Source organism: Lagenorhynchus albirostris, chromosome 15 (genome assembly GCF_949774975.1).
Source record: "Lagenorhynchus albirostris chromosome 15, mLagAlb1.1, whole genome shotgun sequence".
NCBI lineage: Eukaryota > Metazoa > Chordata > Mammalia > Artiodactyla > Delphinidae > Lagenorhynchus > Lagenorhynchus albirostris.
The window spans coordinates 14,292,278-14,576,852 of NC_083109.1; the positions used below are offsets into that span (position 1 = coordinate 14,292,278).

Here is a 284,575-nt window from a genome sequence, read left to right on the forward strand (position 1 = left end):
GGGGGTGCTCCACCGAAGTTCGGAAGCAGGTAGAAGTGGATGAGAAGAGGGATCGTGACAGACTCGGCCATCCCCTGGGAATCTCTCCAAATTCCCTGGTGCCCTCATCGTCTGTGCAAGGTCCCCAGGACTCCACCCCCCACCTCTCACCCCTCCTTCAACCTGAATGAGCCCCTTCCTCCAATCTCCTCCACCTTCCATCCCCTGATGAGTCCAATGGCGGGAGGCACAGGAGGGTAGCAGGATCAGGCTTTCTGGGCTGAAATCTTGACGTGACCCGTCGTTCCTGTGTGTCACTGGACATATTTATTAACCGCTCTGGACCTCAGTCTCATCCATACAATGGGACAGTGATAAGTCAGGGTTTCTTGGCCTCAGCACTATTGACATTCTGGGCCAGATAATTCTCTCTTGCGGGCGCTGTCCTGTGCGCTGGAGGAAGTTTAGCAACATCCCTGGCCTCTACTCACTAGATGCCAGCAGCACCCCACCCCCTAGTCACAGCAACCCAAAGGGGTTCCAGCTAGTAACAAATGTCCCCTGGGGCCACAGTTTCCCCTGGTTGAGAACCACTGCACTCTTGGTTTCTATTATTACACCCAACACCTTGCTACAGTTCTCTGCTGGTAGAAGGGGCTCAGAAAATACCAACATGAGTTACTAAAGAATAATTTGGGGATTATCTGCTCTAGAAAAAGAGGGAAGAAAGCATCTAAGACTCCCTCCTCCCTGCCTGTATCCCCACCCACCCCAGCTGGCTGCTGCATGCATGCAAGGTGAGCTCACATTCCTGGTCCCCCAGAGATGTCCCCTGCCCCTGCCTGAGCCGGCCCCAGGCTGCAGAGGTGGGCTGGGCCTCCCAGACCCACTTCGCGCTGGGCCTGTTGTGCTTGGCGCCATCCGCAGGCCTCCACAGCAAGGAGAACGTATTCAATTAACCTAGAAAAACAATAGCAGAAAGGGTCAGAGTTATTGTGAAAAAGGAAAAGTGGTGAAAAGATTCTGGCGAACAGGTCCCCGGTGGGCGTGGGTGGATAAGAGAGGCCAAACAGCTTGACTAAACTGGGAGAGCCCTCAGAGGTGCGGAGGCATTGGTGTCCCCCTCCAGGGGACAGGGACAGCTAGGAAAACAAAGACTTGCTCCATTTCCTGGCCTGCGGGCCTCCCATCTTCGAGTGTGGAGGCAAGAAAAATACAGTGGGATCCAAGTCTCCCTGGGTTCCTCCCAGGCTGGAGCAGAGAAAGCCAGGAGATGGGCTCAGAGAGTGCTCGCAGGGTTGGGGGTCCGGCTAGGGGTCGGGGGAGTGGGATTCTTACCTCCGCAGTTCCTGGGGCGAGATCTTTCTATTCTCAAAGCCTGGAACCAGAGATTCGAATAGAGGAGCGTTCTCACTGGAGCAGCCTCCTGCTGTGGGTGGAGGGGTGCAGGGACCCTGGCCCCGGGGAGGGTAGCCTCGGATGTTAACAATTAACAATGACTCTCAGGTCCTGAGTGCAGATTAAAGGGCCCAGCGCTGTGCCATGTGCTTTACAAAATGATCCCATTCAATCCTCAAAACCCCTTGGTGTGATTGCCTCTAGTCATCCATTTATTCATTCGGCAAATATTGGTTGAGCACCTACTGTGTGCTGGGTTCTATGCTTGGAAGTAGAGATACAACAGTGAGAAGAAAACAGATGTAGGGATGCAGAGCACCTGTTTTGTCTCCCACACTGCTGGTGGGAATGCAAAATTGTGCAGCCACTCTGGGAAAAGTCTGATAGTCTCTTATAGCTAAACATGCTCTTACCATACAGCCCAGCAATCCCACTCCTGGGAGTTTCACCTGAGAAATGAAAACCTATGTTCTTGCAAAAACCTGTACGTGAACATTTGGAACAGCTTATTCATAATCACCCAAAACTGGAAACAACCCAAATGTCCCTCACCTGGGGAATGGATAAATAAACTGGCATATCCTGACCTTTGGCCAGTCTGCAGCCTTCTGCTCTAGACTAAGAAATAGCTGAGACCGAAAGCAACTCACAATAAGGTGCTCTGAGCTTGTTGGAAATGCAGTTCTTGGGCTCCGCCAAGGAAGCATCTGGCATGTGCCTCAGTCGCTTCACATAAGGCTTGTATCTTCACATGTACTTTTGGCTGCAAGTAACCTATCATCTAGAAGAGGTGTGAACTGTATTTTATAGAAAGTGTGTCACATAACAACTAGTCCTGAATTAGATGGTCCCAAGGTCAGTTAATTCAGCCTCAGTTTTGTCAGACAGGAGGATGGGGGCCCCTGCACTCCCCCTGGGCTTTTCCTTGTGGTCACAAGATGGCGGCCACAAATCCAGACATTCTATGTTCAAACGTAGGACAGATGAAGAGACGTTTCTCAAGGGTCTCTCTCTTATCACACAGGAAAAACCTCTCCCAGAAGCCTCTGTGAGACGTGCACTTACATTTCATTGGCCAGAACCAGGGCATCTTCCCACCTATAAACCAATGGCTGGCAAAAGGGAATGATTTAGATCAATAACAATGGTCCCCCTGGGACTGGGGATAGAGGATCTCTCCCTTCAGCACACTGCCATCTGCTCTGTGCTGGAACAAAGTGGACGTTCGCTCAGCCAGGAAGAAGGGAGAACGACAGTCTGTCTGCTGCAGGTCCCAGCATCAGCGTTTATATGTGATCTTCATATAACGTTATACCCAAGTCACAGAGAAGTACTGCCAGAACTGATCCCAGAAGCGATCATAGAAAATCATCAGACTTGGGTCCCACTATCAGACCACGTGAATTACTGTTTTAAAATAAATCCCATCCTCTCTGTCTCTGCCCACTCCCGTTAGGTTGCTGTGTGTGTGTACGCACGTTAGAGGCTTGAGTTTTAAAATCTAACCTTGTAACTTCAATTTTGGTAACTCCATTTCGGACTTTTTTCCTTTTCTTTCTCTTTTTTCTTTCTAATTTTTCACTATAGAGAGAACTAGTTCAGGCTCTTTTGATCTCTGAGAGTCCCTGCTTGATCCTCTCAACAGCCCTGCAAGGTGGGCTTTACTGTCCCCATTGCACAGATGAGAACACTGAGGTGAAGGGGTAGGAAGAGCTCCCGTGTGCAGCTCCAGCTTCGCCTGCTCTCCTCTCCACCACCTACGGAGAATGGACTCTCACCCTGATTTCCATCAGGAAAGCGCTCAGGAAATGAGCCCTTATATTCCATTGACAAGGCCGGTAGACTGGACCAAGATGGAGTCAAGAATCGCCCTTGTCACTTATAGGAGACCCCCAAGATGTTTTCCCACACCACGCCTGGTGGTCCAGTGGTTAAAGGGGGCGTGGGTTCAATTCCTGGTCGGGGAGCTGTGATCCCACATGCTGCGCGGTGTGGCCAAAAAATAAAATAAAATAAAATTCAGAAAAAAATAAAATAAAATGGAAAAGCCAAGGGTGTGTGCATATGTGTATGTGTACACATATATTTTTTTAAAAAGTTACAGCCTCCAAGGACTGTGGCTACAAAAACACTTCTTTAGTAGATGTCTGGCGCACCCTTGTGTGTCTCTGTGGTGTAATAACATTGCAGGGTTTTCAAACAGTACATCTTTAAAAATAGTAACAACAATAATAATGGCTGATGTGCCGAGCAATGTATTAAGAAATTTAAACCCACCATCTCAGTTTTGACATAAAGTTCTTCGTTGGAATAAGTTTTCTTGGAGTAAGTTTTATATGACTATGGTAAAAGGAAAAACTTCACACAATACACAAATGTAGACAGTGAAAAGTTATCTGCCTCTCACCCCCATCCTCCATGATGTGAAAAGTGCCCCCTAATGTCGGGCAGGGCACAACCTGCCCAGACTTGCACTGTGGCCCTGATATGGGTCTCTGTGCAAATGTATCTGTGGGATGAATTCTTGGACATAGAATCGCATGTGTATGCAGCTCTTTCCAGAGGCAATTTGCACCATTTTGAATCAGCACTGGCACGAGGTGCAGTGACAGACATTTTTCCTGTTATCTTCTGCACTTGATAAGCTATTACTGAGCACCTACTGGAGGCAAGGCATTGTGTTAAGTCCCATGAAAGATTCCAGGATGACTTGGACTCACTGAGTGACATGGGCATAATCTGAAGGCTATCCAAGGAGCAGAGAGGCTGCTGCCTACACTGCCTTGCTGGCCTTGGTCAACTCCCCGGGGATTTCAAAGCCTGTGCCCTCCGGATCCAGAAGCTCATTTCTGAAATGCGATCCAATAAGCAACCTCACAGAGCAGCCGGTGAAACCTGATGGGAAAGCACACGGGGTCAAGACCCAGCTCTGACATTCCAGTGTGTGACATCAGGCAAGTTTCACGTCCTTACTGACATTTGAATTTTCTTACCAAAAAAATATGGATAATAATACTTACCTTGGGTGAGGGAGGTGTCAGGGAAACCGAAGTCCTTCAGAAATATTTGTTGAATGAATGGACTGATGAGAATCTTGATGTGAGTTTTGCTAAGGAGACATTTAAGATTAGGTATGTCTCAGATTAAATGCTTAATCATTTCTCCTCCTGGAAGACAATTCCTCCTCTTTCTGTATCAGTCACGTCTTTTGACTGCAAGGGAAAGAAAAAATAACGTGAACTGGCTTAAAAGAACAAAAAGAAATTTACCAACTCACATATCTAAAAAGTTCATGGATGGGTCTGACTTCGGACATGAGATGCTCAAAAGATGTCATTAGGAATCTATTTCTCTCATCCTCACTCTGCCAAATTCTGTCTTGGCCTCATCCTCAACCAGGCTCTCCTTGCTGGTAGCATGAAGGCAGAAACAGCTCTAGGCTTACCTCCTATTCCCTCAGAAATCCAGTTTAAAAAGAAAAGAAAAAAGTCTCTCTTACAGGATTTAAAAATTATTCCCAGTTTGCAGTATTGTTGGCTCTGATTGGCTTAAGCTTTGGTCACGTCCCCATTTTTCAACCAATCACTGTAGCCAGGAAGGTAGGGGATGGCATGCTCTCATTGGCCAGGCAGGAGATGGGATGGTCCCCAAGGAGATCATCCTCACGAGCCATCTATTGAGGGTGAGTAGAAGTGGACAGTGTCCAAACAACAGATGTCTGCTTCTGCTGCTGTATCCTTCACAAAAAATCTACTGGACTCTCTGCCTTCTTTGAGTGATACCGTCAAAAAGGGACAAGAGAATTAAAAGAAAATGTAGTTCTTTTCTGTATTGGAGTTGAGGCAGGCTGGAGAAAGCCACCAAAGCTTCAAGGCAGAGAGTGAGAAGTGGAACCTTAATATCCAGGCAAGTGTTGAAGGGATAAATGAATGCAACGGGGTGTGAGAACGGGATGTGAGAAAGGGTCTCTTTCTGCTTCCAGTTTGGTGGAAGCCACAGAAGCCAAGGGTAAGCCAAGCGCCCACGGGCAGCACGTGTCCTCCCCTCCATCTTTGCAGGAATTGCAGAGGAGGTGGTCAAGACTGGTTTCCAGACCCTTCGCCCAGTCCCTACCCTGAGGAGGATGGAGAAGCTGACAGACAGAGAGGACTGGTTTTGGGGAGACGCTGCTTTGGAGAAAATGCTGTGGCATGTCCTTGCTGCCAGCACCCCAGCTCTGTGGTGGAAAAGAGGATGTACCAGCTCTTCACCCACAGCCAAGCCGGAGAGATGCGGGGGAACTACCTGGGGAGTCTGCTCCCGTCTCCTGGACAAACCAGTGCCAGACCCAGGCCTATAACAGTCTACAGGTTTCAGATGGTGGCCGCTCAGCCTCCGCAGGATGAGGGATTACTGCCACCTGCAACAGGAAGTGGCTCCGGAGTGGATCAAAGGTGTGAATTTCTTCCAGGGGACTGGTTCTGAGCCCCACAGAAGCAGCTGGTAATGGGATCGCTTGGGATTCTCAATGGCAGGCCCACCTGGAAAGGTGAGGGATCCAAGGGGAGGTGACAGACCACGGTGCCAAGGATCTGCGTCTGAGGAAGTGCATTCAGAGGTCCTCAGTGGGGGAATGGCCGAGAACCCACGCACGCTCCCCAGTAAGAGAAGGAATCATCTGCAAATGCCCACTGAGTCCAGAAAGCATGATGCCGCGTCCTGACAGCGCCAGCCAAGTAAGGCCTTTCCTGCCTCTTATCTTTTCGGAGTCCGGTGAGGGGGGATGGGGAGGTGAAGGAAGAGTCGGGGAGGGGGGAGATGTAATGTGAATGAAATTGGGAATTTTGACATTACTCGACGTTTTTTTAGTAAATTTATCTATTTTTGTCTGTGTTGGGTCTTCGTGGCTGCGCGCGGGCTTTCTCTAGTTGCGGCCAGAGCGGGCCACTCTTCGTTGCGGTGCGCGGGCTTCTCATGTGGTGGAGCATGGGTTCTAGGCGCACGGGCTTCAGCAGGTGTGGCGCACGGGCTCAGTTACTCTGCGGCATGTGAGATCTTCCCGGACCAGGGCTTGAACCTACGTCCCCTGCATTGGCAGGCGGATTCTTAACCACTGCACCACCAGGGAAACCCTGGACATTTTAATTACTGAATTTAGACTGTTGTTACACTTGGAAATGACTAAAAGGCATTTCATTGTTCTCATCATATTGTTATTTATCATTATCTAAGAGTGAGCAGAAAAGCTGTGGGATCTGCCCAGGTAAAGAACCCTCCCACTAACAGTGCGCGGTTTAAGTGCGCGGTGGGAGGGGAAATAGAGTTGATGGTTGCACTTGCTGACTTCCCCATTTTCAATGTACCTGAACGTGTCCGCCCCACAAGCAAGTTCAAAGAGACAGTGGTGGCAGGTGGGATCATTGTATGGAATGAGGCTTCAGATCCGGTGTGAGAAAGGGTGACCCCGGAAGCCTGGAAATCTCAGGGGCTACCATGGGGGTCACATTGTAAACGTCCTCAAAAAATGAACCCACGGTGGCATTAGAGAAGTTAGTATGGCTATTGGTGCTTTAAATGCCCTTCAGATCTGAAGATATCAGTGAAGGGCAAAGAAGTGTTGATTTGGAGCAAACATTTTGAATCTCCTGCCAAGAGTTACCTGACCTGGTTCCAACTGTCAAGGATATAGTGAGAACTTATTTTGTGCCCAGCGTCGTGCCAGAAGCACTTCAGGGAGAAGGCAGTGAAAGCTGGCGTCCAAACGCAGTGTCACTGCCAGGTTCTCCCACCTCGTGAGTTGACATCGGATTGAGAGATGACCTCAGAACGAGCTTTTTGGATTGTATCTCGGTAACCACCGACCCTGCCTGTCAAACCCAGAGACTTAGGATGGCATCGGACCCCAAATCTGGAAGAACTTAGCAACTTCACAGTGCCAGATCCAGGGGGAAAATACGCACACAGAGAAACCAGAAAAGCATAGAAAGATGGGGAGAAAGAAAGAAAATGAAAACACTCTGTTTCCACTGGCAGAAATCAGTCTTTGCCAGGAAAACTGGAATGCTGACTTGGTACGCACATAATTCAATTTTCTACATGTTCAGAAGTAAAGAAAAAGCGAGACATTGGGAGAAATTGCTGATAAAATGTTTAACATTGGCAAAGGCAATATGTACATGAACTCAGCCCCATGTCAAATGCCTGATAATCTAAAAAGGTACATGCCACCACACTGACATACAGTATGATCTCAGTGATGTGAAAATACCTATCGAGATGTCTGTCTCCATTTTTAACTAGCTTGAGCTCTCATCATAGGCAAAAGATTTGATGAACGTATGCCAAAATATTGTTAGTTACTAGCAGGGCATGGGCAGTTTTTATTTTTGATCTCTAGATGTTTCAGTGCTTTGCGATTTTTCTAACGTAAAAAAATTTTTTTAATGATATTTTTAACCTAACTAGTCCCTTCATTATTGAAACAAGACACATGTACCTGAACTCACATGAATATACATAAAGCATAAAAGGTTGAAAACAGGGAGATACTCTCCTCTCCCAACACTCCCAAGCCCCACTTCCTTGAGATAACTACTGTTAATTTTTTTTTCTTTTACGTTGTTACCATGAAATATTTATACCAGGAATGAAAACCTGGATGGGGTGTGTAGCCAACTGTGGGTTCAAAGCCACATCTAAAGAGAATGGCTGCTGTTCTGTGCCACCTGGTGGCTGGACTTCAGAATGCAGGCCCATTGTGGCCAGATCTCTTTCAAGAAAAGGCAGAAGTATGGAGTTATATGTGAAACAACCCAAATTTCAAAAGTTGGCACTATCTCAAAAAATTTAAAAGCAATGTCTGGGCCAAATAGAGTACATGTGAGGACCAATTTTTAGAGCATTGAGGCCTCTGTTTTAAGAAATAAACATAGAGTGCTTTTCTTAAATTATTACCCCTAAACAATGTCTAGTGATGAGAGAGACGAGGAATTTTGTTCATCTGCATTCCCTCCGCTGCACCTTCTTCCTTTCATTGCCTTGTTTTTATTAGTATATTATTGCTTATATTATTATTCTATCAGTGACATTTATGACTTTATATATTAAAAATTAAAAAAAATAAAAATTAAAAAAATTTTTTTAATTAAAAATTTTTTACATTAAAATTTTTTTACATTAATTTTTTACATTAAAAAAATTGTATCAACTTTTTACAGCATGTATAATGTAAGGAAAAAAGCATTGTTCTTTAAGTCTCTGGTGCTAAGAAACATCCTTTATTCTGTATCTGCAACATTCCAGCCACTTTACATTCACTTGTCCATTCACTCCTTCATTCATTCACTCCATTCATTCATTCAGTAAATATTGAGTGTCTACTTATGTGCTGTTCTAGACACAGGAAATGCAGAGGTAAACAAAACAGGCAAAATGCCTTGCCTTTGTGGAACTTCTATTCTTGCAGGGGACATGGATAATAAATTAACAAATAAGTCAGCTACACAGTCTGCTGGAGAGTGACAAGGGCCAAGGGGAAATAAGGAAGCAGGGAAGGGAGAATGCGAAGTGTCAGTGTGTGCGTGTACATGTACATATGCATGTGTGTATATGCGTGTGTGCATGTGTGCGTGCACATGTAAGAGTGGAATTTTAGCTGTGGTAGCCAGGGAAGGCCTTCCAGAGAAGACGGCTTTAGAATAACACATGGAAAGGAGCTGGGCCGTACAAGTATCTGTCGTGGGCACATTCCTACCGCAGGGCACAGGAAGAGCCGAGGACGGGAGTCCGAGTGTACATGTGTTAGAAGTGATTGAGAAAAGATGAGGTCTGAGAGGAAAGGGTGGGCACCCCACAGAGGGCCTGAGAGGTGGTGGTAAGTTCTCCACTGAGTAAGAGGGGGAACCACGGGGAGATCAGATCAGAAGAGTGACGTGGACTGACTTAGGTTTTTCTTTTTAATAAATTTATTTTATTTATTTACTTTTGGCTGTGTGGGTCTTCGTTGTTACGCGCGGGCTTTTCCTAGTTGCGGCGAGCGGGGGCTACTCTTCGTTGTGGTGCGTGGGCTTCTCACTGTGGTGGCTTTTCTTGTTGTGGAACACAGGCTCTAGGTGTGTGGGCTCAGTAGTTGTGGCACGCAGGCTCAGTAGTTGTGGCGCACGGGCTTAGTTGCTCCGCGGCATATGGGATCCTCCCGGACCGGGGCACGAACCCATGTCCCCTACATCGGCAGGCGGACTCTCAACCACTGCACCACCAGGGAAGCCCATCACCCATTTTTTAATTGGATTATCTGCTTTCTTGCTATAGAGTTGTTTGAGTTCTTTATATATTTTGGAGATTAACCCCTTATCAGATTTATGGTTTACAAATATTTTCTTCCATTCTGTAGGTTGTCTTTTCAACTTATTGAGCATTTCCTTTGCTGTGAAGAAGGAGCATTTGGAGGGTGAGTATGAGGTTCGAGTTCCTGGGTTCCAAGTGAAACCTGTTTGTCAGGCTCTCTGACCTTTCTGCCTGCGTGAAGCAGGTGTGTACATTAATCCAGCATTAGTGTGACTAATCTACAAGACGGTGTTTGCAGGGATTGATTCTAAGGTTGGGATATGGGATCTAGATTGGAAAGAAGGAGAATGAAGCCCATGAGCTTCTTGACGGATTTTGGAAAAGCAAAATCCCTGGGGTCAGGGATCTGCATTTAGAGGTGAAAGATCTCAGTGAGGTCAGAGAATTATTGCCTTGGGGAGCATTCGCGTATTCGGAGAAAAGTTATTACATGGTGACCAGGAAGTGGGATGTTTGATATAAAATATTAAGGGTGAGTAGTGTTTGAGGTTGACCGTGTTCAGGACGGAGCAGGTAAAGTGCAGCAGGAGGCCGCTGGGATGGCAGGTACAGAGCCTGGCAGAGCTGTGCTGATGAGGGGTCATCCAAGCAGATGCGGGAGCTGGAGAGGAGAGGGTCAGTCGTCAGCCTTGTAAGCCTTGGTTTCCTAACCTGCAAAGTAGGGGTGGAGATTTCCTTTCCAGGTCTGATGACCCATGACCTCAGGCACAGGCTGTGTTTGGTTTCACATCTCGTCCTATGAAAGGCCAGCCCCGTGGAAGCAGCAGGCGGATGTTAAGTGGGTGTACACAGCCTGCTCCTCTCCTGCAGGAACCCATCCCCCCATCCCTTCACTCCTCCTTGAAGGACACTTGTTGTGGGGACCTCGCTGGTGTCTCACTGGTTCCAGGCTGACACTGCCAACGCTCCTCTCCAGGAGGGTCTGATGTGAGAGTAACTGAGGCCCCCTGTCTCTTTCTTGGTGCTTATGACTTCCTTGATCATCTCACTGTAGCACTGCATTAACCAAAGACTGAGAAGCATATCGCCCATGGCACTGGAAATGATTTTAGATGGTTCACAAACATCATATAAATGTGCTGAATCACACCACTGTTCTTTCAATCCAGACACAATCTTAGGTCGGTGCTACACCTCTCTCACACTTGCTAAGCCCCCTTTTTCACCACAGAGGAGGCCTTAAGTTCAGAGCCCTCAGTAGATGACAGTATTTCGTGAGAATTCAGTGAAACTGGGTTTCTTTCTACTTCTGTTATTGACATTCATTTATTTTTTGGTACTCACCAACATCACCAACAAAGGGTATTTGACAGCATTAAGTCTGATCGTGTCAGTCCACTGTTCAAAGTTCTGCGGTGGCTTCCTGGTATGCTTAGAAGAAAGTCTGAAATGCTTCTGTTTTCTGGAAGCTTTTCATGACCTGACCCCTGCTGACTTCCCCCTTGTCTTCTGCCATCACTCTACCCTCCACTCGCTCCTCCTTGGCATTCCTCCAAGATGGAATCTCAGTCTTACCTCAGGGCCTTTGCACATGTTGGGCCAGCTGCCCGGGATACTCTTGCCCCAGATCCTTCCATGGCTTCCTCTAGATCATATAGATCTGTACTCAGGCGCCACCACCTCAACGGGGTTCTCTCTGATAAGCATCACTAACTGACGCGCATCTCTCTCTCTCTTTTTCTCTCCTTCCTTCCTTCCCCCCTCCCCCCTCCCTCCTTTCCTTCTTTCCTCGTTCCCTCCCTCCTTCCCTCCCCTTCCTCCCCATCTCTCTCCACCCACCCCATTTCTAGCTCTTGTTTCCAATCTATCTCCCCCACTAACATGACCACTCTTCGTCTTGTTCCCTGCTGTGCCCTCAGGGTCTAGAACAGTGTCCAGCACACAGTAGAAGCACAATAAATATGCATTTGAGTGAAAAAATAAATTAATATAGTTTCCTTTTAAAATCCATCTATTTAAGTTGAAAAGCAAATCACTTTAGAGCGTTCAGTAAGTAGTCTGTGTAGTGCAATGTAAGAAACTACAGGAAGGTGCTAGGTGATGGGCACACACGTGAAAGGCTCTGCATGAGAGTAGGATTTGGGAAATGCTTCCCTGAAGTGATTCTGGGATTATCTGGGAGAAGGAGAGCTACCCAGTCCCCACCCTGCAGATCAACGAACAGATCACATCACTTTTCTGGTTGGTGCTCACAATTTCTGACCACCTAGTAGGTACCCTCAAATTGTAGATTTCTCTGATGCTCTTCCCCTTTCTGAACTGCCCTCACTGTTCTCCCCACCCAGGGCCAGATGCCCCTGGAGGCTGCTGGGGCACTTACTCAGCCATTTTTGAGCACCTGCGATGAGCCCAGCCCTGAACTAGTGATTGACAGGTATCATCTCTGTATAGTGAGTAGTATCGTCCCCATTATACAGATGAGCAGTTACTCAAGTCACACACCTAGTTGTCCCAGGGTAATATGTTTGCGATTTCAACCATTTTCCCCTTCATGTCTCTTTCCCTTCATGTTCAGTAACACCCCTCCCACCTATTCAATTCAAGCTGCTTGGCTACTCGGCTACTTGGCTACTTGCCTTGCTCTGATTTAAGCTGGGATCCTCAAAAACCCAGAAGCAAAAAATATCTCACAGGACATCAAGGACGGAGGGACAAACTAAAGGCTGTGATTTAGCCACAGGTGTGTTGAGTTGAGCTTAAAAAATGATTTTTTCAATTAAGAATCAGTTGCCACTATTAAAAAATCAGGAAATTTTACACCAAAGTCTGAATTACTGTTTTTTTTTTTTTTTTTAATTCAGATGGTCAGGCCACAATGGGCTCACATTCCTTCATGGCAGGCACCAGCTGGACTTGAGTGTCAGTCATCCCTGATAGAGAGGCCTGTGTTCACCTGTCTCCACAGACCTCACTACTCCCTATTGTCTTACCACAGTGGACTTCACTCACCTACATCCCCCACCTGATCTATGAGTTTATGACCCTGAACAAAAAAGAGGAGAAACCACCCTAAGACCAGAAGAGCATTCTCCTAGGCTGATAGGAAAGGAGAACTGAGAAGGTTTGGGGATTCCTGGGTAGAGAATTAGATCTGAAGGGGCCAAAAGGACAGCTGTAAGCAGTGATGGGCTGGTAAATGTTTAATAACTGCTCTCCAGGGAAAAAATGTGTGTGTGTGTGTGTGTGTGTGTGTGTGTGTGTGTGTAAATTTTACTGGAATAAAGGATGTGTTTGTTGCACAAAATTGACAATTTGGGCTTCCCTGGTGGCACAGTGCCTGGGAGTCCGCCTGCCGATGCAGGGGACGCGGGTTTGTGCCCCAGTCCGGGAAGATCCCACATGCCGCGGAGCGGCTGGGCCCGTGAGCCATGGCCACTGAGCCTGCGCGTCCAGAGCCTGTGCTCCACGACAGGAGAGGCCACAACAGTGAGAGGCCCGCGTACGGCAAAAAAAAAAAAAAAAAATTGAAAATTTACGAATAATAATACTTTATTGTAAATACTCTTTATTGTAAATGCCATCTAGCCAATTAATTCTCACAGAAATGTTTTTGTTGATTTTTCTGCCAACCTCTTGATTCCAAAGCCAACTGTCACTGCAATTTAGCCACGATTTAACAAAACTAGACCACGAAGAAATGCTTGACAACAATATGACTCAGCAAAGAAGTTGCTGACGTCACTGACGCATGAATGCAGTTCTGACATGAATGCTAGTTGAAATGTTTGTTCCTGTTAATGAATAAGACAAAAGTAAAACAACAAAGACTTGTGTCCAAACTCCTTCACCAGTGACATGAGTCACCTGTTGGCTGCACTGGATAATAATCCCCTCCATTTTTTGTGCCGTTCACAAAGTATCAACTACAGGCAGAACACACTGTTAAGTTTAATTTACATTATTAACATTGTATCCATCACATTCTTAAGACTGGACAATCAACAAAACGACAAATCAAGCCCTGATCTGTGGTGTTCCCCAGTCCCTGCGGTGCAAATGCACTCCCCGTGGGTCACTGAAGGCAGACCCGGCAAGGGATGGGCAGTGCCCTTACCCCACGTTCCTCATGCGAGGCAATAGGTGTAAATTACCTTAAGAGCACAGATGAGAGCAAAATGGAGTAAAATAAGGAAGTGATGAGTTTTTAGTATGTATTACCTCGGTTTTAATATAATTTATTTAAGTATAAATTTAAATAATTTAATTTTTTAGCAGCTGTGTTTAACAACGAGCTTGCAAAACTCCTGAAAATTTAACAATCAGCTCTCACAAGCCAGCACAAGCTGGCTCCAACACACCACTGGATCTAAGGGAAGTAGCTAGAAATGAGAGACAAGGACTCAGGGGAGGCCAGAGTCCTGTGGGAGAGGAGCTACTTGCTCAGTTTCCGTCTGACTCACCCCTTGGCGGGGGTGGAGGGGGTGGCCCTTTACAACATCCCAAAGGTGGGGACCTGGGTATTGAGGGTGAGCAGAAATCCCGTCCATCCTGACCAGCTGAATGGGACCAAATGAAGACCCTCCTGATGGGAGACAGAGGTTAAATACACCCCTGGGGGCATAGTCATCCCCATTCTGTAGATGTGGAAACTGAGGCTTCAGGGAGTTGTTACTTATCCAGGGTCACTAGCTGCCGAGAGGTGGAGGCCACACCGACAACCAGGTTTGTTAGCTTCCGACCCACCTCCTTTCTGCAGAGTCCGCCAGCGCCATCCTGGAAACAGCTCCTGGAGCTCGTGACCTGCACTAGGACGGTCCTTGGATTTTAGTGCACACAACTCTGGAATTCTGTTCACCGTTCCCCTAATTAAAACCTATGTCCCTGAAAGAGATGACTAGCAACTTGAGAGCAGGACCCATGCTGAATATCTGTGGTATTGTCGGCACTTAGAATTCCAGCTCATTGGCATCAGAAGAGATCTTAAGAACCCCCTGGTTCAGAGCTCCCATTGCACATACAGGGAAAGCTGAGATCCCCAGTCCGACAGCAAGAACACCAGCAGTCTCAGGCCTTGAACTCAGGACTAGAGCTCCTACCAACCATCTGAGTTGCTGGTGAATGACAAATATTCCAGGTAAGAGAATTAGAGGGGTTGAACAAAATGAGATCTGAGAGCCAAAAAGCAGGCTTCCCCCTCCCCAGAAAGTCCCAACCAGATGGAAAAAGAGAGCAGAGAATATGGTATCCTCAGCTGGATTTAGGGGTGATTCCAGGAGAGACTTCCTGCCAGGGTGGTACCCTCGAGATCCTTTGAGAAAGCCCATAGAGCAACGAAGTCTCCATAAGATGTTCTCATCATAAGTTCATTACTGCAGAGATGCGCAGAGTCAGTGGGGAAACTGATGCAGGAAGGCAGAGCCTCAGGAACCCTCAGAGCCTGAGACTCCACCTGAAGACTTCTGAGTTCTCAGATCTTCATCCCTTTTGCCCCAGCAAAACAGACCTCTTCCGGAGCAGGGGTGCCTCTTGAAGGACCACCTGGAACTTGCGCTCTGGTACCCAGGCAAGCAGGAAGCTGAAGGCTGTCTGCTAAAGCCATGGTTCCGGCATTTTCCAGATGGACTCCTCAGCAGGCCGCAGAGACCTCAATTCGGCTGTACTGGATGCCAGCCGAGCTCTGCCTGTGGCCAAAGCTCAGGGCGAACCTGGAGAGCAGAGAGTAAGTGGGGCCAGACGGTGACGGGGCCTGGTGGCCTTCCCCGGGGGGTGATGGGAGTGGACCGTACCTGGGATCCCCGTCCCATCCCCACCCCACTCCTACCTGACCCTCCCTGCTTCCTGCCTTAATGCGCATTTCCATCTTCTGGACCACCCAGCCGCTCCCCCCGGTCTTCCTGTGTCCACCCACGCCTCCTACAGCCGGTTCTCCTAATCACAGGACTGACCTTTCTAAGCACGAAGACCACCTCCTGTCACTCCTGCTGAGAAGTGACGTCACTCTCAGCCTCACGTCCAAGCCCCTCTCTGCAGCCGGCCTCTCCCGTGTCACCGCCCTCCAGTCCCATCTTCCCATTCCACCCCGGCCACATGGGTCTCCTTCTTGCTCTTCAAAACCCCCAGCTTGTTCCCACCTCGGGGCCTTTGCTCTGGCTGTTCCCTCTGCCTAGGACACTCTCTTCCAGCTCTTGGAAAAGATGGCTTTTCCTCATTATTCAGGTCTCAGCTCAATTGCCACCTCTTCGCAGAGGCCTTCGTCGAGCATCCTTTCATTCATTCACTAGAGCTAGAGTCACTGCTGGCCTGTCATGGGCCAAGCACTGTTCTAGGCCCTGGGAATAGAGCAGTGAACATAACAGGTACACAAAAATGTCCTTCAATGTCACGAAGAGCTCACGATCAACTTGCGTCATTAATGTACCCATGGTACACTTGGACCCTAGCTGAAGAGATGGAAAGCTCCACACTGCCCCCAAATCCACTGTTCGCTCTCTGACAGTTAACCTGCCTTATTTTCCTCGTGATACAAACCCCACTCTCATTTATCTTATTCCTGCATTTGGGTGTTCTGTAATCCATCTCTCCCCTTTGCATTAAAATGTAACTTCCTCCTCATTCCAGAGACACGGTGTCTCTTGGTCACAGGTCTGTCCCGTGAGCCTAGTACAGTGCCTGGCTCCTAGCGGGCACTTGGAAAATATTTGCTGAAAGTGAATGAACGGATTCCTGAGAAATTGGGATAAAAGATTTTTGAAAGCTCTTTTGGTGATCATATCACCCTTGGAATGGAAAGGTCTCTTCTGAACCCAAGTACCCTGATGTGAAAGGGAAAGGAACATGCTTATGGCACTCAGTGGCCACTGATGGCAAGGGCGTCTGAACCCCTCGGTTGCTAATGTCTCTCTAAAGGAGCAGAGGAAATAGACCGTTAAGCTGCAGGTCCCCATTTCCAACAAGCACATCTGTGGCGTGAGGACACGAATAGAAGTATACCCCACAGCAGCGGATGGTGGCTCCATCCAGCCTCCATCCTCTCGTCTCCTTGGGGCTCTAGGTCTCCTCTGTTGCATGTGATCTTCGTAGGACTGTCAATAGAGGCAGCTTGCCCTATCCTGGCCTATTTGGGGGTTTGGGGGGTGGGCACATAAACCAGGCTTAGCCAATCAGACTTTCTCCTGGGGATGTGATTCTTGTAGGGAGCAACACAGCACTGAGAACAGTTGGTGCTGGAAGGAGGGTCCCATTAGTGCTTGCTTGCAAGATCTCTGGAGCTTCCCGTGTCGCCATGCTCCCCACGGTTGAGTTTCTTTCTCTCTCTGTGGCCTGTGATATCAGGGGCCCCCTGAACGGTAAGGACTGGAGTGATGACTCACCCAGCCAAAGTTGGCTCCGGACCCAGCCAAAGCCCCTAACTTCCTGTCTTTTCCTGAGACTGGAGAAGATCCAGCCTGCTTTCCCCAAGGTCTGGCCCAGGCTCCTGAGTCCCCAGGTCCAGCTCAGCGTTCCCCTGAGCTGCAATTCCCTCCTGCCTCACCCTAAAGCTGGCTTCTGCCTGCCTTTCTGCCTCCTTAGCTTCTTATTCCAGAGGAGGGGTCTGGAATCTTCTCCCAAGAAAGCCGGTAGAGCAGAGATTCCAGGTGGCTCCTAGTATCTGTCCCTCCTTTATGTCTAGTAACAGCACCCTCGATGTTTAGGTGAGCACATGGCACCCAGATTAAAGACCATGTTTTTCAGCCGCCCCTGCAGGTGGATGTGGCCAAGTTCCATCCAAAGGGCTGTAGGTGGAAGTGACGTGTGGATCTTTTAGGTTGTGTGTCCTTCTCTTCCCCTTCCCTCTTTCAGGGAGGTGGTGGCTCCCACGGGCCATGCGGAAAAGTTTATATTGAAGAGAAGGCAGAGCAACAAGAGGGAAGGAGCCTGGGGCCCTGGATGACCCCTTGAAGCACAGCTTCAACGCCAGCCCCGGACCCCCTATATTCAGCCTATTCCAAGCAGCCAAATCTGTCTCCTAACTAATATGGCTGGACTGCTGAGGGCCCCGCAGGTGTCATGCAACAAACTGGGAGTGTGCGACTGGCAGAGAACACTCTGGGCTGGGGTGGACCAGGTTTGAAGTTTTACATGGACTCGTTCTGCATCCCTTTGGGGGCCAGGTTGGGGCTTGGCAGGAAGCTGCAGGGAGGCAAGTTCCAACTCACCATTAGAATGATTTACCATTTTAATTTGTTAGGGCCTCCCAGGAATAGAACGGGCAGTCAGACGCTGGTGACTCCCTTTACGACAACAGGCAACCTGGGGCACTTGCCAAGGACGCTTAGGACTATGGTGGTTTCAGGTCCCTTCTGACACCCCCCCAGTGCTCTTTATTTCAACCGCCCAAGGTCCCGGATGCTAAGGTTTTGAACCCCTGTCTAGGACCTACAGACCTTATGTGATCTAGCTCCTACCCACTTGGCCAATCTGATCTTCTCTCCTCCTCCCCTCCCTCCTTGCTCTTTCTGATCCAGCTACCCTGGCTTCCTTGTTGTTCCTTGCATATGCCAGATACACTCCCAACCTCAGGGTCTTTGCACCTGCTGCTCCCTCTACCTGGAAGCCTCGCCCTGCCTCATCTTTACGTGGCTGCCTCCTTCTCATTCACTTAAATGGTACCTACTCAGGGCATCCAGCTCTGATTTAGCCACAACCCTGTGCCCCTCTGTCTCCCTCTCCACCAACCAGACCCTCTCAATATATTTTGCTCTGTTTCCTTTTCTTCCAGCTACTCATCACTAACTGAAATGCTTTTGTTTCTGCATTCACTGGCTTATTTATTTTCTGTTCCCCTCCCCTACTAGAATGGAAGTTCCGTGAGGACAAGGACCTTCTCCATCTTATTTTCAGACACATTTCCTATGCCCCGAACACTGTGTGGCATATTAACACCCACTGAATGAGTAGATTATGCTCAGAGTTCTTTGTGTGTGATTCAAAAGGCCATGATTATAATATTTTGTTTCTCTGAGCTTCCATGACTCTAAGATTCTGTTTTAGGATCTAACTATTCTAATCTCCTATGAGTCCATAACGGCATGATTTTTAAATTCCTATGAGCTGAGCTCAAAGTCAAATAAAACTCTGCTGTAGGAAGACACAAAACAACTCAGGGAAAAGAGTTCATGTTTGAAGACAGGACAAAACTCACTGTATCCAGGCAGTAAGAACACCAGGAAGAGAAGAAAAACACTCTTTTGCAAAGGGAAATTGTAATGGCTAAAATCCTGAAGCAAAGTGCTCAGGGTTTGATGCCACTCTTCCCCCCAGGCTAGCCCTGGCCCCCTTACCGTCTCTTCTGGAATTGCTGGTCTATCTCTGTCAACGACTGGCCTTTTGTTTCAGGGACAAATAAATAGATGAAGCCCAGGCCGAAGACAGCAGTCAGCCCGTAGAGCAGGAAGGTCCAGGACAAGCCAATGGCACCTGGGAAAAACGGGGTGGGAGTGTGGGCAGGGCACAGCCTGGGCCAACTCCTCGAACACTGAAAATCAGTTCACCCAAAGCAGATCCTCTAGATGGTAGATTTGCAGTATGCCTAACACGCTGTGAGATAAAAGTATCTTAAAGCAGGAGTAGGACTTGTTGTCCCAGAGGCAGGCAAAGGGCCGGGGCCCAAATCCACCAACATCTTGGCCATACACTAACCAGAGGTGCACACTTGGCCCCTGAAAATGTGCATGGAGGGAAAATGACATCCACCTCAGCAGCACAACAGCTGCGGGGGCAGCCTTGGCAAAGCTCAGCTCCGAAAAACCATCCTCAGAAACTCCATGAATCGGTTTTTCAATGAATCAAGCATTTGGCCAATTTGGCGTGTGACTGGTTTGCGAGAGAAGGCAGAAGCCTCAGCTCCACCCAGAAGGCTGTGGAGGCGGAAGCACTAATGACGTTTCAGACACCATTCTCACCTCCAACAGCCAGGGCCACACTGCCTCCGAGCAGCCACCCTTCACCAGCTTGACCTCCACTTAATCCTTATTCCAGCAGGGAGAGTGCTGGGCTGGGAGGAGGAAGACTGGGTTCTAGTCTTCTAACTAACTGCCTGGCTAGACTTGGGAAGGACGTATTTCCCATCCCCAGAGAGGGGATGATAGGGATATGATACAGTTCTAATAAGCCCTCCCTCCCTCCCTCCTCCCCTCTCTCCCTCCCTCCCTCCCTCCTCCCCTCTCTCCCTTCCTCCCTCCCTCCTCCCCTCTCTCCCTCCCTCCCTCCCTCCTCCCATCTCTCCCTCCCTCCCTCCCTCCTCCCCTCTCTCCCTCCCTCCCTCCCTCCTCCCCTCTCTCCCTCCCTCCCTCCCTTCCTTCCTTCCCTCCTTCCTCTCTCTTTCTCACTCATTCATCCCACATAAAGGGGATGCTTGAAGACTGAGGCACCAGGGAGAAGCTTGGATTCCCAGAGACTGTGTATGGGAGACAGGCATGGTGGGTGGGTTCTTCTGCCAGTATTTCTCACAGTCCCCCAGGGCTCCTCCTTTGAAGAGGAAACACTTGGGTGCAGGAAATGGGAAAACAACTAAACCCTAAGAACTGTGCCTTGGGGCCCTGCAGGGAAGGAGCCCCGCCCACCTTGGCCTCGATGACCCCTGGCGTTGGGTCAGGAGCCTCCTCAGCATCTCAGAGACCCTTCCCTGGTGCTCTGGGGTTTTCTGTGACTTATACCTGGACGATATGGAGGCCCAGGCTCTGTCTGGAGGCAGTCGTTTCTGGATCTCAAAGGAACCGGGCCAAGGGATTAGGTCAGAGGACTCACCAATGAGGTCAAGGAAGGAGAGGCTGATGAAGAGGTTGGCGGCCCAGTTGAAGCTGTTGCAGAAGGCAAAGGCTCGCCCTCGGATCTCCACGGGGTAAACCTCGCTGAGGACAAGCCAGGTCACTAGGACAGGAGAGCAGGGAGGACTCTTAGGCTGCAGCTGGGTCTGCCCAGAAAACTGAGGGGTTTCCCGGGACATCAGACTTTCAGTGTCCTGGGCAAACCGGGATGGTTGGTCACCCTATTCATTAAATTCCTTTCCAGCTAAAACCCTTCCGAGTGAGCTATCCAGGGGCACATTCTGGTTTTATGAGGCCTGAAGCTTAGGGGCCTTTATTTGGGGCCTTTATAAGAAAGAAAATATTACAAACATAACTTAGGCCTCTGCCCTCAGAAGAAGTACCTTCAGAGAAGCAAGGAGCCCTGAAATCTGAGTTCATTGTTCTCATGGTCAAACCACCTCTAGTCCCTCTGAGACCCTGACGGATTCGGTCCCCAGCCTTCCCGCTAGGAGAGGTAGAAGGCTCCAGAGTTACCTGCAAGAGAACTTCCACTTACCTGGTCCAAAGCTAAAGGAGAAGGCGCTCACAAACAGCATCATGCAGACCAGTGCGGTCCAGTGCAGCAGGGCATGCTCAGGGGCAGGAGAAGGGCGTGCAGCGGGCATGATGCTTAAGGCTGGCAGAGGAAGGGCAGTGGGGTTCCCAGCTCCCGGATGAGGCTTGGTTTTCTCAGAGGTTGACAAGACTGGCCGCCCTGGGCTCTGGTCGGTCATCGGCCGCAGAGGCGGAGCCAAGCCACTGGGCAGGCCAGAGTCTCCAGGGAAGCCCGACAGCCGAGTGGCATTGGGCACGGCCAGGCAACTCGGGCCTGAGTCCATGGGCACAGCAAAGCTGACAAGGCCTATGCCGCTGACCGACAGGGCCATGAGCGCACAGCCAGCGATTAACAGGGCCCTGCGGCCCACTCGGTCCACCAGCCCCATGGCGGTCAGGGTGGCTGCCACCTTCACGGCGCCAAGCCCCACGGAGGCCAGCACAGCCGAGGAGGCCCCACGGAAGCCGACTGAATGGAAGATGGTGGAGGCATAGCACAGCACGTTGGGCTGCCCCGTTAGCTGCTGGCAAAGCACCAGCCCCAGCCCCACCATGGTCCGGCCTCTCATGTTATCCCTGGTCCTGAAGAGGTCCAGGAAGGAGTATCTTGGCCTCCCCAGGCCCAGCTTCGTGGCCTCGCCTCCCTGGAGGGGGATGAGGTCCCTGTGGGCTGCAGCATCAACCGTACCAGGGGGGAGGAGGAGGAGGCTGAGGGACTGCAGGAGAGCAGGCGCAGTGGCCCAGCCGAACATATGCCTCCAGCCCCAGAGGGCACCGGCCAGCACGTAGTTGAGTGCATAGGAGAGCAGGATGCCCACGGTGATGCCTGCCTCGTAGAGGGACACCAGCACTCCCCGCTGCTGTGGCCCAACCAGCTCTGACACGTAGATACAGCAGGCCATGGAGGAGAGGGAGATGGCAAAGCCAGCCACTGAGCGGCCCAGGACCAGCCAGGCCAGGGAGCTGGCCAGGCTCAGGCTCAGGCTGCCTGCCAACAGCACCAAGTTGCTCCCGAGGATGGCTTGCTTCCTGCCATAGCGGTCGATGAGGAAGCCCCCTACCAGGGAGGCCAGGAGAGCCCCCAGGAGCAGACTGCCCACCAGGAGCTCCTGTTCCGAGCAGCTTAGCCCAAAGTCAAGCTGAAGTGGCAGTAGGGCACCCGATATGACTGCCAGTTCATAGCCAAAGGTCAGGCCGCCCAGCAAAGACACAGAGGCACACAGTGCCAGGAAGAGTGAGGGTCGGCCTGGAAAACAAAAGTAACAGGGACAGAGTCCAGAATGTTTCCTGCCAGAGCGTCCACCCAACCTCCTCTCCCTCTGTCCACCCGTCCATCTCTCCATCTATTCGCTCATCCATTCATGCATCCTTCTACTACATCCATCCATCTATTCATTTATTCATCCATCCATCCATCATCCATTCAACCACTTCTTGCTTTGTCCGTCCATCCTTCCAACTATCTAATCCATCCATTCACCCATTTATCCACATACCCACGCATGCATGCATCCACCCATGCGTTCACTTCTTCCTTCATTCCATCCATCTCTCCATCCATCCATCCATTCATCCACTTCTTCCTTCATCCATTTCTCCCTCCATCCTTCCTTCTGTCCATCTACTTCACCCATTCATCCATCCATCCATCTACCCATCCACTTTTTTCTTCATCCATCCACTCCATTCATTCACCCGTCTATTTACTAATCAATCTATCCACCCAGCCCTTCATCATTCACTCCTCCATCCATCTATCTACTCCATCCACCACATTTTCATCCATTCATTGGCCCATTTATCTTCCCCTTAATTCACCCAAACATCCATCCATTTTTTGATCCATCTATCCACACATCTTTGTATTCCATCCCTTATTTACCCAGACACACACCCATCCATTCATGCATCCATCCAATCATTCCAAAATTTATCTGGCATCTACAACACACCAGGCAGTGTTCTTGGGGCTGGCAATACAATGGTGTTTTCAAAGATCTGACATTCTAGTAGAAAAAGGCAAATGATAAATGAATTAATATATAATATAATTTCAGGTGATGATGGGTGTCATTTAAAAAAAAAAAAGGCAGAGAAGGGAATTCCCTGGCAGTCCAGTGTTTAAGACTCCACGCTCCCATTGCAAGGGGCCCGGGTTCGATCCCTGGTCAGGGAACTAGATCCCCCATACATGCTGCAACTAAGAGTTCGCCTGGCACAACTGAGGAGCCCCTGAGCTGCAACTAAGGAGCCCACATGCTACAACTAAGGAGGCGGTGAGCTGCAACTAAAGAGCCCTGGAGCCGCAACTAAGGAGCCCACCTGCCGCAACTAAGGAGCCCGTGTGCTACAACTAAGACCCGTGCAACCAAATAAATAAATATTAAAAAAATAAAACTACTTTCTGTGTATTCTTGGATTAAGTAAATGAAGAAATATATTAAGAATGATGGAAGCCACGTTTAAAAAAAGTAAAATAAAATGTGGCCAATGTGATTAAGGAACTGCGTTTTTAATTTATATTTAATTTTAATTAAGTGTGAAAATAGCCACATGTGGCCAGCAGCTACCATACTGGCAGAGCAGTTAAACGGGTTGCTCTTAATTTTTAATTCACATACATAAACAAATATTTCTGGAAGCGTCAGGAGTAATCCAGATGTATCTGTCTCACCCATCCCCACCTGGACCTGACAAGAACATTCATAACATTATAGCCAGATTTATGGAGTGTTTGATCTGGACCAGGCACTGCTTTGAGCACTTTTAGTGTAATAGCTCATTTAATTCTCACCACAACTTTATGAGGTGGGCTTTTGTATTATTTATGAATGAGTAAACTGATCATCAGAGACTTGCCTAAGGTCAAGAGCAGTGAGTAGCTGTGTCTAGATTCAAAGCCAGGTGGTCTGGCTCCACAATCCCTGCCCCTAACCACACCATTATTATACCTTGGCATAATAAGATTTCACCCTGTTCTCTTACTTCTGCCTCGCTCCATCTATGTTAGGCAATTTTTGTGCAGGGGGGAGGAGTTTCATGGGTAGAGGAATTACTCCCCACTTTCTGCTTCACCTCTGCCCCCCAGGGAATAGCCTCCTACCATTCCCTGGCTGGCCTTGTCCTTCCTCTTTATGACCATCAGTAAATACTCTGGGGAGATTATGCTGTCCAGGTCCTGCCCCTTCTTCGCCTCCCTCTGCCCCACCTCCCTCGGTTTCTGGAGTTTACTGCCAGAAGGGAAGGTTCTTCCAGGCCATGTGAGGCAATCAAGTGAAAACACAGAATTTTTCTGCCATTTCCTGGGCTCTTCTTGAGGTGAATGGGAACCCAGCCAAAGGGCTCACAGGCAAAGCTGACTGTCCACGGGTTCTGCTGGAAAATGCAGCAGGACAGGTTCAGGTCACAGTGGTAAGAGCAGATCAGCAAAAATAAAAGTGAGATCAAACAGTAATAATAACAAGTGTCATTGATGGAGTATTTCCTCTCTGCAAAGACTTTAGGTGCCTTCTCTCAATTTATCTTCGTAACAACTCTAGGTGGTACTGCTACAATTATCCCCATTTGACAGATGGGAAAACTAAGGCTCAGGGTGTTCTCACAGCTGGGAAGCAACAGGATCAGAACTCAGACGCTGACCCATCTGATTCCCAAACCCATGCACTTAAGAGCTTTGCTGGATTGACTTCAAGCAAGAAGGGCCGATCAGAGATAGGTGGGGTGTGAGAGAGAGCAGGGGTGTAGGGGGCAGATGTGGAGGGGAAATAAAGTTCTCAGGAAAATCCCAAGTCACAAAGCATGGTGAAGTGCTACTGACCCATGGAGCTGTGGAGGACAACCTCAGATGAGTCAGGGCCGCTAGAAAGATGGGGGAAGAGGATTCTCTTCCTTAAGCTTTCCAAGACTCCCACCACGTGCTCCATTAAGTCCTAACTCCTTAGCATGACCTCCCAGGCCCTTCACGAGCTGGTGGCCCCAGCCCAACTCCTTGGCCACCTCTCCTCCCCACCCCTGTCCCCACCTCTCCACCACACCCTGCAAACACTGGTTCCCGGCACACACCGTAGATTTTCATGCCGCTCTGCCTCTGCATGTGCCTCCTCTCCCTCTCCTGCTCCACCCGTGTTTCCCAAATGCCCACTCATCCTCATCCCGGGGGGCCTCTGATAATACACGTCTGTTATTTGGCATGAGTCTCGCCGGCTCTGTGGGGAGCTGCCCTTCCCTGTCCCGTCTTCAACTCTGCCTCCGGATCGGGGGTAGAGATGACCTCCCTACTCCACCCCCACCATCCAGCTCCAGAGGTGTGTCCATGACCCAGATCTGATCAGCCAGCGGGTTCCCTGGCCTTGGACAGTGGTGAACGTCACGTGGCTGAACCTGAGCCAGTGAGAGCCAGTCCAGTCCAGGGTGTTTGCTTACTTGGGGTACTGAGCTGGTAGTTTACCTGCCTAGAGCAGCTGGGGGCCATCTCCCCTTGGGAGGGATTCCTGACAACCCTGCCTGAGCCCCTAGATCCAACCATGCCTGAAGCTGTGGACTTTTCAGTGACCAATAAATAACACCCCACCCTTTTTTTTTTTTTTTGGTTAAGCTACTTTGAGGGAATCTCTAATTCCTGTACGTCTTCCTCAACTTTCCAAGTCATATTTTTCACTTCCAACCAACTCTGCTCTCTCCTGCATTTGCTCACACCAAGTAATTGAATAAGTGATGTGTTTACCTGAGCAGGATGGGGACAGAGACTTACTGTCTCTGTGCCTCCAGGGCTCCAGCCCCACCCTGACACCCAAGATGGGCTCAATAAAGCTTCTACTGAGTGAACAAATGACTGAGTCAGGGTCCAGGGCGATATCTCCACGTCCCATTCCAGGACTGTGTCAGATACATTTGAACTTAATCTACTGCGCTAGAGCAGCTGGAGGAATCCTACGATAGCCCAAGTCAGACCACATCATTCTGCTCAGAGCCCTCCAAGGCTCCCACTTCACTCTGAAAAAAAGCCAATGTCCTGAGAGTGGCCTTCAAGGCCCTGTAGGACCTGCCTCCCTTCACTGGGCTCCAGCCACACCAGCCTCCTTCCCGTTCCGCCTCACTCCAAGCCTGTCTCATCTCAAGGCTTTTTATCAGGTGTCACCTCTGCCGGGAAAGCCCTTTCCCTCCATCTCAGAGGCCCCAATCCCCCTTCCCTCTGGTCTCTGCTCAAACGTCGCCTTCTTATGAGACCTTCCCTGGCCCTCTACTTAGAAATGCAAACTCCCGTGGCACCCAGCACTTCGTATTCCCTTCTCTACTTGTTTTTCTCCGTGGTACTTTTCATCATCTGAAATAACTATATGTTTTACATATTATTGGGCTCCCCAAGCAGAATGTCAGCCCCAAAGGAACAGGAATTGTTTGTTTGTTCTCAGCTGTCTCCTGATGCTGGGGACAGTTCCTGGCATACAGTAGGCACTCAGTAAGTACTGGTTGAGTAAACAGATGACTGAATGAATGAATGAACTCAGGACATAGGGAATCCAGAGAGAAAGGATCTTGGCTTTTGAGCATCCTGGGGTGGGGGGGCAGTAGGGTCCAGAGCCTGGAAGGGAAGTAAATCCTGGCCTCCAAATTAGAGTGGCCTAGCCTGGATTTCGGAACCACTCTTCCTTTCTATGGGTTGTCTGTCTAAATATAGTATATGAAGCTGCCCCACACTGGAGGAAACCCCTCAGTTCTCTAAGCCTCTCACTGTGGCAGGCAGAGCTGCCCAGGGAGAGAATCAAGGGGCAGGCGAAGCGGAAAGAACCCAGGTTTGGGGTGCCCATATCACCAGCTGCAAGTCCCAGGGCACCCTCAGTTGGTGACACTAGAGCAGCATTTCAACCAGAGTCACAATGTCTTGGGTCCCTCCCCCACCAGAGACCTGCCATGTCTACCCCTGAAACTCCAGGGAAAGACCAGGTTTGAAACTGAACCGTGCAAATATGCTCACCCAGAAGGCTGGCTTCCAAATGTCCCAGCAACAGGTGATACTTACAGAGCAGCCACTATAGCCAACCTCACATCCTTTTCCAGAAGCCATACCTGTGTCAGCTGCCTTCATTCCTACAGCAACCCTGTAACACAGGCACTGGTGCCATTCCCATTTTACAGATGAGGCAACTGAGTCACAGAGAGGTAAAGATGTTTGCCTGTGGTTGTGACAGAGCACAGAGTGACAGAGCAGGCTCTGAACTCGGGCAGTCTGACTCCAGAATCCCAATGTTGGGTGTGATAAAAAAATAAAAGCTCATGTTATCTGACCATTTACCGTGGGCAAGTGGTATATGGAGTAATTAAGTTCATATTCTCATGTCATTCACATGGCTTCCCTGTGATAGGGTGTTTTATGGGGACCGTTTTGTAGATGAGGAAACTGAAGGCCAGAGAGCTTAACTACAACTGTCCCAGGTCACGATGCACCTGGGAAGTGGGGGAAGGAGGGCTGGTACCCTGGTCTTTCTGACCCCAAAATCTATACACAGAGCCACTGAGTCCCCGAGCCCTAAACCAATGTCTGTCACATAGTAGGTGGATGAATATTGACCCTTTGATGCTTCCGAATCCGGAGAGAAAAACAGAAACCTTAGTCCCCTGGAGCAACAAAGAAATTCCCTCCCCCCCTCCCCCCACCCCATCTCCCCTCTACTGAGTATCTGGAGAGTAGAGGTTTTGTCTGTTTTGTGTAGGCCAGCATCCCCGGGCCTAGAACGGTGCCTGGTGGGAAGCGCTCCGCGAGTGGATGAATAAATTTGCTCCCTTCGGACCCTCCACTTCTTCATCTGCAGAATAGGAACAATTTCACTCCCCTGCTGGACGCTGTAAGGCTTAAAGCGGTCAGGAAAGGGTCTGGCCCCAAGTAAGCGCCCAGTATCAAGTAAGGAGCCCTCTCAGGTCACTTTTTTTCTGGGCAGAAAGGAGCATGGAAGGAAGTGGGCCCACGTCCCTTCCCAGCCACCAGCCAAGGCCGGCTGTCCCGGCTGCCACCCGAGTGGGCTGTATCTGGTCGGGGAGCTGCAGCTCAGGGCAAAGAGTGCGCGTGCAGGGATGGGGTCGCCGGCCTTCCCTGCCCGCAGCGCCGATCGCGACTTACCCATGCTGAGCAGGACTCCGAGGCGAGCTGGGGGCTCTGGGGACCCGGGCGCGCATCCCCCGGCCGAGTCCCCGCCTCCGCCGCCAAACTTTCCGGCCCGCCTCCAGCCTCCGTCCCTCCCTCCCCGCCTGCCCGCCGGCAGCTCAGCTGCCACGTCGGCCAGCCCTGGGCCCCTCTGCCTGGAGGCGGGACAGAGGTGCGCCCTGGACGTCCCCAGTCTGGCCCGGCCTGGCTGGGACCCCACCCACCGTCATCCCCACTGTGGGGAGGACCCCACAAGTTGTCTTTCTCTGTCCTCCCCGCGGGAAGGAGACTTCCCAATCACTGTGGTCCTCTAGTCCGGCCTCAGACTAGGCCACTAGTCTGGCCTCTTCAGCCAGCATGTGTACACACACACACTCATGCATCTACACTGACTCACACATACCCACTTCAGCCACTCACTCTCCCACATTCATCTTCCATTCACTGGACACTTAGGTTTGGACACGTCCCACCTGCGCTCAGGCAGGGTCCTAGGCCTGGAGGATGGGCTGGGAGAACCAGACAGACAGTTAATTTTGTTCCTCTGGAATTTACTTTCTGGTGGAGGAAGAAGAAAGATAAATAACCAAAGGAACCAGAGAAATACCAGCTAGTAGTGACAAAGGCCAAGCAGAGAATTAAGCTAGGATGCTGGGTTAGGCAAGCACAGTGGCTGCCTTCGCTGGGGGTGGGCTTGGGAGGGGATCTCTGGGAAGGCTGCTCTGGGGAGGGGATTTCTGAGCTGAGACCTCAGGCTCCAGACAGAAGGGAGACCAAAGGCAAAGGCCCTGCAGGAAGGAGCTTGGGGAGCATAAAAACAGAAATGAAGCCATAGTGTCTGGAGCACAGGGGTTGACAGGGAGGGTGGAGGGAGATGGGGCCCGAGGCAGGGGTTGGCAAAGCACAGACCATTTAAGTCCTTGGGAGGCCAGGGTTAGGATGGGATTTTATTCTAACTGACACAGAAATAATTGGGGAGTTCTAGCAGGTTATAGGGAGTAAGGGTGGAAACAGGGGACCACTTGGGAGGCTATTGCAAGGTGAGAGGTGAAGTTGATTTGGACTAAGGTGATAGCAGTGGGGCTGAAGAAAAGTTGGCAGATAGCAGATAGACTTGATAAGGGCTGACAGACTGAGAGAGGAGCAGTCTGGGGTGGGAAAGGAGATGTGAAGTTCTGTTTGGGCTGTGTGATGTTTAAGATGCTCATTAGGCATCCAAGTGGAAATAGATGGGCAGTTCCATATAAGAGCCTGGAGTTCTGGAAAGGAGCCAGGCTGGGGACACGCCCACTAATTCTCACCATCAGGCAAAAGCACAAATGCAGGCTCAGCACTCAGATGGTCAGAGGCTTCTCCGGCCTCTCACTGCGTGTTCACACGTAAACATGTGTGTTCACATGTAAACACTTTTGTTCACATGCGTCAGTAGCCACACCCTCACCCAGCAGGAATCGGGTGCCACTGACACAGGCAAGCATCTCGGCAAAGAAGACAGCATCGACATGACCTTCCGAGCCAAGGGACCCGTGTACAGTTCTGAAAATAGTAATAGCTGGGGCAGTTGGAAAATATGGCTCCAAAATTCTTTGTTCCTTCCCTTGAAATCCGGGTGTGCTTGTAACTGCTTTGGCCGGTAGGTTGCACAGAGTGGCATCGTGTGATTTCTGAGGCTGGGTCACTGTGACACTGGACACAGACCTGGAGCTCTGAGCCTCTGAGAAGTCTGCCTACTCTGAGCCTGCCATGCTGTGAAGAAGCCCAAGGCACACAGAGAGGCCACGTGTGGATCCTCCTGTGATGGTCCTAGCCTTTGAGTCTTCCCAGCACGGGCTCCAGAGCCAGCCTTCGATGATTCTGGCTCCCAACCCTCAAGTCTGTCCAGCTAGGCCCCAGACGTGGTGGAGCAGAGACAAGCCATCCCTGTTGTTCCCAGTCTGGATTTCTGACCCACAGATTCCATGAGTATAATAAAATGGTCGTTTTGAATTTGAAGTTTTGGAGTAAATTGTTATGCAGCAACGATAACCAGAAACAACAGTTTAAACTATTGAGGGATAATTGATTTAAGCATCTTATGTGTATTTACAACTGCCTAATGAGTAGGGATTATTAAAATGTACCCCCATTTTATGAGTGAGGCAAAGGGAAGTGAAGTAACTTGCTTGCATAATAAACAAATAAATAAAAGCAATAGGGCTGGGACTTCCCTGGAGGTCCAGTGGTTAAGACTTTGCCTTCCAGTGCAGAGGGTGAGGGTTTGATCCCTGGTCGGGGAGCTAAGATCCCACATGCCTTGTGGCCAAAAACCCAAAACATAAAACAGAAGCAATACAGTAACAAATTCAATAAAGACTTGAAAAATGGTCCACATCAAAAATAATCTTAAAAAAAAATCAATAGTGCTTAAGGACACACACTAGCATACATCTGATCCGGAAGTCAAACTTATGGGGAAAACTGGGCTCTTATCCATCACACTCTACTGCCTTTCTGGCATGGAGAAGAGCCCAAGGAGGCCCCTTGGCCATTGCCATGTGACAATTCCTCCTTCATATGAGTATCTGGAATTGTCACCAGGAGACCTGGTACAGAAAGGCCTGGGCTGTTCCATTCCTGAGATAACCTATAGAAATCATATGATGAAAAAGGGCATGAAGTCGTTGATCTTTGATTTCTATGGCTTGCATTAAGTCAGGAAGATGTTTGCATGCCTGCTGTCAGGTTCTATCTCTCCTAGAGAATAGAGAATCCCTCTTCACTGGTTGTCCCAAATGAGAATGGAAAAGTTCTAATTGGGCATTTTGGTAGGCATCTTCAAAAATGGCTTCCCTTGAGGGTAGGCAGGACCTAGTGACCCACTTCTAACAAATAGAATACAGAAAAAATGATGATTGTTATTCTAGAGATCAGGTTATAAAAGCGATTTCCATCTTGCTCACCCTCTCCTGATCTCTTCTTACTCACTCACTCTGATGAAGCCACCTGTGTGCTGTGAGCTGCCCAGTGGAGAGTCCCACGTGGCAAGAATTGAGGGTGGCCTCCAGGCAATAGCCAGGAAGGAACTAAGGCCCTCATATTAACAGTCTGTGAGGAACTAAATCCTGCCACTAATCAAATAGTCATACAAACAAACAAAAAGGCAATGCAAAAGAGGAGAGATTCACAGGGGCACCAGGAATTTTCAAGGTTGTTTTTTTCCCTCCTATGAGAAGTCAGGGAGGGCTTCCCTGAGGAAGTGGCATTTGAGCTGAGAATGGAAGGATGCCTAGATGGGTCTAGGCAACAGAGAGAGGGAAGAGCACTTCTGACATGGGAAATAGCAGGTGCAAAGACCCCATGTCAGGAGGGAGCCTGGCAAGAATGAGACTGAGAGAAAGCAAACGTGTGCCCTGGGACTTGCAGAGGGGAGTTTGGTGGGAGATGAGTCTGAAAGAGGGACATAGGGCCGCATGCAGGACCTCATGGATCTTTATCTGAAGCACAACAAGGAGCCACTGAAAGGTTTTAAATAGGTTTCCTACCACAGAAGCCAGAACCAGTCAGACCATAGCAAGCCTGGGACTTGTAAATATGTTTGCACAGTGGATTTTCCAAGGAGGGTGTTGGAGGTCGGAAGGAACGAAAAGTACCCACCAAACTGAGAAGGTTTCTGGAGAATAAAAAACGAGGTAGGCAGCTCCATATAATCAATAGATCAGTTTATTATAGGGTAACTTACAGGGTAGGAACTGGTGGACAGCAATCCACCCAGTGCATTTGCAGCTGCACTCTGAGCCTTCAAGGGGCCATTGGGACAACTTTATAGTTAACCTAGGGTATGGGGGCACATGCTTGGAAACAGGAAGTGTATTCCTAAGTCAAGATTTATGAATGGGTAACTAGTTCTGTAGGTACTAGGAGTATGTCAGCAAAGGTCTTCATCATTGTTTGGAGGCTAACGGAGCATAGAGGCCACCTGGACTTAAAGATCATTAAACAACCTCTATTAACCACAAAGCCCTTGATGACAGAGAAAAGATTTACTATGCAGAACAGGTGAAGGTAGGGTCAGTGGAAGGACAGCAGGAACTGTACGGACTCAAGATGGCATCAGTTATGCTAACAGGCATACAGAGGGGTTCAGACAGATTTGGTAACCATGGAGATGATCATGTGGACACTAACAATTATGATAATGAAACTACAAACCTGGGAAACTGGGCTCTATAAATAGAATTGTTTCTGGGTGAGCTTTAAATATGCTGGCTGATGAAAGGTGCTGGAAACCACATTATGTCAACACAAAGGGTCTGATGATGGAAAAGGTGACCTACCCTGTGCATGAATGAACGCAGGGACTGTGGAGCTGAGGGTTGGTGTCAGTCGTAGCAACCCTCAGACCCAAGGGCCTGTCTTCAATATTTCAAACAGGGTCTCAGTGATGGGGGAAGGAAAATGCACACGTGAAGTGTATGCAATCCACCAGGTACCCTCATGAGCAATATCTCATTTAATTTTAATAAGCTATTGCTAAAGTAAAACTAATTATCTTCTTTCTGAAGATGATGGATCTGAAACTCAGAGAAATAATGTTTGTTGCTGCATCACACAGTGTGACAGGCACTTGAGGCTGCCTCCACTATGTGTGAGAGTGAACACATATACATTAAAAAAAAAAATCTGGGAAGAAACGTTATACAATAGTTGACGGGGGGGGGGCGTGGATTGATGACAGGGATAGGGGTTCTTCAATTTTTCTTGTGGACAAAACTGTGTATTGTAAGAATTTGTTATAGCCTGTATTAGGTTTGCAAATAAAATAAACAGTAAAAGTTTATTTGCTAATCACTCCCAGTTCGGCTTGGGTTCTGTCTCCTTTGAAAAACTCCGCAGCCTGATTATCCCCACCACCCTCTCTGACTCTCAATTATTATTATTATTTTTCTGTAAGATGGGCTTTCATCATTTAACTTTATTCCTCCTGAATGCACTCAATAAACACTAGTGTAAGCCCCTATTGGGGGGCAATTCAGGAGCCCAGGGACGAGGAGTTCCAAGAAGAGAACTCCTGGGGGTGCAGCTTCCCGGGATCCATAAAGACTCCTGAGGAGAGCAGATTCCGAAAAAGTTTTTCCTCGAGAAGCACCGAAGCTTTCCGAAAATAGCCGAAGAGCTGGGATGCAGGGGCCAACAAAGCCGACCGCGAGAGTCACCAACGGCTTCCGGAAAGAGCCGAGGAGTGGAAAGAGCGGTTTACCGAGAGTTTACGGAGATAGCCGAAGAGCAGGGAGGCGGGGCCACTAGGCTTCGAAAAGAGCCGAAAGGTTGGGAGGAGGAACCAGTTCCACAAGGCGGAAGTGTCGGCGTTCGAGTGGCCGAAGAGCTCCGAGGATTTCCGGAGCTAGCCGAAGAAGCTCCGACAGTTTCCGGAGAGGGCCGAGGGTCTCCAAGCGGCTATGCGGAGGTGCAAACATGGCGGAGGCAGGTCGTGTTGAGAGTGAGCTGAACGAGGGGCTGGCGCCCGCGGCCGAAGCACTGGTAGCGGCCCGGGAGCGGAGCAGACGCTTCTTAAGCGGCCTAGAGCTGGTGAAGCAGGGCGCCGAGGCGCGCGTGTTCCGCGGCCGCTTCCAGGGCCGCGCGGCCGTGGTGAAGTACCGCTTCCCCAAGGGCTACCGACACCCGGCGCTGGAGGCGCGGCTCGGCCGGCGACGGACGGTGCAGGAGGCCCGGGCGCTGCTCCGCTGTCGCCGCGCAGGTGAGGCGGCCCGGCTTGGGGGCGTGGGGGACGCGGGTAAGGGGCTCCCCTGTGCTGCGGGCCGCGATTTGCCTCAGTTTCTCTGTTTGTACCTTCTGCATGGCTTTCCGTTAAGAAATGTGATCCTTTTATCCTTCTTTTCGTTCATTAACTCTTCAGAAGCCGCTTGGCCTTGCAGCGACTAGCATTTGTCCCGGAGCCATTGGCGCCTGGTTCAGTTCTGGCTCTGCCACTCTTGCTCAACGTTGCGCATGTCATTTAACTGCCCTGAACCTCGGTTTCCCCATTTGTACCGTCTCAATTTTCGATCATTATCTTTTTTTCCTTTTAAGAAGCAGACGTAATTACAGGTACTTGCCCAGGAGCCAGGCTCTCTGGGTTCAAATACTCCGCTGCTTCATATATAACCTTTCAGCAAAGTTATATAACCTCAGCCTCAGTTTCCTCACATGTAAAGGGAAGTCATTGTAGCTATATCCATCTTATAGGGATGTTGTGGCCATTAGACGAGATGTGTATGCCATGTATTATGTTTGAACATAGGACTGACTTGTGGCGCTCAGTAAACATTAGATTTCATTCAACTGTTTATTTTTTCATTAAAACATCATTGCACCATGACCGTAAACCTTGTCCTCAGATGAGAAACGTAGGCTCAGAGGAGTAACTTGCCCAAGCGACCCAGCCAGGCTCTCAGCCCATATCCCTCTGACCCAGAAACACTGGCTTTTCACTTTTACACTTCCTACCTTTGTTTCTGTCATTGGTATTTTTTAGGTGTCTGCTGTACTCCAAGACACTGTTAGGTGCAGGGAGATCTGGAGGAAATTCAGTAGCGGACAAGCAGATGCACCTCTGCCCTTGATCATATTTAACGACATTATTCACGTGTTCATATTTTCTATTTTCACCCTCTCCAAGATCTAAGTTCTGTTAAGCAGGGATCATGCCTGCTTTGTTTTCTGCTGTATTCCAACAGATTTGTCTCCAGTATCTAGAAGTGTCTTGAGGGTGATTGACATTCAATGAAGATTCATTGAATCTTCAAATTCAGAGAAGTCATTGAATTATTGGAAGTATTGATCGCATGTTATAGAAGCAGAAATGGCAGCTTAGAGAAATTAATGTGACTTTAAAGTTATACGGCTAATACGGTCCTTCCTCTCTATAAAGATGAATCTCTAAGCCGGCACATGGCTTGGTCTCCTGCTGGTGTCCTTGTCAGGTAGAAACGGCTCTGACTGGGCTGTGCTTACCCTTCTGGCTCTTTATTTTGTTTTGTATTTTAGCGAATAAGTATGACAAATGAAGTCCAATCATAAAGGGTGGAAGGGAGGAGGGAGCTTTGGCTCTGCTCACCTTAGCTATGGGGTGGTCTTAGCACAGTCCTGCAGGGGAAACTTCCAGAGAAGTTAAGCTCTACCATTCTGCAGCATTCCTAAATCTTTTTCCCGAAATATGCAGATACACACTGTAAAAAACTGGCTCAGTCTTTGAAAATTAAGCTTACTATTTAAAAAAAAAAAAGAAGTATCTAATTCAATGACCCCTTATGTCTTGGTTGCAGGAATATGTGCCCCGGTTGTCTTTTTTGTGGACCATGCTTCCAACTGCTTATTCATGGAAGAAATCGAAGGCTCAGTGACTGTTGGAGATTATATCGAATCCACTATGGAGACTGAAAAATCTCCCCAAAGTCTCTTTGGCTTAGCCAAGGCAATCGGACAGGTTTTGGCTCGAATGCATGATGAAGACGTCATTCATGGTGATCTCACCACGTCCAACATGCTCCTGAAACCTCCCCTGGAACAGCTGAACATCGTGCTTATAGACTTTGGGCTGAGTTTCATTTCAGCACTTCCGGAAGATAAGGGAGTTGACCTGTACGTGCTAGAGAAAGCCTTCCTTAGTACCCATCCCAACACCGAGACTGTGTTTGAAGCCTCTCTGAAGAGCTACTCCGCTGCCTCCAAAAAGGCCAGGCCAGTGCTTAAAAAATTAGATGAGGTGCGCCTGAGAGGGAGAAAGAGGTCCATGGTGGGGTAGAAGAATTCTGTGACGACCACAGACGGTTAAGCTGTTCACAGTAACTTTGAAGGAATGCTATGAATATGAGATTCGACCTAAATAAAGGTGGTGGGATATTTTTAGGTGCCGTCTGTGATCATGCTGCTTAGGCATTATCATCTGCGGTTGACTGTTCTCAAGAGCTTACTCTGTACATAAGACATGTCTGGCAGAACTGGGCATTCAGAATAAATCTCAGGCTTTCTCTGCAATTGTGCCGTGTACACCTCAGATCAAGGGCATGGCGTTACAAAACATTGAACCACATACTGAGAACCTTATTCTGTTTTCAGTCCTGGTGAGGCAAGGACAGAGTCTCAGTTGGTGACAGTATGTCTTTATCAGCCCTCTAACCCAGCCTTTTTTGTTGTTGTGTTCATGACAGACTCCTCTTTGAAACCAGTACAGTGGGTTACAACCAGCATTTTAAGAAAGAAATGGAATCAGAGATTAGAAAATATCAGAGCACATTACATGTAGTATTGTAAGTATTGTTTTATGAAACTTGTTTGAAATGTGTATATAGACAATGTACTAGGTTTTGATGTAAAATACAGTTCTTATTGAGGGTCATGGTAAAAAAAAATGATGAAAAATGCCGCTTAACTCCAATTTCTCCTTTTTAAAAAAAGCAGGCTCATAGCTTTCAGGCAACTGAAATTTATGTATTTCTGTACAAGACTTTTTTTTTTTTTTTTTTTTTTTTTTTTTGCGGTACACGGGCCTCTCACTGTTGCGGCCTCTCCCGTTGCGGAGCACAGGCTCCGGATGCGCAGGCTCAGCGGCCATGGTTCACGGGCCCAGCCGCTCCGTGGCATGTGGGATCTTCCCGGACCGGGCTCAAACCCGTGTCCCCTGCATCAGCAGGCGGACTCTCAACCACTACGCCACCAGGGAAGCCCCTGTACAAGCCTTTTTATTTTTGTTGCTCTGTGTTTTTATGGCTATCTTCTAATTAAGAAGTGATTGGTATAAAGTTCCTTTTAATTTCTATAGGTAAAAAAGCCGGTTTATATCAAAGACAGTAAGTAGATTGAGCAAAGATAGTGAAGTAGCTTGGAAATGACTGAAGTTTGATAAAACCTGGTTTAAGAGAAGGTGCAGGAAAACTGTATTAAGATGCAAAGTACCGCGAATTAGCTCACACTTATCCTTGCCCAGTTTCTTCCCCCAAAGAATCTGTGTGTGTGTTGGGAGGGAGGTGGGTATAATAAAACACTTTCCTCCTGTAAGCTCTAACTAGCAAGTCAATATTTTGAGTGTGGGCACTGTACTGGGTACCAGGTGCGGTGATGAGCAAGACGGACAAGCATGTTCTCATGGAGTGAACATTCTGGAGCAACTTGGACTGTGTCAGTTTCGTTCACCACAGTTATCACTCTGCACACGGCAGATGCCCAGGAATGAAAGAAAACTTCCCTTTCTGGGTAGTGGTGACTGGTTGAGAGAACTGACATCATTGTTTGGTTACTACACGTCAGGCATTGAATCTAAAACAACGCTAAATTAGGTATTGTCACCGTTCGATAGAGAAACAGGCTCAGAAGGGGGGGAGCTTGTCCAAGATGCCACAGGTAGCAAGGGGTACTTTTCCCTGGCTCCAAAGCCCGTATGCTCTCCACTGATCCTTTAAGAAATGAGATGCATTTCAATATATGACACATATTATTATAATATGTGTTGGCATTATGTTACACTATTTTCAAATAATTCCAAGGCCACAGGAGCTGGCCATAATTTTTTTCAATGAATATCCTCAACGTGACTGAGGGCTTATTCCCCAGTTTCCTCATATACTGTACAGCTAATATGGCTGATCTCTACCTCGTGGGGAGAATGGTTGAGCCACGCGTGCAGCTGTTAAGTCAGCGGATACCTAGCGCTCGCTGTGTGCCAGGCACTGGAGATACAGAGGGGACACGAATGTCTCTGGAAACAAACTGAGTCCCTAAGACAATTTCAGACAGTGATGAGGGCTGTAAAGCAGCGGCCCCCAACCTTTCTGCCGCCAGGGACCGGTTTCGTGGAAGACAGTTTTACCCGGGGGTTGGGGATGCTGGTTGAGGCGGTCCTGCCAGCGATGGGGAGGAATGGGGGGTAGCAGATGAAGCTTCGCTCGCTCGCCCACCGGTTACCTCCTGCTGTGTGGCCCGGTTCCTAGCAGGCTACGGACCGGTACTTGGTCCTGATCCGAGGCCCGGGGGTCGGGGACCCCTGCTGTAAAGGATGCTGAGATTCTGAGTGACCTCGAGTGGAGGGAGAGGGAGGAGTGGTCAGGGAAAGCCTCGATGAGGTGACCTTGGGAGTAAGACGTGACGGAGAACCAGGAGATGGGGCGTGGGACTCCAGGTACCGAGTTGGTGAAGGAGGAGCATCCCTGAGGGACAGCAAGGCTGGTGGGGCTGGTTTGCCACCGAGCAAGGAGGAGGAGCAGGAAGTGAGATCGGAGAGGTGGGTAAGTGCTGGGTCACGCAGGGCCGAGTAACAAGGCTGGGTTTTTATTCTTAATGCAGCTCAGGAGGTTTTAAACCAGGAACATCTGATGTACATTGTGAAAGGATGACATTGGTAGAAAAAAAAAAACTGCAAGGGGCCAGAGTGGAGGCAAGAAAACAGTGAGAAGGTTAGCCTGTGATGAGGATAGACCAGGGTGGAGGTGTCGGCAAGCATGCCGCAAGCCATGTGGCGGTCACCGGGGTATGTGACACGGTGGCCAGCGGCTGTGGGAGTGGCGGCAGCAGCAGCAGGGAAGCAAAAATGACCTCTGCAGGCATTAAGAGGGAGAGGGAGACGCCGGAGGCTGGAGACACTTCACACGTGTTCCCAGCAGGAGTATTTCCTGTCTTCATACTCAGCCTGTGGCCAGGGCAGGGAAATAAGGATTAACAAGCCTTCCTAGGGGAGCAGTGGATTCTTCTCCTAGTTCAGTGTCTCACAGAGGGCTAAGGAACCCTCTGCAATCCCAGATCCCTCAAAGTCCACAGGGGACAGACAGCCTGTGCTTTGCACCGATGAGCCAATGGCACCAGCAGCAGCATGTGAATTCCCACCGGTTATAACAAGGGTTATAACGGATGAGGAAACACTCTTAGCAGTGAGAAGTAGGACGTCCTAGGGTCACAATAAGTGACAGAGCTGGCATTCAAGCCCACATTTTTAACAACAGTTTATTGAGCAGTCACTAAGTTCTTTGTGTGCATTAACCCATCTTACAGAGGAGACAACTGAGGCACAGAGAAATTCAGTCTTGCCCAAGGTAACACTGCTAATGAATGGCAGAGCCAGGGAAATGTGATGTGGCATAGATGTGTCCAACACTGAAAAGGACACAGGCCCACATCTCCTGGGAAATTGTGGCCAGTCCACTGGCCACAGAATGCAGTTACCCAAGCCTGGCCTACTGAGTGCCCCGTATAGGCGTGCTCTTATTAAATGATCTGAGCTGGCCGAGAGGAGATGGGACCACCTGCACTCATGAGGCACGTGGGCTGTAATCTCTGCCATAACTGAGGACGTTAGCCTGAATCCTGATCCTGGTTCCAATACAATCTTATTTACAAAAACAGGCAGCTGGTTTGTGGGCCACACTTTGATGTTTTAAAATATTACATTAACATATTGGTCTCAGTTAACTGAGTTTTAGGGGCCCCCTTAAGTTTGTGCCCTAGGCAGGTGCTTCTCTTGCCTTGCCAGAGCCCTGACCCTGCCATCACCAACTGACAGAGCCCCTGACAGTGAGTGCCCACGTCCTTACAAGGGCCTGCCCCAACCCTCTTTCTGGAACTGGGGAATTCCTCTTTTGTCTTGAATTCAGGGCCCTGCAACTCCAAAGGACTGAATTCCCCTTTCCCCGAACCCAGTGGAGTGGCTCTCCTTCGCCACCAGAGGTCGCAAGTTACCGTCATTCTCTGTGCAAAGAAGTCAAAAAGAAACTTCCCTCCCCTTCCATCCTCTTTCACTTCCTTCTCTCCTCCCCTCCTCTTCCTCCTCTGTCCTCCTCCCCTCTGCCTCCCTTGTTCTCTTTCCTCTCCTTCCCTCTCCTCTTGCTGTCTCCCTCCCTCCCTCCCTCCCTCTCTCCCTCTCTCCCTTGAACTTGTTCATTTATTCACTCAACACCTCAGCTGAGTGTCCAGATGTGGTGGGCACCATGCTTATCACTCAGGATCCTGGTGAGCAAGACAGACCACACGTGGGGACGTCTAGTTCCCTCCTGCCTTGATTTTGTCATGCGTTCTCTCACTCGCTCACTCACTAGGCATTTAGCAAGCGTGTTGGCTGTGTCCAGCTCAGTGCCAGATCCCGAAGAAGCTACAGTGACGAGGAAGTCCCCCTACCACCATCCCAGTGCCGCTGCAATCAATGGTTTCCCCACTCCTCCCTGTCCCCCCCGCCCTGCCCCACTTCTGCCCTGGACCCCCCTGCATCCTTCCTCAGCAGCCAGAGACACCCTTGTAAAGCCAGAGGATGCCACTTCCCTCTTCAGAAGTGTGACGGCTTCCATCCCATGTCTCCTTGCTCACCAGCTGCATGGCTTGGGACCCCCTCACTGTACCTCTGAGCCACAGTGTCCTCATCTGTAAAATGGACTAACAGTGGTGTCTACCTCGTGGAGCTGCTGTGAGCACTCTGCTGGGTCGGAATTCCCAGGAAGCACACTCAGCGATGCAGTTTAGCATGTGGGATGTTTATTAAGGTGTCAGCCTCCAGAGAAGGGAAGGGAGGGAAGGAAGCAAGGGAGAGCGGGGGCAGAAGTGGGGCTGAGAGGCAGACCCAACAACAGCCTCAGCCAGCTTCCCCGCCCGGTGGAGGGGGGTGTCTGCAGCTACAGTGGCCCTGCAGAGATGTCCCAAGTTGGGCAGAGATGGCCAGGCCTTCATAATCTCACATCACCCAGACATGAGTGGGCCACCCCTGGAAGGGTGTGGGCTTGGATTAGGCCACTCTGCTTGTGACTCGATTCCTGAAGGGGAGACAGATGAAGGCTGCCTGCTGACTACATCTGCATCTGGGGCAAGCGGTCCTTCCTTGTAGAGGAACTGGGTCTCACATCAAGGCCCCCATAAGCATTAATGAAATAATGTACGTAGAGCCCTACTGCAGTGCTTGGCACATGGCAACAATTAGCTGCTGTTGTTATTATTATATAATTTACATTGCTACTATTTTTAGAGACCAACAAACAGGCAATTATAATACAGCATCATTTGCTTCACTTTATAAGCCAAGAATACACAGGTGCACATTGCCTGGCCCCAACCCTAATCTATCTGAATCAAAAGGTCTCAGGCTGGGCTGAGAATTTTCATTTCTAACAAGTTCCCAGGTGATGCTGAGGCTGCTGTTCTGAGACCACTGCCCTAAGGGAAATCAAGGTGTTTCGCGGGAAGATCAGGAAACGGATGCTGGTAGGGCAGAAAGAATAGTTCTTTGCTCTACCCCTTTTACAGAAGAGGAAGCTGAGGCTCACAGATGCTAAGCACCTTGCCTAGAGTCATCAGCCTGTATGGTAGAGACTGTGCTAGACATTGTCTGTTGCCTACTAAAAGCCAGCCCCCTTATTCCTTTTGGACAGAGCCTGGATTTGTCCAGGTATTTATTAGGTGCAGATGGCTTTATCTCAGAGAAGCCCAGATTGGTCCCTGATATAGGGGTGGGCATGTGACCTTTTTCTGGCCAGTAAGATACAAGAGAAAATTGCAAAGTTTGCTTTTGGGGAAGATTTTGCTTCTTACAGAAGGTGAGAGAATTCCAATCCAAGAGCATGGGATATCTTTCTGACCCCCTCTTCTCACTTTGGGTCAGCCACACAGTTCTTCCAATAGGCAGTCATGCTCCCATCTCAGGGCCATTGTACTTGCTGTTCCCTTGGCCTGTCACACTGTTCCTCACACATCCTCACATGGCTACCGCCTTCACTTCCTTCAATTCTCTGTCAAACACCACTTTGTCTTCCATGAGCACCCTGTATAGAAGCTAACACCCCCAGCCTCAGCCCTCCCCATCACCTCCCCAGCTTTGTCTCCATCCCATTCACGAGCACCTGCTACCATTTATATTCACTTGCTCATTTGCTTCTTGTATGCTCTGGGGGGCAGAGGGTCCTGTTTGCTGCACTGTCTCAGCCCTTGTTTCTCTATTGGTGCCTGGAAGGTAGTGGGTGCTCAGTAAACATTTACTGAATTGAGTTGGATTCCCTTATACAAGCCCAGCCCTGCTTGTTGGAAAAAAAACCAAGGAGCTACGTGAGCCTTCCTCCCCTATGCCAAACACACACACACACACACACACACACACACACACACACACACACACACACACACACACACACACACACACACACACACACACACACACACACACACACACACACACACACACACACACACACACACACCAGCTACCCACAGTCTTCCCTGCTGGAGGCAAAGCAGAGTAGGGTCCTGGCCTGCAGCTTGGAACAAAAAACAGAAGCCTGGGGGTTTGGTGCCGATCAAAGGCCTCCTGATGTTTGTAAACCTTTGCTCTCTGCCCGGGATGGAGGGGGTTAGGGGATGGCCCAGAATCCAGAGTTAGTTGTAGCTCCAGGCCAGGGGAGTCCGGGCCCTGCCCCTTTCCCCGTAGAGAGGGAAGGCCCTGAGAGGTCAAGTTGCTTGACTCCCTCCCTCCAGGGTATCTCAAGGGGTGACTTATCCCAGCCCCAGCCTCAGCCCACCTGCTGAGACTTGCTTCAAAGCCAGTATTGCTCTTGGAGCCGTAGAGGCCTTGACCAAGATGTCACGCTGAAAGATGCTGACCGTGGTACCGGGGCTCAGTGAAGGGAGTGGGGGAGGCACTGAGAGTCCCTTCCGTGCAGGTGAAGTGGAAACTGGTGCCCATACTCTCCCCTCAGGCTCTCTCCCCTCTCCCTGCTTTATGTTTCTTCATGGCACTAAGCACCGTGTGATATGCTATATATGTCACTCATGCATCTCGTTACAGAGCTGCCAAAATAAAACCTCTATGAGAGCAGAGGCTTTTGCTTCATTCGAGCACTGCCAGAGCCCAGCACCCAGAAAGATGCCTGGTACATAGTATGCGCTCAATTCATATTTGTTGAACGAATGATATGCATGATTCTGGTCGATGTTCATAGTAATAAAATACACTTTATTTAAAGCATGTTCAACTATTCAATAGTTGATTGAACCCCTGCTATGTCCCAGGCACTGGGACTGTAGCACGGTACAATCTGGACTCCTTATTCTCATGGAGCTTCATCTAGGAGGGAATAATTTCAAATGGTGAGTCATGCTGTGAAGGAACAACTGAGGGGATTTTATAGAGAGGGAGTGTTGTAGAGTTGAGGAAGGCTACGTTTCATTAAATTAGGTAGTCATGGAGGCCCTTCTGAGGAGGTGACGTCTGAATTGAGACCTGAGTGAGGAGAAGGAACCAGCCACTATGAAGGGATGGTGGGGAAGGAGTGGGGAGGAGAGATCCAGGCAGAGGGAGCAGTCAGTGCAAGAACTTGGCATGTTCAAGGAGCAGGAAGAAGGTCACAAAGAGGGTGGCACCCAATGGTTGAGGGGAAGGCAGGTGGGACATGGTGTTGAAGTATTAGGCAGGATTCAGTCATTCATGTAAGTGACCAGCACAGTGCTTGGCACATAGCAAGCCCCTTAGTAGCTGAGCTGATGTGTATAATTAGTGTGCGTGTGTATATATATACACACACACACACACACACACACACACACACACACACACACACACACACACACACACTTTACAGAGGTTGTAATTTGCGTATTAAAAAGGGGGGTAGTGGGCTTCCCTGGTGGCGCAGTGGTTGAGAGTCCACCTGCCGATGCAGGGGACATGGGTTCATGCCATGGTCCGGGAAGATCCCACATGCCGCAGAGCAGCTGGGCCCGTGAGCCATGGCCGCTGAGCCTGTGCGTCCGGAGCCTGTGCTCCGCAACGGGAGAGGCCACAACAGTGAGAGGCCCGCGTACCATCTGTCCAATGGGCATACCAATGGGAATGAAAATAAATGGTAGTCAAACCATCCTCTGACTGTGGAAGTTCTTTAAGAATTCCCTCCCCCGACACACACAAAAGATAAAACACACCAAAAAAAGGAAAAGAAAGAATTCCCTCCCACACTCTACTTTCTTTTCAGTGTAAAGGGGGGAAGAAACAAAGGCAGGGAGCTAATTAGTGGGTCCAGCCTTGGAGCCCCCTTGTCCCCTGTAGAGTTCTAAGTCATCCAGCTAGAGGCCTCATGTCTGCACTCTCCTTCCTATAAGAAGCTCTTCTCCAGGTGAGAAAAGTAATAGTGGTGGTAACATTTACCTATTGCTGTGTGACAAACTGCTCCACAACATAATGGCATAAAACAACCATTTATTGTGTTTGCAGATTATGTGGGTCAGAACTTTGGACAGGGCAACCCAGGGATGTCGTGTTTTTTTTTTTTTTAACCGAGGAATGTCTTTGATCTACCACATCTGGGGCCTTAGTTGAAAGGCAAAGGGCTGGAATTATCTGAAGGCTCATTCACTCATATGCCAGTTAGTTATTGCTAGTGGCTTCTTGGGTTTCTCTCCATGTGGTTTTACTGCCTGGTTTAGTTTGAACTCCAGATATGACAGCTGGGTTTCAAGGGCGAGAGTCTCAAAGAGTGAGGGAACCAGGCAGAAGCTGTACCCACTTTATGGCTCAACCTTGGAAATCACATCGCATCCATTCTGCCATGTTCTATTGGTTGGTGCATCACAAGCCCCCACCCACTTTCCAGAGGTGGGGACATAGACCCCCAATTCTCAGTGCGAAGTGTTAATCACATTGTAAGAGGAGCATATGGGATGCACATGTAGGATGGAAGATATATATTGGTGCTGTCCTTGGAAAATCTGCCACAAGCAGAGTAACAATGGCCAATTGTTGCACACTTACTGTATGCAAGTACTGTGCTCTACGCTCGCCTGTTAATCCTCCCAACATCCCTATGAGTTACATACAATTTTTGTTCTCTTTTCCGATAAGGAAACTGAGGCCTAATGGGTTGCATAACAAGCAAGTGGTACAGCCAGAATTTGAGTGTTGCTTCATCCAGTGCGGTGTGACAGGCTCAATAAGGTAATGAAAATGGATTATTATAAGGATTAAATAAATTAATACATGTAAAGTGCTGCAAACAGTGCCTCACACATAGTTAAGTGCAGTATATGTGCTTGCTATTATTAATGCTATCATTATTATTATTACTACATTTGAGTCACCAGATTGAAACCTCTGCTCTAATAGAAGATATTTGTACTCTGAATCTCTCAGCTGGTTCCAGAAACAGGGAGCCAGTCCAGGGGCGCTGGGCGCAATATACCCTGGTCCCAGTTGCCTCCGGGCTTTGGGGAATGGACTTGCGTTTCTATGATGTCAGCTGGTCCAAATCCCCAGGACTCGTTTTTCCGGTTTGGAGCACCCCATCCTCCCACACCCGGACCTCACATGTCCAAAGTGCTCTCTGCAGGGCCTCGCTGACCATCCCAGGCTGTCTGACACTAACCTGGCTAGAACCTTTGATGAAGCCGACTATTGGGCTGGCTCAAGGTCAGGTCTCCAACTTGAAAGGACATGGGAGAGGGTTTCATCACAGCCTGCAAAGGGTCCATTGGAAAATAACTTGCCCTAGGGGTTTACGGGAATCATGGCAGCATGACCTGGATAGGAAGTGAGCACTGCATCTCTTCCAGGGCCTTTCTCTTGCCATCTCTTGGTTTCCCAAATTTCAGATCTTTGCATCCAGTTTTTGGAATTTTGCCATAACCATGCACTTCCCATACTAAGAGTTACTTAGTGTTTTTCTTTGAGTTGCTTCACATGGTAAACTTCAATAGATTTAACTTAAAAGGAGGATTGTTTTAAAATCATGGGCTTTAGTTTAAAAAAAAGAAAGAAAGAAAGAAATCACTTGTCCTAAGCCAAAAGTAATTAGAAGAATGAATAAAATAAAAAGAAACCAGTGCTGTCCAGTCGCAGCAAGATGTCCAAGTCTCTGGCCTTGAAATCTTCTTTGGCTGTTACAAAGAGAGTTACCAAGTGATGAGATGTTAAAGGAACACTAACACCCAGCCGAGACCCTCTCCGTGGTGTAATGAAGAGTTAAAGAAAATTGACACAGGGAATAACTTTCACCCTGTGGGATTAAATGTTATTTAAATACCGTCTAGTACAACATAAAATGATCTGTGTTTCCTTACGCGTCTGCCTCTCAGGTGTTGAGAAACATTCCACCATCTAATTCGGTCTCAATGACAGCTCCTTTCTGTCCCTCCCTCAGAGATCTGAAGACATGTCCACAGAAAAACCTGCGCACAAATGTTCATAGCAGCGTTACCATAATAGCCCCAAAGTGGAAACAACTCAAATATCCATCAAGTGACACATGGATAAATAAAATGTGGTATATTTATACAATGGAACATTATTTGGCCATAAAAATGAGAAACGTACTTACACATGCTACAGCGTGGGTGAACCTTGAACAAAATCATGCTAAGTGAAAGAAGCCAGACACAAAGGACCACGTATTGTATGATTCCATTAATACAAAATGTCCAGAATAGGCAAATCTAGAGAGACAGAAAGTAGATCAGTGGTTATCTAGGGCTTTGGAGATTGGGGGGAGATTGGGCGTTGGTTGAGACTGTTAATGGGTGTGGGGTTTCTTTCTAGGATGATGAAAGATTTCTATAATCGATTATAGTAATGGCTGCACAACTTTGTGAGTATACTAAAAACTCTGGACCTCTTGGCTTTAAATGGATGAATTGTATGCTCTGTCAGTTATATCTAAGTAAATCTGTTACTAACATAATGAAAGCAGCATCTGTCACTCTGCTTAAATCCCTGCAGTGGCTGCCCTTGTCATTCAGGGTAGAATGCAGAATCCTTACTCAGCCTTTCAAGATCCTGTGTCTTCTAGTCGCTGGCTGCCCTTCTGATCACACCTCTGTACCCAGTTCCTTGATGACTCTAAGCCAGGTCTTGCTTGCTCTTGCCTCAGAGCCATTGCACTTGGCTTTTCCTTCCTCTTGGAATGCTTCCTTCACATACTCAGAGGGTCCACTCGCCCACTTTCCTTGGGTCTCTGCTTAGCTTAAGGCCCTTAGTCACCTAGTCATCCAGGGCTTCCCTGACCACCTTAGCTGAAATGGTACCCCCGCCCCCCATCACAAGCCATCTCCCTCTCCTGCCTCATTTTCCTCCGTAGCACTTGTCATCTTCTCATCTTTATGCCATAATACATTTTACTCATTTGTTTATCATTTGTCTCCTCCAACTCCATCCCCCGCCAACTAAATGAAAGTTCCAGGTAGGCAGAGATTTAAAATTTTTGGTCTTATTCATGATTGTATTCATAGCCTGGTATATAGCTGCTATGCAGTCAATATTTATTGAATAAAAGAAATAATGAAAGGTATGTATGATTAGCCCCAAGTTTACTGGTGAGGAAAACCAAGTCTGGTGTTTAAATAGTCATTTAGTAAACATTGACAGAGCACCTACCACAGACCACGCCCAGGCCCTGGAGATATTAAGTGGCAAAATTTTGGTAGAACTCAGGAGGGCCAGGGGAGTTGGAAAGTAGTGGAGTTGTTCCAAAAGTGGCTCTCAACCCCAGCTGCACATTAGAATCTGCTGGGGGCTCTTAAAAATCCTGATGTTCAGACCACATCCCAGACAATTAAATCAGACTCTCTAAGGGCAGTGCCTGGGCGTCAGCATTTTTAAAGCTTCCCAGGTGATTCCAAGTGCAGCCAGGGTTGAGAACCACTGTGTTAGATGGTTAGAGGAGTGTTGATGACCCTTGTTATCTGATGGTAGTGAGTATTAGGAAACAGCTTCTTGAGTGCATACGCTCAAATTGTTGACAACTCTCAAATATTTGAGGGGATGAGGTGTTATTTTACTTTAATGTTCACTGTAAAAGTCATATTTCTCGTATCTAATAAACACATCTAATGAAACATATCTAATAAAACATATACTCTGAGTCATTACTATGTCGTGGTTAGGCATGGGGACTCTGGAGCTAGACTACTGGGATTTGAATCCTCCTTAATAGCTGTGTGTCCTTGGATAAGCTACTCAAGCTCTCTGTACCTCAGTTTCCTCCTGCAAAATGGGAATATATTAGCATCTACTGCATAAGGTCATTTTTGTGTTCAGTGAGTTAAATCATATAAAGCTCTTAGAACAGGGCCTGGCACAGAGTAAGTACTCAGTGAATGTTGTCTGTTATTATTCATTAATAAGTAAGGTATGAAGCCAACATTCCTTGAGCATTTGACATAGATCACTAATTTGATTAAATTCTCTTGAACAGTATAAACTGCAATTATACATTTTAGTAAATCTGATTCTTTTGAATGGTTCAAGCATATTAAACAGTAGACCAGGGACTTCCTTGGTGGTACAGGGGAATGCAGGGGACGTGTGTTCGATCCCTGGTAGGGGAACTAAGATCCCACGTGCCACGGGGCAACTAAGCCCGTGTGCCACAACTATTGAGCTCATGTGCCTCAACTATTGAGCTCACATGCCTCAATGAGAGAGCCCGAGTGCCGCAAACTACAGAGCTCATGCGCCCTGGAGCCCGCGCACCACAACTAGAGAGAGAAAACCCACATGCCACAACTAGAGAGAAGTCAGCACGCTGCAACTAGAGAGAAGCCCGAGCAGACCATGAGCCATGACGCAAAGATCCCGCGTGCCTCAACAAAGATCCCGTGTGCTGTGACTAAGACCCGACACAGCCAAAAAAAATAAGGAAAATAAATAAATTAAATAAATAAATATATATATATATAAAAACTAGTAGACCAAGTATATACGGATTCATTGTGGATGAAACTCATGCATACTCTTTTTTTTTTTTTTCGGTACACGGGCCTCTCACTGTTGTGGCCTCTCCCGTTGCGGAGCACAGGCTCCGGACGTGCAGGCTCAGCGGCCATGGCTCACGGGCCCAGCTGCTCTGCGGCATGTGGGATCTTCCCGGACCGGAGCACGAACCCGCGTCCCCTGCATCGGCAGGCGGACTCTCAACCACGGCGCCACCGGGGAAGCCCCTCATGCATACTCTTACACCAAGACAGGTTACAAAAGTGCTGACCCCATGGAATTTAGTTTATTTCTTATTCATATTTTTAGAAAATCATAGTTTTAAAAAATTTATAGATAGAACTATAGAAATTACATAATCTGAACACCAGAGAGAAAATAGACTGAAAAAATGAACAGAGCCTCAAGAATCTGTGGGATTATAACAAATGGTCTAACATTTGTGTCATTGGAGTTCTGAAAGAGAGGAAAAAGAGGAAGGAGCATAAAAGTATTCAAAGAAATAATGGCTGAAAACTTCTCAAATTTGGCAAAAGAATAAATGTACAGACTCAAGAGGCTGAGTTAACTCCAAACAAGATAACTAAAAGAAACTACACCAAGGCATATAATCAAACTTCTGAAAACTAAAGACAAAGAAAAACACCTTGCAAGCAGTGAGAGAGAAATGACATCTTACCTCTAGAGGAAAAGCAATTCAAATGACAGTGAATTTCTCACCAAAATTCATGAAGTCCAGAAAAAAGTGGCATAACGTTTGTCAAGTGCTGAAAGAAGAAACTGTCAACTCAGAATCCTATATCCAGTGAAAATATCCTTTAGGAACAAAGGGGAAGTCAAGACCTTCTCAGATGAAGAAAACCTAAGAGAGTTTGTTGCCATTGGACCTACTCTAAAAGAATGACTAAAGGAAGTTCTCTAAACCAAAAGGAAATGATAAAGGAATATTTGAATATCAGGAAGGAATAAAGAACACAGCAAGCAAAAATATAGTTAACTGCAATAAACTGTTTTCCTCTTGGGTTTTCTAAATTATGTTTAATGGTTGAGGCCAAAATTATGACATTGTCTGAAGTGGTTCTAAATGTATGAGGAGGAAATACAAGATAATAATACTATAACAGGTAAAGTAAAGGGACATAAAGGGAGATAAGGTATCTATACTTTACTGAAATTGGTACCAGTAGACTGTGCTGAGTTATATACATACAATGTAGTAACTAGAATAAGCACTACAAAGTCCATACTAATAAATGCACTCAAAATCACTATGTAGGGCTTCCCTGGTGGCGCAGTGGTTGAGAGTCCGCCTGCCGATGCAGGGGACACGGGTTCGTGCCCCGGTCTGGGAAGATCCCACATGCCGTGGAGCGGCTGGGCCCGTGAGCCATGGCCACTGAGCCTGCGCGTCCGGAGCCTGTGCTCCATGCCGGAAGAGGCCACAACAGTGAGAGGCCCGCGTACCGCAAAAAAAAAAAAAAAAAAAAAAAAAAATCACTATGTAAAAATCAAAATGGAATTCTAAAAAATGTTCAAGTAATCCACAGGAAGGCAGGAAAAAGAAAACAGAGAAATAAGAGAGATAGAGAACATATAGAAAACAGAATGGCAGATTTAAGCCCTAATATATCAACAATTATGTTAAATGTAAATGGTCTAAAAACACTAATTAAAAGACAGAGCCTAGCAGAGTGGAGTTTTTAAAAGCATGACCCAACTGTATGCTGTCTGTAAGAAACTCACTTCAAATATAGGGCTTCCCTGGTGGCGCCGTGGTTGAGAGTCCGCCTGCTGATGCAGGGGACACAGGTTCGTGCCCTGGTCAGGGAAGATCCCACATGCCGTGGAGCGGCTGGGCCCGTGAGCCATGGCCGCTGAGCCTGTGCGTCCAGAGCCTGTGCTCTGCAACGGGAGAGGCCACAATAGTGAAAGGCCCGCGTACCGCAAAAAAAAAAAAAAAAAGATATATGCATATTGAAAGTAAAAGGATAAAAAAATATATATGGCAAACGGTAGTCAAAAGAAATCATAAGTGTCTATATTAATATCAAAGAAGGTAGACTTCAGAACAAAGAAAGTTCCCAGAGACATAGAGGGACATTATATAATAATGAAGGAGTCAATACACTAAAAAATTTAGCAATCTTAAATGTGTATATGCCAAGCAACAGAGCTACAAAATATGTGAAGCAAAAACTGATAGAACTGAAAAGAGAAATAGACAAATCTACATTTATAGAGACTTCAACACCCTTGACTCAATAATTGATAGAATAAGTAAATAGAGAATCAGCAAGGCTATAGAAGAACTTGACAATACCATCAAACAACAGAATCTAGTTGACGTTTATAGAACAGTCTACCCAGCAACAGCAAAATACACATTCTTTCAAGTGACTATAGAACATATAGAAAGATAGTTATGCTGGACCGTAATACAAACCTCAAGAAAATTAAAAGAATTGAAATTATACAAGGTTATGGTTCTTTGACCATAGTGGAATCAAAATAAAAATCAATAACAGAAAGATCATAGGAAAATCTCCAAACACTTAGAAACTAAACACCTCACTTCTAAATAATCCACGGGTCAAAGAAGACATCTCAAGGGGAAATAAAAAATACATTGAACTGAATGATAATTAAAATACACCACATAAGATTTGTGAGACACAGCTAAACCAGTGCAGAGAGGGGGAATTTTTATCATTAAATGTATACATTTGAAAAGGTGAAAAAGCTCTCAAATCAATAATCTAAGCTCCCACTTCAATGTCCTAGAAAAAGAAGAGTAGAAAAAAAGAAAGAGAAGCATGGAAAAAAGAAAGATAGGCCTAGAAATCAATGAAATTGAAAACAGAAAAACAACCTCCAAGCATTGGTTCTTTGAAAAGAGGATTAAATTTAAAAATCTCTAGTAAGACTGACAAAAAGAGAGAGAAAAGATGCAACTTACCAAATGAATGAATCAGGAATGGATGAATGAATCAAGGATATCACTATAGAACCTGCAGACATCAAAAGGGAGTACTAGAAACTCTACATGCAAACATTTAACAATTTAGATGAAACAGACCAACTCCTCAGAAAATAAAAACTATCACAATGTACTCAATATGAAGTAGATAATTCAAATAGCCCTATAACTATTAAGAAAATTAAATATAAAATTTTGCAAAAAATAAATAAATCTATAGGCCTAGATGGTTTCACTGGGAAATAATACCAAACACTTAAACAAGAATTAACACCAATTCCATGCAGTCTCTTCTAGAAAATAGAAGAGAAGGGAACAATTCCCAATTCATTTATGAGGCTGGTATTATCCAGATACCAAAACCAGACAAAGGCAATAAAAAAAGAAAAACTACAGACAATATCCCTCATGATTATAGATGTAAAAATCTTTAATAAAATATTAGCAAATAGAATTCAACAAAATATAAAAATAATTATACATCATGATCAAGTGGCGTATTCCCCAGGGATACAAAGCTGGTTCACTACTTGAATACCAATCACTGTAATCCATCATATTAATAGGCTAAAGAAGAAAAATAATTTGATCATATTAATTGATGCCCCCTCCCAAAGCATTTGATAAAATTCAACACTCATCCATGATAAGAACTCTCAGAAAAATAAAAATAGATGGGAACTTTCTCAATTTGAAAAGGAGCATTTACAAAACACCTACAGCTAACATTATAGTTAATAGTGAAAGATTGAATGCTTTCTCCCTGAGATTGTGAATCATGTAAGAATGTCCTTTCTCAAACTCTTATTCAACCATAGTGCCTGAAGTTCTAGCCAGTGCAGTAAGGCAAGAAAAGTAAATACAAGACATACAGATCTGAAAGGAAGAAATAAACCAGTTCTTATTTGTAGATGACATGATTGTCTATATAGAAGTCTGAAGGATTTGAGAAAAAAAAAAAAAACCTCCTAGAACTAATTAATGAATTGAGCAAGATTTTAGGATATAAGATAAACATACAAAATTCAATTTTATTTCTATATACTAGCAGTGAATATATGGATCCTGAAAAAAATAGAATACCATTTACATTGCTCAAAAATGCAGTACTTATGTGCAAATCTAACAAAACATGTATAGGACTTTTAGGCTGAAAATTATAAAATGCTGATCAAAGAAATCAAAGAAGATCTAAATAAATGGAGAGACATACCACGTTCATGGATTAGAAGAGCCAACAGAGTAAAGATGTCAATTATCTCCAAATCGATATGCAGGTTTAATTTTTGTAGATATCGATAATATTCTAAGAATTTACATAGAAATGCAAAGAAACCAGAATATCTGAATCAATTTTGAAAAAGAAGGATAAAGTGGGAGGAATCACTGTCCCTATTTTCAGGACTTATTATACAGTTACAGTCATTAAGACAGTGTGGTATTGGTAGAGGGATAGACAATTAGATCAATGGAACCGAATAGGGAAACCAGAAACAGATCCACCAAATATGCCCAATTGATTTTTGACAAAAGTGCAAAAGCAATTCAATGGAATAAAGATAACTTCTTAAACAAGTGAAGCTGCAGCAATTGGTAGGCAAATTGATAGGCAAAAAAAAGAACCTCAATCTAAGCCTCATACCTGATATAAACATTAACTCATGGACTTAAATATAAACATAAAACTATAAACTATCAAACTTCTAGAAAAAAATGTGAGAAAAATCTTCAGGATCTAGGGCTGTGCAAAGAGTTTCACACCAAAAGCGTGATCCAAAAAAGGGAAAATTTGATAAATTTGACTCCACCAGAATTACAAATGTTTGCTCTTTGAAAAGTCTGTTAAGAGGATGAAAAGCCAAGCTATAGACTGGGACAAAATTTTTGCAGTATTTGTCAAAGGACTGGTATCTAGACTGTATAAAGTACTCTCAAAACTCAACAGCAGAAAAAACGGTCCACTGAGAAAATGGGCAAACAACAGGAGGAAATAATTTCCCCCAAAGAGGATATACAGATGGCAAAGAAGCACGTGAAAAGATGTTAAACATCATTAACCGTTAAGAAAATGCAGATTAAAACCACAGTGAGGGCTTCCCTGGTGGCACAGTGGTTGGGAGTCCACCTGCGGATGCAGGGGACGTGGGTTCATGCCCCAGTCCGGGAGGATCCTGCATGCCGCGGAGCGGTTGGGCCCGTGGGTCATGGCCGCTGGGCCTGCGCGTCCAGAGCCTGTGCTCCGCAGCGGGAGAGGCCACAACAGTGAGAGGCCCGAGCACCGCAAAAAAACCAAAACCAAAAACAAAAAACCACAGTGAGATACCTCTACACCCCTATCAGAATGGCTAAAATAAAAAATACCACCCCAGTGCTGGCAAGGACGGGGGAAACTGGCTCACTCATACGTGGCTAACAGAAATGTAAAACAGTGCTAACACTCTGGAAAATTGCATGGCGGTTTCTTCAAAAACCAAGGGTGCAACTACCATACAATCCAGGATTGTACTCCTGTGCATTTATCCAAGAGGAACAAAAAGACTCCTCCGGGCTCCAAACCACAGATGACTGACCCACCGTGGGAGAAAATAAGAAAAACGATCTCAACAGCAATAGCTGCTAACAGACCTCTTGTCTAGCAGAGACCATCACTGGCATCGCCCCCACTGTGTGGTTGAGAAAACTGAGGCTCAGAGGCACTTGTCAAGGCCACGCAGCTAGTATGTGGCAGAGCCAGTACCTGAACCCACTTATTACTAGTAAGTGATTTAATCTTCCAGTTGTTATGGCCCTTTTCACGGGAGAGTAAGGAAGGGTTCAGCCAGTTGCCCCCGGCCACATAGCTGGAAAGTCAGGAGGTTTAAACCGGAGGCTACTCTGCCTTCTGGGCTGGAGTCCTGTTCCTTAGTTCTAGGGTCGAACTTTTCCTAACTTTCCCGGGTCTCTTTCGCCCAGTGCCAGGGGAGCAGGCACCACCCTTTTCCTCCGGGAGGCGCAGGGAGAGGGCGGGCCCCCAAGCGCAGTCCCCTCCCCAAACCCTCCCCCAGGCTATAAGCCGGAGCCGGGGGGCCAGGCGCGGGCAGTCCCGGACTGGCCCGCTCCGCGGGGCGATCGCGCAGATGGCGGCGCTGGCGACAGTGGCTAAGAAGGTGTGGAGCGCGCGGCGGCTGCTGGTGCTGCTGTTCACGCCGCTCGCGCTGCTGCCGGTGGTCTTCGCCCTCCCGCCCAAGGTAACGCCTCCTTTGCCTGTGGGCCCCCCGTTCCGCGCCCTGGGCGGCCGTGCAACAGGCAGGACCCTCTCCTCCCGAGCCTCTGAGGCGGAACACCGCTGAGGTCCCAGTCTAGACAGATTTCACCAGACCCCCTCGACCGTCCCCCCTTTACCCTGCCTTGGCCTGCTGTGAACACCTCTTGCCGCAGTTCCCCTTTTCTAGCTACTCCTTGGAGCCTGGGTCCCACCTAGCCTTCTGGATCTTCTCACTTCTACAGGCATGATTTCTTTTTATTGAGCTCTAACTATGTGCTTGGCGCTGTGTTGCACATTTCACTTGATAATCACAAGGAACACTTGATGAATGCCAAGCTGTGTAACCTGGGGCAAGTCATTTAACCTCTCTGAACTTCAGTTTACTCATTTGTAAACATAGGGGAAACGATAATGCCAATCCACTGGGTTGTGGTGAATATTAAATGAGGCAAGCTATGTAAATCTCTTAGAACTGAGCCTGATACACAGTCAGTGCCTAAGAACGCACAGGCTGGTCTTATTTCCACGCGCCTCATATGATGGGGACGGCCAAGATTTAATAAACGCTTGCCGGGAGCAAGGTGCAGTGCTAAAATTTGCTTTATGTGCATCATCTTATTTAATCCAGACTGAAAGTGCCCCTCAGAGGGGGAGGATCATTTGCCCCATTTTCCAGAGGAGAAAACTGAGGCTCGGAGAGAAGTGACTTGCTTACAGTCACACAGCAAACAGCTGAGTGGGATTCAATCCCTGGCTTATCAGAATCCAGAACATGACCTGTTTCTAGACTCTCAAAGAAAGTAATCCCTAGAAGATCAAAGGCTGCAGACTGAGGCCAGGAGTGTCATGATAAAAGTCACCACCAATGGGAGCTGGAAGGAGATGGTACTGCAGGTCCCTGTTGGGTCCCTCACCTCTGCTCAGCCCATTTGCAGCATCATGGGAGGGCACTAGGCTCATTAGACAAGGCTTCTACCTCCAGGAAGTTGTTTCACTATCCCTCAATGAGATAGTAAATGTTCATAAAAGTAAAAGTAAAGAGAGTGTGTAACTTAGTGGCAGATTACCCAGCACCACCAGCAGAGACCAGGGGAGCTGGGAGAGGTGTTCAGAGAGGGATGCCTGGAGGAAGGAGCCCTCCTTGGGCCCAGGGGGTGAGGGAGTGATACGAAGGAGATGGTGTCAGGAGATCCAGGGCAAGTTCTTTGGTGTGGAATTATCCAAGCAATTAGACTTTCTTGACATGCAAGAGAAAAACAATAAATCCTGGTGTAAGGATTAGGTTGCTTATTCAAAAACTAGCCCACCCCAGACCACTCGCTGACTTCAGGACCTTGGACCAATCTCCTTTCTTCTTCGGGTCTCCCTTTCTTTGTCTATAAAATGGAGCGATCTCCATGCTAGCTTCTGAGATTTGACGTGAGGGGCTGAGTAAGGAAGTTGCCTCGCTGTGTGAAGCATCACCCGTGGAAGGCTGGATGGGTCTGGGAGGTCCCAGGCGGAGCTCTGGGGAAGAAGTGATGAAACACAGTCTCTCTCCTCAGCAGGGGGTTCTGAAAGCTTCTCTCCGCTCTGCCCTCTAGCAAGATTTGTGAACCCAGGGGCAGGTCCAAGTGTTACGGGGCCTGAAGCATGTACTATTTAAGGGGCTCTCTTTAAGAAAAAGCATAGATTTACAGACACAAAATTCAGTACAGGGTTTGGGAGTGGCTCTGAAGCTTAAACTTCATTAGCTTCACAGAGAATCCACTTCCATATGGTCCCCAGTGTGCACAGGTAACAGCGAATGTCTGACCCTCTGCGATGGTGGTGAGCCTAATACATAAAGTGTTTCACTGACTGCTTCGCTCTTCTTATGTGCCAGGCTCCATGCTAAGAGCTTCTCAGGCCTTGTCCTATATAATGTCCACATAATCGGGGAGGCAGCTGCTGTTAGCACCCCTATAGTACAGGTGAGGAAATGGAAGCTCAGCAGGGTTAGGTGACTTGCCCAAGGCCACACAGCCAGTACAAAGCCAGAATGCAGTGTCTGTACGTCTAACAGCTGCATTTTATACTCTTTCTTTCGTTATAATTGACTAAGAACCTCTCCTGTTTCCCTACAGATCCCTGGTGGGTACTCTTGGTGTGGCCCTAGATGTCACTACCTTTTAAAGTGGCTGATAAGCCAGGGCCTCCTCCCAGGAGGCAGGTCTGACTTCTTGGGAGATCTTATTAGCCTCCCTCAAAATCTCTGTCGGCACACTCAAAGCCCCCTCCTCCATGTAATATGCATGTATTTATCATATTATATTATTATTCTATCCTTGGATATTAATAACTGACATGTCTCTTAATGTACAGTGTGAATAAAAGCATCCTTAGAGAATAATGAACAGAGAAAATTGCTGTTTTTATTGATCTGTGACATACATTTAAAGCAAACAGAGTGGGTGTGCTCTGCACACATAGTTTCAAGACAATTCCCGTAATCGTAACCAGTTTTAATCCCGTGATAACCTCCCCAAACAAAGGCTGGCAGTCTAAAAAAACATTGTGCTTTCTGTGCAAATGAAGCTTCAAGGCAAGTGTCCTCCGCGTCTACCCCACCCCCAACATCAGAGTGCTGCTTCTAAGCCGCTCTCACCTGGAAACTCTGAAGCCACCAATGCCGGGCATAGGGTACACCTGGGTTCCCAAAAACTTTTGCAAAATTGTAGGTATCGGGAAAGAAGTTTGAGATCCTTGGCACTGATCATTTGCCCCTTGCTGGGTTCTGTTTTTCCAGCTTCATAAGGTCTACAGGCCATCGCTGCTCTGATGTTCTAGAAGTCTGTGTGATCGAAAGGGTTGGTTCTCATACACCTGTCCCCTGGCGACTGGTGAGGGAGGCTGCAGGGAGGCTGGGGTTAATCTGAAGGGTAGAGCCAAGGGGTGGGGATGGCAGGGGATGGGAACAATTCTTACATTATGTCCTCCTGACTTGGAACCCTGTCAGCAGGGGTGAAAAGGAGTGGGATGCCCTTCTGGAATGCAGTGGCTGCAATTTCCAGGGCCACTGGGGATCACGGCTCTTGCCACAAAGAGTGCCAGAGACTAAGGAAGTCAGGACACTGCCGGAGGGACCACCTCAAAGTTTTCCAGGAATGGGCATCTTGGGAGGTGGATATTAGAGGACTGGCCTTGGGCAGCTGGAGGGAATGGATGAGACTATTAAATCAGGCTTGCAAATCTGCACCAGTCCCTTGTGTTTGCAGAGAAATCTTGCCTCCTTTCTCTTCCTACACCCACTGAAAGCAAATTTAGCTGGACTGACCATCTGGCCAAGATGAGTTCTTACAGTGGGTACTCACAGGTGACTCTTTCTAAGGATGCTTTGAGGAGGAGGAGTTTGGGGGGGGGGCGTGCTCTGGGCAGGACTGCTGCAGAGTGTTCTACAGGCTGTGCACTGCACAAGGAGACCTGAGGAGGCAAAATGAGACTGAACCAACCTGCACGCCACATGCCAAGCTGTGTACTCTGGTGCAGTGCTGGGTCCACCTGAGGAAGAGCCCCTTTTCCCAGTTTGCACAAAGTCTGGCTAGCAGCACACTTGTTCTGGGGCGGTAGTACATCTGTGAAGTCAGAGGCCCACTTTTTTTTGCATATGCTTAATTCTTGGGTGGGGGAAATTCAGGTGGGTGGCCAGGAAAATGGTTATTTCATTCCCAGTTTTGAGTCTTTGGAATCAGAACTGGATTCTCATTCCACATCATTGCTCAGTGACCTTGGGCAAGTCATTTGGCTTCTCTGGGCCTCAGTTTCTTCATTGATACCATGCCCATAACATCACCTTCCTCCCTGGTTATTATTTGGGCCCAATGAAATCGTATATTATACTTGCACCATAACTTCTTACTCTTTTATTCAACACTCAAGATATTTTTAACTCTCCTATTTTGCAGATGAGGAAACGAGACTCAAGTAAGATGATCAAAATAGCATGGGCCTTAGAGCTGGGAAGACCTGGGTTTGGGTCTTGGTTCTGAAACTGTGAGTCAGGGAGCTTGGGTTGGAGATTTCACATTTCTGACCCTCGGTTTCCTCACTTGTGAAGTGGGGAGAACTCACGTGCTTCCCATAGGGCTACTATGGGACTTAATTAAGAGAAGATACAGAAATTGTCCAGTGCCGTATCAAACGTGGTGGGAGTTTATAATACTAATAATTGATAAAAAATTTTTCTATTTGCCCCACACTGTTTTACATGCCTTTCACATTTTAGTTCATTTACTCTTCACATCAGCCTTAAGAAGTGGGAATGATGATTATCCCCATTTTTACAGATGAGGAAAGTGAGGCCCAGAGAAGGAAGGAAGTTGCCTGAAGCCTCACAGTGAGCTGTGAGTGGCAGGGCGGGGATGAGTGCCTCCATCTCCCTCTTCTTGTCCAGTGATTTCCCCCATCTCAGGCTCCCAGTCATCACTGTTTTATTCTACCGACATTTCAATTAATCTCTGAAGCCTAACTTCTAGATTAGGGATGCGGGGAAGCAGAGGTCAAGCTCCCTTATTTCCGTTCAGATTATAGTAAGCCCTCAAGAAGGGATAGGAACAGCTAATATTTATTGATTACTTACTAGAAGCTCAGGCCCCCTCTCTCCCTCTGCACCAGCCACACTGGCCTTCTTGGTGTTCCTTAAATATCCAAGATTGCTCTCACCCCAGGGCCTTTGCACTTACTGTTCCCTCTGTCTGAACTGCTCTTCCCCCCAGGTGTCTGCAAGCCTTTCTCCCTCACTTCATTCATCTTAGTTCAAAGATGAACCTCCTCAAAGGCCTTCCCTGGCCACCCTATCTAACATAGAATACAAAAAATCCTTTACACTTTCTTCTCTGCCTTATCTTACTTCATGGTCTTCATCACTATCTGCCAATATATTATGTATTTAAGGAACGGACAAGTCAGAGTAAGCAGACTTAGGACTGGCTAGTTCAAATAATTTCAGTGGGCTCTGGGACATAGAGACTGTCCCTAGTTGTTTGGTCGCTGGCCCTGGATGATTACAGCAGGCGAATTGTGGCCTGGAGTGAGAGAGCCCAATAAAGGAGGTGGTTGGGGGTGTGGGCTCTGGATTGGCTGGTTTACATTTGAAAAACTGATGCACAGGTGAGTTGTTTATTATCTCTAGGAATTAGCTAGCCCTGGGAGAGGCAGACACTCCAGGTATAGCAAGGTCCCAAGATGCCAGAGCATCAAATTCAGAAACTTGCAAACATGGTTGTTACAATCTCCCATACTCCTCTTCTCTCACTATGGTCCAGCCTCATAGGCCTTCTTTTGGTTCTTTAAACCTGCCAAGCTTGTTGCTGCCTCACGGCCTTTGCACTTGCTGTTCTCTGCCTGGGATGCTCTTGCCCCTGATCTTCCACAGCTGGATCTGTCTGGTCATTTGGGTCTTAGCTCCAAAGGCACCTCCTCCAAGGAGGTGCCTTTTCTCAAGAACACTTACTCTCCTCACCGTACCTTTTCTCAAGAACACTTACTCTCCTCACCGTACAAAGCACTCTCTTAAACAGCTTCCTATTTTTTTTCTTTCATGGCATTCATCCCAATCTGAAGTGTTCATCATCTGTTCACTGTCTGCCTCCACCACTAGGCTGTGAGTGATGTAAGGGCAAGACCCGTGTCTGTCTTGTTCCCTGCAGCATCCCCGGTGCCTAGGACAGTGTCTTACACATAGTAGGTATTCGGTAAACAAGTGAATGAATGAATTTGCATTTGAACTCAGGTATCTCTGATTTCAGAAGACGTGCACTTTCTAAAACCCCAGACTGCTACTCATTTGTGGAATATTTGAGCTGGAATCGGTGTTTCCAGCCCTTTCGTCTTTCAGTTGGGAAGACTGAGGCCCAGAGGGCACATGGAGGGACTTTCCCAGCCCCTCCCAGCCAGGTGGTCCCAGAACCCTCATCTGTTCCCCATCCGTGCTCTCCTGCCAGGTTTCACTCGTTGCCCACACAGACCCCTTGGCCTCGGAAACGCTCCTCTGAGGTCCAGCCAACTTTCCACTTTCCCGGAGCTCCTGCCAGGTGTGTAAACAGGCCAGTGCGATTCCTGGTGATGCGGCGGGGAGCAAGATTGTGTTTCCTGACCTAACTCGGCAGGACAATGCCCTCTGGACTGATGAGCAGGATTTCAGACACCCTCAGACCTTGAAGACACAAAGTCAGCATCCTAGCTAGGCTGGACCTGGCCAGGGCCTGGAACAAGTGACACAGGTGTGCCCAAACTGCTCTCTCCAGCGGAGATGCACTAGGGACGAGAGAGATACACAAGGCCACGCCATCTCTGGCAAGCCTCCATTTCCTCATCTCAAAAATGGGCATAATGAAACCCACCTGCTTGGAAGACTTGACAGTGCCTGACATAGTAGGTACTTGATAAAGAATTGCAGCTCTTTCTATTATCTGCAAAATAGGGGTACCAGGCTCTCAGCTCTATGTACTTGTCCCTGAAATTCATAGGGGGAGGGGCAGCCAATGGGAAGGAGCCTGTGCTGGGTCGGGGCCGGAGGAAGGCAGGAGGACTGATACACAGGACAGAACAGTGATCCCCAGTCCGATGAAGACATTGGAAAAGGTCTGGTGAGGCCAGCATGCCCCTCCTGGCCAGCCCAGTGGTCCCCCTGTCCAGTTCCTTTTGCTCTACTCTCCTGTGGGGTCCTCTCTCAGTCTGGGCTGAGAGAGGGATTTGATTTCAGCTGTATTAAGCTCTCTTACAGGAATGTGCTGGTCCCTGGGAGGCTCAGGAAGTGAATTCAAGTTTGTTGATGTCCTGGGCCACATGCCTTATTCATACTCTCTCCTCTGTCCCCCAAGAGGCCTCCTAAGAGCCATAGTCAACACCTCTCTAGCACTTATGAAGTGCCAGGCACGGTTCAAAGCCTGCTAGGCATTTATGCTCGCCCTGGCTCTGGCGCAGGTGCTGCTGTTATCCACGTTCATAGATGAGGAAACCGGGTCACAGAACGGTTCAGTCACTTGCCCAAGCTCCCACGTTTTGGATGTGGCAGAGCTGGGATTCCGACTCTGGCATTCAAGCCCCAGAGTCTGTGCTTTTAGTTGCTGTGTGACGCAAGGGTGATGGACCCATTTTACAAATGAGAAGGCTGAGGCTCAGAGAGGTGAAGTCACCTGCCACCTCACGGCCATTGAATGAATAGTGAGGCTGCCAGTCGAGCCTACGCCTGCCTTGTTGAAAGCCCACACTCCTTCATGGTTCAGTGGAGGCAACGGGGAAAGGAGTGATTGTGCTGGGTGCGGTGGGGGACATTAAGAAAGGCTTCCCAGAGGAGAGACCTGTCACTCTGACACTGGGGCGGGAGTTTGGAGGTCTCAGAGGGACCTGAAGATAGGAACTAATGTGGCTGGTCAAACATGGTGGGTAGGAGCTTGGATTTGGGTGCTTGGGTTCAAATCCTGGCTTTTTAATATGCTGTGTGACCTTGGGCCAGTTACTTAACTTCTCTGTGCTCAGTTTCCTCATCTGTGAATGGGTATGATAATAATTAATGATGCTTGTAAAGGGCTCAACAGATGTTGCCTGCCTTCATGCATAAATCACTGCCTGTGTCCTGGGCTCTGGGAAATCCTTTAAATCAGGGTTCTTAAGCATTTTGCTCCCCAGGAGACATTTGGCAGTGCCTGGAGACATTTTTGATGGTCTCAGCTGGAAGGAGCTGCTACCGGCATCTAGGGATGCTGCTAAACATCCTACAGTACACAGGATGGTCCCCACAACAAAGAATTCTCAGGCCGCAAATGTTAGTGGTGCTGAGATTGAGAACCTCTGCCTTCAATGCGTTAGTTCGTTTCATCCCCCAGCAGGCTGTGAGGCAGGCACAGTCAAGTCCAGTTTTCTGTCAGGGACACTGTGCCCCAGAGAGGGGAAGTGCTTGCCTGTGGACACACAGCCTGGCCACAGAAGGCCTCCCAGGGTGGAGGGGATTTGGAAATGGAGGGCGTTCCAGGCAAGACAAAACACCCCCTGGCCCTCCAGCCCCGTTCCGGGCTCTGCTGCATGGAGCTGACCCGTTCCCTCTGCCCTCTGGGCTGTCAGCGGGCGGGAACAGCCTCCTTTCCCTTGGTTGGGAGAAATAACAAGAGAGGCCCTTGTTTGCTGCCACCCACAGCCCGGATTGTCCCCTCGATTTCACATGCCGCTTGCACCTTACTCCCATGACAATCCACTTTGCTGGCTGGCTTGGGAGGCCTGGAGAGTGGGAAAAGGAAGGAAAAGTCTTCCTGCTCCTTTTAGCCATTTCCTGCCCCTGTCTGGAGCCCCCTTGGATTTCTCTGGAAAGGGCTGGGACTCAGCAAAACTTCTCCTGGTGCCTGAGCAGGGCATTTTACAGCACAGAGTCCAAAAAACAGAAGTGTAGGCAGTTTCCTGAGACATGAGTCCTGGGAACGTGGTCTGCTGTGCCGACATCTGGGACTAGAATGTGGGGTCTCCAGGCCTGGGGGAGCTGGCAGAGGCCTGATGCAGGGCCCTGCCCACGACCCAGCTCCCACCTCTTGTTGGGGAAACTGAGGCTGTCCTGAGAGGCTCTTCCTACCTCCACTAAACTGGCCATCTACCTGGGAGGCCTGGCTTCCTTTCCCGCTCCTGATCTTCTATGGGATCTGGACCTCCTTCAGACCTTGGCTTTCCTCCTCTGGACAAGGGGTCTGCCCAGAATCGCTGGGCTGGTTTGTCCCCCAGAATCACTTTCTGAGGGGGAGGGGGCAAGATCATGAGAGTATGAACTCTAGCACCAGATTTCCTGGACTCCAGGACAACCACTGCGCCACCAGGGAAGCCCTCCCTTGCCATTCTTATTCTTGCCCTGAAGCCCAGAGCCCCAAAGGCCTAAGAAGTGAGGGATTGTGGGCAGTGGAGGGTCATTGTCAAGAACGGCTTGGAAACTCCACAGGTCAGGCCTTAACAGCAGGGGTCAGCTTTCCCATCCCCCACTGCATCAGCTCCCAGGATGTCTGGGGCAGGGCCAGCTGGACCAGAGTGGAGGTGGGATGATGGTAAACGGTAGAGAATTGAAAATGTCATGGGCAGGGAAGACCTCAGGGCCCAGGAGAAGTTAGGCTAAGTGGTGGGCACACAGGATGCAGCCTCAGATGATCCAGGCTGGATCCCTGCCAAGAACTTGCTCTGTGGGGGGAAGCAAGACACTTCCCTTGCCAGCCTCAGTTTCCTCATCTGTCTCATGCACCCGCTTGCCTCATGGGGCTGTGGGGAGGAGCCAGGGAAACCAAGCACTTTGTAAACAGTGAGGTACCCTGCAAATAGTAAAGTACAATTAGGGATCCTGCCCATCTTGTTCACTAATATGCCCCTAGCACTAGGCAAACAGGGTGCTTAATAAGTATGTCCAGAATGAATACGGAATCAAAACAGTATTTCTTTAGTGTTTCCTGTGTGCCAGACACTGTCCATAAGTGATTATTACATTGAGTTTAAAAGTATTAATTGAGCACCTACTACATGCCAGCTACTATTCTAGAGGAACATGGCAATGAACCAGATAGTCACAAATCCTTATACTTAAGGAGCTGACATTTTAGAGGGGTAAACATTAAAAACAAACAAACAAAAGCAAGCAGATAAGTAAGATCTATAGTATGTCAGTTGTTGATAAGTGCTGTGGAGAATAAAATCAGAGAAGGCAGGGAGCCTGGAATGGGGCTAAGTGCAATTTTAGAGTCGGGAAGATTTCGAGAAGGGAACATTTGAACAAATACCTGAGGGAGATGACATTGGAGCAAAGACTTGAAGGAGGTGAAGGAAGGAGCCCTGAGCGCATATAGAGGAAGAGCATTCCAGGTGAGGGGACAGCAAGTCAAAGGTCCTGAGGTGGGAGCATGGAGAGTGTGCAAGAAATATCAAATGGTCTTCCTGGGTCCTCGTGACAGCCCTTCCAGGAGACTGACCCCTAAACCCCTGAACATAGGGAAGCTAAGTTGAAGATCTTAGATGGGATTTAAAGGCAGATCCCACCATAATGCCTTCAGGCTGGATTTTACTTCAAGCAGAGAAAGGCTTCCTTCCCACACCAGGCCTCCAAAGGTGCGGGACAGGCTGTCAGGAGCGGCGAGAGGTGGAGAAGCCCTGAGCGGGCTTTAAGCACACCCGCCACCCATGTTGGGAACTGAAGGGCCCTTTGCATAGATGGGGAGACTGAGGCCCACAGAGAAGAAGAAGCTGCCCTTCAAGGTCACACAGTCAGTTGGCCTCTTTTTCAGAAGAACATGTTCTGTCCTCCTCTGGCAGAGCCAGGCCGCTGGGGACTCCAGGGTCCCATGCAGCTGCCTGTCTGGCTCATGAATGATTAGCGAGGCCTGGGCAGCAGTGGGGTGTGAGCTGCTCCAGGAACGCTTTTAATGAATGGCTCGAAGAACTTTACCTTGTGACAACACCTGCTAGTAAGTCCAGGGGTCTAACACAGTCCGTTCCAGAGGAAAGGGTAGGAGGATAGAGTGGCTGCCTCAGAGGTCTCCTGGGACAAGTCACCCCCTCCACTTTCTCCTCTTTCCCCCGTTGAGTCTTGAGCCCTGATAGACACAGCTGGCTCCTAACTGCTTTCTCAGAAGAGAGGGTAGCAGGGAGCCCTGCCTGGAAATCAGAGACTAGACATCTGCGCTGTCTCAACTATTTCCCTCTGGGTCACCCTGGGCTAGTTTCAGTCTTAACCCTCCATGCCTGTCTCCTCCTCCAGAAGGTGGGCACTAAGATCAGCCGGGCTTATCCTCAAGACTGAACAGATCCAGAGAGGATGGGAAAGGGCCTGTAAACTGCTTTGCTGTTGAATATCTGTCCTTCCATTTCCAGAAACTACCAGAGTGTGGGAGGAGCAAAAGTCACAATAAGTGTAAAAGGCTTAGCTCAGCACCTGTACATAGTGAGTCTCAGTAAATGCTGGCTGTTACCATCACTACTGTTACTCTCCTCACTGAGCCCAGGACCAGGGCCCAGGGGATCAGGACCACGGCCCTGAGCTCGGACCACTATGCAGAAATCACGGCTTCATCCTTTGCTAGAGATGCACACATGGATGAAGACGTTGCTGGACCTCTGTGTGCCTCCAGTTTCTCATTTCTAAACAGGGTTGTGAGACGAGCAGGTGAGCTAACGCAGGCGAGGCTTGGCGCCTGGTCATAGTAAGCCCTCAATGAGCGGTAGCTCCATTATTCTCACCTGTCATTCACACTGAGGCAGTGTGAACTTGGGCCAGTCACTCAAGCTCTCTGAGCCAAACGGAACAGCGGTCGTAGCTGCCTCGTGGGGCTGTGGGTAGAGTTGATTGAGGGAATCCACGCACCGTGCCTGGCACATAGTAAGTGCTCAGTGTGGGCAGCCGTCCTGAATAACAGTGCTGCTGTCTGAGCCCATGAGGGACAGCTGCTCGGGAGACCACGGAGAGAGCTGCTGCCAGCGTTGCAGGGCTTCCAAAGAACGGCCACATCCATCCATGCTCTCTTTGATCTCCTTCCCAGTTCTCTCAGGATGGCGTAATAAGCATCCTGATTTACGGATGAGGACGCAGAGGCTCAAAGAGGCCACCGGTCCTTCCAAAGCTTGAAGCTTGTAGGTGGTAGACCAGGATTTGCACCGGCAACTCTGTGACTCCTAGTGGCCGTGCACCCAGAGCCTCAGCTGGCCTTACTTAACTCCCTTTTTGCAAGTGGAGGCTCACGCCTCAGTGCCTCTTGGCCTCAGCGGAGAGGGTTTCTCCTGGGTTGTCTCATCTTGCTGGGTCCTTTGCCTGGGCCTGCTGTGTGTGCTCCAAACTCCTTTCCTTTTGGGGTCAATATCTACCTAGCATCATTGCCTTCATCCCCACATGGCAGACTGGAAGTGCTTTAGGGATCACTGAGATGAAACTTCTGATATAAAGAGGGCAAGAGATGTGCAAAAGTAACAGATTCCATCAGTAGGAGGTAACATTTTATATATATTCCTTACTCTACCAGCACTCTGCTCGCAGCACTCAACCTACATTCACTTTATTTAATCCCCATAGCAATAACTCTGTGAGGTTGAAATTCTTATCATCATTAGCATCATCCCCATTTTACAGATGAGAAAACTGAGGCACAGAGTTAAGTCACTTTTCTAGGAAGCGGTAGAGGCAGGATTCAAGCCCAGGCACCCTGGCACTGAAAGCCAAGCTCGTGACTCAGGCTCCTCTGCTTCTTGGCATCAGGTCCTGATTTCAGCCCCTGTCTCCTAGCTCCCTGTCCACTGCTCTTTCTGCTGATCCCAACAGCTCCAGCTTCTCGGGAACTGGTCATTTTCCAGGTGCTGTACCACTGTGACTCTGAGATGCCATCGTTCCTGGGTTATCTGTGAGCAAACAGCTCCGAGCCTGCCCAAGGCCACTCACACCAGTCGTGGATGCCTGAGCCACCGTGTTTCAAGCCCTGAGTGGCCCCAGGGGTTTTGACCACTGTGTAGGCCCAGCCTTGGGCTGGGGGTGATGAGGGGATACTGAGAGGTTTAAGGCATGGCTTTGGCCTTTCTAGAGTTCAATGTTCAGGGCTTCCCACAGCCCTGGCCCTGGACACTCCTGGGGAATGGGCCTCTAGTGGGCAGCAGGAGGGCACCACTGTGGGCAGCTGGCCCTGGTCCTGCTCCCTGAAGGGCCTGGCATGGAGCCTCCAGTGCCTGCTGAGAGCCTGGTCACAGCCCAGTGCCTTGACAAAACCTCAACCCAGCAGGGAGATGGGGCACAGGAGGGAAGGTGGTGGTGGATGCAGTTTCCGGACAGCTCCTGCCCTGGGCTCAGAGAACACACCATTTCTCTTTCTTTCTTTTCCTGAGTGAGGGGGGCAGACTTAGGGGCAATGGGGGAAGGTTGCCGTGTGTCTGCCTGGAAATCATTCCCCAGCTCAAAAGTTAACCGCCTGACACGGCACTTTCTTCTTTCTCCCCTGCCACCTCTGCGTGTTTTGCCTGCAGACTTTAATCCCCGTGGTTATGGATTGGCTGAGCCTGAGAAGCTGGGATTTCTTTGGTGGGGGGATTATAAAGCTTCCTGTAAGAAATGTCTGGATTGGGTTGGCATGAATCAGGCTGGTCAGGGACTAAGGGGACCCCTGGCCCAATTCTTGCTCCCAACCAGGGTCAGGACTAGGGAGGGCCAGGCGAGGCACCCTGGGAACAAAGTTTAAGGAGGGACTCACTGTCAGGGTCATGCACCTGCCTCACCCTGGTCCCAGCCCAGCTCCCAACTCCTGCTGTCTGATAAACCTCAGGGCGCAATGGTCTTTCCATGAAACAAGATAAAACAAGTCCTTACTTCTGACTTGCTGTGTGACCTCAGGCAAGCCACTTTCCTTCTCTGAGCAGTCATTGTATTAGGGGTTAAATTAGACCAGGGTTTCTCAGCCTCAGCACTGGTGACATTGATCCTACTGGGAACAAATGATTTTCTGTTGTGGGGCACTGTAGGATGTTTAGTAGCATCCCTTGCCTCTACCCACTAGATGCCACTAGCATCATCCCCTCCAATCACCCAAAAATGTCCCTTTGTCCCCTGGAGGTCAAAATCATCCCCTATTGAGAACCACTAGATTAAGTAATCTCAGGTTCATTCTGGCTCTGATATTTTAGGATTTATTTAAAGATTTAAGAACAATGTATTTGAAGCTCAGCATTTAAGGAATTAAACTTGTATTATTAAGAATAAAGTAACATTAATATATGATTTTTAATAATTATTACAACATAACAATAGGTCATATTTGTTGAGCATTCCCACGTGTCCATCACTGGGTCAGTGGTTATTGTATATGAAATAAATCACTCTCCGAGGTAGGTACTATTATTACGTGCCTACAGCACACAGGGAGACTGAGGGTGAGGGCAGTTAAATAACTAGGTCACACAGCTAGAGTGTGGAAGGGTTGAGTTTATAGCTCAGGATTGTCTGATTCCAAAGCCCATACTGTTTCTACAGTGCATGTTTATTGAAGGAAGATTAGAAAATACAGATAAACAAAAGGAGATATAGTACTTTCTGATGACAAAATCATTAGGTGGAAGGCACTTCTGGTTTAAGTTGGTGGAGTCCAGACTTTTCTATTCCATTCACCTTTCTGAAGCAGTCTGAAAGCAGCAACAAAAAGCAACAAATGGAGAAGAAAATGCCATCTCTGATGAAAGAAGGGCAGACCACAATCCCACCCTTGGTTTGTGAAGACGAGCTGACAATGGTGGTGGGATTTGGACCAAATTGCAGGAGGGAACCAAGAGCTTCTGCAGCCCCTGGGCAGGAGGCAGAATTCTCCAGAAGTATTTTTCAACTCTATGAGCCCTTCCTAATCCCAGCAAAGCCTGAAGCATGCACACGGGAAGGGAGAGTTGCTGAAATGCATGTGACAGTTCAGAGTTCAGATGAACTGGATGAAGAGGCTCGAAGACCATTGGTAAGAAGCAGGATGTTAAAGTGGCAGATGAGAGAAGGATGGATAACGATCAACCATATGGTTGTAAGGGTTCTAATTTTCTCTCTCAGTAAGTCGAAGAGACTTACTCAAGGAGATACTGAAGAACTGTGACATTCTTGGGTCTTTACACTTAATCACCACACTAAGTCTGTTGCTTAGAGTAGAGATATATTTCAGGGCAGTGGTGGTGAGAAAGGGTTCTGAGAAAATCCACAGGGCTACTGCATAGACACCTGCTGCCCCAGCTTCCTCCTAGCCCCTCTCCCCACACTTTCTTTTAACAAAGAACTGTGATAAGTAGCCAGCATGGGACCTACAAAAAGACTGTGTGAGAAATAAGAAGAAAGGGAACATCAAATGAATAGTAGACAAAGAATAAATACTGGAAGAGTTGTGTAATGAAGAGAAACTACTGAACAGACATTTCTCTGTGAAATACACAAAAAATTAAAGAAATGATGGCTTTCCTAAAATAAATCTCAAGATGAGAAATAAAAGGGTCAAAGAAGGGCTTCCCCGGTGGCACAGTGGTTGAGAGTCCGCCTGCCGATGCAGGGGACACGGGTTCGTGCCCCGGTCCAGGAAGATCCCACATGCCGCGGAGCGGCTAGGCCCGTGAGCCATGGCCGCTGAGCCTGCGTGTCCGGAGCCTGTGCTCCGCGACGGGAGAGGTCACAACAGTGAGAGGCCCTCATACCGCAAAAAAAAAAAAAAAAAAGGGTCAAAGAAGAGATAATAAAAAGTAGACGGAGATGAAAAAAGCAGTCTTCTGGAAGTGGAGGCAGGAGAAAAGTGAAGCCACTCTATTATAAAAGCGCTTTTAGAAACAGCAAAATGGAAAATATTAAAAACATAATCAAGGACATGTTACACAGGCTAAAGAAGATTGAACAAAATGAAGTGGGAAAGAAAGAGTAAGAAAGGATGAAAGAAAAATGATCAATGGGGGGACAAAGGAAATCCAACTTCTGCATAGTTGGTATTGCTGAAGAAGAAAGAAAAAGAAATCAAACAAGTAAAACAGAAAACAATATTGGAATCTTTAATAGTAGAAAACGTCTCTGAAACCAAACGAACTTAAAACATATGCAAATTTTCTGTCTCCTAGAAAAAAACTTATACTCATCGACACTGAGCTATATCATGGTAACATGAATGAACTTGAGGATTCAACCAAAAAATCTTATGGCTATCCAGGCAAAAAATATGATGAGCTGTAAGAGGGAAGAAATCAGGCTGGCCTCAAATTTCTGCACGGTGAAATATCTCCTAATTCTCAGAAAAAGAAAGCATAACCCCAGAATTTTACAGATATATTAACTGTGTATTCAGGGAACGTCTACTTTAAAAAAATACATATTTATTGTTGAAATTTGGAAAAGCAGAGCATATAATGAACACATTTATTCATAATCTCACTCCTAAAATAGTCTGCCTTTCAAGTACATATTTCAAAATGCTTTCACGTGCATTCATTCTAATGGGATCCTCTGTGACGTAGACATCGCAAAATTATTATTTCCAATTTGCAGATGAATGAACTCAGTGACTTGACACAAGAATTCAGTGGCCAAACCACTACACCCAGACGTCCTGGCCCTCAGTCCCAAATTCTCTAGAGTAGCTCTGTCCAACAGAACTTTCTGTGGTGATGGGGATGTTCTAGATCTGCTCCATTGAGAAAGGTAGACACTAGTCTCACATAGCTATGGGACACTTGAAATGTGACTCGTGTGACCGAGAAACTGGAATTCTAAATATCATTTAACTTGAATTAATTCAAACTTACATAGCCACAGGTGGCCCGAAGCTACTATATTTGGACAGCCCAGCTCTAGAGATTTCCTTGGCATTCTTTTCCCTTCTGAAAAAGAAAGCTGACCACTTTCCATTTCAGCCATCTCCCAAGCACATCCACATCAAGTTCTTCCAAATCCTGGCCTCTGGGATCAATCAGCCTTCATAGTGAGGACCAGCCTTCTGGCTTCTGGCCCCTGTCTTCTCGGGCTGCAGTCTCCTTCGGGCTTGTCCACCCCTGGAGGTTTTAGCTGAGTCATTCCAGCTTCTGCCGGCAGAGGGGACAGGCTGGGGATGTGAGAGATGTTTCACCTGGAGCCACGACTCCGTCTACCCTGGGCCACCTCAGCAAGATTCCCCTTCCTGAAGCTGAGCCTCTGGACAGAACAAAGTGGCAGACTGCTGACTCTTGAGATGACCCAGAAAGTGAGCCTGCAAGATCAGACACTTTCCCCCACCTCTGGACTCCAGAAGTTAAAATTCAAAGGAACAGGGTCTTGGGATCATGTGACTCTAGCCTTCTACCCTCCTTCTACCCTAATCTGCCCTTGAAGGATCAAAGGAAGATTCCATTCTGCAGACACGCAGACTGACTCTCCCTGTGTCCATGTGGCTGCTCTGAGTTCACCAAACAGGGGGCCCAGAGGTGGAGGTGGGTCAGACGTGCTGTGCACTGGAGTAGAATCATGGATTCACTGGACCCCACTCCCTGATCCACTATTTGGACCGGGAGCCATGAGATCTTCTCTTGTGCTCTGTGTGGTCCTGAAGAGATCACTCCTCCCGTGACCTCAGTTTCTGTACCTGTAAAATGGGGATTTTAAGACAGAGCAGGGATTTTTCACAGAGCATCATGATTCCTAGTAATCTGTGAACAACTTGACATTAGATTCCAAGTTGTGTATGTGTGAGCCCTTTTCTGGGATTTTCCACTAATTAAAACCACTTAGACGAGAGGTCATAAAGTGGTGACCATGGGTCTGATGCATTTTGCAGATGTGTTTTTTGGCCCACACTTTCCTTTTAATAGGCAAATCATTTAAAATGGTGAGATTTCACATAAGAGCACAATTTCAAGCTTCTCTTGAAAAAACAGGAGCTCTGGCATCATGGGCCCCACGTTTCCCCATGGCAACAGTCAGGAGCTGAGCAGCAGTTGCTGTTTCCAAGGGGCCTATGTTCCCCACTTCACCACAGTCCCCACTCCTCCCTATTGCACCCATGACACTAAAGCCCAATGCCAGCTGTAATTTATCATTAAACTTGGGCATTTTTTTCCCTGCTAAAAGGATGGTTTTCTGTACCCACAACACTGTCAGAATTGCAAATCAGAGTTGAGAAAACAAGGTGATATTTCTTATGCCAGCCCACTTCGTTCATGAAATTGTCCCTTGCATTTGAGTTTGTGATGCCTGATTTAGAGTACTTAATCATTCATTTAACAAACGTCCATCAAGGCCCTGAAGATAGAGGTGAACAAACACAGACAAGGGCCCTGTTTGTGTGGAGCTTACAGTCTGGTGGGAAGAGAGCCAATGATAAGTGAACAAACAAGAAATACTTCGGCCATTGGTAAGTGCTTGACAAGAAGGCTGAATGGTGGAGATCAGACCACAGACAATAGCGTGGTCTGTGAAGAGGAGACCTTTGAGATGAGGCCAAACAACAAGAAGGAGTGAGCTGGGCAGAGATCAGGGGCCAGAGATCAAGGAGTGAGGGCCAGGCGGGCCAGGCAGAGGAGACAGCAGGTGCAAAGACCTGGAGGTGGGAACGGGCTTGGCCCGCTGGATCTCTGAGAGCCCACCGCTTACTGTCCACAGGCCAGCTCTCTGGTCCCTGCCTCCATGCCTCCTGGGAGACTTTTGCTCTCCGGAAGCCAGTTTTTGTCCTTGAGGCCCGCCGGGGTGGAGGGGTGGGGGTGAGGGGCAGTAGCACTTATTAATTCCTCACCAGATGTCTGGCATCCAGATGGCAGTTCTGAATCCAGTTTGCCCACAGGAAGCTCAGCTGGGGCAGGGAAGCTATTTGGGGTCACCTCGGCCCTGCTGCAATCCCTAACCAGCAAGGTAATGAAACACTCTTGACCCACTCACTGCCCAAGCCCCGTGTGGGCCAAGGATCGGCTTCCCAACTCTTGCCATTTCCCTCACATCACCTCCCTGGCTGACACATGCTGTATCTGGAATCATTCCTCCACAAAGGATTGATGTTGACATCCCGGCAAGAGCACCCAGAGAGCGAGGAGGGAACAGGAGGGAGCGAGAGAAACAGAGAGAGAAAAGAAGGGAAAGAGGGAAAGGGAGAATGCATGCCTGGGACTCAAGGCCTTTGAAAGGCAACACTTGCAGCCAGAATTTACCAGCACTTCTCCCCCTCCCCCCCATTCTATAATGTGCAGAATTAATACATTGCACTAAAGAACTGGCAGGATGTCACCCCTGAAGCAGAAGTCCTTGAATATTTACAGCAGCTTTATTCATAATAATGCCAAAATGGAAACACTCCACTTTCCACCAGCAAGAAGATGTACAAAGAAAGAGTGGTATATTTACAGGATGAAATACTATGCAGTAGTAAAAAAGAACTAACTGCTGATACATGCAACTTCATGGATGAATCCACAGGCATTATACTGAGCAGAAAATACAAAAGTACATCATTTCATTTAAGTAAAGTCCAAGAACAGGAGAAACCAGTCTCTAGCAATGGAAAGCACAGCAGTGTTTTGGAGGAGGTGTGAGGATTGACCTGAAAGGGGCTAAGGGGAACTTTCTGGGGGATGGAAATATTCTATACCTTTTTTTTAAACTATAGTTGATTTACAATGTTCTGTTAGTTTCTGGTGTACAGCAAAGTGATTCAGTTATACGTATATACATATATATATTCTTTCTCAGGTTCTTTTCCATTATAGTTTATTATAAGATATTGAATATAGTTCCCTGGGCTATGCAGTAGGTCCTCTATTTTATATATGGTGGTTTGTATCTGCTAATCCCAAACTGCTAATTTATCCCCCCAACCTTTCCCCTTTGATAAGTTTGTTTTCTATGTCTGTGAGTCTGTTTCTGTTTTGTAACTAAGTTCATTTGTATCATTTTTTTAGATTCCACATATAAGTGGTATCATGTATTTGTCTTTCTCTATCTGACTTACTTCATATAGTATAATAATCTGTACATCCATTCATGTTGCTGCATATGGCATTATTTCATTCTTTTTTTGTGGCTGAGTAATATTCCTTTGTATGTATATTTCTTTATTGGAAATGTTCTATGTCTTGATTGGGATGGTGGTTGTGTGGGTACATACATTTGTTGAAATGCAAACTGTACACTTACAATGGACACATTTTATTGTACGTAAACTATAGCTCATAAAGCTAATTTTTTTTTAAAGTCATGTTTATTTTTCTCTCCAGCTATTGCTCTAAAATGTATTCAGTAGGGGACGTTCTTCCCCTATAACCTGGACTAAAACTCCTGCAGACCATTACTTTCCCCATCACTCTTGAGAAGTAATTAAAATCCTCCAGTTACTTGAATATACAAACATGATCTCTGTTCAGAAAGTCAATGTTCAGTTCCAGGCAAGGATCGAAATGTGGAACTTGGTTCGAAGAAGTCTTTTTCCCTCCCCTACCTGGGTGCTCCACGGGCTGGGAGCCACTGAGAGGGAGATCCTTCTCTCCCGGACTCCCCCTTAAGTTTTTCCTCTTCCTCGTGTTCTAGAGAGAGGTCTCTGACATCCAGTGTGAGAGAAGCCAGAAGGGCAGGAGGCGCCTGGGGAGCAAGTGAGTGCTTGCTGGCTCCTCTGTTCGGCTGGCTTCCCCCACTGGGGGCCTGGTACGTCCTCTGACACATTGTCTTGCGAGCATCACAGGAGGTGGGGGAGTAGAGCGTCCCCACTCCAGGAGCACTTTCCTTGTGGGATACATTTTATCTGATAGGCTGCGCCCTTCCAGTGCCTGGTTTTCCATTGGTTTGCTGTGTATGAACTTTTGGGGGGGTCCTAGATAGAAGCAGACTTCTTAGGATTTAAAGTGGCCCTGGTGACCCACCTCTGGTCCTCAAGGAACACTCGGGATTTTCCTCCTCACATCTTTGGAGTATTTGTCCAGCTAGGGTTGCCAGATAAAATACAGGGTGCCCAGTTCACTTTGAGTTTCAGATGAACAGTGAATAATTTTTTTAGTATAAGTATGTCCCAAATGTTACATGGGTTATACTTATGCTAAAAAATTCATTCATTGCTATTCATCCAGATGCTGATTGGACATTTGGAAGTAACCTGCTTAGCTTCTCCCCACCTCCTACTTCTGTACTGACGTAATGCTAAGTGGAGGCCCGGGAACCTGCCTGTTTTATCCAGTAGGCTGCCCTTGTGACCTTGGCCAGGTTACTTAATCACTCTGTGTATTAGTTTCCTTATCTGTTAAATGGAGATAATCACGGGACCTACTTCATAAGGCTGTTGTGACAATCACAACTAAACTGAGATAACGCAGGGACAGTAGTTGGAATGGTGTCCGGCACATAGTACATTCTCAGTAAATGTTGGGTCTTAGTAGTCTTATTGTGGTTGTGGTTGCTATCCTATGAAGAGAGGGAGGACTATAGCTTCCAGTTAGATTATTTTCTAGAGAAAAGGAGCCAAAATGGAAAGAAGGATGAGGCTCCTGGATGGGAGAATTGGGAGGGGACACGGTGATTATTAAAAGCATGCCCTTTGGAGGCAGTGGGGGCCCAGATGAGAGGTGATGGAGGGACGTAGATGGCAAGGCCAGGCTTGAGAGGGTTTCTTTTGGTCTAGGAATGCGAGAGATTCCAGGGATACTAGAGAGTTAGAGGCTGCAGGAATGTGGCAAGGGCACCCATGGATCATGCAGAGATGCAGAGTGGTACGGAGTGCAAACTCTGTAGGCAGATCGCCTTGGGTTCAAATCCTGGCTCTGCCTCAGCATCCTCAGGCAGGTTACCTGACTTACCCTCTTTGCCTCAGTTGTCCCATCGCTAAAATGGAGACAATAATATCTGCCTCCAAGCGTGGCTGTGGAACGGAATGAGTTAATGCATGTAAATTACTAGGAAAAGAACCTGGCCGGTTGTAAGCACTTGTTCATTAACTCTCATTATACTCGGAACCCTTTAAATGTTTAGGGGAAGAGAGTTTAAAGATTAGAATTTCTGTTTAGATATGCAGTTCATGAGCAGCAACACTACCCTGGGACCGAATTACCTGGGTCATAGCTTTACATGCATGACTAAATCGATGTCATTTATAATCTCCTCTGAAAAATAATAGGACCTCTCATTAAATGAATTAATACATGTAAAATACCTGGAACTTAATAAGTACTCAAAACACGTTGGTGGTTTTAGTTGTCATTATTATCATAATTATTCTCCTACATGGTGATGTGAGGCAGGATAGAAAAGGCAGCTCTGAACAGAGCTTCTCAGGGTTCAGATTTACCAGGTGGCTTTTCATGCCACTGACCTCGACCATTATAATATTCTCTTTTCTTTTCTTTTCTTTTCATGCCCTTGTAAGGCTAACTCAGGTAGCAGGGTTACCGTGGCCTCACAAAATGAATTGGGAAATGCTCCTCTTTTCTCTGTTCTCTGGAAGGGTTTGTGTAAGATGAGTATTACTTAGTCCTTAAATGTTTAGTAGAATTACCATGGAGGTCAGCAGGGCTTAGAGGGGTTTTTTTGTTTTTGTTTTTTTGAGGGGAGTTTTTAAATGATTGATTCTCTTTAATAGACAATGAAATATTCAGTTTTTCTTTTTCTGATAGTTGAATAAGTTATGTTTTTCAAGAAGTTTTTCTGTTTCCTCTGAGTTATCAAATTTATTGGTATAAAGTAGTTCATACTGTCCATTTAGTATCCTTTCAAAGCTGTAAGATTAGATTGGTTCATGAGGGCGGGGTGGGGGGGCCCATGATGGAATTATAGCCCTTATAAGAAGAGAGCTTGTCTCTGCATGCCTGGCACCAAGGAAGGACCACGTGGGGACATAAGGAAAAGACAGCCACCTGTAAGCCAGGAAGAGAGCTCTCTGCACAACCCAAATCTGCTGACACCTGGATCTTAGTTCCTCCAGTCTCCAGAACTGTGAGAAGTAAACGTCTGCTGTTTAAGCCACCCAGTCTCTGGTATTTGCTTGTAGCAACCTGAGCTGATTAAGACAGACATATATTCTTCAAACCGTCAGGTGGTGCATAAAACAGGATAGTTGTGTCTTCCAAAGCCAGCAGCAAGTTTCCAACTTTGACAGCAAATAATTGTATATGTTTAAACAATGGATGCATTATGGAGCATGATACCACACATGGGTTGAAGAATGTCGAGTTTGCACCAGAATGTGACCCAGATTCCTTGGGGGCTTTGCATGGATGTTCTTCTGCCTGGAGGCCCACAGAGTGACTGGAGCCCATGTACTGGCTCACGAGACCTAATGGTTACATTTTCATGAATTTTGCTAGCTAGTTGTTAAACATAGATACTATTTAAAATGAAATTTTATTAATTGGGGTTTATATCAAAACAAAGGTAATAGATAGTCAAAACTCATCACTTCCTAATTGTTTTACTATTATCTATGGTCTTGAGGTTATTTACATCTACTGTTATTTACATCTATATGTGCGGAGGAAGTACTGTGGAGTGTTGTGATACAGTCCATCTCTTTCCAACACTGTGCTCAGTGATGTAACTTGGTGGCTTGAAATCAGCCATGTGGGCGTATTTACACCATAGAAATCAGTAAACACTACAAATCAGGGCTTAGCTCATTGTTTGGTTGCTTGTCTAGACTTAAGAAGGTAATGGGAAAAGTTAGTAATACAGATCACACTTAAAATGTGTTGTCTATAGCTGTTATATTGTGACTAGCACAAAAAATGGGGAACTATTCTTCTGGTATTTGAAAACCATCATTTGATTCAGTAAAGAAGACACACCATTGGTAAGCAAGTGGCATCCTGACATGTTCCTTCATTGTGTCTGTTTTGTCTTAATTAATGTAAATTAAAACATAACCGACATTCATAGTGGAACTAAACTCAGTGGTCAATGACATGAGTGGCTTCTTAGCTGAACTGAATAATAATCAAGAACTTTTACACACACACACAAACATATACACCCACAGTTTTTTCAGAGAGCCAGTTGTTAAACATTTACCAGCACACCACTTGAGGGATATTTGGTGGGTAGAGTCTGATAAGGTCATTTGAGTTTGAGGAGAACTAGCCATGGAGAATGGTCCTATGATTGGCACTGTCAGATTTCCTGGTAAAAGTGCCATGACTATGTCTCAGTCATTTTCGTAGTCTCAACTCCCAGTCTGGTGCTTAGCGCGTGGTCAGGAATAATGTTTGCTGAATGGATGATAGTGAACATGTTGTGAGCACTGTCTGAGTTGCAGAAGCACGTATTAGTTATTCAATAAATATTTTGGGTTCCTACTATGTGCCAGGCACTGTTCTTGGCTTCAGGGACACAATCCCTGCCCTCCTAGAGCTTACATTCTAGTGGAAGAGAAAACCAGTAAAGTACAAACTCTGCTTTCAGGTTAATTTTATGTCACCTTGACTAGGCTAAGAGATGCCTAGTTAGTTGGTGAAACATTATTTCTTAGTGTATCTGTGAGGATGTCTCTGGAAGAGATTGCGTTTAAATCAGTAGACTGAGACCTGCCCTCACCAATGTGTTGGGCATCATCCAATCAGCTGAGGACTTGAATAGAACAAAAGGGTGGAGGGAGGGCAAATTCCCTTCTGGTCTATCTGAGCCATCCATCTTCTCCTGCCCTCGGACATCGGTGCTTCTGGTTCTTGGGCTTTTGGACTCAGATTGGAACCTACACCAGCAGTCCCCTGCTTCTCAGGGCTTTGACCTTGGACTGAATTACACCACCAGCTCTCCTGGTTCTCCTGCTCGCAGATGGAAAATCGTGAGACTTCCTGGCCTCCATAACTGTGGGAGCCAAATCCTATCACAAATCTCCTCTTACATGTATCTAGATATGTCCTATCCATTCTCTTTCTCTGGGGGACACTGACTAATACAGGTGGCAGCAATTGGTTATATGAAGAAAAATGAAGCAGGATAAGGGGATGGAGACAAGTGGTATCACGCTTCTGCCACACAAGGAGCCAGGACATGGCCTTCTACTTAAAACCTGGCTCCATCTCTAGGAAGCTGTGTGTCTTCAGAGTAGTCACTTGACCTCTCTGAGCTATGAAAACTGTCTCTAGCTGATATTCGGGTCCATTTGTGGACTCACAGTTTCCAAGCCCTAAGAAGACCTTGTTGGCCACATTTGCTTTTTTGTGGCCTGAACCTTTGGATTCATTGGCTTCCAGGGTGGTCCCTGAAACTCCCCTGGCAGAACGTGGGCATTCCAGAAGCTTCTGTAAATGGGGTGCTGTTTATTGTGCTGCCACTTTCCTGCATCTTTGTTTGCTGTACTAGGAGTACCTGGGTTGGGTCTGCCCCTTTGTTTGCCTCTGTGGAACCCTGGAACGATGCCTTTTGGCTCCAAGCACCCATTGAGACAAAGAGGTCCTTTTCTATAACAGATGCAGCGCAGGATCTCAGCTGCCTGGGAAACCCCAGTTTGGGGTTCTAGAAACATGCCTGACACCTATCTGTTGCCTCTCTGGTCTCAGTGTTCATATCCATAAAGCAGGGGGCTTGGCGATGGTCTGACTATCCTCCATTGAATTCCTGGATCAGGGAGGTATTAGGTTTGCCAGGGTAGGTGGGAGGGAGGGAGTGAACAGGGGGCCCAGTAGGGAGCTCCTCATCCCACTTCTCCCAGAAAAACGCCTTTTAACTAAATTTTACTCTCAAGGTTTGTCTGTTTTATATTGTGATTCAATATACAATTTTGCTTGGACAAAGGGCTGGAAGTTATAAATACTTGTAAATCTGTGATTATCTAAGATCTCTCATCCCTGATATGTAGGAATCTGCCTGGTATAGGAACCAAAAAGATGTTAGGAAATCAAAACTTAGGCAATTTTTAGTCGTGGTATTTGATTCCATATTATTGCTTTTGCTTTCGATCTTTAAAATGTGTGTCCAATAGTCTGACCTCTTAAAATATTCGTTTCAAGCGGTTTTGATTTGTTTTACAATTATTCTTCCCTGACCCCAACAACTCAAAACTGTGAGAACTAATAAATGAAGTCAGCAAAGTAGCAGGATACAAAGTCAACACACAAAAATCAGTTGCATTTCTATACAATCTAAAAAGGTAATTAAGAAAATAATTCATTTACAATAGCATCAAAAAGGATAAGATACTTAGGAATTAACCAAGGAGGTGAAAGACATGTACAATGAAAACTACAAAACATGGCTGAAAGAAATGAAAGACATAAATACAGATCTTCCTCAACTTGCAATGGGGTTACATCCCAATAAACACATTGTAAATTAAAAATATCATAAGTCAAAAATGCATTTGATACACCTAACCTACTCAACATCATAGTTTAGCCTAGCCTACCTTAAATGTGCTCACTTACATTAGCCTACAGTTGGGCAAAAATCATCTAACACAAAGCCTATTTTATAATAAAGTGTTGAATATCTCATGTAATTTATTGAATGCTGTACTGAAAGTGAAGAGCGGAATGGTTGCCTGGGTACAGAATGCTTATATCGGTCGTTTACCCTCGTGATGGTGTGGTTGGCTGGGAGCTGAGGCTCACTGCCATTGCCCAGCATCAGGAGAGAGGATCAGACTGCATATTGCTAGCCTGGAAAAAGATCAAACTTCAAAATTCTACTGAATGCATATCACTTTTGCACCATCATAAAGTTTAAAAAATTGTTAAGTTGAACCATCAGAAATAGGGGACTGACTGTAAGTGGAAACATATCTTGTGTTCATGGGTTGGAAAACTTAATATTGTTAAGATATCAATACTACCCAAAGTGATCTAAAGAGTCAGTGCAATCCCTATCAAAACCCCAGTGGTTTTTTGTGTGGAAATAGAAAACCCATCCTACAATTCATGTGGAATCTCAAGGAACCCCAAATAGCCAAAACAATCTTGAAAAAGAACAAAGCTGGAGGACTCAGAAGTTTTCCTGATTTCAAAATTTACTACAAAGCTGCAGTAATCAGAACAGTGTGGTACTGGCAAAAAGACAGATATAAACCAATGGAACAGAATAGAAAGCCCAGAAATAAACCCTCACGTGTATGGTCAAATGATTTTTGGAGAGGGTCCCAAAAACCATTCAATGGGGAAAGGACAATCTTTTCACCAAATTGTGCTGGGAAAACTGGATATTCATATGCAAAAGAATGAAGTTAGACCTTTTTCTAACATCGCATACAAAAATGAACTCAAAATGTGCTCATGATCTAAACATAAGACCTAAAACTATAAAAATCTAAGAAGAAAACATAAGACAAAAACTTCAGGACATTGGATTTGGCAATGATTTCTTGGATATGACACCAAAGGCACAGGCAACAAAAGAAAAAATAGACAAATGGGAAAAGAGGATTTGTTTTACAAAAATTCCCTCTGCAAGAGACTTTTTGTAGGTCTGTAAATTGCATGAGAGAATGTAAACACTGGTACAAAAGCTAAGGCACTTGGGAAACGGAAATTCTCCTATGTTGGGCGTGTTAAGCAGAGTCTCAGGATGTGTTTTCAAGGTTTGGAAATGGATGTAGGTGTGTCTTACAGTCTTCCCTCTCTCAGTAAGGGACAACCTCATTCTTCCATTGAGGCCAACAACTAGAATTACCCTGGGCTTCTCTCTTTGCCTTACACATCATAACAGATCCTTGGCAAAGCTATCTTAGAAATAGATCCAGAATTTGACGACTTCTCATTACCTCCACTGCTCCCATCAGACCCTAGCTGCCAGTATCTGTTGCTTGGATTATTGCCAAAGCCATCTCATTGGTCTCCCTGGACCATTGGACCTTGCCCCTTTAGATGGATTAACTAATTGTAGTGTCTGCACATAGTTTGATGCCTGTCCTGTGTAGCTGAGGATATGTTCTATTAGGATGGTGCTTGTTAGGATGGAATTCAGTTCAGTGTGCTGTGGACACTGAATAAAGTCAACAAAACCTACTATGAGTAAGAAGTAAGAAGAATAAATGGCACCAGACAGCGCCAAATCCAAGAAATAGTCTGTCCATGCAAGATCATTGCCTTGAGAGAATATAAGAAAGCAAGGTCAGGGCAGTAGGCAGTTTTATTTAAATAGTGACTATGGGAATAATAAGACACTATTTGTTATGGATCCTGTGGGACACTGATGTATCAGATGTTACCATTACTGCGCTCTTGTTTCATCAGCAGGTGAATAGTTTCACAAGTTTTGACAAATGTACAAACCCATGCAACCACCACCCCAATCGAGGTCTAGAACATTTCTGTCACCCCAGTAGTTTCCTTTGTGCTTCTTTGCAGCTCCCCCCGCCCCCGCAAAACACAAACATCCTAACCCCAGCCTTGGCAACCACAGATCCGTTTTGTTTTGAATCTTTGGAATTGCATTGTCAACCTGAATGCATAGATTCTAGCATTCAGCTGATAGCAGCTGTGGGGTACTTGGTTAAGAGAGCTGGCTCTGGAGGTAGATTGTCTTGTTTGCACAACCATTGCCTCGCTACTGACCTCCTGGAATCTCAGTTTCCCAATCCACCAAATGGTCATAATAATTATACGTACTTCACTGGGATTTTGTGATGAATAAACAATAGCAGGTACCTACTAGCCCAATAAATATCAGTAATTATTATTACTATTTATAGAGTGGGTACCAAGTGTTGGACGTTGTGCTAAATGCCACGTATGGATGCGGCAGTTGCTGCTGGTGCTCTGTCCACATCCCTGTTGGCGGTTACCGTTCTGCACGTGCCAATAGCTTCTTGCAGAACCCTGGATGCTCTGCATGAACTTGTTAATTTGGCTGCTGCACAGGGCAGGTCGAAGGGCTGGAGAGTTAACGCTCCCATGAGCAGCCCTCAACCAGTGATGACCAAGAGCTGGCAGATAAATAGCAGCTTCCTTGCCTCCCAGGGGGACTGCTCTGAGGCACGATCTCCACTGTCTTCTAGGGTCCCCCTCAAGATTGAGCCCCAGCTGCCCTCCGTAGTAACCTTCTTGTTACTACACTGTCTTGGCGTCCTTCTCTGTTTCACTTCCTCAGTGCCCTTCCAGAACTTTCTGAGATTCCCTGTCGAGCAAACTACTTTTCCCTCTCATGCTCATCTCAGGGTCTACTTCTTAGACAATGGGGTATTTCATTTTATCGTCAAACAATCCTATAAAATGGACAGATATAGCTTCCCCATTTTATAGTTGAGCAAAATGAGGCTCAGATAGGTGACACCACTGGCTCAAAGTCTGAGCCTTGGGCACTTATCCTCTCCACTGCCTCCCCGAGGAATGGGCCCTGATGGGCCCTGCTCCAGGACCTCTTCTCCCTCTGCCACCCAAAGCTCTGCTGACCCTCCTGGGCCTGCATCTCCCCCCTGCAGGAAGGTCGCTGCCTGTTCGTCATCCTGCTCATGGCGGTGTACTGGTGCACAGAGGCCCTGCCCCTCTCAGTGACGGCCTTGCTGCCCATCATCCTCTTCCCCTTCTTGGGCATCCTGCCCTCCAACAAGGTCTGCGCCCAGTACTTCCTGGACACCAACTTCCTCTTCCTCAGCGGTCTGATCATGGCCAGCGCCATCGAGGAGTGGAACCTGCACCGGAGAATTGCCCTCAAGGTCCTGATGCTCACTGGGGTCCAGCCGGCCAGGTAAGGCCAGGTAATGGGTCCAGCCCAGAGGTGGCGAGGCAGAGGGACCACATCTCTTGGAGCCTAAACCCACTCTTCCTGCTCTGGTCATCCAGGGCAACAAACTCATCATGTCCCACCATCCACTTGTTTATTCATTTCTCAAATATTTAGTGAGCCACTCTGTGTGCCAGACACAGGGCTAGGCCCTTGGGCAGTTCTCAAAAGTATGTAGGAATCACATGGGAATCAGTTGAAATGCTGATTCCCAGACCTCACCCCCAGGGATTCCTGTCCAGTAGTTCTAGAGGGGGCCATATTAGCAGTTTGACTCAGACTACTTGGGGCTGAATCCCACCTTTCCTGCTCTGGGAGGTGACTTAGGCTCTCTTTGCCTGTAAAATGATGATGCAGTAGCTTGGACCTGCACAGTAAATGCTGGCTGTTATCATCCTGGTTTTCTATGTACCAGCCAAGGTGACATGGTGGGTGTGGAGTGGATGGAAAGATGGCCTTGGAGAGGCAGGGAGGTAGGGTCCATTCCTAAGGGCCTTGGGCCCCCTAGCTAGGATTCCAACTTTTATTTTAAGATGATTGAATGGCCTTTAAAATAAGGTCATTGTTGTTCTTTTAATCTTTTTTTTTTGCAATTTGTTGAATCTTAAGGATTCCTTCCCAGTAATGTTTTTAAATTCATAAAGCATAACACATAGGATTTAAAACAACAACCACAACAATTACAGCAAAATGCACTTATCCAAACAATTTTTTAAAACCACACAAATTTGTGATAGAATACTGTATGTACTTCTTTATTAACACAATAAATGATGAGATCTAGCAACAGCCTCATAACTGTAGTTTTGAGGCAGTTCTGAGTGTCAATGATATTCCAAGATGTCTCAACTATTATAATGTGATACGGAAGTGTCTGTGATCTTTACTGGTAACCAACAACCCTTCTAACAGAGGAAAAATTTTTTTAATTAATTAATTAATTTATTTTTGGCTGCATTGGGTCTTCGTTGCTGCACGCGGGCTTTCTCTAGTTGTGGCGAGCGGGGGCTACTCTTCATTGTGGTGTGCGGGCTTCTCACTGTGGTGGCTTCTCTTGTTGTGGAGCACAGGCTCTAGGCGCGTGGGCTTCAGTAGTTGTGGCATGCGGGCTCAGTAGTTGTGGCTCATGGGCTATAGAGTACAGGCTCAGTAGTTGTGGCTCACGGGCTTAGTTGCTCCTCAACATGTGGGATCTTCCTGGACCAGGGCTCGAACCCGTGTCCCCTGCATTGGCAGGTGGATTCTTAACCACTGCACCACCAGGGAAGTCCTCCCCTTCTAATAATACTGAACTTTTTTGCCTATGTTTATCACTGAAGGAAATATTTAATTTCTATTAGATGTTAGTAAAATAGAGGTATATTTTCCCCTAGCATGTCCATTCTGAATTATATCTATGGCCTCCTTGGTTATCAATCTCTGCTTTAAAGAATTCCAAGCTGGGGAGTGACATGACCAGATTTGCATTTTTTTAAAAATTCCTCTTGGCTGCCATGAGGGGATCAGATGAAGGTGAGAAGCCAGATGCAGCCCAGGTAAGAGACTGTTCTGGGGATCCAGACGAGAGATGGTGCCACCTTGGACTAGGGTGGTGGCAGTGGAGATGGGCTGAATGGATAGGTTTGAGAGCTCTTTTTGTGGTGGGGATGGGGGTGGCGATGAGGGAGAAGGAGGTTCTGAATAACTCATGGTTTTCTAGCGTCTGCTCTGGGCCAGGCATTCTGCTAGGCTCTGTAGCTGTTTCCTCATGGAGGAACTGTCAGTCCTATGGGAGAGATTCCATCTATAGAACTGATCCCAACACAGAGCGGAATTTAATACCTAAGGGACACATGGTGCAATATGAGCCCACATGAGAGATATAGGGTGACTTCTTGGAGGAGGTTACATTTGGCCTTGAAGAATGGATGAGGCTGCTGTCAAACATGTTTTAAAGTTACAACAATGAAAACGGTATGGCACTAGCTCAGAAATAGATTTTTAAAACACAGAATAAATAATCTGGAAGAAATTGAAATCCGTGGGAAAGGGAAGGATTCAAGAAGTGGTGGGTGTTGGAATAATTTGTGTATTCTTTAGGAAAAAATTCTACTTAGATCCGACTTTGTTCTATACAACTAAATAAATTCCAGGTGGATTAAGAGTTCAATGTAAAGAAAAGCAAATCACTAAACTTAGATTCCTGTTGGTGGGAGGGACCAAGCAATAGCAGGCAGGCAGGACATCAAGGCGTGTTTGGGAGCTGGCGAGAAACTCAGCAGAGCCTGAGCAGGGGTGCCTGGGAGGAGTGGGAAGGGAAGGGGGAGAGAGGAGGCTGGGAAGGCCACTTAGGGTGAAACAGTGGAGAGTCTTGGTGCCAAACCAAGACACCTTTATTCTGCAACGGGAGCTATCCAGGATTTGTGGGCAAAGGAGAGAAAATGTCAGGGTTGGTGTGTCTTTAGAACTAATTTACCTTGGGCACCTGAGGTCAGTTCACTTATATACACTGAGTCAGTTTCCTTAGATCTAGAATAAGCGTGGTGAATGGATTTGGTTCCCACTTGGTCACTAGCTTGTCCTCTCTGGGCCTTAACTTTCCATGTGTAAACAAGTGGGATACAAGCCAGAGGCCCCAGTTCTAGATCGGCCTCTGACTCCCTCTGTTCCCAGGCTCATCCTAGGGATGATGGTGACTACGTCCTTTCTGTCCATGTGGCTGAGCAACACGGCCTCCACTGCCATGATGCTGCCCATCGCCAGCGCCATCCTGAAGAGTCTCTTTGGCCAGGAGGTTCGTAAAGACCTCAGCTGGGAGAGTGAGGAGAAAGCAGGTGAGTCTGTGGGAAGGGACTGGGAGGAACTCCACCGAGGTGGAAGAGTGGGAGTGGGGACATCCAGAGGGTGTTGGGGAAGGCCAAGGGAATGCACTTATTGAGCACCTACTCTGTGCCAAGTTTAATAATAGTAACTGAGAATTCACTAAGTCAAACCATGGTACCTTTTTTAAAAATTTACATTTATTGAGTATTTACTGTGTACTAAGCAATGAGTTAAACACTTTACATACATTAACTCCTTGGCCTCTCAAAACAGCCTCATGAAGTAGGTACTATGCAACTTGAAACAATGATGAGATTTATTTCAATGAGATTGGCAAAAATAAGAAAGCTGGATAGTGCCCAGTGTTGGCAGGAATGGGAGCCATTGGAACTCTGTGCGCTGCTAGACAGTGTGGACAGTCAGCCTTTCTTAAGGGCATTCTACAAATATTTGATCAAATTAAGAGTGCGTATACCCTGGAACCCAGAAGTTTGGCCCTGAATGCAAGTGCTAAAGGCAATCTGACACGGGTTCGTGAGGAGACACATGTGACCATGTTTAGTGCAGCATTCCCTGTGGTATGCTGGTTAGGGTTCAGGTTCGGGTTAGGTTTAGGGTTGTGGTATGGCCACCATCGCCAGTAAAGGAGGAGATTGAGTGTGGTGGGTGCACGTCACCGAGCACTATGCTGCTTTTAAGAACAAAGAATTAGAGGGACATATAGTTATAGAAATAAATCTCATAAAACCTAGTTGTGATTGGAAAAGCCAGGAGATATAGAACACAATATCGTTATGTAAATTAAAAATACTCACAAAGGACGAAATGTTTGCAAGAACATAAACAAAGGAAAAGCTACACATTAAACGCATCCCAGTGGTTGCTCTGGGAAGGATGGGATTGGGAAATGGGGATAAAAGGGACCAAATTAATAAATAAAACAAAAAGAGTGGCCTTGTGCCACAGATAGTGAGAATGTGCCGTGAAATGAGGGATTGGATTCACTTAAATCTCTGAAACTGTGTTCTAAAGAAAACAAAACACAAGTAGCTGCCATGTTTTTAAGTGATTAAATGAGAGTTCAGAGAGGGGAACTGACTTCTCCAAGTCACACAGCGAGCAAATGGTAGAGCCCAACTTTGCACCCAGGCAGTCTGGCTGCAGAGCCCACTCTCTTCCGCATGAAATCAGCTGCATCAGTGAGAATTCTTTTGGCTGCAGGTAAAAGGATGCCTGTCTGCCAGTGACTTAGAGAACAAGGGTTTATTTTCCTCAAATGTCAAAAAGTCAGAGAAGGGCAGTTCCAGGGTCATTTCAGAGGCACAAGGATGTCAGGGCTGTTCACTGGTATCTCTGTGATTCCCTTGGTCTTTCCCTCGTGGTTGCAAAATGGCTGCCGCATCCTGAGTCTTGGGGCTGCCAGCTGCCCCCACTTTACCTACTTTATACCCTGAGCTTCCAAGTAACAATCACCGATGTTAGTACTGAGTACTTACTTTTATGCAAGGTCTCATCTAAGGGCCTTACATCTGAATGACGTGGAGCTAGCTTTGACCTCATTTAGAGCAATGGAAATGGAGGAAGAAATTTAAAAAGTGGTTAACGTAGTCCCCAAGGTCACATAATTCCAAAACAGCAGCTCTGGTATTTTGAATCCAGGTTGGTTGACTTTAGCGCCTGTACTCTTAACCTCTGTTGTTCTGCCTCCCATAGAAGATGTTTTTTCTAAGAGTTTAGTGGCAAAAAAAAAAAGAAAAAAAGGTATGAAAGCCAGTTCCCTCATTATATGAAAGAAGATGAAAAACCTGAGACTCGAGAAGGGGAAGGGACTCGCCCAAGGTCACACACAGCGTCATGCGAAATCCAGAGTCTTTCCCCTTATGCTGCAGGATGTCAGGAGGCAGGAGACCCTGGGAGGCTGGGGCAGACCTCTGCTTTCATAGGCGGCGGGATCAGAGATCGGGGATTAGTTAATGATCAGCCCCAAGACCTAAAACGGGTAATTCCAGTGCAAAGAGAGATGTTCTCTTTCATCCAGTTTCTGTGCTCTGTCCTGGTGGCAGGAGGTAAGGACAGGAGTGGAGGGAGTGGAGACTCTGTTTATGGGCCAGGATAGGGGCGAGGAGGCTCCTGGAGGCTTTCCTGGAGGCTTTAAGTCCCTGAGGGACACCTGGAGCAACAACTATAGGGATGATGTGAGCTACCATTTCCTGAAGACCCACCCTATGCCAGACACTGGGCTAAACTTTTCATACCCATTAGCTGATTTAATCTTCATAACAGTACTATGAAGTAGATGACACCCATATTACAGACGAAGAGACTGAGGGTCAGAGAGGCAAAATGCTTTGCCCAAAGCAACATGGTGAGTTAGTTACTGAGCTTTGTCTGAATCTGGAATCTGTGCTTACAAGCCAGAACAAGATAGAGCCCGGGGCAGGACGGGGCTCGCTGGACAACACCCTAGGGATCCTCAGCCTTGGAGGGCAGCCCTGCTGCTTCTCTTCAGTTCTTTTACACACTCTGCTCCTTGCACTGCCTGGGGGACCAGGGCCACATGGGTGGTGGCTTCTCCTTCTACATGCATGTTCTCGTTAGATCCTCCACTTCAGCCCTTCAAGGGTGGCGCTGTCATCATGCCTATTTTACGGAGGAGGAAACTGATGCACAGAGTGGTGAAGTATTTGCCCAAAGTCCCTCAGCCAGTAAGGGGCCCATTTGGCTTTTGAATCTAAACTCTTCCACTCTCCCCCCTCCTTTTTTCTGCCCAGAGAAGGCTAGGCTGCCACCCATGCCTTTCCTTTAGGAATGCCCAAGACGCTCTCATTCCAGAAGCAGTCTTGTCAGCGGAGTTAAGCATTGTCCTCCTCTTGCCTCTTCATCCATGAGGCTGTGAGAGGGGGCCTCTTCCTGAGGCTCTTCTCTCATCTATAAAATGAGGACAAAACCACCCATTTCGTACATATCGTTGTCAGGCTTACATGAGAAATGAGAGCCTGGCACATAGACATGGTTAATACGTGGCAGTGATACTATTGCTATTATATAAAAACCAGTATAAGAGTTCCAGGAATTGGAAAGAGTGGGTAATAAGACCCTACACCTTGATTCAGGTTGAAGTTTCCTATGACTGCTAGTTGAGAAGGATTTATTACCCGTCTCCTCCGTGGACTCCAGGTTCCATGGGAGCTTGTGTCGGTCTTTCTCATTGCTGTGAACTATAGTATTGTTCACCTAGAACACCGTTTGGCACGTAGTAGATAATCAATAAGTGTGTGAAATAAATAAATAAATAAACAAACCAGTTACTGAACTGTTCTATGCCTGTTTCCTCATATATAAAATGGGGATATTAATCCTTACCACCCAGGTAGTTGTGGGCACTAAGTAAATTAATGGATGTAAAACTGCCTATCCTGGGGACCTTTGACTTCCCCTGGGGTGCTATTTACCTAATCTGATACAAGAACTCTTTCCTGAGAGCCTTCTGTGTGCCAAACTTCAAGAACATTTCAGTCATACCAGGGAGGTTCAATTAGAGTTAGCTGTTCCAGGTCAGAGGCAGGTGGGTGCCTTTGGAGGTGGGGTGAGATTCAAGGGGTGGGGAATCAGTAGTCCTGGGAACAAGCCGACTCTGCCATTTACCCAGTGGGTCATCTTTATCCCACGCTTCCCCCGTGTCTCTGGGCCTCAGTTTCCCGAGGTGTAAAGAGGAAGGTAATAACCCCTGCCCAGCTCTCCCAGTCTGTTCTGAGGCTGCCGTAAGATGACAAATGTGAAAGTTCTCAGCTCCCCCACCCGATATAAACTCAGGGATTGTTATTATTTGAATAAGATCTTACGTAAACACCGAGCTCCTAACCAGCCTGCGATTTCTGGACCCAGGGAAGTCAGAACCTTTGGAGACTTTGGCCTGTTTTCGTGTGGTCACTTGGGTCAGTGTGGTCACAGGAGGTACAGGGATGACCCGGGATAAATGGTTAAGAGTAGCTGAGCTGCTAGGGGCTGAGTAGCACCTTGGTTTTCCAAGTTTTTTTCAACTTCATCTTCATTGGTTTTATCATCATCATTAGAAAAAAATAATGCTTGGTATCAAATTTTTTCATATTACTAATTTGCATAAAGAAAAAGTGAAACTCCCTCCTTCCTAATTTTAATTACTACAGATAATTACTGTTCATAGCCATGTGTGTATGAATAGCTTCCTCTGCCTCGTCTATAGCACGTACAGTTTTGTATCAGGGCTCTCCAACTCCGATGCTGGCAGCAACCAGCTTCCATGGCTGAGGACTGTGGCAAACTGGGGAGCACTCACCCCCTCCAAGGTCATGGGCAGCCACTGGAGGCTTCAGTTCCCCATCTCTAACTTCAGGGGAGCCTTCTCAACCCTGCCTGCCCCAAAGAATGACCTACAGAGCTTTTAAAAATACTGAGTCCCCAGAGCCTCTAAACCAGAACCTCCAGGGTGGGACCTGGGCATTCTCAGCAAATTCTAATGTTCATCCAGGGCTGAGGAAGGTGGCCTATTGTTATACCCGAGATGCTGGTGAGCTCTGCGGACATCTGATGCTCCGTGACAGCCATTCCCAACCCGGGTGAGAAGGGTACAGAGAGAGCTAGAGATGGGTGGGGGGTAGGGAGTCACTGGGTTAGGGTTCTTCCTGTCTGGCCATCCCCTGGGGAGCGACTTTGCCCACCAGCATCAGTGTCCTATTAACAGTCCTTCACTTCCTGCTTCAGTGCCCCGGCCTCTGGCCCCGTGCGTTGCATGTGGACGTGTGTTCCCATCACGGGAGCCCTGAAGCCCTTGTCCCCACGGCCCAGGGTGAGCTGATCTGAATTTAGCCTTCCGACCCCTGCTGGTGGGTCAGCCTCAGGCACAGTAAAAATGGCCCAGTCAGCCACCATGGAATGCTGCTCCCTCGTGGGACCAGCAGGAAAAGAACAGCCCAGAATGGAGAAGGGAAGGGACTTCCCCAAGCCCCCTGGTGAGACAGAGAAAGAACTGAGGCTGGAGTCTAGACCCTTCCACCCAGTCCACGTGGCCAAAGCCCCCCAGGAATACATCTGTAGTTAAACAGGTTGAGTTTGTTATCGTTGCTGCAGTGAGGGAGAACACACACCACGGGCGACTACAGTCAACTCAGAGGGTGCTAGAAAGCACCTCTCATAGGATTTGGGCTTTGGTTGGGTCATTTTGGATGGGGATGGGGGCTAAGAAAGTAGGGTTTGCTCTAGATTGGGTGCTGTCAGAGACTGGTGACGATTCTGTGATTAGGCAAGAAGTAACCATTTATTTAGCAAGAGAATTGGAAGCTTGATATTTTGTGGGTGGCAAGTGGCTTTGCACTTAAACGAGATTATGAGGTGTCCTTGCTCTGGCTCATTTTATCAGTCTCAGAGTGACTTTGTCTGAAGTCGGTGATGTGTGAGATTGTTTAGGTCCAACAAGAGAACGATGTGTCTGTCGTATCTGGGTCAGACAAGTTCCAGACTTCAGGGACCACTCTTTTATTCTTTCTTGGTAGTAACCCACATTTTCCAAATCCCCACTAGTGCTCAGATTCCTGTTAAATTTTTAAAATCAGGGGCTGGCAAACTTGGGCCCACTAAATCTAGCCTGCTGCCTGTTTTTCATGCAGCCTGTGAGCTAAGCATAGTTTTAATGTTTTTAAATGGTTGGATAAATCAAAAGAAGAAGATTTTGTGACATGTGAAGATTATATGAAATTCGGTTTCAGTATCCAAAAATAAATGTTTAGTCACACTAGTCATTTCTGTATTGTCTACGGCTGCTTTCATGATATCATGGCAGATTTGAGTGGTTACAACAGAGATCATATGGCTTTTCATATTTACTACTGGCCTTTTACAGAATAAGTTTGCTAATCCCTGCTTTAAATGACGTTTTAGTTGTTCAGGTTGCTATGACAAAAATACCAGAGACTGGTATTTATTTCTCCCAGTTCTAGAGTCTGCAAAGTACAAGATCAAGGCGTCAGCAGATCCGGTGTCTGTTGAGGGCCTTTTTCTGGTTTGTAGACAGCCATCTTCTCACTGTGTCCTCACATGGGGAAAAGGCAAGGGAGCTCTGTGGGGTCTCTTTTATAAGGGCACTAATCCCATTCATGAGGGCTCCTCCCTTATGACCTAATCACCTCCCCCAAACTCCACCTGTTAATACCATCACATTAGGGATTAGGTTTCAACATATGAATTTTGGGGGTGATGAAAACATTCTGTCTCTAGCAAATAAGTCAACTCTAATCCTCTTGATAACCCTAGGGGAATTATTACTTCCATTTTATGAATTAAAGATGTTCAAGGAGATCAAGGGATTTATCTAAGCCAGAGTTTCTTAACTTTGGCACTATTTGACATTTTAGGTAGGATAATTCTTTCTTGTGGGGGCTGACTTACGTCCTGTAAGATGTTTAGCAGCATCCCTGACCTCTGACCACTAGATACCAGTAGCACCCCAACTCCCCCCATCCCAGTTGCAACAACCAAAATTGTCTCTAGACATTGTCCAATATCCCCTGGAGGCCGAATCGACCCCAGGTGGGAACCACACTGATCTAAGGTCGCAGAGCCAGTGATGGAGCTAGGACTTGAACCCTGAACCCATGTGTTCAGCTACCAGTCACACTTCCAATGCCCTGGGATGGATTCTTTTGCTCTTGGTGATGGTTTCAGCTGCCGAAACTTTTAATCCCTTCAGTTGTCTCCACGACACTCCAAGGCTCCTCCGGGGAGACTGGCCTATCAAGCAAGGGCTTCTTTAAAAACGAAGTCAGATCCTGTCCTGACTCTCCTCTGCTCAAACACTCCTCTGGCTCCACTCCCATCTGGCTCAGAGGAGAAGCTAAAGTCCTTACTGTGAGCCCCAAGACCTCTGTGTGATCCACACCACTTCCTGCCGCCTCACTCCTGCCACTTCTCCCACCTCTCCTCCTCCTTCATGCCCCTCCAGCCCCACTGATCTCCTTCCTGCTTCCCAACACACCAGACACACTCTCACTTCAGGCCTTTGCACTTGCTGTTCCTGTTGCCCCCACCCCTCTTCCCACAACTCTTCAGATGATTGGCTCCTTTTTATCCTGAGGTCTCAGCTCAAGTGCCATCAGCTCATATGTCTGCTCTGTTGACCTGATCACAATAGTCCCCCTGCTCCTCCTCCCCACGCTGCAGTCACTTTCCATCACATTGCCCAGTTTCATCTCCTCTGTCACTTTCATCACAACTGGAAGTTTTCTTTATTTGGTTATTGTCTGTCTCCCTTTCTAGAATATAACTTTCATGGGAGCAAGGACACTGTCCTGTATTATTCACTGTGTACCCCAAGCTCATAGTCAATAGTACACAGTAGGTGCTCAATAAATGCTTTTTGAAGGTATGGCAGACTGGGGTCACCCATCCCATTGCTGACCCATTACCACTCAGAGCTAGTCTTTCCCAAACATCCCTTTGACAATGACAGCTCAGGTTAGCCTAGGCTTGAGTTATGGGTTGTCAAGCAGCCTTGCAGTGAACTCCCTGCCCACGGGCCTGAAGACCTCTCCAAAAAGGGATGGGTGGGACAGGAGGATGGAATTTTGAGTATCTTTTTTTTTTTTTTTTTTTTGGATCCAACGACTAGTATAGGTCAGGACCTGAGGAAGCACTCTGATTGACTGCACAAGAATGGGACACTCCTGTCCCATTTACTACATCACACTAAAGACATCGTGTTCTTTCCTCCTAGCTGCTGTGCGGAAAAACGGCCTGCATACTGTGCCCACGGAGATGCAATTTATTGCTGGCACAGAAGAGTGAGTTCCTGGTGAAATTCACAGAGGAGCCAGTGCTTGATCCAAGGAGATGATGAACAAGAATTCAACGCTCCAAGCAATCCTCCGCCTACCCCCCAGTTTTTCTCCAAATGACCTAATGCCCAAGTTTCCACCATTTATAGCTTTGGCTCCAGGCTCCTTGAAAAAAGCAAATGTGGGAAGCACAGGGGAGCACATTAAATCCCTAAAGGTCTGCTGAGGTGCAGGGTCTAGAAGGAGGGACCAGAAGAACAGGAGGCACAAGCCACACGACAGTCGTGGAGGAGAGGGTGTACCAGGCCAAGCGGCTCCAAAGACAAAAATATCCTGAGACGCCCTTCGCACTTGTGTGACTTGAGAAGTATCTTGACACTGACAGCACATTTAGTCTTTGGTGTCTTTTGTATATGGCAGTGTGGATAAGATCTGGGTGCTTAGAACCATGCAGACCTGGCTTTGAAGCCTGGCTTTGCCGCTTACCGGCTCTGTGATTTGGACAAGTCACTTAACCTCTCTGAACCTCAGTTAGTTTCACTTACCAACTGGACATGATATCAGAACCCACCTTATAGGGCTGTTTTGATATTAAATGAGAACATGTAGCTAAAGCAGGTTTCTGGGCCTTCCATGTACGGATGGTAATGCTTGTTGTTAATGGCATTGTTATCTCGATTTAATGGTGATGAAACAAACAGCAGGAAGTAAAGTGACTTGCTCAAGGCATTGCTGGGCATCGGTCAGGTCTGTTTCATTCATTCAACAAATTTTATAGAGAGCTTACGATGAGCCAGGTACTGTCAGGGATACAGCAACAAACAGAAAAAAAAACCCTGCCCTTGCGGAGAAACAAATACACAGTAAAATCCATAGTGTGTCAGAAGGTTGGTGAGTGCTATGCAGGAGAACAAAGCAGGAAAGCAGGCTAGGGATGGGGTTGGGGTAAAGGGCAGTTTTTAAATGTGTGGTCAGGGAAGGCCTCACTAAGGAAGTCATTCTTGAGCAAACGGCTGTGGGAGGTGAAGGATCTGTGGGAACAGGGTTCTCAGCAGAAGGACCAGCAGGTGCAAAAGTCCTGAGAGTTCAAAGCAGCCAGGAAGCCAGTGTGGCTGGACCTGGGGGTCAGAGAGATTGCTTGTGTGGCAGGATGATAATGGTAGGGGGCAGAGCATGTGGGACCTCATCAGCCATTGAGGTAGCTTTGACTTTGAATGAGATGGGAGCTGGTGGAGGGTTCTAGCAGAGGAGGGACCTGATTTTACCTGAGTTTATCTTATCCCATGGCCTGCGTTCCTTCCTGGCACCTTGTTTGGGGGCTTTGAGTCCAGCTTTGAGATATGGGTTCTATAGTTGGCCCAGCTACTCACTACCATGCAACCTGGGAACCACCTGCCCATGCAGAGCTTGTACTGAGTCTTTTGGAAAAGAGCTGATCCCCACTCTCTGGAACTCCGTGTCCACTGGATGCAGTCCCCAGCCCCACTCCGGGCCTCCGTTTCCCATCCAAACGAGGGAGGGAGTGAATGAGACGAGCGTGAGGGCCCTTCCCCTCTCTCATTCTCCTGTGAGGCTCAGTCTGGTTGGGGCCCCAGGTCTGAGGGAGGCCACAGATTCCTGACCAGGCCTCTCACCCTGAAAAGTCAGGCCAAGGCATCTGTCTCCAGCTGCTTCCAGCCGTTGTCTTCCTTTCAGACCCAGATCACATCCCCACTGCCCTCTGGGGAAGGGGCCCCTCATGTTAGTAATTAAGGCCTGAAGATATTTGAACTATCTTTCATTCTTTAAAAGAAATTGATTTGTTACGCAGGGACAATTCTTAGTTTTATTCGCTTATAAACATTTTATAATTGCACAAGTAAAAAGAAAAAAAACTCTTAAACAAAAAGAAAAATGTGCTCAGTATCTCACTCCCGAAGATAGATTAGAACAGTTAAGTAAATACGATTCTAGACTGTTTCTTGATCTCTCTATATATACATAAGTGCATTTCTGTATTTAAAAAAATTGATCACGCTACATATGCCACTTTATAACGCATCATCTCACTTAATGGAGTGTAGTGGACATCTTTTCACCTCAATAAATTTGTGTCAACATCATTATCTTTTAACCATATAATTAACAATTCTTAATTTTATTTTTTCCCCAAACTCCTCAACTATATCAGGAAAATAACCCAGATAGTACAAATAAAAACTAAACGAGGGAAAAAATCCATAATTCCGTCCCCAAGAAAGGCACCAAAACAACTTTGTGTATACCATTCTAGATTTTTATTAATATTCATATATTCATGAAATATGTGCATATTTTTAAAATAAAAAACTAAGTAGTGCTGTTTCCTACCTTTTCACTTTATATAATGGACATCTTCCATTTTAATAAACACCCATCTACATCACCATTTTTAATAGCTGCGTTGGTATTCCATCCAGAAAGAGGATCATCTTTTTTAGCCAATCCCTTTTTGATGGATGTTTAGGTTGTTTTCCATTTAAATTATATTTAATACCAATTATTACTTTAGGACAACTTCTTAGAGTAGAACACTTAAGCTGAAGGGTTGCACATTTTTAGAGGTTTTTGGAGCCTGTGCCAATTGCCTTCTGGAAAGTTCACTTAGCTCTCCCGTCCTGGGCAGTGTGTTTCCCCATAAGGCCAGGAATTCTGAGTGTCTTCTGAATGGCTTCTCTTTGGATTTGTTTAAAGCAAAGACTGTCCTGAGGAGGCGGAGGCTCCAACGGATCTCCAGGCTAACTCTAAGAAGGAGGAGGAATATCGCAGGAACATCTGGAAGGGCTTCCTCATCTCCATCCCCTACTCGGCCAGCATCGGGGGCACCGCCACCCTCACGGGCACGGCCCCCAACCTCATCCTGCTTGGCCAGCTCAAGAGGTAAAAGCCAGCGCCCCACCCACTCCCCAGCACTGGGGTTTCTTTTCCTTCTATTCTTCTCCTCCTCCTTCATCCAACATTCAGGGGTGTCTGTTGAATGTCTTCTATTGGCCAGGCTCCGGGGACCCAGCGATGCACAAACCCCAGCAAAGTCCTTACTCTGGGGCACTTCCATTCTGGTGGGAGAGACAAGCAATACAGGAAAAAGCGAAGGAATATATAATATGTTGGTGTGACAAGTTATGAAATAAAGCAGGATAATGGAGTAGAGGTGACAGGAGTGATGCTGTTTTATGTAGGTTGGTCATGGTTGTGTGATCTCTCTGATATGGTGACATTTGAGCAGAGACCTAGAAGTGAGGGGATGAACTCTGTGGACACAGGAGGGAAGAGCAACCCAGACAGAGGCAATAGCTTGTACAAAGGTGGGACTGTCCTGGGGAACAGCACAAAGCCCAGCCAGGCTGGGGTTCAGAAGGGGATAAGGTAAGAAGAGGCCAGACTAAGGCAACAACTGTAAGGACGCGGCTCTTCCTAAAAGTGAGATGGGGAGTCAGAGGAGAGCTGAGAGCCGAGGGGTGACACGATATGACATCTCCTTCTAAAACCAACCCCAGTGGGAGGTGTTGGTGTGTGGCTGTGATGTGCCGTGAGAAGCTTTGCAACCAGCCACACGGGCCAGCAGTGGAGCGGATTCTGCCAAGAAGTGAAATCTCCCCATCGCTGAAACTGTTCGAGCAGAGGCTGGGTGGCCGTCTGTCAGGGCATGAGAATCAGAGAAGGATTCGACAAGGTGGCTTGTCGTTGATTCCATTATTCCAAACCTCTTAGTCTGAAGATTTAAAAACTCCTTAGAATCCTTCAAGATTCTAAGTATTTTCAGATTCCAGGATTCTGAGAGGTGGGGTTTCTAAGATTTCATTGCAGTGGAGATGCATTTAATCTATGATTGTAAGTATTTGACAAACAAACAGCAACAAAACTATTTGATATTCAACATGGCCACATGTGCTGGCCAGCTTCTTTATCTGGTATTCAACCAAAGAATCAAGGACTTACTGGGATGATGGAGGGAAAGCTGGTTCGGTTGGTCTTCCTGAGAGCGGGCTTGGTGTACATAAATCAGTACTATACTTGTGGGTAGTCAAAGTTATTTTCATGAGAAGACTTAAGTACGCCCATGTCTTACCTCATGAACCAATTTTAAAACCTTAACCCTGCACCATATTCTCAGGTTCTCAAATCCTTTGATTTTAAGAGTATGATGAAAAACAGTGATTCTCAGCCATGGGTGCATTTAGAGTCTCCAGGGAAGGTGAAAAAATATGCTTGGATCTCAGTTGCAGAGATCCTGATTCAGGAGGTAGCAGTATTTCCCCAATTGATTTCAGCCCACTGAAAACCTTCGGTGTCTTTTCGTCTCCATTCTTTGAGCAAGACTTGGCTGTGAGACTGGAAAACCAGAAGCCGAGATGGCCCTGCTTCAGATGTAGGGACGATCCGGGCTGACCCTTTAGTCTCCTCCCTTAGCAGGAAGTGCCGGCAAAGGGGCAGTTGACTGGGAGGACAAAGCAGAGTCTTGGGTATTAGTTCTTGCTGGAGCACATCCCCAGGGCTGGACAGGAGAGACGTGGACTCTGGGGGCCTCAGGGGCTGGTCCTGAGTTGGGGGTTGGGGAGAATGGGAGGGCATTTGCTATCAGAGGGTTTTTAGGCTGCCTGTCTGCTCTGATGTGAGCAAGCCTTTGTTCCGACTTGAAAAGAAATTAGGGGGAAAATGCTGGAGCTGTAAGTAAAAGTATCAAACATGAAGGATTTTGAGTAAAGTGCACGCAAACTACATGCAGATCATATACAACATTTAATTGCACAAGCTAGGACCTCCTGGTCAGGAAGGAGGGTATTTGAAAGGAATATGGGGTTAATATGGGGTTCTGAATCCCCATCGGGGAACCTGGGAAGACAGGGAAATGGCTGCCCTGAATGTTCTCCTTGGCCTTTGCTCCCCAAATACATTTTATGAGTTTATTCTGATCATGCACGATATAGACACATTATAGAACACTCAGAAAATACAGAAAAAAAATTTGAACGACGTTCAATCCCACTGTTAATATTTACCATACTTCCTTTAGTTTTCGTCTGTAAGTATACGTGCATCCACCGGCGTGGCTGACCTCGGCGGGCTCTCACCTCCCTCTTTTCTCCAGTTTCTTCCCACAGTGCGACGTGGTGAATTTCGGCTCCTGGTTCGTCTTCGCCTTCCCTCTTATGCTGATGTTCCTGTTGGTGGGCTGGCTCTGGATCTCCTTCCTGTATGGAGGGATAACCCTGAGGTACCCTGGTGTTTCACCTGAGCTTTGCGGCGGGATGAACCGTGCTCAGTAGCGAGTGGCCGTCCTAAGTCGTTACAGTTTCATGTCAGATGTGGCGCCTGTAGTCCTCCTCGCCTCCCAGGGATGTGGGGATTACAGGTGCTGTGGGAACTCGCCTGCTAAGCCCAGGCCCTCAGTGAATGTCGCTCACCATCAATAATTACTAACAGTGTTGTTACTTAAGTAAGGTACACACTCATATCAGAGGAGCAGGTGTGTAGCGTTTCCCATTTCACAGGACCTCAGTACAGGAGAGAGTCTGGGGGGTCATGAGGACAAGGTATCAAATAACATTGACTCAGACAGTGAGAAAAATATTCCTTTATCGACTCATGTAGAATCGATGTGCTTATGCTGGGGAGAAAGTCTCAGTAGGGTGAGGAAAAACTTTAACTCTCTAACCTTTCCAAATTAGCCTTTTAAAAAAGAAAGAGCAAGCCTCAGGCCCAGAGAGTAAAGCCAGCAGTGGTATCTAGCCATTTTGCTTTGCTTTCATGTCTTTATTTTTGTGGGTACTCTTTTTTTTTTTTTTTTTTTTTTTTTGCGGTACACGGGCCTCTCACTGTTGTGGCCTCTCCTGTTGCGGAGCACAGGCTCCGGACGCGCAGGCTCAGCGGCCATGGCTCACGGGCCCAGCCGCTCCACGGCATGAGGGATCTTCCTGGACCGGGGCACGAACCCATGTCCCCCGCATCGGCAGTCGGACTCTCAACCACTGCGCCACCAGGGAAGCCCTGTGGGTACTTTCTATGTATGACAAGTGATTCTTGTTTTCTACGTATGGGAGCGATAGAAAGTTTTCCATTTAAATACATTTCTTTAATTAAAATGCTGAGTCTAGTTGGAGGAAAATGTTAAGGAAACACGAGCCCCGTGGTATGTGGCTATACGAACGTTTGTGAAAGTAGGTTATGAATGCCTGGAGTTTGGGGAATACTAAAATAGGAGCTGCAGCTCAGGGCTGGGGTAGCAGGCATGTCATAAAGTCATTCTCTGATTCAGTCCCCTCACCTCTCTGGGCCTTAATTTTTCTCATCTGTAAAATGGGACCAGTAAGAGCTACTCTGGATCAAAGAGATGTGAAAACACCTTGAGAATAGAAAGACTCTGATTGTGATGTTCCTTGATCCCTCAGAGCAGAAACTCAGGGTTCAAAGCCCAGCTTAGCCGAGAGAAGCAAGCCCAGACATTGGACTCAGATAAACCAGAGTTCACATCATGGTTCTGCATGACCTTGAGCAACTCTGTCACCTCCCTGAGCCTTTAGTTCTTTAATTTCTTCACTTGTAGATGGGGGATAATAATGAGCTACACCTAAAATAAAGTCTAAATGAGGGAGAGTGTGAAAACTGCCCAGTGCTGAGCCTGAAACAGAGCTCCTTTCTCCTGTCTGCCTGTTCCTTGGACATCTGCAATACTTGGTCTCGGAGGAGGCTGTGATGAAGGAAATGCAGGTGGAGGGAAGCCCAGTGAGAGAGGTGTTTCTGGGTGGGTAGCAGGAAAGGTTCCAGCCAATCCCATGACACCACCTTCCTTCAGCAAGTATCCACCGAGCATCTGCTACGTGCCTGATGCTGTCGCACAGGTGCTGAGGATGCAGCCCCTGGGCAAGGCTGAGGCACTCCTGCCCTTGGGGAGCTTGCAGTCTAGGTCGGGGGAGACAGACAGTGAACAACTAATCAAAGCAGAAATACCAGTCATGATTAGTGCTGGGAGGGAAATGGATGGTGAGATCTGATGGTGCATGCTAGAGGGCTCTCACCTTACTGGGAGGGCAGGAGAGCTTCCTTAGGAAAGTGCGTTTGGAGCAGGAATAGGAAGAGTGAATAGATTAACTCAGTAAAGGGGAGAAGGAGATAGGGGTGATGAAGAGCATTCCGGGCAGATAGAGCAATGAGTGCAAAGGCCCCCAGGCCAGAGGTAGCAAGGGGTCTTCTGCAAATGAAAAAAGGTTAAAGGGACTGAGTTCAGGGTGTGAGGGAGATTTGTGGGCGATGAGGCAAAATGATCAACTGGGCATGATTTTACCTCCCCCCACCTCACCCCGACCCAGGGACTTTTGGCAACGTCTGGAGACATTTTGCTTGTCACAGCCAAGGAAGTACTCCTGGGGTCCATGGGGTAGAGGCCAGAGGTGCTGCGAAACATTCTACAACATACAAGTCAACCCCCTACACCAAAGAATTATCCCACCTCACAACAAAGAATGATCCTGCCCCAACATTGTCAAGAGCTCCAAGACTGAGAAACCCTGGGTTAGATCACTGAGGGCCTTGTGGGACATGGATCTTCACAAAAAAGAACCGTTGTGAGTTTTTTAAAAAGCATTTATTTTTTTAATTTGGATAAGCAACACATACACACGGTTCAAAAATCAAAAACAATACAAAGAGGTATGCAGTGAGAATTCTTCCCAACCATGCCTTCGATTACCCAGTCACCCAGTACATCCTTCCCAAACAGGTATCCACTTTTATTGGTTTCTCGGGTAATCTTCCAGAGTTTCCATAAGCAAATACAAGCAGATACTATATATTTTCTGGTGACTGGTCTCCCTGACAGATCCCATGTTGTATAGTAACAGGTATTTTTGTAAGGTAGATTTCCATAGGAGGGAGTTCTTTTTTTTTTTTTAATTAATTAATTTATTTATTTTTGGCTGCATTGGGTCTTTGTTGCTGAGCGCGGGCTTTCCTCTAGTTGCGTCGACCAGGGGCTACTCTTCGTTGCGGTGCGCGGGCTTCTCATTGGGGTGGCTTCTCTTGTTGCGGAGCACGGGCTCTAGGTGTGTGAGCTTCAGTAGTTGTGGCACGCAGGTTCAGTAGTTGTGGCTCACGGGCTCTAGAGCGCAGGCTCAGTAGTTGTGGCGCACAGGCTTAGCTGCTCCGCGGCTTGTGGGATCTTCCCGGACCAGGGCTCAAACCCGTGTCCCCTGCATTGGCAGGCGGATTCTCAACCACTGCGCCACCAGGGAAGCCCCATAGGAGGGATTTCTGGCTCAGAGAATAAACACTTTATTTTAATAGATATTGTCCAGTCGTTCTCCATAGGAATTGCACTAATTTTTTCCCCCATTTACAATGTATGAGAGTGTCTGTTTCCATGCAGCAAAGTGGATTTTTGCCAATCTGATAAGAGAAAAATAATTTGCGTTTATTTTAGAAGTAATTTTGAGAAACTTTTCATATTGAGGAGCAATATGAAAACTTTTCATATATTCATGGGAGACCCTGGTATTTCCTTTCCTGTGAATTGTTAAACTGTGTGTTTATATCTTTTGTACATTTAAAAAATTGATTGTTGGTCTTGGTTTTATTGATTTCGAGTACTCTTTCTATATTGAAAGATTAGTGCTTATTTTGAGTATGAGTTGCAAATATTTTTTCCTGATTTTTTACTTTGATTATAGTGCTTTCTTCCATGCAGAATTTTTTAGAAACATTTTATGTAGATGAATTTATCAATCTTTTCTTATGTGTCTTCTGAATTTTCAATTACAGTTAGAAAGGTCTTTCCATTATAGGAGTTATAAAAGAATAATCCCATGTTTTCTTCTAGTATTTTAATATTTTTGATGTTTAAATTTTTTATCTATTTGGAGCTTATCCTTAGGGTGCAGTGTAAGGATCCAACCTTGGGGTACAGGTTTGGATCCAACTTTTTTTTTTTGTTCCAGATGGCCATCCATTTGTCCTGATACCATTTACTGACACACAAACGTTTTTAATTTTAATGAAGTCAATTTATCTATTTTTGGTTGCTTGTGCTTTTCGTATCACGTCTAAGAAATATTTGCCTAATCTGAAGCCATGAAAATTTACTCTTATGTTTTCTTCGAAAAAATGTTACAGGTCTAGCTCTTCTTCTATTTAGGTCTTTGATCCATTTTGAGTTAAATTTTGTATGTGGTATGAGGTAGGGGTCCAAGCTCATCTTTTTGCATGTGGCTATCCAGTTGTCTTAACACCATTTGTTGAAAGACTATTCTTTCCCCATTGAATGGTGTTGGTACCCTTATCAAAAATCAATTGACCCTAGAAATGTGGGTTTATTTCTGGACTCTCAATTCGATTCCATTGATCTGTATGTCTAACATCAATGACTGAATAGGTCATCTTTTCTACACCAAGCTGGGATACTAACTTTATCATAGATTGAATCCCCATTTATGGTTTTGTCTATTTCTGGACTTTCTATTTTATTTCCTTGGTTTATCTGTTTATTCATGAGTCTGTTTGACCCCCTAAAGGATTTTAAGCCTGGGAGCCATATGATCAGTTTCACATTTTTAGAAGACTATCCAGGCTATAGGTGGGCAGAACAGCTTTTAGAAAGGGAACATAGAGGCAGGCCGACCACTCAGCAGGCTGTTGCAGAGTCTCCAAAGCAGAGATAGTGAGACCTGGCCAGATGGTGGTGGGGTAGATGAGACGCCAGTTAGACTGCAGTGGCTGCTCCTAACCTCCCCACTTTCTGTTTCAGGGGCTGGAGGAAGAAGAAATCTGAGATCAGAAGTGATGCAGAAAGTAGGGCTCGAGCCATGATTCAGGAGGAATTCCAGAACCTGGGGCCCATCAAGTATGTGGCACAGGGGTTCTCAGGGTGGGGAGAGAGCCAGGTACTAGACTTTCAAGACAGCTACCTCTTGACTTAATCCCTGACCCCCTTGGAGACTGAGTCCCAAGGGGATTTCAGGACCAACGGCCTGGGAGCCTAGAGATGGAGGGTAGGGAGATGACTTACACAGTCAGCTCTTGCCCTGTCGCTGGGGTAGATACCCTGAGGACCAGTAAGCCTCTCAGGTTGAACTTGGAGGGGGAACCTGTCACCTTCCCGCCTAATGCACACTTTCCTTCCTGGTTCATGGAATACCGGATGCTGCCTTGGGTGGCTTCCAGAAGCTTGTTTCGCGCATATTTCTCATGTAGTGAAAATAACTAAGAGTTAGCAGGCCTTCACACAAGGTCTGACTCTGCCACTAATTTTTTGTGTAGCCTTGGGCAAGGCACTAACCCTCTCTGGGCCCTGCTCCCTGATCTGTGAAATGGGCACATTGGGTAGATATTTGCTGCAACATTTAGGGATTCTCTCTTTCTGCCTCTGTCTACCGCTCTCTCCATGTCTGTCCCTCTCTGTGTCTGTCCCCCTCTGTATGTATGACTGTTCCTCTCTCTTTGCCTACCTCTCTGTTTCTGTCAGTTTCCTTTCTCTCTGCTTTTCTGACTCTGTCTCTGTTTCACTTCTTTCTCTCTCTGGATTGTCCCTAGGACTATGGGAAATTCCCAGCGGGAGTGATATGAATGGTTTGTGGGGAGGGGTGCCTGATGCTCAGGCAGGATCCTAGGGCAGCATGGGAGCCCCAGGAAAGGAATCACTTACACCTGGGACACCACTCCCCTCACTCTCGGGACCACCTGGGGAATGAACTACTTCCAGCTTTCAGAGGTAGGGCCTGGCCCAGTCACACCCAGTGGGCCCCTGCCTGAGGGCTTCCTGTGCTGTGGTCCAGCCACAGCCCACGGTCACAATGGTGTCTGCATCTCTGTGCCACAGGTTTGCCGAACAGGCCGTGTTCATCCTTTTCTGCATATTCGCCATCCTCCTCTTCTCCCGGGACCCGAAGTTCATCCCTGGCTGGGCCAGCCTCTTCACCCCTGGGTGAGACTCTGGGGACCCATGGGATGGAGTCCAACAGGGAAGACTCGGGGCTGGGCCACCGAAGCTGAGGAGGCAGTGTAGCTGGGGAGAACTGGGCTAGGTTTCCACCTCTCATCCCATGTAATTATTAACAGTTCCTTCTTTTGCCCTCAAAAGTGTTTAGGTTTGGATGATAAAACATTTAACGTCTCCTGTGTTAAGAGCTTTGCCTTTGGAATCAGACAGAACTGGGTTCGAATGCCAGCTCCGCCACTTACAAACTGTGCAACCCTGAACACGTCATTCATTCATTCATTCACTCAAACAACTTTTATCGAGCACCTATTTTTTGTTAAACATTATGCCAGCAGCTGGGGACAGAGATAAAAACAAATAGACAACAAAATAACTGCAAATTGTAATGAGTGCTGTGAAAGAAGGAGTGAGAGGGTTATACTCTCAAAGAATGGACTGGGGGGCATTGACTTTGGATAGGTTCTGGAAAGAACCAAAGTTTAGGAAGAGTAAAAATTAGACACACACTGGGAATATCTACTAAAAGCCTGAGGTGGAAATCAACATTTGAAGAACTGAAAGAAGCTCAGTGTAACCAGAGCCTGGTGGGAGGGAGGAAAATTGGCAGACATGTGACTGGAAGGGCAGGTGAGGACCAGACCATGAAGGGTCTTGTTGGATATGCTAAGAGTTTTGGTCTTGTTTTGTTTTTGTTTTTGTTTTTTTAATGGGAGATCAGTAGCAAGCTATTGGAGGGTTTTAAGGTACTTAATCTCTCTGTGTCTCAGCGTTCTCATCTGTAAAATGGTATTGTAAATAGTCCAATTCTCATTGAATTGTTCTAAGGAGCAGTGAGTTAATACATGTCAAGTGATTAGACTGGCACCTAGAAAGAGCTCAATCACATGTTAGCTGTATTTATTAGGGAATGGATAGTGGGGGCAAAATATAGGTGGGGAGAACAGTTAGGAGCTATAGCACCACCTAGATGACCCCAGCGGTCGTCAAACCAAGGCTCATGGACCAAATCTGGTCCACCGCTTGTTTTTGATTTTTTTTTAATGTTTTTAAGTGGCTAGGGGAAACATTTTGTGGCACATGAACATTATATGAAATTCAAATTTCAGTATCTACAAATAAAGTTTTATTGGAACACAGCCACACCTATTCATTTACGTATTGTCTGTGGCTGTTTCCGTATTGTGTGCCCTTTATAGGAGATGTTTACTGAACCCTGGTTGAGGATGAAAGCTTCGATGGCTTGAATGAAAGTGGGGGCAATGGAGATGGAGCAGACAAGCTATATTTCAAAGTTGGAAATGATAGGACTTGCTACTGGGTGGGATTTGGGGGCATGAGGGAAAGGAGTACCTGCATAGGTGGGTAGTTGGAGAATAACATTTCGTTAGGGGGTTGGGGGTGGCTTATCAACAATTCCATTTTGCAGTTGCTTTAGACGTGTCAAGTCTAGAATGCCTTTCAAATACTGCAAAGGGTAGTTGGATGCGCAAGCCTGAAGCTCAGAGGAGTCAGGTTGAAGATATAAATCCGGGGGTCACCATATAAATTTCCAATTTAAATCCCTAGGAATTGATGGGCTCAGCCAGGGAAAGCATATGGGAGCGTAGAGAAGACTCTGAGGAACCCCAACGTTTAGGAGCTGGGTAGAGAATGATCCCATTAGAGAAAATGGAGAAGAAGCAGTCCGCGAGGTAGGGGGAAAACACTGGAGCAACGGACTAGCACAGGTCAAGAGAGGGGAGTGTTTAAGGAAAGAGTGAGTGGGCAAATGTGTCAAATTCTGGTGTGAGTTAGAACACGATTAGATGGAAGATACGTCCTCTGGATTTGGTGAGCTCTGATGATTTTGATCGGCACCATCCAATAGAGATGTTATGTGAACCACAAATGTGATTTTAAATATTTTAGTAGTCACATAAAAAAGTAAAAAAAAACCAGACAGATGAAATTAATTTGAATAATGTATTTTATTTAACACTATATCATTTCAATATGTAATCCATATAATAAATTATTGTTGAGCTCTTTTACGTCATTTTTTCCACACTAAATCTTCAAAATCTGATGTGTGTTTTACACTTGCCACATTTAGTCTTGTCACATTTCAAGTGTCCAATAGACACATGTGGCTCATGGTGACCATACTGGATACAGCAGCCCTACACACTTCACCCTCTGAGCCTCACATTCCCCCCACCCCTGGTAAAATGGGGGATACACGTTTCATGAGGGTTCTTAAGAGGAAGAAACAATATAATATCATGGAGCCAAAAGAAGTGGCTCTTATTACCATTCTTTTATTTTTCCAAAATGTAGGTACTTTGGGGTTTTTTTCAAATGAAATCTGGTGTTATAAACATTCCAACAATAGTGAAAATCACTTAGAACCTCAGTCTGCAGTTCTGATGTATGTCTTTTTTTCTGACTTAAAAAATGCCTGTCTGGGAACTGTTCTACATCTTGATCGCATTGGTGGTTATAGGACCGTATACATTAGTCAAAACTCATTGAACTATATCCTTAAAATGGGTGCATTTTATGGCATGTTAATTATACCTCAATACAACTAATTTTAAAACACATGCAAACTCACTAAAAAGAAGCCTAGCAAACACAAGAATTTTTTAAACAGAAATGTGATTACAGTAAACATAGTATTTGTTGTTTTTTTTAACTTTTTATTGTATATTGGAGTAGAGTTGATTAACAATGTTGTGATAGTTTCAGGTGTACAGCAAAGTGATTCAGTTATACATATACACGAAACATAGTATTTGTGATCCGCTTTTTTCTTTGTTGTTTAGTTACAAAATTATGCTCATTATAAAAAACTCAAACAATGCTAAATTGAAAAAGTAAAAGTTAGTTTTCCTTCATTCCCCAGAGATTATCACAATTAACAGTTTGGTGTATAACATTTCAGATACACACACACAACCCATATTAATATATACACACATACATATATGTTTACATATAACAAAAAATTGGAAAATACAATAATACGATCATAGACAACCTGCTATTTCTGACCCACTTCATTCTTTTTAAACAGTGCATTGTAGTCTATAGAATGGGCGCATCTTAATTTAACCAATTAAATCCTTTTTGGATCGTGTCCAATACTGCAGATAAAAACTTGCTTTTTTTTTTTTAATTTACAAGGTAACTTGGTTGTATTTCCATGTCAAATGTAACAATTGATAATATCTTTTATCCTTTTTTTGAACAGCTGAGGGGTATTTCATTATATATATTGTAATACACAGTGTATTTAAACATGTCTCTACTAAAAATCCACCATTTTTTTCTAATCTTATCAATAATGAACATCCCGGTACATAATCTGTGTACAAGAGCCCAATTATTTCCTGAGGATAAATTCCTAGAGGTACAACAGCTGGATTAAGGGGTATTCACATGTAAAGTTTTGAAATGTATTGCCAGCATGTGTTTCTCAACATCCTCATTAGATATTATCGCCCTCTTCACGTTTTGCCTGTCTGTTAGCATGTGTTTTGATCTGTATTTCTCTATTACAGTGATATTGACCATCTTTTCCAGTTTCTTGGCTGTTTGAATACTTAGTCCCAAATATGTGGGCTGAAGGCCCTTTTGTTGGCACTTGGCTCTGTGCCTCATTGAACTTGGAGCCAGATATATCTGAGTTCAAGGCCATCTCCTCTACAGACTATGGTCTGGCCCTGAGCAAGTTGCTATTGCTCTTTGAGCCTCAGATTCCTCATCTGAAATGGAAGATGCCTGCCCTCAAGGGCTGTTTCTGAGACTTCTGTGGGCTTAACGTCTCCATAGGACATGTTGTGGATCCTTGGAAGGTGGTAGTGAGGTTTTGAGGGGCTATGAGGTGGGCTCCATCTGAGCTCTGCTGGTGTGAATGGGCTGCCTCTCCATGTACTAAGCTGCCCAGCCCAGGAGGAATGCAAGCAGGAGCTGAACAAATACATACAGGACTGTTACAGGAGCCCCGGTTATGGTGACGCATGGGGGTACCATAGACCCCAACCTTCTGTGGCTCTCAGATTCTCCCCTCTTTGATCAAGTCCCTCTTCCTAGGGTCCTTGAAGTGGGAGGATAAACATTTGTTTGGCTCAAGCAGAGTCTAAATGCCCCAGGGAGCAGTGGATAAAGAGCTTCTGCATCCGTGGGTGGTTGCATCCCTGCTGATTGCAGTGCAGAACAGAATCCGGTGGCCTCCGACAGTGTTCCCTTCACGGTGGGCCTAATTCCCGTCGACATATCCTCATTTGCAAATCTGCCAAACCTTGGCCTGCTGAGATGCCCAGGGTCACATGCTCTGGGGCCTTGTCATTGTAGGTTTATTTCTGATGCTGTCACTGGCGTGTCCATTGTCACCGTCTTGTTCTTCTTCCCGTCCCAAAAGCCATCTCTCAAGTGGTGGTTTGACTTTAAAGGTAAGGTGGGCAAGGCTGGGGTGTGGTGGCCTGGAGCGTGGTAATCAGTGGCCTGAAGGTGGACTGACAGCCCTATTGTACCAATCACGTGGTGCTGCTTCTTCCCTTGCCCTGTCTGAGCATTTACCACGTCTGGGTACTCAGCGCTGCCAGAGGTGACAGTCCAGGGCAGGGATTAGCAATTATAGGCCATGGGCCAAATCCAGCTGGCTGGCTGTGCTTATACCGCCTGTGAGCTAAGAATAATGGCTTTCACATCCTTAAAATGGTTGAAAAGAATCAAAAGAAAAATATTTCATGACTCGTGAACGTGGCATGCAATTCAAATTTGTGTCCACAAACAAAATGTTTTTAATTTCTTCAATAAGATAAGAGGTTTGCGGACATTTATTAATATTTTCTTTAGTCATATAAGTACCTATACAGTAGCCTCGACTTTGCCCAGAAAAACTCTGGGCCCAAAGCAGGAGTTGCAAGTCAGTTGCCTAAGGGCCCGGAGATGAAAACCTCAAGCTGGGTTTAAATGGATAGCAAGTGGTGGGGGAACTGAGGCAAAACTGGCTCTAGGCATTCAAATTCAGCCTCAGGGAATCACTGAGCCCTCCACACCAACCTGCCTGTAGGCTGGCCTTCAGATCACCAATCTGTGACCCCACCGGAATTCCAGCCGGTGTCTGCAGAAGAAGGTGCCAACGCCTGCCACCTGTGACAGAGGCTGTGACTGGCCCATCTCCATCTGGGGCAGTGGGATGAGCTCTGGACCAGGAGTCAGGAACTAGGAGGTCATAATCCAACTATCTTCTATTGTTGGAAAAAAATAGCGTATTACACAGGACAGCTCCGGTTTCCAGGAGGAGTGGGATTTTGTGTGTGTGCAGTGCGGCGTACAGACCAGTAGGGAGCCGATTTCCCAGGGGCGCACAGACTGTAGCAGAGCTGGACCTCGAGGAGGCTTAGGCTGTGGCCCCTGAGGCTCTGCCACTGAACGGGATTCAGTTTTTCTCTTCCTCTCTGCTTCTCTGTCTGTGGCCAGCCAGCTTTCCTCACCATCCACTCTCGGTATCATTTCTTGGTCTGTTCAGAGTTTCTACTGCTTCTGAGTTGTGGCATCTCGGTGGCTTCTGCTTCATCCGAGTTCCCGCTTCATTGTAACTTCTGTTCCCTTGTGGGGTAGTGCCCTTTCCCTCACAGTACCTAATCCCACTGCTCCGGCTACTTCCTGCCTCTTGTTTCTGTCTCTCGAAGCATGGAATCCCACACACCTTCTGCTTCCTCGTAGCAGCTACTCTCTTAAAGGCTTTGCTCCGTCTCCGGGTGTGTCTGCTCCCTCCAGCCACTGCCCCCTCACAGTACCTTTTTCCTCACACATTCTGCTTCCTCGGAACTCAGCCCGCTCACGGCCTCCATATCACCCGGCCCTCTCTCTCTGTCCGCTCTCGCATCTTCAGTTATCACGTCTCTTCACCGAGTTGTCTCTCTACTTCCTACTGATGCTTCTGAGTCAGAAACTGCTTGGTCCAGCTTGTTCTTATAAAAGCAGATCTCTTCCTACTGTGTCACCTCGTGGCCTCATAGTTTCCTGGCCAGCCTGTGGCCTGGCTGCTCTAGATCAGGTGCCCAGCCATGGTTCTGTCACCTGCGGGTGGGCTCATAAGGCCCAGAGCTTCCTCTCAGCTGGGACTGTGGGGAGGGCACTATGGCATACATGTGCGGAATCCCAGCTCTGTTACGAATTTGCTGGGTGACCTTGAGAAAGTTCCTGTACCCTCTGGGCCTTGCTTTCCCAGTTAGGAAGTGAGTGGGGCCCTTAGTCACTTTTCACCTCTGGCTTTAGCAGTTCTCTAGGACATGTCCAAACTCAAACGCCACATAACATTTTTGTGTGCCGCTGATTGGATGCAGGAGAATGTGTTTGGTGAAACTTGGCCCTCCCTGTCCATCTCTCCTTTCACATTTTTGAAACAGAGGACAGTTTCTGTATTACAAGGAAAACAGCAGCAGAGGATGATGGTAATTGGCAAGACCTTCAGTGTCAGAGCCTGGTGGGATCTGTGGAAAACAGCCAAGCCAACGTCCAAATAAAGGGGGCAGCTGTTACTCAGTCTCCCCTGACTGTCCCCGTGTAGGAAAGCACGACTAGTTTTGCCAGATTTGCTGATTTTTTAAGAGAAGCAAAGAATCTGGAATTTATGAAATCTCCCTGATTTTAAACTTTGGCAGCTAACACTGGAAAACGAATACTATGTGGGCCCATCCAGTAGTGTTAAAACACATCTCTAGGTTGGATCCGGCCCATGGAGTGTAGCATCCTGCCTCAGCTGAGGGTTCTTTAAACTGGAGTTTTCAGTGTTGCCTAGTGGGTGGGGAGAGGGAATTCCACCCGCACTGCCCATCCTTCGGCAACCAGTGGGCCCCTGCAGACTTGGCCAAAATGATGCTTTCTAGTACTCAACACCCATGTCTTACAGGCAGCCTTAGAGAGTGGTCAGTCAGTTTCCATGGAGAGAAAGTGACTTGATCAAGGTCACACAGCTAGTTAAAAAGAGACAGGAGGTGGAACCCAGACATCCAAGCCAACCTTGATTTTCTTATCTTACCCACTGTCTTCCATTCTTCTATGGATCTGAGTTGCACTTGCAACTCCCTTTATGGTCACTCAGCAAGTATTGATGCTCTGCCTACTATGTGCCAGGCACTGTGCTTGTGGTTGACGATGATGATGATGATGATGACGACGATGATGTTGATGATGATGACGTTGATGATGATGACAATGTTGTTGATGATGATGACGATGTTGATGATGACGACGATGATGATGATGATGACGATGTTGATTATGATGACGATGTTGATGATGATGACGACGATGTTGATGATGATGACGATGTTGATGATGATGACGATGTTGTTGATGATGATGACGATGATGTTGATGATGATGACAATGTTGATGATGATGATGACGATGTTGATGATGATGATGACAATGATGTGGATGGTGATGTGGACGGTGAGGAGGAGGAAGAGGAGGTGGAGGGTGTCGTTGAGGAGGAGGAGGAAGATGACCACCATGTGGATGATGACAGCTTCCATTTCCTCTTTGCCCAAAAAGCTCTTCCTCCAGATATCTCCAGAGAAGCCTTCTCTGACTACACCATCTATTAAAAGCACCCCTCCTTTGTCACTCTGTTCCTGTATTTTCTTTTTCTTCATAGCACATACAGTGTCCCAACATTATACATTTATTGATTTATCACCTGCCTCACTTATTGGAATATAAGTTTTCCAGTGGGCGGGGTTTTCTCTGTTTTCACCACTCCCATATCCGCAGTGTCTAGAAGAGTGCTTGACACATGGTAGGTCCCCAGTATACACTTGTTAAATAAATGACTGAGGACTTGCTCTGGGCCACATCCTGGGCTGAGCCCTTTGCATACATGGGCCCGTGTCATCTTCCCAGCTGGTCTCTGAGAAGGTACTGCTGCTCCCTTTCGCAGATAAGGACACTGAGCCTCAGAGAGGCAGAGCCACTAGCCCAAGTCACATAGCCGAACGGCAGAGCCAGGATTGAATTCTTTCTAGTTCAACCTCAAAGCCTGTGCTTTCAGCTCCTGCTCTAGAAGGCAGCTGGCATAACGTGGAAGTGAGAAATTTAGACAGTTAGAGGCTGCACGTATGAGAAATAGTGGCAAGGGCATGGTTGGATGGGAAAATAATAAAGGCAATAACAGCTAACGTTAATTGCCATTACCATATGGTGAGCAGTCTTATAAGCACTCACCACTTAACTCACTTCACCTGCATTATGTTAAACTCATCTCAGGGCCTTCTGCCTCCCCTGTCCGGCCCTGAACAGTGAGTCACTTTACTTTTTCAGACCTTGGCTGTCTCTTTAATGAAATGCTATTTTATTGCCTGAAGGCAGAGGGCTGGGCCTCCTGACATCTCCAGCTGCCTCTTCTCATTCTGGGCTTAAATCATACATTGTGTTTGGCCCAAGAATCCCCTGGCGGTGTGTGACGTCAGAACCGCCTGGGTACACCCAAGGGCTGCAAATTATCTAGGGGAGGGCCTTTATTAAGTAGCTTTGATTGTCTTTATTATCCAATTATTAACTTTTGTTTTAGAAAACCACGGTGTACAATTTTGAAAAACACTGAAAAGGGGAAACAAAATATCAATGGGTACTTAACCAGGAACTGTCCTGACCGAGGGCGAACTGCTGTGAATGGGCCAGACCCTTCCCCCTCCAGAGAGGCCGCTGGCAGCCCGCGGTGAAGAGTGCTAGTTCAGGAGTGCTTCTTCGGCACCAGGCACTGGGCTGCGTGAGTTGAATATATTATTCGACAAGTACTTATGGAGTGACTTCCAGGTGTCAGTCAGGGACACTGGGATACGGCTGCAAACTCACCAGAAACGTCCCTCCACTCACAGCTCCCTCGTTGCTTCATCAGTGCCCACGAGAACCCCCAGGTACGATTATTGTGTCGGGTATTGGCTGAGGATATGGGGGCTTAGAGGCAAGGTCACGTTTCAAGGGCACACAGGGAGCCAGGGTCCAGGAGGATGCTCTCAATGCAGGGATGACAAACTATAGCCTGTGGGCCAAATCGGGCTGCCACGCACTCTGTCAATAGAATTTCACGGAAACACTGCCACACCCACGTGTGTCCGTTTTGTCTGTGGCGCTTTCATGCTACCGTGGCAGCCTTGCTGCAACAGAAGCCTGCAAAGCCTAAATTAGTCACCCTCCAACTCGCTACAGAAGACGTTTGCCGACCCCTTGTTCTAACTACTGCAGACATGGCTGCTTCTGAAGAAATACAAATCATCCTGTACTCCCGTGGACCAAACATTCCCTTGGTTTCTATTCTCCTGCATTTCCTTCCTCTTTTTTCCCTCTCTGTACACCTTCAGTTACAAAGAGGGCCTTTTCTCTTGTAAATGAGAGTGAAAATAGTACTTACCCAGAGGGGCTTGTCACGAGATTTAAAGGACGTTCTGCGTGTGGACTACCCAGTTCCAGAAGATTCTCAAGCTGCATTCTGAGTAGAGCAGACGCCCCAAATCAGACGCTGGAGCCAGATTGTAGCTTCCTGGAGACCCCTGAGTGTCCCCACCAAGATGGGGCTGCTGGGGCCGGTATCTCCTCCTCCGGCTGACTGTCCTGAATGTGTGTTGGGTCCCCTCCCTGTCCGGAGGGGAAGGGTGTCCCCTCCCAGGCTAAGTGTCTTCTCTCTGCCCAGCTCCCAACACAGAGACAGAGCCCTTGTTGACATGGAAGAAGGCTCAGGACACGGTGCCCTGGAACATCATCCTTCTCCTGGGAGGGGGCTTCGCCATGGCCAAAGGCTGTGAGGTAAGAGCAGCAGGCAGGCTGCAGGCTGGGGAGGTGAGTGCCGGTCCCGGGGCAGCCGCAGGTGCAAGAGCAGAGGCAGCAGACTACACGGGCCCCGCGGGCACCACAGATTCCCCATCTGCCACATGAGGGTCATCGTAGTTGACACCTCACAGCTCCCTGCTGTGCCTGGCGCTGCCCAGAAAGACAGAAGAAAGGTACGATGTAGAATCTCAAGGAGCTTGCAATGAGCATTACACTAGTACTACTACTAATATGACTAGAGGGTCCTGTGGGCACAGAGGAGTAACACCCTAGCAGGCTCACCCTGTACCAGGCACTGTTCAACGTGCTTTACACATATCTCATTTAAACTTCCCAGCAAGCCTATGAGATAGATGCCATCGTTATCCCCATTCTATAGATTAGGAAACTGAGGCACAGGGAGGTAAAGTAACTTGCCTGAAGCCACACAGCTATGTACTCAGGATAAGAATCCAGGTAGTTTGGCTCTAGAGCCTATGCTCTTGACCGCTATGTTAGGTGTTGTGAATATTAATTACTTGGTGTTACTATTAATGTTATTCTAGCGGGCTCTGTGAGCACAGGAGCAGAGCCGGGACTAGACTGAGGGGAGTGAGGCACTGACAGAGCAGAATTTCCGGAGGCACGCAGTCTCAGCACAGCCAGCCCTGCTCAGAGGAAGTGCAGCTTCAGTGTCCAGCATGTGTCATAACATATTATCTCATTGAATCCTCACACTGGCTCTCAGGGTTGGGGAATATTTATTTATTTTTATTTTTGGCCGTGTTGGGTCTTCGTTGCTGCACGCAGGCTTTCTCTAGTTGCAGCGAGCGGGGGCTACTCTTTGTTGCGGTGCGCAGGCTTCTCATCGCAGTGGCTTCTCTTGTTGTGGAGCACGGGATCTAGGTGCGTGGGCTCAGTAGTTGTGGCTCGTGGGCTCTAGAGCGCAGGCTCAGTAGTTGTGGCACACAGGCTTAGTTGCTCTGCAGCATGTGGGATCTTCCCGGACCAGGGCTCAAACCCATGTCCCCTGCACTGGCAGGCGGATTCTTAACCACTGCGCCACCAGGGAAGTCCCGGGAATATTTTTATACCCATTTTCCAGGTAGAAAAACCGAGGCCTGGAAAAATGAAGCAATTCTCTTAAGGTCATACAGTTGCCCTCTGCTTAAGGGGTGGGGTTCGAACTCCAGTCCATCTGATTTCAGAGTCCAGCCTCCTAACGGCTCTGTCTTGAGAACTTCCCAAGTGCCAGGCACCTCAGGAAGCACTTTGCAAATACTGACTCTGTTAATCTTCAAAGACACAGTTGAAGTAGATACTGTTGCTGTCCTCATTTCCAAGATGAGGAAATGGAGGCAACTCGAGGCTAAACAAGTTGCTTACTTTTGTGCAGCCAGAAGGCAGAGCTGGGATTTGAACCCACAGCTCATGAAGCTGGGCCCCACCCCACCCCCCTAAATTTCTCCATGTAAGCCGAGGTATGAGAGGCCACAGCCAGTTAAGGGTCAAATGGGAAATTAAGGTAAAGGAAACCTGAAATGACTTCTCAAATTGCTTACTTTTTAAAATTCGGTTTTGTGTTTGCACGGCAGAAATAGAGACACAGATGTAGAGGACAAACGTATGGCCACCAAGGGGGTAAAGTGGGGTGGGAGGGTGAGAGTGGTGGGATGAATTGGGAGATTGGGATTGACATATATACACTAATATGTATAAAATAGATAACTAATAAGAACCTGCTGTATAAAAATAAATTCAAAAAGAAAGAAAGGAAAATTCAGTTTTTTTAAAAATTTATTTTATTGAAATAAAGTTGATTTACAATGCTGTGTTAGTTTCTGCTGTACAGCAAATTGATTGTTTTATATATATATACACATTCATTTTCAAATTCTTTCCATTATGGTTTATTACTGGATATTGAATATAGTTCCTTATGCTATACAGTAGGACCTTGTTGTTTATCCATTCTCTATATAATAATTTGCATCTTCTAATCCTAACCTCCCAATCCATCCTTCCACCACCCCTCTCCCCCTTGGCAACAAGTCTGTTCTCTATGTCTGTGAGTCTGTTTCTGTTTTGTAAATAAGTTCCTTGTGTGTCATATTTTAGATTCCAAATATAAGTGATACCATACGATATTTGTCTTTCTCTTTCTGACTTCCTTCACTTAGCATGATAATCTCTAGGTCCATCCATGTTGCTGCAAATGGCATTATAAAATTCAGTTTTAATTATCAGTTTCAAATAGTGTTACGGAAACCCAGGCTTGGGATCTGAGTACTTGGATTCAAATCCGAGCTATCCTACTCCTTGCTGGGGCCCTTTAGGCAAGTTCCTTAACTCCTCTGGGCACCAGTTTTCTCAGCTATGAATGGGCTTGAAGTTCTTACTCTATGGGGTTGTTGGGAGTAATTAAAGAAGAGAGTAAATGAAGGGATACACCGCTAATAGGAGCCAAGAGCTCCCTGTGTGTTCTCTCGAAACACTCACTCCATGGTGATTGCGGGTTCAGCTTCCAGGAGGCTGACTCTGAGGCGGGGATTAGTGAGCAGGCATTAGGCTGTGCCCTGTGAAAGGGAGGGAAGGAAGCAGGAGAGGTGGGGAGACTCCGCCCCAGGAGTGGTATAACCTCGGGCAGGACAACTTCTGGTCTGAGCCAGTCCCTCAGGGGCTGACAGTGAAGGCCGTCTGCTGCCTGCACTCCCTGCTCTGGGACAAAAGGCCTTCAGAGTCCCGAGAGCGGAACCATCACGCTATGGACCCCACACCAAGGCCACACTGAAGGGGGACCGGGGGGCACATCCAGCTTCTCTACATAGCTACTCTTTTTATGTGAAATGTGTTTTTATTTTGTTCATTTTTTTCAATAAATGACACATACAAAGGTACAGACTTCAAAAGGAACAAAAAGATGGATGAACAAAAGTACTGTTTTTGTCTCCATTTTAGGAATCCTGAGGACCAGAGAGGTTAAGTGACTCATGCTAGGGAACACAGCTCATAGGTAACAGAGCTGGGCTTTGAACTTGCATCTGTCTGACTCTTCTCACTATTCTCACTATTGCCTCCTACTGGGGATGTATCAGGGAAGGCTTCTGGGAGGAAGTGGCATGTTAGCCATGGCCTTGAGGAGGCCATGCAATGCAATGGTAGAAAGCATGGGTGGTGGACCCAGACCATCTGGGTTGGAGTCAATCTTTCACCTCTGAGCTGTGTGCCTCCACTTCCTAAATCTGTAAAATGGGCATAATAATGGTGCCCATCTCATAGAGTTGTTACACTTATTAAGTGAATTAATACATGTGGAGAACTTAGAACATAGCCAGACATGGTTGTTTATTATGATTAGATATTATGGAAAAGGGGAGGTTCTTGCCCTGAGCAACTCGGTGGAAATGATGCCATTTATCGAGATGATATGAACCTCGCCTCACGCTGAGCCTGACCTGCACCCCAAAGGCTTCTCCAAGCTCAGGGAGTGGTGGACAAAGACTGGCTCTCAGTGGGCCTGGCTGCAGGACCGCTGAGCATGCCGGGAGGCCAGTCTGGCTCCCGGCCCAGCCTTGGGCAGCTGGCTGCGGTTTCTGTTCAGAAAGGACTCTGTGTGACAGCTGCTCCCTCCCCCAACCCCTGCTCGTACCATCCCCCCACAGGCGGCCTACTGCAGGAGGGACCAGAGTGCTCAGGGCACGTCCTGCTTCCTAGCCCTGCCCAGTGCCCTCGCCAGGTCACAGCCAGGCCTCCTGGGGCTTAGAGGCCTTTGCACTGGGACTGGACTCCCACCTGCTGGTTCTGAAGGGCTGGAAGCAGATCCCAGTGCTTGCTCTGAGCTTGACCACTTGATGTCCTCACTGCAGGTTTCTCCTGCTGCAAAACTGCCCATATAATTAGACTCTAGTCTGATGGCTTGACTTGGCCTACACACCACAGCCCCTGCCTACCTTCCTGATGTCAGCTCTTACCTCTATCCCCTCGTGGGCTCCCCTCCAGTCCCATTGGCCCCTTAAAGTTCCTCAACCACACGACTCATTTGCACCCCAGGACCTTTGCATCTGCTTTCTCTCTGCCAAATGCTCTTGCCTGAGATCTCTGTGTCCTTACCCTCAGGTCTCGGCTCCAAGGTCACGTCCTCAGAGAGACCATCCCTGACCACCCTGTCTAAAGTAGCATCCGCCCTTCACAGTCACTCTCCCTCTTATCACCCCACTTATTTCCTTTACACCATACCTACCCCCAAGTTATCCTGTTCATTTGTTTGTTTATTGGTATCTCTGTTACTAGAATGTAAGCTCCACAAGGGCAGGGACCATACCTGTCTTATCCCTTGCTGTTCTAAGCATCTAGAAAAGTCCTAGTACATAACATGACCGTGTAATAAATATTTGTTGGACAAGACCTACAATATGGGCTCTTTTGAGGACTGATGACATGATGGATGGCAAGTACCTAACAGAGGGCTGACACAGACCAGGTGTTAAAACCAGCAGCCTATGTCAACCTCACCACTTTCCTTGTTATTATAATTTTACTGTCTCATAAAAAAAGGTCTTATTCTGACACCTTCACTTATATCTCTTTTAATCTCTACCCACAATAAACTTATCTACAAATATATTCAGTGATACAAGCTTGGTATTAAATCAGGGTGGAACAGACCCTATAGGCAAGTAGAAACGTGTGTATTCTCCTGAATCCCTCATTTCCTGCTGGAGAGTTATCTTATTATTATTGTTGTTGCTGTTGTTGTTATTTTATTGACAAGGTAGACTGATGAAGTAAGCGCCAGATCCTGGGCTCAAAATTCCAAACTTAATTGACTTACCTGGGCAAATCACAACCTCTTTGTGCCTCAGTTTCGTCAACCATAAAATACAGATAATTATACTACTTACTTCATGGAGTTGTTTCGAAGATTAATAAGTTAACATTAACAAAATACTTAGAAGAGGGCCCAGCACAGAGTGAGCACTATATTAAGTGTTTGTTAAGTTAAATAAATAATAATAAGCCCTGTTCAGTACTTACTATATAGAGGAATCGTTTCTACCTGTACTCATTTAAGCCTCACCACAACCCCTTGAGGAAATCAAGGAACAGAGACGTTCATTAATTTGCCCAATGCCACACAGCTTGTAAGTATTACAGTGGTTTGAATATTCACACATGTGCGTAAAATCTTCCTCCTGTTCTTTAATCAAATTGACTGGCTCTCTCTACCTAAGAATTCTTATACAGAGTTGTGCACACACAGCTGAGCCTATTGTGTTTTATGAGGCTTTTAAAGAGATTTTCAAGGGTTTTCTATTGAGATTTCAACTTTTAAAAAAAGAATTATTTATTATTTATTTATGGCTGCGTTGGGTCTTCATGGCTGCGTTGGGTCTTCATTGCTGCGCACGGGCTTTCTCTAGTCGCGGCGAGCGGGGGCTACTACTCTTCGTTGCGGTGCGCGGGCTTCTCATTGCGGTGGCTTCCCTTGTTGCGGCGCCGGGCTCTAGGCGCACGGGCTCAGTAGTCGTGGCTCACAGGCTCTAGGTCGCAGGCTCAGTAGTTGTGGCTGGCGGCTGTAGAGCGCAGGCTCAGTAGTTGTGGCTGGTGGCTCTAGAGCGCATGCTCAGTAGCTGTGGCAGACGGACTTAAGTTGCTCCGCGGCATGTGGGATTTTCCCGGACCAGTGATCGAACCCGTGTCCCCTGCATTGGCAGGCGGATTCTTATCCACTGCGCCACCAGGGAAATCCCAGAGATTTTAACTTTAAACATTCCACTTGTACCATAACACCCTCCTTTAAGATCTGACCCTACTGTATGTCAGAGAGATCAGGGAGAGAGGACCTCCTGGAACTGGGAAAGGAGGAGGAAGAGGGGGCAGCTCAGCCTCTCCCTCCCATCCTGCGATGTGGCCTCAGGTACCTCTTGGCATCTGTGGGGGCTATAGGGAGCACAGTTTGACAACCACAGCCTCGGGCAATTTCTGAGTGTTCTGCCACCTCTGACATCTCGTGACTTGATGCCACTAATGGCAACTGGCATGTTTGGGGCACTTGCCCGGTGCCCAAGCACTTTTCTAAGTGCTTTACAGATTAGCTCCTTTTATCCCAACAATAACCCTCTGGGACAGGGACTGATACATCTCAGTTTACAGAAAAGGAAGTGAGGCACAGAGAGGTTAAGTTACTTGCCCAGGATGACACAGCTAGAATGGATTAAGGTGGGGGGACAAACTTAATCTAATTCCAGAGCCCTTGTCCTCACCCCCTGGGCATGCTGCCTCTGACCTTGCCTGTTGTTGGTCCTGGAGTCCCTGGGAAAACCATGTGGCTGTGTGTTTCCAAGGAAACAGAGCTTCTGATTCGAAGGGAATGGGAAAGGGCAGGTGAAGCCCGTTCGAGTCCCCTTGAGAGCAGCTGGGGGGTCTCCTCTCTCTGGAAGCTGCCAGGCCTCCCTCCGGCTACGGAAGCTGAGCCAGGGCCCTGAGTGGCTGCTGGGACGCTGGCTGGAAGCCTGGCACCCAGAGGCCCGGCTACAGGGAAGCTCTTGGCTTCTCATTCATCCAATTCATTAATATTCCCTCTCTCCAGCCGCTCTCCATTTAATTGCACACACGCTGTCGGTCTCTTTGCCAGAGCTGTGGCCTCTGGGAAAAACTAGTGGACCCATTTTTCCCTGCAGTGTTCCCTGGGCCAGGGGAGGGGCTGGGGCTCGACTCTGCCATATACTATAATTTCTAAGCTATCAAACAGTGCAGATATGAAAGAAGCACCTTAATTTTATAAGGTCTCTTCTAGGGAAAACTAGCATGTATTATTCATTCCTTGAAGGTAACTTTTAAGTCATATCGTAGCGACAGATGTATTATTTTATTTATGTAAAAACAGAATACTGCATTCTAGAATCCACTATGAAAGCTTAATTTCTGGAATAAGCAGCAAATTTTCTATTAAATACAAAAGAGCATAAATTGTCTCTGATAAACCGGAGTTTGTTGGTACCAAAAGATACTGCGTAGACATACAAGTGTATGTCTACCATAAAAGGGCTATGGTAGACATACACTTGATTCTAAATGTTAGGGGTCTAATCCAACTCTGCCCTTGATCAGCTCCTAAGCCTACAGCTTTGTTATCTTTGTTAAGAAAACGACCTACAGGCAGCGCCCTTGCAGCTTTAATGAGATATTGCTGCATGGCACCACCAGGGGGCAGCATCGAGCACAATTTTACATCAGTTTTTCCTCTTTGGGGTTTTAATGAAGGTGCATTGGATTCCGGGTTGTTAAGGATACATTTGAAGTGGTGAGGACAGAGGTGGGGGAGAGTATCATTATTAAATACTCGTAAGCACAGTAATTCCTGGAGAACTCAGCAGAGAGAGAGCTCGGAGGTAATTCTGCAGCGTTGGTGGCAGGTGTAGTCCGGAGCCAGGGAGGAGACAATCGACCTTGTCTTTTCTCTGTCCTGGAGGGCAGTGGTCCGCTCTGGGCACTGCCCTTCATTAAGAGGTGCAGTGACAGTCTGGTGTATCCAGTGGAGGGTGCCCAGTGACAAGGAACTTTGCAGGAGAATGTTAGTTCACTGACGTACGTGGCCCTGAGTGCAAAATACATCTTAGTCACTTTTTGGGGACCTAGAGCAAATCACAAAAACTTTGCCAAGTTAGGGTTCCTTCTCTGTAACACAGGGAGGAATGCTTACCTTGCTGGATGGTTGGGAAGAGTCAGGGAGGTAATGCAGGCAGGTGCCTGACACCCTGTAAAGCCTCAATGATGGTGATTCTTATGATAAGGAGTAATGTGTTAATAATGTTAGTGTTTGTGGTACCACCATTGTAATACTCATTATAAATATCTTTATTATTGATAATCTCATTCATTGTGTTGTATTTGATATATATCTGACACGTTTCCTATTATATATGATATATATAATATCTTGTATATATTATATATTTGGTATGTATTAATACATAATAATTATAAAATTAATATTGAATATTTTGTATAAATGTGTTAATATTTTTGTAATTAGCAACCATCACTGGAGGAATGAGAAGATTTAGCATGCAGGGTCCAGTTCCCCTCTCCCACTCAAGTTTAGGGGGTCTCACAACCAAATGGATTATTTGGAGAACCAGATGGATTATTTGAGGATCCAGGGGTTTGGGCCCTGGGCCTGTAGAGTATGGAGTACAGAGCAGCTCAGGAAGCAGAGAAGCTGGCTGAAGTCCAGGCTGGAATATGTGACCTTGAGCAGGTGACTTACCCTCTCTGAACCTCAGTCAACCCGTATGTGAAAGAGTGTAGTTGCCATCGCTGTGGCCAACCCTAACCCTCCCGCCTTGGCCCAGGCTCGGCGGGGGGTGCGGGCAGCTGTTGGAGGGCGGGGGGGTGAAGAGGTGTCCTTGCTTCCTCCCCGCTGCAGGAGTCGGGGCTATCCGCGTGGATTGGTGGGCAGCTGCACCCCCTGGAGAAGGTGCCACCGGCGCTGGCCGTGCTGCTCATCACTGTGGTTGTCGCCTTCTTCACGGAGTTTGCCAGCAACACGGCCACTATCATCATCTTCCTGCCTGTCCTGGCGGAGCTGGTGAGGGTCCATATAGGGTCCTGGGGCGGGAGGGAAACACCTCTCCCCAACACACGTTCAGAAATCTCTTTCTCGCTCCTGGGAACTCCACCAGGAGCCACAGCTGGTCATTGCTCTCGTCCAAAATGCATGATAGCGTCAGAACCATGATATATATATTTTAAAAGAATACTGTTTTTTTCTTTAAGAACTGCATAAACAGAGCAAATATATTCCAAATGCACCAAATTCCCTCCTGTGGGAAAAGTAACCCATGGTGACATGGAGAGGTTTCTAGGAAAATAGGAATTGCCAAATATGGATGAAGAAGAAGTAGAAAATCTGAGTGGACAGATAACCTTAGGAGAAATTCTAATGGTAGGCAAAGCTCTAGCCTCCCTCTAAAGCAGGGTTTCTCAGCACTATTGACATTTTGGGCCAGAGAATTCTGTTATGTGAAGCTGTCCTGTGAACTGTAGGACGTTTAGCAGCATCCCTGTTCTCTACGTACTGGATACCAAAGGCATCCCCCCTAAATTGTGACAATCCAGAATGTCTCTAGACATTGCCACATGTCTCCTGGGGAGGCAAAATTATCCCCGGTTGAGAATCACTGCTCTACAGATCACTAGCCCCAGAGGGATGTCTGAGGTGAGAGCTAGCAAACCTTCAAGGAACAGACAGTCCCCACTTACCCCCAGTGTTCCAGAGCACAGAAAGATCGAGAAAGCTGTGCAATCAAGGTACAAGGTTAGCAAAACCCTGACACCAAAAACAGAAGGAGAGCAAAGGAAAAGAAAGTTATAACTCAATGTCGCATGTAAACAAGATGCGAATAACAAAATGGATCCAAGGTCATATGAATTCTACTAGAAATTTCAAAACTGATTAACAGACACTATCAGCATAGTTTTATATTTAAATAGACTAAAGAAGACCAAACCGTATGATTATCTCAATATAGACCAAAGTGATCAGATTAAATCGATGTTGCAAGTATATGCTTTGTATGCAAACAGTGATATGCCAGGCACACTATCTGAATCACTTTTTGCTTTTTATTTGTTTATGCATCAATTTATAATGGATATCACACTGTATTAGCACACACAGATACACTTTATTCTTTCTCAATGACTAGAGAATATTCCATTATGAATCCATAGTTGCTGATTTTATTTAAGCAATCTTCTACTGATGAACACAGAGGTTGTTTCCAGCCTCTGCTATTTCCCAGCAATGCTGCCTTGGCCTCTCCTTGTCTGAGCACCTTTTTATACGTAGATACATCTAGATCTCCAGAACTGAGATCCCTGGGTGAAAGAGCACGTGCATTTACAATTTTGTAAGAGATGGACAAATTGCCCTCCCAAGTGTGGGCGTGCCATTTCCACCCCCACCAGCAGTGTGGGGTAGGGGTCCCCGTAGCCCTGCTAAGTGTGATTGGATTTAATCACACCCTTCCCCAGGATCTGAGAGATGGGGGTGCTCTGGGGGGGAGGAGGGAGAGCAGACCCAGTCAGGTCTGCAGGGGCAGCTTTTGCTGAAGAAGATACTAGCAAATGATTTATTCTTCTAAACGTTGCTTATCATCAAAATCAAAACATTTTACATGCAAGGGGGTGATCTTAGTGCTTTTTGAGAAAATGTATATGCTTTGGTTCACAAAAATTCCCTAGAGGGGCCAAAAAATCCTTACCTTAAAATAAAATGCTGGCGAAGTGATCACCATGAGTTACAGGTGGACGTGTCATTCGGGGGAGGTGATGAACCGGTGGTCTGCTAACTGAGGCCAACCCCCAGACACCTTTGATCCACACGGTCTTAGAAATCTGGAAATGAGTGCCGACGGTGCTACCGTGAGCTCTCTTTATCTCTGAAATCCAGTGAGGCCCCAACAAAAGGTACCCAGAGGCCAGCTGTTTGGATCGTTAGGCTGAGAGAAGGACCAGGCAGGGGACTTGAGGTTTTTTAGAGCCGTGATTCTCCAGATGTGGTCTCTGGACCAGAAGCATCAGCATCACCTGGGGGCTTGTTAGAAATGCAAATTCTTGGGGCCCCCCCTACCCTAGACCTACTGACTCAGCAACTCTGCAAGAGGTGGCGCGAGCGCTCTGGGGTTTAACAAGCCCTCCAGGTGATTCTGATACGCACTCAAGTTGGCAGAGGGAGTGTTCTAGAATAATCTCCCCAACCCATCCTCCCTGATGAACCTGCATGTGCTTGGAATGTCGCTAACCTAGGAATGTTCTCTCCATATCTCCCTCCGTCTGGTTCTCTTCTTGTCTGTCTGTCTCTATGTCTGCCTGTGTGTCCGTTCTGGCCGCATTTCTCTCTGTGTGTCTTTAAATCCATCTTCCCGTTTGTTTCTCTCGTTCTCTCTCACTCGCCAATCTCTCTCCATGCATCTCTGTGTCTCCACCTGTCTCCATCTCCCGTGTGGCTTCTCTGTGTTTCTCGGTCTCGGTCTGTCCCGCCCCTGCTGGCCCAGGCCATCCGTCTGAGGGTGCACCCCCTGTATCTGATGATCCCCGGCACAGTCGGCTGCTCCTATGCCTTCATGCTTCCAGTCTCGACACCCCCCAACTCAATCGCCTTCGCCTCTGGACACTTGCTGGTCAAAGACATGGTGAGTCTGGGCACTTCCTAGCAGAGGTCCAGGGAGGTGGGTGGACGCCAGGGGTGGGCAAGACAGCAAGGCAGGACCTGTGCTTCCCCCAACATCCCGCAATTTCTGAATAGGTCCTTCCGAGTGGGACCAGAAATACACCTTTTAGCAAACACTCTGAGATGATTCTTATGCTTAGGCAACTTCAGGAAGCACTGCCTCGGTGACTACTTTCCAAAGTTTGCTTCAGAGACTAGGGGCTTCCCCTCTCTCTGGGCAGCGCCCTGTCTTCTGACTTGTTTGGCCAAGCGCTCTGTGCCCGGTGGCAGCGTCTCTAGGAGAGGAGCAGCGGACCACACCTGGGACTTAGGGCCGGGCCTCGGTGCCCAGCCTGCTGGAGAGGAGACAGAGGCCGAGGGTCGTGGCAGTGGCGGGGGACCTCCAGCTTTCGGCAGGGCCCCCCGCCAAGGCTGCCCTGCTAAACCGGCTCCTGTCCCCTCTTCTGCCTGCTTCCTGCTGCCCTTCCCCCTCCACTGGCTGCCTGGGGTGTCTGCACCATGGGTGCTCAGGGACCTAAGCTTCGGGGTCCTAAGCTGGTACAACTGAGATGGGGGAATCTGCTTAACCAGTCCTCAACCCACGCAGGCTCTCCAGACACAGAGTTCCCCCAGGACAGATGGAGACAGTGAGAGACAGAAAGAGATCACAGAGCAAAGAGACAGCAGGAACCCAGGCAGACAGACGTTCATCCACTGTGGGTTCATTCACTGCACAGCTATTTGCTGAGCACATTCCATGTTCTGGGCAGGGGGTTGAGCAGTGTAGGGGAGACACAGGCCTGCCTCTAAGGAGGTTGCCTTCTATGAGGGAGACAGTAAATGAAAAGCAGAGGGTATGTTTACTGATCAAAGCAGATTATTTTTAGGTTGTGTGATCCTGGGTGAGCCCAATTCTCTGAGCCTCATTTTCCTCTTCTGTAAAATGGGAATAACGATGATGATGATAACAGCCCTCACAGGGTTGCTTTCAGGGTAAATTACATAGCTCTGTGACAACTGCATGGCACAGTGCCTGGCACCTAGAAACCACTCAGTGAATGGGGACATTTTCAGCTCCTTGAGGGTCAGCCTAAGGCGTGTAAAGACGGAAGGGTCTTGGGTATCGGCCAACCTGGGTTTGTGTCTGGCCCCATCACTTCCCAGCTGTGCAGTCTTGGGTGAAGGGCTTTCTGACTCTGAGCCTGGGCTTTTCCAGCTGTATAATGGGCCTCGAGCAGACCCCCCCTCACCCTGGGCTCCATTGCAGGCGCGGACGGGACTCCTGATGAACGTGATGGGCGTCCTGCTGCTCAGCCTGGCCATGAATACTTGGGCACAGACCATCTTCCAGCTGGGCACCTTCCCGGACTGGGCCAACATCCACCTAAGCAATGTCACAGCACTGCCATCCACCTTGGCCAATGACACATTTCAGACCCTCTGAGTCCCCCTCAGGTACTCTCTTCGGGCTGGGCTCTCATCTGCTGCCAGGACCCTACAGGATGATCAAGCAATTCTTCTCTGTGATCCAGTACGCAGCAAGCGAGGGTGCGTTCCAGTGGTCCACTTGGGTCCACAGTCTCGTCTTCTAGGATACCTTCTCCTCTGTCATGCAGTTCAGGGTGCAGCTACCTCCCAGATCTGCTGCCTGAGCAACAAGCTCCTTTATCTCTGAGCTGTTCTGTGGTTAGGATGCAAGAAAGCCCAATTTCAGCAACAAGAAGCAAATCTGGAATGGCGTTTGTCTTGAATAGGTAGGGTGGGAAGCACAGCTAGCATCCCTCACTGACTACACGAGTTACCATCTGGAGAGACCATCTTGCCTTTAGAGATCACCTTCCTTCAAGAGACTCTGGGGCTGCTGTGTCCCAGTCCAGCTGTTCCAGCTGTTCACAGCTGGTGTGCGCTCTGCTTGGTGGGGGCCAATTCTCTGCCAGTTATTCAAATATCACCCCTGCTGATACCCAGCAGCCAGGGGTATTTTCAATCCCTGGAGACAGGGGGAGGGACAGATGACATCCTGAGGACATGGAGATCGTGCAAAGCCTCCTTGCTGCTTCTCCGGGCTCCCGAGCGCACAAGAGGAGTTCTAGACCTTTCTACCCAAGCTTATTAGGATTTTCCTGTTCAGTCTGATTCAGTGTGGCCACAGTTCCAGGGTCGGGCCAAGTCTGGGCCATGGCCTCTCACAGGTGACCCATGGCCCCTCCAGCCAGGCCCCTTCCGCACGTGGCCCACAGGGGCCTTCGTGACTGCAGGCTGCTTCTTCTTCCAGGAGCTGGTCTTTACCTCCCTGCCCCGACCCGAAGCGGTAAGCATGTTTGATTAGCAAAGGCCACATTTTCAGGGGTGAGAGAAAAGTCAAAAGATAAATTGGGGCCTTGTAAGAGGTCAAATGTCTCAGGCAGGGAAACACCATAATCCTCTTCTACAGACGAGGACAACTTAAGACTTCCCCTGAGCCAGTGGCTGGTGGGGCCTGTCCTAGAGGATCTGATCCCTCCTTGCTTCAAGTAGGAACATCTCGAAAAGGCACCGGCTGAGGGGCCCAGAAAGCTCACCTCCCCGACTTCCTATGCCTCTGAGGGATGAGGTTCCCCAAGCAGCTCGGGCTGGGAAGCAGCACCCAGGGACTGAACTTGTTCTTGAAACAGCACAAGTGAGTCATGGATGTTCCCCTGGGAGCAGTGGGGAGGAGGGAGAATGGGCTCCCTGTCCTTCCCGTGGGGTTACTTCAACATTTAGTCACAGTTACAGCCCTATTGGATGGGGCAGTGGAGAAATTCATTCACAGAGAAACCCAAGGGGCTTATAACCGGATGAATCGTGATTTCAAATACTTCTGATTGAAAATTCTATAAAATAAAGAATGTTAATCAACCCTGGGCCTGGAGATTATTTGCCTTTGTGGCCATAAAAGAGCTTCAAAGCCCTAAGTTCTGAACTGGGGGTTTCACAGAATTGACCTCCCTGACCTCACTTCCTTACTGCTCTCCCCTCTCCACTCCACTCCAGCCACATACTCAAACTCTCCTGCCTCTGGGCCTTTGCACATGCTGTTTCCGTTACCTAGAACACTTTGCTCCCAAATATATGCTTGTTTCTCACTTTATTCAGGTCTCTGCTCAAATGTCACCTCCCCAGAGAAGCCTCCCTGACCATCAAGTCTAAAATATCACCCTCATTACTTTTCATCCCCTTATCCTGCTATATTTTTCTCCTTAATATTTAGTCAGGACACTGTATTATTTACTTTCTTGTTTATTAACTTTCTCTCCCTCTAGAAAATAAACCTATGCGAATACCAACTTTATTTTGTTCAGTGATGTAACTCCAGTTCCTAGAACAGTTTCTGGCACATAGTAGATGCTTAGTAAACATTTGATAAGTAGATCTATACTAGAATTGATGAGAAAGCAAACTCACCCTTCAAGCTGGGGTCTGTTTGGCTCATTTCTTTATTCACTCATTCTTCCATTTATTCATTCAACAGTATTTATTTAGAATCTGTTACGTGCTAGTCCACTGTCCCCAGCCACATGGAAATTAGCCCTGGAGACAGGCAGTAGGCAGGTAAACAAATAGGTAAAGTGACTCTGGGTCATAACGTGGGCTAAGAAGAAAATGAAACTGGCCAGTGTGGGAAACCTATGGCTATGTTAGCTATAAAGGCTATGTTAGCCAGGGTGGTCAGGGAGGACTTCTCTGAGGAGGCGGCCCTGGGCTGAGACCAGTAGGAGTCAGCCATGTGCTCAAGGTGGTGTGGGAGGAAAGGAGATGGCAGGGGTGGTACAGAGTCATTAGAAGTTTACCAAGGACTCATCTGGAATACACAAGGAATACCCAGAAGCCAGAAGAGACAAAAACAAAACACTTACCTGAGGCTGCATAACAAATCACCCCGAAGTTCAGGGCCTTAAAACACAACACATTTCTGCACTTGGTCAGAGTTCTGCAGGCCTGGTTTTGTCTCTGCTGTACATGGTGTGGCTGGGGCCACTCAGCTGAGGGTTTAGCTGGCGCTGGAAAGTCCATGGTGGCTGTGGACCCTCCAGGGTCACGTGGCTTCTCCAGGAGTCCAGCCTGGACCTCTGTACGTGGCAGTGGGCTTCTCAGAAGGCAAAAGCAGAAGCTACAAGTCCCCTTAAGGCGTGGGCTTGGGAGTCCAAGAACGAACGTCAATTCTGCCACATTGTATTGGTCACATCAGGTCACAGGGTTAGCCTGGTTCAAGGGGAGGGAAATAACTCCGCTCCTTAATGGGAGGAGTGCCATCCACATACAGGGCAGAAGATGGCTAGCCACCAACTTTGGAAGCCTTCCACCATAACACCCAAGAGAAAATGGGGTGAAAGTTACGAATATGCCGTCCTGAAAAGAGATATGTGAGTGGCCAGCGGGTTTATAAAGAGATGCTCAGACCACTTGTAATCAGGTAGGTGCAAGTTAGGCCACGGTTCGACAACATGCCAATCAGACTGACGAAAACTAGAAAAGTGGACAGTGGGTGATGGTGAAATGCGAGGACACAGAAACCCTTGTTTTCTGTTGGCGAGACAACTATTACCGTCAGCCTGGCAAGCAACTTGGTAGTAACTGGGGATTCATTGTCTGCGTTCCTATGGCCCATCCTGTTCTTGGGCTTATATCCCAGCAAAACTATCCCCTGGGTCCCTAAGGAGACAATGTAGGAGGATATTCATGCCACAGTTGTCTGAGGTACCAAGGAGCTGGAGGCCACCAAGGTGACCATCACTGGGGAAGAGGGGCATTTAAATAAAACATGGAGGAAGCACACCGTGGAAACATGGCCACAAGCAGACGCGATGAAATGTGGAGTGATAGCATGGACACGGACAGACTCCGGCACGAACGTCAAAGAGAAGTGCAGGATCACGTGGGCAGAGGAATGGAAGCTGTGAGGGTAAATGGGGGAAAAAGGTGAATAAAACTCACTCCTCGTTGAGCGAGGAGTTCAGTAAGCTGCATTGGACAGCCGGCTCCACCCATAACATCTGTATGACCTTAAGCAGGCCCTTTACTGTTTGGACTTTGGTTTCCCCATCTGAGAGATGAGGGTCTAGTTACAAGGTGTGGGCAGGTGGTCACTTATGGAAACCACAAGAGAAAGCATAGACCCTGGTGGTGAGAGGAAGGGCTTAGTCATGGAGAAGCACCTCTCAGCCCGGGGTCTGCAGGACAGCTGCTAACCTGGAGCTGGCAACTTTAGTCCAGGGACACATCCAGCCCTTGATGACTTCACAGGGAAGTAGCTGCCCTGGGTCTTCCTCCCCTCTCTCTCTCTCAGCTCTCCTGCTGGGGCTCCCCAATGGGCAAACACAGCTGTATTGATGAGGGTTCTCCAGAGAAACCGAACCAACAAGATGTGTACGTGTGGAAAGAGTTGCAGTTTGAGCCCAAAGGCAGCCTGCTAGCAGAATTCCCTCTTGCTCAGATGAAGTTGGCCTTTTGTTCTTTTCAGGCCGTCAACTGATTAAACGAGACCCACCACATTATGGAGAGCAATCTGCTTTATTAAAACTCCATTGATTTAAATGTAAATCTCATGTGGAAACACCCTCACAGAAAGATCCAGAATAATGTTTGATCAAATATCTGGATACCATGGCCCAACCAAGTTGACACATGAAATTAACCGTCATACCAACAGAAGCCAGAATGTAAGGGAGTCCTTTGATGCAGCCAATCCAGGTCCTCCTTTATCATTTTTTTGTATTAATTACATGTTAAAAGGATAATATTTTGGATGCATTAGGTTGAATAAAATATTTTATTAAAATTATTTTCACTTTTTTAATGTGACCACTAGAAATTTAAAAACTTCCTATGTGACTCACATCATTTCTCTAAGAGAGCACTGCCTATCCGATAAGACTCTAGCCACCTCTCCACATTCTGAAGCCAACTGGACGGTGGCAACATTCTACCCCCACAAGCTGTAAACTTCAATGACTCTAATATTCTATGGACCTCTGATTGTGATTCTAGAACTGAAGACTTACCACTTCCTCTTCATGTTCTGTCTTATGGCTCTGAATCCTCCACCCAGAATTCCGCTCAGCAAAGCTCATTCTATTTTTGATGATTCAGACACTCCTTCCGGATGTTGGGGGCTTAGGCTCAGGCCAGCCTTATATAGGCAGAAGTGACTGCCTGTATGTGCTGAGAAAAGCCAAAAATATCTTCTGCCCTTTCCCTCCCTATGCTCACATCCTCCCAGATCTTATGCATCCACTAGAGGCCCTGGGGAAATGACCAACATGTTCCTTAGCCAGTCAGCTCCCTTGTGGCAGTGCAGTAACTAAGCAAATGCCAGTGTTTGCCAGGACTTTTCCCTCCGACTAGCACAATGCCCTGAAGTTTCCCGTGTGATGGGACCCAGGCCACGGGATCTGGTCCAGTGGGCATCCTAGAGGCCTGTAAGATCTGGTCTGAGAAGCCTGGGGCTCACTCAGGCCAAACTATCAGTCCAGGTTGGAAAGAGCTGGCCTGGAGCATTTATATATTGTTTACTGGGCACTGAACATACATTATCACATTGAATTCTCAACCCTAAGAAGCACGCACTAGTATTCTCCTCATTATAGCAGAGTACATCCAAGTTCAGAGAGGGACAGTGTCTTTCCCAAGGTCACACAGCACAGCAAGTGGCATAGCTGGCCTTTGAGTGAAGTCTGCCACCTCCACCCCAGGGACCCTGCAGATCAGAGGAACAGCTAGACTGCTCCCTGCATCAGTCCTACTGAGGCCTCTGTCAGAACTTGTAAACTGGTGGCCTTTATGCTGGCTTTGGCCCACAGACCTACCAAGACTGGCCTGCACAAGGGTCTTTCACTTTTTAAAAATACTGGCTTTTGAAACTTGGAGGCTTCTACATAAAATTGGGAATGACTGGCATCTTTGGAAAAACTGGCCACCATTTTTGAGGGGCTTCAACCCCTAGCTGGAGCAGAGTAGAAGCCACCCTTTTCGAAGGGCCTCCACATGGCAGTTCACCGCTGTTTCCACCTGGCCCTCTGCTCCTTACCTTAGGTGGCCCCTGCAGGTGCCTGCCTTTCCTGCTCTTTGTCTACTCTGTGTGCCCAGTTCTTTGCAGACTTGACAGTGGCCTGGCTTCCTAGAGCGGCTTGTGATCCAGGGAGGGTGTTACGCCCTCTGAGGACTACAGGTGTCTCATCCAATGGTGTGACTATGAGAATGCCACTTCCCTTATCTGGGCCATGGAACACACTCCTTCAGGCCTGAGCAAGTGACCCAGGCAATGTCCTTAGAAAGGAAACGACAGGGAGTCTGGAATACTGCCTAACTGTGCCCCCCGCCCCAGTCCATCCTGTAGGGTGGGGGGCTGGGGGCTCAGGAGAGGCCTCCTGGCGGAGGTGGTCCTGCTGGCAGTGATGGGGCACAGAGACACTGGAGTGTAGGGGGGAGGAGGGTCTGCTTTCCAGGAAGGGATTGGCTTTCAGAACAGCCCAGAAGCGTACCTGCAGGGCAGTGACTGCGGCAGAGCCCACAAACAGAGAATTCACGTTCACTGAGTGCCTGCTCTTGGCAGTGCCAGACGCATCCCAAGGTCAATGTGAATCTTGTGAATACTTCCCTCCCCACCAGTAGGGCCCAGTGGCTGACCAGTAAACTCTGGAGCAAGGATGCTGACTATAAATCGTGGCTCTACCTGTTACTACCTGAGCGGCTGGGTTAAGGGACTTAAGTCTCTGGATCTCAGTTTTCTGAACTAAAGAATGGAAATAACAGTCCCTGCCACAAAGGGTTGTTGGAAAAAAAAGATTCAGTGAACGCCAAGAGAAGCTATGTAGCAGCGTGCCTGATACTTAACGAGTGCTCGATACAGGTTAACTGTCCTTATCCTTACGCTCTTTTAAGAGGAGAAAACTGAGACAGAGAGGCAAGGTCACCTGCCCAAGGTCACACAACTAGGGAGGGACGGAACTGTGATTGGAAGCCAGGTCCATGTTGGGATAAAGACAGGAAGGGAGCTGAGAGGGAGACCAGAGTCCCTGACGATTGGAAAGTCATAGCAGCGGTCCGATTGTCTCCTGTGGGTTTCCACCCCCTAAGAGTTAGACATCACGCTCTTCTGGGGGCACATAACTACGCAGGGGGAAGGAACATGAAGCCGAGCTGAGTTCTAGCCCCAGCACTACCGCTAATGAGCTGTATGGCTTCTCTGAGCCTCAGTTTCCTCCTCTGTAAAATGGGACTAATTCTACCTTCCTGCTATCAGGATTAGAGACTTTGCTCGGAAAAGGCCTCTTCTCTCCTCCCACACCTTCCACTGGCTCCTGCCTGCCGGAAGAGGATGAGTCAGCTTGCCCACCCCCCTGGGAGGTGGGCCCAGGCAGGGCGGGACAAGGCCACCAGAGGCACTTAAATCAGGGCAGAAAAGCAGAAGTGACAGTTCTGGTCACTTTTGGAGGACGGAATTCCCCCCACTTCCTCTCCACTTACCTTCGCTGCCTGAGCCCGCCTGCCCAGATCCACTGCTGTTCAGGGAGCATGAGGGCCCCCCAGGAGATAGCTGAGCATCTCGTCAGGACCGGGTAGGTCTGGGGACCTGGACACTGGGGGCCACAGGCAAGAAAACAGTCAGTGGTCAGGCCTGATGGGTATGAGCTAGGTCTCAGTCTCTGCCATTCCCTGGCTGTGTGACCTTGGGTAAATCCTCACCTCTTTGAGCCTCAGTTTCCCCATCTGCGAAATGGGAGTAATAATAATGTCTACGAGACTGTTGTGAGAATTGAATGAGAAAATGCATGCTTAGGGCTTGTCGTCATGCTCAGCTCAGAGAAAGCTCCCAACGAATGGCAGCAGGTTCCTTAGCATTTACAACATTCAGCACAGACCTTGGCACCCAATATGACTTAGAATTGCTTTTCCATTCCAATGTCATTCAAATTATTAGCTATCATTTTAACAGCTACCATGTTTCAAATATGAATTATACAGTAGAAGGGAGTTTAGTCCCAAATTAAAATGTCAGCGGGACTGGGAAGACCCTAATTCATCACCTCTAACCTCAAGTGGGTCCTCAACACCGCCCAGCATGTATCTAACTTCCCGAGTTCATTTACTCTCCCACCTTCCTGGCCACCTGTGTTATACCTTCTTCTTCGCCTTCAAATTTCCATCATCTCCTCTAGCATCCTCACCATCAGTGCTGATCTGCCTTCCTGCTACCCTGAACAAACAGAAGTAAACATGCTATAGTCCACAAATATTTATGGAGCACCCCCTATACATCAGACACTATTCCAGGTCCTTGGTATTTATCAGTGATCAAAAGAGACCAAGTCCCTGCCCTGGTGGAATTGAGGCTCTCGTGACAGGTAATAGCTGACATGGTACTTCCTATGTGCCATGACCCTATGAGGTATCACTTTTATGCACCATTTTACAGATGAGAAAACTGAGGCACGAAGAGGTTAAGAAACTTGACCAAGGTCACACAGATGGTGAGTGATGAAGCAGGGATTTGAACCCAAGCAGTCTGGAGGTCACGCCCTTAACTATTGCTCTGTTCTGTGTATACTGGTTGATACCGATACCTTAGTACGCACACCTTACCTGTCCATTCACCATCACCTGTAACCATTTCCTGTGCCTTCCCACCTGCTACTAAGGATGAACAGCCCCTGCTCCTTTCTAAGACCAGCCCCAGTTTCCATGCTCTCAATCTCACCCATGCCACTCACTGAAGAATGTCACACCAGCAAGCCTCCCTTTCATCAATGTCTCCCCTCTTGATTGGATCCCCCATCTGCAAACATGCTCAAGTTCCTCCATCCTAAAGGAACTTGGTTCCATTTCCCATGTCAACTACTACAACATTTCTCTGCACCTTTACTGCAAAAATGACCTGAAACCGTTGTCTGCACTCGTGCCTCAATTTCTTCTCCATCCAGCCTCCCTTGGGTCCACTCTAGTGAACAAGCCACCCAGCTGCCCTGGTCCAGGTCACCAGTGACTTCCACGTGGCTAAATCCAATGGTCATTGCTCAGCTCTCATCCTTCTTGACCCACCAGCGGCACTTGACACGTTTGCTCACTCCCTTCTTGAAACATTTCATTGACTTGGTTTCCCAAGCTCCACAGTGCCTGGCTTCTTGGTCTCCTGGGCTGGTTCCTCCTCATCTCCCAACCCATGAACCCTGGAGTGCCACTAAGCTCTGTCTTCGGAGATCTTTCCTCCCCGTCAGCACACGGTCTTAAGGAATCTCATCTACCCCATGACTTTAAATACCGTCTATCAATCCACAACTCCCAGCTTTATATCTCCAGCCTGCTCTCTCCTCTGAGTTCCAGATTGTTTCCAATCACACATTCAGCAGCTCACAGCTCAAATTTCTGACTGCCAGCTGAATTCTTCCTCTCCCCCCTCCACCCCAACCTGTTTCAACCACAGATTTCCCATCTCAGGAAACAACACCTCAGTGCTTTCAGCTGCTCAGACACAAAACCTCATTGTCATCCTGAACCCCCCTCTTTCTCTCACACTCACAACCAATCAGTCTGCCAATCGTGTTGGCTCTTCCAGCAAAACGTATCCAGAGCCCAACCTCTTCTTACTATTCCTCTGCTATCACTCTTCCATGGAAGCTCTATGAGGCCAGGAATTCTCCTCTGTTTTATCCATTCCTGTTTCTCCAATGGCTAGCACAGAGTAGTTGCTTAATAAATATTTGTTGAATGAATAAATAAGAGTACAATAGACGAGAAAAGTTCCTCAGAGATCAACTGGTCCACTCTTCCCATCCTCTAAATTATAGAGGAGATACTGAGATCCATAAAGAAGGAGTGTCCAGGGTCACACTGAGCTGACCAAGACTATGAATTCAAGCGAAAAAGCATCTCTCCCCATTTCTCTCTCTCTCATCCTCTCTCTTTCATTTGTGCTTCTCTCTCCATGACTCTTTCATTCCCTTGCACCAGTTGCCCTCACAAGACACAAGCAGCCCAGGTATTCATCCTCTCATCCTCAGGAACTGCATGGAAACTAGTTCTTCCCTGACAACTCAGTGAGAATAATCCTGGGGAAGGCTCTGATTGGCTCAGCTTAGGTCATGTGGGTTTGGGGTGGGTTACTCTGACTGGCCCACCTGGGAGGAGTGTCTGCCACTGTGGCTAAAGGGGTGGAGCCTGTTGGCAGTTGATGAGTTTGTAGGGCAGGGGCATTGGGCAGACACACAATGCCCCAACCCTCCTGATAGAGGCTCCCCCTATTTCCTTGTGTGCAGGTGGAGATTCTGGTACCCGGGGCTCCACAAGGCCCTTGCCCTGCTGCAGGCCGCCTGGGTTGTCTTCTCCCAGCCTGTCCCAACCAGCTGTGGCCAGCTGCTCACCCAGCTTCTCCTGTGTGGTTCCCTGGCCATTGCTGCCGCGGGTCTGACCTACTATGGGCTGGTGTCCCTGCTGCTTTATCCTCTAGGGCCCTCGGCCATGGTGGCCACTGTCTGTGGCCTCCTGGCCTTCCTGGGCCTGGGACTGGTGCCCCCCGCCCGCTGTCTGTTTGCACTCAGCGTGCCCACCCTGGGCACGGAGCAGGGCCGCCGCCTGCTCCTATCCTGGAGTACCGCCACCCTGGCCATTGTCGTGGTGCCCAACATCTTGGCCAACATGCACGCAGCTGGGCAGGTGCTGAGGTGTGTCACAGAGGGCTCCCTGGAGAGTCTGCTCAACACCACTCACCAGCTGCACAACGCCTCCCAGGCTCTGGGCCCTGACGGCCAAGCAGGCAGCCAGGGCCTGACGCTCCAGGCCCAGGGCGATGGCTCCGCCTTCCGGCTCCACGTGTTCAGGGTCACTCAGCAGGTCCTGGAGGACTTCTCCAGCCTGGAGTCCTTGGCCCAGGTGGTGGCACTGGGGACCCAGCGGGCAGTCACAGGGCTCTTTATGCTGGGCCTCCTGGTGGATTCAGCCTGGTACCTCCATCGATACCTGACTGACCTGCAGTTTGATAACATCTATGCTACCTGGCAGCTGGCTCAGCAGCTGGCAGAGATCGGGGCCACGCACCTGGTGGCCTCCCCACCAGCCTGGCTGCTGTGGGCGGCCCGGCCAAGGCTGTCCCAGGGGGAGCTGCTGAGTTGTCTCCTAAGGCTGGGGCTGCTTACCCTGCTCCTGATGGCCACAGCTGTGACAGTGGCCGTGGACCACGTGGCCTTTCTCCTGGCGCAGGCAGCCGTGGGCTGGGCTCAGCAGCTTCCTGCTGTGCCCGTCACGCTCACCATCAAATATGATGTAAGTGTCGTGACAGGAAGGTGGGCACAGAGTCATTTCCTTGAGGGAGAGGATAGGGTTTGTTAAACCCTTGACTCAAAATTGAATTTTACTTGCCTTCGAGTCGTGGTGCTTGGATACGCTGTGGGATCCAGGGGCTTTGGCAGACGAACCATGTAATTCTCATGACAGCCTGAGGCAGTGGGTTCTGTTTTCACCCCTTATCGCAGGTGAAGATACTGATACCCAGAGATATTAAAATAATTTGCCCCCCAAGGCCACTCTTCACATGTCGCAGCATATCCCAGCCTCATTTTTCTCACTTGTACAAACTGGATCAATCCTCCTTACCCTACAAGGTTACTGGGAGTCTTAACACGTGGTCTCTAGAAGTGCCTAGGCAGCTCCATACCGCATGGGAGATGTTTAATAAATAGTGACTATTATTAATAGCTCACATCTGTAGATAACAGACTGGAGGAAGCCTTAGGAACAGCCCACGGGCCAATCCTGCCAGCTTCCTGTTTTGTATTTTTTTTGCGGTACGCGGGCCTCTCACTGCTGTGGCCTCTCCCGTTGCGGAGCACAGGCTCCGGACGCACAGGCTCAGCGGCCATGGCTCACGGGCCCAGCCGCTCCGCGGCATGTGGGATCCTCCCGGACCGGGGCACGAACCCATGTCCCCTGCATCGGCAGGCGGACTCTCAACCACTGTGCCACCAGGGAAGCCCAGGTTCCCGTCTTTTAAATGAGGCTGCCCATGGACTCATCCTCATAAAATTGTGCTTACTTGATGGACTAGAACATCTGAAGTTTCACTAAGGGCTCAGAAAAGAGTAAATGCCCTTAAGCATGAATTGGTTTTCTCTAAAGTGTTCCCTGCAAAGAGTAATAACAATATAAATAGCATTTGTATGGTTCTTTTCATTCCGTAAAAAGCCTGTTTCAGATTCCTGATCTCAGTTGACCCTCCTCAAAACGGTCAGATTTTGCGCCCATTTTGCAGATGAGGACAGGGAAAGCTGGACCCGTCCAGACCCACGAGCATCCAGATGTGGTGGGGGGCAGGGAACAGCTGGGGTGTCTCTCTGCTGACTTTGCCTTTTTCTCCTTTTTGAAGGCTGCATACACCATCCTGGGCTTCATCCCTTTCCTCTTCAACCAGCCGCCTCTGGAGAGCCCCTTCCGCTCTGCCCACAACTCCTTCCAGTGGGAGCTGCGCTTCATCGCCCCTGGCTGCCCGCTGCTGCCCCCCCGGCACCCGCACACAGCCGCCCACCTGGCTGCAGGCGCCCTGCAGCTCATCGCTTGCTCCACGGTCCTTCTGGAGACCTACGCCCGTCGCCTGAGGCACAGCATCGCTGCCTCCTTCTTCAAGACCCAGGAGGCAAGGAGGGTCCACCACCTTCATGCCCGGCTCCAGCGAAGATATGACAGGCACCGAGGCCAGCAGCTGGGCCCGGGCACTCCATACTGCTCCTGAAACCCAGGCCGGGCAGCAAGCACCTAGAACAGCTAGACAGACCTGCTGGATACCTGGAAGGACAGAGAGCAATGGCGCCGAGAGGAAAGCACTTTGGAGTTGCCCAGACCTGAGTGGTAACCTTGGCCCTTCTGCTGCCTCCACTGTGTGACCTTGGGTAGGTCGCTTCACCTCTCTGAGCCTTGGTTTCTATATCTGCATAAGGACTGCGTAACAACAATCAGTGTGACCTACTTTGCACACGGGAATGTGTTAAGGGCGGAATGAGATACTGGGCAGGAAAGGCCTGGATAAACAGAAAAGGACAATGCAAAGTGAAGACAGGGTTCCTCCGGCCGGTGCCAGGTGTCTGTCCAGGCTTCCGTCTGCATAGGCTGCTGTACCTGGTAGGTGGAGACTTTGCACCCTGACTGTGTCTAAACGCCCCTGGAACTTATTTCTATGTCTCTGAATCTTCTGAACTTATTTATAGTCATTAAAATTTTCTTGATTTTATAAATAAATGTATTTATTAAATTCTAAATTAGATTGTTATTCCTTTGCTTCAAATTCCTTCAGGGTTTCCCCATCTAGGGTTGCCAGGTTTAGCAAATAAAAATACAGGACACCTGGTTCAACTTGAATTTCAGATAAACAATGAATACGGGTTTGGTATAAGTATGTCCCGAGGCTACTTATATGAAACCCGTATTTGTTGTTTATCTGAAATTCAAATTGTTGGGTAATCCGTATTTTATGGCAACTCCATCCCTATCGAAGTTACAGTAAAATCGCAACTCCATACCCTGTGGGCTTGGTATTCCCTGTTTTTCCCTCCAGGTCGTTCTCTGCCTTTCTCTCACCTGCTCTCTTTCCCAGGAGTCTGACATTTGTGGTTCTATCACCCTGGTTCCCTTGACCTCTGACTCCTGGTTGGGCTCAGCCAATGGGAGGCACCGGCAGGTGATTTAAAGTGGGAAGAGAGAACGAGGTCAGGCTGTTTAGCCCTGCGGCCTTCTGGGCATTTATTTGGCAAAGGCCACGTTCCACGCTCTGGGTGACCTCGCTCCCACTGCTACGGTTCCCCCTGTGTTCCAGAGAGGCACAGCTTCCATCTACCAGGTACAGGTCTCTGGGGGTGTCGTTATCATTCCCTTAACCAAGTCCCCACCTCTATGCCTTCTTTAAATTCTCTTTAGGGAATTCCCTGGCGGTCCAGTGGTTACGACTCCGTGCTTGCACTGCAGGGGTCATAGGTTCAATCCCTGGTCAGGGAACTAAGGTCCTGCATGCTGTGAGGCCAAAAGGAAAAAAAAAAAACTCTCTGTAGTTATCCCTTTGAGAGCTCTTTCCTGGGTCACAAAACCTTGACTGAGCCAGCCTCTTCCTCCCTCCCTATGCCCTGGCCGCATGGACTTAAGCTTCTCAGAGGCTGGTTTGCGCCTCGGGGCAATGCCCTTGCTATTCTCACATCCTGGAACACTCTTCCTTCAAGTCTCGGCATGGCCGACTTCTTTGCGTCACTTGGGCATTAGCTCAAATGTCACCTCCTCAGAGAAGCCTTCCCTGACTATTCTACCTAAAACTGTCCCATCCCACCTAGTTCTGCTCTATTACAGGAGTCAGCAAGCTCCAATCTGTGGGCCAAATCGGGCCTGTTTCCATGAATAGAGTTTTATTGGACCATTGCCACACCCATTAGTTTAAGTATTGTCTCTGACTTCTTTTGCTCTGATGGGAAATTTGAGTAGTTGAGACGTGGCCTAGAAAATCTGAAATATTTACTATCTGGCTCTTTAAATAAAATGTTTGCTGACTGCTGATCTATCATATTAAGTTGTTTTACCATCTTTATACGTACCCTTATCAATATCCTTCATTCCCTATGCATTTGTATGTTTAGCTGCCTCTTTTTTTTGTTTACTTGCTGGTGTGTTTCATGTCATCCCCACAAACATGTAAATCCCATGCTATCTGTCTGGTCCTCCACAGTTTTCCTAGCATCTAAAGCAGAACCTGAGCAAGGGCTCAGGAACAGTTAGTTGAATGGCCAGATATCTGGAGGTAGAATTGCGCTCTCTCTGGTCTGGGCTCCTTCCTGAAGATCCTGGGCTTGCAGAAGGGAATAGTCAGGCACTGGAAGCAGCCTGCATCAGGCCAAGTTTGTGGCCAAAGGGAAAGATACAAAGCACTAAGAAATACATCCCCTAGGGAGGGTGGGAGGGAGATGCAAGAGGGAGGGGATATGGAGATATCTGTATACGTATGGTTGATTCACTTTATTATACAGCAGAAGCTAACGCACCATTATAGAGCAATCATACTCCAGTAAAGATGTTGAAAAAAAAAAAAAGGCAAGAAAAGAAATACATCCCCAGACAAGAGTTTCAACTTAAACAGCCAGTACAATTGAGAGAATCACATCAGGCCCCAGGAAGTGCATCAGCTTTGCCTCCTAAGGCCAGCTCCCTCGTACCACGCATGTGGTAGACAGAATAATGCCCCCCAAAGCTGTCCATACCCCAATCCCCAGAACCTGTGAATATGCCACCTGACATGACCAAAGGGGTTTTGTGGATGTGATTAAGTCAAGGGTCTTGAGACGGGGAGATTATCCTGGATTTTCTGGGGTGTGTGGGGAGGCAATATAATCACAATGGTCTTTATAAGAGGGAGGAAGGAAGGTCAGAGTCAAAAGGAGGGAATGTGATGACCAGAACAGAGGTTGGAGTGACGTCATTGTGAGGAAGGGGCCCTGAACCAAGGAATGTGGGCAGCCCGTCCTGAGCTGGTAATGTAGCAGAAAGAGGGTCTGTGGATTCCCCGGGGCCAAACTCACCTCCCTCCTCTGCTCCCCTCCAAATTCTGGCTAGAGTGGATCTGGGGGACCATGAATCCTGATTAATTATTGTAAAACCCTGAGTTGTTTTTTTTGTTGTTGCTTTCAACAATAGGGATTTAAAAAACAAAATAGGAATTTACAATCTTTTCATCGTTGCCCCTATACTTCTCAAAAAGTAAGCTTTCTTGCTCACTGGGTCAGCTTCTAGGGCTTTCTTCACGTGCAATCTGAGTAAGGGGTAGATAAGGAAGCAAAAAGAAATATGAAACTCTAAGTTGATCTAATTTAGAAAGAACTAATGTGGGCTGAATTGGGTGTCCTATCAGTCAGGGTTTTATTACAGATAAAAGAAATTTCTTTAGATATTTTAAGCCAGGAGATATTTAATACAGGGAATGAGTCCCTACAAACGTTTGGAAGCGCTGGAGGAGGGGACCTCCAGGAATGAGAGCCCAGAACTGCCTTAACCGGGGAGCTTAGCTCTGGGATAATCAGGAAGGTGAGAAACCGGAAGCACCATTCAGATAGCTGGCTCTCAGGATGCGCTGTCTTAGCTGTGTCCATGGATGAGAAAGATGCCTCTATGACACCATCCAACTCAAACCTGGAATTCAGCACCAGGGGCCTTGGACAGCTCCCTAACCTTATGTTAAGAGAAGGTTTCTTCCTGGCCTTAAATTAATCTTCTAGGTCAGACTTGCACTGCAAACCCAGTCTTATTTTTCCAGCTGATGCTGTCATACTCTAACTCCAATAACTAGAGTAAAATTAATCTCTTTTGTGTCTTATTTTCTTATTGGACCCCATCCCAAATTTTATTTATTCCTCCTCTGCATCAAAGTTAACTATAATGTTATTGCATAATGGTTATAAGCTTGGCTCTAGCATCAGAGCACCTGCATTTAAGTCACAGCTTTGTCACTTCCTGGTGGTGTGACACTGGGAAAGTTTTCTTCTTTGACTGTTCTGAGCCTTTATTTAATAAGTTCATTTAACAAATATTTATTGAGTTCCTCTCATATACAAGGCACTTGTCTCGGTGTTGGGTATGTAGCTGTGATTCTTCTGTAGTCTGCTTCTGTTAGGATAAGAAAGATAGCAAATAAATATTCAAAGAAATCTATAGAGTAATTTCAGAGTGGTAAGTGCTATGAAGAAAAGTAAAGGAGTTGTGGTTCACAGTAATTCAAGGGAAGTGACTTTAGGGTGGTTGAGGAAGGCATCTCTGAGGAGACAGATCCCAGTGGAGACCAGAAAGGATGATATGAAACCAGCCATGTGATGACCCAGTAGAAGAGGTTTCCACGTAAAGGGAACAGCAGGTACAAAGGTTCCAAGGCAGGAAGGAGCTTGCCACATCTATTAGCTTTCCAGGACTGCTGTAACAAATTCCCACACACTGAGTGGCCTAAAACAAAAGTTTATTGTCTTCATTTTGGGAGGCTATACGTCTGAAATCAAGGTGTCAGCAGAGCCCGCTCCCTCTGAAGGCTCACGGGAAGAATCTTTCCTTGCCTCTTCTTAGCTTCTTCCTTGGCTTGTAGTTGCATCACTTCAATCTCTGCCTCCGTCTTTACATGCCCTTCTTCCCTGTGAATGTCTCCTCTGTGTCTCCGTGTCTGAATCTCCCTGTCCTTTTTTCTTATAAAAATGTCATCCATTGGATTTAGGGCCACCTTAATCCATTATGACCTCATCTTAATTACATCTGCAAAGACCCTATTTCCAAATAAGGTGACATTCTGAGGTTCTGGTGGACATGAATTTGGGGAGGATACTATTCAACCCAGTATACCACGTAAGCCAAACAGAAAGATGGAAGCTATGGTTGAAGCATCATGAGTAAGAGGGAGAGGTAGAAAAGGGCCACATCACAGAGGGAGTTCTAGGGCTTGTATAAAGTGTTTGGATTTGTTTTAAGTGAAAAAGGATGCTGTTGAAGGGTATAAGCAGGGGAATGGTTTCTATTTTCTAAGGGATCCCTTGATGCTGGCTGTAGAGAGAGGAGCAAGAATGTAGCTGAGACACCCGCTAGGAAACAATTACAGTTGCCCAAACAAAAGATTATGGATAAATGAAAGTGTTGGTAGAGAACATGGTGGTGAAATTTGGATTAATTTGAGGTACATTTTGGGGGTAGAATTGAAGAACTTGCCAAAGTATTGGATGTCAGTGGTGAGGGAGAGAGAGAGATAATAACTCCCAAATATTTGGTTTTAGCAACTGGGTGGATGTTTTAGCAACTGGTGGCTTTGCTAAGATAAGGAAGACTAGAAATGGATGAGGTAGGATATGGGAAATCAAAGAATTCCACTTTAGACATATTTAGTTCATTGCCAAGTACTACGCCTTGCTGCTGGCAACTGAACAGCTCGATTAGGCAGGAGAGAGAGAGCTGGCAGGCTTAGAGAAGTCCGGGAGCCACTTGCAATTAATATGGCTAAAAGGATTGCTCTGGACCACATTCAGGGAGGACTGCCACACCTGGAGCGGGGAGGAGGCATCCTGGACTTAACTGGCCTTTGCTACCTTAGAAAGAGCTGAGCAAGGGACAGCTGGGATTGGAGTGGGGGCAGGGTGCATAAAGTTGGGAGTGTTGGGGTTCTGCTTCTGTTTGGTCCCTACTGTCTGCATGACATTGGAAATTATTCCTCTCTGGACCTAATTTCCTCATCTATAAAATGGGAATAATAATACCTGCCTAGATAGGGCTGTGAGAAATAGACATAATGAATGTAAGGCACCTGCCGTGGTGTTCGGCTCCAAGTAGGATGCTTTGCTATTGCTACTGATGAAGATCGCAGAGAACATTGCTGAGAGGTAGCATAGCATGGTGGGTAAGAGCATGGACTCCACAGTCAAGCTACTGGGCTCAAATTCTAGTACTCCGCCCCCTTACTAACCTATGTAACCTTGAGCATGTTATTTAACTGCTCTGGGACTCAGTTTCTTTGTCTGTAAAATGGGCATCTAATAATAGTTTCCCTATAGGATGTTGTAAGTATAGAATTAAATAATACTTGTGAAGCACACAGAGTATCACCAGGCAATACTAGGTGTTTCATATACATTAGTCATGATTTGTTACAAAGACTGACAATGGGGGGCAATAGGACCTTGGCTGGTGCCCCCCAAATACTCCCCTGCCAAGTTCCCTCTCATTAATTTTTTTGTCCATTTATCAGATCTGTAGGCAGAGCAAACTGCTCAGACACACAGAGAAGTGTGTATAACTGTAATTACCAATATATTCACCCCTTACTACAGCCAAGCACAGCTAAGCATTACATGGATTTTCCCCACATCAATCATGTGAGCCTCCCAAGGACACTCTGAGGTGGGTTCTATCATTATTATTCCATTTCACAGATGAAGAAATAATTTTTAGAGAGCATGATTGATGGCTCGTCAGCAGTGAATAATTCCTCAGCATCTGCTATGTGCAGGCAGGAAGCTAGGCTCCCTGGAAAGCAGCCTTTATGCCTTTTATGAGGCTCAGTGTGGACCCACCTTCAGGAAGCTTCCTCTAGTGAAGAAACAAGTTTTTTCCTTCTTTCGACTACCATTAAGCACCTTTTCTGTAGCAGGAACAGAGCTAAAGATTCCTAACAGGTTTGTGCCCTGTGAGTGGCACAGTCTTAGAGATGGGAGAAACTCTTGTGGGAAGATGGGGCACACCCTCCAAGAATTTACAGGTTTTCTTCAGGAGGGAAAAAAAAACAAAAAAACTGGGAAAAGTAAGCAGGAGAAAGTGAAAAGGTGACAAGGAGGACACAGGACCAACCCAAGTCTAGATGGGCGAATACTTTTCCTTCCCCACAGCTCTGGGCCTTGGTTCCCCATTTGTCAACAGTAGGGCTGAAGTCTCTGCCAGGGAAAACACGACAGGAGCCCAGGATTGTGTTGGGAAGCCAGCGAGTCGCGGACTCCTCCGCCCTTGCCCAGTGGAGCCGCTCCTGTAAAGAAGGAAGGGAGGGAACGAAAGCCCAGGGCAAAGGCGCGCAGGCAGGGCGCCAGATCTCACTGCCCCTTTTAGGCATCCGTTCCCCAGCGCACCCTGCATCCTCTACCTGACCCCGTGTGCAAGCAGAATCAGACAAGTGGCATCAATGGAGAGGACAAGCCAAGTCCGGCAGAGGAGCCTGCCTGGGGTGGTCGTGAAAAGCAGAGAGAAGAAAAACGCTAGGGAGGCGAAGATCGGTCAATACGCACCGCGCTTCATTGACTCGATACCCGGATTTAGAGTCCTGAGCTTCGCGAACCTGGGGAGGGGAGGTAAGAGCTGAGAGCGCTCCAGCAGTCGGTCCTGTAGGGGGTGGCAGTCGGGTGCCCGGTCCACCGCTAGAGCGCGACCCTACAATTCAGAACGAGCCCCTGCAGTAAACCCCACCCCGGGAATGATCGCTCCAACGCCGGCTACAAGTTGTCTTGGAAACTGAGCAGCACGAGCCTAATTCCTGATTCCTCGGAGTCCCCAGCATCCGTGTAGTGAAATTGAGACCCTGCAGGGAGCTGAAGAAACCAGTTCAGCTGGAGACCAGCTGCGGGACCTGCAGCTTCCTGCACGGAGATTCGCCGAGGACACCTTCGCACCCGGGAGTAATTCCCTAACTCGCTGCTGCCTTAGGGGTACAGCACGGACAGGGGCGCATGGAGAAACCCACCAAGCACCCTGAGCGCGCGAGGCCTGGGCCCCATTCACCACCCTCCATTGGCTGTACGGGCCCTGTACCTTGACCCTGGTGCCCCTCGTGTGCGCCGTGCGTGTGGCGGGCAACGCCACGGTGGTCCTGGTGGTGGTCCGGAGCCGCCACATGGTCACACCCACCAACTGTTACCTGGTGAGTCTGGCCACCGCGGACCTGCTGGTGCTCCTGGCTGCTGAAGTGCCCACCGTGGCCGAGGCGGCATCCGCGCGGGTTTGGGTCTTCGGCCACGCAGGCTGCCTGGGCATCACCTACATGCAGTACGTGGGCATCAACGCGTCCAAGGTGGAGCGCTACCTCGCCATCTGCCGTCCTCTGAGCGCCCAGGCTCTGTCCACCGCGGCATGAACCAAGCGCACTGCAGCGCTGGTGTGGCTGGGCACCGGCGCCTACGCGCTTTGGCTCTTCCTGGTGGACACGCACGAGACCGCGTAAGCCGACGGCGTACAGGAGCAGTGCGGCTACCGCGTGTCACGCTCTGTAGTCGCCTGTCTACTTCCTGGACTTTGCGCTCCTCTACGCGCTGTCCCTGGGCCTGGCCACCGTGTCCTATGCACTCATAGCACGCGTCCTCTTCGCGGGGCCGCTGCCTCCTGGTGACTGGGGACGATCGGGCTCTGTGCACCAGGGCGGCCCCGCTGGCCAAGGGCGCTTCTCCTCCCGCGGCAGGAGGGGTGACCTCAACTCCCGAAAGCAGGTAGGGACGTCCCTCCTCATTCGGACCCCTGTACTGAGCCAGCAGCCGATTGGTGGATGGAACCTTGGGCCCTCCTAGAGTCAAGCTCAAGTTCAAGTCCAGGTGGTGCCACTTACTCGGCTTGTTTTTGGCGACATCACTTCTGAGCGTTTCTGAGCCTCCGTTGCCTCTCCTGTTGTATGAGGTAACGGCACAGAAATGGCATGATTCATTTAGAGTCAATGTCACAAACTAAACGCTAAATTCATCTTGGTTTGTTATTAAACTTCCTCAGTGAGTCCCTACACCGTAGCTGTTATTCTCTTTCTTCTACTGATGGGGAAAGTGAGGCTCAGAGAGGTGAAGTGACTTTCCCAAGACTATACTACGCCATCTGGCGCTAAAACTGCCCCAATGGACCGGGACAGTCTGAAAGCCCAAGAGGATGGGTTCTGGGGAGACCGAGAGAAATTCAGCATTTATTAAGCACTTACTGTGTGCCTGATTCTCTGATGGTTCCTGATAGTATCCCTATTTGGGAGGTTTCATACCTATTTTTATGGACAGGCTTAGAGGGGACAAGGGAGCGACAGAGGCGACACTGTCAGGGAACTGCGTGCAGGAACGCATGTGTCCAGGCTCCTCGTTTCCACCCCCCGTCATTCCAGCAGTGCAGCCTCCCAAGGGTTTTCTAAGAATGCAGGTGGGAGGAGCGCTCTCTGGGCCCAACTGGCCTTTATCTTCAGCCTTCCACCCCCAGCCTTCCTGGATATATACTACAGAAGGCTTTCTCACATTTAAAATGCTCATTGGGTATACTCCCCAGTGTGTGTTCTGACGCTGAGCAGGAAAAACAGTAGGAAGAATAAGGGACTATACACCTCTGGTGTTCCTAAGAGAAGTTTAGGAGAAAGATAAGGATTTGGGAATCATTAGCATTTTGGTGGACACCTCATAGTCTGTAATCTTCGCTTCTCATCTATAGTCTTCGGTGAAATTCATATGCACCTTTTCTTTTTGTATTAATGGTTCCTAGCAATCAACCAAGCTGAGTAAGGACAGCAGAGGCTCCTCTAAGGAGCCCTCCGTCGTGGGCGGTGGCCGCGGTGCCTTATGGGGAATGTAGTCCGGAAAAGCGTCGACTGCCCTTTGGAAAACCTGGGAAGGACGGCCCGGCGGCCTCTTCTGTGCATGTGGGGCCTCGGCTTTCTACGTGGGCGCGTCTACTTGTTCTCTAGGCTTTTCCCGCGGCGGGTCCTGCAGCCTACGGGGCGCGGAGTTCCGTGGTCACCTGGGCCTGGTGAACTGGGAGCGAAGCGGGTGCACCCACAAGTTAAATGACTGGCGGGGAGCTCCGAGCTCTCGGGGGCTGGAGGGGAAGTGGCTGGGCGGAGCTGGCCTCGGTCTTCGGAGAGTGGATGCGCGCTCTCCCCGCATCCCTCTCCAGGGAGGCCCGGAGCCGGGTTTCCCATGGTCCCGCAGAAGGGGAGCGAGGGACGGGCTCCTGACCTGCAGGCCTCATGGCGGGCGCTCCCTGCAGCCCTTCATTGCCTGAAGAAGGTGCTCTGTGGAGGTGCAAGGTTTGTACATCCAAATGGCTAAAATCTGATCCCCAAAGTTCCGCTGAGGCGCTTGGATCTGCAGCCTGCTGGGCTGGGTTGAAGAATACTGGAGGACGTTAGGGAAGGGAAGGAATAGTTATAGAAACAAATATGGTGATCATTATATTAGTTATTTTATACTAAGCATTTATTAAAAGAAAGATGTGAGCTTCAGTTGAAGAGAATGGCCAGGGTGTAGATATGACTGGAAAAGCTTTCAGGGGGCTGGCGCTGGGGGGTGTTGTCTGCAGCGCTGCATGAGGTTTTAAGAGCACGATGTTTGTGTTCAGACCAGGTGCTGCCACAGAACAGCACTGCATCCCAGGGCATGTTATTTCATCCTGTTTTCTCATCTGTAAAATGAGCCTAGGAATAATATTTGCCCCATAGGGTTGTTCTGAAGTAAAAAGTAAGCCCAGAATATAATACACCCTCGACACGTATCCCTTGCAATCAGTGTTACAAAGATTTTTAGATATCTCCCTCAGTCCTCCCAACCAGGCTGTGAAGTCGGCATTACTGCCCCCTGTTGGAGCACATTTTAAAACCTCATTTACAGAGAGCTAAAGTGATTTATTCTCTGGTGACTGAGTTGATTTTAAAATGAAGTCTATTTTACTCCCAGTCTCATGATCTTTGTAATATGCATTCCCCTCTGCCTACACATTGGGTTTTTTCTGGCATGATGACTTGCCTTCTGTGTACCCTAGAAAGCAGTTATACTATGTATTTTGATAATCAAACCATTGGACCTATTTTTCTTAGGTCACAAGGCGTAATCGAGGCTTCTAGGCTCTTTCTGCCTCCTGCGGTATTGTCTCACTTCTCAGCAGCCTTGATTGGATTTTAGGAAAGGTCCAGCTCACCAGGCACTTGAACCTTGGGACCCCAAGTGCAGATTCCAGCTAATGGAAAAGTGGCCGCTACGCCCAGGTGGAAACAAAACCATCCCAGTGAAGGAAAAAGCAGAAGGCGCCAAGGACAGAAATCACACCTGGAAGAACATGTTTCTGAAGTGAAATCTCTCCCTAGGATTTTAAGGCCAAGACAGAATTCCTGAAAGGAACATATTCAAGAGTTACTGGACCAGGGGCTTCCCTGCTGGCGCAGTGGTTGGGAGTCCGCCTGCCGATGCAGGGGACGCGGGTTTGTGCCCCGGTCCGGGAGGATCCCACATGCCGCGGAGCAGCTGGGCCCGTGAGCCATGGCCGCTGAGCCTGCGCGTCCGGAGCCTGTGCTCCGCAACAGGAGAGGCCACAACAGTGAGAGGCCCGCCTACCGCAAAAAAAAAAAAAAAGAGTTACTGGACCAGAATTTTCCTGTCCAGGGTGAGCAGAATCTGGGTGATCATACTATATTCAAAGACCATTGATTATTGTGACTCAGCAAAGCCTCAGTTGAACTTTCAGAAGAAAGATGTGAGTTGCAATGGAAGGGGAAGGGCAGGGTACAGATTTGTCAGGAAAAGACACTTCACTGGAGGATTGGTGAGGCTGTGAGTTGGAGGCAAGGGGTACCAGGCATAGCTAAGGAGATTACTTCCTAAACACATACTTGTCATTCCCTGCAATCTCCACTCTGTCTTTTTTTTTTTTTTAAGATTTTATTTTCATTTATTTATTTATTTTTGGCTGCACCAGGTCTTAGTTACGGCATGCATGCAGGATCTAGTTCCCGGGCTAGGGATTGAACCGGGGCCCCCCTGCATTGGGAGCGTGGAGTCTTCCACTGGCCCACCAGGGAAGTGCCCTCCACTCTCTGATTCTGAGTTGCTGGAACCACGGTTCTCGCCTGCTCATGTCATTTCAACTCACTTGATGCAGTCTTGTGTCTGCCGCCACCACACTCATGAATCTGTTCTAGTAAACATTTTCAAATCTAGTGGGTATTTTCCAGTTCATGCTTTACTAAACTCTTTGTTGCATTTGACAGTCTGACCACACCTTCCTTGAACTGCATCAATGAGAATGTCTGTGAAGCCACAGATAAAGATACACTTAGAGAGTTGTCACTTTCCCCCCATCCCATTCTACCCCATTCCTGTCGCCCCCATTCTTTCCAACTATTCCCACCTGTCCCCTGAAGGTAACCAGTTTCTTTGGTTTCTGGTCTACCCTTTCTGTATTTCCTTTTGTACACATAAGCAGATACATGTGTATTTTCTTACATCCCCTTTCTTACATAAAAGGTAGCATACTATAGATACTCCTTCTCACTTACCAATACAGCCTGGGAATCACTCCATATTGGTCCATAGAGATCTTCCCCATTATTTATGCCTTCTAATATTGCTTCTGGTCACCACTCTCTTCTGAGCTTCAGAACCAAATATCCAGCTGCCCACTGGACATCTCTACTTGTATCCTTCACAGACTCGAGCATGGCATCTGAAACAGCAATGCATCAGTTTCCTATGCTCAATTCTTTTTTTTTGGTTTTGTCTTGTATTCCTAATCTCAGCATATGATGCTACCAAAATGATCTGGAACAAAATAATCTGCACATTATATCTCCCATGCACAACCGATTAGTGGCCAACTCCTCTGGCTCCTCATCATCGAGGATTGATTCCCTCCTTCCCACCCCTACCAGAGCTGCCTGTGGTCATGTCTCACCGTGGCGTCCTAGTTTTCTTCCCCTCTAATCTGATCTTTAATCCATTTCCCATTTTTCTAGAGTTGGGGACAGCAGACGTTTTCTGTAAAGGACCAGATAATAACTACTTTGGGCTTTGCCGGCCCTATGGTCTCTGTCAAATCAACTCAGCATAGCTGCTGTAGTGTGACAGCAGTATAGAGAACGTGCAAACAAATGGGCCTGGCCGGATTTGGGTCTTAGTGGGTTGGATTAGGCTCACAGGCGTCGTGTGCAGACCCCTATGCTCTGGAGCATTGCTTCCAAAATGCAAATTTGATCACAAATCTTCATAGTCCTTGCTGACAAATATCTCTGCATTTCCATGATCACACAGTGGTCTCCAAAGTGGAGGATGGGGCACCCCAGGGATCCACTGGGCTTCTGTTCACCTCAGATTAAACGTATTCTTTCAGAGATTGGTTTCATTCAAGGACCTGACTGCGGACTTCAGCCAGGAGGAGTGGCGGCACCTGGACCATGCTCAGAGGCTCCTGTAGAGGGATGTGATGCTGGAGAACAACCGCATCTCGGTGGGTAAGTACAGCTTCCCTGTGTAACTACCAAGAGATGTGTTTGCTCTGTGTTGCAAAAACATGTTGAATTTCATTATTTAGCCTTGAGTGTCGGGAGAGAGATGATTAACCCTTTGAGGCAATGTTAGCCTTGTGCTTGGGCTCACTGCCCTCCCTCCACCCTTCCCCTGAATGTTCTAGCTCTAATGATCTGTTGCTGGACATCTTCATCACACAGCTTTTGAAGCTGTCTTTCTTCATCCTTCAAGTCCCCAAAGTCCAAAGGGCTTGGTCCAAGTTCTATATCATTTTAAGTATCAACGTTAGCAAACCAGATGTGATCTTCAGACTGGAGCAAGGAGAAGAACCATGGACAGTAGAGGAATTCTCAAGTCAGAACTACTCAGATGAGTGATAACTAAGCAGGTGGAAACCAGCGGAAATGAGAGTTCTATGGTGGTTAGTGAGCGTAGTTGGCATCTTTGCAGTGTTCCTCAGGAATCTCTTTTTATAGGCCCGAGACCTTGGGAAGTAATTGAGGACAAATGACTGTCATGCTATAGATACTTAAAAACATTGTCCCCGAATAAATGTACTTCTTTTTTTTTTAATTTTTATTTATTTGTTTGCTTGTTTATTTATTATTGGCTGTGTTGGGTCTTTGTTGCTGCGTGCGGGCTTTCTCTAGTTGCGGCGAGCGGGGGCTACTCTTGGTTACCACGCGCGGCCTTCTCATTGCGGTGGCTTTTCTTGTTGTGGAGCACAGGCTCTAGGCACGTGGGCTTCAGTAGTTGTGGCGCACGGGCTCAGTAGTTGTGGCTCGCAGGCTCTAGAGCGCAGGCTCAGTAGCTGTGGCACATGGGCTTAGTTGCTCCGTGGCATGTGGGATCTTCCCGGAGCAGGGCTCGAACCCATGTCCCCTGCATTGGCAGACGGATTCTTAACCACTGCACCACCAAGGGAAGTCCTAAATATACTTCTTTAATCGAAATTTATAAAGATTTTTGCTGCTAAGTTATCCATCCCTGGTATACAGACCTTCTTTTAGCGTACTCTTAACTTTAGTTCTGTGGCATTCCCTTTTGCCTACCTGACCCCACCTTCCTTTAACATAGACTTGCTGTATATTCAGACATTCATAGGTCAGTCTTAAAAAAATAAATCTTGCTTGATTTACACAATCTATTTGCAAATCAAGTTGCATTCCACGTTTCTCTCCATCCTTTAACTGAGAGATCAGTTTCACTCTCCACGCTCAGCCCCACTGCGGGGGGACTAGGGTGAGACAACCAAGGTGCCTCAGATACAAAACTTAAGAAGACACTCACTCTTGGGGTGGTGCAGGTGCCCTAGAGGTCACACCTACCTCACCCTACTTCCAGCCCTGCTCAGCCCACAATCTTTCTTTCTAGTCTTTGTATTTGTGCAAATTCTGAAGTTCCCATGTCGCTGGCAAAATTTGAGACTCACCCCTTCCTCTGTGTCTCTTTGTAGCTCTGACCATCTCTCTGAAGTCTGTTGTGCTGGTCTCACTGTCTCTGAGTGCTTCTTTGAGTCTCATCTGTCTTATTCAATACTGTGTCAGACACACTTGCAGTATACTTTGTGCTTACTGTTCCTTATGACTGTTTTCCTTTTTCCATGGCAGAGGTACTCGTATTCTTTGCTACTTTCCTCTTCCTTTCATCCTGTTAAACAGGCTGGTGTGGGTGGGCTGGCTTTTTTTCTATTGTTTGTTTTTTTCTTGCCCCCAAATCAGTCGGAGATGTTTGTATTTGACATTTCCTTAATCCTGAAGAGCTGGGCCAGTCCAACAAGGCATTTGTAAGGAACTCTCATTTCATAGCAAGTGTGTCACGGATCACAAGTTATTATTAATGGTACTCCCTCCTAGAAGCTGATGATGCCTTAAAGGAGGACAAGGAAATCCAAGGCAAACATTTGAGGCAAATTCTATTCTTCTGCAATAAAACACTGATTACAGAGAGAGCTACTGTATTTGGGAAAACATTTAATCTGGGCATGAATATTGTTCCCTCAAGAAAAACACCCTACAGATATCCACGTGGAAACAATTTAAAAACTAATTCAGAAGTAATCATTGCAAAGAAAAGCTACTTTAAAAAGGTTCCTGATGAATACAGTAGGTGTGGGAAAACGCAACTCGTTTCTAAGCAAGAGAAAAGTCGTTCTGGAATGAAACAATACAAATATAATCCAGTTAGGAAAGCCAGAAGTCAAAATGAAGATTTGATTCTGCACCAGAACATTCAGGCTTTGAAGCGACCTTTTGGCTATGGAAAATGTGGGAAAACCACTTCAAGAGGGCAGTCCTCTTCACATAGAAGAGGATACATTCTGAAAGGAAACCAAGTTAATGTAATGAATGTAGGAAAACCTTTTCTAAGAAGTCCACCCTCATTGTACACAGAGATTTCATACAGGGGAGAAACCCTGTGTTCGTAATGACTGTAGGAAAACTTTCCGTGTAAAGACGAACCTTACTCGACACCAAAGAATTCATACTGGAGGTCGACCCTATGAATGAAGCGAATGTGGAAAAACCTTCACTGACAAATTGGCCCTCGTTGTGCATCAGAAGATTCAGAGGGGAGAAATCCTATGAGTGTCATGAATGTGGGAAGACCTTTTTTGGGAAGTCAGCCCTCACTGAACATTTCAGGTCACACGCGGGAGAAACTTTACGAATGCAAAGAATGTGGGAACACCTTCAACAAGAATCTTACCTCGCTGTTCATCAGCAAACTCACAGAGGAGAGAAACCAAATGAATGTGGGAAAACCTTCTGTCATTCAGCCCTCAATGTGCATCAGAGATCTCACACAGGAGAGAAACCCTATGAATGCAGTCAGTGTGGAAAAAATTTGTGTACTAAAGCAGCCCTCACGGCATATTAGATAACTCATAGAGGAGAGAAACCTTACCTATGTAACAAATGTGGGAAATTTTTCTGCCATAAGTCAACACTCACTATACATCACAGAACTCACACTAGAGAGAAACGCAGTGTGTTTAATAAATGTGGTAGAACATTCACTGTGACGTCAAACCACAGTGAATATAAGAGAGTGCACACAAAGGGGAATCTTTATGAGTGCAACGGACGTGGACACGCCATCAACAAAAACTCACACATCAAGCATCAGAGAACTATATGGGAGAGACCATATGAATGTAGCGAGTACGGGAGAAGCTACTGCCGGAAGTCGGCCCTCACTCGCCATCAGAGGACACACACAGGAGAGAGACCCTATGAGTGTAATGAATGTGGGAAAACCTTCCACCAGAAGTTCTCCCTTGTTCAACACCAGCGAACTCACACTGGGTAGAAGCCATATGAATGTGCTGAACGTGGGAAATCCTGCCATAAGTCAGCCTTCAGAGTACATCGGAGAATTCATATGGGAGAGAAACCCTAGGAATGTAACAAGTGTGGGGAAGCCTACCATCGGCTGTGGACTCTCACTGAACATCAGAAAATACACACAGGGAGAAACCCTATGAGTGTCACGGATGTGAGAAAACATTTTGCCACAAATCAAACTTCCTGCTACATCAGAAAACTCAAAAGGAATGAGCTCCGAGAAGGCGGTGATCAACAAAGGAACAAATCAAGTAATTTACACAATGCTAAAACTCTGTGGATAGGCATAGAGGAGTGAATTGTATAAACACAATTAATGTGAGAAAACTTTCAGCCATAAATCAAACCTCATTATCACATCAGAAAACTCACACAGGAGAATAAAATAGAGTGTGTTTAATAAGTGTGTTGTAACATTCACTAGGCACCATGAAAACGTTCAACAATTCAAACATTATGCCACATGTGCCTCCCTTTTAAAATAATGAAAGAGATGATGTTTAAGTTAATCTGTTCCTTTCCACATTGTTGTGTGACAGTATGTTTGAGGAGCTAACCTTATTTCATTCTACATCAAAACCAACTGTTCCTATGATAATTTAGTAGCTTATAATTTCCTAATTTATGGTGCTTTAAATTCTCAGATTGAACAGGTTGGGTTTTGTCTTCTAACTCTGTCTCCATAGCCTTCTAGTAATGGACCCAAATCCCTTCATCTGCAGAGGTGGTAATAAGGGGACTAACCGTGGTATTCCATCCTCCTGGTTCCACAACCTGCCTGCATGATGGAACCTCCATAAAAAACCCAACAGTATGGGGTTTGGAGCTTCCACATGGAGGTGCTGGGAGAGTGGCTTCCCCAGGAGCTGCATGCCCCTTCCCACATACCTTGCCCTACGCATGTCTTCCATCTAAATGTTCACCTGTATCCCTTATCATATCCTTTTATAATAAACTGGTAAACAGCAAGTAAACTGTTCACCTGAGTTCTGTGAGTTGCTCTAGCAAGTTAATCAAACTCTAGGAGAGGGTCACGGGAACCTCTGATTTATAGCCAACCTGTCAGAAGCAAAGGTGACAACCTGGACTTGGGATTTGAAGTTGGGGTTGAGGGGCAGTCTTGCGGGACTTGTACCCTTACCCTGTGGGATCTGACACTATCCCCAGGTGGGTATAGTCAGAAATGAGTTAAATTATACGACACTCAACCAGTATCACAGAATTGCTTGGTGTGGGAGAAAACCCACACATCTGGTGTCACAAGTGTGAATGTGGTGGTAGTGTGGGATAAAGGAGAAACACAGGAGAACTGAGTTTTTCCTGCACACAGGGGTTAAAGACTTCAGTGTATCTTTTGGAGCGACTCACATCAACCTACAACACCCTGTTGGATTCTGTCCTCAAACATGTGACAGTGGATTTAAATAAGGAATTAATTATTAAAAGCAAAAAAAGGAAGTTGTGCACACTATGTTAGTGTTTAGATGACATTTTAAGCCTCTATATAAGCATTTCTATCTTCTCTCTCCACTTATCATACCGACAACTCTATTATTTGCTTAAACAGTAGAAATATCTTATGTGTTTTAATATTAAAATCCGATAGGAAATTAAGATTTTTCAGCTGAAACTTGCCAATGAGAATGTCTTGAATGGCCTAACTTTTGCATAATGACTATCCTTTTATCCTTTTTATTTTCATATAATTAGAGACTTTTGGCTTATAATTAGTGATAGTTCCCAGGAAACATAGCAACAGATATAAAAAGAATATGTTAGACATTGCTTATTGGAATCTAGGCTTCTATTGAGTCTGGTGTTAGCAAATTTGGAATACTAGACTTTTCAGTACAAGCTGTTCTGTTCTATTAAGCTTCTTTCTTTTCTCCTTATAATACAGACTTTACAGTTAGGGGCCATGTTGGAAATTCTTAATGTTTTTAAGCACATAAAATAATTCCTGTTAAATTTGACTCTAAACCAGAATTTTAAGGACCAAAATTAGGAGTAATTGCCAAATTTTCCCCTCCTTATTCCAATAACCATTTTACATTTTTATAATTGTATTTATAACATTTATTTTGCACTCATTTTAAAACTTATTTCAGTTGCATTTTCAGCTCATATGTAACTTAACAGACACATTATAGTTTTATAGGTTATTTGCAAAAAGTGAACTTATGTACACACCTTTTCTTAGAGATAAAAAGCACACAAGGAACGATCTTGAGACGAGGGGCCACATCTGGGGATTACAACAATTTAGCTCTGTGGTAGCCACTATTATACTCTAATATCTGGGCAAGCAGAGGTCAGAAAGATGAGAAGATGACCCTCGAAGAAACAGTGTTGTCTTTCCATCACTTTCTATGGATTGAGGCCAGTCCTAAAGAGACTTGTTAGACTACGCCCATCCCACTTGGCTGAACAGGGTTAAGCTGCCACCAATGATTATGGGAACCAATTCAGGAAAGTGTAGATTTCTGACACAAGACTTGATTGTATCCAGCATTACACACCAGTATTAGCATGCACTAGAAAACTTATGAGTTAGTCATCAGGGAATACAGGAAATCAACTTATTACAGATAACACTATGAGTCATAAATTCTCCAAGTCCTGAATCTAAGTCCTAGAATTGTTGCAGTCTCTCCATCTCCTCTTCGTTCTCCAGATACATCCAAGAATTTGGGGAGGCTGGGTGTCTCTGAGTTGTTTTCATTTAGAACAGGAGCAGAAACTGTCTTCTCACCACTGACCCACAAACTTTGGATTTCTCATGTCTACCCTCTTAACTCTTTATCCTTTAGTTTTTTAAATAGTGACCCACTTTTTGTTTTTCATTGTTCACTGGCAAAGTTTCTTCTTCTCTGAAGTTTTAATTCCAAAGAGATGGCTTTTTTTTCCCTTACTTACACTTAGGTTAGGGTTGCATCCTCTCCATGCAAAAGTTTACACTTTTAGAGAGCTACCTCTATTAAAAATATGACTTTATTCACCCAGTGAAAATAGATTATGAACAAACAGCAAAACGAATCTGTTCTTTTTACTACACCCTTGGAGCTGCCTCTTAGCCTACTTCCCATCATAGGAACTGCCTTATTCAGCTTCACGTTTTGCTTGAGCATGTTTAACTATTTTTGCTCAAAGATTTGAGTCAATTATAATATAGAAAGTACATCTCTGATCACATCTTCCCATTTCTTCAACATGTATTTAAATTTCTAAAATATTCCATACAGGATGAATTCATGCAGAAGAATGGGCTTTGGTTAAAACCCTTTCCACATTGATCTCTTTGGTTTAGATTTTTGATTTCTAGTAAAAGGTAAGTGATTTCTAAGTGCCTTCCTGCATCTTCTATAGTCTTAGGGTTTCTTTTTATTATGAGTTTTCAGATGTCAAGATACAGAGTTTAGACGGAAAGCTTTTCCACATTGATTACATATGAAGGGTTTCTCTCCAGTATGGATTTTCATATGCTTACTAAGGTTTGAACTGTGGTTAAAAAGCTTTTGACACTCACTACATTTATAGGGTTTCCCTTTAGTATGAATTTTTTTATGTCGGTTAAGATCAGAGTAATAGCGAAAGGTATTTTCACATCTGTCGCATGTAAAGGGCCTGTCTTCAGAATGAATTTTCTGGTGTTTAATAACATTTGACTGATGTTTAAAGGTTTTTTCACAAACATTACATTTGTAGGGTCTCTCTCCAGTATGAGTTCTTCGGTGTCGCGTTAGATCTGAGAAACGGACAAAGGTCTTTTTACAGTTATCACAGATGTAAAGTTTCTCCCCAGTGTGGATTTGTTGATGACAATTAAGATCTATGAGCTGGGTAAAGATCTTCTCACATTCATTACATGAAAAGGGCTTCTCTCCAGTATGAATTTTCTGATGTTTGTTAAGATTCGATTGGCTTTTAAAGGATTTTTCACAATCATTACATTTGTAGGGTCTCTCTCCAGTATGAACTCTTTGATGTAAGAGAAACTGAATATGGATTGAAGTCCTTTCTGCAGTGATTACATGTGTAATATTTCTTTCTAGTATGAGTTTTTTGGTGTTGAATTTTTTCTGAGAAACTGTGAAAGGTCCTTTCACAAAATGTACGGACAAAGAGTTTCTTTTGTGGAGGAATTCTTTGATGCTGAGTCAGATGTGATCTCTTGCCAGCATGAAATCTCTGATGTGTAATAAGGGATGAAAGAAACCTGAAGGCCCTCGGACACACATCACACTTGTGTGGTTTCAGTCCGCCGTGTGTGCTCTGTTGTTGAATAAACATTGAAGCCCTGTTAAAGGTTTTGCCACATTGGTTACATTCAAGGTGTTTATCCAGAATGTAAATTCTTTGGACCACTGTAAATGATGCGGGATGCCTAAAGTCCTTTGCATTTTCATCGTATCTGTGGGCTTTCTCTACCTTGTGAATTCGCTGGTGTTCAGTAAGTTGTGACCTATAGCTAAAAGCCATGCTGCAGTCACCACATTCATAACGCTGAACAAAAGTGGAAGGTTTTTGATACTTTGCATGGTGAGAGCTTTGCCTGAAGGTATTCATAGATTCATAAAGGGCATGATAATTCACCAGTGATGGTTGACATGCTAATGGGAAGACAGTATGAGAAAAAGAAAATTAAATCCAGGCATCACAACAAATGAGATCACTAGTTAGTGGGGTAGCAGGGAGAGAAGGGTTCAGTGACTGAGGACTTTGGAGGGGTAGGAGGAGAAGTTGGAGTTTGTCAGGGGAAGAATGAGAGAGGAGTGTTCTCCAAGTACAAGGATAATTTAAGTGAGCAACGTGTATCCAGTGAAAAATTTCTTTCAACTTGAAATACTTAATATTTGTAACTGAAAAATGACTCGTTGAAATTGTAATCACCAAAACAGAACAATTTAAAGACTCTAAAAAGAGCCACATGAAATTCTAAGCAAGGATTAAAGTTTTATTTTCACTAAGGTCCTTTAAAATCTCTCTCTATAGATACAGCAATTTGTGAAAGTGATTATACTTTAAATACTTTGAACAAAAGTGGGGATTTCTCTATGAGTAAATATTAACCTGGTTTATCAATTTTACTAATATTTAATATTTTACTTTATGACAGGGTTATTATTGATTGGGCCAGTGCTCTACTTGGATATTTGAGTTCTGTTTATTTTTGTTGTTGCCGAGAACACTAAGAACAATCATATATACACATCTTTTTTAATTTGTTGAAATGTATTCTAGGCATAGATTCTTAGAAATGAAAAGGAGTCCTATTTTTTTGTGTATACACACACCACACTCAAGTAAATTCTTATATTGCATGAGCACATCTTTACTTTCTAGTATCTTGATAACCCTAGACTCTATCAAACTTATGACCCCACAGTTTGACAAAAAGATAATTTCTAGCATTTATTTTTTTGGGTAATAAAGAAATCTAAATGAAAATGGGTTAATTGCTAGGAAAATTTTCTAATTAAAAAGGTTAATTAACAATGGAAAACTAGCATGTGTTTCTTTTACCCTCATCATTCTAGATCTTAAAATGCTACGGAAGTAATTAGAAAATGTATGGCTACAGAGGAATAGTTTAAAGATATACATGACTAAAAAAAAAAAGATATACATGACTAATACTGTCTAAAAGACATTGCAACATAAGATGAAATCAGGTGGTAATAAAAAAGAACAAAGTGAAAATTGATTTGAAGATATAATATTTAGATAAACCTAATAGTTCACATGTATAGAAAAATCGTATGGCCAAAGACCAAGTTATACAGAGACAACACAGTAACCTGGGAAACCTGGTTGGAGAACCCAGAGGAAAAAGGACTGAAGAAATGGAATATGTAACTCAAAAGTAAGAACAGTCAGGATTAAAAGAGAAGTATCACCATCCATTAATATAAGTCCCATAAGGGAAAAAAATGTGAGAAGATTTGCCAACTTCAAATGGCTTAATATATGGGCAACTGGAATCTCTGAAAGAGATGAGAAAGGGAGATGGAAGGACCAGAAAGAAAACTATTTAAAGAAATAATGGCCCCAAAATTTCCAAACACAATGAACACTATAAACTCACAGATCTAAGAGGCCCAGCAAAGTCAAGCCTAGGAAACTTGAAGAGAATCACAGCAAGGCATATCATAATCAAATTGCTCAAAGTCAGTAATAAAGAGAAAACTGTAAAATCAACCAGAGGGGGAAAAAATGCTGTGCATGAAGATAAGGATGACATTAGATTTCTCACTGGAATACTGCAAGCAAAAAAAAAAAAAAAAAAGGAAGATCTTTAATGTTTAAAAGAAAAAGAAAACAAAAACCTATCAACCAGAATTCTATGCCCAGCTAAACCCTTTCAAAAATGAAAGCAAAGGAGCTTCCCTGGTGGCACAGTGGTTAAGAATCTGCCTGCCGGGCTTCCCTGGTGGCGCAGTGGTTGAGAGTCCGCCTGCCGATGCAGGGGACATGGATTCGTGCCCCGGTCCGGGAAGATCCCACATGCCGCAGAGCGGCTGGGCCCGTGAGCCATGGCCGCTGAGCCTGCGCATCCAGAGCCTGTACTCCGCAACGGGAGAGGCCAGAACAGTGAGAGGCCCGCGTACCGCAAAAAAAAAAAAAAAAAAAAAGAATCTGCCTGCCAATGCAGGGGACATGGGTTTGATCCCTGGTCCAGGAAGATCCCACATGCCACGGAGCAACTAAGCCCATGTGCCACAACTACTGAGCCTGTGCTATAGAGTCCACAAGCCACAACTACTGAGCCCATGTGCCACAGCTACTGAAACCCGTGAGCCTAGAGCCCGTGTTCCACAACAAGAGAAGCCACCACCATGAGAAGCCCGTTTACAGCAACGAAGACCCAATGCAGCCAAAAATAAATAAATAAATTAATTAATAATAAAAATAAATTTAAAGAAATAGTTTTTTTAAATGAAAGCGAAAAAAATCAGACATACAAAATTTGGATTTAACCAAAGGAATAAAAAACACAATCATAACTACATGCTAAATATGTAAGTTTGTTTAATAATGATAAAGAGGTCAATTAATCAGGAGCATTGTTTATGCACCTACAGAGCTTCAAAATACATGATGCAAAAAGAACGTCAAAGAGAAATAAATTCACAATTATAGTTGGAAATTTCAATACCCCACTCTCAATAATTGATTCAAGAGGTAAGCACAATATCAAATATAGTTGAACACAACTATCAATCAGCTTCCACCTTAAAATTTTTTTTTTTTTTTTTTTTTTTTGGCGGTACGCGGGCCTCTCACTGCTGTGGCCTCTCCTCTTGCGGAGCACAGGCTCCGGATGCTCAGGCTCAGCGGCCATGGCTCACGGGCCCAGCCGCTCCGCGGCATGTGGAATCTTCCCGGACCGGGGCACAAACCCGTGTCCCCTGCATTGGCAGGCGGACTCTCAACCACTGCGCCACCAGGGAAGCCCAGAGGCAGCTTTTTGAGTATTATGTTAATATTATTCATATTCATATCTAATAGGAAATACAGGTATTCTGATTTTTTTTAAAGTCCTGGCTTTTTTCCTAGGGTTTTTTTTTTCTGTTCTTCCAGATGAAATTTAGATGTGTTCTGTAAAGTAAAATTAAATTAAAATTAAAGGAAGAAACCACATCACTCAACTTATTGAGATTTTGATTGGAATTTTGTTAAAGAATGTTGTCTCCCTATCTAGGAAGACAGTACATATCTCCGTTCACATTTTAATGTCACACAGTTAGAGTGTAATAGTTTCTTTTGTGTAAGTTCTGCCCAATTCTTGTTAACCTAGTCCTAGATACTGACTGCTACTGTGACTGGAACTTATTTCCTATTACTACTATTGGCATAAAAGAAACAATTGATATAAAAGTACGTTGACCTGCACATCATCTTAATCACGGAATCAAAGTTAATATTACCAAAAGTGGGACAAACTGACATCATGTGTGTGAAACTCATCTGGTGTAATTTACTGAGAAGAACATAACATCCATTATGTTATGCCAAGAAATGTATAACCTGAATTTAATTGTGGGGAAACAGTCAGACAAATCCAAATGAAGGAACACTTCAAAACAAGTCTGTCCTCTTCAAAGTTACCAATGTCATAAAAGACAAAAAAGGCTGAGGAACTAGATGAAAGAGGTCTAAATGACATGACAACTGGATGTAAGGACTCTGAATCAGTTGCTAGATCAGAAAAAAAAATAGTTATAAAGGACATTATTGGTACAACGGGTGAAATTTGAATATGGTCTACATATTTGATAATAATAGTATATCAGTGTTCACTTTCTTGAATTTGATTTGTGGTGGTTATGTAAAAGGATGTTCTACTCTTAGAAAATATATGCTAATTTTAGGGGTGACAGTTCGTGTTTGAACTTACTCTCAAATGCTGAGGAAGATGAGAGAGAGGAATTGAGAGAATGCAAATGTGGCAAAATAATAACAATTGATGCTAAGTAAACATTTTACAGGTGTTCATTCGTAATGAATCATTCCTGCAACTTTTCTGTTAAGTTTGAAAATTTTCAAAATAAAAATGCAAAAAGAATAAGAAAATTATTAACCACTTGTTTAATGACAAGGTCAAAATAACACACCACTTTTAGGGTCCTATTTTAATAAAGGTATCACCTAACATGGTCATTTCTGGGAGAGGAGATTATGAGTACTCTCCTTTGATCAAATCTTCGTTAGATTTATGTGTATCTGCCGTTTTAGCCACAGTTTCGGTGTATTACTTTTGAAATCCAGTTTTGAGTGGAGGTGGACAAATTATCCAACTCACCAAGTAAAGCAGGAACTCTTCTGACATTCTCTAAGGAAGGGGACGCTGAGACTTATGGGAAACGGAGTCCCGAATTTGATGGATTACCGGGAGGAGAGCGCAGGGAACTGGCCCCTCACGGCTCCTTCTGCGCATGTGCATTTCTCCTCATTGTTCGCCCGCTCCCTGGTCTCCAGCTTCGCGCGGCAGATAATTCCGGAGCCTTCGGGTCTACGCGTTGCTCAGTGAGGGGTCCTGCACGAAGGATGTGCGCTACAGGTGAGAACCTAGTTTGGAGGGGTTTTTTTTGCTGAGCTTGGGGTAGGTTTTGTGCCCACACCTGGTGGAAGCAAAAACTTGCACGAATCCCACGCAGGCTGAGACCCTATATAGCACTTGTTCCTGAGTCTGGTCTGCATTTGCCGCTAAAGAAAGCCAAGTGACAGAGCAGTTTGGCTACGGACCTACAGGTTCCACGAAGAGGCTAAGGGAGAAGCGCGGGTTACTAGGTCAGAACGAAGTGCGCTGAGAAAAAGCATCCTAATGGTAACGAGCTGTTTCCAGAAGCTCCTCGAATTTGCATGTGCCCTGGCCAACCATTCATTATCGAGTCAAATCCAGGACACCGGCGGGGGGGAGAATAAATTCTGATAACATTTATTATGTGCAGGCTGATTTAAGAGCCTGAATTTGAACTAAGACAAGTTCAAATTCTAGCCTGGCCACTGAGTCTCCATGGACAAAATGATGAGCCTCTAAGTCTCAGTTTCCCCATCTGCCAAAGGAAGTTATTCCAAAAACCTGTCTCAAAGTCGTTTTGAGGATTGAATTAAGAGAACCTGTAAACACTCAGCAGCGGTCCTGGCATTCACTAAGCACCCGGGAAATGTTAATTGCCTTTATCACTGTTGTTTTCATTAAGATCGTTATTGGTTCTCAAAGACCCCCTGGAAAGTCAGTATTACCCATCCCATTTTAACTGACAAGAAAACCAAGACTCTGGTGGGGAAGTCTCCAGGCCAGTAATTGAAGGAGCTGGGATTACAAACCTCAAACAGTTTTATTTCCAAATCCCATGCTGGGTTTTGTCTAGCAGCACATCCTTCACAGGACTAAGCAGAGTGGCCCGTCCCTAAGAGCCACAGGGAAGGACCTGGAGTGTACAGGGACTGAGTCTTTTCCAGAAGCTCTGGAGATTTTCTGGGAGTGGTTCTCAAAAAAGTATGTATCAGAAACAGCTGAAGGGCTTGTTAAAACCCAATAGCTCTGTTGGGCCTCACCCCCAGAGTTTCTGGTTCAGGAGGTTTGGGGAGGGGCCCAAGAATTTGCATTTCTATCAAGTTCCCAGGTGACACTGATGCAGCTGGTTGGGGACCACTCTGTGAGAACTTCTGTTGTAGAGGATGGTGAATTCATTGCAAGAGAGAGTTGGGACTGGGGCTGAAGATTCCAGTTGTTTGAATTTACCCTCCCCCCGCCCCAGCCAGGTACAAGTTTTCCCTGGATCACACAGCTCTTGTGAGGAAAGAAGGAGGGGGTACCAGGAGTAGGACTCTTACCTGGGAGATCCTCATGCTACCCGGACACGCTCACCACAGCTGCAGGGCAGAGATCCCAGAAACAAGCAGGTTCTCTGTTTGCTTGCTTGGAAGCAATTCCTGATCCTTCTGCCCTGAGTAACACTACCATACCAGAGGTTGTGGAGAACCATTGGTCCGTGAGGTGTGGGCCAACTTTTCAAAGGGAGGGGGAATTGGGCTGAGGGTGGTGGGCAGGAGGCAGGCTTCTCAGGAAGAGGAAATTCTGAGGACGGTTGATGAGGACATGTCTGGGAGGAGAGCTAGGGAGGCACTCTCTCCACTCCTCCCAGATGCCCTTAATTCTCCAGCCCCTCTTCCGGGATTTTGCACAGCCCTCAAGCCACGCCCACCATCACATGAATTTAGAGATATGCCCCGCCCCCCATCCCTGACTTTATCCAGGTACAGGAAGAGTTTTCAGGAGTTCAATTGGGGGCCTGAGGAAGTAATTAGCGTGGGGTTAAATACAGGGTTTCTGGATCCACACCGCCAGGGTTCAAAGCCCAGCTCTACAGCATTACTTTAACTTCTCAATTTCCTCATCTGTAAAATGGGATAATAATAGTACCTACAGCTTGCTCTTTAAAAAATTTTTTTAATTGAATTGCTTTATTTAGTTTGTTAATCCTTGTTAGGATTTTTGCATCTAAGTTTATACGGGGAAACAAGTGGCTAATTTTTTCTCCACTTATCCTAAACTGACATTGGCCTCAAGAGTACAGGAGCCATACAGATTGAATTGGGGAAGTTTATTTTTCTGTTTCTGGCATGTATTCTGTAGATTATTGTTTTTCTTGAAGGTTTGGGGAAAATTGCTTACACAAATGGACTTGCAATTTTGTAGGTGTGTGTTAAATTTTTAATTTCTGCTTTGTTTTTTTCTATTATATATTTTTTTTATTGAAGTATAGTTGATTTACAGTGTTGTGTTAGTTTCAGGTGTACAACAGAGTGATTCAGTTATACATATATATATTCTTTTTCAAATTCTTTTCCCATTATAGGTTATTATAAAATATTGAGTATAGTTCCCTGTGCTATACAGTAAGTCCTTGTTGTTTATCTGTTTTATATACACTGGTGTGTAGATGTTATTCCCAGATTCCTCATCTTGCTCCATTTAAGGAATAAATGAGGTTAATATATGTAAAGGACTTAGAACAATGTCTGTTACATAGTAAGCACTATGCAAGTATTGTTGGTATCACTAATATTATTATACCCACATTCTTATAATCTAGCTTTGTATTATTCCTAAGTGGTGGAACCAAAAGGCGCGTCCAGGGCCTCTGCCTCCCCAGCCGCTGTTCTGCCCACCGCATCTCAGTTAAGTCAAAACAAGTGTCTTAGTAAAACATCCTTTGAAGACACTGGAACCAAAGGAGAATAAATCCCTTTTTAAAAAAATAGACTTGTTAAAGCACCCCTATCCCTGTTGTCAGAAGTTCCTATTAATTCTTTAACTTCACGGAGTTAAAAATATCAGTAGAATTTCTGTCAGGTTTTGGTTGTTGCATCATTTTATACACTTTTTCAAATGGAAATATTCAAAACATACAACAGTAAAGAAAATAATATGACTGTATATACTTGTCACAGCTTCAGCAATTATCAACATATATATCCTCCCTGCCACTAACATGCATGCACGTACGCACACGTGCATACACTTTCCCCCTCCACCTTCTTCTACTGGATTATTATTATTTTTTAATTAATTAATTTAATTTTTTTAGCTGCGTTGGGTCTTCATCCCTGCGCACTGGCTTTTTCTAGTTGCGGTGAGCGGGGGCTACTCTTCGTTGCAGTGCGTGGGCTTCTCATTGCGGTGGCTTCTCTCGTTGCAGAGCACAGGCTCTAGGCACGCGGGCTCAGTAGTTGTGGCACGCAGGCTCTAGAGTGCAGGCTCGGTAGTTGTGGTGCACAGGCTTAGCTGCTCCGCGGCAGGTGGGATCTTCCCGGACCAGGGCGCGAACCCATGTCCCCTGTCTTGGCAGGTGGATTCTTAACCAGTATGCCACCAGGGAAGCCCTCTACTGGATTATTTTAATGTAAATCCCAGACATCAAAAACTTCAGAAATGTAACAGGTTTAATAATAACCAAAAGCACAGCATGGCATCCTTGCTATGCTATCTGGGTTTAACCAGGTCTTTCTTAGTTGGATTTTACCTTATTTTATGTTTGTCTGCTATTAAATCTAAGAAGGCTATAAATGGTAAGAAACCAATAAGGAAAAAATATTTACTCTCCACCATGAAAAGCCTGCTTCTTTTAGCTCCCCCTGGTTATACCAGGGTTGCAAGAGTCCCCTCAGCATGCCTGCCCCTTCTGAAGGGTCAGAGACAATCTCCCACCATGTGACTGTCAGCTAATACGTGGGGATTTCTAGGCAAGTTGCTATAAGGACCTTCAAGGTTGATCATATTTCTCACAATTTCTTTGCTCCCTCCCTTTCCTTCAGCTCTGCCTTCACAGTTCTCTGAACTTTTCCAGGAGCAGGAGAAAATGAACACAGCCCAGGTGAGTTGATTACTTATTACTCAGTATTTTTCAGTGACATCTAAGAGTTGCTTTGCGTTTTTAATAACTTTCTTGTCAATTGTCCTTCCTCATCTTTTCATTTCCCAACGTTTTCCTGTTTTATTTTACTTTCCTTCTTTCTTCTTCTACTGGTTTTGAAGGTCTACATTTTATTTTTATTCCATTATTACCTTTGATGTGTTTAACACATATGTGAACACATTTTTCTACCAACAGCAGCAACATTTTCATCTGTAGTTTCATCCAAATAAGATACACTCCTCCCTTACCTCGGGCTTTGTGGAAATGCACTAAATATTCTTTATTTCATTTTCTCTTTACATAATAATTATGTATTCTTATAATTCTTTGTTAACAATCGTATCACATCTTCTAGCTACTTAAACAATAATTATTTCAATTCTAATATACATTTCCCGCTTATTTTTGCCGTCCCAAGTTTGAAGATAAAGTGACAGAATTATAATAGTCAGTTATAATATTACCTACAATTTAGGGCTGCTTATTATGCTCCAGTCACTCTTAAATTCCTTACCTGGATTAGCTCATGTAATTCTGACAACAGCATTAGGAGGTAGGCACTTTTATTATCCCCTTTTCACTGAAGTAACAGTAAATAACTTCTCAAGAGCTTGTAACTGCAGTCATTCTAAGGATACATCATTAGAAATTTGGCCAGATGGAGACCTGGAGTCCAAGTCCACTGCAAACTTTCCACCCTTTGCTGGGAGAAAGTTATCATCTGCTTGTGTTCCAACCAGCCCAAGATCTTGGAATGGGAGATCTCTTGGGCCTAGGGTTGCCAAATACAACATAGGACGTATAAAATAAAGTAAATCTTAGCTCCACGCACGCTTCCCTTTCATAGTCTATAAGTCACCTACCCTCTCTGGCTGTACCAAAAACCAGTTCCTGTAGCTCTGTCTGTCCACCACGAGTTCCGTATGGCATGCATTCTTTCCCAGATTCTGCTGAGTTTTGATAGAGGCCTCTGGAGCGGTCTACAGAATCACTATGTGGTTATACGCCTTCTGAGTCTGGGTATCCGAAAGGGCCTTTATTCTGCCCCATTCCATGAATGATTGACTGGTTATAGAATTTGGGGGTGAAATCCCTTTCCTTCAGAAGATTGTGGATGATCTGCGTTAGCTCCTAGTATCTGGGGAGACTGAGAAGTCGTATGGCAGCTCGATTCTCATTCCTTTGTAGTAACCGGTTTTATTTTTTCTTCTTGCGAGTTTTTCATTATCCCTGGGCTTCAGGTATTTCCACAGGCAGTGTGTCTGGCTGCCTGTCATTTTTCAGAGTGCCTGCTTGGTAATTGGATGGATCCTATGGAGATGAAGACTGACTTGCTCTGGGACATTTTCGGTTCTTTCTGTGATTATTTCCTTCCCTCTACTCTCTTTGTTCCTGCCACCCAGAAATCCCATGAGACGGTCAGTGCCTCTCCCCAGTCGGCCCTCTGTGCTCCTTTACTTTCATCATTTCCATTTTTCCGTGTTTTTATTCTGTGCGTTGAGAGATTTGCTCATTTTTGTCATTTGGGTCATTTTGTTTTCAAGTCTTAAGAGTTTTTGGGGTTTTTGTTGTTGTCCTAAGTCAGCAAAAGAATATTTAATATCTGTATCCTTTTTCTGTGTTCATAGCCAACTTTTCTCCTTTTAGGGAAATAAGACTCTTGTATATGATTTGCAGACACCAATGGGAATACTTAAAAATTATTCTCTTCAGTATCTTTACTTACATTTGTTTTCATAGTCTTCAGTCTTTTGGTCTTGGTACTTATCTTTCAGGCTGTTGCTTTTTACTGGCATTAAATTTGTTTAGCAGCCTTCAAATCTGTTATTCCTGCTGCTGCTTTCTCAGATTGTTGTTTTCCCTCCAGCATCTGGACCCTTTGCTGTTTTCTGTATGAAGAGAAAGGTAAAGACCTCATTAGATCAATGTGGGCAGCCGATGTGTGATGCGCGACAAGTCTGTTTCCTTGGCAAGATTTTCCTCTGAACGAAAGGACTGACTTGGGGCCTCTTATACGGATTATGGGGTTCTGTGTACAGAACAGGCTTCACTTAGGCTCTCCAGAGAGGGACAAAGCTTGAGGGGACCCCCTTCCACCCGCCAAAGGCGGTAGTGCCTTACCTGATGGCAGAGCATGATAGTCTGTCTCCCCAGAGTTGCCTTAAAACAAAAGCTGTGACCGAATCAGGGGACTAAGCACAGTACCCTGCTCCTCTCTTTGGATGCAAAGTTCACGCAGACACCTAGAGGCAGTTCCTTGCTTTTTTTTTTTTTTTTAATTTTATTTTATACTGGAGTAGAGTTGACTAACAATGTTATGTTAGTTTCAGGTGTACAGCAAAGTGATTTAGTTATACATGTACATATATCTATTCTTTTTCAGATTCTTGTCCCATATAGGTTATTACAGTGTTGAGTAGAGTTCCCTGTGCTATACAGCAAGTTCTTGTTGAAGTTCCTTGCTTTTTACAGGGAACGTTCTCCTGAGTGTTAACCCTCAGCCCACCCCTCCTGGGGGTCAGGAGTGTGGCAGCCCTTCCGTGACTCATGTTCACTGTTCTTCAGCCCAGAGCCCATCTCGGCTTCCAGCTGCAGCTGCTGCTGAGCTGGGAGGTCTCTCCGGGCTCTGAACAGAACTTGAGACTTTTGCGCGTTCTATGTTTGCATTAAGGGGCGAGCACAATGCCCAGTATCTGCCTCCTACTCTATATCTTCCAGAAACTTCCTCTGCTCTGAGAAGTATATTGGTGTTTTTATGACTCTCCCTGCTCTACTTTTGGAGGCAGAGGATGTTAGGTTGTGCAATCAAATCTTTTTCTCCTCCGTGAAGCATACCCTGAAAAAACTGAGATTTAACCCCCCTCTCCCTTTGTGACCTCACTCTACCTCATACACACATTTTTTCATGGCTCCTGTAATTTATTACTGCATGTCTATGTTCATGTAGAAAGTCCCATCATTCTGTAAAGTCCTTAAAGACAGGACCAGTGTCACACATACACGATGGAATCCTACTCAGCCATAAAAAAGAATGAAATCATGCCATTTGCAGCAACATGGATGGACCTAGAGATTATCATACTAAATGAACTAAGTCAGAAAGAGAAAGACAAATACCATGTGATATCACTTATATGTGGAATCTAAAATATGACACAAATGAACTTATCTGAAAAACAGAAACAGACCCACAGACATAGAGAACAGACTTGTGGTTGCCAAGGGGGAGGGGGAGTGGGGGAGGGACGGATTGGGAGTTCGGGGTTAGCAGATGCAAACTATTAATATATAGGATGGATAAACAACAAGGTCCTACTGTATGGAACAGGGAAGTATATTCAATATCCTGTCATAAACCATAATAGAAAAGAATGAAAAAGTATGTATATATATGTATAACTAAATCACTGTGCTGTACAGTAGAAATTAACACAACATTGTAAATCAACTATACTTCAATAAAATAAATTAAAAAAACAGAAAACAGGACAAGTGTCTTACTTTAGCATCCTCTATGGCTAGGACAATTGTAGGCCTGTAGAGGAACTCAAATTGTTTTAGGAATCACCAACTAAAGATAGAGGCAGAGTATTTCTGGTATGATTTCTCTTTCTCCAACAAAATACAGGCAGACTTCATTTTATTGTACTTTGCTTTATTGAGCTTTGCACATACTGCATTTTTTTTTTTTACAAATTGAAGGTTTGTGGCAACCCTGCATCAGGCAAGTCTATTGGTGCCATTTTTTTTTGCGGTACGCGGGCCTCTCACTGTTGTGGCCTCTCCCGTTGTGGAGCACAGGCTCCGGACGCGCAGGCTCAGAGGCCATGGCTCACGGGCCTAGCCGCTCCGCGGCATGTGGGATCTTCCCGGACTGGGGCACGAACCTGTGTCCCCTGCATCAGCAGACAGACTCTCAACCACTGCGCCTATTGGTGCCATTTTTACAACAGCATTTGCTCACTTCATGTCTCTGTATCACATTTTGGCAATTCTTGTAATATTTCAAACTTTTTCATTATTATTGTATTTGTTAGGCTGATCTGTGATCAGTGATCTTTGATGTTACTATTATAATTGTTTTGGGGCACCACGAACTTTGCCCATATAAGACGGCAAACTTAATCTATAAATGTTCTGTGTGTTCTGACTGCTCCACTGACCAGCTCTTCCCCCATCTCTCTCCCTCTCCTTAGACCCCCCTATCCCCTGAGATACAACACTATTGAAATTAGGCCACTTAATAGCCCTATGGTGTCTTCTAAGTGTTCAAGTGAAAGGAACAGTTGAATGTTTCTCATTAAAAATCAAAAGCTAGAAATGATTAAGCTTAGCGAGGGAGGCATGTTGAAAGTTGAGACAGGCTGAAAGCTAGGCCTTTTGTGCCAAACAGTTAGCCAAGTTGTGAATGCAAAGGAAAAGTTCTTGAAGGAAATTAAAAGTGCTACTTCAGTGAACACGCAAATGATAAGAAAGCGAAACAGCCTTATTGCTGATATGGAGAAAGTTTTAGTGGTCTGGATAGAAGATCAAGACAGCCACAACATTTCCTTAAGCCAAAGACTAATCTAGAGAAAGACACTAACTCTTTTCAGTATTATGAAGGCTGAGAGAGGTCAGGAAGCTGCTATCTAGGACTTTCATAGCTAGAGAGGAGAAGTCAATGCCTGGCTTCAAAGGACAGGCTGACTCTCTTGTTAGTGGCTAATGCAGCTGGTGACTTGAAGTTGAAGCCAGTGCTCATTTACCATTCTGAAAATCCTAGGACCCTTAAGAATTATGCTAAATCTACTCTGCCTGGGCTCTATAAATGGAACAACAAAGCCTGGATGCCAGCACATCTGTTTATAACATGGTTTCCTGAATATTTTAATCCCACTGTTGAGACCCACTGCCCTCCCAAAAAAAGATTCCTTTCAAAATATTACTGCTCATTGACAATGCACCTGGTCACTCAGTAGCTATGATGGAGATGGACGATGACATTAATGTTGTTCTCATGCCTGCTAACACAACATGCATTGTGCAGCTCATGGAGCAAGGAGTAATTTCTTTAAGAAGTACACTTCATAAGGTGATAACTGGGCTTCCCTAGTGGTGCAGTGGTTAAGAATCCGCCTGCCAATGCAGGGGACACAGTTCAAGCCCTGGTCCAGAAAGATCCCACATGCCGCAGAGCAACTAATCCCGTGTGCCACAACTACTGAGCCTGCGCTCTAGAGCCCGTGAGCCACAACTGCTGAGCCCGCGTGCCACAACTACTGAAGCCTGCATGCCTACAGCCCGTGCTCTGCAACAAGAGAAGGCACCGCAGTGAGAAGGCTGTCACCACAATGAAAGAGTACTCCCTGCTCACCGCAACCAGAGAAAGCCCACGCACAGCAACAAAGACCCAAAGCAGCCAAAAATAAATTAATTAATTAATTTTTAAAAATAAGGTGATAGCTGCTGTAGATAGGTATTCCTCTGATGGATCTGGGCAAAATAAATTGAAAACGTTTTGGAAAGCATTTACCATTCTAGATGCCATGAAGAACATTTGTGATTCATGGGAAGAAGTCAACATATCAACATTAACAAGAGTTTGGAAGAAGTTGATTCCAACCCCCAAGGATGACTTTGAGGAGTTCAAGACTTCAGTGGAGGAAGTAACTTCAGGGGTGGTGGAAATAGCAATAGGATTAAAATTAGAAGTGGTGCCTGAAGATGTGATTGAATTGCTGCCATCTCATGATAAAACTTTAGCAGATGAGGAGTTGCATCTTTTGGATGAGCAAAGAAAGTGGTTCCTTGAGGTGGAATCTACTCCGGGGAAAGATGCTGCAAAGATTGTTGAAATGACAACAAAGGATTTAGAATATTACACATACTTAGTTGATAAAGCAGTGGCAGGGTTTAAGAGGATTGACTCCGATATTGAAACAAGTCCTACTGTGGGTAAAATGCTATCAAACAACATTGCATGCTAAAGAGAAATCGTTCATGAAAGGAAGAATCAATCAATGTGGCAAAATTCATTGTTGTCTTATTTTAAGAAATTGCCATGGTCACCTCAGCTTTCAGCAGCCACCACCCTGATCAGCCACCAACATCACGGCTAGACCCTCCACCAGCAAAAAGATTACAACTTGCTGAAGGCTCGATTGCTAGCATTTTTTAATCAATAAAGTGTTTTTAAATTAAGGCATGTACATTGCTTTTTTAGATATAATGCTATTGCACGCTTAGTAAATAGCATAAATATAATGTTTATGTGCACTGAGAAAACCCCAAAATTCGTGTGACTCGATTGCAGTAGTCTGGAACCAAACCTGCAATATCTCTGGGGTCTGCCTGTATAACATGATGGAAGGTATGTGGTAGACGACCTTTATAACATTTTCTGGGCAACTCTTTACAGTGAATACGGTAGGATCAGTACCCCCTACATATTTCCTGTGCCATCTGGTCTTGAGCACTGCAGACTGAGCAGCCTTGGGCTATTACAGGGATCGGTGTTGTTCGAGGATGTATCAGTGGACTTCACCCAGAAGGAGTGGCAGTTGCTGGACCGTGCTCAGAGGCTCCTGTACAGGGATGTGATGCTGGAGAACTACGGGCACCTGGTGTCCCTGGGTAAGCCCAGCTTCCCGTGCAGCTCCTGACAGCATGCATTTCCTGTCTTAGGAACCAAGTCACTGTGGCGCATCATGCATTTTGGGTTTGAGGTTTTGGATTCAAAAACCTTTTAGGGAACTTGAAAGGATATTGTATTCTCACCTCCCTAGTGAAAGGGTCCCCATCATTCTACAGCTCCTAAAGCTTCTCCCTTCTGATTCTTCAAAGGGCTTGACTCCTAAGCAACCTTGCCAAGTCCCATGTTTCCCACAACAGGTCACTGTGTTTCCAAACCTGAGCTGATACTCAAGTTGGAACAAGAAGAAGAACCGTGGATATTAAAGGGACAACTCCCAAGTGAGAGCCACCCAGGTGAGTTAATGAGGTCACCTGGAAGGCAGCCAGGGGCAACTGGATCCAAAGTGGCCAGTTCAGGGGGTAATATCTTTGAAATGGGTTTTAGGAATCTCTTTTAGAGGCTCCAGACTTTTAGGAGTGACTAAAGGCAGATGACTACCATACCTTAGATATTAAGCCTCCATATATCACTCTCATATATAAATGCTCTTTGTTTTCTGTTTGACTTTTTTTTTTTTTTTTTTTTTTTTTTTTTTTATTTAAGAGACGGGGTCTCGCTATGTTGCCCAGGCTGGAGTGCAGTGGCTATTCACAGGCGCGATCCCACTACTGATCAGCACGGGAGTTTTGACCTCCGTTTCCGACCTGGGCCGGTTCACCCCTCCTTAGGCAGCCTGGTGGTCCCCCGCTCCCGGGAGGTCACCATATTGATGCCGAACTTAGTGCGGACACCCGATCGGCATAGTGCACTACAGCCCAGAACTCCTGGGCTCAAGCGATCCTCCTGCCTCAGCCTCCCGAGTAGCTGGGACTACAGGCACGCGCCACCGCGCCCGGCTCTGTTTGACTTTTATAGAGAGAGATTCGCTTGGTTTTTGTAGAATCCAGTTGCTGCCTTCCTCATCCTAGACCTTTATTTCTCTGTTTTTCTCTCTGTGCAATAGTGGCTATCCTTTACGTTCCCTCCTGTGCCAAATGTTCTGTACATATGCATTTGTTGATGGATCATTTGATTCAATAAATATTTACGAAGCACCAGCTATGCACCAGTCATGTTCTAAGTCACAGGAGATATAAAAGCAAAGTCTCTGCTCCTGTCAGTAGATCCAAATAGCAGATCCATATGTAACATGTCTGGTAGTAATTGGTACTCTGATAAATTAAAGTCAGATGAAGGGGATGGAGACCGACAGGGAGTCCTTTTTCAAAAGGAAGTCAGGGAAGGCCCCTTTGAGGAGGTGGACATTTGAACAGGAGAGTAGAATGGAGTCTTGAATGAAGGGATGGAGTGAGCGACGGGTTATCTGAGAGATTCCAGATCAAGGAACAGCAGATGCCAAGCCTGTGAGACAGGAGCATGCCTGGTGTAGTCAGAGAACAGCAGGGAAGTTGGTGGGACCGGAGGGAGTTCAGTGAGGAGAAAACAGCAGATGATGTCAGAGAGTTAGCTAGAGGCAAAGCTTTATAGGCCTGGTAAGACTGAATTCTACTCTGAGTAAGATAGTAGGTAAGAGAAGAGGTCAGGGACTGCACCCTTGAGCATTACATTTGGAGGTCATGGAGACATAGGGCTCTAGAAAAGAGACCAAGAAGGAGCACCCACTATGGTAGAGGGAGAATCAGGAGTCAGGGGTTTCCCAGGAGCCACGTGAAAAAAGTGTTTTTTAGAAGGAAAGAGTGAATTCCCAATATGCAGATGCAAATGTAGTCAGCATCGCCCTTTTTTTCCCCCTGCAAATTATCCAAAGGCCACAAGGAAAAAAAATTTAATGTCAATTCCATTTTTCTTATAGGTTCGAGGCAGCTGAAATCCCAAACTTTAAAAAAAAGTGGAAAAACTGCCAAAAGCAATGAAAGTCAGGCTTGTTCGCAGAAATAGAGAGAAAGTATCGTAGCTGTGGAAATAGTGTTAGAACATATTATACAGACAGTATTTACTTGGCGATTTTACCACAAATGGAACTTAAAGTGTTGAGATTTTTTTTTTAACAGTGGAATAGTAGCATTACTCTGAAGGATATCTAGGTTCTGAGTAGAGCTAAGGACATAATATATGCTAAGTGAAGACCATGAGAGTGTATTTGTTGTTGGAAACACACAATTGATGGAATTAAATACCCTGGTCTGATAGGCGCTGACAATACTGTAGGCTTGTGGGATGATCAGTTGAACATGTGTTGTGAATTTAGGTATAAAAATCTAGTATAAAGTCTAAGTATGAAAATCCAATATCAGATTTTTCTTGCTAGCATATTGGCCTCTATTTGTTTTATCTGCTACAGAAAAGTCTTAAGTTTTTAAGCATATAACCAATGTTATTGCATAAAATGAAAATAGTAGAAGATAATAATAATCACTCATAGCCAAAAATTTTTAAGACAAAGATTAATAAAGGTCCTAAGACCAAGTCGAATAGCCAGGTGCTTGAGTTCTCACAAAAAAAGAGAAATCAGAGAGGAATAAAAAACGATGTGAAAGTAGAATTAAACAACAAGGTTTTACTGTATCGCACAGGGAACTATATTCAATATCTTGTATTAAACTATAATGGAAAAGAATCGAAAAAAGAATATAGGTATATACATAAGTACATGCATAACCGAATCACTTTGCTGTACACCTAAAATTAACACAATATTGTAAATCAATTATACTTCAGTATTTTAAAAGTGAAATTAAAAATTAGTATTGTGACAGGGCACAGTCAGTTGGTACAGTACATCAGCAGATTGAAAGAGGGAAAAGTAGAGTTGTCAATCAAGACAAATAACTATTGATTAGCTCTGATAGAATCAAATGATATGCAAACATGGCTTATCCTCTATCTTTGCCCTGACCCTTCCCTTGATCACCCTTTAGTCTTCCTTGTCTCCCTATTCAGTGTCCCTTATCTTTGCCCCATTCTTTTAATACCCTCCATCCTTGGATCACTTGTTTTCCTGACATCCTTTGGACTCACTTCACCACTCCTTGTGTTTTATTTCAAACTCTCCATCCATTTTGAGGTAATTTTTGTAACAAACCAAAGCTTCTAGTATTAATTTTCAGCTTTCTCTCCCTTTTTCTACTGCAATATGTGTTTTTGTTTTTGTTTTCATGTACCAACTAAAAGAGTAGGATAAATATGTGCTTAGAAGTTCTTTCATCCCAGGAGACTGTGTCTGAAACCTAAGAATTAACTTAACTTAGGGCATCTGTATACAAGCCTATTCCTTAAGAAATGTGTTAAGATTTATAATGTATGTTAATTTTTTATATTTCTAGAAGTCCAAAGAACCAATAACATGGAAGAGATAAGCCAAGAAAATGAAGACAAGTATTTGAGGCAAGGTTTATTCATCAACAACAAAACATTGACTGAGGATAGAAATAAGACCTTCAGAGAAACACTTAACATGACCACAAATCCAGTGCCCTCAAAAAAAATATCCCATCAATGTGACCCATTTGTAACAAACTTGAAAAGTGTTTTTGAATTAGTTATTAGTAATAGAAGCAGTGTGAGAAAAATATCTAATGATTTCAATGGATGTGGATTCCTTACTACTGCGAATGAGAAAACCCATACAGGGAACAAGCCCAGTGAAAATGATCAAAAGAGGAAATCCCACAGACAAATTGAGGACTTTATTCAGTGTCAGAAGAATTCAGCTTTGGAGCAATGTCTTGAATATAATCATTGTGAGAAAGCTTTTCACAGAAAAACAGCCTTTGTTGCATGTAAGAGAGCTCATACAAGAGAGAAACTCTCTGAAGGTAACAAATATGGACAAGCCTTCCTCCAAAAGTTAAAGCTTGGTGCTTGTCCAAGAACTCTTAAGGAAAGGAAACCACACGAATCCAGTAAAAATAGGAAATCCTCATGCTTGAAGTCAAAACGTGCACATCAGAGAGCTCACTGTGAATGTAACAAATTGGGGAAATCTTTTAGCGAGAAGTCGAACCTTACTCAACATCAGAGAATGCACACAGGAGGAAAACCTGATGAGTATAACAGAAGTGAGGAAGCCTTGCAGAAGTCATCCCACACTCAAAATGAACGAACTGATACAGAAGAGAAAATCTATGACTGTAACCAGTGTGGGAAATCCTTCCACAAAAAGCCACACCTGACTCAACATCTGAGAACTCACACAACGGAAAAACCCAGTAAGTGTAATGATAGTGAGAAAGCTGTGAAACAGGAGTCCTGCCTCGCTCTAAAGCAGAGAATTAACACGAGCAAGAAAAGCTTTAAAGGTAGTAAGTGTGAGAAATCCTCCCACAAGACGTTGAAACTCAGTCAACATCAGAGAATGTGCTTGGGGGAACCAAATAATGAGTGTAGTGAAAGTGGGAGGGTCTTAAATAAGAAATCACATCTCACTCAAAATCAGAGGGCTCACAAAGGGAAGAAAACCTATGACTGTAATAAATGTGGGGACAGCTTCCCTAAGAAAACAGACCTTTCTCAACATCAGAGTGTGCACACAGGGAAAAAGCCCTATGAATGTAGTGAATGTGGGAAGTCCTTTTTTGTAAAGTCCAACCTCACTGAGCATCAGAGAACTCACACAGGAGAAAAACCCTACAAATGTCGTGAATGTGGAAAATCCTTCTGCCAGAAGTCAGCCCTCACTGTACATCAGAGAACTCACACGGGAGAGAAACCCTATAAATGTAATGAATGTGGGAAAACCTTCTGTGTTAAGTCAAACCTTACTCAACATCAAAGGACCCACACAGGAGAGAAACCCTATAAATGTAATGAATGCTGGAAATCTTTCTGCGTGAAATCCAACCTCATTGTACATCAGAGAACTCATACAGGAGAGAAACCCTACAGATGTCCCGAATGTGGGAAAACCTTCTATGAAAAGTCAGCCCTCACAAAACATCAGAGAATTCACACAGGGGAAAAACCCTATGAATGTAATGAATGTAGAAAAACCTTCAGCCAGAGGTCAGCCCTCACCAAACATCAAAGAAAAAAACATAAGAAGAAAACTCCCACCAACACTCTCCACGTGCAGAAGCCATCCTCTGCAGTTCATAGCCGTTGAACATCAGCAAAATCATAGGACAGAACCGCTTAGATGTCAACACATGTAGGAAAGTCTTTATCAACAGGTTAGAGCTAATTGGAATTACAGAAGTAATATAGGAGCGAAATAGGAGCTCTCTATGAATGCTTTGATTGTGTGAAAGCTCTCAAGAAGTATTCAAAAATATGGAGGGCAAATGTATTATTTTAAGGGATATGGATAAAAATGTTCTTGTGGGAAAATGTTCTTGTGGAAATAGAAGTCGTATTTCAGATGTGATACCAAACTTGTTACAAAAAAAGATAATAAAATATTCAGTTCTTAATAGAATGTGAAAGTGGAGCTTTTGTCGGGAATAAGTTCAGGTCATTGGCACAGCAGTGTTAAATATATATGTGAAGACCTTCTGAAGTATATGGATAGGTATGTAGTGCGTGAGTGTGTTATATAACATGAATTACATGTATGTTGAATTTACATAGGGAACCCACCTCTCTCTGAATCTCAACAATACAGTATATAAGTGAAAATTGAACAGTGACATAACGTGTGCCTCAACAATTGTACTTCTAGATACATACCCTAAAACAACTGGGCATTCTAAAGGGTGTTTGGAAATACTGGGGTGATTCGTTGTCACTATGATTGAGGGTGCTTCAGGCATTTAGTGTGTGGGAGGACCAAAGATACGCAATACCCTGCACCATGTCAGAGAAAGGACAGGAAAAGGGGCTCATCCAGGATGCCAGCAACTCCATCACAGGAAAACCTTGCCCTAAAGAAACTCTTGCACATCCGCACCAACAAACATGTACAAGAAGGTTCATTGCAACCTTTCAGGGTTTTGTAATGACAATTGAAAAAAAGAGAAAGTAGCAAATGTCCATTAACAATAGACTAGATGAATATTGGTATGTTTATACAATGGGAATAACATACACCAATGAAAATGAAGCTCAGTTATACACATCATGATTGTTATCTTAAAACAATAATGTTTAATAAAAAAGGAAAATATAAATATGTTATTGCATTTATATAAAGTTCAAAAACAGAATTCAACAGTACACTGTTGAGGGATACATATATAAGCAGTAAAACTACAAAGGAAAGCCAGTGGATGGTTAACACAAAATCTAGGATACCAGTTATATCTGTGGAGGAAGGAGGGGCTTACAATTAGGGAGGAAGCTTTATATGGGAAATAGACCCACACAAATATGCCCAACTGGTTTTTTACAAAGGTGCAGAAGGAATTCAGTGGAGGAGAATAGACTTCAACAAATGGTGCTGGAGCAGTTGGACAGCTATAGGTGAATAAATAAATGAAACTCAACCTCCTGAGGAGGAAAGTATGGGCTTTGGATTCAGACAAACCTGACTTTGAATGCCAGCTTTACCACTTACCTCTGTGTGGTTCTGGCTTTAATAACCTTTTCTCATAAGGTTATTAAACCTTGCTGAGCCTCAAACCCAAGCCTAGAGCTCATCAATGACATGTTAGGGATGCTGGGGAAATAAAAGGTAAATGAATGGCCTACATTAAATTTACTAGGGTATGTTCCCAAAATGGCCAGCAGAGGGCTCTAGTCGCACATGAACGACTCCACCACGTCTCTGCTCTGGCTGAAAGCGGTCTGCCTTCCAATCCCCACTCTCCTCCTTTCAGCCACCCATTTTCATTAACCCACATTAATGCACAGTGCTGGGGAGACATTTTTCACAGTTACGTGTGTCACTGCGCTTCTGTCAAAGAAACATATCAGATAATTTAAATTATAATACTGCTTTTTTCCTGCCTGCTTTAGTTTTTTTCTTAACGGAATAGACATGCATTCTCAACAGGGGCAATATTGCCCCCAAGGGGGTGAAAGTTTGTTCTTGAAGCCTGAAAAAATTCTTAGCTATTACAATGGTTTGTGGCCCTCAAAGGACCATATTACATAAATAGATATGCAGTATATCTGTGGTATTAAATTTTTATGGGGAGGACAATTAGGAAAAATAATATCTAAAAAGTCCCCTTGGAGGAGCTATAACTTAAAAAAATAAAGGTTGGGAAACACTGGAATAAGGGGAGATGAATGAAGAGAAGATGCCATCATTGTACCACACCTGAAGTTAGGGACACGTAGCATAATTCTTTCCCCTATAATTTGGGGACTGCCATGGCAGTGTCCAACCTCAACAATTCCTAACTGGAGGTCTTGTCATTGTTCAGAATGTCCCTCTGCCCCTTTCTGACTCCTCTGAGAGACACCACTTTCAGTGATTCAAAAGGAGTCTCTCCTGGGAGGACTTCTTCAGAGATGCCGCAGGCCCTCACCCTCCCACCGGAGTTGCCAAGATTGAGCAGAGGAGGGCCAGATGGCACAAGCAAGCTGAGTGAGTAAGCAACCCTGACCCCCATTTCATCCACCTGTTGCCTGCTCCTTGGCTTAAACCTATGGCTGAGGGAATTCCCTGGCTGTCCAGTGGCTAGGACTCCAAGCTTCCAGTGCTGGGGGCCCGGGTTCAATCCCTGGTGAGGGAACTAAGGTCCCGCAAGCCACTTGGCACTGCCAAAAGAAAAAAAAAAAAACCTATGGCTGCATGCAGTGGGAAGTGGGTCCCTTACGACCAGTTGACAGAGGAGGAAGAAGCCTGAGCTTGGTATATGGAGGAGGTGCCCAATTTTGATGGTAGATGGACATATCCATCCATCATGGCCTCAAACTGAGAACAGCATAGTTACTAGGAAGGGCTCAGAGCCCTTAGGAATGAGGGTTGAAGGTCACACCACCAGGTAAGCCACCATATCCAGCAGAGGTGCCAAGGGTGAGGGGAATCTAGAATTGACAGTAGAGATTAGAGCTTTTCTGAGCAGCTGCCCTAGCTCTGCACCTACCTCTTGTTACACAAGGAAAAACAAATTTCTCATATGTTTAAGCCACTGTGATTCAGGTTTCTGTTACACGCATTTCTGGCTGATACAGGATTCCTAACAATAGCATATGCCTGGGTTTTGTTCTCTAATCCTATTTAGCACACCTTGCGTTTTAATAGGACAATTCAGTCCCTTTGAGATTACTGTAAAAATGAATATATTTTATTTTATTCCTTCCATTTTAATTCGAGCTTACTATTTATTTACTTTGTTCTCTTCCTTTTTCTTGTTTTTCTGCCTTGATAATATGGCCATTTATTATCTGTTTTTCTTTTATGTTTTTTAAAGTATAATTTACATACAACAAATTACACACATATTAAGTATACAGTTTAATGAGGGGTTTTTGTAGTTGTTTGGGGTTTCTTTGGCTGGGCCTCACAGCTTGTGGAATCTTAATTCCCCAACCAGGGATTGAATGCAGGCACTTGGCAGTGAGAACATGGAGTCCTAACCACTGGACAGCCAGGGAATTCCCTCTGTTTTTCTTTTAGATTTTGGTGTTCTATAGAGCTAGCAATTACCTTTTCTTTTTCATTTTCAGAAAAATAATACATAATCACAATTATATAATCTTCCATTATATGAAAAACACCATCTATTTCTTCACATTAATATGACCGATTGGGCTTCCCTGGTGGCGCAGTGGTTGAGAGTCCGCCTGCCGAGGCAGGGGACACGGGTTCGTGCCCCAGTCCGGGAAAACCCCACATGCCATGGAGCGGCTGGGCCCGTGAGCCATGGCCGCTGAGCCTGCGTGTCTGGAGCCTGTGCTCCGCAATGGGAGAGGCCACAACAGTGAGAGGCACGTGTAACGCAAAAAAAAAAAAAAAAAAGATGACAGATTGTAATTCTTTTACATCATGTTCCCCAAGCCCCAAAGAGATTTAAATGCTTTAATTTTTTCCTCTCCACCTGCCCCTCCCCAAGTACCAGGCTGAGATCCTTCAGTATTTATAGTCCCGTATTATTATTAGTCTTCCTTTAGGATTCCCTTTTCCCCTCAAAAGTCTGTAGATATTATTACATCATCATTTACTTCCAGTATTGCAGATGAGAAGTCCAATGCCAGCCTCACTGATTTTCATTGTAAGTTACTTATTTTCCCTCTCTGGAGGTTGGTAAGCTTTATATGTATACTTGGTGTTCGTTTTTTTGGGGGGGGGTGGGGAGAAGCTCTGTTTGGAATTCAGTGACCCCTTAAAATCTTCTGATCAGGTCTTTGTTGGAAAAATTTCAGGGAAAATTTCCTCCATTGTTTTGTTTCGTTATTGCCTGCCTTCCACTTCCTCCATTTGATGAATTTCCGTTTTTCCAATAATAATTCCAATATTGAATAATTCAAATAGACAGGTATTTGGTTGCCTCCATCATCCCCCCAACCTCTCTGATTTCACCTCATCATTTCCATCTCTTTAAATTTTTGATATGTGTTTTATTTCTCCATTTGGTATTCCACATCCAGTTGCACCAGTAACCTTCCTCTCCTTTGATTCATCTCCTGAAATGTTTAGTCTGAATATGAGATTTTCCTTCGATCCAGAACATGAGTGTGTGTGTGTTTGTGTGTGTGTGTGTGCACGCATGCACGTCACACTGTATCTGTGGATCCTTCGGGTGTCATTTTCATCGTCAGTTTCTGTTCAGATTACCTTCTCTCTTCTCCTGTAGGTTTGTACTGGCTGTTCTCTGTGATACACCAGTTCTCTCTCTTTCTCATTTCGAAGACCCCGCAGGTACGTTGGTATTTTCCTTCGCTGACTCCCCGGGGTGCGTGTTCAGCTGCTGGGGATCTGCGGCAGGTCAGGCTCTTGAGTCATGGACCGCCCAGCAGTCTTTGCTCTTCTGGGTCAGCAGTGCTCCGGCTGGTGGGTCGCTGGTCCCAGAAGGACTCCCTCTGCTCCTTCGTCTCCTCATCTGGCATTTTCCCAGGGTAGAAAGGATTGAGCACACCGATTTACTCCCCCTCGGCTTTCTGAGCACTGGAGCAGTAAGGCTGAAGAATACTCACAGGGGCAGGCACACAGCTCCCTCAGGAAGTTCTTGGATTTGCATAAGTCAAGGGTTCCCAGATGTTACCTCTTTCCTTCTGACCGTCCCTACTGGGTCCTGGGCCTCTGGTGGCCTGGCTCTCACTGAACTCAGACTAGCCCCCAGAGATCACTAGATCTTGCTTCTACCCTAAAACCTCAAAAAATGCTGGCCTCAAAAACAAAAAAGCTGCTGGCCTCAAAAAATGTTCAGTAGCTGGTTTTAAATTGAAAGATGAGGGCAGCAAGGATGTATTCAAGCAACCATTTCCCCAGAATTCATAGGACACTTCCGTATACAGTAAGTCCCCTACATACGAACCTTCAAGTTGAGAACTTTCAAAGATGTGAACATGCGTTCCATCAGCATCAGGCGTGAGTGAAATTGCAGCTCACCTTCCTCAGTAACTCTTCTTGCCTGTTCACTCGATGCCAGCCCCTGTATGCCAGCTGTTGTGCTGTACTACTGTACTTTTCAAGGTACTGTACTGTAAGATTAAAAATGTTTTATTTTTTGTTTGTTTTTTATGTACTATTTGTGTGAAAAGTATTATAAACCTATTACATTACAGTGCTGTATAGCCAGTTGTGTTAGCTGGGTATGTAAGCTAACTTTGCTGGACTTACGAACAAATTAGACTTATGAACTTGCTCTCAGAATGGAACTCATTCGTATGTAGGGAACTTACTGTAGTCAAAAGGCAGAAATACTATAGGCCATTTCACAGACTATAATGCAATGAAACCAGAACACATCAACAAGAATAGCCAAAGAAAAAACAAAAACCTCACCACCACCAAGATCCCTATAGACATGAATATCCAAAATTCACTCTTTTAGCTACCATCAGGTTAGAGAGAAAATCAGAATAGAAATTATAAATTATTTTAATGAATAACAATGAGAACACAAAATATAAAAATCTTTGAAGTGTGACCAAACAAAAATTCAAAGGAAGAATTACAGATTTAAATAACTTTATTAGAAAAACAAATAAAAGATTTAAAATAATGAAGAGGTCCCAGGGAAAGATAGCAGATGGAATATTCAAGTCTAATTTTGGTCCCACTGAGACACCTATTAAAAATAGAGTAAAGGGATTTTATTTTCACCTTTATATTTTGTAAAATTTCAAATCCCCAGAAAAGGCAGAAGAATGCTACAATAAACATCTCTATATGAACCATTTAGATTCACCAATTGTTATGATTTTGCTGTATTTGCTTTATTTCTCTCTCTCTTTTTATACATATATACACATTTTTTTCTGAATCATTTGAAAATAAGTTACCAATATTATGACCCTTCACTCATAAGCATGTATCACTTAAGAATAAGGGCAATCTACAAACTCAAATAAATAAATGTTTCTTCAAATACAGAATGTACATTTTTATACATACATGAGCATTTACTAAAATTTTATACATACATGAGCATTTACTAAAATTTATCATCCACTTGGCTATAAGGAAAATCTTGAAAAATTCAATAAATTAGATATTTCATAGGCTATCATCTCTGCTCATCATTCAATAAAAATGAAGTAAATAGTTTTTAAAGTCACCAAAATATGCTAACTACATGGAAATTAAATCTAAGAAACACACTGTTGGGGAACACTTGAATCAAAGGAAAGAAAAATGAAATTACAAATTATCTAGAAAACAAAGAAATGGAGAATTCTTCATTGGAAAACTTACGGGAGATAGAAAAAAATTCAAAGGAAATGTTTTAGCCTTAAGTAACTTCATCAATAAATGGAAAGAACTTGATACTTTATATGATTCGATTTAAGCATTGCTCAGATCCATAGCCACACCCTACACCATACTCTTCTTCCACACCTGTCACCCCCTTACTCTCGCTGTCCCCAGGCACTGCCCTGCTTCAATGAACAGCGACCACCTTGAAAGACTGACTTATATCTTCCCTCTTAGAGAAGAAATGAGGGCATCTTTTTCTTGTATGTGCTCCATAGGTTACAAGAGGGTGAAAGCAGATCTGAACGGTGCAATGGGTAGAATTGCTAGCCTTAGGTTATGCGCCACCGCAGATCTCTGTGGCATTCCCCCCTCAACCCCACTACTCACCAACCTCACCCCTAAATCATTTGCCTTGACTCCTAGATGGAGAGGCTCTACAGGGAACAGCAAGCTATTCCCTGGTCACTAAGCCAGGTCATGGCCTCTGCCATCGACTGCACTACAGACTGAGGAGCCCCACAGCAGCACAGACAGAAAGGGAGAGACAGACCACTATATGCAGTGGCCAGATTGGTCCAGGAGGCTCTGGCTTCCCCAGAGGCCAGGTAATACTGCCTGGATGCATCAGGTTAATGCCCTGTGGGGCAGACTTTGAACCATAGGAGATGGGGGACAGGAAGGACCCAATGGATAAATTCTTCTCACCTTCTCCTCCTGAGGGATGCTCTAAGACAGAGGAGTTCATACAACCTCTCTGAGGATGTACTGTGAGCCCAAGGAATTAGCCACACTGGTTACAAAACTGTGAACCTCTCAGGAATGCAGCCTCTTACCTTTGCTCTCCTCCCTCCCTGCCTCACTTTTTCCTTCAACCTGGTTTCTGTTGTTCCACAAACCCAGTGAAGTGTTAGCATGTAAACTTTTGACACAGGCTCTATTTTCTGGGGAACCCAGGATAAGACAATAGTCTCCTTGAGAAATAGAAAAAGAACAAGAAAATAAGCTGAAAAAAAGTAAGAAGAGAGAAATCATTAAGATGGAAGATATTTTTTAAATAGTAAGAAAAAATAAATCCCAAATCTCTTCTTGGAGGAAAACCATCCCAGTATACCAGTCAGGGTTCTATAGTGAGTTCTATATTGCAAAAGAAGCTGATCCTGATGATTCAGGAGCAAGCAAGTTGTTTAAATAAATATCGAGTAGCTCACTATGTCATTGTGAGGGCTGAAAAGCCAGACTGAAGGTTAAGCAATGCCCCAAACCGTACCCAGTTCTGCCCGATGAGGAAACTGCTGCTGCTGTCACCACCCTCCCAAAGCCAGGACCTTGACCTTGAAACTACTGTTGGGGCTGCACTGTCAAAGCTCATTGCCTGTGCCATCTGGACCCATGGAAATGGAAACTCCATGTAGAACCTGATTCCCCGTGTAGCTCACTTCCCATTCATTCCATGAAAGTCAAATACACACATCCTAATGGTGAGGGAGGCTGGGAATTTGAGTTCTGATGAATAATTTCTCCAAATATAAAAGAGCTATTCAAAAGATGATGGGAAGTGATGAATCAGATGTCTACGATAAGCAATAAAATAGATACACCTCTCAGGAGGCAGATAAAAGATAAGTGAAAGAGAACAAAAATATTTTAAAAATAGTTCTGGCATGACCGATGATCTGGAATAGTGCTGTGCAATGGGAATATAATGTAAGCTGTGTATGTAATTAAAATTTTTCTCTGGGACACATTAAAAAGTAAAAAAGAAATATATGAAGTTAATTTTAATACTTTATGTAATCCAATATATCCAAAATATTATGATTTCAACATGTAATCAATATAAAAGTTATTAAAGAGACATTTTTCATTCTTTTTTCTTATATCAAGTCTTGGAAATCCGGTGTATATTTTAAACTTACAGCCCATTTCAATTCAGACCAGTCACATTTCAAATAATGTAATTGTCACACACAGCTAGTGGATAGTATAGCGGATAGTGTAGAGATTGAAGAAATAAAATCAGAACCCTATTTCATCGTTTAAACAAAAATAAATTCCAAATGAGTTAAAGACAAATCTAAAAAATCAAACCATTAAAATCTTAGAACACCTGTAACACTATACCTACTTAGCCCTCAATCAGATCTTGTGACCCATCTGCAATGCAGATGACAGATAAAGGGTTAATATCTATATATACAAAGAGCATCTGCAGATTAGTATCAGCATTAAACTGGCTAGACACTATCACTAGACTATTCATAGAAGAACAAATCCAAATGGTGAATAAACCTAAAAAGATGTTCAACTTCCCTAGGAGTCAGGGAAATGCAAATTACATAACAATGAGATATCACTTTACTCACATCACACTAGCAAATCAATCGGGAGCATGATAACATCTACTACAAGCTGGGAAGGGACTCTCTTCACCACATTCCAGTAGCGATGACCTTGTTGGAGAGCAATCTGGCAAAATGTATATCAAAGTAAAACAACTCCACATACTCTTTGACCCAGCAATCTCATGCCTGGGAATCCATCCCATTGAAATCAAAGCACCAGAATGTATGTAGCTGTGGTTATTCACATCAACAATCAACATGATTGCAATAAAACCCTAAAAACAAAGTGTATACTCAGAAGAATAGTTGAATACTTTGTGGTACATTTATATCATGACATGTCGCACAGCCATTAAAAAAGAATTTCTTAAACCTCTATCTAGTGACTTGAGGGAACTTTTATCTTTCATCTCTGCAAGATGCAGAGAAATGTACTATAAACTGCGGTTCGATTTCTGTAAGAGATACGGACAGAAATCTACATAGGTATATACATTTGCATCTGAGTTTATGAGCATGAAAAAATATAGAAGAATATAATACATCTGCTAGCAAGGCTACCTGGGAGGAGGAAAAGCAGATGGTACAGATGGAGAGACAAACAGGAAGGGAGGAAAGAAAATATGAGAATAGGAGAAAAGTGAGAAGGGGGGTTAAAAGGAAAAAACTATTATTTCAAATAAGGACAATTTTTGTGAAAGTTATCACGTGTGTGTGAACAGGGAAAACGTATCTCCATATAAATCTATTCTATACATCTTGTTAATCACGGTAACACCTTACTTGATTTTTTGACTACTCGTTCTGTGGATTTCTAACAGGTAAGTTAAAGTTTCTCACAAAACTGTGGATTTGTTGTTTTTTCTTGTAATTCTATCAGGTTTAGTATTATATATCTCAATTCTATGTTACTAGGCACATATAAGCACAAAGACTAAACTTATTGATAGATTAAATATTTCATCAATATCTATTTTTGTCTTTTCAAATCATACTGATTATTTTTGCCTTGAAATCCATTTTGCGTAATGCTAAAATTGGTGCTTTCCCTTTGCTGGCATTTGCCTGGAATACCTTTTTCCATCTCAGTATTTTCAGTTTTTCTATATTGCCCTGTTTTTGCTGTCTCTTATAAAACATCACACAGTTTGACTTTTTAAACTCAAGAGTCTTTGTCTTTTAACAGTGAATGTAATAGATTTACATTTATTATGGTTATTGATATATTTGCACATGTTCTACCAATTTACCATGGATTTTCTATTGCATATGCTGTTTTCATGCTTCTCTTTCACCCCTGCTTTTTGGTTAGTTGATAGCATTTTGTTTGTCCTCAATTAATTTTTCTTCTGATGACTTGGAAAATGTATATTCTGTTCCTATTATCTTTATATCTTTGACACATATAGTTAAGCATATTCTTAATCAACATCTAGAGTTAATTAACATCTGTATCTTCCCACTAAATAAAATGAGAATCTTAGCATGCTTTTACTTTTCTCTCCTACCTCCTTACCAGATTTCATACCTCTCAACCCCATGTGATCATCTTAGCTTTTAGTTAATTATTATAAGTAAAGATATTTATTTAAACTTAAAAATAAACCTTTCCCAGCGGTGTGCAGAATTATAAGGATGTCTGCAGAGATTTGAAAAATGGCAACAAATGAAAGTATCAGCATCTTTAGTTCAGCATCCTTGGCTGTGGAGTCACTTTTACCTGAGAATCCTCTGCAGGAACCATTTTTAAATGCTTGGAACTATATGTTGAATAATTATACAAAGTTCCAGATGGCAACATGGGGATGCCTCATAGTTCATGAGGTCCTTTAGTTCTTGTTCTGTTTACCTGCATTTTTGTGTCAATTTATACCTTACATGAAAAAGTACAAAATTCCAAAGGATAAACCAGAAACGTGGGGAAATCAATGGAAATGTTTTAAAGTACTTCTCTTTAATCACTTTTGTATCCAGCTTCCTTTGATTTGTGGAACCTATTATTCTACAGAGTATTTCAATACTCCTTATGATTCGCAAACAATGCCAAGATGGTACATGCTTTTGGCAAGATGGTTTGGCTGTGCAGTGATTGAGGATACATGGCACTACTTCCTGCATAGGCTCTTACACCACAAAATACTATATAATCATATTCATAAAATTCACAAAAATTCATAAAAAAATTCATCATGCGTTTCAGGCTCCATTTGGAATGGAAGCTGTATACGTACATCCTCTGGAAACCCTAATTCTTGGAACTGGATTTTTTCATTGGAATCATGCTTTTATGTGATCATGTTCTTCTTCCTTGGGCCTCGGTGACCATTAGTTTGATAGAAACTGTTGATGTCCGTAGTGGTTATGACATTCCTCTCAACCCTTTAAGTCTCATTCCTTTCTATGCTGGTTCTCAGCAGTCAGGATTTCCACCACATGAACTTCATTGGAAACTATGTTTCGACATTTACATGGTGGGATAGACTTTTTGGAACAGACTCTCAATTTACTGCCTACAATGAGAAGATGAAGGTTGAGAAAAAGACTGAATAAACATCTCACATAAACCTTCCTGAAGATACACATTTCCTGAATTGAAGTTAGTAGCTAACATTGCTTCTGGGGAGTGGAAATAAACATGTCTTGGTTGCTAAGTGATAAAAAATACATTAACAACTTTTAATTATCTTCCTAGTGGGAACTTTCATATGTTTAAGTACAGTTTCTCTGAGGAAGCTTTAAAGGCCATGTTGCTAACCTTACAAAAAGGATTTAAGTAATGGAAGGAGTATTAATGTAGGTCTTTTCCCCAAGTTGTACTATAGGCCTGAAGCTGAAATTGGTCTTCAAACCTTTTATTTTATTTTATTTTTTAAATTTATTTATTTATTTTTGGCTGCATTGGGTCTTTGTTGCTGAGTGAGCGGGCTTTCTCTAGTTGCAGTGAGCGGGGTCTACTCTTCATTGTGGTGCGCGGGTTTCTCATTGTGGTGACTTCTCTTTGTTTTGGAGCATGGGCTCTAGGCGTGCGGGTTTCAATAGTTGTAACACATGGGCTCAGTAGTTGTGGCTCGCGGGCTCTAGAGCGCAGGCTCAGTAGTTGTGGTGCACAGGCTTAGTTGCTCCATGGCATGTGGGATCTTCCCAGACCAGGGCTCGAACCCGTGTCCCCTGCACTGGCAGGCGGATTCTTAACCACTGTGCCACCAGGGAAGCCCTCTTCAAATCTTTTAAATATATAGTGGCCATTTCAAGAACTCTTAGTTCTTAGCATTGAACTTTAAACACTTTTTTGGAATTTGCTTAAAGATCAAATGCCATGGGTTGAACCACACCAATCTGTACAGTGTGAGGGAGTGCTAACTCTGAAACAGCCAGCACTGGGAATTTCTACTCTTATCTGGAGCTGACCAGTTTGGGGTGATTCTCTTTCTTTGAGAAGTCCTTTTTGATTACAATGTACTACTCTTATCTATAAATTAAGGCATTTCTGAATTGATGAAAGACTATTTTAGTCTAAAGGTTTTCAGGTTACTTGAATTTTTTAAACACTGGGCTTTATTTCTGCTACGTACCCTTTCATTTTTGCACATCAAGTTTTCATTATACTTAAAGCTGTATCTTAAAACTTTGTGTACTGACTTGCTGTATTTGCACTTGGAGCTATTAAAACAAATGATTTTGTTTGATTAAATAAATAAATAAATAAACCTTTCTGGTTTCCTTGCTTACCTGTGCTTCTTATATCACACATTTTCTTCCTAAATTTATTTTCTCTTTGTTGGAGTATATCTTCTACACCAGTGGGCTCTCAACCAGAGGCTATCCTGCACCCCTTCCCAATGTAGGGGTGTTTTGCATTGTCATAGTGATGGAGGAGGAATGCTACTGGCATTTAGTAGACGGCAGTGAAAGACACTAAGCAACCTGCAGCGTGGGGATCCGTCTTACATGATGAACAATTGTTCCACCCAAAATGCCAGCAGGACCCTGTTGAGAAATGCTATTCTGTATGGACTGTGAGTTGCAAACTTTTTTAGTCTGCTTGTGTCTTAAAATGTCTTTATGATGCTCTTACGTTTGCTTGATAGCTTGGTTGGGTAAAGATTCCTAAATTCACAAGTATTTGGCCAGAGAAATTTGGAGATATCATTCTGTTGTTTTCTTGCTTACAAAGTTGCAAATGAGAAGGCTGATTATTGTATTCTCATTCCACCCTAGATAATTTTATTTCACTTCCTTTTTATCCTTGGTGTCCTGAAATTTCATCATGATGTAATTAGTTGTAGGCCTTTGACAGTCTTCTTATAAATTACAGGACACTATTCCTGTGAACTGTAGAGGACCTAAACTAGGTCCTCTCAATATAAGAGCTCATGTATTTAAGTTTTAAGAAAATGGCTTGAATTATTGCCTTGCTTCAGGGATTCTCTCCTTCCTTCACTTTCTTCTCTCATTCTGTAACTCACGTTAAGCAGACAGTGAACTTGTGCATCTCTTTCTTAATACTTTGTTCATACTTCCCATGTATTTCTTCTTTTGCACTGCATTTTGGGAGACTTCCTTAGCTTGATCTTCTGGTTTACTAACTAACTCTTCAAACTATTTTGCCCTTCAACCCATCTATTGAGATTTTTATTTTTAAAAGAATTATTAGTTTTATTTTAAAAAGAAAAAACTTTTTCATTTACAAAACTTTGGGATGCTTTTGAAAAACATTGATGTGATAAGCTCTCTCATGTGACCAAGCTTTTCATGATACTTTTCCTATAGTCTGGTTCTATTTGCTTTCTTAACTCTGTTTCATCGCCTGTTAACCAGGAATAATAATACCTACCACTCCATTTCATTGTGATGATTAGAGTTAACATAACACGATGCCTGGTATGTAGTGAGCTAAATACTTGTTGGATGAATATACAAAGCAGAATAATAAATGTAAAAAACCTGGCACATATATAGTAGGCCCTCATTAAATGGAAGCATGTTACCATTATTATTATTATCCCTGTTAGTATTTGCTGAGACAGTGGCATTCAAGGATTTTACATTCTTGGTTTCAACCAGGTGAGAACACCGCCACCTCTCCCACGCCCAGATCCAGGACACGGACTGCTTTGTAACTTTGCCGAGGCACGAACTTGAACTACAAATTGGCAGGCTGGTGAGTGGGAGTGGGAATCTGCCCAGCATCTGTCTCCCAAAATGGCTTTTTATGTTTTTATTTAATATGTGAAGCCAGTTAACCCTCACCACCACCCTGAAAGGCAGATGTCATTATCCCCGTTTTATAGAATGATAAACCTGAAGAAATTCACAAGGCAGTGGTTTAGGCTTCTGCGCTCAGCAGTCAGACAGATGGAGTTCTTTCTGACTCAAGAAATGGATGCTCTGGGGCTTCCCTGGTGGCGCAGTGGTTGAGAGTCCGCCTGCCGATGCAGGGGACACGGGTTCGTGCTCCGGTCCGGGAAGATCCCACATGCCGCGGAGCGGCTGGGCCCGTGAGCCATGGCCGCTGAGCCTGCGCGTCTGGAGCCTGTGCTCCGCAACGGGAGAGGCCACAACAGTGAGAGGCCCGCGTACCGCAAAAAAAAAAAAAGGGAAGACCAGGTCCTTTTCATCTTCCAGGCTTGCAGCTCCTGTGAGTACTCCCCCTTCCCCTTAGCAGAGACTAGAAGGGGGCTGCTGGCAAAGCCGCAGTGCAGTTCTCAGAATCCCAGTGCGAGCACCACAAAGCAGCATGTGGAGAGGTGGGTTTCAGCTGAGAGACAATAGCTTGATAACTGAATAGGTGACATTCTATGCTCCGCGGCATGTGGGATATTCCCGGACCGGGGCACGAACCTGCGTCCCCTGCATCGGCAGGCGGACTCTCAACCACTGTGCCACCAGGGAAGCCCTTCCCCATTTTAAAAAAAATTTATTTTATTTATTTATTTTTGGCCGCGTTGGGTCTTCGTTGCTGCGCGCGGGCTTTCTCTAGTTGTGGATGGTGGTGGCTACTCTAGTTGCGGAGCACGGGCTCTAGGCACGCGGGCTCAGTAGTTGTGGCTCGCAGGCTCTAGAACGCAGGCTCAGTAGTTGTGGTGCACGGGCTTAGTTGCTCCGTGGCACATGGGATCTTCCCGGACCAGGGCTTGAACCTGTGTCCCCTGCATTGGCAGGCGGATTCTTAACCACTGCGCCACCAGGGAAGTCCTCCCATCTTCTTTCGTGGGATTCCTGTGAGCACCACTCCAGCATCACTCAGTGACCTTGGCAGTGGCCATTACTTCCTGTGACACCGGTTGAATTTTGACACCGGTTGAGTGGTTTTTAAACACTATCAGAAGGCTTCTTATGCCCCTACAGACACCAGCACCTGCTGTGCAGCACCCCGTCGTCAAAGGTCTGCATCCCACACTCATAGCCCCTCCTCTGAGCTCAGACACCAGCACAAGCTGGCCAGGAACCCCTCCTCAGAGGTTTCTGAAACCACGTCTAAGTTTTAATAACGCCAATGTGTTTCCTTTGTTCCTTGAGCCTTAGAGGTGGTAGATGCTTCCTGCGGTCACTGCCTCTGTGACAACATCGAGTTCTTTTGATCCTTTTTTAGTTTTCTACTTAACAACTTTATACCTAGTTAATAATGCTTTATATTGATTGATCTCTTTTAAATAACTGGTGTGGTTTCTAACTCCTGACTAGATAGACCCTGACTCATACATAGCCTGGAAGGGGTAGACCATCCCCTAGGCCAAGATGTGACCGTACACCTAAATGAAGACATAAAATCTCCAATGGAAGTGGGTGAACTTCAGAAGAGGATTGGTCAGCCATTGAAGACTGGACCAGCGAGAGCCAGCAGCACAGACCCCAGCAGGACATCCTCAGCAGTGACAAGAGGACAAACCATCGTCATCCGTAGCCTGGATGACTGTAAGGAGCTCTGTTGGAGGATGAGACCACAACTCAGGATGGCGACCAGGTAGATTTAGTGCTTCCTTATGTACAGGAGCACATGGCTGCTCAGCATAGCCTCATGAGCAAAGCAAACGGTTAATCTTACATAGGTTTGGGGAAGAGTTTGCTTCGGGATTACATTGGTTCCAAAAGCAGGAGTGGGGTGATGCCAGCCTCAGAAGCATGTTCCTTTCAGTGAATCCACTGCAGATTAGCTGGTTTTCAAAGCACAGACTGTCACTGATTGGTTGGTTTCAGAGGCAGGATCAGTGACATGAGTTGCCCTTGACCAGTTAGACAGGTTTAAGACCAGTTCTCTTATTTATTTATTACTAGGACTATAGAAAAATCAGTCTTTTCCTAGGAGTGCACAGGCTTTTTAATATTCACATCCCATTTGGTCCTCCTGCTTCCATCTTTGAATCCTACCAGCCATTCTCAACACAATCTGATCACAGCACCCAAGAGATCTTTTTGCAAAACTCAAATTGGATCGTGTCATTCCCCTGCTTCCAACCCTCTCATGGATTCCTGTTGCACGTAGAACAAAACTGAAACTCTCCACAGCAGAGCTGACAAGACCTGCATTAGCTGGCTTCTCCCTGCCCTTCTCTTCCCTTTGTTTGATCTAACGACCCAGTTCAAGTCAGGATCTCTCCTACCTCCAGGTCTTCCCACATTGCTGGCCCTTCTGCCTGGAACACTCTCCCCTTCACCCTTCACCTGGAAAACTCCTATTCATCCATCAAGTCTCAATATAATCATCACCTCCTCAGAGAGGACCTCCATGACTGTGCAGTCCTTCTGCTTTAGTTGCTGAAATGTGGGGAAATGAGCCTAATCATTCTCCTATAACATTTATCCCTGTTTATAATAACACATTTTTAAATTAATTAATTAATTTAGTTAGTTATTTGCTTGTTTGTTTGCTGTCTATCTCCCCTGCAGGGCTATGAATGCTCTGAGGGCAGAGACTGCGTTTGTTTTGCTCACCACTATACAACCAGTGGCTGGCGTACACCAAGCACTCAGCAAATATTTGTGGAAAGAACAGATAAACTCTCAAGTAGGGGAGTCTTCCTACAATAAACAGGAGCCCCTCCACATGATCTCCTCCCCTAGCCAGACCTCCACGGCCAGGCCCTCTAGCAAGATTAATTTTCTGGCCATGGCATGTGGGATCTTAGCTCCCCGACCAGGGATCAAAGCTGCGACCTCTGTAGTGGAAGCATGGAGTCTTAACCACTGAACCTCTAGGGAAGTCCCAAGAGTGGGTCTTCATTTCTTCTACCATGGCCACCTCAGCTTCTCAAGAAACAGGCACCTGCTCCAGACAAACCAGGCCAGTTCAATAACACTCATGGAGGAGTTTAGGGAGCAAAGGAAGCATCGGCCAATACAGGAACCCTCACCCCACACCCAGGCTCTGATCTCTAGGGCTGGGCTTACAATTAGAGGGATGAAGACAAGGGATGATGAGTCAAAGGGGCCCTGGGTCAGCAAGGCTACCTCACTCTCCCCCCACACCCAACACACACACACACACACACACACACACACCCCACATCTGTTTGGCCATTAATAACAACCCCCAATGACTGAACGCCTACTCAGAGCTACAAGCAGAAACTTTACTTGGTTTTACCTCATATAACTCCCTCACCAGCCCCACGAATCAATTTCTAGTATTATCCCTATTTTACAGATGAGGATAATACATTTCAGAGAGGTCAAGCAAACTGCCTGAGGACCCACGGTAAACATGGCAATACTCAGCCTGCATAGCCACAGCAATCGTCAAAGTAGTGAAATTCTCACGCATTATTAGCTGGTAAATAGTAGACGCCTCAAACCCCTGAGCGTTTTCTCCACTCCCCCAGCAGCCCTGACCTCTCCTGCCACCTCTAACCCCTTCACCGCCCCACATTCCAGTAACTAAAGGGTTAAAGCAAAGCGGCCCTGGAAGGGGCAGAGAAACCCTCTAGGAATCTTCTCCAGCAGCTGTCTGTTCTGATCCGTCAGTAGTCATGCCTCACTGGCTGCTAAGTATTTCACATTATTATTTAGGATGCTCTGCTTCTGTTGTAACTAAGATCTTCCCGCTGGAGAATTAGATCCAGGGAGCCCAGCTTCGCGTTGGCCAGGGGCTCATCTCCGGTTTGGAGGGATGCAGTGGGCTGTAAGAGCAGTCCCCCGCCCCCTTCCCCGCCCCCGCTTGAGTCCAGAAAGCAGCAGATTCACCACCAAATCCTAGTACGCTTGCCATTTTCTAAGAAATTATTGAGCCATTGCTGTGTGTCCTCTCTCAGTGAAGCCATTTACAGGGTACTTGCCAGGGCGGGGGGCGGGCAGGGCACTCCGGATCTAACGAATGGCCATTTGGTGGTTTCCAGGGCATGGACGCCAAGGTTAGAGTCCACTTGTTCAAGCCCCAGACCTGCCACTTAAGAGCCATAGAGCAAATGACTTAACCTGTCTGTGCTTCAGTTTCCTCTTGTGAAAAATGGGAGTAATAATAATAATAATTCTGACTTCAGCGGGTTGGGGTGAAGGTTCAATTAAATGCAGTATGTAAAGGTCCCTAAGAGTAAATAAAATTAATGTAAAATCCTTAAAACAGTGCCTGTCCCTACCCTAATGCTATATTGGTAAGTGGTAGCTATTAGTGCTGTTTACTACGTGTGCTAGCCATTTTGCAAATCTCACTGAATACACTGAATACGGTCCCCTGATGCCCTGCCGCAACACGCGCCCCCGCGCGCGCACACACACGGAGATACGGATGCTGGTAGATGATTTCCTACGCCAGCAGAGGGCTCCGGGCTCACACAAGTGGCTGGAGCAGGTCCCTGCTGGGGCTGACAGCTGACAGCTCACCAAGGTCTCCACCTCCCACGCCCTGCTCCGCTTCCGCTCACACACATATAAGGTAAGCCCCCAGTTCCTGGAGGAACGATCTTCGCAAATTAAGTTATCGTCCGTTATGTGAACCCCCAACCTGCAAGAGCTGAAGCTAGACTTGCTGTCTGCCTCCTGCCCTTTGCTTCCCACTGAAAGAACCAAGTCACCATGACTTCTCTTAATGACGCTTTAGTCGCCTGGTTTAGTCATTTTTCTTCTCTTTCTGAGGCAGAGAGATGTCTTAAGGGAGACAGCGCAATGTTGCAGGAGAGACCCAGGCCTTGAAATTAGAATTGGATTTTAATATTGGCTTCACCCCTCCACCAAATAACCCTGGGCAAATGGCTAACTCTTGGTGCCTCAGTTTCTTCATTTGTATAATAAAGGTAATAAGAGTATGTACCTCATAGGAATGTGAGGATCGAAGGAGATAAATCATGTAAAGACCTTAGCGCAAAGTCTCATATGTAATCCCGGCCTAACAAGTGTTTGACGAAAAGAGTGAAATGCCCAGGTGTATTGTTTTCAGTGATGAATATAAAGAGAAGGTCATGTGCTGTGAGGTCAGACTGACTTGGGTACAAAACAGGCTGTGTGGCAAGTTTCTTTGCATCTCTAAACCTCAGTCTTCCTCATCTGTAAAATGGGCACCCTGGGGCTTCCTTGGTGGTGCAGTAGCTAAGAATCCACCTGCCAATGCAGGGGACACGGGTTCGATCCCTGGTCCGGGAAGATCCCACATGCTGTGGAGCAACTAAGCCCGTGTACCACAACTACTGAGCCTGCACTCTAGAGCCTGCGAACCACAACTACTGAGGCTGTGTGCCACAACTACTGAAGCCCGTGTGCCTGGAGCCTGTGCTCCGCAACAAGAGAAGCCACCACAATGAGAAGCCTGTGCACTGCAACGAAGAGTAGGCCCTGCTTGCCGCAACAAGAGAAAAGCCTGCACACTGCAACGAAGACCCAATGCAGCCAAAAATGAAATAAAAATCATAATAAATAAAAGGACACCCTAGAGCTCCATTGAAAATTGGCAGTTTGTATTTTTTTAATAAATTTATTTATGTATTTATTTTTGGCTGCATTGGGTCTTCGCTGCTGCACACGGGCTTTCTCTAGTTGCAGCAAGTGGACTACTCTTCATCGTGGTGCATGGGCTTCTCATTGCGGTGGCTTCTCTTGTTGCAGAGCACGGCCTCCAGGCACACGGGCTTCAGTAGTTGTGGCTCACGGGCTTAGTTGCTCCGCGGCATGTGGGATCTTCCTGCACCAGGGCTCGAACCTGTGTCCCCTGCATTGGCAGGCAGATTCTTAACCACTGTGCCACCAGGGAAGTCCCTAAATTTCGCAGTTTTAAATGAGATCATGTATGTAACAGTCCCCAACATAAGTCTTGGCACATAGTAGACCCATAATAAATATGGGTTCTATTTCTTTTAGCAGATAAATGTAGGTTTCGATTTTTATGAGCCACCATATCAGAAATCCTTCTGATATGGTGGCAGGAATTGTATTTCAACAATAATTGTTTGTGAGAAGGGACATGCTTAACTTATGAGTGTTTAGGAAGATTCAACCACAGCATGAGTCAAGTTCATAGAGACCAGTTATCCATGGTATCTTTTTGTTTATTTGATGGTGCAATACATAAGATCTTGACCATGTACTGTGTACTAGATACGCTCTAGGTGCTGGGAATATAGCCAGGGACACGACTATCAGCATCCCTGCTGTCATGGAGTCTATAAGTAACGTGGAAGTCAGAAAACAAAGTAGTCATATGACATCAAGTGCAATAAAGGAGACTGGAGCAGGATAAGGAAACAGAGTGGGGTTGGAGGGGCTGGATCAGAGAAGATAGGGTGGTCAGGGAAGACTTGCCTAAAGAGGTATTAGACCATGACCTATTGAATAAAGTGAAGAGTAAGCCATGTGATGATTGGGGAAAGAGCATTCCAGGAGAGGGAACAGCAAGTGCAAAGGCACAGAGGTGGGAAGAAACTGTGTTCAAGGAATGGGAAATTAGAGCTGTAAGACTCAAGCAGAGTGAGCTACGGGAAATTAGAGCTGTAAGACTCAAGCAGAGTGAGCTACGGGAAATTAGAGCTGTAAGACTCAAGCAGAGTGAGCTACGGGAGCGTGGAAAGTAGTCAAGTGCCAACCATCTGAAGTCTTTTAGATGATGGCGACAATATTGTCTAAGCCCCCCAGCACTCTAAAGATGGACCACAGTACGGCATAGGTGGATGCTGATAGGAATAACCAAGGCATCGATTTGTAGGGGAGAGGGGATGAAATACACCTGCACCTATAGGATTGCCCTTACGGAGGATCAGAGAAGGTGCATTTGTAACAGGAGGAGACGCAGAACACTCAGGCTCTGATGCAGGTAGATTGGTGGATTTGCAATGAGAAGATGAGATTGTTTTCTTCTTATTGTTTCTTTTCCCTTCTTTATTCTTTCCTTCTTTTCTTTTTTTTTTTTGTCAGCGAGATAAGAAGGTCATCAGTTAAGAGTAAGGAGTTGAGGGCAGAAGAGAGAAGATTCGAGATAGCCTCTGGGTGAGTGAGAGTGAATTGGCCAGGGATTTCCCCATGATGGGGAGGACCCATTTGAGGGTCTGTATTTTCCTCTGGCCCCAGTTAATTGCTGAGCACAGGTGTGACATGTGGTGATTTAGGCTTAAGCAGAGTTGGGATTCTGCAGGTGAGTAGATGGAGAGAGAAGGGGGCACGGGAGTTGAGGGTGAACACAAGGGCATGATGATAGTGAAGAACAGGGTAAGGCGGTGAGCTGGGTAAGGGGGGAAGTGAGGCCACAAAGGGCAGACTACACAAATGTGGAAGTCAAAGGATTGGAGAACTGGGAGAAGTATTTTGATATGCTCCAGTTTCAGATGTGGTTTTAGAGGAACTAAGAAAATACAATGAATAGTTATTGAAGGCCTGCTGTAATTATTAAAAGTACATACAATTTATTGAGCACTTATTATGTGCCTGGCACCCTGCTAGGTATTGGACATTTACTGTATCTCATTTAATTCTCATGACAATCCATCAGGGTTGGTACTGTTATTATCCCCATTGTACAGATGAGGAGACTGAGCCTCAGAGAGATCTAGTAACTTACCCAAGAACGCACAGCTGGTAAGTAACTGTATGGTTAGGCCATTCAGGATGGCTGTTTTCTTGCTCTCTCTACATCCCCTGCTCAACCAGGTCCTGCTTCACTCACATGACTATCCAATTCTCTTAATTATAGGGCTTAATTAGTCCCTGGTAACTGATGTGCCAATTCCCCCTATAAACAGTACCCTCCTTCTCCCCCAGGTTGCAAAGGGAGACTGCTGCCATGTCTTGCCCACCATCTACCACACACAGTGGGGTGTCACTCTGGAACCCTTTGTGTAAGAGACCCCTGCCCAATAAGCCACTGATGTCTCTGTCTCTGTCTCCAGACTCTTTCTTCGGTCTTAGGGGCCTGCGAAGAGCAGTCCAACAGTTACAAAGGGCTCTGTATACTTACAAGGCCAAGGGATCATAACTATTTTGCCACACCAGCTGCCATACACTGTGCTGGATTCGTATAATGATAACATTCAGCTTCAGGTACATCTCTTAGCTGATCTCAGCCTGAAAACAGGGCATCTGGCCTCAGTTGCCCAGGGGTAGCAGCTGGGAGTGGAGGTGGAGGGATCTGGAATTCTTGTCTTGTGTAGTAGTCTTGGTGGAGCTGTCAGTCTGGGCGCCTGCCTTCCTTAGCTAAGGGGAGGGCATGTTACCTGAGCTCAGCCACCGGACTCTTGCTCCAGGGACCCTGACTCTGATCAAAGAAAGGTCTGATCTGATGGGCTTCCCTGGTGGCGCAGTGGTTGAGAGTCCGCCTGCCGATGCAGGGGACATGGGTTCGTGCCCCGGTCCGGGAGGATCCCACGTGCCGCAGAGCGGCTGTGCCCGTGAGTCATGGCTGCTGAGCCTGCGTGTCCGGAGCCTGTGCTCCACAACGGGAGAGGCCACAACAGTGAGAGGCCCGCGTACTGCAAAAAAAAAAAAAAAGGTCTGATCAAGAAAGGGGAGAAAAAACCCAATCCAAAAATGGGCAGAAGACCTAAATAGACATTTCTCCAAAGAAGATATACAGACTGTCAACAAACACATGAAAGAATGCTCAACACCATTAATCATGAGAGAAATGCAAATCAAAACTACAATGAGATATCCTCTCACACCAGTCAGGATGGTCATCATCAAAAAATCTAGAAAAAATAAATGCTGGAGAGGGTGTGGAGAAAAGGGAACCCTCTTGCACTGTTGGTGGGAATGTAAATTGATACAGCCACTGTGGAGAACAGTATGGAGGTTCCTTAAAAAAACTACAAATAGAACTACCATATGACCCAGCAATCCCACTACTGGGCATATACCCTGAGAAAACCATAATTCAAAAAGAGTCATGTACCAAAATGTTCATTGCAGCTCTATTTACAATAGCCCGGAGATGGAAACAACCTAAGTGTCCATCATCGGATGAATGGATAAAGATGGTGTGGCACGTATATACAATGGAATATTACTCAGCTATAAAAAGAAACGAAATTGAGCTATTTGTAATGAGGTGGATAGACCTAGAGTCTGTCATACAGAGTGAAGTAAGTCAGAAAGAGAAAGACAAATACCGTATGCTAACACATATATATGGAATTTAAGGGAAAAAAATGTCATGAAGAACCTAAGAGTAAGACAGGAATAAAGACACAGACCTACTAGAGAATGGACTTGAGGATATGGGGAGGGGGAAGGGTAAGCTGTGACAAAGCAAGAGAGAGGCATGGACATATATACACTACCAAATGTAAGGTAGATAGCTAGTGGGAAGCAGCCGCATAGCACAGGGACATCAGCTCGGTGCTTTGTGACCGCCTGGAGGGGTGGGATAGGGAGGGTGGGAGGGAGGGAGACACAAGAGGGAAGAGATATGGGAACATATGTATATGTATAACTGATTCACTTTGTTATAAAGCAGAAACTAACACACCATTGTAAAGCAATTATACTCCAATAAAGATGTTAAAAAATAAAATAAAATAAAATAAAATAAAAAAGAAAGGGGAGAAAAGAATGGAACTAATGCATTTTGCTTACCTAAACGCCCAAAGCATCTCCAGCCTTTTCTAAGCCTAGTCCTCCAGCTTCCTGTCACCTCTGTGAATTAGCTACTAGCCTGCCAATAAACTCCTTTTCTGCTAAAATTAGCCAGAGTTGGTTCCTGAAACTTGCAATTAAAGAACCTGCACTGGCAAATCAGGGGGGGAAAGAGACAAAGTATTGTAAAGCTAAAGTGAATGATTTATTCCTTGGATAAATGTGTACTGAGCAGGGCCAGGACTAGGGTGAAGCAAGTGAGATACCCAGGGCACAAAATTTAAGGAAGCTTTCACTCAACCCCCTCTCCCCCCAAAATATCAGTGGCTTAAAGAACAAGGATTACTTCTCTTTCACATGAGAGTATGAAGCGATCTAGAATGTTCCAGGTCAGCAGGTAGCAATTCTGCTCCATTCAGGGACACTGGTACTTTCTATTTGGTGATCCTATCATCCCCTAGCACATTATCATCATCACAAGGCTGGGAGAAGGGGTTTTGGTGGACAGCTAGCAGACTCCACGGAAGTCATTGCCCACGTGGAGCCTATTTTCCAGCAGATTCTATTCTTAGTAATAAAAGGCTGCTGGGGAAACATACTCACAGACTAGAGAATGAACTTATGGTTACCAGGAGAGGTGGGGGGGAGAGTTAGAGAGTTTGGGATTGACATGTACACACTGCTATATTTAAAATAGATAACGAGCAAGGACCTATTGTATAGCACAGGGAATTCTGCTCAATATTATGTAACAACCTAAATGGGAAAAGAATTTGAAAAAGAATAGACACATGCATATGTATAACTGAATCACTTTGCTGTACACCTGAAACTAACACAACATTGTTAATGAACTATACTCCAATGTAAAATAAAAAGTTTTTAAAAAGTGATAAAAATATAAAGGGTTGCTTGGTATAAGCCCTTGGGGGTTCAGGGAGGGAGAGGTGTTTATGGGCTGCAGTAAACGGGGAAGGCATGAAGAAGTGGGAGAATGTTCCCGAAGAGAGGAATTACAGGAGTTACCCCTGGAGCCTGGGAAAGGTAAAATGAACTTGGCCTGTCATCTTGCAATGGGGCAGGAAAAAGATCTGCTAGACGAAGGTGGAATTCTCATGCCTTCTCACAACCCAGTTTTGTAGTCAGAAGATGAAATTGGAAATGAGGAAAGCTGGACCTGAGTTCTAGTTCCTGAGTTGACCTCAGGTATACTCCTTAACCTTGCGAAGCCTTTGATTTTCCTTTGTAAAATGACGAGGATGATAACATCATCAACAATGATAATTCAGGCTTCCCTGGTGGCACAGTGGAGAATCCGCCTGCTAATGCAGGGGACACGGGTTCGAGCCCTGGTCCAGGAAGATCCCACATTCCATGGAGCAGCTAAGCCTGCGCGCCACAACTACTGAAGCCCGTGCTCCGCAGCAAGAGAAGCCACCACAATGAGAAGCCCGTGCACCACAACGAAGAGTATCCCCTGCTCGCCGCAACTAGAGAAAGCCCGCGCGCAGTAACGAAGACCCATCGCCGCCAATAAATAAATAAATAAATTTATTTATTTTTTAAAAACAACAATAATTCATTAATAATTAAAAAGAAGAGTATGAATAATAACAATGTTGCTGTGAGGATTCCACAAAGCAATGGTCTGTAAAAGGCTTTGGTAACCAAAGCACTGTAGACTGGGGGTGGGCAACTTACAGCCACAGGCCAACACCTATTTATCTTGTAAATAAAGCTGCATTGGAACACAGTCACCCTCATGGGTTTACATTGTCTGTGGCTGCTTTCACACTACAACAGCACAGCTGAACAGTTTTGACAGAGACTGTATGGCGAAAAGCATTCACTATCTGGATATTTATGGAAAGTTTGCTGGTGACTTCTGCAAGAGCTGTAGTGATGTTAGCTATTACTAAGCCTCAACCTCCGTGAGCATCGTTGTATTCACCAGTAAAAGAGGACTAATAAATACCATCTTCAGTTCCAAGATGTTTTGAGGATCAAATGAAACAATATATGTAAAACTGCTTCTCAGATGCTTTGCAGACTGTGAAGTGCTATTTAAATGGCAGTCGTTATTTAGTGTCTTTGCTGAGTATCAGTTTCATTACTGAGTCTCTCCCTTGAGCATCTATAAAACGGACAACAAAATACCCACCCCTCGGGGTGGTTGTAAGGATCTGTGAGACAAAATGGTTAGAGCATAGACTTTAGAATCAAACAAGCACGGGCTGGCCTCTTGCTCTGCCCATCCCTAGTTGTACGATCAGGGGACCCACATAACACCTACATCAGAGTGGCTGTAAGTGTAAAGGGACGTGGCACGAGTGAGGCGCTGGCGCAGTGCCCAGCCTTGTTCCGATCTGCAGGTGCAGTGACGAATACCACCTCCCACGGGTCCCTACCAACAGTACAGCTGAGCTGTACCCCTCTGCCTCTGCTCCGCGCCCACGGTCAGCCCTGGGTGCCGGTATAATTAGCTCCGGCTCGGTGGTGAGCAGCCGCGGCTGCTCAAAGCCTCTGACACGACTGTCACCTCCCACTCAGTTCTCCAAACCACAGTTATCCCACCGTTGAGTGCGTTACATGCGTGCTGGGCACCGGGCTGAGTGCCACCAGAGGACATCTGAGCCCTCAAAACCTCTGATTTATCACAAGGAACACGGGCTGTGCCAAAAGAAAAGTTTCGGGGAGCGATGGGGGGATGGGGGGAAAGAAATGCAGCCTCTTGCGTTCGCTGAGAAATCCCATTCTTCCAAAACCCATAGCCCGCGGCGGGGGAGACAGCCTGTGTCTTTAAGAGGCCTCCGCTAGCAGGGCGGGGACCGGCGGCTCCTCACTCCCAGCCCCGGCAACTGGTCCCGCCCTCTTTTGAGTGACAGGCAACCAATCCAATTGAAGAAGGAGAATTCAGCGTGACGGTGAAATGGAGCAATAGGAGCCCGGGTCGGCCTGCGTGGGGCGGGGCCCCGAGAAGGCGGGGCCGGCGGAGGCTAGTGAAGCGGCGGCTGGGAGACCTGGGCGCGGGAGCTGGGCCTAGGTCGGCTCCCTGGTGAGTGTGGGACGCGCCGGGGGTCTGGGCGCGCCAGGCCGCAGGGAGGGCCCTGGCCCGAGGGACGCGGGGCGGAGAGGCCGGGCCGGGAAGTAGGCGGAGGGCTGCGGCCTGCTTCTGCCCAGGGGCCTGGGGGGCTGGAGAGGGCCGGCCTGGGATGCACCGCGCAGGTTCGACAAGCCCCTGAGGGGTTGCGGCCCAAGTGGGTCCGCCGGGCCAGAGGGTCACTGGGTCCCGGACCCAGAAGGGTCGACGACGGGTGGGGAAGAGGGCGGACCAGGCCTAGAGGAGCGGGGGCTGGGTCGGGTAGGGGTCGCGGGGTAGGGGAGGAGGAGGGTGGGAGGATGAAACCCGGGGGCGAGACGGTGCGGGGAGGGAGGGTACGGGAGAGGGACCAGATGGGAGAGGGCTCGATAGGAGCCCAAAGAGTGTTTGGGGCTGGGTGGCACCCATCCGAAGCCTCGGAGTCTCCCTTGACATCGCCACCCCCTCCTACACACACAGACACTGCTCATCACCCCGCCCTGTCGATCCGGCCGGCTCAGTGACCCCCCAGACCGTCTACTTGCATCTCCGCCGCTTCCCCCTCAGTTCAGGCATCTCTCGCGTCTTACCTGGATTGATGCAGTGTCCATAACCGATCTGTACACAGGCACTTGCGCCGCTCCCCAGCGGGCTTCGCACCGTGGTCAGAGGGATCTTTTCAAAATACAGATCAGAGGCGGACGCTCGGTTGCTTGTAACTGGCTGGCTTCCACCTCCTGCAGGGCCAGCCCCAGATCCTCACCCAAGCCCTGGAGATGGAATCCCACCGACCTCTCCTCCCTAGTCTCAGTCTACTAACCCCTCTTGCCCAATTCTCTTGTCACACTGGTCTTTTCGTGTTCCTTCTACATACCAAGCCCTGGCCCAACTCAGGGTCTTCACCCTCAGCCTTCCTGCTCCCTGGGCTTATCTTCCCCGCCTGGCTTATTCCTGTCAACTCCCCTTTATCTTGGAAATCTCCACTCAAGTATCACTTCCCCAGGAGGAGTCCCTGGTCCTCGATTCCCCCACCCAGTGAATTCCCCACTTTCATCACCCTCTGTACTTCTCCTTCACGACACTTGAAGAGCTGCAGTTTTACATTTATTTATGAAAATATTCATGTCTGTCTGTTCCCACCAGATAATAAGGTCCACTAGGAAAAAGATAGTGTCTGCTTTTGCTCCTTGTATCTCCAGCATCTTGCCCAGAGCCAGGCACTGTAAATATGTACTAAATGAATAGAGGACTTGGCTCTGGTAGGAGGAACAAGGTGTGAGTCGTCTCTGATGTCCTACACAAAAACTGTGCCAGGCTCTGTGCTAGAATAATGCTGTCCGATGGAAAGATAATGCAATATCTGTAGTTGCAAAATTTTTAGTAGCCACATTAAAAAAGCAAAAGGAAACAAGCGACATTACGTTTTGTAATATATTTTACTTAACCTAATAGATTCCAGAATGATATTCTTTTGACATATACTCAGTGTTAAAAACATTATTAATATTTCACATTTCTGTGTGTGTACTAAGCCCTTGAAATCTGGCCTGTGTTCTACACTCAGAGCCCATCTCAGCTCATGGTAAACACATTACAGGTGCTCGATAGCCACACGTAGGGGCGAGCAGTGCTAGAAGCTTTACATACCTGTGGCATTTAATTGCCTTTAACCTTTTGAGATAATTATTGTTGTCTGCATTTTACTAGTAAACATGATGAAGCTCCTAGAAGTTATGCTGCCTGCCAGCAACCATCCTAAACTTTGTGAGGGGAGGAGGCAAGGTGAGGACCAGGCCCTCCATCTGTTCATGTGGAGTTTGGTCCTTCTGTACCCTATGCTGCCTCGACGAGGTGCCAGGGGAGTCTGGGGGTGCAGGAAGTGGGGGCTAAACTTCTAGAAAACAATGGCACCTGTGGGTATATGCATATTCGGTTTCATCCATGAAGAGACAGTGTGTCTGGGTGCATCAGTACCACCTGCCTAGGTGGCTCAGGAACAAGTGGATTTGATGCAGTTGAAGAAAAAACCTGCAAGGCCAGTGCTTCTTGATCCAGTCACCGGAGCTCAGCACATTCAGCACCAACTCAGCCTGGTCCCAGGACCTGGGTAGAAAAATGTACCCAGGCCGCAGCATCTTGTACAGGGCCTGAGTTAACAGTCTGGCTGTTCAGTTCAGCAGTTGCTCACTGGGTTGAGGTCCCCACTCCCGTGAGGCCAGCACTGTTCTAGGCCATTTAGGGTGGCTGGGGAGTATAGATCACAGCCCTCATCTTCAGGACGCCTACTGGGTACTTGGAAGGACCAGACCAGACCACAGAATGATTAGATGAGGTGCAGGGCACTGGGCGCTGTAATGAAGAACCGGAAACAGTGGTGTGCAGAGGCTGCAGTGGCTGTCTAGGCCACGCTGGGTAATGTGTTTCCAAGTGCGGATTTGGATTCCTCTGCAGGGGTAGGGGGGTACTTCGTAGTTTGCTACAGTTCCCACATAGATGCTGCTTGGCATATTTACTTACCTGTCTGGCTGCTTAAGCAGCCAGAGTTTGTAAACCCATTAGACATACTGGTTTTAATTGAGTCACTAGAAAAGATTTGTTGAGCACCTGTTATGTGCATTGTATAGGCCACTGCTCTGGAACTGACTATGAAGCTCTCCAAGGTTCTTCTGCTAGGAGAAAAATAATAATACTAAGAAGAAGAATTTTATATTGATTTTCCTCCCCGATTGCCTTCACATATGTTCTCTCATTCTGTCATCAGTACACTAAAGCCTGGCAGGTAGGACTTTTTTATGCCAGGGAAACACGGTTACAGTGCTTTTGCAACTTCTTCAAATTCACACTGTTGGAATTCTGCTTACTCTGTGTCAGGTATTATGCTTAAATGATTTACGTATATTATCCCACCCAATGTTCACAGCAACTTTATGGAGTAGGGTTGATTCGAATCCCCATTTAACAGATAAGGAAATTCTTAGAACTGGGATCCAAACCTAGGTCTGTTCCACTCCAGAACACAAGCTCCTTACCTCGTTAAGTTACTCTGCCTCGCTAGAAGGTCAAGGTTGGACGAGACCTCCTCATGCATATCAGGACCTGAAGTCCAAAGAGGCTTGTGCTCATGGCAGAGCTGGGCAGTCAGGTCTCCTGTGCTGCAGGGGCAGGACTAACCCAGAAGGGAGCGCCGAGCCCTTCTTTGGTTCCTGACTGCTGGTGTGGCCTTGCCAGCTTCTCTGGACCTCAGTTCCCTTATTTGTAAAATGAGAGGCTTGGCCTGGTTTTGCAGTGAGAACAATGCTGTGTGGTTGGGGTCAGTATTGAAGGAGTCGGGCCCCCAGCCCGGGGTTTCAGTCATAACCCAGGGCTTCTCAGCCCCGTACACCCCGTCTCCACACAGGCTCTGCCTTCCTGCGGCAGCCGCGGTCCCGTGAAGGCAGACAGTATACTTCTGGTTCATCTGTGTTTTCCACTTCAGTTTCTGTTTCAGTTCCAGAAACTGAGGCAAGTGGACTGGAAACACAGACCCCCTTCTACGTCCATCTCGATGACTGTAGGGCCGTGTGGAGTTCTAGGCAATGGCTCGTTCTCTGTCATTAGAGTTTCTGTTCTCTTTTAGAGGCGGTCAGGTCTAGGGGCATCTTGGAGGGTGTTTTTGGTGTGGAACTCTGTGGGCACAGCTGTGTGCCAGGCACTGTGGGCAGGGGAGTAGATGCGGACTTGATGAGTCCCTGCCCTCAGCTAGCAGCCCCTGAGCTGTGGCTCCCAGCCCTGGCTTCCCATTAGATTCACCTGGGGGTGGGGGCTAGGGGGGTGGTTTGCAGTGACCTGGGTTGGGCACGGATGAGGCGCAGCCAGAGCTGAGACCCACTGGTGTAGAGTCTGCACCTGGGGATCTTGTTTGAAGGCAGGTTCTGATTCAGGGGGTCTGGGCTGGAGTGGGTGATTCTGTGTTACAGGCTCCCAGGCAACATCGGTGGTGCTGGAGTGCAGATCACACTCTGAATAGCACGAGGAAAGGCTGCACATAGACAGTTATGAATCAGTGGGATTGTGACAGTGTGTGTAAAAGACGGGAGGGCAGATGAGGGCGCAGTTCATTTTGTCTGAGGGGAGAGGACCAGGAAGGCCACACAGAAGAGTGACTGAGCTGGGCCTTGAAGCTCGAGTAGAAGTTTGGCAGCTGGACCAGGTGGAGGGAGTAATGGCAGAGGCCCCAGTAAGACTTAGAAGAGCCTGATGTTTGGGGGAACAAGGTGGTCTGCTGTGACATTCGGAGTATCTGCGAGGGCGGTCTGAAGGCCATGGTGGGCCTGGAAGTAGCTGGTGCTCTCCTGCGGAGTCTAAGCTCAGTTCTGCAAGGATAGGGACCTTGCAGAAGGTTTCTAAACCGAAGAGGAGAGCTGAGTGCTTCTTAGGGTAGGTGTTACGTGAGAAGAAGCCCAGTTACCCTGTTCCCACGCCCTTCCTCACTGCCCTTGTGGCTCTAAGTTAGTGGCTTTTAACGATGTGTTTGGGTGAGTCTTGTGTCCAACAAATTTCAACAGAAGGGAGAAATCTCAGCTGCCATTGGTATGATGGTCCTTCTCGGTGTTTCTAGCAGTAAATGTCAGGACCTGAATCTTCGAACCCAGTTTCCCTCCCTGTACCTTAGAGTCTCACCCTCATTCAGGGGTCCAAACTAAGGGAAGTTAAGTCACTTCTCACTGCAGAAGATTTCCGAGGGAGAAGCCTCTGTTGAGATTGTGCTCTCGATTAGAAAGAGGGTTTGACCTCTGGTTGCCTTCCTGGAGCGGTGCTTTCTCTTGCAGGAAACATAAACCAAACTCACCCATGCCTCCCCCACCGAATCAGAAGCAAAAGAGCTGAACAAAAGCACCCGTCAATCCTTATCCTTAAAGGAATGAGGGGGGGGAGAGTGCGGAGCTGGAGCCCTCTGGCCTTCCTCCATCTGAATTCCTTACTAATGGGGAGGGATTGTCTTCCACTTCCTTTCCGCTGGGCTCAGAATCCATCTCCCTGGAGCCGTCCCTGCAGGGGCGATTGATTGATGGAGCTCTGTGGGGCCTTTTGTAACTGTGCTGATTTTATAAGCACACCTTCCAGAAGCCACTTAAAGAACACTCATTGGAGACACGGAAGGTCCTGTTTTTCTCTTGTTTCCCCGACTTTGCCTTTGAAAACCTGGGCTTTCATCTTCCTGCCTTAGAGTATAGAATTATCTTCGCCAGATCAGTGTGTGCCTCTCTCCTGTTTGGTGGCATTTAGAGCTTTCCCAATCATCTTTATATCTGTAACACTTGCAAGGGGGTGGGAGGGTGGGGTGCAGAGTCGTTTAATCAGAAGGGGTTGATGACTTCTTCGCCTCCTGGGCCTGGATGCGGAACCACCGCTCCCTCATCTTGGCCGTTTGCTCTTGAACTCTATAGTGACGCTGAATGGTAGAGCGAGAGGCTATTTATAACCCTGAGAATTTTGCAATGTTACTGAATTGCTTCGACCTAATTCCCACTTCCTTTCTAAAGTGAAAATGAAAAGAGTGAGCAAATGAGAGCTGAAAGGGCTCCCCACAAGGAGATCCTTTATCTGGGGACCGTTACCTGGAGAATAGTATTCTTCTAGTCTCCTATCTCCCGACGTTTCCATAGGGAGAAAAGCGGAGGGATATTTTCCCCCATCTTTTAACTAGAGTCAGGGGTGCTAAATCTGATTTTCCAGTGAGACACGTCCTAATGTTAGATGTGAAAACAGTGAAAATGCTGTGGAGTTGGAAGGTGGTGGGTCGAGGAGGGAACACACAACCAGAGTGCTTCCTGCCCGTCCACTGCCGTGTGGAGCCGGCCCTGGTTTGTAGGAGTTGAGGAAGTCAGAGCTGTTGGATTTGAGCAGATGCTCATGGAACCGTATCCGTGTGCCAGGCGCTGTGCCCGCCGATGAAGCTGCAGGGTTGGCCTTGCCCCGGGGGAGGAGAGAGCTGTGGGAATATAAAACTATAATGGGGTGGGACAGGAGCCGTCACAGAGCTGTGGACAGAATGCTACAAGAACACGGGCCCGTCCTGTTTCACTTTGCTAGAGAAACGGGGGTGGCGTGAGGAACTAAGACTGGTACAGAGAGGAAGTGACATCTGAGTGGGGCTCTGAAGCTTGAATATGAGCTCTCCTGACAGTCGAAGGAAGGAAAAAAATGCAAAGATACAGAGGAAGAGGAGGAACATGGGCTGCCTTATAGAAACAGCAAGTAGTCCAGGAAGGTCTGGCTAGACTGTGAAGGGCTGAGCACCACACAGGGGAGTGGGGGTCACCTTCTTTAGACAGTGGGCTCCGTTGTCTGTCACAATGGTGAGCTCTTGTCGTTGGTCTCTGAGCCCCGGTGTGCTTCATCTTCAGGTCCAGGGAACCCAGATCCTCCACTGAGCGCCTGCTGTGGGAACCGTGCCACCTGCTTTCACGTGGCTTTCAAACAGCCAGACTGGCTGGGGTCAGATTCTGGCCGTGCCGCTTACTAGCTGTGTGACACTGAGCACAGTACTTAATTTTTCTGCGCCTCTATTTCTTTTTAAAATTTTATTTATTTATTTATTTATTTATTTATTTATGGCTGTGTTGGGTCTTTGTTGCTGTGCGCGGGCTTTCTCTAGTTGCGACGAGCGGGGGCTACTCTTCGTTGCGGTGCGCGGGCTTATTGCAGTGGCTTCTCTTGTTGCGGAGCACAGGCTCTAGGCACGCGGGCTTAGTAGTTGTGGCACGCGGGCTCTAGGGCGCAGGCTCAGTAGTTGTGGTGCACGGGCTTAGTTGCTCCGCAACATGTGGGATCTTCCTGGGCCAGGGATCGAACCCACGTACCCTGCATTGGCAGGCAGATTCTTAACCACTGTGCCACCAGGGAAGTCCCTCTATTTCTTGTCTATAAAACCAGGATGATGCATCACACAGGGCTGCTGTGTGGATTAAATGAATTAATCTGTGTAAAGCCCTTAGAACAGTGTCCCAGCACTGTGTAAATGTTAGCTAATGTCATCATCCTCAGCAAAGGAAGTATTATGTAGAGGGAAGAGAGCCAACTTTGAAGTCCTAACGCACAGTCCTGAGACCCAGTTCTGATGTGATTTCTTTCTTTCTTTTTTTGTGGGGAAGAGGTGGGAAGGAGACATGTGGAAGATACGTTTCTCATCCCATGTGAACTTCAGTTGCCTCATCTACAATGGGATGACTTCCAGGGTTCGGGTGAGCATCAGCGGTAATAATGCTACAGACGTGTGATCAAATGCAAAGAGGCTGTCTGCACATTACTGTTACATACAGGATGACTTGCCATAAAGTCACCACAAAACTGAACTGTTTTAAACAAACCAGACTTATCTAAGTGGGTTTTGCTCTTCATTATTTCAGCCAGTGTTAACCAAGGGCCTGCTCAGTGCTATCATCTTGTGCCTGTTAGGCTGCTGTCTCTTCAGCCCTCCATGTAGAGCTCCTTCAAAGCTGGGGGGTCACCCTTATGCTTAGGCTTTTTAGTTGCAATGAGTAGAAACGCAGGCTAGTTTAACTGAAAGGAGTTTTATTGGCAGGAAACAGGGGAACTTCAGGTACCCCAACTGTAGGAGGTGTAGCCGTGGAGTCTGGAAAGTCTTCAGACACAGGCTTTTTCCACCTCTTTCTGGGACTTTGTGGTTTCTGGTTTCTGGCCTCCACTCATCCACACATTTCTGGATTCTTCTTGCTGAATAGCTTCCTCTGCAAGGCTCTTGGTTTTTGCTTCTTGGTATCTTTGGCTTGCCGCGGTACCTGCTCTGAGGCTGACTGTGACCTTTCTGCTCCAGGGCCCATTGTCATCCATCTTCTTTAGTCTGTGTCTTTAAGCTCAAGAGAGAGAATTGGATTAGTCCAGCTAAGGTTGAGTGTTCACCTCGGTCCTGTTGGCTGTGGCATGGGTGGCAAGAGTGCCAGGACACATGGGCTGCCTGGGCATATTGGGAAAGGGCAAAGTCACTGAGAATCAGGGCTTATAGTATCTCTGGAATAGTCCTGGTGGTTGCAAATCCCCGTGCTTTAAAATGGATATGAATTTTTGGAACATACAAGAATCACTCAGGGCTGACTTTTATAAAGAAAGAGATAGGGACTTCCCTGGTGATCCAGTGGTAAAGAATCTGCCTTCCAATGCAGGGGACGTGGGTTCCATCCCTGGTTGGGGAACTAAGATCCCACATGCTGTGGGGCAACTAAGCCTGCGCGCCACAACTACTGAGCTCATGTGCCTCAACGAGAGAGCCCACATGCCGCAAACTACAGAGCCCACACGCCCTGGAGCCCGTGTGTCACAACTGGAGAGAAACCCGAGCAGACTGCGCACCCTAACGAAAAGATCTGTGTGCTGCAACTAAGACCCGATACAGCCAAAAAAAAATAAGGAAAATAAATAAATATTTTAAAAAAGAGAGATAATCAACCTAGGAAATGCCGTGTGGTGTCACAGTAAAGTGGAACTGTAAAATAATGAACTTTAGCTTTGTTTATCTCCAAAGACAGTATCCAGAAAGGAGTTCTAGGGACTTCCCTGGCAGTCCTGTGGTTAAGACTCCGCTCTTCCAATGCAGGGGATGCGGGTTCAATCCCTGGTCAGGGAACTAAGATCCCACATGCCACGCACAGAAAAAAACAGAAACAAACAGAAGAGAGTTCCAAAAAATATGATTTGTTTCTTAGCAGCACCACTGAAATAAGGGTGTAACTTCTTTTGGAGAGGGACATGTGTACATCACCCAGACACTCAGTGTTGGAGCTGTGACTAGGTCCTGAGTCCTCTGGCTCTGAATCCAGATGCTTCAGCAGGGAAAATCATCTCAGCCCAGTGCTCTTCCTCTCGCACCTACACTGCCTACTTATTTTAAGAAGAAGAAGAAACTAAACTAAATAACAAATGGTCTTAAAGGCCATATTGTGCATTTCCACATATATGAAGTACAAAAGCAGGCAGAACAAATCCATGGTGTTGGAAATCAGAAACAAGTTGCCTCTGGGAGGGCTGGCAGGTGTGGGGTTGACTGGAAGGAGGTAGGAGGGAATTCTGGGGGTGTGAAAATGTTCAGTGTCTTGTTTTGGGTGGTGGTTACAGGACGGTATGTGTATTTCTATTTTGTATATATATTTATATATACATATATACACATAAGCTCTGCATTTTATTATTTGTAGATTGTATCTCAGTCAAAAAAAACAATCTCACAACTGTACAGTCATGCCTCCTAATTATGGCAGATTTAGATAAGGATGGGGACTCCTGCCCTAGGTATCCTGAGATTCACGGTACCACCCCTGCTTTGCTGTGTCACTGGAGCAGAGCATCTCAACCAGGACTTCTTCTGATGGGCCCGTTTCTTTTCAGAGGTTTGTTGTGTGTCTAGGCACATAAAAATTACATGTGAGAAATTCTGCCCGGAGCTGCAGAAGCTGTGGAAGCTCTCAGGGCCGTGAGACCGGCCCACTTCACCTTTAGGCTTGATTTAGTTGCAGTGAGCAGAAATTCAGGCTAGCTCAGCCGGAGGTGGGGGTGGGTTGGGGGTGGGTAGCACTAGTCAAAGTCAACTCCATGTTCTGTCACCTTCACTGCTTGTGCGCTGGGTGAGTGGGGCACCTTAACCACACTGAGTTTCAGTTTTGTTGTCTTCAAATGGAGTTAATCCTGTGCTGCCTACTTCACAAGGCTGCTGAGGGGACTCAACAGAGTAAGTGATGGCACGCTGAAAACCATCTCTTCTGTGCTGCCATGTTCTGGAAGTGCTGGTATTTTTGACAGTCGACTTCTGAAGCACCCCATCCTGGTCAGGAAATGGCTGGGAAAGCTTCCCTCTTTCTGAGACCTGTGGGTTTGTAGGGGAAGGGACTTGTACCCCTGTCGCCAAAGAGGTTAGTACTTACAAGGCTGTGAGAAATAACAGCTGTGTTTGGGCTGAAAAATTGATGGCCTCCACAAATACCAGCTCAGCACAGCTATGCCGCATGTTCCAGGAGAGGCGGGTGGTCTCCATTAGTGAGGCGTGGATTGTGGGCAAGTGGCTAAACCTGGGGGTGCAGGAGAAAGGCCTCTTTCGTGAAGAGAGAGGCCTCTCCTGAAGCTGCAGGCATGGAGTGTAAACACACATTGAAATAATCCATCAGCGGGGTGGCTTCCCCTCATCAGACCTTGGAGAGAGAATGCTTTAGCTACTGCCTGGAACACCACTAAGCTCACAGAGTTGCCTAGGATACCAGTCACGTGGGCCCATCTTCCAGACTTGTTCAAAATGATTTATTTTCCTTTATTTTGGAGAGCAGTGGGTCAGAAGTACTTCTGAAGCCTTGTCCTCCGATAGTTGGGCCTTTGTATGAGGGTCCTTACCTCCCTATACTTGTGCTCTCAGCAGCCCTTGCCTTTGGCAATTGGGACTAAAATAGCATTTCCTGTCCCGCTTCTCTTCTCCATTTTCTGAAGTCTGTGTCATCCCACACGGTGGAGGCTCCGCGTTGTGTCCCTTTGCGGGGGGAGGAGTGGCAGCAATAAGTAGGGAGGAAGCAACAGAGCATGTGGCCAGGCCCTGCTGACTCTGGAATCTTCCCGGGATGACTGCAGAGCAGAGCAGGCTGGCTGCTTCAGCTAACTGCTCCGCCAAGGAAAGGCTGTGTCTGTCCTTATCAGTCTCAGGGCATAAGCTTCTCCCTCTCAAGGTCCCAGGACAGGACTTTGCAGTAAATGTTCTCCTCTACTCCGGGGTCCTCCTGGCCCTTCACCTGAAGTGTCACATTGGCAGATCTTGCGGCTGGCTTATCCGCAGTTGGTAGATAGGTTTGTCCCTTTTCTACTTGCTGATTTAATCTAAAGAGACAAAATGTCCAAGGAAAGGTTGTGGCATGATCTAGAAGAATTCAAACCAAGGAGTTCTACATGTTTCTTTGGGCACTCTCTGTCTTCTGATTTTCCAAAATGTATAACAAGAGTGAAAAATGAAGGCAAACTCTGACTTTTTCCTTTTTTCTGATTCTTTTCCCCAGGCAGCTGTGTCTGTGTGTCTTGGAGAAGCAGGGCCCATTGGGAACGATGCCACCACCATCAGACATCGTCAAAGTGGCCATCGAGTGGCCAGGTGCTAACGCTCAGCTCCTCGAAATCGACCAGGTAAGCTCTGGAAGGGAGCAGCGGCGATGCAAGGGGAAGGATCCAGGGAGTGCGTGGTGGGGATGTCTTTAGGGGCGGGGACCACTGGCATTAGGAGTAAGACCAGCAACAGGAAAGCCAAGCCCTGTCCCACCCTGTGGAAGGCTAGTCACCATGGCCTGGGAGAGACTTCCTCTTCAAGAAAAGCTCTCAGAGAAGAAGTCCGTGCTCAGGCCCCAGGACGACCCTGCCTGGCCGACCCTCTCATCAGGACCTTGGTACTAGCAGGCTGTGGCTCCTGGTAAAGGATCTCTCTCTCTCTCTCTCTCTCTCTCTCTCTCTCTCTCTCTCTCTCTCTCTCTCTCTCTCAGAAACGGCCCCTGGCGTCCATCATCAAGGAAGTTTGTGATGGGTAAGTTGAAACTGCCCCTGTTTTGGATGGTGACAGGCTAAAAACAGAGGAGCATTGCCAGACCTTGAAAGGAATTCTGCCCGAGGATCTGCAGTTAGTCGGGTCCCCAGTCCGGGGGTTTTGTGGATCGTTGTCTTACGAAGAAAGTGTAGCCGGTGGGGATGTCCCTGAGACCTGTCAATCTTCAGTTTTTCCTTTAAGCCCAGGAATGCCCCACCTGAGGTCCTGGTGGGATCTGAGACCTGCGCTGAATTATATGCGCCGCCTTTTGTGGTACCAATCTTTACAGCGGCTGAGGAGGGTACTGTTCAACATCTCAACCCAAAGCTTTGGGTTTTCTTCCCCTGTACGTCAAACAGACCGCCCAGTCCCTCAGTCAACTCTATTGAAGATTATTTATTTGCAGCTTCTAGACAGGCCCCCCGGCATGGCCACACAGGCTGTACTGTTTTTCTCTTACATAGGTGGTCACTGCCAAACCCGGAGTATTACACCCTCCGTTATGCAGACGGTCCCCAGCTCTACATCACCGAACAGGTTAGTACAGGGAGAAGCCAGACCAACACAGGGCTCGCTCTGGAGTGAGCCATCCCGGGGGCCGGCGCTGTTTGCCCTCCTTACATCCAGGGAGCTTCCACTTCCTGGGTCAAGAGCTGCTTCCTGGGCAGATCAGGGAGCATCAGCCCTTGTCCTCCTCTGGTGGCTGGAAAAATGTGGCTTCTGCTTCCTGAGAGGCACTTGAAAAGCATCTTAGAAATTCTTTGCCAAGAAACAAGCAGGAGAGGAGGCCCTGACTGAAGAGTCTCAGTTACAGCTACTTTAAAAATGACAGAAAGTTCTTGTTGATTCAACTTGCTTGCACAATTTTAATATTTTATCTTAGCTACTCTTTTTTTCTCTTTGCTACCCAGACTCGCAGTGACATTAAGAACGGGACAATCTTACAGCTGGCTATCTCCCCGGTAGGTATTCGGCCTTCCTTAGGAATTCCTTTATTTGACAAGCGTCTGTGAGCACCTACCATGGGCCAGACTCTGTTCTAGAAAGTAAGGCTTGGAGGTTAAAAAGTCAATCTTTGCTCTCACAGCCTGGTTGGGAATAAACAAACAAATATAAGGCCTCTCTCAAGGGTCCTGAAAGAAGGTTGCTTAGGGAACTCAGAAAAGGGTCCACCTAACTCAGACTGAGAATTCCCAGAAAGCCCTTCCAAAGAAGGGGGACACTTGGCTCAGATGTTGAAGGATAAGCAAGAAGCAGCTGAAGAAAGAAGAAAAGGAAACGTATTCCAAGCAGAGAGATGTGCTTTGTTTAGGGGAGGCAGGAGTGATGGGTGGCCGAGGGCCTGTAGCCATCAACCAGAAGCCAGTGAAAGGTTCCTTGGCGGCCTGCTTATGGGTCGGACTTTATCCAGAAGGGAAAGATCATAGTGGGGACGTTGAAAGATTTTAAGTAGGAAGCTATATTATGCTTAGGTTTATGTTTTATGAAGATCACTTTAGTGACAGTGTGGAAGATGGGCTTGAAAAAGGAAGGTTGGTGGTAGGAGGAATCTTCAAGAAGCTGATGAGCAGTGTCGACAGCCCGTGAAGGCAGTGGCCGTGGCAATGAAACGATGGGCAGGAAAAGTATTTGCAGGTGAACTTGGCGAAGAAGGCAATACACTGGCTGTGGAAGCAGTGCGAGAATGCAAGCTGGCCCCCTGATTCCTGCAAGAGCAGCCCTTCCGGGTGACTAAGGAGGCACCCACAAGGGTAGAAAGAAAACAGGCGCTAGAAATGGCTTAGGAGCTGAGGGCAGGGAGAGTGTCCGGATGGAGGACGGGTTGGTCTGCAGTGAGCAGAGAGAAGGTAAACTGAGGACAGAAGAGCGGTCCGTTGATCTGGGAGGTCAGCCGGTTGCTGGGGCAGCTGGGTGGCAGCCAGATCGCAGTGGGTTGAGTTTAAGAGGTGACAGAGCGAGGACCTTGTGTTTGCCATGTTATCAGGAAGCTTGGTTTAAAAGGAAGTAGATAGAGAAGGTACTAGCTCGGGGATACGGAGTTGAAAAGATACGCCTTTTAAAAAGAGGTGGAAGGGTTCCCTGGTGGCGCAGTGGTTGAGAGTCCACCTGCCGATGCAGGGGACACGGGTTCGTGCCCCGGTCCGGGAAGATCCCACATGCCGTGGAGCGGCTGGGCCCGTGAGCCATGGCCACTGAGCCTGCGCGTCCGGAGCCTGTGCTCTGCAACAGGAGAGGCCACAACAGTGAGAGGCCCGCGTACCACAAAAAAAAAAAAGAGGTGGAACATTCACGTGTGTTAAAATCAAAAGAGTTTTACAAAGATACAGTGAAAGGTCTTCTCCCACTCCTGTCCCTCACTTACCCAGCTGTCCCCCTCCTCTGACCCTTCACGGTTGTTAACTTCTGTTGCAGTTTTTTATGTGTCCTTGAAAATACGTTAAGATGCAAGAGAGGAATGTTGCCAGTGCGGGAAAGGGGGGATGAGTGACGGGGGCAGGACCTTGCTGCCCACAGGACAGGGGGAGCCCACAGCCCAGGGGAGGGATTTGCCCTGACGGCTCGGCCTGGAGCAGGACCAGTGATATGGGGGTAGCGTAGGTAGGTTTGTAGAAGGGCTGCCGGAAAACGGAGGGCATGCTGGCCCCGTTCTCTTGATGAGGTGACAGGCTGGTCCATCTGAAAGGAAGGGAGGTGTGGAGTAATAGCAGCTACATTGGCTGAGCGCCTGGATTTTGCAGAATACTTTCCATATATGGTATCACTTAATCTCGACAAACCCCATGAGATGAGTACTCTTGATAGCCCCATTTTTCAGACCAGGAAACTGAGACTCAGAGAGACTAAATAACCTGCCAGTTGTCGACAGCTCAGAACGCGGCGCAGCTGCCTCTCAAACCCAGGTCTGGGCGACCCCAGGCCAGTGTTCTTGGCACTGCCTGCTCCTGCCCTCCTCCTCAGCTCTTCTCGTCCTAAGGACTTCATTTCTCCTCCCCAAGCTCGGCTAATTTAACGAGATGGCCTGGGAGCTGCGCGCTCTTACAGAAGTGCCGAAGCATTTTACGGGCCTCGCGCGCAGCGTAGCTGACTTCCCCAGAAGCAGGAGGCGCAGGAGGTGGCCCGGAAATGCTGTCCCGGGAGGAGAACTGACGTTTGGAGTTGGAAGGCTCCCAGTGTGATGCAGACCAGCGCTCTTCAAATCGTTCCGTCCTGTGACCTTTTCTCGCAGCGCACGCGTCCCTCACCGTGGAGGTGAGGGAGGGTTTCTGTGTCCTCGCGAGCAGCGTGCCGTTAAAGGGGAGAGACGTGGGTAGGCCCGACTCCTCTGCAGCAGCAGTACCTGGGCTCCGTCGCTTGCTTAGCACTGGAAGAAAAACGAAGACCCCCCCGGGGCGCTTGTGCTCTCCAGATTCTTCCATTCCAACCGAGAATATTAAAGTAACACACGAGAGATAGAGAATGATGGAACGGTAAGCTGTGAGGCACAGACTATAGAGTGAGTAAGTTCAGCAACAGGAAAGACCAGTGAACATGAGAGGAGGGGTGTCAGCCGCAGTTGCAGGAAGGATGCAGGTGCTCCCATGGGAAAGGTTCACGTGCTCGGGGGAGGCTCTGTCACCAGCCGTCATTTTCGAAAGGCCGTTTTGAAATTAGCTGCTTCTAGCCCCTTGGTATTCTTAGTTTTCCCAGGGCTAGCACTTTGAGGAACAATGATACGGACTCTGAGGGAAAGTGAAAAAAACGCGTCAGGCTGATCACAGTTTCAGATTGAAAGGGTCCTTAGAGGTCATCAGATTTCATCCTCCACCCACATAGGAGCCCCTTCCACAGCACTTTGTACAGGTGCCCGTCCAGTCTTCCTCGATTGCTTCCAGTGACCGAGAGCCCAGCATTCAAGAGACAACCTCTTCCACTGTCTGACGGCTTTAGTTAATATCAATAGAAAACTCTTACGGTTACCAAAGGGAAAAGGGGGTGGGGGAGGGATAAATTAGGAGTGTGGGATTAGCAGATACACACTACCATATATAAAATAGGCAAACAACAAGGTCCTACTGTATAGCACAGGGAACTAGATTCAATAATCCTGTAATAAACCGTGATGGAAAAGAATATGAAGAAGAAAATATACATACACACACACACACACAGACACGCATATATGTGTATAACACTGCTGTACACCAGAAACTAACAAAACATTGTAAATCAACTATACTTCAATTAAAAAAAAAAGAAAAACTCTGATATTGAACTAATATCTGTTTCTTTGTGACTTGCCCTGGTTAGCGGGTTGTCATCTCCCAGATCTCTCTTGTATTCCCTCGGTGGGAATTTTTTTATTCCATAGACCAGGGTGGTACAGAAAGGATACACATAACTGCAGACCGGTCTCATCGTACCGGTGATTCCCTGATTGATCCAATAAACATTTATTTAGCAAATCTGAAGCAGTGTGAAGAGCTACTTCTGTCTCGGGCTTGGGAGTCCACAGAAGGGCCCCTGTGAGCTATTCACAGAGCAGTAACCTGCCACAGGGAGCAGATGGCATGTGTCTTGTCCCTGGTCCCGCAGTCCCGGGCCGCACGCCAGCTGATGGAGAGGACCCAGTCATCCAACATGGAGACCCGGCTGGACGCCATGAAGGAGCTGGCCAAGCTCTCTGCGGACGTGACCTTCGCCACGGAGTTCATCAACATGGATGGCATTGTTGTGCTGACGCGGCTTGTGGAAAGCGGAACCAAGCTCTTATCCCAGTGAGTGTTGCTGAGGTCTCGTTTGGGAGCTCTCGAGAGATTTACGACACGGCGCAGGGCATCCTATGCTCATTTCCGTTGAGTCAAATGAGCTTATTGAGCTCCTTCTGCATACAGAGCAGCGTGCCCAGCACCAGGGTCCACACAGAGGGGTATAATTCACTATTGTGGTCCTGAATCTTGTAGTCTAGTTGGGCTCTCACAAATTCAGTGACGGTACAAAACAGTACTATGCTGAGTGACGTGAAAGTCGGGGCTCTAGAAGTCAAGAAGAGAGAGGTCAGCTCACGGCTGAAATCATTTCCGGAAAATGACCGGCTTGATGGAAGTTAGCAGACTGTCCATTAGCAAGTAGAACAGGTGTCTGTGTGTTCTTAACCGCACCCCTGCGTCCCTCCCTCTCCAGTCACCTCCCCACTCCACACACAGGCTCCTTATACAGAGACGCGCACGGGCCCTCCTCTGTGTTTACCGGGGCGTATCCCCACCCATCCGCTGTCTCCCTGTCACCCATTTTCATGGGGGCAGGGGGGCATCCGGAACTTTGCGACGCACTGCAAGTGGCTTTGTGGTACTCCAGTGCCAAGGTGAACGTGGCGGGAAACTGCCATGCCATTATCAGCAGTAAGTAAACAGATGTTTAGTTTGTCTTCTAAGCCCACAGAACCTAAGCTGGCAGAGAGGGAGTCAGAAACCTTTGAGTTGATGGATCAGCTACTGAAATTTTTAGCCAGACCGAGCAGCTAGTCTTGGGTATTTGTTTTAAGTCTTGGATTCTCCGGCTGCACGGAAATCTCGAAGCCTTTGGCTGCCATCAGCACTGACCCAGACGTTCCGCAGTCTCCCGGGAGTGCGGGGTCGGACTGGCCTTCGTCTCCTCTTTAAAGTGGAGGTGATACCTCCCTTGCCATATTGTCATGAGGAGTACTGTGGATGAGAATGGGTCAGAACGTGCTTTGCAAATGGAAATATAGTTTGTAAATTATAGAGCACTGTACGGATGTATAAAGGTTGACGTGTATACAGAGCAGAGACAGAGGGGAGAAAACATTTCAGCCCTCATTCTCTGTCAGCTCTGTGGTAGGGTTTCGCATGCACTGTCACCCTGCCCTCACCACAACGCCGTGAGGTTAACGCTGTGAGAGGAACTCAGTTTCACAGAGAAAGAAATAGAAGTTTGAACAGATAAAATTTGCACAGTTAGTAAGTAGTTGAACCCATGGCCAGAGTTCAGCCTCTTTCTCCTGTGCTCTGCCGCCTCCCAGCCTAAAAGTGAACCTGGGATGTAAGCTCCCTCGGGTACCCGACCAAGTGCTGGGATTTGACAAGGCCAGACCCAGAAGCCTTTCCTTTGGTGATTCCAGGGAAGAAGCTGCTCCACACCTAGCTTAGGTGTGTGCCAGGCGCTGGCTCACAGTGGCGTTCGCTGATTTCTCAGGTGGTGCTTACGTTGAAATCCGTCCCTATTGTGGCTGCCTTCACACCTGTGCTCCCCAGTTCTGAATCTTTGTATTGTTTTGTGTGTGTTTTGCACATGTCTCAGCTACAGTGAGATGCTGGCATTCACCCTGACTGCCTTCTTAGAGCTCATGGACCATGGCATTGTCTCCTGGGACATGGTTTCAATCACCTTCATTAAGCAGGTGAGGCCTCCAACATTCCGTCTTTCCTCCCTCCGTCTCCAGTTGTCCTCTAGGCTTGAGGGGAGGTGCGGGCAACACAGCTGCTCCAGCGAGGGCCGGCGTTCTATCCCCGAGGCCAGGTGTTTCATCCTCAGGCTCCGGCCTTCCTGTGGCTCCTGGAAGGTGTACTTTGTTACACTCGCAGGGCCTGCACTGAGAAGATGGAACTGGACTCCCGGAACTGATTATGGCCAAAGTGGAACTGGATTGTCAGTGAGACTCGGGATAGCGTGCAGCCAGCCAGCCAGTACCATCCCTAAGTCTTCTGACCTGCTTCCTGAGCCCTGCCTCCTCTTTGGATAAAAAAAAAAAAAAAACCGTTCATTTCATTTGCCTTCTATTTATCAATCTGCCTTCTGTTTACAAATCTGCAAGGTAGACTGTTTGATTGTCAGATGAACTCAGTGGGGGGGGGGGAGAAGATACTTCTAGTTTTATCCTCCTTTCTTCTAGAAGAAGGGGCAGTATCACCTCAGAAAACTGAACTAAAACCAATGAATGCTATATCTGCTGACCTAGAATTACACCTGTCATTGGGTTGGGACATTGAGAACTTCCCAATGCTGGAGATACTTAGGCACAAGTGAAATGACCATGTGTCAAAGATGTTATAATGGGGATTGAGAAAAGGGATTAGATTATAAGACTTTGAGGTCCTTTCTATGTCCCCGAGTCTGCTGTTCTGCGTGTGTATAGGGACAAAATGTATGTCCGGAGTACAGTACATGGAGAGCAAATGAGATCCCAGCATCAGTAAAACCCTCTGCTTTTTACCCTCGGCTTTTTCATGCCTGAACCCTTATTTTGAAAACAAAAGATTAAGCCCTTAGGTTTAACGAAACATAGTTGAGTGGATGCTGTAATTTGAAATTGAGTTATCCATGCCTAGGAACTCCCTGGCACATTGGCCAACATAGCAGATACCATCATCCACCTGGGGACAGCTGTCCGAACGTGGGCAGCACACCTAAGAGGAGAGTCTGGGAGCGGCGGGCGTCCGAAACCTAAGCCTTCAGCTCTCTCGGGCCCTGAGCTTCCTAACTGACTTGCCCTCTCTGGCTTTAGATCGCAGGGTACGTGAGCCAGCCCATGGTGGACGTGTCAATCCTGCAGAGGTCCCTGGCCATCCTGGAGAGCATGGTCTTGAACAGCCAGAGTCTGTACCAGAAGATCGCAGAGGAAATCACTGTGGGACAGCTCATCTCTCACCTCCAGGTGTAAGTAGAGACCCTGCCCCAGCCTCCCTTCCCTGCCTGTTATCTTCTCCCCTCTTACTCTGTTTAAGTCTTCCAATCCTACTGCTTTGCTTGTACTCTGAGATGCTGATCTGCTTGTTCATTCACTCATCACCTCTTCCACACTACTCAGAATTCCTCCCGTAATTCAGACCTGGTCATGTCATGCTCCCGCTTGAAATCCTCTGTAACTCTCCTTGCCTCTCAGGATAATGTGAAGTTTTTCCCAATCTTCCTGTACCACCATGGTACCAGAAAGAATTAGATGCTTTCTCCTCTGTGGGCCAAATAGTTTCTGTTTGTACCTATGATAATCATATTTATATAAAATACTGTATTTTTATTATCTGCCTCCCATTTTAAACTTTGAGCTCTCTGGGAAAAGGGGCCAATCATTTTTGTATCCCTTGTTTTGATTTAAGTAGAAGATCAATTAGCATTTGTTGAATGAACTCTTGCCGAACCAACAGTATGCTGGTGGGGGTAGCAAGAAGTATTGTATAGGATGTGAATTCTAATCCAGGATCTACTGCAAACTAGGTCTCTGCCCTCAGCAAATTACCTAATCTCTTCTGGCCTAAGTTTCCTCGCCTCTAGACTAAGGTTAATCATCCCCGCCTCTCAGACTTGTGAGGATCAAAGAAGATAAAAGGTCCAGCATAGGGGCCAGCACAGGATAGGTATTGAGGAGGTTTTTTTGTTTTTCTGTTTTTTGCTTTTGTTTGTTTTTTAAGAAGCTTATCACATCCTAAAACATTTAACAGATAGTAAACAAAAGCCAAAGACAGATAAAGCCTTTGGAGCACTGTTTGTCTCCTCCCCATTCTTTATACTTCCCTTTCAACCATTCCACACAATTTAAGGGGACTGGACTTTCCAAAACAAGGATGGGGACACTGCTGATTCCTTCCTAACCCTTGCTCCCTTCCAGCATATGGGACATTGACAGAAGGCCCTGCCAGTTCCAGGGGAAGCCAGAGCTCCCAGACTTGGTTGATTATAGCAGCCTTGTCTTCACTCAGCTACGCTCTCAGCCTGTACCTTCCCACTAGTCCAAGTAAAAAGGAAGCACAAGGAGATTTACAGCTCTGACTTCTCCTTGTCACTTCTCTAAGGAATTCTTCAGCCTCTGTTTTCATGCCCAAAAGCCAAAAAGGTTGATTGAAGTCAGGGGGACATTGTAAACTCCAGGTGGAGAGTCCTGATTTTCCTGACCTCAGAGTTACCTCTATTTCTTTGTTTCTGAATTGGGAATGAACCAGTTACCTCCTTAGAGATGATAGAGGAGCGTGGCATTTCTTAGGGGTCAGTCTATGAACACTTTCAGCCCATTGCTGTCCCCAGAAGTCATGTCCTCTGCTGCTGGGCTGAGGGACAATTAGTAGCCTCCACCAGACCTCCAAGATGCCCCCGGCCAACCAGGACACCCAGCAGCCCCTCTGGAGAGAGCCACAGAATGCACTTATGACGTGGCAGGTGGAGAGCTCTCGTCAAGTGCCAGGATTACAAGATTCCAGAGAAGCGTTGTAGTTATTTTATTTGTTTAAAATAAAATAAGTTCATAGTCAGAGATTTTGAAAATACAGAAAAGCACAAAAAGGAAATCATTTGCCCATTATCCCCTCTCCAGACATAACCACTGTTAACAGTAAATTGACTGTGCCGCTGGGTTTTTTTCCTATGCATATTTTTAAGAAAGTTGGAATCTTACTGTACATGCTATTCGTGCCTTGACTTTTTTTATGGACTAATAGTTACTGAACATTTCCCATGTCAAAGAACCTTCTGAAAGGGTAGTTCTAAATCTTGTGCAGGAATTCCGTGCCGGTCTAGTGGTTAGGACTCCATGCTCCCACTGCCGAGGGTGCGGGTTCGATCCCTGGTCAGGGAATTAAGATCCCGCAAGCAGTGAGGCCTGGCCAAACATTTAAAAAAAAAAAAAAGTATATATATATATACATTTTTTTTTTCCACCCCATATGCCTTTGAAAATCCAGTAACAGATATGGACTCTCACCTCCCTGGAAAAAAGTATCACATAGTCAGCCAGCTACAAGGAATAATGGCTGCACCATTTCTAGGGTTCCCAGACACTCTAAGCCCATCCCTAACCCCAGGCGAAGAACCTTTATGCTAAAACAGCATTTTTAATGACTGCTTAGGATCTGAATATATATGAACAGAGTCGCTACTGTGGACATTTGCATTATTTACTATTCTTGATTTTTTTTATAGTACTTGGATGAAACACCTTGCCAGTAACTCATGCACAGCTCTCTGATGACTATCTTTGGGTAAATTCCTGTTAGTGGAATTGCTGGGTCAGGGAGTCTGCCCACTTTTAAGCTTTTGAGGCTAAGCCTCTGATTATTATTTGATTACAGTGTGCAAGTGATTGTTTTAAACCATCTCTAAGGATCGTCTTGCTGGTCAGTCTCCTAACCTCTCTCTGCCTTCTTTCTCTGTTGACACAGCTCCAACCAGGAGATTCAGACCTACGCCATTGCACTGATTAACGCACTTTTTCTGAAGGCTCCTGAGGACAAGCGACAGGTCTGTGGTGGCCTTTTCAAGCTTTTCATCTGGGCTGTCCCAAGAGAAGACTTATCCACCCAGTCATTTTCCCAAGAGTCCCTCCTCCTGCCCCTCTGCAGCCAGAGCCCGTCTGAGTGGCTTTGCTAAGGAAGACCCGGGGAAGAACTAGGAGGGAAACCAGCTGGGTCCTAGGTCAGGGCAGGGGCCTGCAAACTTTTTCCCCTCAAGGACGAGTAAATATTTTTTTGCCTGGTGGCCCTTGTGGTCTACGTGGCAACTATTCAACCTTGTCGCTGTAGCCAAAGCAGCCTCAAACAGTAGGCAGACAGGTGGGTGTGGCTGTCTTTCCATAAGACCTTCTAGACACAAACAGGCAACAGGCCTCATTTGGCCTTACTGCGAGACTACCCCTGGGTTAGAGGATCAGGGAGCAGGGAGAGGAGACCCGCTGAGCCTCCCTGCCGGGTCCCAGGAGACAGAAACAAACGCAATCCTTGCTTAAGGAAGCAAGAGTGGAGGGACTTAGCTTGAAGTTTCACGTATAAAGATCCTCTGATCCAGGTTCTAAACTTTTTTCTTCCCTATCAATCAGCTGTGTGACATGATGCAAATCGCTCTGCTTCTCTGAACCCCAGTTTCCTCACCTATAACGTGGGAGTAACAACATCTGCCCCATTCACTTCATAAGGATGTCATGAGAAAAAGCCATATTTTACAAGTGAGGAAACCAGGGATTAGCTGGGCAGTGGAGCAAGGGCTGACCTAGGAGGCCAGGGTCCGAGGCTGAGTACTTTTCCTGCCACTGCTGGGCAAGTGCTCTAACCCCCCTGGGTCTCCGTTTCCCTTTCTGTAAAATGCAAGGGCCAGATTAAAGATCGCTCTGAGCCCTTCCAACACGACTGTTCTAGATTTCTCTGGTCAAAGCCCAGGTGATGTACAAAAGCAAGACTTTGTAATTCTCGGTCAATACCGTGGGCTCAGTAAGTTGTAAATCCTGTGGGATTATGTACCAAGTTCCTGGAAGATTCTGGTGGGAGGACCAGGAGCGTCTGTGGTTCTGTCTGTCCTTGTCTTTCTTGGATGGCTGGCTCTGTTCATCTCTTCCTCCCTAGTCCTGTTTTGAGTGTAAGCTGAAAGCTCATTCTTCCATCTGCTTCTCTCTGTGCTTTTTGCTTTCTGCCGGCAGGACAAGCATCTTAATCCTCTAGACCTCCCTGTCACTGTAAGTAGCACTGCCATATGGAAAGGGCCCCGCTCTTTTCCAGGTGGGGAGGTTGAAGCTGGGTGAGAATCTCATGATCTGATCTAGTTGTTCAGGGAGCTCCAAGACACAGGAAAAGGTTGTGTGCTGTAAATCTCATTTGTCAGGACACTTAGCGAAGTACCACGGATCAGAGTCGCATAAAGGATTAAGGGGACGCCTGCCCTGGGGAATGTGGCCCAGTCTCTCCTTTGTAACCTGCCTTCACATGGGTCTGTGGTTCAGCCAGGAAGATCAGATTCAGAAATAGCCTGTGACTGTCATCTAGACGATGCCAGATGCATCACATTCCAGCTTGCTATAGCCAGGAGTAAAGGTAAATCCACGCCCTTTTGGACGCTTTCTAGATCCCAGGAATTGGAAAAGCTTTAGACAGTTGACAGAGGGAATTTGGATACTCGTTTCTTAGAGGGAGGGTTTCTTAGAGGATTAGAGGGAGCTCAAAGAGGTCAGCTCTATGAGGATATGAAAAAGGATGAGTGCTTCCCCCGGCACCGCAGAGAAGCCTTTGGTTGCAGGCCTTTATATTGCAGCAGCAGACCACTGTCAGTTACCAACTTTGTGAGTTGTGGACAGCAAGATTTAATCGTGAGTTGGCCTCCCATAGCTACCAGAGAAGTTTCTAGTCCACCTTCCTCCTTTGCCAGTTAGTGTGTGCTCAGGGGACGCAGAGTAAAACTTAATATTCCTGACAGCGTCAGCCATTGGAATTTGGCTAGAAATCTAGAAGCGAGAGACAAAGGCCTTCCAGCTCTGAGAAAAATGACAACACTTACGGATATTGCCCCCTAGGAGAGGTGTGACAGCTCCCTCAGGCCCGTTGATTTAGAATTATCTATGAAATTAAATTAAGGCAGCAGTTCAGGAAGTGAAGTCATACTAATTAACATTGTAAGAAGTGACATTGGAAGGAAGAGACAGAAGAATTATGAAAAGCTGTCAGAAAAATTAAAAGCATAGTAATCTGGGACCATTTTGTTTAGGGGAAAATAGCTCCACATTTCAGAAGCCCCATAGGGTATTACAGTGTCACAACACAGAATAATAACTGATGTGTTTTTTTGTTCCTGATGAAGTCAAGTCCTTGGCAGTGATTAAATTATTATAATCATCGTAGTCTCTTCAGAAATACAGGAAGTGTATATAATTTTAGAAGATTAGCATAAGAATGGTCAAAATAACAGTTCTGAGAGGACCCTTAAAGCTTCATTCCCTGGAAGATTGACTTAACATAGGATACTTTATTTCCTGAGTGAGCTAAATAAATAAAGTGTTACTGTCAAAATCTGAACCAAATAAATAAAAAAGGTGACCCTGTTGTGAAAAATCACTCCAAAGCACCCAACACCTTGTTCTCTAAACTGATCAGAAGTGAATCGTAGACCACCTGCTGTTTCAGAGCATCCCACCCCAGCTCCGTCTGCTGGCGTGGTGCTGGGGGCGGGGGGGCGCAGTGGAGGGGGATGCTGGAGCCCAAGCCCTCTTGCTCGGTTTGGAGTCAGTGTTCCATTAGAGTCCCTCCCAGCCTTGGCAGTGGTTCTGGCCTGGGATGGTGCATGTGGCTTGGGAACCATCGTGCTGCTCTGTGGCCTGTGCTTGTTGTCCATCTCCTGGCATCCTTGTAACACAAGTGTCTCGTCCTGAAGCAGCCTTTGTCCCTCTTTGAAGATGACACGGTTGATTGTACCATTGGGAAAGGAAACCCTGTTTGCATTAATGTGTACTCATGAAAGAAAATGTATGGGAATTTTTCAGAGCATAAAATACGTATTTGAAGGTCTGTGTATTTTTTTTTCATTTGCCCACTTTTCATTTTAAAGGAAAAAAATTAAGGGAAAAAGCCCCAGAGCTATGACATCACCTTCCTCTTGATAGTTGTCACAGCTGCATGCCTGTGTTCGCTTCTTACCTTATGTTCGCTTCTTCTTTATAGGATATGGCCAACGCATTCGCACAGAAGCACCTTCGGTCCATAATCCTCAATGTAAGTTCCCAGACAAGCTATATTTTGTTACTGTTATTGTTTTGTTACTATTAACTACAACTATCACTATTATTATAGTTGTATTATTATTATTGAAATCACTGTGGAGTGGGATGGGCACTCAGAGGGTCCTTACCGATAGGTACTAAACACTTCCTAAGCTGGAAAGCTTATGGTTTCTGATCCACTGTAAGCAGGGTTGTCTCTAGGAGGCTGTCCCACCAGGAACTGCAGAGCCTCTAAGGAGGTACTTAGCCAGATATACTGTTTGTTGCCTCACAACTCCACAGACTTTTATCCAGAGGGAATGTGTTAAAATAGGCACAGAAGAGGAATTCACTCAACTAACACCAGTCATAACCCTGAGTTGTGCGGGGCACTGGGAGGGATGCCCAGCCTGGGAGATTGCAGAGAGGAGCTGTCAGTCCTGCCGCAAAGGAGAGTTGTCAGGAGCCCTTAGAGGCGGGTCTTCAGGGAAGGCTGAGGATAAGCCAGATGACCGGTCAGAAAAGGAGTTCCTGCATGGGGAAGGGGGCACCTAGGAGGAGTGTGTGGTCCGGTGGAGCTTGGGGTGAGAATTTGTGACAGGCTGGAGAGGTAGCAAAGACCAGATCAGGTAGGGCCTAGGTCTTTCTCCCAAAAGCAACTGAGAGGCTTTAATCAGGATCGTGCAATAACCAGGCTGGCGTTTTAGAAAGGTCACACTCCAAGATCCGTGTTTCCTGAGGGGTGTGTGAGGGAGGAGGGTAGAGCGGGAGTTGGCGGGGGAGGGAGGCATCTGGAGGGAGGTCTCAGTCCCTGTTCTGCAGTGGGGATGTGGGCGGGGAGAGAGCTGAGGTGGGAGGTGAGGGCGGGGAAGGAGAGTCAAGGAGCTGGGTTAAAAGGCCCTTTTATCAGTCGTCCAAAACCAGGTGCACCTGGGAGACCACAGTGTAGGGAACAAAATGAGAAATCGAGAGTCAAGTGTGAAAGGCTTCCTAATTCTGAGCATGAACTTTGGAGTCGGCAGCCCCCACTCTGCCTTTAACCAGTCTTTCATCTTGAGCGGTTCACTTAACTCCTGTGGGCTTCAGTTTGCTTATCCGAATGTGAGGCCCACATGAGCTGATACATATACACAGGGCTTAGCAGGGGGCCTGGCACTTGGTGAGCGCTCTGCTCACATGGGCAGTTCCTTCACCGTAAACAAGATACAGAGGTGACAGAATTCAAGAAGTAACCGTGGGCACCTGTGAGGTGGAGCGATCAGCTGCTCTAAACAGGCAGAGCCCACCGGACTTCACCTCGCAGAGCGAGCTCCTGCCTGCGGGCCACCTCCCTGGTCACACAGCCCCACTGCCAGCCCGGCAGGAAGGACCTGGCCAGACGCTTCCGCCCTCTGCCTGCCACACAGGTCCCCACATTCTTGTCTCCCGTGTCCGAGCGGTTGTGTTGGGCGCCATCCTCTGCATGTGTGGGAGTGGGTGCCCTTCTCAGAGAACTTTAATGAATTTCGAGGCTTATCATTTACCTGAACGAGATTAGACGTTCATCTCATTTCTGGACAAGCCTGGTGAACAAGCAAAGATTCCATCCACTATAGAAGACAGTTTGGTGTCAGGACTCAGACTGAACCGGTCTGCTAGGAGAAGGTTAACGCGTGCTCACTTAAGTCCCGGGATTGAACGGAGTTGAGCCAGGGAGCTGAGGCCTCGAGGTACTTGCCAGTTAAATAAGACTTCATCAGACTGGCACTGTTCTTCTTTAAGCCATTGATGACTCGAGGAATTACCCTCCCACTCTGACATCTCTGAGATTGAGAAACAGGGATTAAAGTGAATGGAAACCAGTATCACATTAACTTTAACCTCTCTTCAGAGTGGTTTTATGAATTCTGGAGAGAGGTGAGGAGAGAGGAATAGGGGTAGATGGGTAGGGAGAAATCAGAGTGACAGAGGGAGGGACGCAGAGAAAGGAAGAGGCTCAGAGCGAGGTGGAGGGGCAGAAGCAGCCTAAGCGGAGAGAAGAGACTGGAGGCGGAGGAGGGGCAGAGCAGACCTTGAGAAGGAAGCTTGGGAGGGGCGAGGAGGCTTGGTGAGAGAGGTCAGGCCACGGAGAGGGCTCAGGGAGGAGGTGAGCAGAGCGGCGCTGTCCCCTAGAACCTGCTGTAGCTGGGGAGGTGTGTGCAGAAAGGGTGGCCCAAGCCACGTATGGCTGTTGAACACTTGAAATGTGTCTAGCGTGGCTGGGGAACTGAATTTGTAGTTCTTTAAAGTTTCAGTTTAAATGCCCACGTGTGGCTTCTGGCTACTGTATTGGGCCTTGCAGATATAGGGAAAGAAAGACAGAGAAAGGAAGAGCTCTCATGGAGTTGCACCGGTGGGGAGAGGAAGTCTAGAGCAGCGCCGTCCAGTGGAAATATGATGCGAGCCACTTGTTTCATTTAAGTGTTCTAGTAGCAGCGTTGACTAAAAAAGGAATAGGGGAAATGAATTTCAATAATATAATTCATTTAAGCCGGCATATCTAAAATACTATGATACCAACATGTAATCAATAGGAAAATTGTTAATGAGATATTTTACATTTTCTGTTTTCATACTAAGGCTCTGATATCCAGTGTGCATTTTACATTTACAGCACATCTCAATTTGGACTGGCCACATTTCAAGTGTTCACCAGCCACAGGTGGCTAGTGGCTACCAGACTGGACTGCACAGATCTAAAGAGATTGATCCCGAACCAGAGCAAGCTCTAGAGAGAGCTGACCTAGAGTTAGAAAGCTAAGTATTTTAGAGTACAGCAGAACTTTCTGATATGTTCCACTTCTACTCTGTCATTGGATGTAGCCACTAGCCACTTGTGCCTCCTGAGCTTAAAATGTGGCTAGTGCGACTGAGGACCTGAACTTTTAACTTGAATCAATTTTAACTGACTTAGATGCACGTGGCCACATATGGCTAGTGGCTACCATACTGGACAACACGGCTCTAGAGACGAGCTAGACCGAGTAAGAGAACACGAAGGGCACAGAGGGCGGTTACGTGTGGGAAACTGGGCAAGAGTCTCCTTTGGGCAAGAAAAGACCAAGAACGACAGGATTCTAGATGGTGAGTGAGACAGAGGGAGTGAGGAATGCAAGGGAGCAGGCAGGAAAGAGCAGGAGGCTACTGCGGGCGAAGGAACAGGACACCAAGGGACAGGACGGGAACCAGCATTGGTCAGCCCGGAGGACAGAGGGGGGCTGTGACATGTAGAACAAGACAGAGATGGAGCGTGAGAGGTGGAGAAGTACCTAAGGTTGGTGGGCATCAGGGAGGAGGTGGTGAGCTGAGTGGGTGGGGAGGATAGAATTAGAGGAGAGGAGAGGGATGTGGTGTGGGGACATGGGGAGGGGGACATACCCAGAATGAGCAGAGAGAAGGGGAGGGACACCAGTAGGAGAGAAGGGGGCCGGACAAGGAGCGTTAGATGCCCCTCTTTGTGTAGGTGTCTCGAGATGATTGAAAGAAAATGATCTTTTCGGAACCTCTCTACCTGGTGAGGCCATCCAAAACATTTTATTTTTCTAAGGGAAAACAAAAGAATTGTACTGTCCAGTTCTGCAAGCGACTCTTCACGCACACTCTGTTGTCTGGATCGATTGGAATGAGGTCCAGCGGCTGATCTCCCTCATCGTAATGTTACTTCCCCGGCCAGGGGCGTGCACAAAAAAAGATGGTGCCCTTGAGGCCTGCAGTGAACCATCTCTGCCTGAATCAGACCCATTCATGTTCCATCCCCTTCTGGAACTCCCTGTGTGGGGGAGGAAACCCTGTCCCCTGCCCAGCGTACTGTCTTTTCACCAGCATGGATGTGACTCTTCAGTAAAAATCAGTCCAACCCTCTGCTCCCTGCCTTTGCTCTCTCCAGCATGTGATCCGAGGGAACCGCCCGATCAAAACTGAGATGGCCCATCAGCTGTATGTCCTGCAAGTGCTGACCTTTAACCTTCTGGAAGAAAGGATGATGACCAAGATGGACCCCAACGACCAGGTCGGTTCTAAGTGGGACAGAGCTTTCCTGGCTGGCATCGTGTGCTGTTTGATGTGGTGCATTCCGCCCTGCGTATCGAGCACCTGCTGTGTGTCAGGAACTGTGCTTAGTTGTGTCAGCTTTGTGCCTCACCACGATCCCTTTCTGCTGGGTGACTGGGCCAAGCCCACCTCTGTCCTGCGATGCTAGAGGTGATGCGTCCTCAAAGATCGATCGGGGCCAGAGTTCTGCCCGGAAAAGCTCTACCCACTCTTTCCTTTCCTTGTTTCCCTTGACTAGCCGACTCACCTGCTGACTGTCTATTTCACCTCCCAGGCTCAAAGAGACATTATATTTGAACTGAGGAGGATTGCATTTGATGCAGAGTCTGACCCTAGCAACGTCCCCGGGAGTGGGACTGAAAAACGCAAAGCCATGTATACCAAGGACTACAAGATGCTGGGATTTACTGTGAGTTTCGCAGAGCATGGACACTGGTAGACCTTCTCCCCTGACAGGGAGTCAGAGGGCCACCCAGACAGAACCCTGACAACCCTCTCTCATAACATGATGGTGGCCCCGGAACAGAAGACACTAAGGAGCTGGAGGGGCCTTGACACTTGCTTCGCTTTGGCCGTGGCAGGTTCACAAGTTTATGTGCCACATTTGGCCCCTTGAAACAAACCCATCTGTAGGAGGGCCCAGGAGGTCAGCCGAACGAGTGGAGAGGAGATCTCTTATCAAAGCAGCTAGGTTCTTTGAAAATCTGGAGTGGATATGTTGTGATAGGCTACAACTTGAGAATGGAGCTAATTCATTTAAATACTTACTGGGCATCTACTCGGCACCCAGCAGTATTTAGGCAGGGGGAATGTAAGACGAGTCAGGCACCGTCCAGTGGCCTTGAGCTCACGGCCTCGTAGTAGAGATGGGCACGTGACAAGAGCTACAACAGAGGCAGGTGTGACGTGCGGGCGGCATATGGTGGAGGGGTGATCGGGATCCCCCTCAGGTGAGCTCGCACGCAGTGTCTACCGAGTCTCAAATCAGGTGTGTTTATCTCTACAGAACCATATCAACCCAGCAATGGACTTTACCCAGACTCCTCCTGGAATGCTGGCCTTGGACAACATGCTGTACTTGGCGAAAGTCCATCAGGACACCTACATCCGGGTAAAGGCTGGGGAACAGCTTTCTCTGTGTTGATGCCGCATCGCTTGCCTCCCTGCCTCCCTCACCCTCCCGTTCCTCTTCTGCCCACAGATTGTCCTGGAGAACAGCAGCCGAGAAGACAAGCACGAGTGCCCCTTTGGCCGCAGTGCCATTGAGCTCACCAGAATGCTCTGTGAGATCCTACAGGTCGGGGAACTGCGTAAGTCTGGGTGGCTGCCCCCTTCCTTCAGCCATTGCTTGTACTCAGGAGCCTGGTGAGACTCGACGGTATAGAGTTAGGTGTCCATGGGACTGGACAGCCTTACTGTACTTTTTAAAAATTACCAAGAGAGCTACAATCCGTCTACTGTTGTCTATGGGAGTCGTGGCTGTGGCTTGTTTGAGCTGGTGATTTGGCATGTTCAGTAGCTACGCCCCCATCCACTACCCTTCTCGGTCCTCAGTCTGGTTTTGTTCCTCCAGACTTTGGTGTGGAGGATCCCAGGTTTCTGGACATGCGCTCCCAGCTTCACCCTTTCCCCGTTTCTCCTCTTCCACAGCAAATGAAGGGCGCAACGACTACCACCCGATGTTCTTCACCCATGACCGAGCGTTCGAAGAGCTCTTTGGAATCTGCATCCAGCTGTTGAACAAGACCTGGAAGGAGATGAGGGCAACAGCTGAGGACTTCAACAAGGTCGGTGTCACAGAGCTCTGAGGCCTGTGGGCTGAGACCATCCCAGGACAGTCTGTGACAGCTGGCCAGAGCCTGGGGAATACCTGAGCCGGAGGACAGTGTGGTCTGCAGCACTGAGTCATAAGACGGAGGCATTGAGAGCGTCAGTCCCCTCTGTAACCCTGAGCAGGTGTCTCCCTGCCGGGCCCCTCATTTGCCCGGTGGACCAGTACTGGCCCCTCCGGCCTTCCTTCGGGGGCAGGAGGATAAACATAGCAGTGATAGCGTGGGTTACTGAGCACTTACTCTGTGCAGGCACTGTGGCAGTTTTGTGAACTGCAGATGTTACGGAGACATCGGGGTGGATCCGCAGTGAAGTGCATGTCAGGGGTACTTACCAGTAGCCATTTCTGGATGCGTTCTGAGTCCGCCCTCTGACAGCACTGCTAGACCCTCAAAAGCTGACTATCTAGGAGTTGGCTCTTTTGAAGCTGCTCATCTCATTGTAAAACATTTGTGAACTATAAAGAAGAAAAAGTTATCTATAATTCCCCTATCCAGCGACAATGACCATTTTTATGTTTCCCTCTAGTCTTTTTTTTTTTTTTTTTTAATTTATTTGGTTGTGCCGGGTCTTAGTTGCAGCAGGAGGGCTCCTTAGTTGTGGCATGCGAACTCTTGGTTGCAGCAGGCATGTGGGATCTAGCTCCCTGACCAGGGATCGAACCTGGGCCCCCTGCATTGGGAACACGGAGTCTTATCCACTGCACCACCAGAGAAGCCCCTCTGGTCTTTTTTTTTGCTGTAGATTTTTCCTTCGTTGGTGGGGAGCCGACTGGATGTGCAGATGGTGTCCTGCTTTTTACTTAGCTGTTGTTGTTTTGAGGGAACTATCACATGTTTTGAACACACTACACTGTGCCAGGCACTGTGCATCCAGATGGCGTCTCACTCATATGCTTGTGGCAACCTCTATCGAAAATGTGTCTTCCTTTCTCTAGCTTTAAGGATGAGTAGGTGGGGCCCTGAGGATGTTGAGTGACTTGCTCAAGGAGAAGATTGAAGCACAGAGTTGAGATCTGAACCTACTCCTCTCTGACTCCAGAATGTATGAGAAATAAAGCACTTGTCTGGATGTCCCTGGCGGTCCAGTGGTTAAGACTCTACGCTTCCACTGTAGGGGACACAGGTTCGATCCCTGGTCAGGGAACTAAGATCCTGTATGCCCCATGGTGCAGCCAGAAAAAAAAAAAATCCATTTGTCACCATCCATCATTTGTCCTACGTAACTGAGAAGAGATAATAGTAGAGAATCAGTGCTCTTACTCGCCCAGTGGATGCCTGTGGTACCCACCGTGCTCAGGACCGCGGAGGGCAGAGCCTGGCATCCGTTTATCAGACCAGGGCTGAGGCGGCCGCCTTCCTCTCTCTCAGGTTATGCAGGTAGTCAGGGAGCAGATCACTCGGGCTTTGCCCTCCAAACCCAACTCTTTGGATCAGTTCAAGAGCAAACTGCGGAGCCTGAGCTACTCTGAGATTCTGCGACTACGCCAGTCCGAGAGGATGAGTCAGGATGACTTCCAGTCCCCGCCGATTGTGTAAGTGCCGTGATGGGGCAGGGTGGGGGTGTGTGTGTGACAGCTCTGCCTCCCTTCAGAAGGCCTGCTGTCCCCGTGACCTTCTCCTTACTCCGGTGCATGTCCACCGCAGGGAGCTGAGGGAGAAGATCCAGCCCGAGATCCTTGAGCTGATCAAGCAGCAACGCCTGAACCGGCTCTGTGAGGGGAGCAGCTTCCGAAAGATTGGGAATCGCCGGAGGCAAGGTGAGTTGAGGGCCTGGGCGCTGGGCCGTCTGTCCCTACTGCCCGGAGCCGCCGCACTGCGGGGGGCACCTGCCCAGGCAGTCGCTGCGGGGAGCAGGCAGGGAATGAGTCGTCTTTTTGCCCCTTGTGTGCCCAAGCCTCTCCCGGAACTGTCCTTGCTCACCTGCCTGTCTTCCCTTGTGTTCCAGAGCGTTTCTGGTACTGCCGCTTGGCCCTGAACCACAAGGTCCTGCACTACGGTGACTTGGACGACAACCCTCAAGGGGAGGTGACATTCGAATCCCTGCAGGAGAAAAGTAAGTTCATTTCTCTGTTGGGGTGTCATGGTAGCTGGACTTGCTGTCAGGAGACCTGAGTTCTAGTCCTGGCTGCTTCAAACTGGTAATCTGGCCTTGGGCCAGTTATTTCTCTGAACCCATTTCCGCATTGGTCAGAGGTCATCTCCACCTGGCCTAGGGGTCAAGGGGCTGTTTGGAGAATTCAGTGAGATCACAGGTATGGGATTTGCAGATTGTAAAGGGTGATACAAGACTAAATTGAAAGGCGGTGGTTAAGAGCAGAAGCTCTGAAGCCTGACTGCCTGGATTCACATCCTGGCTTTGCTGTTAATTCTAATTAATTACAAGTTAATTCTCCCCTCTGCCTTGGATTCTTCTGTAAAATGGGAATAATAGCCACATTTCCCTCATCAGAGGGTTGAGTGAGTCCTATATGTAAAGCATTTAGAACAATGGCTGGCAGGGGGTAAGAGTAATTATTAGCTGCCTTGGCTCTCGTGGCCGTTGTCATCTTTATCGCCACGAAGTGGAAGTGAGGTGAGTGTCTGAGGCCCCCTTCCCTAGGCAGACAGTGCAGAAGCCCTGAACCCACCCCCAGTTAGACTTGACACAGCACAGCAGGCCAGAGAGTCCAGGCGAAGCGACCACGGAGTGGGGAACCCTCCCTGAGCTCATACAGCCCTGTGGGTCTGGGGGCTGGGCCGTCCCTTCCAGCACTGATGCAAGGACCAACTTGCAACATAAAGCTTCCAGAAACTAATTCCCCTCATTTATCAGTTCCTGTTGCAGACATTAAGGCCATTGTCACTGGGAAAGATTGTCCCCACATGAAAGAGAAAAGTGCTCTGAAACAGAACAAGGTGAGTGGAGAGGCAGCCCAGAGTGTGAGCTGCTGTCACCGTGATGCGTGGAGCGCAGTCGGTGTGGCTGCTTTCTAGGTGCGTGGCCTCTCGCCCCCATGCTGTCTCACAGTAAGTTCATCCTGAATGTTTTGTTAAGAACAGTTTGAACAGACACCAAGATAGATAGAACCCCCATAGACGCCTCACCCAGCCTCATCAACCAGGGCAAAGTCTACCCATCCACTTGTCCCTCTTCCCTTATTACTTTGAAGAAAATCTCAAGTATTATATCGTTTCTTCTGTAAATATTTAGAATGAATCTCTAAATTATAAAGACTCTCTTAACATAATCACAGTACTATTTGCACACCTAAAAGGAAATAAAAAGTTATTTAGTATCAAGTATGCCATTGATGTTTGATTTTCCACTAATTGTCTTAAAAATGTCATCGTTTCTCTCTATAAAAATATGTGTATGTGTATTCGCATGCACACATACACACACTCATACCCACTTAGTTTGCTAAATCAGAATCCAAATAGGGTCTCTGCACTGTGATAAGTCTTTTAAGTTTCTTAATTCGTAAGTTCCCCCTCCATCTTTTTTTTTTTTTTTTTTTTTTGCGGTACGCGGGCCTCTCACCGCTGTGGCCTCTCCCGTTGCGGAGCACAGGCTCCGGACGCGCAGGCTCAGCAGCCATGGCTCACGGGCCCAGCCACTCCGCAGCATGTGGGATCCTCCCGGACCGGGGCACGAACCCGTGTCCCCTGCCTCGGCAGGCGGACTCTCAACCACTGCGCCACCAGGGAAGCCCCGCCTCCATCTTTTGCAGCTCTTTTTTTCCCCCTTCTCTTTGCAGTTTATTAGTTGAAGAAACCAGGTTGCTTGTTTGGTAGTTTCCCAGAGTCTGAAATCTGCTGATTGTCTCCCTGTGGTGTAGTTGAGCCCATTCCTCTGTCCCAGATCTGTAAATTGGTAGAGAGATCTAGAGGCTTGATCCAGTTCAGGCTTGACCTTTTTATTTTGGCCAGACTCCTTCCTAGATGGTATTCTGTTCTATCAAGAGGCACATAATGTCTGGTTGTCTGTCTTTTTTGTGATGTTAGCAGACTCTGGATGCTCAGTGCCTCGTTTCATTAGTAAATTAAGGTTTGCAAACTAGTGATATTCTAGTGCGCTCATCCCTTTTCGTTTATTAGTCGAACTGCTTCTCTAAAGAGAAACTTGCCATCATCTATGGTGGTTTCCCAGTGGTACAGTTTATAAGAAGGGAGGATAAACGCTTGATTCTTTTCTTTTATGTACCTACTTTTAAAACAGGGACTTAGTTCCCTGGTATCATCCAACAGTGACCTATTTTGTGCATGTGTTTTGCTTTGGTTTTTTAGTGGTATTGTGAACTCATGGATTTAAGCCTATTACATTTGTTTCAGTCATTACAGTTATGTTGTTGATGCTCAGGTCGTCCCATTTTTGGCCACAATTTGTTTCTGCTGTGGTGTTTTTTTTAAACTGTTAAGACTTTCAGTTTAATGACCCAGATATATATGTAAGGTAATATACAGTCATGGACTCTGACATTCAAAGGTTCCGAGTGTTGAGAAATGATTTTTCTCCAATCTTAGAAAGTATCACCACATCCTAGGCATGACTTAGGTGGGTTAGTGAGGGTTGATTACCGGTGCCCTCATCTCCAGCCACATTTGTGCATGAGCCCTGGGACCTTGATAACATCACATCTGAATCAGCATATTTGGTGGTGGTGCCAAGTCACTAGGACTTTGACCAAGCTCTTGGTATGTAGGGCTCAGGCCATTCCCTTGCTCCAAATAACTGAAGCCCTTTCTCCTTTAGGAGGTGCTGGAATTGGCTTTCTCCATCCTGTATGACCCCGACGAAACCTTAAACTTCATTGCACCTAATAAGTATGAGGTGAGCAGCGCGGCGCTGCCTTGGGCAGCCAGGCCTTCTCTGTGCCTGCAGCTGGAGGGGAGGGGTGGGCAGAACAGAAACATCCCCCTAAAGGCAGGGGCCCCAGAGTGTGACGAAGGCTGCCGACACCAAGGATCTGCCACGCTGGGGGTCCTTCCCCCTGAGCTGGGCTCTCCAGGTCACTCTTAGCAGCAGTGGTAGATTGTCGTTAGAAGGACAGGATCAACTAGGGATAACTTATTTGCCTGGAACTAGGAAAATGCTCCTCTTTTCAGTTTCCGCGTGGCCACCCACCCAAGTGAGCCTGACAGATCCTCCCTCTCCAGGGCTCTGGGGCATATGTTGTAGTGGATCTGACCTGGGCTTTGAAGCCGGGTGGATCTGGTCCTCTTTACACGGGGACTACAGTTTCAGCTATAGCACTAGAAGATGCTAGATATTGAAAAGCAGCTGTGGTTGAGAGCATACATGTCTGGTGAGCTCTGAGAGCCAGTGGAGGGAACTGGAGGTGGGGCTTCTGAAAGAGGAGACCCTTAGGCAGGGCCTGAGCTGCCAGTGGAGTTTGATTGGGAAGAAGTGAAGAACTAGCAGGTGGGAGACAGGTGAGCAAAGGCAGGAAAAAGATGGAACAGGAGTTAGGGAGGGATGGGCTGAGAATTCTTTGTTATTCCCTCTTGTCATGAGACCCTCTAGTTCAGTTTTTCTAGTACTTATTCTTAACATTTATTGACGGTTGTTTTTTTTTTTTTAACTTTTTTTTTGAAACAAAATTGAGATTCTACAGATATTCCTTTTGTTTCCTGCCTTTTCACCTAATATGTGCTCCACCCCACCATTACAAATTTCCGGGGCAATTTCAGGTTTCTCTAAAGAGAAACTAGTTGGTGTCCCTGTTCTTAGTTCTTTTTTTGCTGTATTTATTAAGTGCATTTTTAAAAATCACACTTCATATTATTTTAGGGAGTTTAAATGTAAATCCCTTATAAAAATCAAAAGGTCTTTTGGGAAAGTGAACAATCACCTCCCAGTTTACCTTTGCTCTTATCCCAGATAAGTCCTGCCTGTACTGAATAGGGCCCAAAGAGGCTGTGTGAGCCCTGTCAGCAAAGGGACTTTGGCAGGACCTCCCGCTGACCAGGGTCCACCAGTGACATTTTGCAACTTGCTTCTCACAGTACTGCATCTGGATCGACGGCCTCAGTGCCCTTCTGGGGAAGGACATGTCCAGCGAGCTGACCAAGAGTGACCTGGACACCCTGTTGAGCATGGAGATGAAGCTGCGGCTGCTGGACCTGGAGAACATCCAGATCCCCGAGGCCCCGCCGCCAGTGCCCAAGGAGCCCAGCAGCTACGACTTTGTCTATCACTACGGCTGAGCCCAGAGCCGGAGCCAACGGTACCCAGCAAGGGACTTGCGGCCCAGGAGGAACACTCACAGTCTGGTGCCTTGTCTTTTGCTTGTACAGAATCTATAGTGACCGTGGTGGCCAGTCAATGCCAGTCACTCCTCAGACCCACCTCGGGCCACCCAGAGCTTCCTCTTGGTCCCTGTGCACTCTGAGCCGTGAAGGCAGGGTGCTCTGCCGTCCCCATCACCGGGGAGCCTGGGGTCGGGCCGTGAGGAATAAACAGCAGACGCCCTTGCCTTCCAGGCCAAGAAACTGCTTCTTGAGCCGGAGTTAACAACGGCCACTCACCCTTTTCTTCCTGACCCTGCTCGCCAGTTGCCTGGATCCCCAAGCAGGCGAGAGCTGGCCCAGGAAAGGCCGCCCCAGAGGACAGACGTGCTGGGCATGTTGAGAGCCTTGGAGAGGCTGCCTTCGGGTGACCCGGGCCTGTGTCTCAGATCTACGTGGAAGCCTTGGCCTTTGCTCAGTAGCTGCCTTGCCCTTGCTTTTGCCGTCTTCGTGAGGGCTCACCTGGCCTCGTCCAGGGCCGACGTGCTACTGAGGTTCATCTCTGACATCTCTGGTCTCCAGAGCCACCGGATCCTCTTGCCCACGCAGTTGTCTGGGCAGATGGACGTGTCTCCCTACAAGCTCTGTCTCTCATCCTGGCAAGTCAGAGACATGCAGGCCAAGTCCCACCCTCTTAGTCTCAAGGAAGAGCCCAGATGAAGCCTGGGTCTAGACTGTGGTGAGGTCACTAGATTCCACTCCCCTCCCGCCACATTTATATCTTCTCCTTCCTCGGGAGAACGCTCCCAGCTCACCTAATTGCGGCCCCTCCGGTCTGCTTTCCTTTGGCCTTCCAGCCCTCGGGAGGTTAGCCTCCCTTCCTCCCTCCCCCAGCGCTGTGATTTCTGCCATTGGCCATGATTTCAGCCGGCTGGGGCCAGCGGAGGCCACAGCTGTGCCAGTGAGGCTTCCCTGGTGCTGCAGCACTTGTAAACCACACGCACAGCCCGTCTCCTTGGACACGCGTGGACACGGTGGCATTCAGTATTGGTAGCCTAGCATGGTGGGTACTGCCCAATGAAGAGTGTACTATATATTTTCTTTACTATAGGCCATACTTATACAGACATGTATATATATTTATATAAGATCTACCTATCCTAGGATGGAACATTTGAGGGAAAATAAAATGGGAGGCCAAAAAAAATAAAAGGTAAACACTTCCAGTTGTGAGCCAAGATTGTAACCTGAGAGTGGCCAGGAGCTTCCTGTCAGTAACCATGTTTTCAATAAATACTCTTTCATGTACAAACTGGTTCCCATTAACAGCTGTTTCTCTGTACTTGCTCCCGGCCCAAGGGAGCTTTCACCTTGACAAGCGTTCATTTCACTGTGTCTGGGAGACGTTGGAGAACTCCAGCTAGAGCCCTCAGCCGCCTTCCCAGAGCCCCTTCCTCCTCTTCAGCGACTCTGCCCCACCACGCACCTGCCTGCACACACACGTACACACACACACGTACACACACACACACCCCTGCTGGTTAAGGATGCTCACAGATTGTCACACCAGGACAAAGTGCTTTCCACTCAGGCCCGCCAGGTATAGCAGGGAAAGGCATACTGTACACCCCCGAGGACATGGCCTCCCTCTCCTCCCTGCCAGGGACACAGCCAGGGAACAGCTCGAGTACTAGTGCCTGACAAAGAAGACATGTTCTTCACCCTGTGTGTCGCTGGTGCTCTACACTGTCTCTGTCGCTCAAGCCTCAGCCTTAGTAGCCGGGAGGCTTGAATGAGGGCAGTGATGAAGTAGATACTTTATCTTGCCTCTGAAGGAGAAGGGGGCGAGGACAAGCGCTTTCGAAAGGCATAGAAAGTACGTGCAGCCTTGAGGACTCAATAAAGCCAAGAGCTTGGGTGCCATTGTAGGTGTTGGTAAGTGCTGAATGAACGAAGGCCTGGTGATGCCAGCTGGTGGGGGCGGGGCAGCAGCGGTTTGCATAAAGAACTGCTTACACTCTGGCCTTGGGCCTTCTGTTCAGAGAGGCCAGGGAGCCCAGCTGAGTCACTTGCAAGGACTCCTGTTTGCAGCCAGCCTTAGAGCCACAGTCCAGGAGGGGCAAAAAGTCCCAAACTGGGCTTCACTCTGCAACCCTAGCCTGCCCTGGCCTAAATGGTTCTCTCTCTCGACATGCTCTGACCCTTTTAATCCATCCTGAAAGATGAGTAAGACCTCAACTCCCTAGCTGGCATTTCGGGGACTACTGCAACTTGGCCCTTGGCTACTTTTCCAACCATGGTTTTTGTTAACTCTCCTTACAAACAAGTGGACTCCAAGCCAGGCTCCAGCCTTCTCCTCGCCTCCTTATTTCCTCTTGTCTGGGATGCTCTCCCCTTACTCAATGAAATTGAGATCATTCTTATAAAGTTTTCAGGCCCACGGAAGATGTTTCACAAATGTTTATTATTTATTCCCTCCCACGGATCTTGTAAGTCCTAAAACTTAATGCCTCTGACATCACTCCCCAGCTGGCTTGAGCTCCCAGAAGAAAAAGCCCAGGAGAGATGCAGCTCGGTGTTTCCATGGTTGCCCAGCCCTGTGTTGGAATACGGTAAATACTTAATTTGTGAGTAGGTGATTGTTTTCTGGCTGCCCGCGATGCGCAGGGCTCCGCAGCAGGAACCGAGGCTCCAGACCGAGACCCTAGTTGAGCGCAGGAGACACAACACCGAACGAGGGGAGTGTCGGCGTCGGGTCCCAGGGGGTCTCCCGAGCAGCGGAAGCGCACAGCGATGGGCCCCGCAGACGGCCCAGGAGGACCGGCCCCCGACCGCCTCCCCGCCCCCGACACCGCCCGCTCTCGGCCCTCAGCGGCTTCCGGCAGAACTGCCCCCCCGCGGCAACGCTTGGCCTCGCACTTCCGGCAGGAGGATCCGGGCCTGGAGCTTCCGCGGCCGAGGTGAGTGCCCGCGCGGCGGCCCTTCTGCGCCCTGCCGGGGTCGGGGGGTGGACCCGGGCGGGGCTGGGAGCGGGATCCCGGCTTGGCAACGCGCGCCGCGGCTCGGGACCCCCCGGGGAGCTCGTTATCCCGGGCCTCGGTGTCCCGGTCGTAGAGGGGTCCGGGCCTCCGAGCGCCCGCGACGTGATCCAGGCGGGCATCATGCGGCCCCGGCCCTGCCCTTGGAGAGGCCGCGTCCCGCGGTGGGGTGGGAGTCGGGGATGGGCAGTGAGCACGTGGACAAACAAGGAAACGTCAGGTAGTGGGAGGTGCCAGGAGGCTTAGGAGGGCTCCCCCTCGCCCAGGACGTTCAGCCAGGCACAGGTCTGTGGAGGAGTGTACCGGGCAGAAGGAACAGCAAATGCAGAGAAAGACACAGGCTTGATGTGTTGGACAAACGAGGGGCCAGCGTGGCGGGTGGGCGGGAGGGAAGATGAGGTTGCAGATATGGGCAGAGGCCAGAGGGTGGAAGGCCTTCCTCTTGGGCCTGCTGAGGAGTCAGGGTTAGCCCCAGAGGGCCTGGTCTGCTTTCTGTGCTCAGACCACCTCTGGGGCTGATTGGTGGACTCCAGGCTGTAGCGGGGGAGAGGAAGCAGGGACGCCAGTTAGGAGCCTCCTTGACTTTGAGAAGGTGCTCCGCGTGGGCTGGGGTGGGCATGGGGACTTTCTGCAGGTGGGGGACCTGGACTGGCTCGTGGAAGGAAGGGTAGGATTTGAACGGTGGAGGGAAGGCATGGCAGTGTTGGAGCAGGAACCCCACTGGAAGCCAGAAGGTGCAAGAAGTCGATTCACAGGAGGGTGCAGACTGCCCTGGCATGGGAGCCCTGGGGGAACCACAGGGAGGGAGTGCCAGGAGAAAGCTCCCTTAGTGCCAACACGCCCCGTGGTTGCCTGTGGGACATCAGCAGTCGATCTCAACAGGGAGCAGTTTTGCCCCCAGGTAACAGTTGGCGACACCTGGAGACATTTTTGGTTGTCACAGCTTGGGATGAGGGGGAAGGGATGCTACAGGCACCTAGTGCGCAGAGACCAGGGATCCAGTGCACAGGACAGGCCTTCTCCCAACAAAGAATTATCTGGCCCCAAATATCAATAATGCCAAAGTTGGGAAACATTGGTACAGAGGAAAGAGCATAGGCCTGAAGTTATGTTAGATGTAGGTTTGGTGCCCCCGTGCTGCACTCTCTGGCTGGGGGAGAGGAGTCTGACTGTGAGGGCTGCAGGCAGAAGCAGAGAGGACCGTATAGGAGGCCAGTGCATCGTGTAGGGCAGGGAGCATGGTGACTCGCATGTAGTGGTGGAAGTCAGGAGATGGGACCTTATTGGGGATATTTTTTCAAGATAGAGGAGACAGTATTTGCTGATTGAATGTGGACCGAGGGAAAGAGAGGAGTCAAGGGTGAGAACAAGATTTCTGGCCTGAGTTACCAGGTGATGGTGCCCCTGGCTGAGGTGGGAAGAGGAGGTTTGGACGGAGGGTGGATTACTCCTGGAAAACAGGAGGCAGCCCTGGACAGGCTATGTGTGAGACACCTGATGTTAGATATTCAACCGAAAAGGACAAGGAGGCAGTTGGATATTCTTGTGGAGTTGAGGAGGTCGGAGAGAGGGATCCACACTGGGGAGATGTAAGCTCACATGTCAAGGAATGGGACCACAGGAGATCACCTAGCACAGCGGTTCTCAACCCACTGGATACAACACCTTCTTTTGAACGACAGATATTTTGGTAACAACTCCCCTTATTATCCGCAAAGGAAATTTATGGTTAATGAAAATGGCCTACACATAATTTTTTTTTAAAAAAATTGACGATCCCCTAACCATAATATAAAAGGGAAATAAAAGGAAAATAATTGATGATAAAATGTTTCAATATGTGAGTTCCTGGGCCCTGCGGTACTAGAAACTACGAAGAAGCAGTGGGCGCTCTCACCTCTGGTAGAGCCTCTGGGGGTATGAGAGCCACAGTGCAGGTGGCTGCAGCCATGTCGCGTTGGCAGCTTGAAAACTATGCCTGCTGTGTCTGCAGATGAGGTCGTTTTTCCAAACTGGGAACTCGTGGTACCGTTTTATCAAAAACAGTTCAGTCTCCCCTCAGTGTACATGGTATAGGTATTATTGGACATTTTAGTGCCTAGGAGACCCATGGAAAATTTATTTTGTGTTACATGTGAAACAGAGTTGGGTTGTAAGTTCAGGGAATTATAAATAGATCTTTCACCTCTGTGGATGTTGAAGTCATGCAGGGTGCCGAACAGTTCTTAGTTATGTGGACTGTCCTCCCATATTCCCGACTCACTAAAAGCTAGGAGAACCTCCCCAAAACAGCACAGGTTTCCAGAGTTTCCTGAAGAGAGCCACAGCCTAGGGTGTCCTCTGGGCGAAACCTTGTACCAGCTCCCAGTTTGCCTTGGGGGAGGAGACGCGGGAAGCCAGGTTCCAGAGTACAGAACTGAATGTGATTTCTCCTTTTGGAAAGGACCAGGGGTGGGGGAGGTAAGGTATGTCTGATCGGATGGTTCTAGGAAGGCTTCCAGAAGGAGGTGGCATTTCAGCAGTGGGGGAGTGTCTCAGAGGAGGAGATGAGGCAGCAGGTGGGTCACACTGGCCCCGGGCACGCCTGGTCTCCCCGAGCCTGCGAGCCTGCGTGCTCTGGACACTCATTAGGCTCGGCTGGATTGATAGGAAGGCAGGGAGTGGTTCCCTCTGGCGAGACCCTCAGGCAGGCACTGCCTCCATGGGAGTGGTTGTTAGAGGCTAGGGCATGGGAGGTGTGGCTTTTCCGGTTTGGTTTTGGTTTGGTTTTGCTTTTTTTTTTTTGGTCATGAATTTATTTTTCTGGTAAAGGATGTAAACTGTGGCATATAGACTTAGCTCAAATTCTGACTGACTGGTAGTCCACGCCCTAGTACTGACCAGTTCGTTTTCAACGCCTTAAAGCCCAGATCCATCTTCTGAAAATCCCATGCCCTTTCTTGCATCGAGCCATCAAACCATACAGGGAACGCACAGTGTGCCAGGTGGGTGTAAGCTGACATGGGCACTGTGGCTCCGGTGTGCTCGGAGTGCACAGCCCCACACAAACACGATGAAGGAAAAGTAGGGGAGCCGTGGGAGCAGCCTGTATCTCAGGGGTCCCATGGGGGGGGCGGTGCTCCCTGAGGAAATGCCATTTGAGCTGAAGATAAGTAGGATCTGCTGAGGAAGGAATGAACGGTGGGCAGAGCGTTCAGCTCCCTGGGGCAGCAGGAAAGAGCCCGATGGGTTTGGGAAAAGGAAAGCCCTGTGGCAGGAGGAGGACACCAAGAGTCCGGCAGGGCGGAGCAGGCCTTCGTAGCCAGGGAAGGGTTTGGGTCTTTATCGTAGGAGCCTGGGAGCTACTGAAGGGATGCAGTCTTCTCTGACATGATCAGATTTACATTTTTAAAAGGTCACTTTGGTGGAAATCCACGGAGAACCGCTTGAAGTGACAGGAGAGTGGACGTGACAGGGAGCTGTGCGTCCTGCGGTCCTGTCCACTTCGCTCCACTCCCCGCGGGCCAGGGCTGGGGAGGACACGTGGGGTAGCCCTCCCCCTGCCAGAGCCACCGGAACGGCCTTTTCCTCTTTCTAGCCTCAGCCCTGGGGTCCGGCGAGTCGTGTACGCAGTTGATCATGGAGAGGGTCGGCTCGGGCCACCAGCCCCTTAGGTGAGAACAGAGTCTAGGGCTCAGGGGACGCTTCCCGATCATGGAGGCAGCCAGAGCGCCAGCCAGGAGACACGCTTGTTGAAAGTCGTGGGTCCAGCTCGACTGGCCCTTCCTGCGGGCCCTGCGGGCATCTTCAGGAGAGGTCCGCCCCCACTGACCAGAGCCGGGGAGCTGCAGCTTCCACGGATGGGGAGGTGGGCCCTCGACGTGGCCTTTGTGTGGAGGGCGGTGTTGACTCTGGGGCTGGTCCTTCTCTACTACTGCTTCTCCATCGGCATCACCTTCTACAACAAGTGGCTGACCAAGGTAAGGCGGGGGCCTCGCCCGCCCGGCCGGGTAGGAGATGGCTGTGGCCAGGGCTACAGCGCCCCCAGTATTTAACAGCAGGGAGGCACGGGCTTCAACCAGTCACACTGGAAGCCACTCACACCAGTGACGCGACAGGGCCATACCAGGGATTCCCCTTAAATATTGGGATGGAGGGGAAATCAGGAGAGGGGGAGACACGCAGGATGAGCTGGGGAGCCGTGGGTTTCCTAAGGCCCCTTGTACACTGCGGCGCCCTCGTGAGCTGCTGAAGCAGCGCCCCGCCACCAGGTAGAGGCGAGGAGGGAGGCGGGAGGCGGGAGCCGGGGGCTGGCAGCAGGCAGTAACAGCACCGCCGTCTGTGCTCTGTGCTTGGGCTCCATACAGAGCTTCCACTTCCCCCTCTTCATGACCATGCTGCACCTGGCTGTGATCTTCCTGTTCTCTGCCCTGTCCAGGGCCCTGGTTCAGTGCTCCAGCCACAGGGCCCGCGTGGTGCTGAGCTGGACCGACTACCTCAGAAGAGTGGCTCCCACAGGTACGTGCCCGCGGGCTGGTCCGGGGAGGGCCCTGGAGGCAGGAGGGAGCTCGGGAAGCCAGAGGCCCGGACCAGAAGGAAGGAAGCCTCTGTGGCTTGAAGCTTAGGCTCTCCCGGCCGCACTGCGGGGCGGGGATGGGGGGGCCGTGCAGCAGTGGCCGGTCGTTCCCGCGCCCTTGAACACACACACCGAGCAGGTCCCAAGGCCTGGACACAGTAGTGAGCAGGGCACAGGGTGCCTGCCCTCGGGCGGCAGAGGGGGCGCCTGGGGGCCACGGGGCACAGGGGAGGATTTCCGGAGCAGGGGCTGAGTGGGCTGAGACCCGGAGGGGGAGCTGACAGGAGGCACTCCTGTGCCTGGGTGAGGTTGCTGTGTGGGTAGGTCTGAGAGGGAACTGAAAGTGTCTCGAGAGGCTGAGGACTCCGCATTGGTAAGAGGAAGGGGGAGAAAGGCGAACCGAGAAGGCGGCCGGGCCAGATCCTGGAGGGCCAGGTCCTCCGAGAGGAGTGTGTGTTTCATCCTGAGGGAGGCGGGAGCCACTCTGCAGAGTTTCCAGTCGGGGAGCGTCAGGGTCCGACTAACACCCCTCCCTCCTCAGGGGGATGTTCCAAGTATTCAGCAAGTGGGAGCCACAGTGGCCGCAGCCAGTCAGGTGGAGGATTGCCGCCCCCTCCTCTTTTGGGGGGGCCAGGAGTTAACCCTTCAATTGCTGGGTAGAAAGGAAGGCAGGGAGGACCCCAGAGAAAGGCAGGCCTACAGGCCAAGGCAGGGGGCATTCGGGCGCCTCACGGAGAAGTGTGCTCACTGCGGGCACACCCGTACGGGCCTGCCCTGGCTGCGTGTCCGGTGGGGCCCGTGTCTCTGCAGCACTGGCAACGGCGCTTGACGTGGGCTTGTCCAACTGGAGCTTCCTCTACATCACCGTCTCACTGTGAGTACCGGCCATGCCCAGCACCGCCCTGGGGGCTCTCTGTCCAGCACCGTGTCTGTGTGCCCGGCCGACGGGCCAGCCATCACACTGCCCTCTGGGACCCAACCCCCTTGCTCTTTCCGCGCCTCCCTGGCACCCAGCAGCTCACCTGGAAGTCGCCAGCCTCTGCAGTGAGCCAGGCATGGAGGGGGTGTCGTGCCTCCCTGCCAGGTGGCCTGGGGAAGCCGGGGGTTCAGACGGAATGGTGACAGGGCAGCGGAGAAAGGGGCACAGAGGGGCAGGCGGAACAGTTATTTTCTTATCAGATTTTGCGCTTCAGCAAGCACAGCCTCTGCCTTCTCTCTTTCTCCCCTTCTCTCCTTCCTCCCGCCTCATCCTGGTCTGCACTGAGGGGTCGGTAAATAACAGGACTCAGGAAGCTCAGTTTCTCCCTGGTGATAAGCAGAGGCCTCTTAGGCATAGATTGCTTCCGATTAAAGGTCAGGCATCAGCCCAGATGACTCAGGCCGCCTTACTTTGGTCTTTGTATCCAGATTGCCCTGCTGCCCTCAGGGAAGTCAGGGGTCTCCCCCCGACCCTTTGCAGCCCACTGATTGTGCTGTGGGTCCACGCCCCCAGCTGCAGCGGTGTGTCATGGGTGACTTCCCCTCGCAGGTACACGATGACCAAATCCTCGGCTGTCCTCTTCATCCTGATCTTCTCTCTGATCTTCAAGCTGGAGGAGCTGGTGAGGCCCCAGCTTTTCTTGTGTTCCTCCTACCCCCACAGATGCTAAGAATAACAAGGGGAACCTGAGCAGTGGCTTGTCACTGCGTGTGACCGAGGAGATAAGCCCAGCCCAGGTGGCGCTAACTCGCTGAGGAAAGACCTAGACACAGGGCGCTACTGAGAATATTTAGAAACCGGTATGGCAGGAGCAGTGACCAAAGGAGACAGGGTTCAAGGGGCAGCGGGTCCTGCGGGCTTCCCGCTGTACAGCAAGAGCCTTTTGCTCCCTGGGTCCGGGGGGGCCACTGGGGCCACGTGGGGACCTAGGACAGCTGTAGGGAAGCACTACCGTATTTCAGGATCTCGGTACATGCTGGCTGGATGTCAGCCCTGCTACACCGATGGGCAGGGGCTGGCCAGGACCCCAGGGTGGGGCAGGTAGAAGGGTGTCTCGCCCCAGGGGCAGCCAAGGTGGCTGCTGGCCCCCAAACTCTGGGTGTGAACTTGAGACCCCCAAGGTGGTTGCAACTGCTCCCCATCCTTTCAGCGTGCGGCGCTGGTCCTGGTGGTTCTTCTCATCGCCGGGGGCCTCTTCATGTTCACCTACAAGTCCACACAGTTCAACGCTGAGGGCTTTGCCTTGGTGCTGGGTGCCTCGTTCATCGGGGGTATTCGCTGGACACTCACGCAGATGCTCCTGCAGAAGGCGGAACTTGGTGAGTGCGGGGCCTAGGCGCCAGGCGGGGTGGAGGCGGGCCAGGCCTGATGGCTCGCCCGTGTCCCTTTCTGCAGGGCTCCAGAACCCCATCGACACCATGTTCCACCTGCAGCCGCTCATGTTTCTGGGGCTCTTCCCTCTCTTTGCCGTATTTGAAGGTACGTGGGGTCGTCCACCTCGGGGGCACCTCAGTGCAGCAAAGCTCCCATCCCCACCTCAAGCCTGTCACTGTGGTAGCTACAGAGGTTACGGAGATCAGAGATGGTGGTCCCTTCCCTAGCAGTGCCTGGTTTGGGGGCTGGACAGACACTTAGACCAAATGGCTGGAATCCAGCACATAAATGCTACGTAGAAAGCGCGTGTAGAATAAATACACCAGGCGGTGATGACGGTGAATGCAGACAGCCCTAAAGGTATGCCAGGGCTGTCCTGATCAAGCGTATTAACTCCTTTAATACTCCCCCAAAGCCTGTGTGCCAGGGCTGTTACTGCCCCATCGTGCAGATGAAAGAAGCTGAGGCAGAGAGAAGTAGAGAGAGCCTTGCCCAAGGTCCCATGGCTCATAAACGCACCTGAATTTGGATCCAGCAGCTGGCTCCGGCGTCCTTCCTCTTAACCATGATGCGTTCTTTCTTTTAGAAGGAGCACAGGGTCATGAATTGCTCCAGGATGGTGGGCTGGAAAGGCAGGTCAAGGCTTCCCAGACAGTGCATTTTGGAGAATGAATGGGATTTTGACAGCCTGATGGGGGCGGGCGTCCCAGGAAGGGGGAACAGTAGGTTCAGACGTGGGGAGACGTGTCGGGGATTGGCCTTGGCCGAGTGCACAATTCTGGGGCAAGGGAGAGGGGGAGGGGAGAGGGCGGCACACAGGAGCCCAGGCAGGTGAGCAGCGTCTCCCAGAGCAGAGGCAGGATGATGTGTCTAGGCTGGGGGGCTGGGGGAAGGGGAGGCAGGGGGCCCACCGCCTTCCTTTCCCCAGTGTTTTGGAACGAGTCTTCGTCCCCTATCTGTTTATCCTTCCTCTCTGAGTGCCTTCTGTCCTCGGGGTTATTACAGAGAATTCCGTCCCACGTCCATTTAAGTTCCAAGCAGTGAAGTGTCTCAGACCTCTCGGAGAAAATTATTCTTCCCTTTTAAAATCTCTCTCCATTCCTTCCTTATGCCCCCTTCACCAAACGCCACACTCTCCCTCCCTTCCTGGGTGTTCACACCATTCCCCGGCTCTGCAAACCCCCACCCGAGAGCCCCTGCTGGTCATCACTTAGCAGAGCTGCAGGGATTTAGCTCCTTTAATCTTTTCTGGTAAATTAATCCCCCAAGCGCCTTCATTACTTATGTTGCTCTTCCCCGAATTCCCTTCAATTTGCCAGCGCCTTTGCCGTACTGCTGAGCCCAGCACCAGACAAGATGTCCTACCTCGGGAGGCTGTTTGCCCGGGGGGACTGTCACTCTGCATTTCTTTGGTGCTTCCCCCCCCAAATCTCACAGGACTCGGCCAGTCTCCTGCTCCCACAGGTGTCCATTTGCTGAGTCGGGGGTTCAGCTTCACGCCTGCTTCTATACCAGGGGCCTTTCCTGCAGGGAAAGGAACCATTCTCTCAGATGGGCAGTGTCGGAGGGCCAAGGGTCCTCTGGAAGTCTAAGCGCAACTTGGTGCGTGGAGGCGTGTGTGGGTGTCTCTGGAACAAGGGGCCGTGGTTTTGTCAGGTCTTTGTACGCGTGTGTGTTTACTTTTTGAGAACTGTTCATCAAATTATATTCTCCGGTCTAGTCCCAACCCTTTCATTTAATCAGTGGGGGAACTGTGGTCCAGAAAGGGGGCATGTCTTGACTAAACCCCACCGCTTTGTAACTAAATGGAGAAGGTTTGTACAGATAGAGTTTCATCCCTGTTTAGAGGTGACCCACCTGAAATTAAGGTACTCCTCCAGTGGCCCAGGACATTGACAGTCCTCATGTGATGGGCTGTCCCGTCTCTCTTTGGCCCACTGGGTATCACAGCTGCCAAGGCCACATGAAGTCACCCTCCCCCACCCCTCCTCCCCCAAAGACGGGTAGGTACATGACGTATGAAGGAGCAAGGCGCTTCTGCCCGATTTCCTCTGCAGTGCCAGCCCCCTCTACTCTAGCCCAGAGGCTCAGAAGCCTCCCCATCACTCCCTATAAGGATCTCTGGCTTGTGTTGCCCCGGGGCTTCCCTGGTTTCCCCAAGTCTCAGGCCACCTCCGTGGGATTCTCTGACACCTTCCGTCCTTGTGCTCAGGGCCTCAGACAGGCAGCAGGTGCAGTGAGTGTGCAGTGCAGCAGAGGCAAAGCTCACCCGGCTGCTGGGTAGGGTGAGGCCGCCCAGGCAGGCACACCCAGGACATGGCCTCCCGCTCTCTCCTCCCATTGCTTGCAGGTCTCCATTTGTCCACATCTGAGAAAATCTTCCGTTTCCAGGACACGGGGCTGCTCCTGCGGGTACTTGGGAGCCTCTTCCTTGGCGGGATTCTCGCCTTTGGTTTGGGCTTCTCTGAGTTCCTCCTGGTCTCCAGAACCTCCAGCCTCACTCTCTCCATTGCTGGCATTTTTAAGGTACAGTCTTGGAGGTGACTCCAGCCCTGTCTTAGAGGGGAGACCCCTGAGGGTGTCCCAGCTCCTACATCCCAGAGCCCTGCAGAGAAGAGACGGAAGTGCCTAGTTAGGGTGCTGCGCACTCTGCTGTCACCTGCACTCCTTCCATCACCATGGCCCTGTGAGGTGGGGATGCACATCCCTGCTTCACAGATGGGGAAACAGACATGAAGAGCTGCTCGTACCCAAGGATATACAGCTAGGAGGTAGCCGAGTGGGATTCAAAGCCAGGTCTGACTCCACTAGTCCTGGGTTGCATTTACGGTTTACCAAGAATGCCAGCTCTGATCATTTGGCAGTGACCTGGAGCCAGGATTGAGAAGCCCCCAGTCAGACTCATTAGCGTAGAGTTCTGTGATTGATTGGTAATGTCTGCCATGGGCACAGTAAAGGATGGTTTTATCACGCATGCCTTGCGTTCGCCAATCCTGCCTTTACTGCTGTCCAGCAGCACCCCTACCCTCTCCTCTCATCACTTCTCCCCTTCCTTCCCCCACCCTCTCTCACTCCTTCCTGCTCAGGGCCATGGACCAGGCAGCCACTGATACTGGAGCAGTGTTGCCTAAAGCCAGAAGTATAGGGTTCCCCGAGGGTCTTGCCAACCAAATGATGAGGCGTAAGCTGTGCTTCTCAGAATGCATCATCTGACAGGTCCCATTTGCAGTCAGTGTGTACGAAAAACCCCGTGACCAGTGTGTGTCCTGTAGAGCCCAGTGTGACTTCATTCCCCTGTGGCAGCAGAGGCTCCCCATCCGCAGGTGCCTTCTGGAAGGGCAGCTTCCTCCACTCCTGTGGGCACGGCTGTGGACTTGCTACCCTGTGCTCCCAGCCTGCATTTGTTTGCTAGTCCTGACAGCCCTGTGAAAAGCACCTCCTCCTGCTGCATCTCAGTAACACAAAGGGGGAAAAAGCGTCACAGGCTGGTTCGCTGAGCTTGGGGAGGCTTCTGCCTTTGCCTTGCAGGCCAGCCTGCCCAGGCCCCGGGAGTTTTGGCAGGTCTGGCTCTACCCTGTGGGTGTGCCCGGGGCCCCTGCCCTCCACCTCCTCCTCCTGAGCACGTCCCCTTCCTGCAGGAAGTCTGCACTTTGCTGTTGGCAGCTCATCTGCTGGGCGATCAGATCAGTCTCTTGAACTGGCTGGGCTTCGCCCTCTGCCTCTCGGGAATATCCCTGCACATCGCCCTCAAAGCCCTGCATTCCAGAGGTAACCAGAGCCCGTCTCCTGATGACGTTCTCCTCGTGACTCTTAGCCCCACAGGCTCCCCTCCACTAGCCCTGCCAGGAAGAGGCAGGTGGCTCTTGACTCCCCAAAGCAGTTGCAGTGTGGTCTGCACAGTTCAGCTGCCTCTGCACCGGCTGTCCCTCTCATTGAGGACGTTTGCCTGGGATTCGCCACCGCCACTCCTCCGAGAGGTCACAGGGACCGTCTCCAGGGGGTGGGCGGGGGCCTGGGGGCCTCAGCACATGCTCATGTCAGGCCACACCAAGAAAACCGGTACTGGGTCTGTAACTGGGCTGCCTCTGTCCTCAGGTGACAGCGGCCCTAAGCCCGTGAAGGGGCTGGGCTCCAGCCCCGACCTGGAGCTGCTGCTCCGGACCAGCCAGCCGGAGGAAGAGGACAACGAGGAGGAGGAGGGGCGCTTTGTGGCCCAGGGGCAGCAGTGATCAGCTTGGCAAACAGCTTGGAAGCAGGCCGCTCCCCAGCCTTCACACCTGTCGGCAGCTCGGGGACCCGGGCGGCCCCTCCCAGCCGCTGGGGAGCAGCAGCCCGGGGTCTCCCAGGCTGGCCTCGAGAGCACGTGACCACATGGTGGGCCAGGGCAGGGAGTTGGTCAAACGGGTGAGCACCAGGCCAGCCTCAGACCTGGCCGGAGCGGGGCCCAAGTGGTGCTGGCGTCACAGCCACTTGCCAGGCTCTGAGAGCCAAGGTGGTGATTTCAGAGGTATAACGGGTTTGGACTGTGGGCCAGTTAGGAACGGGAGATGGAGAAGATGGGGCCTCATCGCCTGGAGAGCATCTTTTCTCAGAGAGCAGATCTATTTATAGTTTGGAAATAAAGGGTTTACGGTCGCCGGCCACCTTGTGTTGCCTGGAGGTATGGGGGCAGGCAGGGAGGCTGGGCCTGACCTCTCCCCTCCTTTCCCTGCCTGGGGCCTTCCTGGGGAGACTGGTCATACTCCAGGCCTCCCATGTCTCTCGTGCTGCTGTTTGAGCCCCAGTGCCCTCTCTTAGGGCCCCACCACACCTGCAGGCAGGAAAAAATAGGTACCGAGTTTCATATCCTGGGGACTTTAATGCTTTCACAGCCTGATTTGAATATTGACTCTGTGACTTACTAGCTGTGTGACCTTAAGCAAATTATTAACCTCTCTGTACCACGGTTTTTTCATCTGTAAAGTGGGGATAATAATTATCTCAGAGTTGTTCTGAGGGTCAAGTCAATATTGGTAACAGATTAAATGTCATTTAAGTATGTATCTTGAAATTTCTTTAACAGCCACAGGACCGAGACCCTAAACGAGCGGCCGTGCTAGGATTCACGGCCAGGACTGTATGCCTACGTGCTTGTCCATGGACCATACACAGAAGGGTTATGGGCCTCTGGGACCTGGGCCTTCTGCTCACCTGCCTTGGGCAAGTCGCACCACCCCTCTAGACTGCAGTCCTCTTTATAAAATGGAGAGGGAGGAGGTGAGATGCCAGCTCTGATGTGCGATGGTTCTGAGGCCTGGTCTGCTCCTGTGAGCTGTTCCCCTGCCTTGTAAGAGCTGCTGGCCAGTGGTCCTTCCGGGCACAAGTGCTTTTAGGCACTCACAGCAGGTGGCGCCATTGCACCATGCTTCGGCTCCTGAAACTGCCCGACCTGCCGCCACTATCCAAACTCAGGCAGGGGTCGTGGGAGGAGGACCCACCCTGGTGTCTTCCGGTAGAGAGACTAGGACGGGACTTGTTGTGAATTGTTCTAATCAGATCAGAGCCACACCAGCCCAGTCCATCAAGCCTAGGAGAGCGTTCATACTTTAGAAGTGGGTCAGCAAACTTTCTCTGTAAAGGGCCAGATAGTAAATATTTTCCATCTGGGGGCCGTATGGTCCCTGTCGCAGCTGCTCAGGTCTGCTGTTGTAGCAGGAAAGCAGCCACAGACAGAGATACAGAAGCGAAAGGGCATGGCTGCGTTCCAGTGGAAGCTGCTTATAAAACCAGGGATCAGCTTGTCGGCTGGAGTTTGCCAGCCCCTGCTGTGGAGGAGTCCTTAAGAATGACTGAGTCCCACTCTCCGTCTTACGGCTAGGGAAACTGAGGCCCAGGAGGGCGCAGTGACTAGCCTGAGGTCTCCAGAGCCTCTGGCTCAGGAGGAATTAGAGCCAAGGTCTCCTGCTACCAATTCAGCTTCACAATGCAGACTTCTGCAAATGGAGGTGTGACACCCAGGGCTCCCCTGAGGCGGTGTCTTACCTGGTTCCTGCACCTCTTTCCCCCTTGGATGCTGCAAGCTCAGAGGCTAGGATTAAAGGAAGCTTGCGTTCTACACCGGATGACCTGGGGAGAGCCAGCAGGCGGAAGGAGCTGGGGTCCTCCCTGCCCCTGCCAGAGGCTGCTTGGGGTGCAGGATGCTCCGGCAGTGGGGAGAGGCTGCCAGAGCCCCGCTGGCTCAGGTGGATGAGAGCTTCCTGCCTGCTCTCCCCCCCATCTCCCTCTCCTCGCACAGGGAGCAAGGTGTTGTCTGGTGCAGTAATTATAGGGTGCAGAGCGGGGGGGCCCCACTACCTGCATGTTGGGTTCAATGACAGCCCCTCACTTAGCAGCAATTACCAGTCAAGCCTGGAGGAGGGCTCCCTCTCCTCCTCCCCCACCCAGCCTGCCCAATCGCCTGGCCTCCAAGGCCAGACAGAGTCACCCCCAGCTTTGAGCCCTGGAAGCACCCATGCTGTCTGCAGCCATTGCGTCTCAGGGCTGCAGTGTCGCCATGGCAACTCAGTGCTTGCACAGGTTGAAGGAAGCTGAGGATGTGACTTGTCTCTCCAAGGCTGTGGCATCTGTCCCCACGAAGCCTCCAGCTCCAGGGCTTCTGCTGAGGAGGGGGGCAGGGAGGAGGTGCTGACCTCCAGGTTTGAGTTTTAAGTGCTTACATGCCCACCGCCTCTCCCAGGGGCCTCCAGTGGAAGGAAGGTTAATGCCCCCAGTATATGAGCATGTCTGCAGTCGGGGGGCGTGGTGGGGGTGAGAACAAGCTGGGGTTTGCCCGTGGGAGAAAGTTGAGACATCACGCTGGACCTAGAATACCTTCATCCTAATTCTGGTACCTCCTCTGTCAGGAGGGCTCAGGGGACCACCTCCATCTGTTTCTGCTCCGTTCTGCTGAGAAAAACCTCAACATTCCAGCGGCTTGAGAGCAGTTACGTGGCACCGAGAGAATTGTCTTCGTGGTACCGGCCACAGCCCGCTGCATCAGGCACTAGTGATGGACCGAGTGGGATCCCCACCTTGCAGTCCAGAGAGCCCAGATCATCCTTTTGGGTCGACAGCATTCAGTGAGCGCTGGCTGTGTGCCAGACACCACCGGCCCTGGGATGGAGACATTTGTCCTTGGAGAGACGGCAAATGGGGCCATCATTCCTTCCCGCCCAGGGAAGCGTTGAGGCGCAGGGGACGAAGGAAATGGGGAGGAGAACAGAGTGGACGTTCACTGGGCACCTCCTGGGCCTCTCACGTCGGTTATGTAATCGCTAACAACCCAGTGCCATAGGAATTGCTTGTACCTATTTCATAGCTGTGGAAACGAAGCTTGTGGACGTTAAGCACAATAGTGCCTAAGAACACAGCCTCAGCACTCCACTAGACCTGGGTTCACATCTCCCCTTGGCCCTGAGGTGAACTGTGCGTCTTGGGCATGTCGCTGACCCCCCTGAACCTGTGTCCTTTTTTATAAAGATGGAATGACTATATATATATATATATATATATATCTCCTGACGAAGCCGTTGTGAAGGTGAAGTGAAATCGTGTCTATAAAGCAGTTAGCACATACCAGGCACATAGTAATAACCATTCAGCAAATGTCAGCCAGCAGTGGGGAGGTGAGGTAACTTGCCTGGGAGACAAAGCAAGTGAGAGGAGCAAGCACTGGGGTCCTGGCCTTTTGAGGTCACCATCCCTGCTGCAATGCCTGGGACGGTGGACACTTCATACATATTTGTTTCATGAAGGAGTTTCCAATAGTAGAAACTAAAGTGAGGGTTTTTCTGGGTTCTGGGGACCAGTCTAACTTCTAAATGATTTGCTCTACAAGAAAAGTCTGTCCCTCACCACCACCCATCCCTGCCAGCCTCCAGCCTCCCAGCCATCCCCTTGAGCCTCCACCCTAACCACACAGCACCGACATCAGCCAGGCCCCTTTGACCTTGCTCTGTAGTAACCAGTTAGCTTGACCTCTGTTCCCATGGTTAGGTACCCAGAAGCGGGCCCACAGCCCTGGTCCTGCTGGCATCCTGCCAAAGGGTTCATCTTTTTCTCCTGGAAGTCTGATGAGAACTCTCCTGCTGGGACAACAGAGGGACAGAACAGAGAAGCAGGAGCAAATGCATTCAAATGCATTCAGTAAATGTTTCTGGAGCATCTACAACACGCCCTGCCCAGTGAGAGCTGCTGGAGGTACAGTAGGCCTGAAGACGCTGTTGCTGTCCTCAAGGAACTTCTGCAGGGCTTTTAAGTCTAATGGGTCCCCTGGGAAACATACTCAGAGGTAAAGATTAAAGTGTAAGATGTTTAGAATATGGTCTTGGGAAAAACACCTGTGGAAGGGAGGCAAAGGAGGCAGGTCTCGGCAGAGGGAGAAGTCGAGCTTCGAGGCAGTTCCGACAAAGGCCTCAGTCAACCCCGTGGGGAACTTTGGAGCTGGGATGACCCTTCAGAGTTGTCCCAAGTTGGGGTGAGAAATTCAGGCCTTTGCACTTCCACATTGATCTGTCTTGGAATTGGGCCTACCCTGGAAGGAGGCATGTTTTCTTCCAATCAAGACAATCTCCAAAGAGGGCTGACAGCTGAGGGCTGCCTTCCAGCCACGCTGGGGTAGTAAGTCTTTCATACCCAATGGGGCGATCTGAACAGCCCATCACAGCATCCAGCACACATAGGGTCCACAGTCTGGCTTCAGCGACGACCAGGGATCCCTGAAGAGGGAAGCAGCACCTGGCACATCTGGCACTTGCAAAAATATATCATTTTACTGGGGGAGGGTCCCTTGACCCCCAAAAGATTAAGAACCACTAGTCTAGGGAAAGCCAGACTTGTCCAAAACTTCAAAACATGATCAGAGATGCACACTATTGGTGCTCAGTGAATATGAGTGGGTGGATGGATGGGTGGATGGATGGTTGCCACGTAGAAGAATGCATGGGAGGCAGAGAGAAGGGAGCAACCAGTTCTGCCTGGGGCAGGAGAGCAAAGATTCCCAGGGGCAGCTGACCCGTTTGAAGTGAGACTTGAAGACTGAATAGGACTGGCCAGGCAGACAAAAGGAGATAGGCATACCAGACAGGGGCAAGAGCAGACGCAAAGACCCAGGTATGAGCGAACATGGGGATGGTGTGTTTCAGCACCGTAGGGATTAGTTCACCGTGGCTGGCCACAGGTGCACTTGGGTAAGAGGAGGGGTAGTGGACGTTTTCGCCTTTGAAAAGCCCACAGGTTCCAAGGAGGTATCCTGATGGGAATCGCTTCTTGAACAAGCAGGTATCTCCCCTCCCCCCACTAACACTTAACAATTGCCCCAGTCTCCAGGTGGGGGGAGGGGGAGGTCCTAAAGATAATCCCACACAAGTGAAAAGCATCTGGTTATCTACCACCTCCTTTCCCATCCTTCTTTGCTCCTGCAGTCCACTCCTGAGAGGTCAGTGTTGCCAGCCGCCCCACTTTCCAGAGGAGAAATGGGCTCCAGGGGCCAGGTGACTTGCCCAAGGTCACTCACCCCCCTGGCTCCCAAGCGCAGCCAGGAGCCCTCTCTGCAGACTCACGCCTCCCAGTGCCCTGTTTTCCACTTCTCTGCTCTGCAGCCCTCCGTTGGAATGCACACAGTCTCACCTGCCTCCTGGGATTCAGCCCCTCTGGTTAGTGGGGGCAGGGGACCAAGGGTCTGGCGGGGGATGGCGGGGTGGAGGGGGGTGCAGCATCCCCCTGGCCGTGTTTTGCTCTGGGAGGAATCCCCACTGAGCCAGAGCCTCCATCCCGTTCTAGGGCTACCCCATGAATCAACATGCCCCCGTGGTTAACTCAGTAATGCTTTTATTAATAGTTAATTATTCAGTGCACACTGGGGAAATGAGCCTCACTCAGGCCTTGTAAATTAAGGCAGTGATCTCGTGAAAGAAGCCAACGGGAGTTCGTTACCCACTCCCGTCGCTGCATCTCCTGGCTCTCCATTTAGCAATGCTAAATAATGGGGGGGGCTGGGGGGGCGAGTAGGGGACAGGGACCTTCTCCGGTGGAGGTGAGAAGGGGCAGATGAACATCCTCTGGTTTCCTCCGAGAGAAAGGGCTCAAGGAGGGTGTGGCGAAGGACCAGCTGGGAGATGTGATCCCGCACCGTGGCAGTTGTCATCGGCCTGCGTTCCTTGTCGCTGCTGGGTTCTCAGCGCGGCCCCCAGGGACTCGCGTCCAGGGCAGGGCCACCTGTCCCAGGTGTGGGACTCCCAGGCGGAGAGGAGCCCGTCTCAGACACTCCCGTCTCTGAGCCGCAGGCCTCCCTCCCCCACGCAGCCTTTCTCATTTCACCAGTGTCAGGCTTCCTGGGCGAGGTTTTTGTTGTGGCTGAAGCCAATTTCCCGTCCTGAATTTGCAGCTGAGCTGCATAAGGGGCTTGTTCTAACCTGGTTTGGCTTTTCTAAATTTAACTTTCTCCCATGTTTTGTTTCCCTGGCGACAGAAACCCCTCTTTATCTTCCTGGGAAATGAAAGCCAGCACCTGCTTTGAACCTACTGTGTGCCAGGGCCTGTCCCCCCGGTTTATGTTGACTCATTCTAACGTTCAGCTCTGTCTTTGGGACAGTGACTCCGCCTCCCTGGGTCTCCATTTCTTCATGTGAAAATGGAGATGTAATACTCCCTATGTCTGGAGTAATTGTGATGGTTAAATGAAGTAATAGATGTGAAGTACTTGGAACCCTGCTGAACACATAGTAAGTTCTCTCTAGGGGTCGCTGCTATTACTGTCTTCTTCACAGCTGCGCTGCCATTATACAGATGAGCAAAGTGAGGTTTTCAATCCACGCTTTGGCTTGTTCAAGGACTCTTGACCCAGAACTTCACGTTGCCAAAGCGCATCACTTTCCTTCCATGGAGGTAAAATGGGGAGCCGATCTCTTCTCCAGAAAAGCACATTGGCCAAGTCCCAGGAGCCAGGAAAGATGTGCCCTTCTGTCCCTGCATGCAATACAGAGCCTCACCAAGGCAGTCTGGGCTGAGACACTGGAGCACCGGGTCCAAACCCTGCCATACCTGCTAGCTGTCACATCGGCCCCTGCAGCCTCAGTTTCCACTTCGGGCAAAATGGGCTCCTGGTAGCACCTACCTCCTTGCATGGTCGTAAGGATTTCTGTTCGAAAGTGCCTGACACCTCGTAGCCTTCTTTGAGCACTCTCCGCACCTGGGATAACAAAAAACCTCCCCCGCCCCGGGTTGTTGGAGGAACCCTGGAGATGATGGGCGTCCATCTGCCGTCAAGCAGGAAGATATGAAACAGGTGAGCTTCTGGTGCTCCGCCAAGGCCACTCAAAGGCAGGGATTTTCAGAGAGCCTCTGGGGGTGAAACACTGCCCCCGTGGATGTGATGGTCTCTGGCCTGACGGGGGTTTTCCTGGGACAGGTGATGCAGAGGGTTGGGGACAGATGGCCTTCCCAAAACCCATGCCAGCTGTGAACTGCCTTGCAGGTAAAGGTCGGCTTCTCTGCTGTGACCTCCCCCTCCCCCAAACTGCTAGAGCCACACATGGGCAAAAAGTCTGGGGTGGGGATTGAGGAGTACGGCTCCAGGTTCATCTATAATATGTTGCATCAGATTTAAATGTCACTGCTGCAGGCGGCTGACCCGGGTTCCCACACAGTGGGCCGCGAGGGGCGCCTTCGCCACCTCTTCATCTTCCTGGCGGTAGCTGACCAAAGGGAGGGAGATTTGGTTTCTTAAAAAACTAAACACTTGTTGAGCACTCTGGCGTTGCCTGGGCAACAGCCGAGGGGGGAGAGAGAAGCAACTTATTGTTGAAAGTTATTCTTGCTCTATGTCAGAGGGTTGCTCTGAAAAGACCCGAGTTCTCCAAGCGTCCAGACTGGTCTCTCACTCAATCTCTCCCCTGGCCCGGCTGGCCGTGCAATCCCAGCTCCTGTCCTCCCTCAGCCCCCAACCCCACTTCCAGGTCCGGGGCTGTGGGAGGGGTCCTGGCCATGCTGGACATCAGGATCCTGGAGGCAAGGTCCCTCCATACTCTGTGCGTTCACCCCCAGGCCCAGGGGGCTCGTGGAATAAATGCACAAGCAACAGGCCGGCAAGGAGAATCCCTGCTGCCCCACCATGGGCTGCCTTTCCGGCACCCGACCTGGGATATGGACACAAGTGTGGCTCCGTGACTTAGGGGTCAGCTCACAGAAGTGCCTAAACTTGATCGGGGTGGAGGTGGGGGGAGTCCTGGCCATGTAATCCAGAGGTGGGCATCTTGGTCCTCAAGCCCAACCAGGGGCGAGACAAAGGTGACCTTGTGCCAGGTCATTGCTGGGGGGCCATGGCTGAGTGCAGCCGCCGGGATCCTTGGAGACAGTGTAAGTGGCACCCCGTGCCCCTCTACCCGTCTCGCGACACTGTTTCAGAATTGTTTACTCGCCTCTCTTCCCCACGAGACTGTCAGCTCCCTGACAGCAGAGCCGCATCTATTCATCTCTGTGTATTCTTGTAAGCTGCCGCAAATCCTTTCAGGAGCAAGGCAAATTCTGAAAATCCAGATGAGATGTACATATATTTTTAATTAGAACATGTTTACATAGTGAATACATACACATGATGCAAAATTCAAAGTTTAAAAGGCATGAATACCCATGTCTCCTGCTGCGCAGTCTCCTTGTATGGGGACAGCCATGGTTTCCAGCTTCCGATGTATCCTTCCAGAGATATTCCACTCATATAGAAGCAGATGGGCATCAAATAAAATATATTAGTCACATCTCTAGCTCCTGTGTCTAGCACAGGGCCCAGTCTATGGTAGATGCTTGATAAAAGTTTGTCTGATAGATGAACACACAAACAGGTGATGCATGGATGGATGGATGGGTAGATGGATGGATGGGTGCCGCCCTTGTACTGTGAGTTCCCTTTTCACCCAGATGTCTGGGTTCCCCAACAGGGAGTTCCTTGAGAGAAAGATGGAGGCCCAGCATCAGACACGTTCGGTCTGAGGGTCCGTGTTCTTCAGATGGAGACATTTAATAGGCAGTTGGACTGTGCTTGTATCAGGGAGGAGTCTTATTCAACCGCGAATAACAGGGATCCAACTACAATGGTTTGAGTCCATAAAGGTTTTCTTTTCCTCGTGATGAGAAGTTTATAGGGGTTCGGCCCTCAAGGATACCAGAGTTGAGGTCACTGTGATGTCCTTGACCTTTCTCTCGTGGTCTCAAAACTGTTGGGGGAGGGGGCTCCAACCATCATATCCAAGTTACAGGGAGGAAGAAGAGGGGCAAAAGGATGCTTCCACTTCCTATAGGAAACCTGTTCCTGGAGGCCCCACCAAATGACTTCTAATCATATGTCCACGGCAACCCTTAGCAGCAAAGGAGGCTGGGATGTGTGGCTTTTAAGATGGGCATGTTACTCCCCCAGATAATGTTGGGGATCTATTAGCAAGGAAGAAGAGGGAGCTGGATAGAGTAGGCGACTCACAGCCCCTGCCACCCCTGCCCAGGGTGGAGACTCTGGGCCCCGGGAATGGACACAGCAGGAAGGCGCATCCCAGAAAAGAGCACAAACTAAAGCACAGAGGTCTACATCCTGTGGACTCTCGCCTCAAATATCTCCGAATAGTCCCACTTCTCGTGCCCCTGGTCCTGGCCACCGTCATCACCTGGGGGACTGCAGCAGCCTGGCCCCTGGTCTCCCCACTCCCTCTCTGACCCCATGCTCAGCGCTCCGTTTCCTGCCCAGCATCCACAGTGACCCCTGCGTCCATAAATCAGAATGCATGGCTCCCTGCTTAACTCCCAGCAGCAGCCTGACTTGGAATGAAACCCCAGGTCCTCACCCAGGCCCTCACGGCCTTCCTTGACATGGCCCCTGCGCTCCCCGTCCTCTCCCACCATCAGTCACTTTGCTCCATCCGCACCCCCTCCCGCTGCTGAGCCCTTCTCTTGCCCCCGAGGCCCGGAGTGAATTTCACTCCGATCCTTCCCGTGGCAGCTTCTCTGCCTCCTTCAGGTTGCCACTCATATATCACTACCCCAGAGACCGTCCCCCCAGCCCCACCCCTCTTCTACCTACCCGCCTCTCCTCGCCATCACTCTCTACTCCAGGACTTAACCCATTTGGGGCCACGGACCCCTGGGCCTCTGGAGAAGCCTATGGACCCCTTCCCAGAATAATGTTTTTAAATACATAGAAGATATGTAGAATTACAAAGGAAGCCAATTATATTGAAATGCTGTTTTCAAAATATTTACAAAACAAATGTGTGATACAGCACTATAGGTGCATCTGTATTAACGCATTAGATAACAAGATCTAGCAGCACCTCTATTAACTCCCACGAACTTGAGGCAGTGATGAGTGTCAATGATATTTTGAAACGTCTGCAACCACTGTAATGTAATAGGAAAGATCTGATTTCTGCTGGTGACAGTCACAGGCATTGCCAATACTACACAGTGTGTTGCCAACACTTTCAATTGAGGAGAAATGCTATATTTCAGTGAATTTAGTGAAATAAAAATGTAAATTTTCGCCCTTTGATTTCACTGACCCCCCCCTGTGTTCTGTCTGTAGCTCCCTCGGAGGAGTCTGGTTGGTTTGGGTTTTGGTTTTCTTGAAAGCCCCTTTCTCTGCCTGACATTACACATTTATCTGTTAACTTGTTTACTGTCAGTTCCGCCCAAGAGGGCAGGGATTTTATCTCTTCTGTTCTCTGCTGTATCTTCAGAACCTAGAACACTGCCAGGCACGTAAGTAATCAATAAGTATATATTTTTAAATAAATGAACAAGCAAGGGATGAGGCTGGAGAGACAGGGAGGCTGGAGGCAGATCTGGGGGGCCTTGAATGCCACACTCAGGAGCATGGCTGTGACCGGCAGTGATGGACTCACCCTGGGAGGGAGGCAGGGCCTCGGAGAGATCACTGTCCCATGGCAGCTGGGCTGACAGTTGGGATGACTGGGGAGGTGAGAGATGGCCGAGGCCGCCTTCCAGAGGCAGCTTTCTGAGGGAGGCTTGGGCATCAACCACTTAGCATCGTTCGTGAATGTCGGCAGCCACTTCACCCCCTGCCTTCCTGCCTCCTCCTGCCGTCCCCCCCGCCACCCCGGATGTTAAACAGGAGCCCTGGAGAAGCCATGGTTTCTCAGTGTTTCCCGGGCAATAAAGATGTGCTAGACAACGGGACAGGGCCCACGGGGCTGAGGAGGCAGGCACGGGGGTGGGCGGGTGAGAAGAGGTCCCAAGGCAGCCACTGCGGGGCGGGGGTCCTGGTGTGTCAGACCCTGGGGTCAAGCTGTTGAAGGGTCACCCCTCCCAGACCGTGGCTGGCTATTCAGAACCAGGGATTTTACAGCAACCTGAAAATCCAGGGAAAGACCAAACTTCTGGAATCAGCCGGCCTTCGGCCACTTGTTCCTTAATTGCACACTGTTGAACAGGTCACATATATGCCCCACACCTCCCTCTCCACATCTCGGAATGGGGTGGGGTGAGGATTCAATGGGGAAAGTGATGGATCTAAAGCAGCCAGCTCAATGCCAGGTGCACAACGGTTGCCTTTGTCACTGTTAACCCCTCTACTGCTAGTATTCCTTAACAATCCACTTTATCACCCTGCCCATAAAGGGAGGGGGAGGATGGCGGAAGGTTACCAGAGGAAACAAGTCAGTAGTGGAGAGAAAAAGCAAGTTCTGGAGTCAAACAGATCTGAGTTCAAATCCAGCTGTGTGACTTTGGGTAAGGCGCATCACCTCTCTGAACCTCAGTTTTCTCATTCAGAAAACAAGGATGGTACCTTCCTCTCATGGTGCGGTGAGGATTACTGGACGCGGATGCTGTGTGGAGGTAAGCGCTCAATCAGCAGGGCCGCTGAATATGTGATCACAGCCCCAGCCCTGTGCCGGGTGAGGATGAGACAGACAATGGTAATAAGCCCCTGCTTTTTTGTCAAGAGGTCTACACTTTCGAAAGCACTCTTTCCCATCCATCATTTCATTGGAGCCTCGCTTCAGCACCTCAGGATGAACAGGACTGAGAGTTTGATCCACATTTGACAAACGGGGACACAAGAGCTCAAGCGGCGTTGCACTCAGGGGAGCAATCTGCTCAAATGTCACACAGCCGGTGAGATTCTGGGATGGACACGAAGCCAGGCATCTCAACTCCCGTCTCTTTTCAGATCAGCCGCTTAGGTATTCATCCACTCAACAGACAGTCCCTGAGCTAAGCTCCAGCAATAAGGCAGTAAATGGGCAGACACGACTTCCGCCCTCGAGGAACTTGGAGCCTGGTGGCTCAGGACACAGAGACCTTTTCCGAGACTGCACCAATCACAGGGAAGACCCAGTTCTGCTCAGAGACCGCAGATCGGGATGCACCCTGAGTTCAGAGTCATGGCTTTTGTGCCCACCTTGGGCAGTGAGCAGGCCAGGAACAGAAGATTTCTCTACCCTCAGGGATGAAATCCACTCGTTAATAAGCCCAGATACTGGGAATTCCCTGGTGGTCCTGCTTCCAGGGCAGGTTCGATCCTTGGTCGGGGAACTAAGCTCCTGCAAGCTGCACAGCACGGCCAAAAATAAATACATAAATAAAAGCCCAGAGATTTGCACCAGGATCCCAGCCTGAACAAGAGTCCTAAAATAAAGGTTTCCATAGCCAGATGCGTTCAGAAAAGCTACACATCTCCCACCCTCTCTGAGAGTCACACTGCTTTGGCACGTACTACACCCTGGAAAGTCCTGCAGAAAAGAACCCTGTTTAACACGATGCTTCCCAAACGTGCTTAACCACGTGAACAGTTTTTTTTCAAGCCACACCTACTAACTTGGGAATTAGGAACAGGGCAGCGGAAAGAGCACAGGGTCTAGAGCCAGTTACTTGGGTTTGAAGCCAAGCCTTAGATGCGATTAGCACTTGGTAAACTGTGGAAACATTATAACCCAGGAGAGGGGACGTGACTTGCCCGAGGTCACTCAGCATCAGACCTACAATCCAGGTCTCCACACATATGAGAGGCGTCCTTAGGGCATGTGCCACGTTGCTTCCCCTCTGACAGGGGCGGCCCTGACAGCCTGCTGGGTGGGTGTTATTTAGGTCTACTTGTCCATGCAGTGCCTTTGTACAGATTACAGAAAGGTGCCTCCTTCTCCTGGATCCACAGAATTCCACATGAGGGCACATGGATGGATAAAGCATTGCATGGACTGAATTTTAGCCGCAACTTGCTTCCTTGGCCAACTATCCTTGTGTAGGTTACAACCTGTGCAACTGTACATGGCAACGCTTACTAGCCTCTTTCTCCTCATTCCTCTTCACTCCTTCCACCCTGGTCCCCTTCGTGGGAACTGCACCCTCCCCTTAGGGTGCTGGGTTGAGGCTGGGTGGGAAAGCCCAGTTGTTGGGCTGCACTTCCCACGCTCCAAAGTAGCATCGCCAAAGATGCTGACTCAGCAAACTTTAATTTATTGCACAGGCCAGGGGTGCGCGTGAAGCAATTAGTGAAATAATGGTTACGTCGCACTAAAAATTATTTATAGAGTCACTGTGCACACAGCTGTGATTAAATTAGACAACCAAGGGGACTTTAACTGCCAACGGAGCCGGCATCCAAGGCCTCGGGCTCCAGCTGGCTGGGGATGGGGTGGGGTCACTTCTCCTGTCCAGTCACCCCCTGCCGGGCAGGTGAGCCAACCATGACCCAGGCAGGGATGAGGAGGGTCTTCATGGGCAGGGGTGTGGAGAGCCATCTCCGTCCCGGATGTCCTGAGCTGCCAGGACATTTGAACATGAACAAGTCAGGGGCTTTCACATACCTGAGACTTAGCAGTCCCTGAAACTCTTTCAAAGAGAGTCTTCTGCGGACCCCCAATGACTGAAAGGAAGGTGGTCTGGGTGAATTAGAAAAGATGGGCCTGGAGACCTATGGGCTTGACGTTGACCCCAACTGTGGGCCCTGAGAGCACAGAGCCAAGCTGGAAACCAGAGATCAATCCAGCCCTCTCTTTTTACAGGTGGCAAATGTGAGGGCCAGAGATTTCATCTCCCATGTTCTCCCCACAGTGTCAGAGACCTTTGTTCCAGCCCTGGGTCCTGGGTAAGCCTTCACCCCAATCCGTGTACCCCGTGAGAGTTAGTGTTGGACACAGAGCTTCTACAGGAGGGAACAGGTATTTTGAGCACCTATGGCATACCGGACACTGTCTGTATTTATATTTATTGCTGATTCATGTTTATCTTTATATTCTTATTTAGCTCCTTGCAACATTCCTGTCAAGTAAGCAATCTTGTCCCTCTTTACAGATGCAGAATCTGAGGTTCAGAGAGGTAAAGATATTTGCCCACAGCCACACAGCAAGGGAAGGGCAGAGCCATTTGCTTAAGGTCCATCAAACTCCAATGATGGAGCATTGTGGTGCTTTGAGTATTTTGCGGGGTGTCTCCTGGGTGCGGGGTGTGATGCTGAAAAGTCATAACAGGGTTTCCTTTACACTGGACACAAGACATGCATCATCTTGTTTCATCAGCAGCCCCTTGGGTGCACATGGGGAAACTGAGTCACAGAGCACTCCATAAAGGGCCCCCTGATGCCAAGACTGTGAGCATTGGGGTTTGTGTTCATCAACAGCCCTCCACCTCTTGCTGAGATGCAGTCGGTACACCGTGTAGGAGCCACAGATCTTTGCCCAAAGGCTGGAGCTACCTGTGCAATTCCGGGATTCTCTCAGGGGGCTGAGGGTGCTGGTAGCCTAAGGGGTGGCAGCCAGGGCCAGGAGTGTGGGTTGCAGTCAGGAGACCCTGAATCCCAGTCTGACACCAACCCAAGCCCCACATCCCTGCGGCTTCTTTCCCTCTCCATCTGAGCTAAAGATGGATGCGGAGCATTTCACAAGAGCTCTGGCCACAGTCATCTTTTAGCAGCCCGTGTCCTTTCTGAAACTCACTGGTCCTCCCTCCAAATAAGCTGCTGGAGGTGCAGATCAGTGGGGTGACGGAGCAGGGCCCTGAGGCTCAAATCTCCCTCCCACTCCTCCTCCCTTCCAGGGCCTCCCCAGCCCCTCCCCACTCCTCTCTCCCTCACAATTCCCTGGAAAGCAGGACCAGCTCGCTCTCCTGATGTCTCCTGCCCAGGGGCACACGCTCACGGATCTGCAGGAACCCCACGCCTGGGACCCCAAAGGAGGAGGGCTACGTGGAGTGAGGACGGAGAATTGAGAGAGGAGCTGGATGACCCTGGTGCTCCCAAGCTTCGGGCAGGTCCCCCCACAGGGAGGAACCTCTGACAGCATAGGACACATTGTCCTAGGGAGCCAGCGTGGCTCCTCGTCCAAGTCAGGGCTGGCCTCTGGATTCGCCTGGCTGCGCACGGTGTCCGGTCCCCTCTCCCGGGCCTGTCCTGACGCCGGAGGCTGCTGTCTCCGCCGGCCACTTAGCATGCAGGCCGGCTTGTGCAGGCTGCAGCAACCAAATGAGATTAGCTTGCCCGCTAAAGCAAGTCCCCACTTGCGCCACCCACGGCCCTGCGCGACCCCCAGCTGTTCTGCTGAGCCTCCCACGGCCTGGCGGGCCCAGCCTGGCCTCTGGCACCTCGCCCCCCACCCCACCCCATGCCCCATGGAATTCGGGCCAGCCAGGGGCAGGTCTAAGAGGATGAAGGATCCTGCCCAACTTTATAGCCCTGCTTCCTCTCTCTCAATAGCCCTTCTGGAGTCAGCTGGGGGAGGGGGGCAGGCAGAGGGAGACAAACAGGATTAAGGATGCTTCCTTGCTTTGTATCCCTGGCCAATTCTCCATCAGACCTCCTGGGGGGAGTGGATAGGAGATCCCAGCCACATCTCCTCCCATTAAAGCCCCGAGTGGGGGTAGGAGCAGCCGGGAGTGGGGAGCGAGCAGAGGAGGGGTCCAGTCCAGCTGCACTCCCTCTACCTCTGCTCCCCTGGGCCACTGGGAATCAAGCGTGAAAGTCTGGCCCAGCCCTGGGCCTCCCTGACCGTTCTCCTGGCCAGGGAAGGAAGAAGGACCCAGCTCAGCCACTCAGCCCTAGTCTAGCTGGAGTCCCTGCCCCCTGGGCCCCAGGAAGCTTCCAGGGGTCTGTGAAGGAAACTGGGGGAAGCCTGGGTTCCCAACCAGGCCCCCTGGGAGAGGTGAGAGATGCCTTTGATGTCAGGACTTGATGTCAGGGTGATGTCAGGGTGGAGGTGTCTCTTGAAGGGTTGAGGGTGTGGCAGGGATGGCCCCGCCCAGGGCTCCTGCTCTGCCTCTGACCATGGCCCAGGCTCACCTGGCTCTCTGCAACCATCTTCCTCCCTCTTCCCATCTCTCCCTGTTCTCCATCTCACAGGCTACTTGCCCAGCCAGGAGTAACCCGCTCCTGGGTCCGCTCCTGAGTCCACTCCGGTGGTCCTGAGCTACCCTGGGGCTTCCTGCCTGGCTGGGGGCCCATTGCGCTGCTCCCCTTAAGGTCTGAGACTGGCACCTGAGATTGCAGAGGATGGCAAGTCCCTACCGCCTCCCCCATCTACCTAGCCAGCCCAGGTGGATCCAGTTCCCAGCACACACCTCTCCCCTGCCCACCCCGCCTCCCTGCCCCTCCCCCTCCCTCTCATTTCCCAACTTTTCCCACCCCCTCAGCAGATCGGGCAGCCAGCTCGCACCCTGCACACTTCAACTTGCACTTATTTCTACCCATCTCATTGTGCAAATCATCAAACCTCTCCGAGCCTCAGTCTCCCCATCTGCAGAATGGGGGTGACCCCTACTATCTCAAGGGCTGCTGTGGGGCCCAAGTTAGATCACAACTGCGCACGCCCATGTGAATCATGGAGGCATCTGAGGGATTTTGCATCCTAGGTGACTGGGAATCCCCGTGCCTTCTGGGTTTGCTCCTTTTGCCCACAAAAGTCTCTCTAGGCCCTCGCCCCAGCCATGCGGATGCTCCTCAGCCTGGTTCAGTGAGCACGGCCCCTCTGTGTTGGGGAACAGGGGTCCCTTCCAGCCTCTGGTCCTGGGCAGAGGGAGCCGGGAGCCTCGGGATGCAGCGTTGCAGAGGCAGGAGGGTGTGGATTAGAAAACCATCACAGAAATGACTTTCTTATCATGCCACGACCTGAATTGACAGGACCAACTCTGGAAATGAAATTGCCTCCCCCCTCCCCCGCCGCCCGTCCCCGCCCCTTCCCTGGGCTCCTGGTTCTTTCCACTCTCCAGCCCGCACCTCTGGAGGCCCTGCCGGTAGAGACCCAGAGACAGAGATATGAGAGAGAAGCAAAGGTAGAGGGGAAAGTGGGGTGGGCAGGGACCCCACGCCCCTGGGGGGCCACGCGCCAGAGGTCGAAACAAGGAAGAGATGGGAGAAGAGAGGGTAGCGTGGGACGTCAGCACAGAAGAGGGTGCGCCCCTCCCTTCTCACTTCTCCACCTGCCCCTGCACCCAGCTGGAGGGCCGGGGCCCTCTCCTTCCTGCTGGCCCGGGGCAGTGCTCTGGTGACCGGGGCAGAACCCTGGGCTGGAGCCCATGGGTGCTTGGAAGCAGCCCCAGTGAGTTCCTGGCAGAGCCCCTGCTGCAGGTGGTGGGGAACGGGCCGCGGGTGGCCAGGGGCAGTCAGCTGTGCAATCAGGCGGGCGCTCACCACAGCCAGCCCCAGGCACGAGGTAAGCAGGGTGGGGCCGAGCGGAGGGCGGGCCTGGCTCCAGGTGCTGCCTGGGCAGGGGGCTGGGACCCAGTATATAACCCTCTATAGCCCCCATGGTACCTACCAGCCCAGCCCCCAGGCCTGATGGCAAGCCGGAAGCTAAATGTTGCCACCTCCCAGCTGAGCTGGTCTGGCTCCCCCTTCCCAAGATAGCATCTCCATCTAGAGCCTGAAAGTATAGGACTCTCTCATTCACTGGCACCTTGGCCTTCAGCCAGGTTGTGGTCCCCTCTCTCACATCCATCCCTCTCTCCTCAGCCCCTGCTCACCCCCTCCCATCTCCCCCTCTCCCATGTATCCACCCATCACTGGTCTGGTGCAGACTGCCTGCCAGTAGGCAGTCACAGGGGCCAGGGAGGACTGCATCCCAGGATCATGTGGTCCCAGACCTTCCCCCACTCAGCCCACTCCTCCTCCACACAAACACACACACACACACACACACACACACACACACACGCACACACACATCTTTTTTTCAGAATGTGTTGTTGAATCTCAAGTTCATGCATTATCAACTCCAGACACCTCTTAATCCAAGCCCCATTTTACAGGTGGGGAAACCAAGGCCTGGGGATGGAGTGGACTTGTCCAAAGTCACACGACAAGGAAATCCCTCTGTGCCCAGCCAGTCCTTCTCTCCCAGGAGGTCCCCCCGTAGAAGCCCCCACTGGCCTCAAGACTCACTTCCCAGACTTTCCCGGTCCTCCTAGCTTCCCTGCTCACCTGGGCCTCCCAGGCCTGGCCAATTGCAGGGCCCCAAAGTTAATAAATCAAGGTGACTTTGGGGACAAGAATCGGCCTCTTTCTCCCTTGTCCCTCCCATTTACATAATCCTGGCTGGCAATATGATAATGATGTTTGTTAAAGACAGAGCACAATAAATTAATACCGTTAAGTTGTTGCTACAAAATGCAAAGTAGGTAATTTACTGCCAGGGAGGAACGGAGCCTTTAAATTGTAATGGATTAACTTTCCCAGCAGCAAACGTGTCCCCCGAGGGAGGGAGTTGGGGAGGCAGGGGTGGAGCTGGGTTGATGGTGGGGGGGCCCCCCTGATTGCTGCCCAGGATCTGGGCCTCAGGTGTCCAGGCCCCGATCTGAGGTCTCCACTGGATGTCAACCCCTTCCCCACTGTACAGAAGGGGAAACTGAGGCCTGCACGAGGCAGGGAGCTGTAGAAGCCCACGGGGAGACAGTGGTGGTGATCAGGGACTTCCTGTGACAACCCACACCCCTCTAGAGAGGAAGGCTGCAGATGCCGCATTTGTGGGACCCTCAGGAGGAGCCCCTGTTACAGACCACCCTTTCTTGAGGGTGACTAGAGCAGTCCCCACAGGCCTGGTCCAGCCCCAAAGGTGACTGAGCCCCCAGCCCAGCGGAGGCCTCAGCCCCAGAGGCAGTTGTGGCCCAGGCGCCAGCTTCTCCCTCCCAGGGTCCACACCATGGAAAGCAGGGAAGGATGGGGTTTCCTTAGGGCTGAGGAGGTGGGAGAAGGGGAAGGGTGCACCAGGAACTGAGGGTCAGACCCTGGCCTGATGCCCTGCCCCGCTCCCCGCAAACACTGCCCTTAGGCCCTGGGAAGGGAGGGGGCTCGAGAAGGAGGAGGGGAGGGGGAATCATGAGGGGAGCAGTTATTTCTGTCAGTGGGGGAGGGGAGGGAGTGGGAGATGCTGGCAGGCCAGCTGAGAGGCCAGTGTGAACTGGGCCCACACCAGCACCTCTCAGGGGCAGCCCCTCCTTTAAGGCTCAGGCAGCTCCTCCGTCCCCAGGAGAATCGCTGCAGCCCCAGCTCAGGGCAGGCCGCTGGGCGGTCTCACGGACCCCGGCAGAATTCTAATTTCCCATTTATCTCTGCAGCTTCTCCAGCTATATTAAAGGGGTGACGCTCTGCAGGAGGCTCCCAGACTAATTGGATTTGGACTTCCTCTCACTCCTGGGCGAGGGAAGGTGTGGGAGGGGGACGGGGCAGCTCCCACTTGGGGAGGGATGCTGGGGACCTGGGCTGGAGCTGGACTCAACGTGGGTGGCTGCGATCCTGGAGTCCAGACCCCTGGTTATATCCCGACTGCTGTGTGGCCTTGAGCAAGCCTCTGCCCCTCATCTGAGATGATGACGATGATGATGACAATAATAACAACCGCAGCAACAACAACCATCACTTACACAGCATTTCCTAGGTACCAGGCCCTGTTCAAAGTGCTCTGTATGACAGCACGCCTCCAGTCTCAACAATAGCCCGGTGCGCTAAGTATGTTCCATTGTACAGATGAATAAACAGAGGCATTCAGTAACCTCCCCAGAATCTGGATAGTACCCACAATGAATATTTCATGTTTGTCACATGCCTGGAGTCCCAAGTTTAAAAGCCCAGTTACACCTAAATAAACCAGGGTTGGGGTGGGGGGTGCTCCCTGTGCCCATTTTGCAGATGGGGAAATGGAGGTCTGGTCCACAGCTGCTTTTAGCTTTAGGATTATGTCACTCTCATGAAGGCTCCCTTTCATTCCCTCCCAGGGTTCAGGGCTGGCCTTTCCAGGGTAGAAGGCTGGGTTTTCACATGGTATATTCAGTGCCAGTGTCTGAGGTAGGGCAGGGGTCCATGTGCCCAGCACCTGCTCTCCCTCCATCCATCCTACCTCTCTCCTTCCCTGGACTCAGGTCTCAATCCTAGTATTCTCTAGGCCTGCTCAGGCCCCTTGTCCCACACAAGAGCTGAGTTGGAGGGAGGGCCTCACCTCCTGAGCACAAATTCATTCCCAGATGAAACCCAGAGGCAAATCACACCCCTCTGCAGGTCCAGAGTGGAAGGATGAAGAGGTGAGAGCGCCAAACTCCACTGGATCCTGTTCCCTAGTGACCCTAGAATGAGGTCCTTTACGCGAGTTACCTCATCTCGTCTTTAAGCCAGTCCCATAAGCCATGCCACTCACTCACCCATTTTACAGACAAAAAAACAGAGGCTCTTGTGAAGTACTCTGTGCAAGGTCTTATGGTGAGGACCTGGTTGAGCTGGGATTCAGACCAAGTTTGTCTGAATCCAGAAGCTGAGCTCTTCACAGCACGCTTTCCCACGCAGGGGGAGTCAGGACTCGGAAATTCCAGCGACGGAGGCCCTGCAACCAGGGCCGGAGAACAGGACTCCAGTGGAAGGAGCCCTGGGCTGGGAACCAGGGGACCTGGGTTGACATCTCTACTTGGCCCCAGACTCACTGTGTGATACTTTACTTCTCAGTTCAATGACAAAAATGGAGATAATAATAGTGCCTACCTAATGGGGTGTTTGTATCACAGGGACTGTTAAAAAAACAAAGCACTTATCACAGTGCCTGACCCGTAGTAGGTGCAGGATCAAAGCTAGCCATCACTTCCATCATGAATTCGTTTCCATCATGAATTCACACCAGCCTCCCAAGACTGAGAAGCACGTGGGAAAGAGCTTTGCCTGCTCCACAGTCTCAGAGATTGTCAGTGCTGGAAGCATCAAGTTCTAGGCCCTATGTGTCAGATAGGGAAACTAAGGCCCAGGGTTGCAACAAGCGAGATAGGGAAACTAAGGCCCAGGACTCAACCCTAGGGCTCCTGGTGGCTTCCCTGCTCCAGCCAGGGGGACGGTTCTTTTTCCATTCTCCTTTTGCCCTGTGTGCCCGCATCTGTCTGTCCAGGCATCCCTCCTGTAGGAGGCCAGCTGGATGGCTGACCCTGGCAGCCCTTTTTAGTCCAGCCACGCTGGCAGGAACCTACCCGAATAAATGCAAAGAGAGCCCCCTCTGGAGGTGCTCTTGCTGTGTCCCCGTCCAAATGTAATTTTGCCAGGGCCTTGATAAATCTTCTTGTGGCCTCCACCCGGCCTGAGACATAGATTTCATCTTATTGAGAGGTGACACTTCTGCCCTTTGGTACCAGCTATCGATTGCAGGTGGCACCCGGAGGGGAGAGCGATGAAGAACCAGGTCCTGGTAAACACTCTTCTGCCCTCCATCCTTCCCTTAAACACCGTGGGGCCAGCCTACTTGAGACATGGTCACCTGCCCTTCCAGAACAAGTGCCGGCACCCCACTTCTATTCCCTGGCTCTCAGCATTTCCGTGCACACCTGCCTGACTTCCAACTGCCAACCTGAACCTCTTTACCTGAGATTTGCTCTGGCCTTTGGAGCCAGTTTGCTGCCCAGATGGCAGACTGGAAGAGCCATGGGACAATGTCCACGGAGTAGCTCTTAACTACTGACTCTTTGGGGGTTAGATACTCTGAAGTATGAGTTCTATGCTGGCTCCCAGAATTCCCCAGTGGGGTTAGGCTCCACTCCGCAGTGGTAATGGGCTTGACCATCCCACCTCATTGGCTGTCTCCCTTCCCCCCTCACTTGCCCACCCTCCTGCTTGTGTTTTCTGAGATGACCTCCCCAATCAACTACTTGACCTTGAATGCTTTCCTTTGGGTCTCTTTCTGCAAGAACCCAAACTTAGACACTCACCAAACATTTTTTAGCAGCTCAAGAGGTAATGCACTGTAGTCAGCAACGGAGATACGGGAGAGGTCTGACGTTTATTGAATGCCTACTATGTGCAGGGACACAAGAAACACGTGTGTTTCTTTCTCCTGGATCAATTATTCATGCAAGCTGAATGACGCCTCTGGAACGTTTTGTCCCAGTTTTACAGATGAGGAAACAGATGCTCAGAGAGGTGAAGTCACTTGCCTAAGGTCACACAGCCAGCAAACGAGAGTCAATGTCTAAACTCAGGCAGCCCACTCTCTTACCCACTAGACAGAGGTGTGAAATGAAGCCAGGATCCACTTCCAGGTATGACCAACAGTTCAGCTGGGAGAATTTCTCCCAAGGGCAGGGCAGGCAGCCTTCTGCAAGGCGCTAAGGACACCACAATAAAAAGACACAGTTCCTGCTCTCACAGGGGCTGGAGATCTGGTGGGGGAGATAGACGCATGAAAGACAATATGGCTGGGACCCCTCACAGAATGCACTGCAACATCTTCCCTGCAAGGTCTTCTTCCTATAGAATCTTGGGATATTTGTGGTAGCAGGCAGCTGAGAGATTGTGTACTTCAGCACTTTCATTTTATGGACGGGGCAACTGAAGCCCAAGAGAGACGGGGACTCGCCCAAGGCTGTCATTCAGGACCAGGGCTCTTGTATTTGAATTCTGCTGAGCCTCACCCCTCTAGCCCCGACCCCCGGCCCAGCCTGTGTCTTGGTCTTACCCTGCAATTCCCCAGCAGAGGATCCATCGTAAACAATTCGCAAAACTCAGAAGTCTCAACGTTAAAAAAAATAACAACAGGTGTTACTACATAAAGTGTTTAAATTTCTGTACAACCTAAGGAAAAAAATATACAGATGTAGGAGAAAATATTTGCATATAGCAGGTTCAGGGTTAATAACCTTAATAGACACAGAACTTTTACCAATCAATAAGGGAAAAACAGGCAATCGGAAAAAATAATGGACAAAAGATATGAGGAGGGGACACGAGTCTAAGGAGTCGATGCCAGAGCTCTGGACTTCTGAGGATCCCAAGAGTGGTAAAGCTGTTATAACTCGTCAAATAAATGCTTATTCATTATTAAAAGATCCATTTGTAGTGTGGGTCGCACATTACTGCTTGTTAAACCTGTTAACGTGCTGGGAGTCCTCCCAGCTGCCTTATTTACAGTTACAATCGCAGAAGAAGGTGGCCAAATGCCAGAGCCATGGCCCCAGTGTTGGGACCCACTCCCCGCCCCCCCACTCCCAGCCCTGTGCCTGTGGTCCCTCAGTCCCAAGCAAGGTGGCCTTCGAGTCAAGTTGCCTCTGCAGCCTGGATGGGGCACACCCAGGAGGAACATGGCTGGGGAGTCAGGACGCCTGCTCCTGCTCCTGACTGTGTGATCTGGACGTCAGTTTTCCTGTCTGTAAAATGGGTGGGTTGGCACCAATGATATCAGAGGTCACTCCAACGCTGAAGAGCCAACATTCGGGGGGAGGGGTGAGTGGCCGAGGGAGATTTGGCACCAACCATCTTCCCTGCCCCCACCTCTATGCAGAAGGGCAGACGCTGACCTAATCAACTGGAACTCAAGGAGTCCTTTTACGTGACTTAGGACAGAGATCCCACTTTACAGGTGGAAAGTCAGAGGCCCAGAGAAGAGCAGGGACTCATGTAAAGTTCCCCAGGCCCCCAGTCAGGAATAGAGCCCCAGTCCCTGGATTCCTCCTCTTTCTCCCTGAAAGGGAAGCAGAGGCCACAGACAGCTGTAGAGTTCTGCGGCTACCGGGAGTTCCCTGCCTCCCTGCCCTCGTCTCCCAGCCTCCTTCCCCTCCTCCCTGATTCCATGGAAATCCCTCCCCCAGGACCATAAGCATCCTTGCAGCAGGAGAGTCTTGTCAGGTGTCAGGCCAGCAGTGTCCCCCCAGCCAGCCGGGCTCCCTTTGTCTCTGCTCTGAAGACAAGCCCTGGCCCTGAGGGAGTGATGCGCCCTACACTGCCCGTGGCTATTAGCCACATGGCCCTTCAGATTAAGCATTGCCAGCTTCAGAAAGTCTCCAGAGCGGCACCTAAGTCCTGCTGAACACCTGCTCCGTTTCGTCGTGGGCTTGATATCCTTCATCTTGATGACTCCTCTTCCATCACTCTCAAAAGGAGTCAGTGTGTGCCCGGCGCTGGCGGTGAGGAGATCAGGACTTGGGGCCCGATTCTGCCGCTTCCTGTGTGACTCCAGGCAAGCCACGTAACCTCTCTGTGTTCTTCAGTAAACGGAGCTGTCATAAGGAAACATTTAGAGAATAAATGAAAGGTATTAGCACAGTACCTAGGACATGGGGGGAGGTCAATAAAAAGTTGCTGCTATTGTTATCTGAAAGATGGGATTAATAACATCTACCTGAGTGTGCTTGAGAGGAGGTAATGACACGATGGATCTAAAGCATATGGGAAAACATCAGGGGCTCATTTAGGACCATCCTGGGGCGAGACCAAAACTGGCGGCGGTGACTCAGGCAGAGATGCTCAGCTCGTGGACAAGGGGCTCCATCAGGGTGGCCCCGAATGCTCGCCAGGGAGATGACCACCTCCTCAGCTCCCACCTGGGGCTGACCCCAGCCCTGTCCAGCCTTGGGGTGTGATCCAAGCCGGGCACGCCAGCATCAAGCCTGGATGAGAATGTGGAGCCCAGGAAGACACACATGATCAATACTAAGCCAATCTACTACAAGATTATCCTGGCCTCTGATATCCAGTCGTAAAGAAAATCACTCAGCACGCTAGGGAGATGTGAAAAATGCCACGGATTACAGTTTGGGATGTTCCTAGTGAGAGTAAGTGAGTTCGGGATTGTTTCCTGCA

At 47.8% G+C, this 284,575-nt stretch overlaps 8 protein-coding genes, 1 long non-coding RNA gene and 1 pseudogene across 23 annotated transcripts; 9 read left to right on the forward strand and 1 right to left on the reverse strand.

Moving 5' to 3' along the window:
- Positions 1 to 13,187: 13,187 nt before the first annotated feature.
- On the reverse strand, positions 13,188 to 28,154 carry SLC2A10 (solute carrier family 2 member 10). 4 transcript variants are annotated; one of them, XM_060122690.1, is made up of 5 exons: positions 28,138 to 28,154; positions 20,986 to 22,269; positions 20,428 to 20,550; positions 18,963 to 19,098; positions 13,188 to 15,347 (listed from the first exon to the last, which is right to left on the reverse strand). In XM_060122690.1, the coding sequence occupies exons 1-5, from the start codon at positions 28,139 to 28,141 to the stop codon at positions 15,269 to 15,271; spliced, it is 1,626 nt and encodes a 541-aa protein (XP_059978673.1). In that variant the 5' UTR covers positions 28,142 to 28,154; the 3' UTR covers positions 13,188 to 15,268. The 4 variants fall into 4 exon arrangements, 3 of the variants coding, with proteins under 3 accessions (XP_059978673.1, XP_059978672.1, XP_059978671.1); XM_060122689.1 differs by lacking the exon at positions 28,138 to 28,154 and adding an exon at positions 24,232 to 24,314 and having other exon boundaries at positions 20,986 to 23,029; XM_060122688.1 differs by lacking the exon at positions 28,138 to 28,154 and having other exon boundaries at positions 20,986 to 23,325.
- A 5,397-nt stretch (positions 28,155 to 33,551) lies between these two features.
- Positions 33,552 to 37,201, forward strand: TP53RK (TP53 regulating kinase). The gene is made up of 2 exons (XM_060122358.1): positions 33,552 to 33,895; positions 35,463 to 37,201. The coding sequence occupies exons 1-2, from the start codon at positions 33,613 to 33,615 to the stop codon at positions 35,939 to 35,941; spliced, it is 762 nt and encodes a 253-aa protein (XP_059978341.1). The 5' UTR covers positions 33,552 to 33,612; the 3' UTR covers positions 35,942 to 37,201.
- On the forward strand, positions 36,432 to 129,476 carry SLC13A3 (solute carrier family 13 member 3). Of its 6 annotated transcripts, none has more exons than XM_060122352.1 (14): positions 36,432 to 36,446; positions 44,985 to 45,082; positions 83,868 to 84,133; positions 86,822 to 86,982; positions 94,716 to 94,782; positions 97,489 to 97,674; positions 99,884 to 100,009; positions 104,531 to 104,626; positions 105,602 to 105,706; positions 110,057 to 110,154; positions 115,404 to 115,516; positions 123,948 to 124,109; positions 126,580 to 126,717; positions 128,002 to 129,476. In XM_060122352.1, exons 3-14 carry the CDS (start codon positions 83,898 to 83,900, stop codon positions 128,176 to 128,178), a joined length of 1,665 nt encoding a protein of 554 aa, XP_059978335.1. In that variant the 5' UTR covers positions 36,432 to 36,446; positions 44,985 to 45,082; positions 83,868 to 83,897; the 3' UTR covers positions 128,179 to 129,476. The 6 variants fall into 6 exon arrangements, with proteins under 6 accessions (XP_059978335.1, XP_059978339.1, XP_059978336.1 ...); XM_060122356.1 differs by having other exon boundaries at positions 126,629 to 126,717; positions 128,002 to 128,170; XM_060122353.1 differs by lacking the exon at positions 115,404 to 115,516.
- Positions 129,477 to 135,269: 5,793 nt separating this feature from the next.
- OCSTAMP (osteoclast stimulatory transmembrane protein) lies at positions 135,270 to 140,925 on the forward strand. Its single transcript, XM_060123799.1, has 3 exons — positions 135,270 to 135,313; positions 138,008 to 139,010; positions 140,110 to 140,925. The coding sequence occupies exons 1-3, from the start codon at positions 135,270 to 135,272 to the stop codon at positions 140,470 to 140,472; spliced, it is 1,410 nt and encodes a 469-aa protein (XP_059979782.1). The 3' UTR covers positions 140,473 to 140,925.
- Positions 140,926 to 148,343: 7,418 nt separating this feature from the next.
- LOC132505641 (zinc finger protein 334-like) lies at positions 148,344 to 157,596 on the forward strand. Its single transcript, XM_060123806.1, is given in 5 exon segments — positions 148,344 to 148,430; positions 148,484 to 148,696; positions 156,188 to 156,454; positions 156,608 to 156,900; positions 157,533 to 157,596. Coding segments are annotated over 5 exon segments (924 nt in total).
- Positions 157,597 to 165,783: 8,187 nt separating this feature from the next.
- Positions 165,784 to 180,832, forward strand: ZNF334 (zinc finger protein 334). Its single transcript, XM_060123036.1, is given in 6 exon segments — positions 165,784 to 165,871; positions 169,636 to 169,694; positions 176,225 to 176,351; positions 176,610 to 176,705; positions 179,679 to 180,630; positions 180,632 to 180,832. Coding segments are annotated over 6 exon segments (1,302 nt in total). The 5' UTR covers positions 165,784 to 165,858; the 3' UTR covers positions 180,687 to 180,832.
- An 11,264-nt stretch (positions 180,833 to 192,096) lies between these two features.
- LOC132506038 (methylsterol monooxygenase 1-like) lies at positions 192,097 to 192,990 on the forward strand (annotated as a pseudogene).
- A 15,414-nt stretch (positions 192,991 to 208,404) lies between these two features.
- Positions 208,405 to 246,905, forward strand: ELMO2 (engulfment and cell motility 2). Of its 5 annotated transcripts, XM_060122785.1 has the most exons (22): positions 208,423 to 208,480; positions 215,638 to 215,727; positions 219,529 to 219,652; positions 220,003 to 220,043; positions 220,508 to 220,580; positions 220,955 to 221,005; positions 224,616 to 224,797; positions 226,341 to 226,440; positions 227,545 to 227,696; positions 230,189 to 230,267; positions 233,444 to 233,494; positions 237,386 to 237,508; positions 237,824 to 237,958; positions 238,556 to 238,660; positions 238,751 to 238,859; positions 239,200 to 239,336; positions 240,750 to 240,913; positions 241,026 to 241,138; positions 241,327 to 241,434; positions 242,194 to 242,276; positions 244,114 to 244,191; positions 245,367 to 246,905. In XM_060122785.1, the coding sequence occupies exons 3-22, from the start codon at positions 219,575 to 219,577 to the stop codon at positions 245,565 to 245,567; spliced, it is 2,163 nt and encodes a 720-aa protein (XP_059978768.1). In that variant the 5' UTR covers positions 208,423 to 208,480; positions 215,638 to 215,727; positions 219,529 to 219,574; the 3' UTR covers positions 245,568 to 246,905. The 5 variants fall into 5 exon arrangements, with proteins under 5 accessions (XP_059978769.1, XP_059978768.1, XP_059978770.1 ...); XM_060122786.1 differs by lacking the exon at positions 215,638 to 215,727 and having other exon boundaries at positions 208,405 to 208,480; XM_060122787.1 differs by lacking the exons at positions 208,423 to 208,480; positions 215,638 to 215,727; positions 219,529 to 219,652 and adding an exon at positions 223,040 to 223,292 and having other exon boundaries at positions 220,030 to 220,043.
- Positions 246,906 to 248,500: 1,595 nt separating this feature from the next.
- Positions 248,501 to 260,574, forward strand: SLC35C2 (solute carrier family 35 member C2). Of its 3 annotated transcripts, none has more exons than XM_060122648.1 (10): positions 248,501 to 248,548; positions 252,204 to 252,585; positions 252,973 to 253,123; positions 253,992 to 254,055; positions 254,710 to 254,782; positions 255,311 to 255,479; positions 255,556 to 255,639; positions 257,885 to 258,060; positions 259,173 to 259,302; positions 259,630 to 260,574. In XM_060122648.1, the coding sequence occupies exons 2-10, from the start codon at positions 252,466 to 252,468 to the stop codon at positions 259,761 to 259,763; spliced, it is 1,101 nt and encodes a 366-aa protein (XP_059978631.1). In that variant the 5' UTR covers positions 248,501 to 248,548; positions 252,204 to 252,465; the 3' UTR covers positions 259,764 to 260,574. The 3 variants fall into 3 exon arrangements, with proteins under 3 accessions (XP_059978631.1, XP_059978632.1, XP_059978630.1); XM_060122649.1 differs by lacking the exon at positions 248,501 to 248,548 and adding an exon at positions 249,283 to 251,610; XM_060122647.1 differs by lacking the exon at positions 248,501 to 248,548 and having other exon boundaries at positions 249,283 to 252,585.
- A 5,724-nt stretch (positions 260,575 to 266,298) lies between these two features.
- On the forward strand, positions 266,299 to 272,282 carry LOC132505972 (uncharacterized). Its single transcript, XR_009535662.1, has 3 exons — positions 266,299 to 266,836; positions 270,216 to 271,389; positions 271,497 to 272,282. It is a non-coding gene; the product is annotated as an uncharacterized LOC132505972 (long non-coding RNA).
- Positions 272,283 to 284,575: the final 12,293 nt, after the last annotated feature.

Excerpts from the sequence above, each read along its gene's own strand:
- SLC2A10 (XM_060122689.1), bottom strand. The coding sequence starts at position 22,366 with ATGGAGAGATGGACGGGTGGACAGAGGGAGAGGAGGTTGGGTGGACGC. Across the intron at positions 19,099-20,427 it reads CTCCTTCCTTGACCTCATTG|GTGCCATTGGCTTGTCCTGG; the intron begins GTGAGTCCTCTG and ends CGTTTTTCCCAG. Across the intron at positions 15,348-18,962 it reads CAGCAATTCCAGAAGAGACG|GTTCGCCCTGAGCTTTGGCC; the intron begins GTAAGGGGGCCA and ends TCTGCTCTCCAG.
- TP53RK (XM_060122358.1), top strand. The coding sequence starts at position 33,613 with ATGGCGGAGGCAGGTCGTGTTGAGAGTGAGCTGAACGAGGGGCTGGCG. Across the intron at positions 33,896-35,462 it reads GCTCCGCTGTCGCCGCGCAG|GAATATGTGCCCCGGTTGTC; the intron begins GTGAGGCGGCCC and ends TCTTGGTTGCAG.
- SLC13A3 (XM_060122352.1), top strand. The coding sequence starts at position 83,898 with ATGGCGGTGTACTGGTGCACAGAGGCCCTGCCCCTCTCAGTGACGGCC. Across the intron at positions 86,983-94,715 it reads GGAGAGTGAGGAGAAAGCAG|CTGCTGTGCGGAAAAACGGC; the intron begins GTGAGTCTGTGG and ends CTTTCCTCCTAG. Across the intron at positions 126,718-128,001 it reads ACTTGCTGGTCAAAGACATG|GCGCGGACGGGACTCCTGAT; the intron begins GTGAGTCTGGGC and ends GCTCCATTGCAG.
- OCSTAMP (XM_060123799.1), top strand. The coding sequence starts at position 135,270 with ATGAGGGCCCCCCAGGAGATAGCTGAGCATCTCGTCAGGACCGG. Across the intron at positions 135,314-138,007 it reads GAGCATCTCGTCAGGACCGG|GTGGAGATTCTGGTACCCGG; the intron begins GTAGGTCTGGGG and ends CCTTGTGTGCAG. Across the intron at positions 139,011-140,109 it reads CGCTCACCATCAAATATGAT|GCTGCATACACCATCCTGGG; the intron begins GTAAGTGTCGTG and ends TCCTTTTTGAAG.
- ELMO2 (XM_060122786.1), top strand. The coding sequence starts at position 219,575 with ATGCCACCACCATCAGACATCGTCAAAGTGGCCATCGAGTGGCCAGGT. Across the intron at positions 226,441-227,544 it reads CAATCACCTTCATTAAGCAG|ATCGCAGGGTACGTGAGCCA; the intron begins GTGAGGCCTCCA and ends CTCTGGCTTTAG. Across the intron at positions 237,509-237,823 it reads AGATGGACCCCAACGACCAG|GCTCAAAGAGACATTATATT; the intron begins GTCGGTTCTAAG and ends TTCACCTCCCAG.
- SLC35C2 (XM_060122648.1), top strand. The coding sequence starts at position 252,466 with ATGGGGAGGTGGGCCCTCGACGTGGCCTTTGTGTGGAGGGCGGTGTTG. Across the intron at positions 253,124-253,991 it reads CAGAAGAGTGGCTCCCACAG|CACTGGCAACGGCGCTTGAC; the intron begins GTACGTGCCCGC and ends GTGTCTCTGCAG. Across the intron at positions 254,783-255,310 it reads TCTTCAAGCTGGAGGAGCTG|CGTGCGGCGCTGGTCCTGGT; the intron begins GTGAGGCCCCAG and ends CCATCCTTTCAG.